At 42.5% G+C, this 243,793-nt stretch overlaps 4 protein-coding genes and 4 long non-coding RNA genes across 16 annotated transcripts; 3 read left to right on the forward strand and 5 right to left on the reverse strand.

Annotated features, from left to right (window-relative positions):
- Window positions 1-9,904: 9,904 nt before the first annotated feature.
- LOC121068963 lies at window positions 9,905-28,956 on the reverse strand. The gene is made up of 3 exons (XR_005819168.1): window positions 27,631-28,956; window positions 24,862-25,111; window positions 9,905-10,341 (listed from the first exon to the last, which is right to left on the reverse strand). It is a non-coding gene; the product is annotated as an uncharacterized LOC121068963 (long non-coding RNA).
- A 115-nt stretch (window positions 28,957-29,071) lies between these two features.
- Window positions 29,072-93,656, reverse strand: LOC121068964. Its single transcript, XR_005819169.1, has 8 exons — window positions 93,524-93,656; window positions 91,285-92,040; window positions 54,773-56,276; window positions 51,381-51,492; window positions 39,675-39,823; window positions 36,993-37,084; window positions 36,097-36,267; window positions 29,072-29,989 (listed from the first exon to the last, which is right to left on the reverse strand). It is a non-coding gene; the product is annotated as an uncharacterized LOC121068964 (long non-coding RNA).
- On the forward strand, window positions 38,067-58,826 carry LOC121068966. Its single transcript, XR_005819171.1, has 3 exons — window positions 38,067-38,158; window positions 53,552-54,288; window positions 58,645-58,826. It is a non-coding gene; the product is annotated as an uncharacterized LOC121068966 (long non-coding RNA).
- A 139-nt stretch (window positions 93,657-93,795) lies between the features above and the next one.
- Window positions 93,796-97,610, forward strand: SFRP2 (secreted frizzled related protein 2). Its single transcript, XM_040554528.1, is given in 4 exon segments — window positions 93,796-94,199; window positions 94,202-94,435; window positions 95,024-95,104; window positions 96,543-97,610. Coding segments are annotated over 4 exon segments (876 nt in total). The 5' UTR covers window positions 93,796-93,943; the 3' UTR covers window positions 96,848-97,610.
- A 35,569-nt stretch (window positions 97,611-133,179) lies between these two features.
- TLR2 (toll like receptor 2) lies at window positions 133,180-141,159 on the reverse strand. Its single transcript, XM_040554540.1, is given in 5 exon segments — window positions 133,180-133,906; window positions 133,908-134,006; window positions 134,008-135,915; window positions 140,665-140,847; window positions 140,958-141,159. Coding segments are annotated over 4 exon segments (2,367 nt in total). The 5' UTR covers window positions 140,671-140,847; window positions 140,958-141,159; the 3' UTR covers window positions 133,180-133,552.
- A 1,149-nt stretch (window positions 141,160-142,308) lies between these two features.
- Window positions 142,309-149,768, reverse strand: LOC121068968 (toll-like receptor 2 type-1). Of its 5 annotated transcripts, XM_040554536.1 has the most exons (5): window positions 149,448-149,768; window positions 149,092-149,362; window positions 146,924-147,054; window positions 145,984-146,053; window positions 142,309-145,053 (listed from the first exon to the last, which is right to left on the reverse strand). In XM_040554536.1, the coding sequence occupies exon 5, from the start codon at window positions 145,047-145,049 to the stop codon at window positions 142,668-142,670; it is 2,382 nt and encodes a 793-aa protein (XP_040410470.1). In that variant the 5' UTR covers window positions 145,050-145,053; window positions 145,984-146,053; window positions 146,924-147,054; window positions 149,092-149,362; window positions 149,448-149,768; the 3' UTR covers window positions 142,309-142,667. The 5 variants fall into 5 exon arrangements, with proteins under 5 accessions (XP_040410470.1, XP_040410469.1, XP_040410472.1 ...); XM_040554535.1 differs by lacking the exons at window positions 146,924-147,054; window positions 149,448-149,768 and having other exon boundaries at window positions 149,092-149,226; XM_040554538.1 differs by lacking the exons at window positions 146,924-147,054; window positions 149,092-149,362; window positions 149,448-149,768 and adding an exon at window positions 146,276-146,888.
- On the forward strand, window positions 149,207-156,707 carry LOC121068970. Its single transcript, XR_005819172.1, has 4 exons — window positions 149,207-149,347; window positions 149,442-149,635; window positions 153,303-153,462; window positions 154,080-156,707. It is a non-coding gene; the product is annotated as an uncharacterized LOC121068970 (long non-coding RNA).
- Window positions 156,708-163,109: 6,402 nt separating this feature from the next.
- Window positions 163,110-242,367, reverse strand: TMEM131L (transmembrane 131 like). 5 transcript variants are annotated; one of them, XM_040554529.1, is made up of 35 exons: window positions 242,163-242,367; window positions 241,871-241,941; window positions 234,891-234,934; window positions 208,884-208,955; window positions 207,816-207,939; window positions 206,647-206,763; window positions 204,287-204,397; window positions 198,441-198,518; window positions 196,421-196,574; window positions 194,141-194,199; window positions 193,672-193,780; window positions 192,606-192,711; window positions 191,828-191,981; window positions 191,004-191,174; window positions 190,650-190,719; window positions 188,752-188,869; window positions 187,868-188,009; window positions 186,770-186,879; window positions 184,951-185,023; window positions 182,792-182,934; window positions 181,998-182,140; window positions 181,482-181,668; window positions 180,277-180,462; window positions 178,576-178,725; window positions 177,373-177,989; window positions 175,354-175,508; window positions 173,938-174,062; window positions 172,181-172,338; window positions 171,228-171,413; window positions 170,044-170,122; window positions 168,894-168,979; window positions 167,459-167,579; window positions 165,992-166,080; window positions 165,010-165,152; window positions 163,110-163,522 (listed from the first exon to the last, which is right to left on the reverse strand). In XM_040554529.1, exons 1-35 carry the CDS (start codon window positions 242,284-242,286, stop codon window positions 163,244-163,246), a joined length of 4,854 nt encoding a protein of 1,617 aa, XP_040410463.1. In that variant the 5' UTR covers window positions 242,287-242,367; the 3' UTR covers window positions 163,110-163,243. The 5 variants fall into 5 exon arrangements, with proteins under 5 accessions (XP_040410463.1, XP_040410467.1, XP_040410464.1 ...); XM_040554533.1 differs by having other exon boundaries at window positions 168,894-168,976; window positions 187,868-188,006; window positions 242,163-242,325; XM_040554530.1 differs by having other exon boundaries at window positions 187,868-188,006; window positions 242,163-242,325.
- Between the last annotated feature and the right edge of the window lie 1,426 nt (window positions 242,368-243,793).

A 243,793-nucleotide genomic window follows, 5' to 3' on the forward strand; every position in this document is an offset into this window, starting at 1 on the left:
CCAAGGAAAACACCCATAATTAAATTAAGGCACTTTTTGTTTTTATATCAGTACAATTTATAATGATACCAGTTTGACAGTTTCTAGGCACGGATATAAGCTTCATATTTTTCCTGGATGTAGGACATTGTTTTCTCAGCCAAAAAACCATGCTAGGGAGACACTTGGGCACTGAGCAATGCTCCAGGCCATCTTCCTTGGTAATAAGAAGGGGTGGTATCTGCTCTTAAATTGTATTTCGATCTAATTAAATTCAGCAAGAGTGCCTTCTTTAACCAAAGCCAGTCACATGAAAGAATTTGGACCAGGGAACGCTGATATCTGATACAAAAGTTCACACCAGCTGTAACGCCTTTCCAAGACGATAAAATATCCAACCAAGCCATAAGCTGGACCACTATATTTTGACAGTGTATTTCCTGCACTTGGAGCCTCTGGGTGTAGCAGGGGACATTTTCAGAGCCAGTTCTCACTGGGTGTAGGCAGCATTAGGAGTGTGGATACATGCTGATGTGATATGACACAAAAGTTGATAGCAAGATGTGTCTCTGTTGGCACCTGCACATGACCATGACATTACTGTGGGGCAGAACTTGCTGGCAAGGCTCCCCTCGCCTCCTACCTCAATACCATACAGGGCTGTTTCATTCCAACACTTCTCCCAGTAATGCTGAGTGTCGTCTTGTTCTGTCCCTGTGTGAAGCTTGTGGGAGGAAATATAAGAAAGTTTTTTTCTGACAGATGCAGAGATGAAATGTGCTCCTCTATGGCATTGTTGGTTTTTTTTTTTTCTTGGAGAAGAAGTGGAAATGAAAAACAAAAATCAAGCAATAGTGGGAGCAGTTGTGACTCGCAGAAAACGCTGTCAGCAAGGAGCCTGGCAACAACGGAGCGAGGGGCTATGACATGGGATTTCAAGGAGATCCGCATCTGCCTTTGGTTTTAGAAGTGTTGTAGAGCCTCAGCAAAAGACTTAAGTTTTTGAAAGCTCAGTTATGATATGCTGATTTAAAACTACTAACCCATTGTACTCATTCTCCCCTACTCCCCGAGAAATTTCTCCATCAGTATGACCACAGGTACCATGGGTCAAGCTGACATGGGGTGGGTGCCTCCAAGGCTGCCCCTCTCGGGGAGAAGGGGGCCTTCCTCCTAGGTGTATGGGCAGGGAGATGACCCTTTCTCAGAAATGAGAAACATCCTTTTTGCTGAAAGACAGACATGTGGGTGTCACCCAGTGCCTGCTGCTGCTGCTGCAGCGCTGAGCCTGAGCCCGGGCTGGCAGCAGGAATGGCCCTGAATGAAGGCAGAGTTATTGCTGATGTCATTCATAAATTAGCATCTTTGATGTTTAACAAAACTGGACATGCTGTAAATGAAATTAATATGTGTTCAACATGTCATAAAATGCAATCATTGTCAATTAAGGATTATAGCAATAATCCCCAGGGGGGATGCAGAACAAATGGGATTTGTCTTCAATTTTTAATTCAGGGGCAGATTGCCATGCCCTTGTTCACAGTGAAACAGTGACTAACGTTACAAAAATAATGCGCTCTCATAGCACAAAGGCTCTTTGGAGTGGAGGCCTCACAATCAACCTGGCTGTGACATTTACCAAAAACAGTGTTTTTTTTCATGTACTTCTTGAAATATTGGCAACAAGGAAAATGCTCTTGATTTCTGTTCTTACAGAGAACAAGCTGACCCAGTCTTGGTTTGTGCTGGTCAGGCTTGATGTTATTGGCTGCAGTGGGAGTGTGCCTCTGCCAGGTGTCCCGTCTATATGACCTTAAGAAAAGAAAGGGTGTCAAGGCTTATTTTGAGACAACCAGCCTTCTCATAAAGTAAAACTGGATGATCCCAATAATTGTATTTTGTTTAGTTTACAGCCTCCTACGCTTGCCTGTTAGAGCACACTGTGATATCCTTTTGCTGTGGGAGTACATTGCACAAAATCTAATTGTTTCTGTCGAGCTGAAAAACTAATAAAAATAACTCAGGTAAAGGTCTTATGTGCAGTGTTTTAATAATCTTATGACCTGATCTGCGCATATTGCTGTTACAATTGTAGGCACTAGACAGCTAAGGTCAGGCTGAAAAAACTAAGGGCTAGAGATGGAAGGGAGCACTGTCACAGTATTCTTCTTATATTACTTTATTTTTCATTGACACACTGAAGGTCACTGAGTTACCTTAGAAAACAAACAAACAAACAACAACTCCTAAAAGCAAAGTCCTAATGATCTCAGATGTAGTACATACTGAGCAGAAAGCAGAGCATTTGACTTTCCTCTTTCTGTCTCTTGTGCTTTACATGTAGGCACATAGGGTAGGCCTTTGGCTTGAAATTATTTTCTCCTCCCTATACATTGTCTTTAGTGCCTATGTTAATCCAGGGTTAACACAGAGCTACAATCCTGAGTGGGTTGGAACCCATTGCATTAAGACCCATATCTGAGAGCCTTATAAAAATGTTATATTGCATGTAACCTACTATATAGATCCTAAAAGACTCCCATTTACAGAACTTGAAATTAATTAAAAGGTCAATACACCCTTATTCATATTGTTAGTTGATAAAAATGAGATGTGTGAGGCCCATTCCGAGTCTGTTTTGTTGTTGCTTTTTTCTGTTTTTGTTTTTTAAATTTTTGTTTTGCTTTGCTTTTATTCTGTTTACTAGGGTCATGATGAAATGCATAACTCACCACATCCTTCAAATCATCATCAAGGTATTCTTTGGTCCTCTCTAATCAGGATCAAATTTTTAATGAGGAATTTGTACCTATCTGAAGATAAACCCCTTAGCTCTGCATATAATCTTTCTCTGTTTCCAAAGAAATGAACATATAATTCATTTTTTCTGCTTCTTGCAGATAATTTGATACATGGTATTTTAGAACATTTCTTTTGTATTTACATTTTGGCACAAGTACATCATATTGTTACATGGTTCACAGTCTTTCTATTGTCATTGCCAACTTCTTTTGGGGAAAATGAAAGAAAAGCTGAGACAAGATATATCAAGCCACAGTCATTTGGCTGCCTAATATTTGCTCCTTTCTTATTGGTTTCCAGTTCTCAGTCTTTTCATTTAGTGCTTCTAAATACACCATTCTTCTTTCTTGTTTGCTAAATAATTTTACAAAAAGAACTTTCTGAGGACATGCATCACACTCCTCTTCAGGTCACACAAGTTAAAATACTCTAAAGAGTCTCTTCAAGCTATGGTTGACAAATGTTTGGTAGATTTCCTTTTTATACTAGATTTGATAATATATTTTTTTATTTTTAACGTATTATAAAAAGAAAAATGAGGTGACTTTCACTGGGATTTCTTAGAAACAACAATAAAAACAGAGTGCTCATAGTGTAACCAGTTTGGGATTCTAGACCTTCAAGTGTTGAAGTCTGCTGCCTCTAGAGAGACTCACAAGAAATGAATGCAGTTGCTATTGTGTATCTATTCCCTCCAAGTGGTCTTACCTATAATTAAAAGGCTGCGCATACTTACATAAAAACAGTCAGATTTGAGGGGGAAAAAATGTTTATTTACCCACATGCACTACCCACAGTCTTGCAACAGCCTTTCTGCTCTCAGGGCTTTCACATGTCCAGAAAAGTCTTCACTGAACTGCTTGTGCCAACCTGACTTATTTCACAAGCATCAGCCAGAAAAATAATAGTCATTCAAAAACCCTAAAGAGACTCTCTGCTGTGGCTTGGCTTTTGTACGTAGTTTCTCAGTAACTTCCAGCACAGCATAGCTCGTTTCCTAAGGATCAGTGCATTTCTCCCTGTTCTCCCTGTATTGAACTGTCAAAGCCCATTCAAACTTAGTCTGAAAAATTAAAGGTATGAGGCCTGGAACTTCAGGGAAATATAGAAAAAGTCCTGCAGTGAGAGGTGGGATAGAGGGGAAAAGTGGAAGAAGGGGCAGGGAGGGGTTTTCTGATCGCATCCTACCTCCAAACCAGTGATGCTTCCCTTAAAAAATGGCAAAAAACATTAACTCAGATGTCTCTCTGTGTTATGAAGCCTTTCTGCCTCTGATCTCTGTAGGCTTACAAAAGGTCCAGACCTAGGGAGTAATTCTGGGGCAGGAAACCATAGGGGAAACAATAGACCTTTGCCATCCGTCATGTGTGATCAGGGATCTGCTGCTTTGGCCCCTACTGATCAGGCACGAGCTGGCTGCAGGCCTTAAACATATAAGACTAAACTGGACACAAGTCTGAAGATTTTATGTGGGCAAAGCTCCCTTTTGAATCTAGCTGTCTGTGTAGTCTAGTTAAATAGTCCCCTCAGGACCTCATTAGGCATTATTATCTTTTTTCAGTTATTCCAATATTATCTTTTTTTCAGTTATCCTCCCCTGGAGACTAGATGATAATGTTGTTTAGTTCATATAAATTCATTAAAAAAAAAAACAACCTTTTTTTATTATTTTGCTTTTTGTTGTTGCTGCTGTTTTTATTTCACTATATCCCTTTATTTAACAACAGGTTTGGTTCTACCCAGGCTTAATTAAGGTCTTTTTTTTATATTTATCTCATACTATTGGCCCCTCATGATTTCATCTGCTCTCTTAACATTTATTTCTCCTACATGATCATTGGCCTAAGAACCTCCCTTCATTTTGTCAGTAAATAAATAAATAAACCACATTTTTGATTGTAAAGAGGATTCTGTGATGAATGAATAGGGAAAACAAGAGACCGAATCTTAAGCATCAAGACACTTAAGAGGAAACCCTGCCCTACAGTTGTTAATGTTATTGTTGTTTCCTATTGCGGTAGAAAATGACAAAAAATTAGGTGTCAAAATATGGATGCTGCTGTTGCAGATGCTCTGGACACTGGTAGAATAGGATGTTCTGTTGATCTCACATCTCAGAGAAATATCTCTTCACTGCCTGACGAGAACTCTGAGCGCTGCCCCTGGTGACAGATGATGTGATTCCCACCTCCATAGTGAATCCCTGGGGATTTTAAGCTCTCTGATATTACACTATATATCACCAAAACCCTTTGCATGGGTCCAGTTCCGTCCACAGTCAGAAGAGCACTTCAGCACAAGCTTGATGCAAAGCATGTACTTGAGACCACTAAAGTTAATGATGCTTAGACAGATTTCAAAGTTAACTTTATGTTAAGGGTTTTTCTGCAGTTTCCAAGGGTTTGCCTGGAAGAAACTCCTTAAAGGTAGCTGGATTGAACCATGTAGTGTTTTCACTGTACCAAATTTGTTTGTCTTGAAAACATGCATGGGGAAGCATAAACCTCTATACTAAATACTGCTAGAAGAATGATTTATACACAGTATTAAAAAAATATTGTTACAATAGTCTGGATTAGTACAAGCTCTTTAGGGAGACAGCATGCTTTCCTTGGGTGCCTGGCATACTATGGATGCCAGAGTTAACAAAGTTATTAATAATAATAATAGGATATTTTTACTGACAGAGTTCATGCCAGTTCTTCCTATCACCCACATGTCAGACATAAATATAAACCTGATCAAAGTAACTCTTTGTGAGTTAGCAAATTTTTAAAGATGAGACTAGCTCTATTTCATTCTTTTTCCAGCCCTTACCCTGTCTCCTTTCAGTCTGAACCCTGTTTTTTTCAGACCCCTCTTCTTTGCAGAAGAGCTGTCTGCCTGAGACAAATCAGCCGGCCTAAGTACAAGAGCATCAGCAACTCTATTTCACTATAGGAATAATGTAAAACAAACCCATGTGTCAACACAGCCCAAGCTGTTGACAATTAATAGCTCTATAGCTCGCATCTGACATTTTTTCGCAGAGTACATCTTAGACCTTAATTTGTCGTAGCCAGGAATGTCTTGGTTCATGTTAACTGCCTGATGTAGTCTTTTCCCATTAATAAAATAGTAGTAAAAGATTGGTGGTGCACCCAGTCTTGTAAGTGTGTGATTCTGACAGCAAGGCTTGAGGTATCGCAGCTGGTACGGCCTGATGCTGGAAATGCAGCGTTATGAGGTCTGGGGCAGTACACCAAGAAACACGACATGACAGCAAGCTGGCTTGCTGTGAGATGTGAACAACTCCCTTCCCAGCTTTTTGGTCTTATGCTGCAAACTGGTACCGGCATGAGTACTGCCTGCCCTAGTCTAGCTCTTGGGAAATGCCCTTGTGGTGGGTGGTGAGGACACCTAGAGTGTATTCTTGGCTTGCTGCCCTGCTGTGCCACCCCAGGCAAGCTGTGCCACTGCCTCACACCGCTAATAAAAGGGTGAGAACAAGAGCTGAGGTACTGCAAGGCAAGGATAAATCCAGAGTTTTTTTTTTTTTTTTTTTAATAAATAAATAAATAAATACATAAAACATCCCACCATTCCCGCAGCCCCAGCTGGGCTCTTTGTTCACTTTCTGATTTTAGCACATCCAAAGCACATTGCATGTTTTCAAGCTACTTTTTTCCACAGTCACAAGGGCTCGAAACTTGCTCTAAAAAAATAAATAAATATGAAAGCTAGGATTCCAGCCTAATCAAAGCACTCTGGAGGCTGAGACAATAAAAATAACAAGGAAAGTTATGAGAGCTGCTAATGCAGCCAACGTCACAGTTGTGCCCCCACCACCTCCAGCTGCCTGAAGAGACAAGCGCTGAGTTTGTCAGGCCCTAAGCTTTCTTGAGAGCCCAGAAACACTCACGTGTTTTGAGGAAAACAGGATTATTTTGACATGGGCTGCCAGAAACTAAAAGGTTTATACACGCAAGAAACACTGACTCCTCTATTTACAATAAACGGTCCCAGTGTTTCCCGGCCCAGCTCCTAAGGGCTGTCCAGGGCAAAGGCACAAAGACGTTTTTTGGAAGACTTCATGTTCTTCGTCTGCCTTCAGGCAACTGTCCTATATTTTCTTGATAGGTCCCTCACAGCTGAAGCAAATGTCCTTGGCCAGAAGTCAGGCATCCTGTAGTACCTCGGGGACCCACCGCTGAAGGTGTAGGCCCATCCATGCCTTCCCCTTCATAGCTCCACCTGCAGCTCCCAGCCCATTGCTTTTCTTCTCAAAATGGCCTGCCTGTGCTCACGGCCAAGCCCTCTCCTGGGGGACACTGTCCCTTCTGCTCATCAGGGCAGCAGGAAGACAGGTGGTCAGAAGATGAGGAGTGTGATGAAATGGACTCACACACACAAGTTCGTAGCTGGGGGTGCAAGGTTGGGACCCTTCCACGTGACTGGGCCCTGTTTCACTAGACTCACTCAAACATACAGAGAAACAGCTGCAGAAATCACTATGAAAAATCTGTACTCATCTTTCAGTACACAACTTTCAACAGTTTGGGCCTGGGAGAGCAAAAGGTGAGGAAAGAAAGGAAAGAGAGGTTGCAGGAGAGTGACGCCTATTTGCACACAGCAGGCTCTGCGCAGCCAGGGTGCAAGCTGTGAGCAATGGGCAGGGTTCCCCCACAAGCAGACTCAGCCCATCACACTTCAGAATCTGCACTGGCTTTGAAAGCCATTTTACAAATAAATATATTAGCATGTGGAAAGTTGTCCTTGATAGAGTGCGTAAAGGGTTTTGGCACAGAAAACGTGTGTGACAAAGTGCATTCCAAACCAAAACCCTGAATTAAGTATTTAAGAACATCTTCCAACAGGGAAAAGGGGTGATGAAAAAAAGAAAGGAAGAAAGAAAGAAAGAAAGAAAGAAAGAAAAAGAACCGAAGCAGCTGGCAAAAGCACAGATGAATCATGAAACTCTAGGTGGAGCTGCCAAAGTTTCAAAAACACTCTTAGGTACAATTTACTAAACCAACCAAGAGGTGCTCGTAAATTACGGATGTACACAGATGTTGGTGGACTCCAGAATTAACTCTAAGCCTATTAAAACTTTAAACACTCTATGTGCTTGACTGTCAACAAAGGTTTTAAGTAGTGTGTTGCAGTTTGCAGATCACCAGGGATTCAGACTTTCCCAACTGAACACCATTAGGCTGAGGACTCAAGGGCTGCAGCCCACTGTGCTTTAACAGGATGCAAACCTCAACAGGATGGAATGTACCTACAAATCAATCACATAATGGGAAGGTCCAGAGAACGGCCGGATCCATGACATTTCACAGATTTAAGATGGAGAACCCTCTACGAACAGTTAACATGGCATCTGCTGTGTTCTCCAGTGCATCAAGAGGTACTTCACTATGGTGCAGACAGAGGACAACCCCCCTCTCCTGCTTTGTGCATGCAAAAGGATTCATCTTGTAGGACAAAAAATTTAGCCTCCCTGATACTGTGCTGAGAGACCCAATCTTGTGCTCAAGCTGCTTCTGCTCTCATGAAATCCCGGTTTCACCTGAGGTATCTCCCTTTAGGGAGGGTTTCTGAGGAGGATGAAATTATTAGAGGACTAACTTATGAAACAGAAGATTTTTGTAACGTAAAAGTCATGCTTAGAGCATCAAAAAATGGACTGTCATCTATTCTACTAAACAAATTTCTAGCCTTAAAATTAGGGACCATCTCAGGAGACGTACAACAGGCCAGATCTGCAGTTTTTAGTAGGCACAAGGAGAAAGACTGACTGCTGATTTACATCAGTTGAGCCACTGGCCTCCAGATACAGGAGGGTCTACTGAGGCTTACTCTGTCCCCAGGACAAAAAGAGGAAAATAAATGCAGAGGCAGCATACCCTCTATAAAGAAGTCCACCCATGCTCTTGGGAAAGGGTGAAGCAGAAATCCTCCTCCCTTGCCGATCTTGGTTTTCAAGCTCTTTTTTTACCATCTGAACTTATTAAAACCTTTTATACACTTATAAATTCTTCTGTGGTACATACTATTTTTAAGGCCAAAATAATAAAAGAAGGAGAGTGTTTCTGCCCAGAGATCCTTAAATATTGAATGCAAATTTCCTGATAAAATCCCGAAGAATCACAACATAGTCTAGTGTACTATAAATTATACTAAATCAAATAAATCAGACTATATTGTCCCTAGCGGCTCCTACACAGTCTTTAAATATATTACCCACTCCTCATCAGTCCATTCCACTCAATAACCAGCTCTGTCTTCAGTCCCCAGGCCCGCTTTAATTTGAACAATATATTAGCCTTCGCAGCATAAAGGAGAAAGAAACCTCAGGAAGAAGGTAGGCCAGCTTACAAATGAATCTCCTGTGGCAGCTTACTCAGACGTGGAGGATGGATGATTATCCCGAGCAGTCTGTGTCCCAAACACAGCCAGGGCAATAAATCCTTCCCCGGACGGCGCGCTGGGACCCGGAGCGGTCCCCACCTCCGCCTCCCCCGCTTCTCGGCCCCTCAGCAGCACAAAGGGCTGCAGTGTCTCCTGCTCTGCTCCACGGGCATATTTCATTGCGGCCCTGGGAAGAGCGTAGCCAGAAGCAACTGAGCGGCCTCCAGGGAGAGGCTCTGGGCGGGTGGGCTCTGGTGCCGGGTGGACATGGTCCTTCCCACATGGGGAGAGCCAGAGCCTGTACTCAACAACCCCAAACCATGGGGAAGAAGGACCTGAGCATCACCTCTCCTATGTCATCCCCTGACTGCATTGGTAGGCTGGAAGAGGGGAACATGCAGCAGCCGGGCAAAAACCTGCTCCTCCCCAAGGTGTTTTACAGCTGGGGAGACCAAATACCCCATGCCCCTTCCTGGCGTACAGCTAGCTTATGGCATGTCTGAGATGTGGGGTCACACGCTGAGGGCTTGTGGTGCTGAGCCAAGGCTTCGCTCGGCCATCCCTGGAGGAAAGAGCAAACGGCGCTGCCTCTAGCATTGTAAAACATCTGGTAGGGCTATCAGGAGGGAGACTGCTGAGGATACGGTTTAACAGAGCTGCTGGGATTTTTTTTTTATTGCATTTATTTTCACGAATCATAATAAGAAAAAAAAAGTTGGAGGTGGCTCAATTGAGTTAATGCTTTCGGAATTTTATTAATCAACGTCTCAGCATTCATAAAAAAATGACACCTTTTAAAACCAGTGGAGAGGAACATTTCCAAATACTTCCAATCAAAAGAAATAATTTTCAAACTCACATTACATGTATTTTTAAACCAACCCCTCAGGGATAGGGGTGTGAACTCTGAATTATCCCAATTAACTTTAGAGCCAGAGATCAAGGCCAAAAGATGCAAAGTCAGCTCTAAGCTTTCTGAGCAGATTGCTGAGGGTGCTCCAGTGCCAGGAAGGCAGCAGCCGTGCACAGATGAGCTTTCTTCATGCCCTGTGTCCGGGTTTGTCCTCAAGCAGCAGAGCTTCGGTTCAATACCACAGAGTGCTGGGCATGGCGAAGAACGAAATGGTGCTGCCTGTGACAGCCCCGTCCTGACAAAATAAGATCTGCCTGGTGAGAGAAAATGGAAACCGAATTATGTTAACGTCCATAAAAAGACGTTTACTGACCAAGCAAATGCATTCCTTTTGTCTGGGCACACAGTTAGTATTCACTAAAGGGCAGACAGTTCAGCGCTGAATTAAAACCCTGTATTTCATGCCCAGGGCAGGGGTGAGCATCAATATTTTCACTGTGAGTCTGTGAGTAAGTGAGGGGGCAGCTCATTAAATGTGCAAGCACCCTACAATACCCAATGGGTCCTGTCCTCTCTACTTCTAAGTGCCTGATAATACACCATGTCCTGTTATTTACCTTGGAAATGGAAAAGCCAGTAGAAAAATCTAAATTTGGAGCAGCAAAACTGAAGCAGGGCCATGAAGCAGATTTTTCCAGGGCATACACATAGCCGGTGGGACATTCTTTGGGGGGTAGAGGGAGGAAGCAGTATTTAGCTTTTCTACTTGTATTAAAAAAGCTGTTTCTGCAAAATAGAAGTTGCTTCCCCCCCTCCCTTTGTCCTAAGTTTAACTTCTACTTTTTTTTTTTTTTCTTTCAGTCTCTCTCTGTCTTTCCCAGCTGACTGCTTTGCTTTCCCCTTGGAGGTTCAGCATTCTCCTCATCCCTTGCTCCTGCACCCTTCCTCCTCCTGCAATATCTGCTCAGCCTCGTTTCGCCAGCCAAGGCCTCTCTGCCTCTCCTGCTGCCTGGGGGAGCAGGGCAGACAAATAAGATGGTAACAGCAAAATGGATGTGAAGGAAAAGGCTTAGTGGACTGTCCGTAAGACCTAAGAGTCATGTCATGCAGCTGAAGCATGGAGGCAAAAGAGCAGCTCTAATCTGTTGTGTCAGAGGAGAGCATGGGTCTGATCAGATCATGATGAAAGACCAGCACTATTTTGGTGGCCAAGATATAGTAATTCTCATGGGAACGTGACCTTTCCAAAGCAGCAAGATAGGATGCAGAGCCGTGTCTTGCAGCAGCACTCAGCAAGGTTATGCCTCCTGGGGTGCAGCAGAAGAGCTGGCTCAGCATGGCTGCACTCTGCTGATCCACTTCCAGCAGGTCCCACAGAAACCAGATGGCCGTTCAGTGCACTGACCCGTTTCGCCTTGTGAACCCAGACGGTGAAAGAGAGGAGCTGACAGAAGGGAGTGGCTGTCATCAGCCCCACGAGATACAGGAGCTTTTTTCTGACTCTGAATGAAAGAAAAGCATTTAGAAACTAGGAAGGCTCTTCATTCAAACAGATACCATTGAGCACTACTTATGCCACAAAGGTTTATTTAGCTAGAAGACAGTGAGGGTCCACTAACAAACTAACAAACACAGAATTTGATTTGAACTAACAAACACAGAATTTGATTGTTTTCAAGGGTACTAAGTTAAACTCAGAATAATGCCCTAAGAATGCTAATTGTTGTGCTGTTCACAAAAGTCCATTGTGAGCAGAAATGTTCATGTAAGCAAATGCCACTGTGTAATATTTGAGCTTCAGTGTCACAAAAAAAAGGCCAGTCCAAGAGCCACTTAGCTATCTAGAGCAAAAGGCAAGGTTTTACCACAAGCCTCCATTCTTCAAAACAAGCTTTACTGCAACAAGCAAGACCTGGTGGGGCACTGTCTGCAACAGCAGCCAAGTAGCCCATGATCCCTGAAGGGCCAGATTTCTGCCAACCCCATTGAGCCAGTTCTTAATCCACTTCACAAAGGGAACTTCCAGTTGGAGTGAGTGGGAACCTACTCGCATTGCAGATGGTGCTGTTCAAGTATCTGGGAATAAGGAATTCCATAATTCAAAAAGTTGTTGGACCTTAACCAAATCCCATTGACTCATCTCCCAAATTATTCAGCAGACTGCAATATTTACAGTACATTGTTTTAAGAAAATTATGCAAACTATATGTCTTTGTCAGATAAATTATTCACAGTGAGTAATATGACCCTGCCGTTGTTCATAAATATAGCTCCTGACCCAGTTATTTCTCCTGTTGTCTAACTACTGCTTCGGTTAGCTCAGGCTTTTGAGAAGCTCTAAACTTCAGCAAAGATAACACAGCCATTTCAGTCCACTTAGCTCTGCAGTTCCGCAGCTCCTTTACCAGTGAGTCTCAGAGTGCTTTATAACGAGGATTAGGACTGATATCTTCATTTTACAGGTGAGGCAGCAGAGGCACGGCAAAAGGGGACCTCCTATCCAGAGACAAACAGTGGCCAGTGACAGAGGCAGGAGCACAATTCTGGTCAAAAGTGTTTGGTCCTGTACTGAAATCCGTAGTTTTATTTGAGATGTGGATTTGTCTGTCCCTCTCTTTCCCTTCTAGATACAGCCAATTTAGCAGCACAGAGCCCCAGCGTCCTCTCTCAAAGTCAGTCTTGCCTCTCTGTCCATTTTCCGGTATTTGTCTCACCTCTCCAGGTTCCCAGGTCCCTGTCTTCCTCACATTGGTGAACATCTCTGATCAACTGCTGAACACTGAGAGGCTGAGGCTTGCCTATTTCAGGGCCTAGCTACCAGAAGAGCCACCAAGCAGCATGGCAGACCAAGGTCTCCTCTCGCCTCTTTTCTCTAATGCCCACTGGAGCCACAAGATCAGTGCCACAGCAAGAACAGCATGGGATGAGATGCCGACACGTGGTTGAGAGAAGCTTGTGAGTGCAGCCTTCATCATCTCTGCTTTGTGCCTGTTACATGAGTGAATAACCAGAGAGGTGCCACTGCAGCATTTAATAATCCAGAAGTGCTCATTCCCTAGCTGGCTAAAAAAAAAAAAGGTAAGTGTGGGAAGCTAACAGCTATGACTGCCATTTAGCCAAAAACTTAGTCAGGACTACTTCTCAATGGTATCAACAGTGGCTGAGTGATAGCAGGACCTTTTTATGACAGCACTAAACATTTGCTCCACTGCAGAGTTAGCCCAAGAACAGATGCAGAAACTAACTCATTTTTTCAACCCCAGATTCAACCCCAAGGCCAGCCTCACAGGCAGGCACCCAGGGCACTCGCGGGAGATGAACAGAGCACTCAAGCATCAGCACGTGTCAGGGCAACCTGTCCCACTGAAACCCTGAAGCTAGCTCTGCCCCTTTGGCAAATGCCCCTTACATTTTCAGGGGGCTGAGCTGCTGCTGAGCTGTGGGGTTGGGACTGGAGTCCTGGAGAAGGATGCCTGGGGATCCCAGCAGATACCAGGACTGAAGCTGATGATGTTCTGGCCACCCAGAAATCCCCAGACCCCATCTGAAGAGGTTCAGCTCAGAGGGTTTCTCAGAGCCTGAATCCAGGAGAAACTGCATATGCAGATACCCCTGCTGTGGCATTTAACAGAAACCGAGCAGACAGCTGGCATTTGGAAAAAGCAGCCACATCCATCACAAGCTCGCCTTGGACTGTTCAAGGACTAGACGAGTGCTAGAAAGAGTAATACTAACATTACGAGGAAAACCACAGGAAACAGGGTGTTAATGGCTAAAACGCAGGTCTTACCAAATGAAGGAAGGAGAAGCAAGGAAACGGAGAGAAAGATGAAGAAACTGTGAGTGCATAGGCTTTGCAGAAGGGAAAAATAAAAATTAAAAAGAAAAGAACAAAAAAACAGTGAAACCTTAAATAGCCTCATTTACGTACATTATTGAAAGAACGTAATATGGGAAAGCGGAATTTTCCCCTCTGAGGGGAGAAGCCTCTGGAGAGGTGGTGGATGCCAAATTCTTTCCTGTGCTTGATACAAGGCTTTGGCGGGCACTACTGCACAAATGGAGCACACATCTGCGCTCATTTGACAAAGGAGAAGACACCTCTTACTTGTGGGGATTGGAATTCTGATGGCATTGATGATTTGAATCAATGCATTACATTTTTGATGGTGTAACTGAAGTGTTGATCAGAAGGAAAATAGTATGGCTGTGCAGAAGACTGAAAAACAAACAAACAAACAACAACGACAACAAAAAACAGTGTTGGCCTAAAGCTGAACAAATAAAAATACACATTCTGTATAATAGAAATAACATGACTAGGATTAAAATGAACACAGCGAAATGAGTAGAGAGATACCAAGACTAAGCCTAACATCACCCTGGTTACTCCAGCACAGATGGGTATGAAAGGACAAATATCCCTCAAAATGTAGAACAGGGAAAGTACACTCGTGCTTAATCCATCTACTAGACTTGAAAGTGTGTCTGTGCAGATAAGACCATAAGGCGCTGGTCTCACTAAGGGGTCTGAGGTAGTTAATCAAAGGATTGGAGAAGTTCAGCCCAGAGGTACCAAGACAGTGAGTAAAAAACTGAGAAGCCCTTGGACTTTTTCTTGATGGTGAGGTCATCCCAAGAGCACTAGTTTATGTCTCACAGATGCTAACAAAAGTGTGTCGCAATAGTGAATGAGGTTTTTGCCTATGGTATTTGAGTGTCAAAGGTTTCATGTCTTCACCTACTGGTGGCTCGTCATGGCTGGAAAGGACATTTTGCCACCTACTGCCTCTGCTAAAAGAGCTTGACAAACTTGCCCTGGGAACAGGTGACCTTTTTTATTCTTAAGAGAGAGCCTTAGCAGGGGACAGCACCACTAAACAAGGGACTCATCTGAGCTCTAGGTGCACCAAGTGTGGCACACTTAATGTAAGAGCACAGGTGATCTGGAGTTTTAAACACGTTGCAGTGAAGCCCCGGACACACAGCTGCAGGCCCCTTTTACACCAACGCAATGGGCAGTGAGTGATACTGTCAACACAATAAAGCACCTATTGAAAAAAGGAGGCAGAGGGATAATCAGATCTGCATTTAGTACTTCTACGTTACAGAATACCAAGAGGGGCATATGGGTTGTCAGCTGCAGACATCTTATTGAAAAGAAATGAGAAACTGAGAATGCCTCTGCAATTAGAAAGTGATCACAGAAGCATCAGGGACTTGCTGGTGCATGAAGAAATATTTAGGGAGAAGCCAAGTATAAAACACAGTGGGGCATCCTGAGAGCTGCTCCCATGTCCTGGAAGTAATGCTGTGTGTCCCTGTCCATGCAGGAAAACAGAGGTGGGTCAGCAGGCGTGTGAAACAATCGTTCTGTCTGGACATGAATATAGAAGAACCAGCATCTCATCCAAGCCCCAGGCACAAGGGAAGATGAGGAGTGTGACCACAGTATTTCTGACCAGCAAGGACATCCACAGCAGCCTGAATCAGAGCTCCCCACAACACAAACCAGCCAGAAATGAGTGTTTTTTCTACTGCCCAGTGCCATGGGGCTGCTCGCTGAAGACAGGAGAAGCCATCTAAGGACATGGCACCACAGAAGTAAATTGGATGATTGTGGTTACTTCAATTAACAAGCAATTTATAAGCATTTCGTATCCTTTCTAATCTCAGTGCTAACCTCAATGTCATTACTATAATGAAGCTTAGCTGGGAAAGGACAAGGTAGGGAACTGTTCTTATACAAGTCTCTGGCATGACCTAGTTGGACTGACTACTGCTTGACACAATAGCAGGCATTTAAAAGCCAGGCATTGAAAGAAATCAGCCTCTCCCAAACTTCATGGCCTCACAGGCTTTCTGACCAGCACAGGAATGCCAACTGAATTATAGGAAACCTTGCTTGCTGCCAAGTCAGGACTTGTACTTCTGGGGTTCACTTGCTTCTCATCATCCTCCCAAAGGTGGAAAGCAGCAATACATTCAAAAGAGAGACGTCCTTTGAGAATAGATGATGCCCAGAGAGAGCACAGACATTTCCTCATGCAGATATCCCACCAAATATGCAGATCTCTAAACAATAAAGGACCTGTAGCTCCAGATCTGGCCTATCTGGCCTGACCTAATTGAAGGAAGAGTCCAGCTTCTTTATGGGAGTCAGTCCATGGAAACCTTTTTTTTGTTACTTGCTGCTACAAAAACAAAAACAAAAACAAAACAAAAAAAAAACCTCCTACTAACTTAGCTTTTGTTTGACAGGACAGTTGATGTAAAGGTTTCTACCACTGAAGGATGTCTCTGAATTTCCAGTTTCCTACAGACATTTGCTACATCAAAAAGCATCATCAAAAAGCAGTGCTGTGCTGAGACAGGGGTCGTGTGCTCCCATCTGTGTGCACAGTGAGGGGCACAGATGTTAGCCCTTCCCTTTCCCTTCCTCCCCATCTCCCTTCTTCTCCAGTCAGACCCCTCTAGACAAAGCCAGAAGATAATCTGGAGAAAGAAAGATGCATTTTTCCCCCTTTGTTTGGATATAATAGCACATTTCTCTTTTACCCGTTGAAATACAGATCTGTACCACAGAGTCCGTGGAGACTCAGAACCAGAAAATACCACCCTGGGATGAGGGCTGATGGTTTGCGACTTGCGTGTGCCCATCTCTGCTGGGCTCCAGTCTCCACTGACGCTCCATGTGCGGGCAGAGGCAGCCAGGCTGCTCTCCAGAAGTGGACAGCAGCTTCATTTCTGCCAGAGATGCCATTAAAAACAATGTTAAAGACAACTTTCTGGTAGCTAGTTTGTGTGTGTATAAAAAGTATAATAAAGCAAATAAAACTCTTGGTGTCCAGAACAAAGTTACTGGATCTCAGACTTGCTGGCATTTGCTTTTGGACTGAAGAGGGAAATATCTGTGTAAAGTTTCCATTGATCTATAAAGCAGAAACATCTGCTGGAAGTGCTGTCACAGGCCATCTCTGACTGCAGTCAGCAGGAGGCAAGCCTGTGGTTAATAAGCTTTCTCTCTCCCTTCCACAGTAGATGTCATTGCAATGAGTACGAAGCACAATAAGAAAGTTTACAGGATATGGGCTAACTCAGCCAGAAAATACAAAACACAAACATGGAAAAAAAGCATCATTGAGAAAACTGTCAACAGCTTTCAGATTAGTGATGTGCTCCTGCCAAAGCAACAACAGAACCACTGGACCAGCTACCCCAAACCAGCCCTGGGACTTGTCTCCATCAGAAATGCCATAAGGACCTTTTTAAAGGTTTCTTCTCTGATCCTACATAAAAGCGCTTGCAAGGTGGGATTTAATTGGTAAAAGGCTGTCCAGAGCTCTCTGCCAGTTTTTTTGTTTTGTTTTGTTTTTTTGAGGGTTTATTTCAATTTACAGTGCAGTTTATGCCACATACCCACACTGAGATTATTACTTTCCTCAGTGATGCTAATTGGTACTCACTTCTCACTCAGCAACCAGCTTCCCACTGGTACCGGACAAGTGGAAGCTCCACAGGACAGAGGTGAGCCTGGGATCTGCTGCCGGCAGTGATATTGAAGAAGTCAGGCAAAGTTTGGGTTCCCTTGGGTAAAGCTTCTCTCCCTCCAGCTGGCACATCCTCCTGCCCACCGAGGCAAGGCAGGGTGCTTGGCGCAGAGAGGAGGGCTCGTTTTGGAGCAGGACCCCAAGGTAAGCACCGCAGCAAGATCCCCCCATGGTGCTGCTGGTCATTGCAGCTGTCCTCAGGGCTGCAGGGACCTCCTGAGGCTCTGCCCCCTCCGGCACCCTGATGCTTCTGGTTCATGCCAGCATCTGAGTGAACGTCCAGCACATGCTGCCCATACAGACATGGCCAGCGCTTTTCTGAGGCTTAGCATCTTTTCCCTCCTCCTGGGGAACTGAAACTTAGCTGGTACAGAGAGCAGTGCATTTAATAGCAGGAACAACAAGATTCTTCTTATTATACTGTACTGGTTATAGCATGTCACTCTGTCATCACCCTATCACCGCTCTGCTGCGCACTCCACTTATTCTGACTTTAATGGTGTTATACTTACCAAGGTTATAATTACACATTATAGTGTGGCTTTCCTACGCTTAAAAAGGACTAAACGTACAATTACACAGCTCATAAATACAAGGACATCATACTACTACATAAGTGCACATGCCCACATAAAACCTTTAATTTAGGTCGCAAATAGATTATAGAGATTTTACAAGCATTTCGTTTTGAATGTGGTAATTGTTAGCACCACCTCTTGGTGAAAACCTCAAACTGCACGGGACCGACACCGGCACTGCTCCTCTCTAGGGGTGAGGACTAGACGATGCTTCCTGCAAAGCCAGGCACTAACTGGAAAACCGTAATGAGAAAAAAGGATTTACTGGTTATTCTCTTATTGTTCCAATACCTCCAGATAAATATCTGAACCTACCTGTACCTCTTTAAAATGTTTTAGGATTTAGAAACATTTATTAACCCGTACATCAGAGACATAATCAAGTGAAAAAGCATGCGTGCCAGAATCAGTGACCCCTCAAAACTTTAATATTAGTGCTAAAGAGAAAAACAGATGGCAAATACAAATGCCTAGACAACTATCAATACTAAGATTAACCGTCACTGTGACCAAATGTGATCTGAGAGCCTTCCTTTAAAAGCACCCCTCATTTGAATCATAAATATCAATCAGAGGGGATCAGAGAGCAAACTAATCCCATCTCCTATCCCCAGAGGGTTTCTGAGAGCAACACACTGCATTTTGGTGATGTGAAAATTCACTACACAGCTAGGCTCTACCAAGAGGGTCTACCACATATTTAAAGACTTTTAACACTCAGTAGTTCAGTAAAGATAAAAGCATATTCCATGGTGTCCAATGGTCTTTTTTTTTTAGCCAGTCCCTTGTCTCAGAGGCACTCAGAGCCCCACGTCCTGAAGGAGAGAGCACCAAGGGATTTCCAGCGAAGGGAAGCCCTTTGCATGTGCCATTTCCGTGAAAAGAATCAGTGCAGGTAGAGATACCTGGGCAATATCCTCAAATGACAACCCAAGTCACCCTCTGGCTATGCGTCTAACAGCCATGTATTTTATAGGATTTGGACAGTTAAATTTAATTGTGTATCAAGTAACTGCATGTTGTCTAAGCATTGAGCTCTGTGTTCACATGCACAGATTCAGCTGATAGCATAATAAGAGTGACATGACTTACATTCACAGGAAACACAGAAGGAGAGAAAGGGAGAGAAAGAAAGAATGAGAGAGGGAGGGAAAGGGAAAGGGAAAGGGAAAGGGAAGGGAAAGGGAAAGGGAAAGGGAAAGGGAAAGGGAAAGGGAAAGGGAAAGGGAAAGGATACTTTATTCCTTTCCATTCATTTCATTTGCAATTTTAATTGTGCAGAGCAGGCAAATAGTTACAAATGAATGACTGATGTTTTTGGAAAGGTATAAAACATGAAAAGTATGCACTTCCTTTAAATCAGCTTTTATATTAAATTACTTACAGCACACTGCTTTCAGAGTAGCTTATTGTGGTGTACAGAGCCCCGTGATCTACTGAGAGGCATGAGTTTCGGGAATGGAAAGAGGTCACTAAAACCTTTTTCTTGTTTCTTTTTCTCACATTTAAGTAACGAAGGAAGGAGGAGAAGGAAAAGATCTCAGTGCTTGTTAGCTAAGATTTCCTAGTTTTCCTTTGTTTCCTATGTGCATCTCTTGGAATGAAATTCCTTTATCTCTTGTGCTTACATTTTCTACTTGCCTACAGTAGCATCTTAGTTTGCAGGCTCACACAGGCAGAATTAACAATAATATACTTGTATATACTGGCCCATGTAATTTGTAATCATGGATATGGGTAGCAACATAGATGTGCATAAATAGGTTCAAGTCTTACTTTCCTTACTCATTGACATGTCCAGCTGAAAGTGCTTAACAGAGTATATGAAGTGTGCAGGATGTAAATCTGTGACTTGGAGATTTAAGAAAATTTCAGTTCCAAGGGTCAAATGAATTTGTCACATCTTTTGTATAACAGCAGCAGTTTAAGTTAACATTTTCAAGAATGATTTTCAATTCTATATGTCTGTAAATGAGAGTGAGGCCTGATGTTTTTAAAGGAGTGTGATGATTTCTTAAAACCAAACCCCTTGCTCTGGGCAAGCAGTATCAACTCTCACTTTTGAAAAACGCCACATTTTGGCTATGAAAGCTCTTGGCTTTTGGCTGTCCTATTGGCTGTGAAGTTTCAGCCAAAAGCGTGCACACTGACAATTTGCTCACCTTCCTGTGCAGGGTAAATTTCCCAGTCATGGCCCTTCTCTGGTTGTGGTTGTTTAAATGTTCTCGCCTGCTCAGCTGGGACAAAGAATGAAGAGCCTGTGCATGCACAGAGTCACCTGGCTACAGAGGTTGCTCTACACCCTCCTCAAAAAGATTGCAGATGAGTTGATGGAGCAGGAATACAGGAGGGAAAGGGAGGAATTTTAGAGTAATTCTTTGCAACATGAATTAATTCTTTACCAGGGAAAATGATGAGAAAATGTACACATATTACACATATTTGAGGACCTTGTGCCCTGGTCAGCTACCATCTGACAGAGCTGAAAATACACAATCAACATCACACCTACTGTGTCCCTCTGTCAGTCTGAAAGGCCCCTGAGCCTCCATTTTCTGCTATGGTGGGACAGACTTCTACGAGAAGAAGGACATCCTAGGGGGATACAGGCGAGCTTCGGTCAACAGAGACCTTGAGACCAGCACCGGTGATGTCTGCTACAGCGGGAGTGAAGGGAAGTAGATTAGGCAGTAAAAGCTGATTAATGTCCTCTCAGACTTTTAGAGATTGGAATAGGACAATAAATATGTAGAAAGCAGTCTTCAGTGTCTGAAGGCAATGGAGAAACAAGAAGAAAGTCCCTGAGGGGAAGCACAGTGATAGCATTTAGAAATGAGACATGGGAAAGAACTGGTTAAAATCAAATAATGAGGGACTGGGTCACTTGAACTCATGGGTGAACATAAGTGCCAGTAAGAGCTGTAGTAATCTGCAATGTTACAGGACATTCAGAGCACTGTGTTTCTTTCCAGGGGCTCAAAAACTAACTGTTCAATAAGACACAGCAATGGCATTTCTGTATCAGCCAAAAGAAAACAATACAAAAGCGCTGGAGGAAACAGGACCATTAAGCTCACCTCCCAAAGACACAATGTAACGCAGTTACTGACAGTGCCTAGAGAGTCACAACAAGTTCAGTTCAGCACTTCCTAGGCAAAGAGCAGGAGCAGACAGTCCCAGGCTGTCAGTGTTACAGAAGAAATAGCCAAACCGCTGAACGGTGTTTACCAGTAGTTATAAGGCCTTAGTGAAAACAGACGAGTCAGCATATATTTTGACCTAAATCAACTAAACAAAGTGCTTGAGAGAAGCACCATCCTATCCACAGTGGACGACATCTTTCCAAGATGAATGCCCGAGTTTTTTCCCCTTTTAGATGCCGCAAATGGTTTTTGGCATATTCTTCTACACCCAGATGGCGCCAAGTTAACTACTTTTATTATGCCTTTTGGATGGTGATCTTTCCGCAGACTTCCTTTTGGCATCACTACTGCACCCAATATATTCCAAAGGAAATGACAAGGCTACTGCAGCACCTGGAAAGGGATAGTTGCTTGTATAGACAAAGTCCTGGGATATTTCCATTAAGAAGAGAAGCATGATAAAAGCCTGTCTAGATTTCGAGAGACACTTGGTATTCAGGTCTAAAATGCAATAAACATGAGGCTACATCAAAAGGAGTTGAACTATTGAGACAGCATGCATAAAAAAACTAAGCATAAGGACAGAGTGAGAAAAGGTAAATTGGCATAAGAAAGTAATAAATTAATGCAAACTCCTGAATCTATGTCAAAGTGAAATCAATGCTGGGTTATGGATGGCAATAATATACCCTTGGAATGAACTCCTGGAAAATGAAAGTACCTGATATTTGAACATAATACAAGAATATGTTTTCAACAGAAAGGAAGCCCTACCTGAAGCACACCCATGCTCCCTTTCCGTAACCACTCATAGCCACATGTATAACTGTGCTGAAGATTACTGAATTATTGCAACCAGGTCAGACTGGTGGGACTGCTACATACTGCTCCCGGACATTTGCTGATGATATAAATCACTCTCTGCAGACTGAGGAGTGTCTCATTGTAAAAGAAGCATGTAAAAAATGTATAAAAATGCTCTTCCAGAGAGCCATTTAAACTTTTGACTGACCACAAACCGCTTGTACCCCTGACAAATAGGAAAGACTTGGATCATGTGCCAGTGACTTGTCAAGTACTACTTAGGGTTTAATAAGCTACAGTTCACAGACATAGCACTGCATTGTGACTGGCACAGCCCTGGTAGTTGGTGGTACCCTGTCCAGATACCTTGTGAAAGTGATAGATGTATGAATATTGCAAATGGTTGGGGAAATTAAAGCTTTATGAGAAAGGTCTGCAAGCCTTAAAACCAATGTCTGATTCATAATTATAACACATCTGACTGGCTATTACCAAAAATGTTGAGCTGCGATATTTGAGTGTGGGAAGAGTGACTGGCTTAAATACATTAGAAACATACCCAATAATAACTGGACTCTTATTCCAAAGAGAAGCAGCGTTTCGGAGTGCAATGGGGCCAATGTTATCCCAGCAAAAATATCCCTATGGTATTTCATTAGGGAGAATTACAAATAAGCCAATATATCCCTTTAGTGGCTTGCTACTCGTAGAAGACATTCTGCTTATTCTAGCTATGCCTATATGTAGCTGCCTGTAAAATACAAGAGCTACCACAATTTCCTGCTAATGGCTGATAAATGTATCCCCCCTCTAAGTTCAGCACACCACGTCCTCACAAGTGACTTCCTGACCCAGTTTCTTGACCAAAGATACTCTGCTGTGTTATGACAATAGTATTGGAGTGTGCCGTGAGACAACACAATTACTTCCCATTTATTCAGAATTCTCTTGATTGGGGTATTATCCTTAACACAATGACTTCTAAACTGGAACACCCTCACTCAAATGTTTTAAGGCTTAAGCTTTCCAGAATTGCATTGTACATCTTTATCTGACATATTCTCTCCCCCTTCCCTCTCCTGGAATTCTTGCTTTCAGCAACCACATCCCTGTTTTTTTTATTCCTGGAAAAAATTCTCCTTTCTCATGGTGTCTTGCTCGATCATTAATGTCGACATGCCAAAAGCTTCCCACCGAGATCTTGTTGGCTTTTTTGGCATCCCACTTCTCCACATCTGGTATTTTATATAGCTATCCATAATTTTATAATTCTTGTGCCAGTAGCTTGTCCTCTTCATATGCAGACCATATCTCTCACAGCTTTTTCCCCAAATCTGTGTCTTCTCTGCTCCATTAGCTCCTCTAGCCCCAAACAACCAAGCTGTCTAAAAGCTCTATGCTTTTCAGAAAACATAAATCATCATCAAGTCCCAAAATATCTGACAACCTTTTACATAACAAAATTCATGACCAGAAGTAATGCACTCACAACCTGTGATTGAAGGCCAATGAAAATGACACAAGAAACTTTATTTTGCCCCATGCCATTGCCACTTGACTAGCATCCAGAAACTTGCTAATGACTGATGCCCTCAGAAATAGGAATTGATGCAGTTTGTCAACAAATTACTGGGATTACTTGGTATTTAAGATAAAGTGAGTTTATATCTGTAGACCTTAAAGAGATAGTGTACGCTGTTCCCTTTTGAATGGGCGGGAGAGGGAGGGCACAACACAAAAAACAAAAAAACAAACAAACAAAAAAAAAAAAAAAAAAAAAAAAAAAAACAATCACTACATCTCAGATTCTGACCATCCTTATACCACATCACAAAAGCTCTCCTTGAAAGGCTGATGAAAACTACAAGACAGATAAGAGTGATTCTAGTACAAAGGAGCATGATCAAGGGACCAGAACACTCTTTTACCATATTCACCAATAATATAATAATATGAAATATCTTAATTACAGGAAGGAATTTGGATATGATCATACCCATCTGCACTTACTTGAAAAAAGATAAAAAATATCTTTATTGGATACTTACCAATCACACCCATTCTGCTAAAGTTTTGCTCATAAAAGGTCTCATTTCATTTGTGTCTTTTATCCCTGATTATTTTTTGATCCTGTAATTTCTCTTCAGCCTGCTAAAGCTAGGTTGATCCAAAATGCCAGTAGCAACTACTCAAAACTAGTAAACTAGTATTACTTCTACTCTTACCCTACCCACTCTATAATGGTTGTTATATATGATCTCCACTGTCTTACACTTCATAGTTCTTCCTACTTGAAGAATTTATCCACAGGCCTACAACCATCAGAGTAACAGGACTACAATTTGTCTTATGTTACAGTGAAAGTGATTTTTTCCTATTGCCAATGTTTAAGCAAAATCAGGTAAATTTTCTGACCAAATGTCATAGTAAAAACAAACCAATAAACAAACAAACAAACAAATCAAACCAAGCGGCTAATTACAATTGAATTATCATTGGGAAAACAACAACAGCAAACAAACAAAAAACCACCAACACAATCAGAAAGAAAAAAATCATCACATTTTTGAAAAATGAGCAGAAAGACTGCTCCCAGCTTTTCCAGGAATTGCTCAACATGACAGCATGCCAAGCTCTAGAAAGTAAAAGTCTGTCTCCAGGCACGTGTACAGCTACCTGCATTTTAAAATGCCTGAAGAGTGAAGTGTCCAACTTACACCTGGGCTTTGCTGGAAATCAGGAAATAGGTCTTGTCTTACCTGTGTCTTGAAAGAAGGAAGGCTAAGGATTCTTCTCATGGGTGTAGCTGAGCACCAGAAGAGGTCATCCAGAGAGGCTACGGAATCCCCTTACTTGGAGATGCTCAAAGCTGGACGAAACAAGGCCTTGGGCAACCTCCATCTCATTTTGAAGTCAGCTTGGCTTTCAGCCTGGGTTTGGACCAGATGACATCCAGACATCCTTTCCAATCTTTTTTTTTTTTTCTTCTATAATTTAATAATTTAATCACTAAATAAAAGAATAAACATTCCACAAATGAAAGGGTTCTGACATCCTTTTTCTGTGATAAACAGCACCTCTGTTTTCACCACATTGAAATAATGACATAACATCTATTGATCAACTCTCTTTTGCTTACAGAACATGATTTCTACTTTTGCAAAAATGCTGTTCCTATCATTTTATCATCCGTGTGCTATTTGGACAGGTTTTATCACTGGGATTCTGATAAATGCTTGTTTCACCAGAACTTCAAATTAAATCTTACAATAAGTTGTAAGGCTACACCTACCCCTACATCCACCTGGGTACTGCTTCCCTATTGCACAGGTAGAGAAAGAGGCATAAAGGAAGCCTGCAGAAAGGTCAGCAGCTGAACCTTTCCTCCTGAATCTTAGTCTGTTGCTGTAAACACAAATCCACCCTTTGGTTATTGTATATACTCTACGGGCAACATCTTTCAGTATGTTAGGGCTTCCTCTTGTAGATATAACGGCTGATATAAATTATTCAATGACAAAGACATATTTTCATCCAAACTGCTCCATATTCACGGTGTAATTCATATTTTTTGCAGCATGTTTTTGAAATGCTTACAACTGTAGGCATTTACTCTGGTTGTTGCTTTATAAAGACTTCCTCCATGAAGGAGAAATATCTCCTTCATTACAAGCCTCTGGAAGAGCCAATATCTCCAAAATTTCCTGCCTGTTAGTGAGAAGGATGACACTGAAAACATAGACAGCATCAGACATATGTTCACGCCAGAGCCAAAGGACCCACTGTGCAACTGCTCTGATTCTGGATGCTCAGCACTGGCACATCCCCAGGGCAGAGCTGAACTGCTGTGCCAAGCATCTCACGCCTTTCCTGCCTCTCCCTGCTTGGTTTCTGGCTCCCACGGGATGCATCTGGCACCACACAGACCCTGGTGACCTCTACTTACCTGCAGAATTTAAGGTCTTTCTGGTTTTTGTGGCTGTCATTATTTTTGTTCGTGTCTTGCAGCTATTGCAAATAGCCTGAGTGCTGCCTTTGCCAGCTGTTGTGCAAGCTATATGTTCTGAAACGTCATCCATTTCAAACAGAGGATACTCTGAAGACACAGATGTTGAGCAAGTACCTAACTGCTTAGTTTTCTACTAGCCTACTGAGTTTTTTTGCTAAACTGCCCAAATCAGAACAACAAATTGCTGGCCAGACCTTGCTCACTTTCTTCACTGGTCCCTGTTCATCAGCCAGAGGCTGTCCAACTCCAGTCAGGACAGGACGAAAGAAACCATCCTCTCTTCAAGCCATATTACCCCACAAAGGCATGGACATGCCTCACACCTCTGAGCGTGTCATACCACTGACTGTTGGTATACTCATCCAGGCAAAAACCCAGTCCTTAAATGCCAGTGCTCAAAACCAGTAATACCTTTGCAGCAGTGGAAGCTGAGTTTCCAAATGCTTGCAAGGCAAAGAGGAGCAGCCTACATCCTGACTGACTGTTGTGCTCAAAAAATCTGTCTTGCATGTGTGAGCAGCTGGGACATGGCATGGTCTGCCTCCGGGGACATCCTCTCTTTGCATTGTTTTCCCTTTTTAAGAGTACAAGTGTTGGGAAGCTGCCTACAACTGTCGCTCAGTGAGATGAAATATAGTGTTATTAATGAAAGAAAAAAGTGACTTGCACAATAGAGAGACTCAGCTAGCCTTCTGGAAAAGGAAGAGCAAAGAAGCATTTCTCCACACATCTCGGAGACATTCTGGGGTGAATATTTAGCTCATATAGCTGTATGGAGCTTGGCAACATGTGCCTAATTTACAGTGGGACAGGCAGAAGGGCCAGCGAGAAGGGATGCTGACAGCCTAGGAATGGAGTAGCAATGTGGTATTTTAACAAAGATGAAAAGTGTCGCTATACATCTGTAGATGTAGACTTTGTTAATGCCATTGCATTTCTCAGGCCACATAGCTGAACCATCAGTGGGTTTGGCCTTGTCACCTTGGTATAAGCAAAGTCTGATGAAAAGTGAGTAATTTTTAAAAGAAAGCATTTCTGTGGCTTTGATTCTCTGTTTTGTGGTCATTGCCTTGGAAGGAACGTTAGTAATTTTGGGCTTTTGCACTTGCATTGAAAAAAAAAAAAAATGAAAGGGGAAAAAAAGTGTGGGAGATACAGAAGGTTTTAGCAATGTCTATGTGAGAGGTGGGGACCCACAGCCAGAGGCTCATCAAGAGGGGCAGGCAGTTTTCCTCCCATGGAAACCTGGGTTCCAGGCAGGAGCCCTTGGGGTGTAGGTCTAGGCTGCAAGCAGCACAGTCTCCAAAACCAAAGACAACATGACCAGCAGCACTTTGGGTGCTGTTTGCATAGCTCTGACCTTAGGGTTTGGCTTCCCTCTGTAATGCCTGTGAGGAGCCAGGTGCCCAAGCATGAGCATCCCAGGAACCAGCAGAAGGGGCAGGAGACAGCAGAAATCAACCAGCTGCACGCTTAAGGTCCAGCAAACATCTATTCTCTAATGAAAGAAAGCACCTACCTCCACCTGGGATCTGTGTCCATTCATTCCCCTCTTGAAGCCAGTCCATACACCAATCTCATTCAAACCATTTTTTTCCAGAAGAGTTTACCCCTGAGTGGGCTCCTCATTCCTCAGCCGAAATGGAAACATCCCTGTGGATCCCTGCAGATGCATCTGCCCAGCGGTTAAGGGCTGTGCAGCTCCTTCTTTGCTCCCAGAAATTCACCTTTGAACTTGCTGAAGTCTGTCAAATCTAAGGCATTTCAAGAGCCCTAGCATCTTGGACCCTACGAGCTGTGGAGAGGTTTCCAAAAATATTTTGATTTGCTGGAAATTTTCCAACCAGCTCTAATTGGCAGATGCACAGCTGTGAGTCCAGAAGGTGATAGAAAAATTAGTATAGTCTTGCTTGGTTTGTAATTGCAGCTGAGTTTTTTATCTGTCCTAAAAATTCTTGAACAATAAAAAGTTGCCTCTAATCCCTCTCCCCCAAAGGCAGCACAAGCTTTGCAGCTGACTAAGAGTGGGATCTGTAACATGTATTATGCCATTTGCCACATTCCAGAAATAATTTTCCTATAGCCTTGAAGCAGAATGAGTGCAGTGCACATAAACACACAGAAAGCTCTTCAGGGCTTGATCTTTAAAGTTTTACCTCACTGTTCTTCCTGCAAAATTGGTACCTCTGGCACTGGTGCTCCTGCAACAGATTTGAAAACAACTCATATTTAACTTTGTAACTGCTCTAAGTCATTGTTTTGATTCCTGTGTGAGCTTTGGCTGGCTGATCCCTTGGTTTTAAAAAGTCTGCTCAGTTGTATTTTTCTGACAGGTTTGAGGCTTACAACAGAATTGTTTTAAAAGGCATGGTGGCTTCATGGTACTTGGCATTGCCTCACGATAATACAACATCTTTCCACAAGGAGATCAAGAACAGCAGCTTCTGTCCTATGTACTGCTTACGTCCTGAGCATGGTGGCTCTGCTGAGAGAGGTGCCTGAAATACCTAGGGAAGTATAATCTTCTGAAGCAAAGACCACACTCACACATTGCTTTGTTGAAACTGTTGGTGTCGTTGAAGGCTTCTTTTCTGGACCACGGCTTCCACCACGGCTGCCCATGATGAATCCCGTAGGCAAAGCAAGCACTGTGCTGCAGGGAGGAGCATCAGTGGCCCTGTGTCCAGAGCCAGGGAAAGGGCAACTCCAGGCTGAAGACCTCAGTCCAAGAGCTAGGTTTCACAATACTCTAAGAGCGATGTCTCCATCTGCAGTGCTGGTTGTTTACTTGTTCCATCTGGAGGGCTGGGGGTGCTTTCCCCAGGAAGTAGCTTCATTAAGAGCAGCACTATGAGGGAACATAGCTGCCACAAATCATTCACAATTATTTACAGTTTTTCCTTCATCCTTAAGGAAGAAGGAGACCGAGAAAATCAGTGGAAAGGTCCGAATAGCTGCCTTTCAGTTGCTTTTCCCAGCTTTCATCTCTGCCTCTGCAACTGCCTCCTGCTTGCTGCCTCGCAGATACTTTGATAGCAAGCCACAGAAACCACAGCAGCAAGTACTTCACAGGTCCTGGGGAAACTCTCCAGGGGGAGGGTAAGAAATAGGTACGAAATTGTTACTCATTTTGCTCTCTGTGTTTATTTATTTTGGACCCATTGGGCTAGACCGCAACTAAAACTTTATGAACCTAATAAAATTCCCAACATTCTCAGACATGGGTCGTGATGTTTATATATTAGGCAGAATACAAAGGTGTATTTATGAGGAGACTGGAAGTACTTAAGGATGCTTGAGCTCAGGCAAGGCATAAAGCACACATTAGAAATGTTTTCAAAACTTAGTGCAGGTACAACCAAGCTAATAGGCATGCTTCCCACCTAGGAGCATGAAGATAAACGGCACGACACATCAAAACCAGAAACACTGTGCACCGCATCACAGAGCTATGCCTCCCCCTCACAGGTGGTGGTGAACAAGGCAATCTAATTATTTTCCAATAGATGTTATTGACTTATTTATTTGTCTAGTCCCGCTAGGGCTAAAACACAAGATACCTCGTTTGGATGTTGGTGGTAGTTACAGACACTAATAAATAGAGGAAGGGTACAATAGTAAACATCTCTTTTCCCTTCTGTCCTCATAAAAAATACTACATTCCCTAATTCCATAAGATATACTGTCTGACTGAGGTCAGGGGATAATGGGTCTTGGTGACAGATTAGGCTTTCCATTTTTATAAATATGAAAACGTTAGAGGGAATATACGCTGGGGTTTATTTTTGCCAGGAGCAAATAAACAGTTCTGTCAATACACAGATAATCTGCTTCCCAGCTTCCCCCTTTCTTCTCTTGTCTTTGGCCATCTCCACCCCCTAAAAAAAAAGGGAAAAAGAAAGAAAGAAAGAAAAAGAAAGGTTGTGTGTTCATTCTCCTCCTGTCACGCATGATTTTTTTACTGATTTCAGCATTAACTTTTCTGGATACTTCCTGTCACTGGAAGACCTCTCCCTCCCCACAAGAACAGCATACGTTTTCAATTTAGATTATGTTCCCAGCAGATGTTGCAGGACGTGAAGGCCTTGCTTTCTCTTTCATTAAAAAGGCACGTGTAATGCATTTTATTGTCTTGGATGGAAAAAAAGGCGTGTATCGCAATCTTCAGAAATTGGTTGATGTGATTTCATAATCTTTATCTTAGCAGAACAATAAAAGGTGAACAGAAAAGAATCAAAATCAACGTCTGTGTTGAATGCATATGTATTCTGATGAGTAGATGTAAGCATCCATCCAAGGGGTACTATGGCAGGAAAGGTTTAATGTCTTGGAGAGAACTCTTCAACTGTAATGCACAATCACCCTAAGAAAATTCCCATTATTTTCATAATATTTTGCATAACAATTCAGAGCACACGTGGGTGCATTTGATTCTCCACAAGGAGCTCCAGGATATCTTGTATGCGTACAGCTTTATCTGAAGTAAGACCTGCTAACACAAATCCCCTCCATTCTCAAGACACACCAACGATATCCCACATGGACCCCGAGATCTGTGTTGGAGCATGACATATAAATGCGCTGCTGGGGGAGTACTGTGCACATGGTGCTTGCTGCTGCCCAGTGGCCACATAACCCGTGTCCTCCTGGCATCAGAAGGACCTTCTCTGAAGGGCAACCAAGAAGTCAGGGCTTTGAACTTCCCTATGAAAGAGGGTACAGACCAATCAAGCCCCTACTTTCTTAATACCCACCCGTGAGCAAAGCTTGACACGAAAAGAATTAGGTAGATTACATGAAAAACAAACAAAAAGCCACAGAAATCCCATCAGAAAATGAATATAACAGAAAACAGCATGCTACAGTCTCAAAAAGTGCCATTTAAAAATCTTTAAACTTATTTACACTGGGAAATTGCTCTTGGTAGTCCAGAGGATGCTCACAGTGCCTCAAAAGCATCTGTTATTGCCTGATCTCGCAAATACCTACTGCTAGGGATGTCTATGTGCGTGTGTGTGTACTTTGCATACACTCATATTTACTTATTCCATCCTTTGTGTCGAAACTAGGAACAAAATGAGGTTATACCCTGCGGCAAAACATACACAAACATAATGTGGAATCACCAGAGCTGCCAAAAAAGCCCCGCTGTGGAGAGAAGATCAAGTCTAACAAAACGGACAGCAAACCACAAGTTTCATACAGAAAGCTTGTTTCCAACGCAGTTAGATTTTATCATTCTTGTTTCTTCCTGTATTATGGAAGCAATTGTTTTTTACCAAAGCGTAGGTATGTCAGAGCCAGAAGCAATGGTCCATCTAAACCTACATTTGCGACTGCAAGTCATACAGACAATTTGATATCTCAGCATCTATTTCCGACCACATAAATCCAGCCAGTGGCTCTCTTTCGTGTTTCCTCGTTTTCCATAAATTTGTCTATCTTCCCTTGAGATGATATGCGTTGCTTTTTGCTGCTCACTTTGGCAAATAATTACATAACTTAAAAATCCTTTGTGAAATAGAAATTCAGCTTGAATTACAGCTCAGGTTGGTCATCACCACCTCTGTCTCACTGCATGGTGTGTTGGGTTTCCTGACTGCACACGCTAACTTTCATCTCTGTAACCACTGCAGGTTGTTTCTTAACAGCACCATGCACAGTGCTGCTGGAGATGAGAGCACACTGCCTCTGAATCCTCCCTGCTGCTGAAACCCTGAATCTAGGCAAGCTGTCAAGGTGGCACACCCTACCAAGGGCTTTCACCTGGGCATGAACGTCTGAGACCCAGTTCCTTCCTTTGGCTGGTGTTACCCAGGACCAGCAGCAGTGCTCAGCAGCCTCCTGATCACACCTGAAGCCCCCAGGATTGCTCCCCCGTGGTTTGCCTTCCTATACATTGATTTTTTTCTCCAACCTGGGAACTTTCTAGGCAAGGGAAACCCCTCAGGAGACACGCTGAGCCCATCCTGACCCGCTCCTCCCCATGCAGCCACAGGGACAAAGGAGATGACAAATCCAAGGGATTGACACTGTCCTTAAGGGATGGGACAGTTGGGTTTCGCCCATGCTCATGGCATTGCTGGACCAAGAGGGCAAAACCAACCTGGGTGCAGCAGAAGCAGCTATACACAGAGGGGCAGCCACAGGGAGGCAAAAGGTTACACTGAGGATACGGCAGCTCCTCACGGGCAGGACATCTGAACAGAGCATATAAACACTCCACGCTTCCCAACATGGCTTTAAATTAACATAAACCCTTCTGTAACACCGCCAGGGAATGACTGACTGAGAAGTTTATAGGCCAGGGTGTCCAAGAACTCACTCTCTATTGCCCTGTGAACATTTATTAAAAAATATAAAAATGAAATGGAAATGTCCATATTAGGAAGATTTGATGCCCTTGGTGGACGCATATCTTTTATTTTCAGGAAAAAATTGCTTTCCTTCCAAGAAGTCTGATGGACTCAGAGATCAGGACTTGCTAAAATCACCCGTAATGCTATTCTACAGGGCTGCTTTTGTTTGCTGTTAAGTGATATTCTGTAGTTCCTCCACTAACTCGGGAGGCTGAGTTTGACTGGCCTGGGTTAAGCCAAAAAGCCATAAATAGAAATAGAAAACCACAAAATATTGTAACAGATATTCAAAATCATAAATCTGTAATCAGCAAAGCAGAGAACCTCTGTTAACATCTTCTTCACGTAAAATAACTATTTGTTGAGGCATGCAAATAAAAAGACTTAATGAGACTGATTTTAAAAGTAGCTTTTGCAAGCCCAAGAGTTTTGGATTACTTGTTTAAGTATCCAGATTGCTGAAAGCTGGGCTGCTGTCAAGAATCCCATAACCTTTTGACATTTCTGTGCCGTGCATTTACATCCCTATGAGCTGCATGGGTCCTGCCTGAGAAGAAGCAGCCTTTCGAGGCTCTAGTCATGCATTTTCCATGAGCCGTCCCCTGGACAAAAAGCAGCACTAAACCCAGAAGCAGCCACCATGTGTGGAGCCCCACCAGGCTACTGCCAAGCTCGTGGGGACACCCCATGCACGAGATGGGTGGTGCACACCCAAAAAGCACCATGCATCAGGGTGTCCTCACACAGGGAGAGGGCTGTGGGGAGGAAAGGTGTGGGGACTCAACGTGATGCCCATGGAGATTTGGAAAGTTAGTCCAGCACTTCCCTCAGTCTTTGCAACCAGTTGGGGAAGTTGACTCAGTCTCTCTAGGAAACAGCAAAATGCCTGAAAGGGTGGCTGGGATTCACTTCAGCCATGGATTTTTACCTTGGCTTTACACTGCGCTTGCAACTGGATCGATGAAATAAATTGGCCATAATGATGTCAAAATCTCTGTATACTCTTCTCTGACAAATTCAATTGCTCAGTAAAAATGGATTACAGGAGAAAAGCTTTATCATGTGCATTGCCTTGTATGAAAAAAAAAAAAAAAAAAAGAAAAAAAAGTCTCATTTTAGATCGTTTCTTAATATTGCCCACAAAGTTTTACCACATTGATTTTTTTATTATTATTATCATTACTTTCATTTCTAAGCTGCTGCTTCTTCCAGATACTCTTAGGCACACTCTGTGCTCGTCCTAGGGTACAAGACTTTGCCTTTCTCCTGATCTTTTAGGAAGAGCTGTGCACCTTGGTGGGACTAACAACAAACGTATCGAAACTGTGAATAACCCATAGACCAACCTCTTCCCACAAGTGCATGACCACGTAAGCTGGTAAACTCAGAAACATGTGCATGGCTCTCAAAGGATATATATATCTTTCTGTGTGATGTATACTTGACAAACACCCAGCATGTCTGAAAAAAATTGACTTTCTAGATGCCTCCTTACAAACCTAAAAGCTTACCTCTTGACCCCAGTTTTTAAGCTTGATGCAGAGCAAACATTTACCCTGAGAGTAACATAGCCACCAGCACCAGCACAATCTTGGCAGAAAAGTTCTTGTTGATACTTATATCACCATAAAATCCACTCACGCTGAGTGAATTAATTACTTACTAAGCTGATAGTTTTGAAGACAAAGCAAGATAAAAACAATAAAAAAGCCAAACAAATAAAAATCCAAATACAATCACAACGTCTGCTGAAATGTTACAATAAGAATGGAATAATGTTTGCAGTGTTGAACCTTGGCTTTTGGATGAGTTTGTTGCTATCAGATTTCAAAACACATTGGCACCTTCAGACTCATACAGGTTTCCTGCAGTGCTTTTCAAAACGCCTAACAGCCAGTCCCAATAGGCCAGAGCCTCAGAGCAACTCTGCAAACTATTTAGCACCTGAATCCCATTTATTTCCACATAAATGTCTCAGTTCCTCAATCATAATTTGGAAAACTGTACCTCTCTGCCTCCCAGGAATTGTTCAACAGAGTTTTTAAATAAGACTTCTGAAGTCTTTTAGATATGATGGCAAGGGGAGAGCACAGAGATATCCTGGACAGAACAAAGTGAAATGAGGAATTAAGTGACAGAGATCGCCAGTTACAAGATGAGCTTTGCTTTGGCTCCTGGAGATAGATAGATAGCCAGCCAGATAGATAAAATGTAAAAACACTATTAAAAGCCCCAAATTACAATCCATAGTCTGTAAAACTCAGCTAACAGTGTGCATACTGAACCAGACTCAAAGTTATTCTTAATTCATGATGCTGAAATTTTCCTTAGTGCCATTTATGGCATTATCAAATTATTTCCATCGTACACTGGAACAGATAAATAGCAAAACTCAGCAATCCATACCAGAAGTTATATATATGGAAATACTGTCTAATTTTTGGAGAAAACACTTTGTACCAGCTCACTGGTTCAAGACAAATGGCCCCATAAACCTCTCAGCGATGTATAAAAGCTAAGGTTGTATTTGAAGGATTCCAGGGAGCACATTTCACACACATGACCGAGTGCTGCAGCAGATGAGCAGAGGCCATTCACCGCAAGGTTATGGGACATGAGCTGAATGCCCCATCTCCTGTGCACAACATAGGGTGAGACTGAAGTGAAGAGCAACGGCAAGTGACTCCATCGGTATTTCCTCACCTACAAGGACCCAGGGGTGATGCTGAAACCATAGCTCAGAGAATCTGCACACTCCAAGCACGCTGAGCAGAAGAGCCCAAATTTATATACCTAATGGTGTATAGCTATTTATATGCCTCCCTTCTCCATTATTAACCTATGCACTGTGAACATCAGGCTTGACATGACATATACTCACATACTGGCATGTCACAAGGGAAGCCTGTTTGCTTCAGTCGATGTATCCACAACTATTTACTCATATCTTAAGAGACAGACAAGATACACAATGCTGAACGATTATCAATCTTTTCCAGCTTCACAACATTTTGGACCTATCTGTAAACAACCTATCATCCCCAGTGCTTCGATTCATAAGAGCGTAGCAGAAGGCACAGTATAAATAAATATGGCTACCATATGGTACTTCACTTTTGCCCTTGCAACTCAGGCACAATAAGCACTCTGTCCTCTGTCTGCTTTGGAAAGCCCTTGATTATTTAACAATATCTGGAATGCATTGCTTTTACACATCAAAATTAATCTCACGCTGTGAGGCATCACTCTAAATTGGAAAAAAAAAAAAAAAAAAGCACATATATATGTGAGAGGGAGGGAGAAAGGGATGGAGGGAGAACTTTGCACATGTCAACACATTATTGCAAACAGGGCCACAAGACATATACTGCAGTGTGGGGCTGGGAAGTGTGGACCTGAGGTTTTTGCTAATATTTCACTTGTATAAGAGATTCTTCTGTTTTAATGGAGAGAAAAGTACATAGCTGGAGCTAGCAACTTGTTTACTCATCAGTTCAGAAATTTCCTAGTGTTGCTATAGATCGGCTACTGCTAGGAAGCAGTAAGGATGCTACTGTTTCCTTTGTTAAATAAATATAAAGCCAGAATGTGCACCTGTCCAGCCGGTGCCTCTGCCCCAGGCCCACCTTGTGCTGGCCCAGCAATGCCCGCAGTGGTCCCTGGGCCCAGAGCCGTGTCCCTGCCATGCTGCTGGTGCTGCTGGGCTGGGGAGGAAGGAGGAGGCAGCCGCTGGTCTGACGGCAAAAGGACACAGCTGGAGATGGGGATCCAGCACAGAGTATTTCTGGACAAGTAGCCTGCGGGAAGAAGGTGGCATCACAGATGTCTCTCTTTGGAAAATGCCGCTCAGGTTTCCCCAGGCACATTGCTGGGAAAGTCAAATTAAAAATTATCCATGCTATTTAAACTTAGCCCTTGCAGGTAAATCTTTCAGAGAGGGATGGTCCTGAATGCCATTACTGCACAGCACATTTTTCTCTGACTCAACGAGCAGAGTGGCTGGCACTACTTAATGAGCAGCGACAGCACAGTGTCCTGATCTCCTCTGTCGGCAGCACCGCTGGGCTCCAGCCCCTGCTGGAGACACGCGAGGAGACACGAGCAGAGGTCTGTGCAGGTGACAGCCCCCACACTCATTAGCTCTTGGCCCTCCAACTCCTGATCTGCAAGCGATGTGAGCTGTCACCCTCCCGGGCACAAGCTCTCAGGGACAGGGACAGGCTGATTGACAGTCATTTCCCCAGGCATCTGCAGGCAACAGATAAATGCTGAACTCAGAAATCTCACTGTTTGGCAGATCCTCAGGGCAGTCATGGGTTTTTCCTCCTAGTCCTGACTCGACCCACTGATCTTCAGCTCATTTTCATCCCCCTCTGCCTCTTCTATCTCCTTGGCCATGCCCCTCATGCCATCCTTCAGATGGGGCCTGGTTCCCAACCCAGCCTGAGCTGGACATCCAACCCACCCTCCACTCTTCTCCCTCTCCCTCTCGGTTTCCCTCCCCATGTGCTCCTGTTCTCACCTGCCTCTGATTCACCTCCTTGCACAAGTTTCCAGCTCCCACCTAGGCTGGTGGTACTTAGCTCTCCGTCTGTGTGTGGCCGTGGCTGAATACTTCTTGCAGAATGGAGAAGAAACATTAGGAGATGTATTTCTATCAAAGAGATGAGTATAAGAGATATACAGAAACTACGTTTTTCTGTTGCTTTGGTGGCTGTAGGATATACATTCCACGTTTTACCCTTCCAGATATATATTTTTCTCATCTGGGAGGCACTGTCTCATGAAAAAAAGGCATATAACCCAATAGAAATTGAGTGTGGGATCTCAAGGACGCACTGGAAGACTTTGTGAGTTCAGAGTCATGAAAGCCATAAATGCTAATACAAGTGGTCCACCAGCACATATTCAAAGTAGAAACAAAAAAGGATTTCCCCACTGTGGCTCATGACTCATTACCTAGCTGTAGCCATGGTAGGCAGAAGAGCATTCTTGCAAGGCTCTATAAGCCCCCTGGGACTGCGGCAACACAGGGGAGTGAAACTGCTTCAGAACAAAACATATTTTAGGAATTAAATAACTTCGGCCCTTGTCCACAGTATAAACATTCTCCTTTTTTTTCTTTTCCTAATGGTAAGGGTAAAAATGCCAGTAAAATGTAGAAGTCTCTCCAGAGGGTCTACTTTCATGTTGCAAGAAGGCTCACACAGTGCAAAGAGGATGGCTGGAGAGCAGAGAGGCCATTACCAGGGATAAGATAGATCATGCTGGATAGACTGTGCCCAGAGAAGTGGCATGGAAGGACCAGAAGAGAGAGAGAAAGTGATGAATGAAAGGGAAGGATGAAAATAACATTGGACTGGTCACATTTTTGAGGGAATGATCATTTTAACCACAGACTGTCAAATAACTGACTAAGCTAGAAACACTTTGACGAACACCCCAAATACAATACATTCCTGAGTGTTACCTTTGACTTCAGGCCTCTAAAATCTGGCGTTTTAAGAACAAATGGCAAGTATGATAACACATATAGCTAGATTTCCATCACCCCCCTTAATTGTTGTTGGCCTTTGAAACTCTAATAACAATTACTGAGTGTCTTCTGGACATCTGAGCTGCTAAGTCTCACTTTACTCCGCACCTATAAGCTACATTCTGGGTAAAGTCTCACTGTCTTCTGGGTTGGTGAGTGCCACCTTTCCTATTAATGTCTCCTATAGACTCCACTTTTTCTCCAGCCATTAATAACAGTGATTGTAAGAACAAAGAACTGGCTTGAATGTCATTCAGAGAGGCTCTCAGCCATGGGAGTTTTCCCCCAGCTCCATTTCAGGCAGCATCAGTGAGGGGTTAAGTATCTCATAGAGAAAGGACCACTATGTAGCAGGAGTGACTATTTTTGGATGAAATTGCCAGGATTCCCTAATCTAAAGAGGGTACAACCATTCTTTGTCTTTTTTTTTTTTTTAAAACCTTGAATTTTCTGCATTGCCTGTTTGTTCGCTCTCTGGACACTGCCAGATATACATTTTTAAGCCCTCTTGGCTTTGAGACATCTTCTTTTCTGCCTTAATCAGTAGATACTTTGCTGGATATAATTATGACCGGAAACCCTTATGTGCATGTTAACATAGTTTGAAAATCAACTGAATATCTAGAGTTTGGGAGTTTTGGTTATAACTTACTATCCTCTCAGTGATTAACAGGCTATTCCACATTTGCCCACAATTCCACTAATCTTCTTGTAAATGCCCCTCCACATCCCCAGATTGTTTTGTCTTGCTTAGCTTTAACTCATCATGGCTTTTAACTCTCATTTTTTCCTGCTAGCAGTAACTTAGAGAATGTTCTTGTGTAGCTGCCACCTCTGTTTTCCATTTCCAGAACAGTTCATTTGTTAACCTCAGATTTTTTGAGCAGTCCCTTGTGAAGCCACATTGGCTTTTTTCATGTTCTTTGCATATTTTTTTTTCTCAGAGGAATTTTAATCTGTTGCACCCTAAATTCTCATTTCTTATTAGAATTCTCCAGCTTGTTTTCACACCCTTGGATTTGAGGTACTTCTTCTCATTGTATCCAGCCCACTAAGACCCTGATTTAGCTAAGCAGTTAAGGATGTGCTTAATTTAAAGAATGTGTATAATCCTATCCCTGTTCAACAGAACACATATATCAACTGCTACTCCAATGGGACAAAGGCACATGCTGAAATTTACTGTAAATTTGTAAAAATGTCTATTCCTGAAATCTAATCCTCCAGTCCTACTGCAGCACCTTCTGGCTCCTAAACAGTTTTTCTCAATTAAACAAAAGATGATTTTGTAATACTCAGTTGCTTTTATCCTTTCATTTTCATGGTACTTGTTACCTTCTGACCTTTAAGATCACTGAGTTTTTTACATCCCCTAGAGAGAAGTAACCGCATGTTTTACCATATTGGCATAACAGGCTATCATGCTCTTGTGAAGCAAGAGACTCTTTATACACAGTAAGCAAAATAAAGCTGACTTTCTAGACCTCCAATTTCTGACTGATAGGATTTGCATTTGTGAAGGATCAACTGTGAAGGCTCAAACTTACATGGTTGTAAGGCTTTGTATGGGTGCAGAAAATGCCCAGAGACAATATGCTCCCAGACCAGGCTTTACCTTGTTTCCATAGTTAGGTGACTTTTTACTCTCTTGTAGAAAGTGACACCTACCATGCACATAGAAACATGTTTCCATGAGATGAAGGAGCAGAGAGAGACCGCACATGCCCCAGAGTGGTTGATCATCATTTCCATGCTCTCAGTCACTGCTCCCTGCAGTAATTTGTCCCCTCCTCATTGCAAGAATCAAATGAACTATCCTGAATGAAAGAAGTTGTGATTCAGTACCATAATACTGTCCTGGTGACTTTTTGTTTTCAACCCAAGCTTCAAAAACAGTCATATTTGTTCTAGTAGCCAAATGCAAATTGAAAAGAAATGGAAAAGAAGTGACAAGCAAATCTTTTCAGGATTGAGCTTTGCCTTATTAATTAAAGCTGATAAAGTAAGGATAACACTTAAGAATTTTGCACCTTGAGGCAATCAAGGAAGTCTGAGTCCTCACAGTCAATCAGACGCAGTACTTACAGCTTCATTCACTGTCTCCTAAGAAATATGTCACTTTGCTTCTTGGCTCCACTGTTGACTCAGAGAGGAATATGATTTCCAGGCGAAAAGCAGAACAGAACACAGACCTATTTGATTCCTGGCTTGGTATCTTGTTTTTGGCTTAAACAAAGCTTTGGTTTAAATTACTATTATTATTTTTTTGATGTTGTTGGATTTTGGAGGGAGGGGGTATGTAGTTTTGCCTCATTTTTCAGTATTATCTGTTAAAAGTATTGTGCAGCTTGATGCTATCACCCACACCCCAACAGTACTTTAGCACTTTATCACTTACTCCCTTTCAACCAGGAGAGGAATTTTTCTTGGTGTTAATAGAAGTGCAGTAAAGCGCTGCACAGGACCCCTCTGAGAGGGGAAGTACAGAGGGGTTAGTCTAAATTAGAGTTTGGGTGTTTTTTTAAACAAAAATAAAATATTTTATTAACATAGGAAATGATTCAGAAGAATTTGCAGTCTACAAAGCAGGGTAATGTCCTTCAGATGGTACAATTACCCAGACAACTGGAAAAACTTGCAATTGCACAAATAAGGCATAGCACTGAAAAGCTGATAACAATGTAGGAAGTTACAGATAGGTATTGCTCATCTAGGCAAGGGTGAGCGTATTGCATGCAATCAGCAGCCAAACTTGGATAACATGATATGTAACATATTAAATAAAGATGTTTAACGTTTCTTCATAATAAAGTAGAGAAGTCATAAATCACAAAGTACTGAATCCTTTGGGTACCACAATTCTACAAGTTTGAAGACAAAGAAGATATCAAGTTTCATTCTCGTCCTCATTATAATCTCTGTGTAGTAACCCTGAGGTCAGGGAGAGAGGTGAGAGTCTAAGGAGGTAAGCCTTCAATGGGGAAGGAGTGATTTTGTTTTAGACTGCCATGATTTCTTAAAAGAAGATTCTGCTGCCTGAGTAATTTGGAGCCTTTTGCCTCAGAGATCTGAAATAACAGTGAAATTGGTAATACATTAAGTAATTCAGGGATTATTTTGTAACTGAGACTGCCCTTTAAATTTATCCACTTTCCCTGTAAAATGTTCCCTTCCAAGAACTAATTACTGAGTCATTCCATTCCTGTGTCATGTAAGTACTGTTTCTTTCCATTTCCAGGGTTTTTTGTGTCTGCATGAACCATTCCTGTTTCTCCACACTAGCACACTTTGGCTACTCACAGAAAGGTAGATGGGACTATTCAAACTGACTGGCCATCTTGCGTCAGAGGGGAATTAGCAAACCCTGATAACTGCCTATTTGCTATCATTCACCTAATCATTTCCAAGTACTTTTGAGCCACGAAAGCTTTAAAATGTCTCACGTCGTTGGTATTTTTAACCTTCAGTAAGAGATGCAGGAACAGCTTAGCCACCGTGCTGTAGGTCATACAGGCAGCAACAGAGAGGGGCCCCAAAGAAGCTGATAAGGCTGCAGCGTTCCAGCCACTAGACAACACCACCTCCTTCTGGAAAGAAAAGTCAGCAACATGGTTTTCCAATGCAGGGAAGAAAATAAAATAAAATCACTGCAACTCCTTGAAAACAGTTGCAACACAGCCTTCTTCCCTGAGACCGGGGAAATAAAAAGTGAATTGGGAAATTCACCTTATGAGTCACATGCTATGTATTTCTACATTAAAATGAAAACAATGAGGTGTTTAGAACTTGTTCTAGAAGATAGAAGGACACATGAAGGATGTGCCCAGGGGCTCAGCTGGCCCGAAGAGCCTGTGTTTGAAGCAAGATCACCGCGACTACGGAGAAATTGGGTAGGCACGTGAACAAGCTTTTGCTGGTTGATCAAGATTGGGTCTGCTTTCTGGTTAGGTTTCACAACCCATGAGGCTGTCTCTGGTACCCAGCCTAGCCAGCGCAGGGAGAGCTGTACTGAAGGGTATGCGCGAGCACCTCATCCATCTGGTCTAGTGCCATAGTGAGGGATTTCCGAGAACACAACCTGGAGGCTGCTTTTGAAGTTTCAGACCTATGGGGAGACCAAGTGAGCAGATTGTGTCCAGAACCCAGGATGTATGGAGCTGAGATCATTACAGTGTCATTCCTACCGCGGCGAGCACTGAAAGGAGTCCAGACCGTTATTGCATAAGAGTCAAGCGTTTTCCTGGCAGTGACAGCGAAGAATATGAAAATGTTGAAACTGAATTTATTCTCAGTTTCAACATCATCTCTCAGAAAGAGTCAACCAGCAATGGAATTTCACGGGGGAAAAGCTCCTATAAAACTAATAGCTTTTCACTCTCTCGCTGTCAGCAGATGATTAATTCCTGGTGCTGGAGGTGCATCTGAGTGACTTAGAAGAGCTCTGGAAGTCATGAGGAAGCAAGAGAGGTTTCGACAAAGGCTTAATCATTCTATTCTCAGGACTTGTTCCATCCAAATCTCCACTGAGTAGAAGCCAGCAAGAATTTTTCCTTAATAAAGGCAAAGGAAAACGTCAAGATAATCTTCGTTTGCATCTTGGGATCTCACATGAACAAGAAACTAAAGCAAGACAGATTAAAAATGATTATTTTTTTTTTCAAAGTCAGATGCCTGATGTTAAGCACCTAAATATGTTTTTTGAAGCTTGTGTGTATACTCCTGGTGCCAGAACAAACTGGCTGCTTGGGGCCTCTGAAACGTATGCCACATAGACTGACACATTAATTTAGAGTCATGAATTTAATTAGAGTGACCCAAGTTAAAAAACTTTCACTAAACTATTCACCAGTGATTACAGGGGAAGAAAAAGAAAGGAAGAAAGGAAGGAAGGAAGGAAGGAAGGAAGGAAGGAAGGAAGGAAGGAAGGAAGGAAGGAAGGAAGGAAGGAAGGAAAGAGAAAGAAAGCAAGAAAGCAAGAAAGCAAGCAAGAAAGAAAGAAAGAAAGAAAGAAAGAAAGAAGAGTCCTATTTCTTCAATCTCCCTGTTCCTATGTTCTGAACAAAACAACACCCAAACACAAACCCTCACTCTGAAGCCCCAGCAAACAGTGGCACTTCTGAAAACGCATTCCCAGCCCCTTTCGCTAACTTGTGATAGTCACTGCAAAGTAGCTCTCAATATTTGTGATACTCCTGTATCAAAAATAGTGCAGAATAATGGAGAAAGAAGCAGATATAAAGATATTTCCCAAGCAACCATTTATATCGAGTACCTTCTAAAAGCCCTCTGCGCTAGAGCTGAGAACACAGAGCTGAAAACATACCATACTTTATCACTCTCTTCAGAATTTAAAAAGTATTAAGAATACAATATAGATCCAGCATGTATGGACATAGATTAGAATATTGTAAATTTTTATTCTATTTACATATTTTATCATTTTTTAAACTGCCCTCCAAACATCTGGAAATTTTCTTTAAAAAAAAACAACACAGTCTTTTTAGCAAGCGGTAGAAGAGCCAAAGCTTTCTTTCCAATCAAAACATTCTCAAATACTGATTCCATTTTTTCCAAAATTTCATTAATATTTTTGAAAAATCCTCATGATCTTTCTTTCTTTCTTTTTTTTCCCCAAATAGAAAAGTTTGGTTTAAACAACACTGCCATTACAGACAGAGAAAGTCCTGCTCCTGAGGGAGATGTTCAACAGTCCTCATACACATTAACCATTTTCTTTCTTCATTGTCCTTCATTCAGTCCATATGCTTGACTTCTGCAGTGGAAAAAGCAGGTGTCCCTCAGAACAAATTGCCTGAAGCACCTCTGGAGTAGCTCTATCTGACATATGATCTATACATGGAACCTGGTTGACATGCTATGGAAACAATAGCTTGTGATCACCTAATTAAAGACTGTATAATCATGCAAGCAACCTTCACTAAGCGCTGGAGGTTATACTAGGATGACTTATCAAAACCATTTGTCTTACCGAGCTTACTTCCTTCACCTTGACCTTTTTGTTGCTATATTTGGTCCCATTTCTGCTGTTCCACCTAGAAGGTCTTCCTATTTTCCCCAGGAATATATTTCAGTCCTTCCCTCTGCAGACAATGCCTCCCAACTCATTTGATCAGCTCATGCTTTTAGCATGCTGTGACTTCTGATGACAAAGTTATCAATGGGACAGCTACACAGGAACGCTTTCCAGATGGCACAGAAGGAATGCCACAGCTTTCTTCCTCCAGCTCAGCCCTTGCCCTTTCTGGAGGCAGACCTGTTGCTTCTTCTTTAACCTGTTCCTTACCACTTGACAGTTTGTGTAGAAGTACCCATCTCCCTCAGATTATTTCAGTCTCCCACACAGCTCAGTGCTACTGAAACCCTGCTAGATTAAATCTCTATATTTTACTTCCTCTGAAAATGAATCGTCTTGTCAAAGAAGTATCAGTTAACTTCGGAAAATTCATCTTTGATAAACTCTTTTTTTTGTGTGTGTATGTGTGTGTGTGTGTTGTGGGTTTTTTTTAAGTCAATTTTCTACTTGCCTTTCCATCTCTGTTCTCTCTCTGTTTTTTTTTCAAATCCTTGCATACTACGGAGGTCACACTAATAAACTGCCCAGATGATTTTTTCCTTACTTCAGTAGAGTGTGTTACAGGCATTATCCCCCAGTCATAAATTGCTACCTTTGAATTAATTGAATATTGAAAATCCTTTCTACCAGACCTGCAATTTCCTGTGACAGATCTCAGACTGTTATGACATGGACATTAGCCAGCTGCTCTTCCACCACAAACATGCTCATTTGTACTTCTATAGCTGCTCCTGTCTACGTTATAACATATAGCCTCATCATAAAATGAAAGTAAAGTATTCTTTAGTTTGAGGTCATACTCAGACTACATTGATCCTCATTCCTTTAACTGAGGGAAGAGGGGATTTCTTTTGCCCCAGCTTCTAAACAGACTCAAGAAATATACTCATTTTGGAAATGATCTTGACAAATGGTTGTGCACGTCTTCTAAGGGTTCACATTGGCCACTGATGGCAATGACCACACCTTACATTGTGTTATGTGGCAGGAAGGCCCTACACACAAATGCTCCAATCTGAAGCTTTTTTTCCCCCCAGAATTGCCCTAGAATAATAATCTAAAAATAACATTTGGTCCAACAGAGAAATTAAAACATTGGTTTCAGCTATCAATGTATTTGACATTTTGAGCATTTATGTCAATAAAGACTGACCAGAAACCATTTCAATGACTATCTACCTAACCTGCTGTAGCATCCCCAGAAGAGCTCCATCTGAGTAGAATAGCCTGGCTTGCTGACATGCCTGGGACCGAACCTGGTGTTTCTGCAGAGCACTTCATCCCCTTCCAGCTCGCCTGAAGCAAACTCAGACAGCACTGTGCAAGTGGTATAGCCCAAACCCACCCATCACCTAGCAGACAGGAAAAGCGCACACAGCAAATATAGGAAAAGTAGAGACAATTTAATGATTATTTTATGTTTCTCATGGGAAGAGCCATAGACAGCTATTCATTAAATCCCCAAAACTGTCTTCCAAATTTTTCTGTTTGAATATGTAAGGAAGATCCTCCCTTCTCTGTCTCAATCTCCTTCCATCTTCACCATGCCAAAACCCCAGATCAAGCTGCATTTAAGCAATATACAAGGAGTAATTTCAATCCACTTAGTATGTGTAACCAAATAGCTCACTACTCAGTATATTCCAAAGTTTGGGAATGCTTGTGAAGCTGCCACATAGCTTTCAGTGCAATGCAGAGCTCTGAACTGCCAAACTGGAGGTTTTTGCCATTAAATTGAGGTCCAGTGTGTCACAGAGTACACATTGTTTTGCCTAATTAGAACCTGGAAACAATTTCTTTTATTTTTTATTTATTATTTTTATTTTTTGTAGAACTGGTGAGTAACCACCAAGAGACCAGATTCACTTCTCCACATTAGTACTGAAAGAGATTTTGACAGTGGGTTTGGCCCTCTAAGAACCATCTGCCCTATGATACCATCTCCGCTCCTAATTTCCATATATTAAATTTAATTTTAAAACAGCTGAAATGCAGGATGCTTTTTTCCTCACATCACCCCTCTGAGGAAACCATTGCTTTTAGCTTCCATAAGGATTTTATGAAAGACTGAGAGAGCAAGACGTCCCCATGACAACCTCTGTAACACTGGTCAAAATGGCATATTTTTAGCCAGTGCCCAGCACATTTTACGTTTAAACTAAACACTATGTCTGTGAGCCATACACCCATGACAGATGCTTAATTTGGCAGCAACATGACAGTGTTCCCAGGTGCTACACGCTACAGCAGAGCTGGCAGCAGGCTTTTGTGTCAGGACCTTCTTGGCACAATCACCTCCAAGCGTTCCATCCCTCTAATGATTTTGATTGCCTCTCTCTGCATCTTTTCTAACTTCATGATGTACTTTTGACGAGCTACACAGCCTACTTGAGATGCAGCGTCAAGTGGTAATTTGGTCAGAGGGAAAAAGGGATCTGACTTAACAGATTTGTGGAGTAAAGTAGTTGTAAATAAGCATATGCAAATGTGAATGCACTAATAGATTTGTCAGAGCTTACTTCTCTCCTGTTGTTGCAAACCTTGCAACAGAGCATGTTTTTTTGGATTGGTAAGGTATACCTTCTGGTCATGAGCTGTACAATCCTAATGACCAAACAAACCAAACTGGGTCAGTTTAATCGCTTGAGCTCTCCTCGGACAGGCTTCCTGATTACAAACAATAAGTAGGGCAGCACCTCTTCACTAGGAAAAAGACAGAGGAGTCATAAACGAGCATACAGAAGCCATGGGCTAAACCGTCTTATTAAAATGTGTTAAGCCTGGCTAACATACGTTATCAAGCAGAGCCATCCCCCACTGGCCTCAGACATCCTGGAAAAGGGATGCCCAGTGGGCTTCTCCTCCCAAGGTGCTCCCCACCTCCCCTCACCAACACACCTCTGAGGGTGCAGGCAGGGCTGCCGTACAGGCAGAGGGACAGACCCAGATGGCAGTCGGACACATCAACCCTGTGGTGAGGCAACCTAACTACAACTGCCACCAGGCAACAACAGGAGAATACCCTAAACAAAACCTTTTTTTTTTTTTTTTTTTTCCTTCTGGCATGGCAGTCCATATTTTGTGAAATACTGGTAAATTGCAGGGCAAGCAGACAGCTTTTTTTTGGTCAAAAACACAGTATTTTTTCAAAAAGCAGGTTTTAGTGAAGAACATTTGACCAGACCTTCTTCCAATTTCCTGCTCAGAAAAGCCTGTCTCTCTCTCGTTGCCCCTGGACTCACATATGCCAGAGACTTGTGACTTGGAGCCACCTCTCACACTGCTTTCTAGCTTTGGTCTTGTCAGCAGAGAGGAACAGAGATATGCAAAGAGAGAGAGTAGACAGAAAATAGAACCCTTTAAAAAGAAAAAAGAAATAATGAATACGCACAGGCAACTTAGAAATGGATTACTACAAAATGATACTGACAGATGTCCTCAGAAATAGCCCATGGTGGGGAACTGGCTAGTCATACAGAGCTGGCTCTCCTTAGTCCCAACTATTGAGCTGTTTTGAAGCTAAAATTGCATGAAATATTTTCCTAACTTTACTTTTCCATGTATATAATAACTATCCACACCACAAGTGTGTTTCACAATTGCAAAATGGGAAGAGGAGATATGCACAAGACACTCTGTATTAAAATGTGATTCATGCTATGAAAAACAAATGAGAGCCCTGGATCTGACCTAGTTGTGAAGTAATTTCAAGTGATAATAAGACACCAATGATGAATTTGTTAAATCTGGAGTACATGTGGAACTCATCTGAAGCCTAGAGCCCCAAAATAAATACACTAATTTCAAAAGTGATGCAATGTGACATTTGGCCCATAAGCAACTTGCAGAGGACAGTCTAGCCTGCAACTATATTTTTTGTAGACATAAGTTTGGGAAATTTTTAATGCATATTAATATTTCTTGTTTACATATTTGTTCAGTGAGACAGCGTTCTCTTCCCCAGTTTAGAGACAGCAGAAGTCACACTGCTGGGTATAGTACAGTGTCTACCCGCTCTAGATGTTACACACAAACAGTGTATGAGTCTTTTAGCTCAGAAGAAAGACAAAGACAAAAGTCTGGCTTTATGCACATGATAATTATTATGAATCAATCTAGCATTTCTAATATTTAATATCATGTTCAAAAAACGGCTCGGTCCAATCTGTACTATAATTGAGTTGTCAATATGTCCATAACAGGCCTAAAGCAGTTAATCATCTGAAATCTTTTCCAGCACTGCATTTCTATGATTTCATCCCAGCAAGTATGTGCTGCCTTGTTCTGAATCAAGCTCCAATGTGCCCAGCATGTCCTTCATAGATTCTGTCTAATCTCTTCTTGAAAGACCTCAGTGACAGCAATTCGGCTACTTCCCAACAAAGCCTGTTCCAAAATATAAGCCTTCTGGATATGTCTACACAGTATCTCTGTTTTCCATCTACTACATATTTTGTATTTATAGTTCTTTGTAGTTCTTTGCAATATTCATTACTTGTTTTTATGGACATGATTTTGCAATAATTTAGCCCATTCTCGTACACTGAGTTCTGCCTATTCACTGGGTAAGGAACTTAGGGCTCTAAGATGGACTTCTTTATTCTGTTCCCAGAGCTAGGAGCATACAAGTCAGGAGCAGAGATGCTGCACTTTGAAGGACTCTGGTGGACCTGGACATACGTGCTTCTGGTCAATGAGGCTCATCTATATATAAAACTTATTTCAGAAGAAGGTAGAGCTTGAACCAAAATTATTCTCTGATAACTCTTTGGCTAGGCAAACCTTTGGTGGCTAAAATAGAATATCAATTTGCATCAGTTTTCAGAGCAGGAAATCTAGATGCGTCCTCCTCCTCATCAACAATATAATTTACTGTCAGTCTGCTTGCTGCCAGTTTTGTTTCTAAAAGGTTTTAGCTTTACGTAACTCAAGAACATTTGTCAACTTTTAACAGAAACTTTGTTCTCATTGTACAGCCAGCAGCTGAAATATATGAATATTGCCATGTAATATAGATGATGTCTAAAGTCAAATCATTTTCTATTCCGTAGTTTTTGCTTTGTCTCCACAGCATCACTTCTTTTCTTTCCCATAGCCTAATACTAAAGTGCAAAGTAAGAGTTAAGATGTCCTTTTATGCCAAACACTGATAATTTGTCAGTAAAGGAGGAGGAATACAGATTTACTAAGGAGGCAGATGACAGACTCTAAAGTAGTCTGACAATAAAAGAAGAAGATTCTAAATTTTCAAGGACTTTTTGGAAAGTTATTTTAGATGGCCCAATGCAAAGAGAAATCAGGAAGCAGGAGGCATATGTTACATTGCAGCCATTCACAGCACAAGGCAACACAACAGCCTAAGGGCAATGAGAAAATTTTTATACTGCTGAAGTGGTTCACAAGTCCTCCAGTAAAATATTCCATGTCAGGACAACAGCCTGACTTGTTGGCCTCTGCTGATTCATACTCTTTCAAGTTAATACTGAAGACAAAACAACTGAAAACAAAGTTTTGACGTGTACTTAGTTGTAAACCCATGACTGTCTGGCCAAAACCCCATGCAACTCTTACTAAAAAAAAAAGAATTTGTTACCATTACTCCCTTGCATTTACCTTTCTCTCTGAAAATAATACGTTACTGCTGAGACTTAAATTCCAGATAAGCTTCTGGAAGGGTTTTCAGGCTAAATTCACTTTTTTTAATATTCAAATGCATGCTATGTAATGAACATGGGACATAACCGAAAACTCTCAGAAAAAAATAAAATCAATTTAATCTTAATTAACTAACTTATAGCAATCATTTTCTTATGAGCACTTTTAGGAAATGAAAACCTGTCTGAAAGAAATGTTTCCATTGATTTCATAAATCAGGAGACACATTAACTTTAACATCATCTCTGAAGACTTGCCATGCCTGTAATCAGCCATGTTAGTAAAAAAAAAAAAAAAAAAAAAAAAAAAAATCCCTACCCACAGATACTTGATAAGCACAGCTATTATAAATATGTGGTTCCACATTTACAAAGAATATCACACAAGACAATCAAGCATTGTGTTGCTCCGTCACCCCCTGAAAATCTCTCTGTTCTGGAAACATTAATATTTCCTTCCTGTAAAGAATGGCTCAAAACAAATTATAATTCCAGTCCATATACTGATGAAGTTTCAGAACAAACAGATTTAGCACTGAAAGGGCTGAGGAAAGGCAAACAGTATGTTTCACCCTCATCTATATTGAGTCTCTTCTATTGTAACTTAGTATTGTAAAAAAAATTAAAAATTTAAAAATCTGATGCACAAATTACATTTCCACCCATACAAAGACCACTTTACTTTGCCAGAAGAATACAGAGAAGACCAGGTAAATGAAAAGCAGCCCAGCATTTATATATGAAGTCTAACTATCTCCTTTCTTCTTGTCAATAACATGAAGCTTCTGAATAATACCTGAAGACACATTTTTTATAACACAAAGCCCACATGTATGCCTGTCTCTACATAGTTGTTTGCATTTCTATTATTATGACATATACCGGGGTAGGAGTCAACGTCCCACATGCAAACATCAACTTCACATCCTCAGTTACAGCGATGTGTGTTAAAAAACTGGCCTAGGCTCAGTATTACCCCTGCATCTCCACAATCACTACATCAGAACTGCAAGCCTGGTCTCAAGGTGACCACTCTAAACCACTTCACTGCATAACATCCTCACAGCTACCAACATACATTTACCAAAGACCCCACCGAGAGGGTGCAAAAAGGCTCACATTAGTTTAAATTTCATAGGCATTTTCTGCAAGATCTGCAGACTCCTCATGAAGTCCAGAAAGCATAGAGTGCCCTGAAGCAGGACAACTACCTAGCAACGTGCACTACCCTCCCAATGGAATGGGATTATCCCCTCCGGACACAACCTCTCATAGGAGGCCCACTGGAGCAGGATTCGAGCTGCCCTGTCAACGTTGGGGCTCCTTACGGTGCTGCCTTCTGCCTCACAGGCACAGCCACCACGAGGTGGACAGACTTTGCACGTGTCTAATAAGTCAACATTATGATGGGAAAAGTTCACCCAATGCCAAGAGCTCCAGCAAAACCGTATAACACTTCATTTGTGTGCTAAAAGCTCAATAGGGATTTAAATGAATTAGATCCTTGTGCACAAGAGAAAGTTAACTCTTGCTGAGGAAATATTTTTTATCAGTAGGGCAGAATTAGAGAGGATATATTTCTTGGGATGCAGTTTCATCTGAATGAAAATTAAATGACTGACATACCCTGTCTCCGTAAGTTTCTTTTTCATAATTTATTTCTTCTCTTTTGTTTTATGAGCACGCAGTGCCGCCAGGGTCTTCTTTTTCTTCTGGGTAGCAAAACCAAAGATAAATTCTAAAAACCGAAGAAATAAATAATATTTCAGAACACTCAAATTCAAGGCTCTCTCTCTGGTTTCACTTGAAAAAACAAACAAACAAACAAATAATAAATAAATAATAATAATAATAAACTTGTTACGAAGTACAGTAGAAGTTTGCCAAGTCTCTTTAATGACCCAGAAACTGATTATGATGTACTGAATTTTGCAAGTTAGTAAATCTGCCCACATACACGACCACAAAACAAAGCGTTAGGACTGTTAACGACAGGATTTTTGTTCAAAATTACTTAGATCCAATGGCAGAGTGATTCCTAGGGAAATTTTTTGGTGGCTAACTGGATGACACCAACAGCATATAAATAAATTATTTGTAGACACCACCAGATGTTTCTTCAGTGGAAGATTTCTGCCAGACATGCTGCAGAGGACTCCACTGTCACCCCTGGCTCTCAGAAAACCATGGTGAGACCAGAGGGCTGCCATCTCCTCTTACCTCATCAGTACTCATCTCCTCTGTACTCGTCAGTATAATTGTGTATGAAAATAATTGTCCTTTTATGCTCACTTATGGAGCAGAGCAGGACAAAGTCAGGAAAGTTGCTCTCAGACATATCATCCTTGTTTTTCACTAGCACGAGGCATAAGCAGGACCTGACCCAAAGTCATCCCAAGCCAACTGATATCCATCCACTCAGTTCCCCGGGCTTTTGCGTGGGACTAAACACAGAGTAGCATAAAACACAGCACCATTATTTTTCACACACCAGTACACTGACAAGAGGTCACAACTGTTTTAAAGACACTCTTGCTGTGCCTACCAAAACCAAGGGGTCTTAACCATAAGATATGACTGAATTTGGAGGGAAACAGGTTGGAAAACGAAAATATATTTGCTATTGAAAATCCGTCTTTGCTAACCAAGTTTTTCTTGCTTTCTTATTTAAGTGCTTTGTGTTTCCATTGTCAGGAAGCACCAGACCTTGGGAACGGACATGTCCTTGGGTAGACTCATGATTTGTGATGTTATTTCTGCAGCCTCTGCGGGTCTTCTTGACAAATTTCTGTCTGAATTGTATTCCTTTCTGAAAGAAATATGCTTGTAAGTCAGTCAGGGTTTACAAATATCTCACCAAGTCAAGTGAAGTCCAAGTGGGTGAAAGGCAGTTTTATTTTCCTGCTATGAATTTTTCAATCACACCTATTTTTACGTTAGCAGGGAAAACTGCCGTGATTTAATAACTACAAGCCATTTAACAAACATGAACTCAAACAAGTACTTGTAAAGAATAAAAACAAATGCTTCACTCCAAAAGGTATGTTTTCCTTTCAAACATGTCTTCCGTTAGAATAGAAGAATAAATTTAACTGATTTTTACATGATTTTTTTTTTTTTTGACAAAAAGTTATTCCCTCCCCCCGTCCCAGATGGCTAGATGTTGACTCAGTGCAAGGAACTTGGGAGGTTATACAAACAAGAACCTAGTTTGACAATCCATTATAACTTGGCTAATACCCCTCTGTTGCCAATAACCAAGTCTCTGCTAACACTTTCATTCCTTTCTTTCTTATTTTTGCTGAGTACATTGCGCTCCGGTCAGCTGAATCACCAGAACCTCTTTTCTTTTCTTTCAACAGGGTCCTTTCTTTTAAAGCCTCTTATGGGAAAAATACTTATTTCTCAAATGCAGCACTTGAAGGGGTTTGCTTCTTGCAGGTGAATTTGCAGAAATGCTGATTTTAACAGCAGTGGCAGGCATGGTTTTCCCTCTGCTCCCCCACTTCCAAATGGCAGCGCCATGCAGGGAACCTGTGCCCAACTGTGGCACCCAGCTCCACAGGTCTGCCCCCCAGCACTGCTTGATCAAAAATCCCAAACTGCAAGCTGATCTTAACAGAGATGCCAAAGTCCTGAGTCTGCCTCATACATAGTGCCTCAGTCCTAGCGGAAAACCTCCAAACAAAACAATCCTGCTAATTCAGACTTCCTTATAGGCTTCTTTATGGAGACCTGAAATACAACTTTTAAAGGGGCATTGTTTATTTTAAATTATTATTATTTTTGGTTTGCAGGGCGGGGGGCACAGCATCAGCCTGCTGGCTCAGCTTCTCCAGAACCTGAATCCAGGTTCTCCCGGGGGAAGCCTTGGAATCCCATCCAGACACGTGGCAGCACAGCAAAACAACAGTCCAGGCATTGATTCACAAGCTGCGTGGTCTCGTATGGAGAACACACAGTCCCACACTGGCACCTGCCTGTCAGTCTAGGTGGCTCTGGAGAGGCTTTGGCACGGCTGCCCCACGCAAAGGACAAGTTCCCAGGGTCTGCCACCCCAGGAGCCGCGTCTGCAAAGGAACCCGCCAGGGCACTCCAGCCCAGCGAAATCCAGCTTTGTGGTCTGGAAACCTCCAGAACAGGCTCTCGAAACATATGGTGTTATTTTCACGGCACTTGACATTCTTCTAGGATAGTTCAAATGGTACATTCATGTTCCCAAAATTATGTCACTGCTTTCTGCATTTAATGGCTATAGTTAATCATCGCTCACAGCTCTCCCCTGTTCCTCTTTCCCTGCGAGAGCACCACGAGACGCCTCCAGCTGTGCATACTTCACCCAGAGCTGCCTTGCATGCTTTCTTTGCTCCCACTCTCGTGTCGTCCCACAGGGCTTGGGACTCATGAAAAAACATGCAGTGGGGGGGGGCACGCAAGCCCTGCTCCTGCCAGGCAATGCATTTCCCCATGCTGATCTCCAAAGCATGTCGGAGCCGTGCATCTATCAGCATGCCTCGCCTCATGCTGGGCTAAGGTAAGTAAAGCTTGGCAGGTTTGCATTTCCCTGCAGAGCATTGCTACTGCAGGCGGGAGTCCCTCCCAAGCTGATGAATGATGACTTCTCCCGGTTGGGGTCTCTTTGATGGAGCAGAGCAGGACTGAATAAATAAACTCGCCTCTGTGGGAATCAAAACGCTTCTGAAGATTTTGTAAGCTGAAGTTGAATACAGGAGCAAGGGTAACATTTTGAAGAGATCCTAGATGTCCAGGGGAGAAGCTTTATTTATCAGAGAAGTGGCTTAGGAGCTCTGAAGCTTATTCCTACCAAAGCCCTCAGATATAGGGTCTTAAATCGCTTAAACCCCTACAGTCCATGTGGCAGGAGGGGCAACTCCCAGACACACCGGTGGTGCTGGGGACCACACTCCATGGGGCTGTCAGCCGTACAGGATGTGCTCCTAACTGCATGGGCAGAGCAAGTGCAACTCCTGCTGCAAAATAACCCAAAAAGGACCTACCTTGTGAGGCACCTCTGGCACTGTGGAGAAGGAGAGTGGTCCAGCTTTGGACAGTGGAAGCATCCTAAAGGGTGAAGAAAGCAGTGGTGGAGCCAAGCGGTCAGGGAGCCAGGAGACGTGGAGGGAGCCAGTGGAGAGAGCAGCATCCAATTCAGCAAATCCCTTAAGCATGTGTTTAAGTGCTTTGCTAAATCAGGACCGCAGGGCGTCCATACAGATGGCCCTGGCAGATCTCGGGCTATCTGCTAGCACCCCATGAGGTGAAGAGGGGCAGCTCAGTGCCCTACAGCAACGGGTGGCGGCAGGTGAAGACAGCGTGGGGACACGGGCAGAGCCTGCAGCCTGCTGTAGCAGAGATAGTCTGCATCCAGAGGGCTGGTCCTCAGAGCAGTTCACTTCTGTGGACAGTCACATTGAGTTATTACCATGCAGTATCTTTTCCCTTTTGCCATGTATTTTTTTTGTGTGGGTTGTTTTTTTTTTTTCCTTCCACCCCCAAGGTTGTTTATTTCAAATTTCCCATCTCCACTCTCGATGGTGGAAAAGCTGTAGCCTACATGTGTTGTGCAGATCCCTGCCCCCCCCCCCCCCCCCCCCCCAAGGGTTTCAACAACAATCGGTTGTTTTCTGTACAGCAAGAGGGATTACAGCCCTGTGGTATCTTTCCGCATTCTTTGAAATCTTCCCCTCTCTCAGGGAAGAATCTGTTTCTGATGTTAATGTGGTGCTACGTGTTTGTAAAGCATTCTGGTCCTGCCTGCTGTCACCACAACAAGATGATAAATTAAGAGTTTAATTTCAGTTTAATTTGCACATGCAGATTAACAAAGGCGGAGGACAGGGCAGGGAAGGACAAAAGCAACGCTAATATCTCTGCCTCACTCACTTCACTCATGTGTGTCTCTGGGGGCTGTAATTGCTTTGTCCTAGTGTTGATACACAAAAAGCAAGAAAATTGAAGATTTAATAGAGTCAGTATTATTTTGACCCAGATATTATTGAAGGAGAGAGTTTAGGAAAGACTTCTTGGCAGCAGAGCTAATGCAAATCCTTCCCATTGGCTTTAAGTTTCTCCCCTTCACTCTCAGTGCTGCAGAAAGCACCATGTGCTGCCTTTCTAAGGTATGCCCTTAAACCTCATTGATGAAGGGTGGTGGATAAACAGCTACCCCAGCGCTGAGTGGATGGGAACACAGACGTCAGCAGGCCCTCACAATGTGGGCACGAGCCCTCCCAACAAGCTCTGAAGGAGACAACCCCGCTGCTGCTGGAAGCACACTGGTCCCCTGCCCCACAGCCCTTGGGGAGCTGGGAGGACACTACTTCCAGCCATGGTCCCATTCACGGTTTCCACGTGGAGAGCTGGCCTCATGGATCTTCTCAGGCATAACCTTTGTGGAGACACAGGTGGAGGAGAGCCAGGCTGAGGCCTTGTGGTGACTCCTTTTGAAGGCAGCTCCGTGTGTCCACTTGCCCCACAGAGGAGACCCCAGTCCCAGGTCTGCTGCAGAGAGGAACAAAAGGGTGTGAGGAGGAGGAGGAAGGGCTCCGACAGCAGAAGGTGCTAGGCAGCCCATAAGACCTTAGGAGACAGGGTTGCCCGAGCCCTCCTCCATGTTTCATCCCCAGAGCGGTGGCTTTGGCTCTTCCCCTTTCCCACCAGCCAAGGCAGTAGGGACGCTCCTCAGCTTGGGGTGGAAGCAAAGCACAGCAGTCAGGTGCTGAGCTGCTGTGTAGGCCCCACACCACACCTCTTAGAAGGAAGAGATATAGTCAGAAAATGTTATAAAGAAAATGACCAGAATGCAGACCCCTCGGATCTTGGCACGACAGCTTAAATGGACAGAAGTGTTAAAAATGGAGGAGCCACGTCTTGGCTGCAATGTATAAAAACTGTGCTAGGCATCAGGAACTTTTCAAAGAGTGCTAATTTATAGATGCTTTTCTAAGGAGGACAAGTGAGTATATTACTTTTCTTTTAAAGTGCAGCTGCAACAGCAAACCACACGCACGCTGTAGGTTTTATAACCTTGCTAATTTTCCATAAGTCTTGGGAGCTATTGGTGGTAACTATAAAGTTATTTTGTTTCAATCTAAGAAGAAAAAGAAAATTAAAAACAAAAGGATTTGTTTTCAGAGTACAACTAATGGTTGTACTGATCGTATCGACTGATTGTACTGGTTGTATCGACTGATCTCCACAGAACAGCCAGCAATAGCAGGGAGAATATTGTATATAATTTACTCAGCATTCAACTCAATGAATTGGATTTTTAATCTTATTCCCATCCATATCAATGGGAAAACTGGACACAAAGTGTGCAGGGACAAATGACAACCTAAGGAAATGCCAGATGAATCAGTAACCATTTTGGCTGCATGCAGAAAATCTGTAGCCATCAGAAGAGAGATCCCGGGAGTATTGCACTGGATGAGGTACTCGCATGGAGAGGAATCAACTCCCAGCTCTGTTACACATTTCCTTGCATTGATACTCCCACTTGTAAAACAGGCAGCTACAATATAAGTTCAGTGAGGTGTGCAGGAAACTCAGATACTGCGGTAAGGAGGAGCACGTAGATACCTAGACTGAAATCCTCATCTTCTGTTCCCATCACCACCTAAAGCACCTACCAGCCATTTTATTTTATGCCAGCTCTCAAGGTTTGTAATGATGCTTCTGTCCCATAGGAGAGGAAAACCAAGTCTGGCATGGCATCATGCCAAAATTGCTCAGCATCAGGGTACAGTGTAGAAGACTTAAGTCCATCTTCTGATTTTACCAGCAATAGAGGAAGCTTTTGATTTGAGTCAAGAAGAGTAGAGCTCTGACTGCAAGTTTGCCTAACTACCTGTGGAAAAGGGGTAGGAGCAGCTTTCTCTGCAACTAAAACATTTGCAGGGGGCATAAAATGAAAATCTACTCAAGTTCTAACCACAGTCCACATTTTTTAACAAAATATTTTAGCCATACCTTAAAATGAGACAAGAGGAGAAGTCTGCACAGAAAGGTTTATATTTAACAGACTGAAAACGGAACTGAAGATTTTCTCTCTTCCACTTCTCTGCAATTTTGTTTTTGCTCGATGGTTTCAGAAAAAAAAAAAAAAATCACTGTCAAACCCCTATGGAGGTCCAAAATGCTGCTCATGTTCCAAAATCACCGGGAGAGCTCACATAATAAAATATTTGTTGGAAAGGCACCAGGGCATATTAAGTATAGAGAGGCAGCCTTAACTCTCACTTTCCATACTTTCATGTGCCTGAGTCAGAACCTTAATGTTATTTGAACTGTATCCATACTGTGGATTTAACGTAAAGCATTTCTTCACCTATCCAACACCTTTTTTTTTTTTTTTAGTCCCACGTGTTATTATCTCATTAGTTGAGTTATTTTAGCTTCACTTAGCATGCAGGTGATATTGCCAATTTGCTACCTAGTCATAAAACTATGTATCCTTTTATTGTCATTGGAGTTTTAAAAAATATGTGCTAATACTACCATCCCAAGATATATTTTACTAGCTGAAGAGTACATAATTAAGCATTTCATTACCATAATAAAAATGAAATTGTATGAAGAGAAAATTGTAGATTTTTGTATGCTATTCTCATTTTGTGCAATATTATTCTAATTTTCATTTGCTTCTGATTCTATATATAACCTGATTAGCAAACATCACATGAGAGACTTAAAACTAAATGGTCTGGAAACGGGAAAAGGAGTTAAGTAAGTTCATAATGGCACCCAGAGATCTGCCAAAACAGTTTTTAAACTGTTCCCGACCAAGGTATAAAAATCTGTGGCTAGCTATATTCATCAGCACAAAGGCAGTGATATCATCAGCTTGTTAATATATCTTCCTTTTTAGGGCCACCAGCGGTCAAGAAGAAGATTCAGCGTGTTGGTTTTGTTCCATAAATACTTATTAACAGAAGCACCCAGCAGAATGAGGGAAGAACATTAATATCCAGGAACAAGTCCATGTTGCAATGAAACAGCAGCAACAGAAACAAAGGCTATACACTGTTTTGTCCTTAAACCAAGCAATCACCCTCTGGCTCACAGAGAAAACACAACCCATGAAATGAGAGTCCTGGTAAAGCTCTTGAGAACCTTCTGCTTTCTGCCCTGTCTTAAAAGACACCAGAATTTCCATCTTTATACATTTCCCTTACTTCTTGTTTAGGGAATACTTTGTGTAAGTATTCCTTGTAAAATGTGTTGATCCTGAGATATTTCAAATAAATATGCTGGTTTTATTACATGTTAAGATTTGTTAAATTATTATTATTGCTCAGAGCCCAAGAGTTTAGGAGCCCAAGAGTTTCAGGTGAGTTTAGCATGAAAGCTTAGCATACACAAAAAGAAAGTCAGAAACATGCATGATAAAAGTTGAGAATGCTGACTGGAAGCTATATGGTCATTCACTGAATTCACAGAAAACCAATAATCTTGTTAAATTTTACAAATGAAAACTCAGTATTCTTGAGCTAGTCAGTGCGGCTCATGATTCATGTTGGCTAATTCCTCTTTCATATCTAACATGGAAAGCTTTCTGAACTTTTTTATATTCCCTCCGTCTGAAAGAGAGTGCTGCTGTAGCACACATGAAATAGGTTTCCTAGTCTACAGCATTCACTTTATATTCAAAAAAATACTAGTTGATAAAAGAGGACAACATAACATCAGGTGAGATGACAAGTAATGAATCAGCTATATTACTTCACAGAGAAGACTTTCTGTGTGCACATTGCTGAATTTTCAATCACAGTTAATTTACTTAATAGGACTGGAGAAATAATACGCAAAAACACATTAGCTCCTTTGACTCTGTATGAGATATACAGACAAAAGACTCTTTGCACCAGCCCCATGAAAAGAGACAGTGAGACTGAGCCATGGTGACTGAATTCAGCAAAGATCCGAGTAAAATTAAGAAGAAAATATCTTGCAGTGTTGGAGTGTAACGGGGGAGGGGGCTTCAAAATAATTCAAAAAGATAGGCCACATATTACTGGTCTTAAAAAATGTGAGTCCGGTCTGCCAACTCAGCTCTGCTGAACAGTAACTGATAAAATAGGGTCTTCAAGTGAGCAGCAACTAACTTCTGGAGCTTACTACTGCTCTAACGCACCTTTCTGTGTGCGTACCATGCACTGGAGTTCGTCTCAGGGAAGCTGCCCACAGCTGTACACAGCACCCCTATTTCCAAACAAAGAAACAAAACGGACATTTATAGGGCTTTTCTTCTCCTTCAACCAGAGACACATACCTCACAACTAGCACCCCTATGGCTCACAGGAAAACAGTCACAACTAACTTAATTCTGCTCCCAAACAAGTGCTGTTGCACCACTGCCATCATCTCCAGCTCCAGCAGGTCCATTGCCAAAACCAGACAAAGATCCTGACCCTCACATACCACCTAGGCACAATTTTGTGAAACTGCACATACCAAAATTTAAGAACGATTGTGCAGAAAGCCATGCCGCATCTTTTCTGTGAAGGAGTCACTGGCATGTGAATACATAGTAGTACCACTGTGGCATGTACACAAAAATCTATGCACGCCTCCTGTACATGTAAATGAAAACAGTACAGATCCTCGTTGTGAGTCCAGTCCTGCTCCCTTTTATGTATATCATCTTCACCCATGCAGAGAAAGTTCAGCAATTATCCCTGAGTGAGCAAAACCATAAGGTTCATATGCATTCCTTAAACCCAATGAGAAACAGTGCTCTGTGCAGTGGTTACCGCACAAGGACTCAGCTGACTCAAAATCTGTATTTGACTTTCCTGCTGATAGATCGTGTGATCTTGAGTACCCAATTTCTCTGCAGGTTCTGAAAATGGAGGGTATAGGTGCCAACTATACACTGAGATGCATAGGAGCTGAGCATTACAGCTGTTTGTGTGCAGAATACAAACCTTAAACACTGATTTCCATGGCTGTAACCACACTTCCCTGCGAGTGCTGACTTTCATTAGCACAGCATGGAATTACAGTCAGTGTCTGGGTGTGAAAGTCCCATAAGAACCATACATTTCGGTAACTTATAGGCCATGCCAAAAGAGAAGAATTTGTTGGAAGAAGAAGAAGAATCTCTTATAAATGATAATTCTTCATTTCTTCTTACTACAACTAATATCCAGCATCACTTGCCAGTCATTTCAGAGCACCACATTTCTCAAAATGAAGTTACATCATAAAAGTCTGGTGAGGTGCAGCTCATTAGTGCAAGGTATCCTATATTGTCTGACAGAGAACTAGCTATTAGACCTTGCAACATGCTTTGATTATTTATTTAACTTGACATTAAAGTATTTAATGAATAAGCAAAAACTAAGATGTTGCATAGTATCGTAGCATCAGCTGTCACGTAAATTAGGATTGCTCCGCTCCACAAACACTGCAATCCAGAGCTGAATGTTTCCTCAAGACTAGGTCAGCTGAAGAAATACCTCCTTTAGGAAGAAAGACAGTGGATAATGCTCTCTTTCATCTGCTTCTGCAATTCCAGTCACCTTCTAGCTTACATGGCATGAGAAAGTGCTTTTGAGAAAGCCTGCTGCAATATAAGAAATGAACACTGGGAGTCTTGGAATTGCTTAAAAGTGAAATAAAAATGTAGCTATCAAATTCCTCAAAGCCACAGGCTTCAGCTTAGAGCTGTTTGAAAGCCCACTAAAATTAATATGAATTTACTGATTTGCTTTAAGAGCTGCCTTTGATAGCCATTGTATGTGTAATATGAGCATAACAACATTTTGGATTCAGTGGGGTATACCCCATTTCTCTCACCAGTTCCAGGAGAGCACCAGGGATACTGCGTGATGAATGCACTTCACTTAGCTGCAATTCTATTGTCTCTCCATTTCTGCAGTGGATTGTGCAGCAAAAGCTGGTTTCCATGATGAGGAGAACAATTCAAAATGAGTAGAGAATAAGAGCGAAACAACTGTTACTAAATTCAATGTATATTTATAAGGCTATTGTTTCTATCTAGTCCCTTGAATATTCTGGCTCAGCAGACACCCCTAACATGTCATCAGTCTGACTTTTCAGCAGTCCAAACAGAGGACATCACCATTGATGTAATTGGGTAATGTCACATATTTGTTCTAGGGCAGGGTGCTCTATAGATTTATGATACGACTGTATATTCTACTGGTTTATTACCAAAAAAGACATTAATCACCATGACAGATATGAAGCAGTACTATTCACACCCTCTGAACGGAGACATCAAGTAGACCCATAGCTAATTAGGATGATGACAGCCAGGAATTACGTTTAAAAGCCTCTGTTTATTCCCCACTTCTTAAAACTATTCCTCTGTTCCATCTTTTTCCTTCTTCACAAATCTGGTAGTAAAACATTAGGCATCCCCTTGTGTGACTCTGCTAAACAGTTCCTTGTTAGCAGACGCCTAATAACGATGATAAACGACGGACAAGAAAGCAGGCACGAAGCTATTAGGACCTGGCTGTGCACCCTCTGCATACACACAGCATTCATCTAGCACTAGCTTGCTTTCCTAAACCAGGAAAACAAAATGATGCAGAGCAGAAAATGGAAATCATTCATGATGTAATAGTGACCTGTGCGATGCCTTGGAAGTGCTTAAACAGACGTTAACATTTTCTTTACAAAAACAAAAAAAAACCACCAACAACACAACTTTGTGCTATCCTGACGTATGAATGTCTGCCTTTTCAGAAGACACTAAAACTCTGTATTACTTCACACACCACACGGGCCTTAATGCCTGTCTGAGAAGACGCATCGATATTGTCCTGCACACAGCGATGCAGCCAGCAGGTTCTGGGGAGGATGGGGCTGAACAGTATGAAACTTTTTTTTTTTAAGTTCTGTTTTTTAAACTTCTAAAAACAGGCTAAACTACCGGTGAATTCTTGCTTGTGTAGAAGGAAAATTTTAAAAATGGAAAAGACAAAATAACCCAACCTGCTTCCACAGTGATTTGTCATGGGAACTTAGCATAATCTTGTGTAAGAAACTTGACTAGGAGTGTATAAAGTTACTTTGGATGATTGATATTTGGCTTGCTGAAAGAAGTATGAAGATGACAAGGAACTTGTCACATCCATACCTAAATGCTGGAGACACTGAAACCAAGTTACACCGGAGAGTGCACTGGAGCTGTGAATGCTGAAGAAGAGCAGAAATGGGCAGAGTTGCCCTCAAACTTGTGATATCAAGAGGTAATCGGCAAATCCAGAGACATAGTTGAAGTGGACTTCTTTCCACGGATAGCCCTTTTCCTGCCTCATTGGCCAGATTAATGAGCTGATAGGTAGTGATGATAAATTTCTTTAAAAGGCTTTATTGGGAAAAAATGGAATGTTAACTTCTTTCCTGTTTTCTGAAGTCTGAGGTTTGTGTGTTCAAGAAGTCCTGCTTTGAAATAATCTTTTATCTGAAGTGGCTGTGGATTTTTTTTTTAGACAAAACATTTTGATAACATGCTTTGAATATGTTTCAATAATCATTTCAGAACAAACTATCACTGACATTTTCAGGAGTTTAAGTGTTGGAGAAGCCCAGCTTTTCCACAAGTATTTTTTTTGTTTTGGAAGAAGCCCGTTCTGGAACGAAAACATTTTTCTTACAAAGTTTTAAGACAGTCATCTTATAATTCTGGGGGTTCATTCTTATTTGAGATGTTGATTCTTTAGTGTAAGAAAGATGTACTGAAACAGAAGAGCTATCTAATAATAATAATAAGGAGCGTTAGAGGCAATTTGCAGCAGTGATTTTCCTACCAAGAGCCCTTGGTTAAAAGTTCAAAGGAAGAAGTCAGAGCAGAAAAGTCCCCTCTTCAGTCTTTTTGACCAAAGACCATACCTGTATAGAAATTGATGGCTTGTTAATATGCACACTGTATCTTAGAACAAGCATTTTTTTCTCCTATCTCCTCATGTTGAAATTAGCCTTTTTGATCTGCCTACATTTTGCACCTTTGTTTTGCTTTCTTTCAGTGGCTGGGTAAAAAACAGTTACAACACAGCTGCATCTATTGTTTCCTTTAACCTCCATGTTATTTTTACATGTTAATATTGAATTAACTTCAGGCTGACAAGAAGACATAACAGAAGAAAAAGAATTTTTCTGCCTAAAGTTAACTTAATATACAATTACAACAATATAATGAGAAAGAAACGATGCTTTACAATGAAAACATTCAAATAGTTAAAATAACAACACACACATTTCTGCATGAAGAAACTAAAACCCTTCACAGGTAATCTTGGACCTAGCCCATGAGTACAGAGCAGATAAGAGAGAATATCCACTGCCAGGACATTAACAGCAAGGGAAGTTCAGTTTTAAAAGAGCCACAAAAAGAAAAACATGAATAGCTCTTAATGCTTCTCATAGCAATGAAACAGCCACTTAAATGGAAAATGGAAATTTAAAAAACAAATGAAGTGTAACTTCGATTAAGGATCTGTTTTTCAAAGGCATTCATCCACATTACACGACTGGTAGTCTTCAGTCCCTGTAGTGCAACATGTTCATAGTCAAGCTCGGATTTTAGGGAGTACATAATGTTTTGATTGGAAACTGGATGTAAGGAGATTCCTTCAAACAATAACCAAAATGAAGACATTGACATGAGGAATTCAGCTGTGGTTTCCCATGCAGCTGAGGCTGTCTAGAAGCTCACTGACCACAGCAGGGCTGCTGCTCTCCTCCTCCCAATTTCTCTGCGGCTACCCCAGCCCCAGCCTTGCCCCGCTGATCCTTCCCTCCACCACCATCACTCACTAGAAGGCAGAAACCAGTGCAAGATATCTGCTTTGGGGTTGCTTTTATCTTTTACCTATACTTAGCCATTTTGGTGAGTGGCAGAGAGTACCAGGGGCAGCACCAGGTGCAAGTGGCTTAAAGAAGGTGGCATAAAGAAGGTGGGACAGAGATGGTCCCACTGACTACAATGACTACTTGAATAGTCCCATATTGAAAGGGAGGAACACATTCATCTTTGCCTATCTTTGTTCTACGTTTGTAGGTGCACGTCTATGTACATAACTCTTTCTGGCAGCCAGCCATCTCTTTTGTGGTACATTGTATGCCTTGGTTAGGGAGAAATAAGGCTTACGCCACATTTGTTATAAGAAAAAGTATCACTTAATAACTACTGAGAGTCCCAACAAGCCTCTTATCTTCCACTTGCCCGCAACATCACTTTACTAGAAGAGCCGTTTGGCTCACTCTCCACTGGCCTGTATGGCCAGGTAAGGCCAACAAGAAACAGCAGGAGTTTGGCAGCTTTAATTCAGGTCACAGCAACCCAGCCAAAACCAGAGCCCATCCTTCACTTCACGGAGAATTTCAAGCTATGCAAGGTTAATTACGGACAGCAGAAAGGTGAGAATGAACAGCAGTGGCACCCGTCAAGCTGCAAGCTGTGCTAGATTTATAAACAGGTTCTGTATTCAATTAATGCTCTTGCCTTTGGCGCGCAGAACAAGTTTGCTCAAGAGCAGAAAATACTGCCTAATACAAAGCTGCACACTGCAGTGCTTTATTCATTTTTCTCACATGGAACTGAGGGCCTAATTAGTTACATTAGTGCAGAACTAATAGCACATTTGTTATAATGGCTGTTTCTTTCCTAAATGTTTTATGTAAAGCTCACAAGTTTGATATTACTGTATGCTAAAAAAAAAAAAAAAAAAAAAAAAAAAAAGCAAGAATACTCTTTTCCTCTTCTCTGCTCTTGATAAAACTTGGTCTGTTTAGGTTAATTTTTCTGCCTAGATGATAAGCTGGAAAGATTTTCTCTCAGAATAAAAGATACCAGACATACTTATTATTCTATTTGTGAAGGTGGTCAGGAACAAATCCGTTCTAATCACTGATGTTGTAACATTAGAGTAGCAGTGATTGTACTTCAGTTAGAGATCCCATAGTTATTTGTAAAACAGGGAACATTAAACGAGATAAAAATGTACCCATTGGTTTGAAGAAATTCATATGTCTAGAGGGAGAAACCCCAGACAATAACACTAAGATGGTGATGTATGTTAATTGTATGAGTAATTACATAGTATAGACCCCAATGTTCCAGGTCCACTCTTCCATATTTTTCTTGGTGTGGTATTTATTCCACTGAGACTGTAACTAAATATATCTATATCTAAATATATACATATACATATATATATATATGTCATATATATATATAGTATATATATAGTCACCTCCGCCCCTGCTTGCTCTTTCAAATTGTGATATATGAATATTTCCTGCTGATAGGAAAATGCCCATCTGTGGTGGACCTTTCACTGCAGCCCTCAAAACTCCCTGCAGTCACAGAGAGCAGAGATACAATAACCCATACATAGCACATGCCTAGCCCAAAGCTTCCACACAGTCACAGTTACTAATCACAGCCATTGATGCTAACAACAAATTTGTCCAAAGACTTCCAGTAATATGCTGGCATTGTTACAGCAAGCAGGTCATGCAACACTTGACAAATATTAATGCAGATTTCACCAGCCTCTCTTTACATAGGGTTATGAAAACCCAGCAGGGATGAAATGCTTCATGTATAGAGAGAGCTCTTCTAAGCCAAGAAGAGAGTCTACACGCTAGATTTGATTGCTCAACATCCCAAGCCCTTCTTTCAAATCACATTGCTTATGTTATCTGAGTGCACCTGGGGTGCAGAAATTCTCCCCACTCTGTGCCCTGGCATCCCTTTCCCCTGTGGTCAGAGAGTTGGGCTCCAATGCAAACAGGAACATCGTTATCCCTCCTGAGAGCACCATGCTCCTGGGAAGATGTGACATGGGAGGCATGCCTAAAACCTGCTGGACTCAGTGCCACAGGGAAAAGTGACTTACCTGGGCATCACAGGGACATGGCACCAAGAGCTGCCCAGAGGTGCAGAAACCTGAGCAGATCAACAGCACTGAGCAGCCGTCTCCAGTCCCCTGGAATTTGGACGTGGAGTACTGGCATTGGGTTCTGGGCCTTTAAAATTAATAATTTGGAAAACAAATATACAAATAGGGTTTTTTGTTGTTTTCTTGTTTGTTTTTGATTTTTTTTTTTTAATCAAGATACAAATTTTCCTTAGAACAGTTGCTTTGTTCTTTTATTATCTGTACATGAACTATTCAGGGCATTTGTTTAGGAACTGTAAAAATCTGTTTTCTATAAGCAGCTTGGCATTCTCTCTTTATTAGCTACAACAGTCATAGAGAAAACATTGTGCTATCAAAAAGAATCATTATTACTTCAACTTTATCACACCGGGTGATTACAACTGAGATAATTAGAAGCTAATTTGAGAGGAACCAAAGAGAAAGTGGAAGTGGAGCTAGAAGTTCATCAGAGTGTGTCTGTATTTAAATCATCCCTGGCTTTCTTGCTTACTGTCGAACAGCCCTTTAGAAAAGTTTGCTCCCGATCTTTACTAAAGAGCAAAAATGGGACACTGCACGCTTAGACATGAAACCACCAGCAAGAACCTCATGGGGAATGGGCAATGGGGGACCTTTTTTCAGCCCGATTTTGCATTAAGGACTGTTTGGAGACATATTTTTTTCCAGCATGACCTTCTCAGAAAATCCTCCTTGTGGGTTGGTGGTGGTTTTTTTTTTCTTTTTTTCCAGAATACCATATAACAGCTCAGCGTGTGAAATAAGCTATTACCAATAAAAGCATTTTTATGGCAGGATAAGGGAAATTTATGCTAGGGCTTTTGCTTGTTTGGCAATGTGGCTGAGAGAAGAACTACAATGGAAAAAACACATTTGCTACACCTGACAAGTATGTGAGGCAGCTCTTGGCTCCTGTCCGCTTCCTCTGATAGCATGTCAGAGGGTTTGGGTCTGTAGGAGCATGGGTGCCCTGTTCAGTGTGGCTGATCTGATCCCTTCCTTTTTGCCTGTCATCTCCCAGAGTCTGCCACCAGCGTAGCATTTTAATCAGACATCTTGGGTCTTCCCCCAAACACTGACCAAAACCCTTTGAAAGACAGGATGTCTTTGCTTCCACGCCAAGGAGACCTCAGCAGTTTTGCCTGGTGCACTTCCACAAGGCAGAAACCAGAGACCCTTCCCTTCCAGCCCCAGGAAGCCCACATCTCCAAACGAAAGCCCTCCTGTGCATGCCTGCTGTCTGCAGGCATTGCTGGATTTCACCAACTGCTCGACATGCATAAAGACAAAAGGAGCGAGGGCACGACCAGACACACAAGTGCTAGACACTTGGCAACTGCCCCATCTCTGTTTTCTTGCTTCCTGTTTAATAGGTCCTTCAGGGAAGTTTATTGCTGATCTATGCTAGAAAATTACTCATATAATTGAAACGTCAGTGTAATGTTGTTTGCCCAATATAACATTTTCTTCGGGAATTTCTGGATGCAATTATCCCTTGTGACTAATAAAAACAATGGCTTAATTGCAAATATATGGTTAGAAATGTCATTTTATGTGTAAATATAAAATACTTGTTGTCTCAGCCTTTCAGATCAAATGGACTGTCCTTCCTGTGAGCAGCCACAGGAATTCAAGGCACAAAAACATGGCAGCAATGACCCTGTCTCTTATTTTTTTTGATAAACAGTAAGCCTCCTCCATCGCCTGTCCCTTGGCTGGTTGCACCCCCTTTGCAGCCCTCTCCATCAGCTCCTTCTGGGCATCCAGACCTCAAGGCATCTTTAATCCACTGGCAACATAAGCACGGCACCAGCACAGAGGAGAGGGGTCCGACCACACCTCTGCCCTGCCTCAGTGACCATCTTTCATCTCCCCTCCACACAACGAGGAGGAGGGCCACAGCATGGCCACAGGAGCTGCTCAGCATCTGTCCCCCAGTGATGGACAACAACACCTCACAGAAAAAACACCATGTAAATTCTTGGTCAGGCCATTTTCAGTTTGTAAATTTGGGGATGAAATCAGTTTGATTTTATGTTTTCATGTATACATCCTCCAAATTCTACCTACATAGGGATGTAAAGACAAGAAGGAATCAGAGAGAAAATATTCGCTTTTGAATCCCTATAAAATCCCCATTTTCTCCTTTTTAAATAATTGTATTTTGTTAAAAAGAAGAAAACTGTTTTGCAGTCCCATTTTCTGAGAAATAAGAGCTACTGGCAAAACATGACTGAGGCTTAATAACATTCAAACTTGATACAATCCGAACAACTTCACTAGTAACCAACCATAAGGCATTAATAATTTCTTTTCAAAATAATTTTAAAAAACTAGCACTCAGACAATACCAGGAAGTGACCTAAAAATGGAAAGGTTGGGTACTCAGCCTTTAGCACTAAACATGATGGTCCTTAGCTCATAAAGTGAACAAATCATGTCCTTCTGTCCCAGACAACAAGAAAGAGGATTCAATATGAATAACATAACACTGTGCGCATGCATTGAAATGAATTCCCACATTATGTCATCAATAGGCTTATTTTTTATTATTAAAGAGTCGGAATATAATCCACTAATAGTAAAGATAGGGAAAAAGAAAAAAAAAAAGCCAGACCTCGAACTAAAATAAGTGTTTTAAGCTCCCTCCAGTCTGTGAGATCACTGGAGCCTACTCCTAAAGTGCAAAGATGTTCTCTCCTTATAACAAGCCAAGACACCACTGGACTACACTGGAATCAGAAAAAAAACTTGGATCCCAGTTCTTGTGCCCACACTTCCAAACGATTCCTCTCCTTACAATAGTGGAAAGCTGTCTCCTAGCTCTGGAGACCACAAAGCCAGAGGAAGCCCAGATTCACCCTGAAACTCTGCAGCTGATGCTTTTCCTTTAATTTATCATGCAGTGAATTCTCTTTGGGTTTTGAATGATTTACTACAAATACAGATTAACTGTACTGAAGCTGAAATCAACGTATTACCATGTATTGAAACAATTTTGGCTTTTCCCTAGTCTTCAGACAACATCACTGCAAGCATTGGCACCAGCCTCAGCATCAGCAGAATGCACATTTCGATATGTATCCTAAATTAAATATGTATGAGAGCCTGAGAACCACAATGACAATTACTGCACCTTGGAACGAGGCTTGGAATATTTCGTCTGGCAGAGTTCAAAAGACTTTTCAGCTGGGAGCAGCTGCAGCTCGGTTAGCACAAGAATGGATTGATTGCAATTCATAACTTGGAATATGGATTAATGCAATATTCATGGAAAGCTGCGTGTGCAGAGCTCCATATGCCCAGTGCAGATCTGAAAGCGCTTTGCTTCAGGAAAGAATCATGTCACCAGAAAGCATTTGCCCTCACTGCTTCCAAGTTAGGAAGGAAGTTATTTTCCTTGCTTAGATGGTACACAGGTTGTGGAGTCTCAGACTCCTTTCAACCCCTACACCAAAAGAAGGCTGGAACAGCCCTGGTGGTCCCTGAAGCAGGGTCTGTTGTTCGGCTGCCTCCTTATTTACACCCTGCAAATGACAGACTGCAAAATGCATTGGCTCTATCCTTAATGTCCTCACAGAACCTCTGAGGGTGCAGTCAGGATCAGATCTGGTGTCCGTATAGACAACAACGAGGACCCATGCACAGCCAACAGGGACTGTCAGTAGTAAAAAGGCCACCACACATCCAGCACACCCAACAGCATTATATAGTACTAACACTCAGGTGACTGAACATGCCATCGAGCACACTCAGGCAGCCTCAGGCAGAGGAGATGAATGTGAAGAGAGCAGGCAGACTGCAGGGCTCACAGTTTTCTATCAAAGGCTGAACAGACCATTGCAGCCTCCGCTACGCAGTATGCCAGGGAGAGGCCAGCCAAATTCACACACTTAGTTATTTGGCACCCATTTTCTTGGTGCTCTGATGCTATGGAAGATCTTAAAGTCAAGACTGAACAGTGTATTTGGCAAATCTCACCTGGGGAGGCAAAACATGGAAGACAAAAAGATCTGATGCCAAACCACTCTCCTCATTGGGTTCACATACATTCTTCACATGGCTTTGTTTCAAAGCACATCAGGAAAATATTAAAAACCAGGATTTATCCTAAATCACTGAATGGCTGAGGTGGGAAGGGACCTCTGGAGGCCATCTGGTCCAACCCCCTACTGGACCACCCAGAGCAGGGTGCCCAGGACCATGTCCAGGCGGCTTTTGGAGATCTCCAAGGAGTAGACCCCACAGCCTCTCTGGGCAGTCTGTGCCAGTGCTCCGTCATGCTCAGAGTAAAAATGAACCGATGAAAACAGCCTGGCTCCAACTTCTTTGCACCTTCCCTTCAGGTATTTGTATGCATTGATGAGATTCTCCCCTGAGCCTTCTCTTCTCCCAGCTCTCTCAGCCTCTCCTTACAGAAGAAATGCTCCAGTCCCTCCCTCATCTTTGTTTCCACCTTCGCTGGACTCCTTCCAGTAGCTCCATGCCTCTCTTGTGCTGGGAATCCCAGAACTGGACCCAGCACTCCAGCTGTGACCTCACCAGTGCTGAGTAGAAGGGAAGGATCACCTCCCTCGACCTGCTGGCAGCACTCCTCCTGATGCAGCCCAGAACACTCTTGGCCTTCTTTCCTGCAAGGGCACACTCACGGCATTTGTTCAACGTGGTGTCCACCAGGACCCCAGGTCCTTTTCCGGCAAGCTGCTTTCCAGCTAGTTGGCCCCCAGCCTGTACTATTGCATGGGGTTGTACCTCCCCAAGTGCAGCACTTTGCACTTCTTGCTGAACTTCATGAGGTTCCTGGATAAAAGACGCTTGCTGCACAAAGATGCTGCTGTCGGAATGAGTAACACTCATTTGCCCTGCAAATTTGGATCGTTGTGGTGGGTTTTATGCACAGAAATCATTCTCCTTCCAATGATCTGAAATGCTACAGCTGCTCTAATACATGAGACATAAATTTAAGGTTTAAAATAAATAATATGCTCCCAAAGAAGAATATGCTTCTGCAGGATGAACTTGCAAAAAAGTGAGTGCAATTACCTGAGTTTGAAATGAGCCAGGATACTGGAGTATGTCATAGGTTACCGTCACCCAGGGGAAATCACAATTAATTGTAGCAATTAGAAATGCCTCTGGGAGATAAGCTTCAAGCAGTCAACACCACCTCCCACTGCTCATCAGGGGCAAGCTGGTCTGCAGCACCTACAGCTCAACCAGTACCTGAGTGTGCCCAAACTGGGAATCCCAGCCCCTCTAAGAGACATTGGCCCAAGAAGACCTGAGCGAAGTAGCACAGCGAGAGGAGAAAAGAGTTAATTACAGCAGCAGGGAGACACCTAATGCACTTCCCAGACACATATTCGTGGGAAGACAGTTAAGCAAACCACAGCCTATTTGAAAACATGCCCGTAGTTCCCATAGTTTCCTTTCTGTCAAGAGGGTTGTGTTCAGCACACTTTCAAAGCCTGATTACAGGCATTATACCACCCAACTTGCAATCCCTTTTAATGACTTGACTTCCATTAACAATATTGTGGCTGTTATCTTTTCCCTGGGTAGGTTTTACAGGGTGCTTGGTGCACCTTTGCATCTTTCTCTGGTGTCATTTAATCTCTTCTTCCTTTTCTGTTATTTCTGTATTTTCTGATGAAGAGCTAACATACTGGTAGCACCCACTTGGTTCAGATAGGACTGTAATATCACATCCAAATTTCCAATAAAACCATAGCATAGCTCAGAGAAACAGAAGTGTGCTTAAAGCAGCTCGTGCAATTTGCTAGAAATCACCCCAGCTATCACACAGAGGAAGTTATAATTATTGCACGCTGTTATCTGACTTTTGAGAATTTGGAGGAGCGCTGCTAGAAGTGGAACAAAATCAGTGAAAGATCCCCTGCCAATTTCAGAGAGTCACCAGTGTTTGGGGTTGATGTTCCCTTTAAGTTATTTTCCAGAGAGTAAAAGTGGTTTGGGGGGAAAATAAATCTCAAATTCTAGGACTCCTCCTGCTTCTCCTCAGTGTTGAAGTGCTGTGCATTTGCAGCCTTCTTGGAATAGCAAAGCTTCAGCCAATTTTCATGTGGTGCTCCTGAAATCACACTTCGTGATATATGTTCTGCAACATCCCAGGCTGGTAGAGGTTGCGATGACTTGCTAGATCACTTTATTTTGCCCGCTACAACGACTAAATATTTTCCTCGCATCACGTTCTTTAAGGCATACTGAAATGATCTGGGATCTGGCAGACCTGATTTGAGGGGACAAAATGATCAGACCTGATGCTACACTGCATTCTGGTTTGTTCACCTTCTCATTCTTCACATGATATTGTTTCAAGGCTTTTTAAAAAAAAAAAAAATAGGGTCTCTCGTAGATCCATGGATAAAGAAGTGTTGTCTTGTCTTCTCAGGACTATTCTACAACTACAAGCACCATCTCATGTGGGAATGTTTCACCAATAAATAATCAAGCTTTCTAGAAGGAGGTCAAAGCCACCCTCCACAAAATGGAGGAATATTTAGCAGCAGTGGAAAAAACACTAGAGGCTACCAGGACATAAGGAGTGAGAACATCTGATCCCCATCTGCAACCACAGAGAGGGGAAAATCTGCATTTTCCTTAAGTACCTAAGCCCCTATTTGTCTATTACAAAGGAGGATGAAGAGCCTGTCTCTGTGGTACCAACACCCAACTCAGAAAGCAAAAGGTCACCAAAAAGCACCCTCACACGAGGCAAAGACCGACACAGCCTGAAGTGCTCTCTCGCTCTCTCTACCACCCAGAAATTCAGCCAAATGAAAAGCAAAGCCTTCCCTCCAGGAAAACCAAACAAAAGCCATGTGTCTTGAACCCTCATTGTGTCCAGACAGGCACAGGGAGTTTGCCAGAGCAAACAAGCTCCAGAGTCAAAGGATTTCCGCTGAGAGCACTCTGCAACTGGTCCTCCGAGGCCTGGCCCCGCGCTTCCCAGCCAGTTCCCACTGCCGAAGCTGCGGCAAGGAGGCCTCCCATTGCAATGACACATTTGACAGCTTTGCCAAGAGCACTTGGTGAGGTGCCAAAGAAAGAATCACTGCACTTTCCTGAAAGCAGCAAACACGCCGGGGAGGAATACTCGAAATGCTCCTTCTAGTAAACCTGGATGGCAAAGCACCCCTACAGGAAAATACCTAGGGTGACTCCCAAGGGAGAACGGGGAACTGGCTCTTCCTGGCTTCTCCCACTCCAGAGCTTGCCCACCCATTCTCAGTAATGTTTAAGGCATCTGCCTTGAAGAACAGCCATCTCTCTTTGTGCTCAGGCCCACTTTGAAGACGTTTTCACACTCTAAATTTAAAGCTAATTAATGCCCTGTGTTTGCCTTGCCTCAATTAGCAGCACTTCAGAGCCCCATTGCTCAGCACAGGGCTTTCACCAGGTCTCCTCATTACCCAAGGTAAAGCCCCAGTCCTGGCCCCAGGTGCTCCCACAGCGAGGAGAGCCACAGCCACCAGACTCTTGCAGCCCACGAGGAAAATCACCACGAGAAAGCTGGAGCTTTACAACTTACAGCCACTGGAGCACTTCTCATGGCCTGTAATGAAGGATGCCCTCCAGAGGCAGGATTTTAAGGGAGTTATGGAGCAAAGCAGGACAAACAGCCATACATATACGTGCGGGTGTGTGGAATGAGTGTGTGAAAAGTGTGCTTAGTAAGGCCTCCGCTATAGCTATCTGAGGCATCGCTCTACTTCTTAACTTGTATCTTGCGGGAAGGTTTTAATAGCATGACATAATCTAAGACATGTATTGACTCCATTTTTAAGACAGTTGACTTCTGTCTGGTTTACACAACACCCTCTGATTTTACACAAAGCATAATGGAAGGCTCTTCTTCCATCGCTTTTATGTGCCATATCCTTTCTTTCTGTTTCTTCTTTAAAACACATTGTTTTCTTTATTTAATGCAGGATTGTGCATCCAGAGCCTTGCAGATGGAATGCATAATTGAACATTATATTCCACTCTTGAGAGACACAACATAAAATTAATATTTGAACCATATTCTTGCTGATCCAGGGGAAGGGAGCAAAATAAAACAAAGAAAAATATTCTAAAGCAATTTGTGGCCTATCTACAGAATACTTTCCAGATATTAGCATAGTAAGAGAAAGACTTAATGTTAATAAAGAGGTTTTTAATTCACAAGCGGTGTTATACTGTGCTGGATTCCTTTGGGTAATTTTGCAGATAAGGAGTCGGCATGAACGGCGCTTGGGGGTGATGAAGAGAAAAGAGAGAGTGAGAAAAGGCCAGGTTTCAAGCAATTCTTCTTATCCCTATCCATCCCTCCCACCCTACCTCTCCCCAGAAACCTGGGCAGTGGGGAAATGTGAGCAAGAGACTGCTGGAGCTCAAACCACATAGCAGATGAGACCATAGCGGGGTCAGAGTTTCACAGCATGGAGGTCCTGGCTCTGTGAAAGGCATTTGAAATGCTTAGGACAAAAGATTATGAGTTACATTTGATGCAGTACTACTCTAAAGCCAAACAGAGGAGAGATAGGGGGGAAAAATGTATGAACTATAGTCAAGAGAGAATGAAGGTCAGGGGAAACAGAAAGGGGATGGCCATTACTAATCAGCTACTTCAGTCATTACCATAGGCATGAAACTAAGATACGAATTTGGAGTGAAAAGTGCTTCATATGGGGCTGCTTTGCCCTGGGACATTGGTGTGAACAAAGACATGTCAAGTCATTAAACTTTGAGCTGATGCCAGATAGTCTCAGATTGCAGAGTTTCTATTTGTGTCCAAAGCTGTTTCTAGAAGTAGAAATAATGAATTTGAACTTTATTATAGGAGCGCCGATGCTTGATCTTGATACCTACTGGCATCCAAAAACATCTGAGTTCTGTATAAGTATGTTTTGTGCATTGTTAGGGCTCTATTTTTCGTTTTCCCCAGACATTAAAGTTTTTCCTTGGTCAGAATGTTAGGTTCTGGTATTCATGGCTGCAGAAACACACCTCTAAAAGCATACAGTAGGCAAATGGCATTGGTCTGCTATTGTAAACATACAGCTTAAAATGGGGCAAAAATTTGCCCCCCCCCCCCCCCCCCTTTTTTTTTAACTGGGCTGACATCTCTGCACTCTGCACTTATCCGTTAATGGATAAGGAACAAAGAGAAGATGCATTATTTTATCATCAGAAATAGCTAAGGCACACAACCACAACCAGCAATTCTCAGAGTAATTAATACTAGGAAAGGTTTAAGGCAACAGGTACAACTACACCACCACCACCACATCTGCACTTCATATGTTTATTAGTCACCACTTGACATTAAAAGGTCTCATAATTGGCAAGGGTTCATTCCCTCTGATCTCATGACGTTTATAATCGGGAGGGCCACAGACACAACACGACCGATGTCTGCATCTCCCACACTCGCTTCTGCCTTGCAGAAGGCACGCACCGCGGTGCATAGAGCAGGCGTCCAAAAACGAAGACGGAGCCCCCGTCCCATCACGTCCAGGCACAGCAGGAGAGGAGGGCACGCAGGTGCCCCAGCGATTTGGCACGTGGACTTGCAGCCCACGGGCAGGGCTGGCCACACGCAGAGCCGCGGCGGGGACGGTGCAGTTGGTCACCGCCACCCCGCAGGGTGCCTCGCTCGCCCTGGCTGCCGCTGCCCCGGGAGGAAGCACCCTCTGTTGCGATGCCAGGGAAGTTCTGGCAAAGAACATTTCCAGAGAGCTGCACATTTGAGGAGGCACTTAAAAAGCCCAGACCTCTTTGTTTAAACTCCAATTGAAGACAGACCCATAAGCTCTGTATATTATTTATTAGTTATTGTCTCATTTAATCCCCTTTGGAAAGGCAACAATAGAGGTTTTAGTTATAGTTCTCTCTTTTTTTTTTCTTTTTTTTTTTTCCAAGCTAGTGATGTTATTCCTTCACTCAGAAACACAAAGCAGAGTGTACCGTACATTTAGCTACTACCACAGGCGGGTTACGCTGACCTACCGCATCTGTACCTTTCCTGACTCACAAGTGGTCACCATTAACCAGAGCATCACTTGAGAACTGAGTGCTTTGCCCAAATATCTGAGCTCAATATCTGGATCCTTGCCCTCAAGCAGAAGTGATATGATCTCCCACGAAGAGCCTGAGCCAAGCCAACTTGATATTCTCACCTCATGGCCAGCCTATGGGTGAGAACCAGGAGAAGAAAGGAGCACTTCTCAAAGGAAAGCTAAAACTCATTGCCAACCTAAGCATGGTCCAGTCATGCTCTCACTGAGGAGCACCAAAACTGCCACTGATGTCAGAGATATGCCTGGTTTACCAATGACAGACAGGAGGACACCTCCGATTTTCACTATCATACTTTAAAAAGCAAGATCAAAATGAAACAACAACAACAACAAATGCCACTACTCTCTCATGCTAGATGAAAGCCTATTAAACAAGCAGGAAAATCAGCAGACTTCCACTGTCCCTTCCGCACACTGGAGCAAACTGTCAGACACACGGGCTAGTTTACCCACATCTGCTGACATTTTTGTTTAGAAGAGACATTTGTTTTGAGGGCAGAGGTGAGTAAAAGTCAGACTGCACCCTGAAATCCGATTTTACTCCTTTAATGGTGGGCTTGGGCATCTGGAGTGTGTATGCGCAACAGCCAGCCTTCAGTTCAGCTTGTAAAATCTTTTTGTGGGGGGTAGAGATTTTCCCAGTATTTTTCATGTTAGAATAAATTAACTTAAGTGTGCATGGAAGGTAGGAATACATATGACTGAAATGAAAAGTCAGGCTAAAAATAGCACTAAACCAATTGCGTTGTTCATAGTGAGGGAAAGGAAACCTGGGGGGAAAAAAAGAAATATATTTAACAGCTGTCTCAACATAATGTCAGATTTATTCAAGATTTCTAAAATGGTCTTTGACAAGCCTTGACTCATTGTGTAGAGCTGGAAAGGGTATTGAGGGTGGACTATTTCTTGTGATTTATAAGAGACCACTGTGACTAGTTTGAAAAACCTGCATACAAGTGCAGTAAATTAAAACAGAAGCCTACATAAGACGTGTACCTTACAGACAAAAGGCTTAAAGCATTCTTCAGTCTGAATCACTAGCGTGTGGTTTGCAAAGGGAAATCAGTTTCAACAATTTCTGCTAGCTGAATATGTTTTCTCCGATATTTAGAACCAGTTTCCTCCATTAGCACATTCTGGAAATTATAATCTAAAATCACGCAGCTGTACCAGGCTTTCAAAGGCACTGCACTTGGACTCCATATCAGAAACTGCAGAAGTTTTCAGTGGCTCATTAACACCGGATCACGTAGTTTCATTTACTGAAAAGCTCAAATGGCACATACAGCAGCCTCTACATGAGCACAACTTAAAAAGTACTAAAGCTTGCGTGTACAGAGGAGTGGAAAATGAAACCATGTGCATTTGATCAAAGATGGACGTGTTGGCCTTCCCCTTAGCTCCTAGAGATAATTGCACAAATTTTCATATAAAATTCGAACATTACCTAATCCATCAACAGAACCTTGTACAGACTGTACCATAAAGAAAACACTCCAGACATCTCTTCACTGGAAGCAATCGGAAAGCAAAAACCCCGCAGCTAGAGGTGCTCTGCATAAGAAGTGTATTAGTTTCACAGATCGAAGAGAAGTCAGATTGTGATCTTCTTTAAAACCCTGTTTTTCCCTCTCCCTCCAGGCAGATACTTGCTCACATTCCCCTGCAGAGTCCAAGAAATTACTGCGGGGAGGTTCTCACTGGCTCCCACAGCCCTCTCCCAGCCCTGCGAGTAAATCAATACAGGCAGCCCCTTTGACTGCTACCGCAGGTCTTCAGAGGTACGTGATCCTCACCAAGCAGCTTTGGAAAGCCATAATATGCAGCTTCAGAGGCTCTAGAATGGGTTTGGATGGCCAGTATGGCTGGACAAGCAGAAGGGCCACTTCTCCTGGGAAGCAGAAGACAGAACTGATGGAGATGACAGACAGCCCTGTCCTGAAATCCTTAGGAATGAGTCGTCATCTAGGGTATGCCAGAACTAGCTAAGGTGCGGTAGGTGCTTTACTTCCCATTGCATTTTCACACATCAACTTACCTATCAGCTGATTATTTGTGTAACACTCACTTCAAACCACATATTGGAATTCTGGACCCAACAATCTACCATGACAGATACTGCCTTGACTACATAGAGGACCTGCAGCCTCTCTGTCACCATGCAAATTTTGGGACAGTAGACAAGCAGACCTCCCATAAACTTCTACACATAGTGTTAACACCTTTTTTCAGTGATGGGGCTTTATTAGCTGGTGTTTGCAGAGGAATGACCAGGAACAGACTAGCTGATAGTCTTAATGAAGGCCTGAGATCACAGCAGACTGGCAGCTCTTCTCTATGTAACACTGTAGTTAATACATTTTGCATAATACAGTCAGGAAGGTGTAGGTGATGACAAAGGACTGGCTCTTCATCATCTCCTTTTACACAGAGTATAACCAAAACACCACATTTTGGCCACTATCTCCGTGATGTGGCTATTACACTAGGAATTAAGTATTTTCTTGAGTGCACCTGCTCCAATTTGCCTCACACAACTACAGCCAACAAGATTTCTGTATTAAACCTTGGGCATAAAGGTTCCTGCTCAGTATTAAGTATCTATGGCTCCTCCTTTATTCCACAGCAACTATCCAAGATAGCATTGCCAAGTTGACTGTCTATAGCAACTTCCCCCTTCCTTCTGTGTCAGCTAAAATAAAGGAGCCTGATTTTGAATTCACAGACATTCCCATATAAACCTAGCTTCCAGTCAGTGCAGAAGACTTGCTGTAAGATATTATAATCAGATGCAAATATCTTTTATCTGCCGGACATCCTACAGGCTGCTCTGAAATGATGGGCCAGTTATCACAGCACTGTGCTCTTCCTGGGCTGAACGAGAATGGTTAAGATGAGATCTCATCAATCACTCCAACTCGTATTGCTCATGCAGGGAGAATTATTATGGAGAAACCCAGGCTTACAGTAACTGAACAGATAGGTTCCAAAAATATGGGATGTTCTTGCAATGGAAACACTAATGAATTACAGGAGAACACATGCCACTTAATTAACCTCCTGATTTTCTTTGAATCATTGCAAGGACAAACACACAAGTCTTAAAATAAAAATTAAAAAAGGAAAAAAGGGAAAAAATGTAAACAGTAACACAGCTCTGTTCTCTATATTTCACGCAAGCTGTAGAGCTTCCTTCTATACCAGCACACCTTCCTGCCTCACCATGCAATTCCAGGGCCCAGGATTGCTGCAGGAGACAGAGGGTGCTTGGTAGGAAAGTTGGTTACACCGCTTACAGGCAGATGTCTCTGCACTTTTGCACAAATACATATTTCCCCCCCTAAATAAAAGAGAAACTATTGCAGAGATGCACTGTGATAAAGATAAGCGTTCTTCTTCTCTGGCTGAGTAAAATGGGAAGAAAACAACTTCTGCATTCAACCTGTCCTGTGTGTGTGCATGCACACGATCAGAACATGTATATGCACACACAGAGCACACACATACACTGATACGTTCATACACAGGGGAACAGTTAAACATAGGAATTATTGCAAGTATATCCATGCACATGCACACAGACAAAAGCTTGGCTTTCCAGTAAAGCTTGAGCAATTCAGTGTAATAAAAAAGGGCTCCTCGCAGCAAAGCGCTTAACCAATGGCAGACTGTGTCCAAAGGGTGCCATTACCCCAGGGAGCCGGGGGATTTGGCTGGAGCATGCAGTATGAACAAATGGCCTGAAGATTTGTTAGGGGAAGGACTGGATTCAGCACAGTCAGGGGGCTTCATCTCCTCTGAAACCCTATATATTTCATCCCCAGAGTAGACGAAACTGCAGTGTTTTTCCATACTTTAAAAGTTATTTTTTTATATATTTTTTTTTATTATTTTTTTGAGAGGAATCCAATTTCTGAAAACATTTGTGTCCTCCCAGTATTTTGAGAGTCAAATTCTCCTCTTAGGCCCACTGGAGAAGAAGAAAGGAAAAAAAAAATAAAAGAAAAAAGAAAAAATACCTAACACGTTTCATTTGAATTTATTTTCATTACTAATTCTGTTCTTGTACTGGCAATGGAAAATTGAAAAACCTAATCAGACACCACTTGCTATTCTAGATGCCCACTAGGGATAAATGATGGCTCTGACATTGGCTACCTTCTGGAAATCATCTTTTCACTTTCCCCTAGAACCCATAATTTGAAGTATTTGCAACTCCTCTTGTCTTGAAGCAAATATAATATTTACAGCATGTTTTCTATTCTGGGAGCTCAGAATTCCTCCTTGACTCCAGCTCATACATCACTTCTGTGTCGAACTCTGACCTCATCTCTATTTGCATTCCCTACTCTGATGGAGCAGCTATTTCTGATTACAGACTGGCAAAATAAATCATAGAAAATTGGAATTTCAAGGAAAAAGAACATTTCATGTTTCGTCATGTTGTTGTTATGAGACAGGCAGGCTTTTTTGTGTTTGATTGTTTTATTTTTACCAGGGGATGCTCAGTGCTATGCTTTATGTGCTCTCAGAATACAAGTCTGTGTACTCATGGTGCTCCAAAACCTCAAAAACCACAGTCAATTATAATGCTCAAGAATGGTGACTCTAGATTTCTGAGAACCAGTTTCTCCTAAGGTACTGCTGGCTGGAACTGCCCCGTGCAGCCATCCTCCCTGTGGCCTTAAAAACGCACAGAATCACAGAACGGCTGAGGTGGGGAGGGAGGGACCCCTGGTCCAACCCCCCGACCAAGTGGGACCACCTAGAGCCAGTTGCCCAGGGCCACGTCCAGACAGCTTCTGAACTGAGCATTTGCTTGATATCCCGCTCAACAGGATGAACCATTCTTGAGCTTAGAGAAGGCGATCCTTGGAAAAATTACCAGCTCTCCTGGACCCCTCTTCTCTCTAGGACTGTCTCCCACGGGGTTCTTCCAAGTAAGGCCCTGAACAGGCCAAAGTCTTCTTTCCTGAAGCCCAGGATTGTGTTCTTGCTATTTGCTTTGTTACCTCCTCAGGATTCTGAACTCCTCCACCTCTGGGTCACCGCAGCCAAAGCTGCCCCTGACCTTCACACCCTTAAACAGTTCTTCTTGTTTGTAAACATGAGGCCCAGCAGAGCATCTCCTCTCACTAACTCCTTCATCAGGTTTTATATTATCATCAAAAACAAAAACAAAACTAGAAGCAGGGCACAAACAATGCAGGAGGCCTTGTCAACCATCCAGCAGACATCAGGGTGGCTGAAGTCTCCCACAGGAACCAGGGCTTGTGCATGTGAGGCTCCTTCCAGCCATCTGAGAGCCTCAGCTACTTCTTGTTGATCAGAGGGTCATAGTTAAAAATATTATTTACTTCACACTAGCTTATAGCCTGTAACATTTCCATAAGTGTTTTTATGTGATTTTTTTTTTTTTTTTTACCACAATACAAGAGAAATAGAACATAATGGAGAATACTTTATCTGTGCATAGTCAAGCCCATTTTCTTTCTTTCAGGTAACTCCATCTGTGGGACTAGCAACTTGTAAAGGACACCCAACAATTAAGAATATACTGTACTGAAATCAGTATAAGAGTATTGACTTATACCTTCAAAAGCAGTGCTTGATTTATGGATGCCTGGTTTGAAGGTATTTTGAGCTTAAGCTTCCAGCCACCACATGAGGACCACAGTGTGTAAAGTCCCCTCCGTAAAAGGAATTCATTTGTAAGTACAAAATGGCATCACCCACAATGAACTGCCAACCTATGGAAGAGAATAAGTTTTGAAAAGTCAGTCCTGATCTGGTGCCCATGGATGGGAAAAAGCTGTTTCTTGTTAATGCCCCAGCCATTCTATCACAAGAAGTCAGTCTCTTTTTTGATTTATGTAAATCTAAACCAAAAAGTAACATACAGCTACATGTTTATATCACCTCCAAGTCAAGTCTGAACAAAAGGGTAATGAAACTGATGAATATCAAAGAAATAACTGATGCGCTGCCTCTTCTCACCATCTGCGATACCAACAGCATGATATTGCAGCAAGTGACCCAGAATCGAACATATGTTATGGTGTTAATGCTCCTAAAGTAGTTCCTAAAAACAGACCTGTGTAGAGAGATGCATCCACTCCTTCCTTATGAAATATGTACTCCATACACAAAAGCTAAAGTATGATTAAAAATTGTGATTTGTAAGCAGCAGGGTGATAACTTCCCTCATAGGCAGAATATACAGTGTACTAAAATAGCACAGCTAAGGGTTTTTGTTTTACCTGTGAACATTTGTCCAGCCAAAACAGAGCTTTGCCTAGACTGATAACAGTGCTGAATGTGCCCCCATGCTGGGCTAAATAATAAGGTAAGTTCCAGAGCTCAGTACTGCAGGAGACTCAAAGGGCCTTGAGGATGGGTATTAGTGAATTGACTCTAACAATGCCCCTCTGGGGCAAGCAGATTTTCATAAGCCCCTTTAATAGAAAACAAAACAGAGAGATGCAATGATTTCTTCAAAATCACACTGAATTAAACAAAGTTGAAGACAGAATCCAGATTTTTTCCAGCCATGTGTCTCCCACAGAGCCACCCTTCAACTTTCCCAGAACAAAGCAAGTTAAAGAGGGAGCATACGCATACCCTGCTATAAAGCAGAGAAAAGTAGCTGGGATTTGCCACCATTAAATCAGTGAGATCTCATCTGCTTAATATATGAGGCAACATAAGAAGAGAAACCTCAATTAACTGTTCAATAGTCATTCTCCACAATCACATTGTCAAAGGAAAATCTTCTGATTGATCACAATATAAGTATTCATGGGCATACTGCAGATACAGTTAATAATATTAATAAGTCTTCTATAACTATAAATAGGTCAGAGATGCCAGATGCTTTTCTCCCTTCTTCACAAACTCGAAAGGTCTAGCAAAAATCTGAATTCAGAGACACATCCCAAAAATAACAGCAGGCGTTTCAAATATGTGGATAACTCCTATGGCTATAGGCACAGCTGCGTGTTGCACAGCATTACAGAATTAAAGCTGTTACCTGCACACATTTAAGTGCATGGCCATTAATGACACAGGCCATCTAGGAAGGATTAAGGATTAGTTATCATTTCAACCCAATGAAAGAAGATCTATATTTCTCTTTTAGACACGTAATTCACAGGAGAATCGTGCTTGCCAACACTCTGAAAAAATAATCTCAGAATTCTTGCAAACCCACTGTGTTATGATTTCATCTCATGAAATACAACACCTTTACATTAAACCTCATAAAACTAAATCCTGCTGGATCTCTTCCAGGCCCAGAGAATAAACAGCTATATCAGTGATGCCTAGAACAGTAAAATCTGGCCCACTGTCATATGGCATGTTCCCATTTACAGAGGGGAGCAGGTCTGCAAACAGCTAATTCACTTTGCTATTACAAAATCCTCACATATAATGAATTTCTCACATAATTGGTCTAAGGAATACTTCAAGGGAAAAAAAGAATGCTTTGAACACCAAAATGCATATTTATTTCTCCTAGTTGTTTTTTTTACCTAGTCCCTGCCTTCCCCCTAATGAAATACGTAGTGCAGCCCCGCTCTGGTTTCAGGCGAGCCGAAGTGAGTTCAGTTGTGGCTGGAACCCTGGGAGATAGCAAAGGGTGGAAATCTGTTGTCAAAACAGTTCAAGAGCACAGATGAGTACGTCCGATGAGATTATTTTTTAAAGCCCAATTATTTTGGCTTCGCAGTCTGAAGAGCTAAATGGATTCCTTTCGGTCTTGCCCGTCCCACCCAGAGCATGAGTAAGGATATTAAAATAACCAGCACAAGTGCACTGGGTGTCACGGCTCCAGTGCAAAAGCCATTCTGGGGAACACACAACCAAATACCAGTCAAATGTTCTCCATACATAGCATGTGGCCAAAGAACAAAAGCAATTTTCTGATTGAATTAGGCTCTTCCCCACTCTCCACATAGAAGTGCGTTTCAATCCCCAAACCTGGGCAGCCCAGACATGGGAACTGCAGCTCCAGATGCAGATACGCACATCTCACACATTCCTGGAGTCTCCCAGATCACTTAGTGGGCTAATTACACCTCAGGCGAACCGCAACGAGATAATCTTTGGGGCCGAAGCACACGCTGCGCAGCGGCCGAGCCAAGGCTAACATTACCCGATACCACGCCTCATCCTAAGATTCCCTTCCTCACTTTTTCCATGTGGGTCGGAGCACGCCAGTTTTTAGTAGCCAAGGCTGGAAAGCAATATTTCTATAGTAAAAGGAGGAGGAAGGGGGGAGAGAAAAAAAAATAATGCAAAAAGCAAAGCAAACTGCCTTGAACCTTCCTGCCTGTGCTCGGGGGCCGGGGGAGGTTAATGGCGCTGTAAAGCACCCGTGGCCTGGCCGGTGACACAAAGCAGAGGGAGGAATCGCTGAGCTGAGGCCCCCGGCGGGCAAGAGCTGCCGAGGAGGGGACAAAGGTTTCCTGGGAACTGTCAGTGAGTCCTTTCTGACGGAGGCAGAAGAGAAATGTCCCTATTAAGCCGGGCGGTGGGATGATGTAACAGCAGGGCAAGGCCGCTGACCCTGCCGCCGGGAATGATTAGGACAGGATGTGGGCCTGGAGCGTGGCTAACAGGGCCTGCATCCCCTGTGTGTGACATCTCCACCACCCGGGGGGAGGCTCGGGGGGCATTGCTGGCCCTTCCCTGCAGTGGGGAAGGCTGATGCCCCAAGGACAGCTCTCCTTGGGTCTGGGGGCATCCCAGACCTGGGGGCATTTGCTCCCCACCAGCAAAGGGACTTCTGTCAGAAAACGCTCTGGGGGTGCTGGGCAGGGAGGGTCTCGGTGTGCACTGGTGCTCTGGGCTAGGAGGAAGGATCAGCAGCTGTCTGCACCACAGAGGATGCCCTAACTCAGACTGGCTGGTGACCCAACCCCAGAATCAGCTGCTTTTATTAACCAGACACCCTGAATAGCCATGCAGTACAGTGCCAGCTGAAACATGACCACAGAGGCATATTGCCCTTAGAGAAAGAAAGGAAAAAAAGAACAAAGCACAGATGGCAGAAATCCAATTTAAAGAGGAACTCCGACCTGACCTAGTATTACCATTCTTATGGTTTTATTCCGATATTTGAAGCATCGTTTTAAATACAACTTGTGCCAAACCAAATTAATACAGATTTGTTTCAGCTTTGTTCACCTTTTTCCAGCGTGGACATTTTCAAGCTCGAAAATGTAACTATAAAGTAGCTAAGAATACATGTGTGTAAACCAAGGTACCTGTATTTTCAGTGTTTATAGCATTGCTCTAAACAAGGTAATTTCAGCATTTGCTCACAGATGTAAACATTAATTCTAACCTGCCCCTAATATACTCTCTGCTGCAACTCCACTTACAGGGAATATACAAACCACGTTTGCCCTGAAACCTTACGGGCAAAAAAATATTAAACAAGTAAACCAGAGAATTACATTCTCACTTTTTTCCCCAGACATGAATCTTAACTCTCCCTAGGGGCATTCAATCAAACCAGCTACACACTGTTTGGGAACATGGGCTGCAAGTTACAGCTTCCCTCAAAACTAGCACGGTTTCAACCAGACCGGAAAACCAAGCATCGACTTGGATCCCAAGGTCAGATCCTCTGGCTAGCTTTAATTCACTGTCAAATTTCAGCCTGCAGCACTTTTATATCACACAAAAACATGAATTTATGAATAAAGGTTTAGAAGAAAAAAAAAAAAAACTGGCAAATAAGATTTCTGTCTAGTAAAGCTGCTGCTCTAGCATATTGCAATTCCTCAAGAAGGAAATTAAGATAATGAGGTAGGAGAAAAGCACAACACTTGTATCATGTTTGTTTACGAGAGGCACTTGGGAAACACACAGGTCATCAAAGGAAGCTTATACTGAGCAGCCCAGCACTTCCAAATGAGTAAGCAACCCTCATCCCCAGAAAGAGGAGATGAAGCAAGCTCAGCTGGCTGGCCACATCAGAAGGCACATGGGTAAAGCACAGCAAGAAAAGTGTAGTCATGCCATGCCAGTCAAGTCCAGAGCTTTGTCTGCCTCAGCTCATGAAAAAAAAAAAATTTAATTGTGAGGAATCCAGCTCCAGCCATTCTTGTCCCATCTCTAAAAGCTGATCCCAGGCAGCATAAGCATTTGGGAACAGTTTGCAGAATAGCAAAGGGTGGGCACACAGCCTCCCCCATATCTCCCTGATGGAGGCACAACACTCTCCTGGGGCATCCTCTCATTAGTTTTAGTGATATGAAGCACAGTGCTTGGAAGGTTTTCCTTTTTCCCCAATATCTACTTCATGCCTCCCTTGCTGCACATTTGCTGCACATGAACAGCTCCGCTCACTCGTGCAGATGTGCCCCTTTGGCCAGGAGCAGGATTTCTACCTCTGCAAGACCAGGAAAAGCTTTGGGGTGGGACAGCGGTCCCTTCTGCAGGCAGAAAAGCCGAGCCATGGTCCCAGGTACTGTGGTTTGTGTTTTAGCTTATGAACTATTTGGGCAGTCATCAGGGCTCAGCACTCTACTGGCTGCATTTGGGCAGAGGAAAGATGAGATATAGATTAGTCACATGGACAACTTAGAGCTAAGAATATTGAAAATAAACCCAACAGAAACAAAATAATAGGTAAAATACATTAAAAATAATAATAATAAATGAATGTACCAGGTGGTTCTAAAACTTAATTCTACCTAAGTTACCTGTATGCCTCTGCATGTACTGAGAAAGAAACGATACACGTGGGGAAGAAGAGTGTGTTTAAAATGCATTTCAGATGGCTTTTTCTACAAGCTTCTTCAAGTTTACGTTTCTTTATTAAGTTCAGAAAGATTTGTCCTCTGCAAGGAGAAGAGCAGAGGAAAGAAGAAATAGGAGATGATGACCAGAAGTCTGAATGTATTCCTTGCTGGTGACTACCTGCTAAGTGACTGTTGTTGATTTTTCAACAACTTCTGAACTTTCTGAAAACTACTGATATCTTAAGCCATTTCACCCAAACAGCTCCTGTGTCAGCTTCTTCAGAACTGGCCTTGAACACTTGGATTTATTTTTTTTTTAAATATATGGAAACACCAACTTTATAGTCTGCAAATATACTTTAATTACCCATGTATGCGCCTACTGGACTGATGATTTAAATCACTTTGTAATTTAACTACAATTCAACACAGACTAATTTGTTGTTTTCATCATGGTGTCCAACTGATCTAATTGCTTCATTGCTTTATTTTAAATTGGGTTTAATAATATTTTTAATTAGCATAGCTTTGGGCAACAGCCCTTCTTGATTTTACTCATTTAAGAATGTTTTATTACAAGTTATTATTTAAAAATTATTTCTCTGGACAACTAATACGTGCCCAAACCTTGAGGCCATTAAACTAACTGCAAACCTGACTGTTTCCCTAAATGGAACTGGTTCTGAAAATGAGTTTCTATGCCTGCCTCACTCCCACACTGATTTGTAGTTGCTTTCTCTGGCAGAGAGATGTCTTTCTCCTCCATGCACCTGCAGCACTACGAGAGCCCCCAGCACACGGACCAACGCCAGAGCTCAATATGTGTCCACGGGGCAGGCAGAGATCAGCAAAAAGTCAACCCACACCTGGCACACACCACTGAGTTTGAAGGTTGGTCTGGTGCTAAAATGCCCGCACACCAGCACCCACGGGTGCTCTCCGAGCAGGGGATGGAGACAAGCACCTGCCTAGCATGGAGCTGCTCAACCTAGGATGCAGATGACTGAAGGCTGCCTAAGTCCTGATTTGGGAAGTGCAGTTTGGAGCTAGACCCCTCGTGACTGGCAACAGCAGCAAAACTCTGCTGGGGACAATAAGGGCAGTATTCCTGCCCCGTGCCACCCTTCCCATGGGGAATTGATGATTTTCCCTTCTTCCCTCCTGCAGCACCCATCCCCTACCTGGAGCCCAAGCCCTTTGGCACACGCTCTCTCTCTCTCTCTGTACGGCTCACGCAGTGGGGCCCCGCTCTCTGCCAAAGGTGCTAGCTACTGCCAGGCTGCAGGAGGACGGGGGCGGAAAAACAACGGGAGGATGAAAGGAAAGGTATATTACATTATAGCTTTTTAAATATAATACACTAGGAACACCAGGTACCACGCAATTGTTGTCCTCTAGGGTATGGTCTCTGCTATCTTTAATTGTCATCCAGCACTTAGATTATATAGATAATAAAGGGAACGGTAACCACAAACAGACCTTCTGCATGAGTAAAAATGCTCACCATGACAAAAACTGTAGCCAGATATAGATGTACGTCAGATAAATCTGAACGATCATAACTTGCTAAAGCACTAGCATACAAATAAACCCAGATTTATATATGTGTGTGTGTGTAGTACAGCACCCAAGTATCTTTATTTACCATTTAATATAAGATGAGGAAAGTAGCATGCAACATTATCAAATATTATTCCAATCCTCTGTTTTTTTAATGTTCCTGTGGAAAACATTCCAAATTGGAAAAACTTGCCCGAAGATTTTAAGATAAACGTGAGGAAACTATTGAGGGAATGACCACTAAAATAAAGATAGAAACGCTAGGAAACTTGCCGTGACTTGGTTTTGTTTCCATTTGAAAGCAATCAGCCTCAGCCTGATCCTTACCCTTCGTGACATCAAACCCTGATTAAACGCGGTCTAGAGTTTCAGTCCCCGAGCGTGGCGGTGCTGGAGAGGAGTGGCAGGCAGAAACACGGCGTGCTGAAGATCGATGCCTGGTGTCACCGGGCAAAGAAAAAACTACGTGGTGTGCACAAGCGCCACCACGAGGTTCTTCTTTCATATTCTAAAATATTATTTCCCCCTACAACCCCCTGCACAGCAACCTGTGCCCCTCGGGCACACACCCAGCACCCTGCGGGCGAGCTGCTCACTTACACCAAGCATTGCCTGCTGCCCCTTCAGGGAGCATTGCACATGGGAAGCAAAACAGGCTAGATTATTATTTTATTTTTTTTTGTTTAGGGTTCCTCTCAGAAGAGGGTGTGAGGGGGGAAGATGTATCTACGGCACAAGCATGTTTTGACAATGGAGCTTTGAAATGCTGCAGTAACAGAAAACAAGGCTACTGCCCAGTCCCGGATCTGGAAAATGTTAAATTCCACCTTATCAACCACCTAAACAGGCAGCAGGGATCTGCTGCCGACCTGCCTCCCATCAGAACCTGTGCAACCCTATTTCCCTGCCCCCCCAAAACAATCGTGAGATTCAAGTAATAATAATAATCTGATAGTGGGACGCTAGAGACCCCTTTTAAAGGTAAGCAGACATTTTCATCAGATTTTTTCTCATCATGGGGAGAAAGCCAGTTTTGTCCTCACCACTGCCCTTTCATGGGTTGATGAAAATGAGCTAAAAAGCCACAGTTTTTCCACTCCTCTACAACACTACTAACCAAAGGGTAATTGCTCAAGCCCCAAGTTTGTGCTTACAGAGCCACTGAGGTCAGGGTCTCACCAAGCTGCTTGGCTGGACTACCCCAGCAGCAAGCTGCAGTGGCTCGTGGTGGCTCTGGACACCCCTTGGAGGGGAAAGCAGCACCCAGGTGCTTGGCAAACATGGGTGCTTCTTGCTAGCTAGGGCTTGGCTGCCCTCCGTGGGTGCACATCCACCCTGCTCACCCATCTTGGTGGGAAGCCAAACTATAGGGAGCCCAGAGACACAAGGACCACACATACCGTATGCAGCCAGGTAAGGCAACAGATTCGGAAAAACATGCAAAGGACAGACTAACAAAATGATAGCATTTACTGCTGCCTGCGTTGAATCAGGTCCTTCTTGACCATTCCTTGCCACACAGGCAAGCACCAATGCATCTCCCCCTGCCCACTGCTCAGCTTCCAGGACAGGCCAGAAGAGGTGTAGCGGATCTGAGCTCGCACCAAGGCTTCAGACAGAAAGAAAGTAGCACCATGGCTTCAGTGTAGATAGCACAGACCATGCACCCTCCTTAGACAGCAGATACACCGCATGAGCACTAAAGACCCAATTCATTTTTGCCATCACCCACCAGAAAATTTTTACTGATTTTTTTGGGGGGGCTGGGGGAAGCCTTGTGCTGGCCCCAGGTTATCCAGTCATTACACGAAGCCTCCACCAGTCCCATCCTCCTTCCACAGGGACCAGGAAAGCAGGAAAACAGCTGGGGTCCCGTCCTGCCCTGTGGGATCTCAGGAGACAGCAGCAAGCTCACTGGGGCTCACTTCAGCATCCCTACCTAGTTTCAGGGGCCCCTGATCGTGGTCTCCTTTTTCTGGGCAGCTTGTTCTCTCAGCTCACTCCCAAGATTTAAGATGATTTAAACACTTCAGGATTAAAGGCTTACATTCCTTTAAGCAGCTAAGGTGGCTTAAACACTTACACCACTTTCAGGGTTTAACACAGCTTAACCACCTATGCCACCTGATGAACTTGCAGGAGCTTAAAAGCTTACACTTAAAACAATAAAAATGCAACTTTACCATACCGCTGTGCTTCAGGAGCGATGCCTCTTTTGCTGGCCCCTGTTCCCTCCTCCCTCCCAGTTCAGGCCAGGGGGCTGCAGGGCTTCACCCAGGAGGATGCTGGGGCTGCACCCTGCCCTTACCTGCTGCTGCCAGCAGGACCAGGGCAGAACCGGGCTCGGCAGGCACCGGGCGGGGGTCCCAGGGGAACCTCGTCCCACCCTGGGGTGCGGCACCTGGGGTGGAGCAGCTGCTTGGGTTCCTTCCCAATTAAGCATCAAGCTGCGGTTGTTCCTCAGGCAGGGAGAGCCCAGCCTCCTGCTCCCGTGCTTTCCCCTGCAAGGGAGCAGAGCGAGGGCAATAATGATGGCTTGGGTCTGCAGGCTTGGGCTGGTGGTGTTTACGCGATCTCAGGTCGTTTCAGATTTACAACCAATGAGTTCGCCAAGGGTGATTAAAAATGGAAATAGCAAGATCTCGTAAAGCCTTATCTCAAATCAAAGCTTAATCCAGGAAAAGCAACGTGGTTTTTTTCTCTTTATTTCCTGTGGATGGGAAACAAACAAGCAAGCAAACATTTCTGGTGAAAATAAAATGAGCGGATTTCTGTGAGAAATGTCTCATCCTCCACCATAGAAAACAGATATTATTATTGTAGTCTAAACAGTCTCTTCAGATCTTGGGTCCTCGCTTGCACACTGCACAGCCAGTTGGGTCTGTGCAAAGCAGTGTGCAGAGCTGAAACCGTCTTCTGATCATGCTGAGCTCCAGTTGATGAGCTGTCAATGATGCCAGAAAATGACAGAAGCAGTGAAAAAAGGTGAGAGGGTGAGAGAGAGAGGGGAAAAAAAAAGCCCATTTACAGAGACCCGACTCAGGGTAAAAGCAAATGTACTGGTAGGTCTCCTTTCACTGAAGAAGAGTTTGGGGACCAAGGCTAGGAGCTGGAGGTGACATCTCCTGCAAATGGCAACAGATACAAGCTCTGGCAGCACTCAGGACTTGGCAAAATGGGCTTAAATTGGGCACCGTAAGTCATCTGTAGGGCTCAGTGCCATGGAAGCCAACTGAGGCCGAGAGCTACAGGTATGTTGTTTAAAGGAACGAACTGAATGCAGACAATAAATGGCAAAAGTATGTGGAGCTGTAGGAAACGGACTACTTTTAAGCACTTCCACAAGGGATGTTAGATATTCAGGGTATTTATTTTCCACGTTTGGAACAACTTCAAGTAACAGAGAGGCTGGCCTGCAGGGAGATCACACCCGTAAGCACGCCCTGCAGGAAAGCATGCTGAAGTCCTCCCTGAAACAGTGTGCACTGGCTTTGGTGTGTGCCAACAGCCAGCCTGGGGCAACGCTGTGGCCACTCAGCACAGCTGCCCCTTGCCTTCCCTGGGGACACCACGGGTCCCATCCCTTTCCTGTGCTGCAAGCAGTGACAAAGGAGGCCGGACACTGGATGTACAGGGATTGTGCAATTTACAGAAGTCACAGCAGGAAGGCTGGCTTCCCATAAAACATCTCTATAAGAAGATCTATTCAGTAGCTGATTAATGAATGTGGCTTACCACAAAATGATACTACACAGGCCTACTCTCTTCAATAATAATCCCATAAATAATTTTACTAAAAATCCCAGAAATACCCAAACTGCGCTGGAGCTGTGTTGTGATCCCAGCTCCTAGTCTGTTGTTTCTCCCTTTTAGGCAAATCAACACCAACATAACTCTTGGAGGGAGTTTCTAGGTGAAGACAGGAGTGAAGGGGCAGGGACATGCCTGCGGGCGCGGGGCCAGTCCCACGCTGGGCCACGCTTGGCCCCAGAAGAACGTACCAGGTGGTGGGATGTCAAAAACCCTTGGACACTCACACCCAGGGGAAACCTCCTTTTGTGGTGGAGGCCACCCAGGGGCTGTAGCTCCAGGGATCGCCCGGCTCTGCCAGCAGCAGCCCTCTGCTCCTCGCAGCGGGGAGCCGGGGATCGGTGCAGCTTTGGGAGAGGGGCGCTGCGGCGGCGGGGGGTTGCCGAGGGAGCCGGCATCCCGCAGCCGCTGCCTGCCCTGCGAACACCCCCTGGGGGCCCGGGGAGCTGCTGGCTCGGCCCCAGGTTTGGGGAAGCGGCCCCTGGTATGGGGAAGCGGCGGCGGCGGTATCACCACGGCTCCGCCGGAGGAGAAGGGACCAAGCGTGGGCACGGCGGGCCGGGGGGCAGAGGAGGGTCCGGCGGCTGCAGGGCAGGCTGGTTAACTGCAAAGCTCACCTCGAAGCACCCGGCACCCGAAAGCAGCCCTCCTGCCCGGCCGAGGGGCTCCGAGGGCTTTGGTGGCTCTTTGTTCGCGGGGATCTCTCCCCCCTTTCCCCGTGCGCGCCCGGCACCGTTTCTCGCAAGGATTTCCTGCCAAAAGACAATCCCCCTGAGCAAAAGCAGAGCAAGAAAGTAGTGACCAATCCTTTCTGGATGGCTGTCACCAGGCTCCTCCCAGCCCCCGCTCCCCCTGCCATTTGCATACAAAAAATCCAGCAAACTCCCGTTTGCCCCCGCATCTCGCTCAGAGCCTCCGTCCCCGTCTGCCAGGCAGCAGCCCCGGCTGGGGCCCGCTCGGCACCCCGACACCCGGGCACCCCGACACCCCAGCACCCCGGTACCCAGCACCCCGAGCAGCCCCGGCAGCGCCCCGCGATGCAGCGCCGCCTCTGCGCCCTGCTCCTGCTGGCCTCCCACTGCCTGGGCTCGGCCGCCGGGCTCTTCCCCTTCGGGGAGCCCGACTTTTCCTACAAGCGCTCCAACTGCAAGCCCATCCCCGCCCCGATGCTGCTGTGCCGGGGCATCGAGTACCAGAGCATGCGGCTGCCCAACCTGCTGGGGCACGAGACGGTGCAGGAGGTGCTGGAGCAGGCCTCCACCTGGATCCCGCTGGTGCAGAAGCAGTGCCACCCGACACCAGGAAGTTCCTCTGCTCCCTCTTCGCCCCCGTCTGCATCGACGACCTGGACGAGATCATCCAGCCGTGCCACTCGCTCTGCGAGGAGGTGAAGGAGAGCTGCGCCCCGGTGATGTCCGCCTTCGGCTTCCCCTGGCCCGACATGCTGGACTGCAGCCGCTTCCCCAAGGACAACGACCTCTGCATCCCGCTGGCCAGCAGCGACCACATCCTGCCGGTCACCAGGGAAGGTAAGAGCCCCCTGCAGGGGCGGCCCCCTGCCCTCACAGCCCGGAATCACGCTCGGGGGCCCGGGGGAGCCCCCCCAGATGCCCCACAATCAACGCGCTCGGCTCCGCGGCGGTGCCCGAGCCCCCAGCCCCCGAGCTGGGGGTGTGGGGCTGAGGCTGGCACCGCTCCGCAGTCCCCAGCCAGTCCCCAAATCAGGGAGCAGCTCTGCCGCCCCGCACTCGAGCTCCCCAAGCCGGTAACGGGGGTGGGGGGGGGAGTCCTCTACCCGCAAAGATCGGCGCTCAAGCGCCCGGCTGGGGTGTTTCCCCCCACCACACACCCCCTTTTGGTTTTTCCACGTTTAAACAAAAGTTTGGGTTTAGGTGTGACCCTAAAAGCAGCCCGTGCGCCCCCCTCCAGCGGCTTGCCGCCGACGTGAGGGGCGGCCAAGTGGAAAGGCAGCGCAGGGTGGGAGAGGCGCGCAGTCTGTCCGTCTGTCCGTCCATCGAGGGATGGAAAAACCGCCAAGGTTTCCCCCAAGGGTTCCCAACGCCACCTGCTGTTCCTTTCTCCCCGAGCCTGACGAGCACTGTCCCTTGCATTTCCAGCACCCAAGGTCTGCGACGCCTGCAAGAACAAAAACGAGGACGATAACGACATCGTGGAAAACCTCTGCAAAAATGACTTTGGTAAGTGGAAGCAGAGCCCCTTGGTTAAAAGTTGAGGGATTAGCAGCAGGTAAAACTCCCAGCGGAGTCAGAGAGAAGTGCCTGACTAAAGGCAGGGCTTTGTCTCGTCTGCAGATGGACCCGTCCGTCCCGTTGCGTCCGACCGTTCCGGTCAGGAAACGCAAAATTGCATCTCCGAATAGAAAGTGGCCCCGTTAGAGTCCTTTTCTGTGCGCTGTTTCGAAGTAGTGCTCTTTTATGTGGATGTTGCAGGCAAGCCGAATAGAAAGTGAAATGAAAAAAAAGAAATCCTTCATCTAGACCATTGCCTGGGGAGAGGTACAGCAAAGCTTCCCTTAGACACATGAGAAAGAGCCGCATGACCAATCTCACCGTGTAGCAAGAAAGAAAGTTTCTCCACAGATTAAGAATGAAGCTCTATATATCATTTGACAGAGAAGGTAACACACAGACAATTGGGGATATAAACTTAATGTGAAGATCTGGGGTTAGAAGAGGACAAGAAAGCCCCTTCAACGCAGACAACTGAACAGCACATTATCCACACATTAGCATTTCAAGAGAAAAGGGGAATAGGGAGGGGAATCCTTTTATAAGAGGTCAGTGTTTATACCTGGAGACAGATTTGTACTATAAATATCTGTAATAACTCAAAAGCTTTTCTTAAATACCAAACCAAAAAAAAAAAAAAAAAAAACTGGAACCCTGCTTGTGGGACATAATTGCTAAAACAACCAATAGCTTTGACCTGGCAAATTGCACTCAGATAAATCCTCCTAAAGCTAAACATGCCCCACAGATTCTTAAAGAACCTTGTATCCCCCTCTTAGTTATTTCACCAAATCGAATGCAGCTGTTGGACCAATTTGCCCTCCACTGGATCTATTCTTTCAAAAAAACAATGCATGTGAAATATCATTTCCTTGCAGGTTTGCCTAAAATCCTCTCCAACCTAATAAATTAAGTTTAGAAGTTTTCAGCCACAGCAGGGATCAGGTTTCAGATTAGGTTTAGGTACTCGCCTCCCCACCTCCCCTTCATATTCTAGGGTTTCAGGAAGACGGTCCTGTCCCAGAAAAAAAAAAAAAAAAAAGCGCTGCTTAACGTAACAAAGCTGCCCTCTCTCTGTTTGCAAACATGAGAAAAGCTGGAGAAAATATTAATTTAGAAAGGAAGGAAAAAGAGGGGGGAGGGGGAAGAGGAGAAAAGAACCCAAAAACCCTCAGTCCTAAGGTTGATTCAAACTGAAATGACTTGCATGCCCTTTGTGGCTTTAGAAATGGAGCCACCTGCTGCCTCTTCTGTCAGCCCTGACAGTTTAATTAGCAATAGAGCACCTCCCTCCCCAGGTCCTCTTTATGTGCACTAATGGGAAAAAAACTCTCAATCTCTCTCCCTCTCTCCCTCATCCCACTCCCCCCTCCCCTCACTCCATTAGCCTTGAAGATAAAAGTGAAGGAGATTGCCTACATCAATGGGGATACCAAGATCACCCCCGAAACAAAGAGCAAGACCATCTACAAGCTGAATGGGCTGACGGAAAGGGATCTGAGGAAGATCGTGCTCTGGCTCAAAGGTGGCCTCCAGTGTACCTGCGACGAGATGAACGACATCAACGTCCCCTACTTGGTGATGGGGCAAAAGCAAGCTGGGGAACTGGTGATCACCTCACTGAAGCGGTGGCAGAAAGGGCAGCGGGCTTTTAAGCGGTTCTCCCGCAGCATCCGCAAACTGCAGTGTTAGTGGCTTCGGCTCTGGCCGCCTCCAGCAGCCTCCTCTGTCCCGAGCTCTCCGGGCCTCCCGCACCTTCTTGCTTCGGCTCCTCTGAGCCTCGAGATGCCCTGGGCAGGAGATGCAGCGACCGTTCTCCGAGAGGGGAGGGAGCCCTCTGTTTCTGTACATAGGTTAAAGTGTAATAAAAAAAAAAATATCATGACTATTTTTGGGAAGTATTAAAGTATCTCACTTAAAGCTTTTTTTTTTTTTTATGGTTGCAAATGTGACTTTGGTCTGAGGTTTTCCCTCTTCATTTTGGTAATGCTGGTTCATTTATATTGCTGCTTCTCTGTATACATGCATGTCTGTTGTGCAGAAGTAGGAGACGCAGAGAAGACAGCCATGTGTGCAACTGGCCTGTCACAGGGGGTACGACTCTTTCACTGAGGTGAAATGGCTTGCCATCTATATTAACACTATAAAGGTCATGTTACGACTCTTGCATGTGATACATAGGCATCAATAAGAGTATATTAACCATTCTCATGTTTTATTTTCCACAAGTCTGAGCCCTTCTCTCAGAGAAAAAAAAAAAATGAACAGGTTCTGGAGCTGGTTCATCTGAATGCAACTTTTTTTCTTATTATTTTGCAAATTAAACCATCTGTAGCTTAACTGTAATATACCTAGTGGTTAACCTGAAAGAGTTGTAAAATATTGCTTTAATTAACCTTGTAAATATTCCAGATAAATGTTATATTCTTGTATATAAACTTTACATCATAGTTTACCCCTTGTCTTGGTCTGTTTTGGAATGAGTTCACTTTAATATGTTTTGGGAGAAAGCTGACCAACTGGGCTTTGTCATGGCAAAGCACAATTTGCCCTTCCACCCCAAATCACCAACAGAGAAGCACAGTGAAACATCTAGTGCTGCAATCAAAAAAAAAAAAAAACATATTGGACCTCATTTCCCTGAAGACCAACCCATGAGACATGGGACTTGAGGTTCAGTTACCTCATCTTAATATATTTCCGTTGAGCTCTTCAACACGAGGAGTTTTCTGTGGTTCCTTTGTTTGACTGCCTGCAATTTCATCCCATCTTCTCAGAAGACCCTGATCTTTGCTGAAGAGGAATGACAATGAGACCATTTGCTTACAAATCAAATCCATTTATCTGTTCCTTACACTTGAAATAGTCATATCGAGGAGCTCAAGAGTAGACTGAAAAATCTCATTTGCTACTAACAATTCACAATAATTTAAATGGTAGGAACAAGGCATGTTTTGTATGTATGTACACTCACTATTCTTAGAAAATAAAACATCATTTGCACTACCTAATAGTGTAACCAGAGCAATGTCTTTCAGCATGTTGTCCATGGAAGAGCATTACCTGCTAGAACTTTATTTTATTACCCTGAAAAAGTCTTGCTTCCCAGTGCTGTCACACATGTAAAATTCCTTTTACCCTCGCTGAGAGAATGAGAAGCTCGGTATTTCCAAGAACAATGTTTTATGCTAACTAAAGACTGAATGCAAATCCAACCCTAGATTTTTTAAAAGTAAAATGTCATACTAATTTCATACATTTGGTGTGATTTTTTTTCACCATTAGAATAAGAAGATAAAATCTAAAGATATACCATGTTAAATTTGTTTTAGAAAAAAAGTCTCATTTGCCCTCTTACAATGTCTTCATACAGTCACTACACCCAACACAAACAATGGTAGGACTCTGAACAAGCAAGACAAGATCAGCCCTCACAAATGTCCTCAGAAATAAAGTAACAACAATAATAAAAAGCCCCATTCCAAAGTGGTTCTTCATTCTTCTATGAAACACTATCTCTATTTAAAGGCCAGTGCATTGCTGTAACGTCTTTACAACTTTTCTTCTGAATGGACCTGGCTTCTTGGGAAACATATTTGAATCTTTTCACATTAGGGAGTAACAATTTTAATATCTGTACTGTGTTCATCGTCATCCAGATGTCACATAGCTCTACGTATCACACTCAGCACATAATATCTGTCACTGAATGGGTCTTGTGTATTTTAGAGGGAACAAGCTCACAGAGAAAGAGGAGCTGTCTGAAGATGAGCCTGCAGAAAATAAGATTGTGCTGCCTCGTAGAGGAAAGCACTTTGAAGAGGCAGCAGTTGCAATGCACACTTTGCGGACCGAAAATGAACAACCAGGACTGCTCCACTCAGCCTGCCTTACTGCCTTACACTAAGTCCTCCTACAGCAACCATAAAATTATCTTAATTGGGCTGTCCTAGAAGGCAGCAGTACTGATGCTGATGAGGACAGACAGGTCACAAGTTACTCACTCTGGGGTCATACTGAGGCCAAGACTACATAACAGAATTTTGCCAAATAGCTTGGATGTATGAAAAGACATTATCTATGACCGACATCGCTCCATCTTAGAAAAACATTCCCTTTCCCACACCACAAAATAAACACCGCTACACCAGCAAAATCCTGTTCCTGTCAGGACAAATTCAGGAGAACAAGAATACACTAGACCAGCAAACGTTCAATTTCACGAGTATAATCAGTGTCCAGGATTAGGAGCATTCTGCCATGCAGCATACCCCAACTGATAAAGCCTTCCACGGGAAGCCCTGGACTGACTCACTGGGACTATCCACCCCCAGGGTGAACTGGCAGTGGTGGGATTACCTTTCAGATAAGCAGGATTTAGGCAAATGTCAGGAGTAATGGAGTAGCGTTTCCCAGTTAAGTTGCATCACGTTGTTCTAACAGCATCGTGGTAAAAGACGGGTAACACTCCCCCTGCCAAGGAGAGGGAGTATCAGGGGTGGTGTTATACAATCCATTTCCAAAGTTGTATAAACCAGACACTGCAAACTATTCAACCGAAAATCAGAATTTCAAAGTCACAGCCTGAGGAAGCTTCATCTCACATATACTGGTAAAGAAACAAACACAGACATTTTTCATATTTTTACCCTTACTCGTATTCACACAACAATAACTGAAAATCTTTGTGTCAGGCAAAGAGTGAACAAAACACAAAACAAAAATTATCTGGACCTGTTACTTCTGATCAGTGTTTGGCACTTATTTTGGAGTTGCTTCATTACCTGGTATGGTATGGTTCAGTTCTAGCAGAAATTTGTTTGCAATTGATGAAAACAGGCAACACACTGTTGCAATTTTCAGACACTTTTTGTCTTCCTCTAATTAAAAAAACATTGTTAGGCAGCCAATTATGTAGCGCCATTGTATTTGCTTTCATAAAAACTATAAAAGCAGTTGACTACAATGAATTAGTTTAAGAACAACAATAATGATACTTGACATTTATACAGAAGTTTCCATTTAATTTTCTCAGACTGCCTTCACAAAAATAGGCATTAATATCCCAATTTTGCAGATCAGGAAAATGAGGCACACTGAGGTGAAGTAACTCACTCTAAACCACCCAGCAAGTCCTTTGCAGTCATGAAAAGAAGTGTATTTTTTGATTCCAAGTTTTATGCTCTAATCACTAGACCACAGCAATCAGAATGGCATATAATCAAGGCTGCACTAAGATCATAATTTGAAGTCATAATAGTATTCAAGGCTCCCTCCAACTTCTTCTTTCCCCCCAAGTGTATAAAAAAATGACTGCCTAAATCCGAATTTAAAACCCATGAGCAATGTTGCTTGCAGTCTTTCCCTTTCTTCCTTATTTATCATCCTCTCTATCCTTTAATTACTTCTTAATCCTTTCCTTTCTCCCCCACTTCTCGTTCACTTCAGATACCCACAGAGAAGCCACTCAGCCTCTCTCTCACCCCCTCTCATGCAGACACTTTCTCCCTCAGTATGTTTTATTAAAGGACTCATGCGGCATAAGTACGCACAAGCCACAAAAATCCTAATGACCAGCTTAAGACATGAGAAGACCCACGTGGGAAATCCAGCAAGAGACATTTAAATTTAATTAATGATTCCCTGTGAGGACAGGAGGGCGGTTAGATGCCACAAGGACTGCCACAGACACATACCAGTCACCGCAGGCACAGCCACTAGCCTTATTCTGCAACAGGCTTTTAAAGAGTATAGACTGCATAAAGGACATAGAGATAAAAGTACACCTTCCCTTGCACAGCCAGGTCTCCCACACCTCAGCCCTGCTGTTATAACACTTGTTGCCCCACCGGGACCATGGTACACCTATCTCAACCCTCTTCCTGATGTCTCACTACCTCTCTGCAGTCATACAAGGCACCAGCCAAGAGCAGAGCCACCATGACCCCACCTCATCGTCCCCCAGTGTCTGCTGGAGCACGAACCACCCCCTTGAAGGTGGCAGGACAGCTGCTTGGTTGCTCCTTCTGCTGCCACCCTCCCCACCCTACCAGCCCTGTGAACCCCTGTGACACCTCTGCTGTTGGCAACACCAGAGGAAGAGTGATGGATTGATTGCTACCAGAGCAGTAGGCGGCCTCCTTCAGGATAGCCATCCCAAGCTTTTGGTTTTGGAGCCAGAAGCTCTCATTTCTAGGCTTCAGAGATATGCCTCTATGATTTATCTACGAGTTGCCTTCTTATCAGCAAATGTAGATTCAGTACTGCCTGACTGTCTGATGAAACAACCACAGGAATGGATCTTGTTTGCCTCCGGATGAAGAGAAGAGTGCAAGACATTCACATCACAGGAATCCAAGACCTCAAGCTGCCTCACAACCATAAATTAGACCACGCTATATCCCTTCGGGGTAAGTTTAATAGGGTAACATTTTCCAAATGCATCAACCCCCTTCAGGGTGAGCTGTGGGCTCCTAAATCACCTAGATGCCTCGGAAAATATTAGCGTTTCTCCCCCCCCCCCCCGAGTTAGAGGTGGTTGGTGGAGGTCAGCCAGCAAGGCTGTCACCCAGCCAGGAGGAACACCTCAGCAATCAGCCAGCCAGCCCATCGTTCTCACGGCCGATCAAAATAACCAACCTACACAGAAAGCTGCACAGCAACACAGCTGATGGAGCAAACTTCAATTACCGTGCGCACAGAAAAGCTGTCCTGTAAGAAAGACCAGCACAGGTTAGGAGGCATGCTCCGTGTCTTACAGACCAGACTCAAGGAAGAGCGCATATGCTTATTAAAAACCATGATAGGACAATGATATTAATGCAGCTCTTTCAAAACCTAAATGATTCAGATCATCATTTTGGAATAATTTTCAATCCACAAAGGTGATGCTAAAATCATGGAGTATTTTCTGTTCAGACACATTTTTTAGGGTTCCATTAGAGTCACAACCAAAACTTGCAACAACTCTTGAGAAAGATCTGAAAAGGTAGCAGAAATGCTCATTTAAGCACAAACGCTTTCAACTTTCCAGGTCTTTGTTTCCAGAGGTTAACCCCTGGCAGTCTTCATTAGACATTAAACTTTCCATATGGAGCCACTATGGAAGGACAATTTAGAGTTTTCCATTGATACCTGCTTTTATCAGGCAAGAGATAACTAATCCGTCCCTGACAGTTTCCCTGCATTGTTAGCTTGCTTCAAATCCCTAGCACTGTCTAATTGCCTTTTTTTGTTATGTGAATCTCCAGCCATGCACAATAGTGAACCCTGGCTGGTTACACACTGAGACAGGTGCTTTAGTGGCTGTAGAGCTCACATCATTAGGCACACACTGAGCTATTAATCATTTCAGTTTACTCTGAGGCATAAACCTGAATTAAGTTAGGTCACTTTACTAAGCAAAACAATAGCTTAATTGTAATAGGTAAAGCAGAAGAGTTTTGAGAGGCAGAGTTTCAGGAACTAGAACAACAAAAAAAAATCTGCAAGAAAAGAAAACATACTGTAATTTAAGAAGGGGGTGGTGGTGGTATTAATTTGCTTTGAACAAGAGAAGCAAATGATTTTGAAGAGAATCTTATAGCCTCACACAGCCTCTTTGTTTCCTTCAGGTGCTGGACTCTTCAATATAGAAAGATTTTCAATACATTCTGTGATCTGTAACACTGCAATTATCACAGTGATATTCAAGGTGCTTTTTTGCACAATGGGGATTTTTGAAATAGAGCGTGGGTTTTGAAAAGAGTCTACATAACTGAAGCATAAGCTCCATTTCCAAAGTATTCTTAGATTTTGATTTTAAATTAAGTTAGACAATGAAAGGACCAAAAATCAATTTTGTTGGAAGCAGTATAAGAAGAGTTACATGAAACGCTATTAGATGCTTACAGATGTTTATCCATTGCTTGACATATCCACATATATTTAAAAACTTGGCTGCATCACATATGTCCTCAAAGAGTTTAGTGTAGTTGGCACCCAGTGATTTTGGAAACAGGATGTGGACTGCTGAAGATGTGAGCAAATAGAAGTATCATAATCTGATCCACAAGTGCGAAAAGTTAAAATTATCTTAATCCTTTTGTTCCATCATTTCACTAGAATATATGACATACTGGGAGAGCTGAAATAGGATGTCCTGGCTCCTCCACAGAAGCAGGCTTCAGATGTTCATAAGATCAGAATTCCAAAACTAGCCCATGAGAAAATGCTGCACTGAAGTCATTCCCTTGATCCAGAACTGAGCTTTAGAAGTCTTTCTGGAAGGTTAATACCCTTCTCAACTGTGTACTGTGCCCTCATCATCAAGGAGAGGAGCAAGAAAAGATTTGTTTGAAAAGCTGCTTCCTACAGCACCACACAGCAGGAAATTACATTCATTGATAGGATTTGTTTGGTAACAGCTGCAATTAACTAGCATACAGCAAGAAGAAGGAATATAAAAGTCAGAAATGCTACTATATTTAATAAAAGGTCTGTTATTTAGTGAGATTTCTCAAAATGGAAGATGGAACAGACACTGCATTTTCTCTCATATGAAACTCCAAAGGATCAGGGGAGACATCAAGAATATGGATTGTAATGCAGCACATCTCCTATGCTGGTACAACCTAGCTTAGGGTGAAGTTCACCTAACAATAACTACACTTAATGTGCACATATTGTACCTAGTTGTGAGCTGCTCCATACAGGCTCCATTTTGCTGCCCTTCTCTCCAGCTGTGTGTTCCAACTACCTTCCTCAGGGCAGATGCAGCAATCACACAATGCAGATTGTGTGTCAGCTCAGCTCTTTTATCCAACCCCAAGTCAGCCCTGAATACATGCAACTAAATACGGTTCATGGCCAGTTCAGCAGCTGAAACCACGCAGTCCCATGGTTGCACCATCACATGCAGGTAGGTCACACAAAGAGTATCCTAACAGTTGAACTCAACAGAAGGCTCAGACTCAATTTGTTGCTATGACTTGCCTAGCACCAAAAGATGTCAGTAGGCTGGTGAAGGCTGTTGAAGAGCTTGCAGTATCAAGTTTCCATAGCCTGTCCCTGCAGCACAGGAAGGGGACCTTCCCCCAGGGATCTGTCCCGCAAAGGGGGCATGGAGCAAGGGCTGGGGTGCTGCTCCATCTCTGTGAGCTCCCAAAGGGCAGGAGAGCAGCAGCTTGGACCCCTTCAGATGCCAGTCTACTGATTATCTGTGGGCAGGGCTCAGCATGCTTGTATCTTGGACATGAAGAATACACCTTTTTGGCTTTATGGTAATCTTGATAAGGCTGAGCGCTGAGGCCCAGGCCTGCTGCATTTGCAAACTGGGCTCCTCCTGCTTGCCTGTCTCCCACACTCATTCTATCTTTGATCCTCTCAAGGAGAAAAAGGATCTAGGAGAGCTTGTGGAAAACTTTACATACAGCAGCACTCGAAAAAGTGATAAGAAGAAGGTGTTGGTGAATACCATAATGGCATAATCTACTTCAATGGGAGATTCTCAGCTGGCTGATGTATTCCATTTCTGACACACTACTGAAAGGACAGTGCAGAAACAAAGTTTTAAAAATAAATGAATAAATAAATAAAATATATAAAAAAGAGGACAAGATTTGCCAAGGAATTTGGTACCAACACACTTTTCTAGGTAGACTTTATGAAGTGTGAAATGATGGCCTAGAGCTGGAAATCAGCGGTAAAATCCTACATACATTAACAGAAGTAGAGTAAGTCCAGTATTGACTATTGAAGAGTTTGACTCTTCAACAGTAACAGAGTTTAATTTCCAAATGTCATGTTATATACAAATTTAGAACATTAACAAATTAGAACAGGCACTCCTGCTCAAAATCCAATGAGAAGAGAAACATTTTGAATAGATCTCTACTGAAGACACTGTTCTAAAATAGTGTTAATGCCATAGCTGACTAAGTCTGAATAAAACATGTACCTGCACATAAATAAAACAACAGAAGCTATGAGGAAGAAAAAAGAGCAATCCTGACTGTCACTGCCTCAGCACACAGAGGTGGACAACAGACTGTGGTCAGGATGCAGTCACTGTCACCATATAGCATCAGGCAAGTGTCTGAGAGCAGCGCTGCCTGAGGTTCAGCAAAGTCAGCCTGGTGACATGTGGAGCAGATGCTGAAAGTCTGACAGCTGGAAATGTTGGAAGCGCTTGTCATCAGGAGGTGGCAGGAAGCTTATGTCAGCTGGAAAAGAGCCTGGATGCTTGTTGCTAGGGCAGCGGAGAGGGTTTTGACAGATAAAAGTGTTGGTGAGCAACGACTAGAGATAAGAGTGCAGATCTCTGGGAAGGCAGAGGAGGGCTGGTTCTTCAAGTTTATCTTTAGAGATAGGGATACAACAGGTCACGCTGAACCCCCAGTTTGGGATAGGGGCTTGCACAGTCCTTAAGTCATCCACTGCCACCTTAACCCCAGAATGGAATCGTTAGTTTGATGTTTCGTGTTCATTCTCTGTGTTATGGTATAAATACTACAGCTAACAGGGAGGTTGCAGATGGGGGAGAAGAAAATACCTTTGGGAAGAGTCAGATTTGCTGGACTTGACCTTGAGAACCTGTTTGACCAAAAAGTTTGCATATGCTTAGGACTGCACCTGACAAAGTGTCCTCTTGTTGTATTCTACTTGCCTCTCAAAGCATTCCAACAACAAAGACAGCAGATATGTCTTTACATCAATCCTATCTGGTCCTGAAAAAAATAGAGGGGGAAAAAATAGAAGTTATTAACTGAGATTTCTAAAATGCAGGAGGGAAACCTGAGGGCTATAAAAATGCATAGTCTTCAGGAAAAAAGTTAAAAATGAGACCTTGTTGGCAGCTGCTTTTACTCCAGAGCCAGTAAAAATTCTAGAAAACAAAAAATAACTTGTAAAAGACTACTTTCTATTTCTGAACAAGTTTCCCCAAATATACAATATTGCTCAGAGATTTTCCAGAGCAAAAGTCTCTTGAAAAAATGTTATAGAAGTTATAGCATTGATCGGGGTTTCAGGTAAATTGAAAACCCAAGGTCTGTCTTTGTCAATCTTTGCACTATGAAAAGTTCCTTTAACCAAGCACAGCTTGCTGAACTTCTTTTCATTAGATCATTTATTGGTTTGGATGACACAAATAAATTCGAGAAATTCATGTCATGAATTTCTTTTCCACTTCCAAGGCTGTGGGTTGACATTTCTGAAATGAAAATTCCGGGTTTGGTAGCAGATTTGCACAATAATCATTGGCATTATCTATACTCATGCACACTCAAATAGATATGTGGGACAAGATGGCAGACAATTGTCCAGGCTTTGGGAGGACTGGGTTTAGACCTGTCCTCCTCCTCCCTTTTGTGCTCTGCGTCCTAGTTTAAATCAAGAGCTCAACCAATAACCAGAGGAATTGCCAGCTACACACTTTAATGGAGAGTATGTTGGGTGTTTCATTCTTGACCTTTGCTACTGAAGCTTTTCCAAATTGTATGAAATTATAGAAGAAATCAGATAGAGAAAGAATAAGCCTATGGCCTAATGACTAGGTTACTCAACTCGCACAGCAGTGAGAGAGCGTGAAGTAGGGGGGTTAGAGACCACCTCTGATCCTCAGCCTCTCTCTTGACCCTGTAGACGTGTGCCACGGCCCCATGTCAGACTCATAATCAGAGGAAATTCAGCATAAGAAACTTGATCCATGTGTTCTGATTTTGCTTGGTTGATCTGTTGGGGATATTTTTTAACCTAGGCATCCTAGGAAAGAAACAGAGCTCCGTTCCAGCATACTTCCTTTCCAGTGGTAAGACTTTCATTTGAGTGTTACGTGAAATTAACTAAAATCTTGAAGTGCTTCAGAGTCTTAAATTTAAGTTATTAACATCCCAGGTAAATTGCCTTAGTCACTCAACTAGTGGGTAAAACAGGAGAGCTGGGACTACTTCCCTCTCATGTTTATGATCTAATCCTTTGCTTTTATTAAACGTACCTGAAAACCAAATGAAACAGTTTGCCAGGTGTTAAAAAATGTTTCTATAACCCCAAACCAATCCGTGGTGATGTGCTGACAATTCTAAAGAAATGAAGTTTCCATTCAGTCCATAACAATTTTTTTTCAGTTCAGCTGCCAAAATACTATAAACCCCGCAACTATTTGCACAGCCCTATAAATTAGGTTTACTAAAGGAAACAATTAGCAAGCCCGTAGCCTACAGGAATTTCAATTGGTGCTGCTACAGTGCATTGTTTAAGTAATTAGAAAATGATTCCAACTATTGTAAGTGTTTGCAAAACAAATGCAGAGCACATAGATGCTGTCCTATTAATACTGGGAGCTATAAAAAGATTGAAAAGCTAGTCTGCAGAGGAGGTCACATGCTTATTAATCTAGCTGATATATCCTTTTCATTGTCACTGAACAACAAGATGAAAATAAAATACGAGTGAACAGGAAAATGTGTGCTTCCACTGCTAAATTTGTGAGAAATCAAAATGTACAGATGTGTCACTCCATTTGAGCTTAAACAGGTGAGCATCTGAATAAAGACATGAATATAATAATTAGTGAAGTTAAGGAATCACTGAACTAGAATTCTCTATGAAATACTGAACAGATCTATCAGATCAGCAGCAAGATGTTGTGAAACCAAAATGAGTTTCCAAATGAGTGTCTGTTTCCAATGTCAGTCATAAATGTTGATCTTAGGAAAACTAATTTAACAGGAAAAGTCAGCAGAGGTGCTCAAACCACAATTTAATATACTCTATAACGCTGAAATGCAATTAATCTGCTTAAGACTGTAATACTTCCAAGTAATAATTTAAATAGCAGCCTTAAAAAAAAAAAATCTGCACCTCAGATTTAGCTATTAAGCTTTAGAGATGGGCCAGCAGCCAGATGTTTATAAACTCTTTTCAGGTTACAATTAGTTACGGTTACAGGGTTAGACAATGTACCTCTCATTTAGTCCTTCAACTGACTAGCTTAACCATTATTTGTCACTACACTAGGCATATGCACCCTGCTGGCTGCTACTGTCCAATGCCAAGTCATCTATTTCCCCGCTACTGCTTGGCTGAGGCTGCCCCATTCATCCCCTAGACAGCCTCCTTTCAGGGGAGCATTACAGGCTCAACAGACCTCTTTGTTGGAGTTCTATTTACACCACCATTTTTTGTTACTCGGATTGTGAAAGGAAAACAACAGGAGATGGAGAGGAGACGGACCGCTAACACAGTAGACCAGAAGTCATCGCCCTCAGTTCTTTGAAGTGATACGCACAGTAAACATGGAAACTACACCGATACTGAAATAACCTGGTGGTCTAAGTTCGGTTCCCAAGAGACACGTGTATCTATATCCACAAAAAGCCAGCACCATAATCAGCAATAACCGGCAACCTTCCCTGTTACTTACAAAGAACCGCAGTGTAATTATTCAGCCGGCTCCCATTGATTATAATGGGATTTGGCTGGATAAATCCCCATGTAACTCTTTGAAAATTTGGGAGCTTTGGGGCAGTCTGCTCAGAGGTGCAGAACCAAGCAAGCACTAAGTTGGAATATGCTCTCTTTTGAATATAGCTAAAATGCAACAGCAAGTGTTGTGAGCATTTGACTCAATTGCTGCTGTCTCAAAGATGTTGTTTGGGGCAGAAATTCACCTCCCTGCAGCTGGACAGCACAAAGACCGTGTGCCTCCCAGACACAGGCACCAGCCCAGTGGCTCAATCATGCCCAGTAAAACACCGGAGCACAAGAAGAACTCTGAAGACTCGTTTAATTCCTTTTGACTAGCAAGGCTCAAGCACACGCGCAACTGCTCTGGGGTACGGATGTCAGCGTGTGATCCAGGACGTAAAATGTATGGCAGCAGTCTGTAGGCCCTGCAGTGAATTCAGTTGTCAGGTTTTAGCTCCAGAAGCTGCTTTGCATACGCACCATGCTGCTCAGCAGCTGCCTCTCCATACGCCATGGGCCCGCCTGTTCCCTGCCGGTGCAGCAAGGGCTTTTGCAGTCTCACCACTTTGCTCTGGTCCATCCCACTGACTTCAGTGGAAGCAGCACTCTGCATTTCAGAGAGTTTTAGCAAGACCAAGGCTTTAGATGCCAAAGTGAAAGGCACAATACGTAGAACTGCAAGCTGAGCAGGCATAAAGGGCTTGGCTTCAGTGAACTCTGCTCCATTCAGACAGACTTCCTACTCCTACAGGAACTCCACTAAGGATATATGAACATCACTCATTTCTTGCTGCACTCTTACTGGAATACAGCAGTTATCCCCCTGCCATATTATCATCTTTTCACCCTGTCTTCCAGCTTCAGATTCATCTCCAGCCCTCAGCTACTCTACCTCTTTCTGAGCTTCCCTGAAAGGCAGCTCCAAGCTACTTAGGTTGCCAGATTTTAAGTTTGCAAGTATATGGCACTCTGCTCCCACTGGCCATGGTGCCCATCAGCCTTCCTAGAGCCTTCCCACTCTATTCTAGCCTCTGAAGCAGCGATGCCGTAGACAAGATAAACACCACCAGAAGAAAAAGTAATGCTGTTTTCTCTGTAATAATTATTTCCCACTTCTACAGTAGGACCAATGCTAGATACCACTGCCGTGTATCACTGCTGTGACAGTTCCACATGTTGCCTTTGCCACAATTGCACTGCAAGTCTTTCAAAACTTTTTATTGGTCCCCAAATTCTGGAGTCCTGGGATTACAAAGGTCTCACTGCTTTCATTTTGTGAAATGCACATTTTTAGACTTACTTTTTTTAGAGAAAAAAATGAAAGAGAAACCTAATTGCTAAAAAATTAAAAGAAACTAAGAAAAATTTTAATGTTATTGTTGAAATTTCCTTTTCATAAATGAGTCACGTCATTTGAGAGAAGTAGGGGATCAGCTCTTGAATTTTCATTATTTGAAGTAAAGATGTTTACTGCACTAACTTTTGCAGATATGAGGAGAAACACATTTTCATGTCTTGCTTTACAGCAGATTAACTTACTATTTCTCCCGTCTGCTGTGCTTTGCTGATTTTTAAGAGCAACTCCTTCACAAAATAAAAATTTTCCTCTTTTATATGACGGTATCCAGAGGCTGGACATAAAATAGACAATCAACAGAGCACAGCATGTGCATGCATATTTCAGTGCATAGAAATTTGCACTTCTAATTTTAATCAGTGCAAATGACAATTAAAAGCAATAGCCTTTCAACTTCTGCAAGATCACTTTGTTGCATTTTACAGGGTATTTAGAAATACAAAATTTTACTGCCTGTATAGGGGAACAATTTTCAGTGATTCAAGCTTCTAGTGAAACCAGCTGATGTCCATCTTGCTTTATTCTTTGATCATAAATGTTTCCAATATTTTTATGTTATTTTACTTTCTTGGTAAATTGCGTGCATCATCAGATATAAAAAGTATGCTAGTTACTATTATTTTCCTAATGGGTTTTCCTTTCCAGTACGGCATTGTATTGTAGTTATCACATTGAGAATTTGCCAAAGTTATCTGACAGACCTGCTCTGGAGCTTCAGCAGTTCTGACATTCCCACAAAAGTTAAAAGAAGAAAAAAAAAATCCATTATTTTTGGTTCCCAGGAGTCCCAGAATCCAGCCTAGTCAGCCAGAAAGAGTTGTTTCCTTCTAAGGCCAAAGCAAGTCTTTTAAGCATATCAAGTTTATGAAAACACAGCCGAATCCAGTAAAGCAGTCTTTAGGGGGGAACTCAAAGAATAAAATTTAAAGAGTTCGTTGTGTTCTGTTGAATGGTATGATAAAACTAACAACCAACAGTGCTGTCCGGTCATCAGGAGACTGAGATTGAAAGGCAGGGCCCCAAATGTTAATTGTACATGTCACGTAAATTGCTATGATTCAGTTTACGTTATCTTACACAGCTGCTTGGCTTTGATTAGATTTCTGTCAAGCACTCTGAGCCTCTTTGCTGATAAATGCTATAAAGGAATAGTATGTGAATATTGAACATGGGCACTATTAGTTCCTGCAGAAACATTCTTCTATTACCTACTCTTATTTCTGGCTGCTTAGCCCCACTTGTTAAAACAAAGAAGAAAAAAGGGGAAAAAGTAGGATGAAAATATATACACATTTTCCTTTGAATATTTCTGCTTTGTCAGAGATAAATGCTTTTTAGACTTCCAACTTTTGCAAAAAGAGATGCCGCTGTTGCATTTTAAAGAGCACTTAGAAAAGCAAAGCTACTACCTTTATAATGGAACAATTTTTAGTGACTTAGGTTGACTGTGAAGGTTTCAATGCATATTCTGGGTTAAATGGCCAGTATGGAAACTATACAAGGAAATTACATACTATTACGATATGTAACTCACTGTATTTACATATATAAAGTTTATATATATATATATGCATGTATGCATGTATGTATGTATGTCCTTATAGGGAAATCAGATACCACCACCTTTTCCAGATAAGGATTTTCCCTCTCACCAGTAGCTGGTACTACTTTTATTATTGTAGCACTTAGTCACTTACTAGGGGGTGCACAGCTCTGCAACGTACTGAGAAGTTTGTGGCAAATATTGCACAGGTCTCACTGGCAGGATTCAGTTTGGGTATCAATCAGCACTTGCCCCTGGGGTCAAAATCCTAAAGAAGGAATGAAGTGAAAACAATGAGGGCAGACTTAGAGACATGAGTTTTAAACAGAGTAAAGTGACGACACAAGGTCAGAGTCACCAGTATATTGACACTTATCCCATCCAATATGGCAACACAAGGAGACAAACGCACAATTTTTTGGTTATACTTTATCCTCCAGCAGGGGTGGCAGCCAGCTGTCAGGGACCAATATGTTAAGCTGCCACACCTGCAAGCTCAAACCCAATCTGCTTTGTACAGGTATAGAGCTGGGCCATTGTTGGGTGTCTTCAGGGGATGTCCCATGACCAGACTCAGCCTGCTGCTTCCCTTCACATCAGGGCTGATGTCAGCTGCATGTACCACGTATAGACTAGCTACTCATATTTCTCTCCCCATACAACATAGCCATCCTAAAAAACTTCCTGCCACATCACACAAAAAGTGAAGAACCATGTGCAAGCCCCCTGAAACTTTGCATCTTAGAGGAGAAACAACACTTCACAGCCATTTTGGCACTTGCGCGGATCCATCTCTGTAGGATCCTTGATACCAGACTCAGGAAGGGCCAGGAGACCACAGAAGACCTCCATTTTGGAGTCTCTTGTCTCAGAAAATAATCTAGTACCACCAACAGCTATACAGTTACTCACATCAACAGCTCAAAGATTTTATTATAAACTTTAAAAAACTGTATTTTAAAAATACACCTGGCACAACAAGGTCTGGATGAGAGAGAGGTCTTTTTCAGTCCTCACTGCCAAACACACACCAGCCATGGCTGTGACCACAACCAAAGATTGGTAGCTGCCACTGAGGAGGTACCAACCTAGGTACTATTAAAAAACCTTGTCAAAACCCTGGTGCTTGGAGTTTTGATGGGGCAAGTGTAGGGGAGAAAAATATGCCTACACATATTTTGTTGCATCTATGCCTCTCCCACTGCATTTTTCCTCCCATTCCCTGCTCAGTCTGCCACGACAGCTTTGGAAGGCTTCATGCAGCCAGCCACTTGGGGAGGTCTGATAGGAAGGACAATAAAAGACACGTTCTCCTATTTAAAGGTCATCTCATTGGAGATGACCCACAGCAGTGGTCTAGACTGCACAAACACAGCCGAGGGTGAGCATGGACGAGCAGGGTGTCCCCTTGTCTCCAGGGCCATCAACTCCCTGGGTGAGAGGGCAGGAAGGAGGCAAATCCTTGTCCTGTCCAGACCTTGGCCAGGGAAGCAGCCCCTTCTGACCAGCAGCTTTGCCCAGCCATCTAAGACCACCCCCCAGCACCTCCATCTTGGGGCTCTGCACAACCCTGCTGTGCCACCACAAAATGGCTGCTCACCAGCATGGCTGCTGAGGGGCCACAGCAACCCTCCAAGCCATGGCTGAGGGCATGGCCGCTGCCATGGCTGTGGCATGAGTGCTGGAGGCTCAGCAGCAGCAGGGCCAGGGGGAAGGAGGAAGAGGAGGAGGGAAGAGGTGGCTGGAGAGGGGCTAGTGCTGGTGTGAGGGTGTGTGAGGGGCTGTGGTGAGGAGTGGCTGACTGCAGCCATGTGTGTACATACACAGACTATATAGATACAGGTGTGTAAGAGGTGCTGTTGGTGTGGGCTGTGTGACAAGTAGCTGCCTCTTCAGCCCTGTCACCTTGCTGGCTGTGAGGGCACGCAGGCGTTGGGGGACACCCAGGCACTCACTGCATCTCCACAGGAAGGGAGAAGGACAAACCCAAGTCTCCACACACTGCTGCTGCTTGCCTCCTGGCCCAAGGCACTTCACACCACCAAACTGAAAAGGAGGTGGCCATCAGAGGGGACCTATGTGCTGCTGAGCCAAGCAAGGGGGACTGCTCCGAAGGCACAGATCTTGTAATGGAGGAGGTTGGGAAAAGCAACATATAAAGGCATGATCCTCTGCACTTCCAGTAACTTGGAAAAAAAGAGGGGAGGAAAAAAAAAAAAATTAAAAGTCCATCTGTCTATTCTTTATATGTTTTGTGTGTTTGTGTTATCACAGCGTGTCCCAAGACCTTGAAGCTGTTTGCAAGCGCTAAGTTCAGAAAACATTACAACAAACATCATAGAGCCAGATGTGAGGCATTAAAAATGTTGTAATAATTTCCTCTACAATAAGGAACTGGATTCTCTGTCCTCCCTGTCCTTTTAGTTGCTATCTGGGCCACAAACTTTTAGTTGTCCGTTTCCTGGGGTCCAAATAAAACTTTCAGCTGTCTGCACACCAAAACAGGGCTTCATTGACCTTTCTCAGCTGCCATCACCCACCATAAGCTCCCTTGCCATGCAGCCACCCCCATGGCACATGCCCAACTTTCACAGACAGGATAACTGCACACTCAGCATTGTTCTGTGTTCAGTGCTCCATGATGCTGTGTAGCATTTGCCCGTACCCGTATTTCTCCATGGCCACCATCAAAATATTACACTGTGCTTCCTCACATACATTGTTTTGTTCTTTGTTCTCCCAACACCTGTGCCACAAACCACAGAACCCAGCATCTCAGGGCACTTTCCTTACTCCCTCCTGTCCAGTCCTTCACCCTATGGACCTTTCTAGCCACTCTGCTGTGACAAGTCTTCACGTGTTGCTCTGGTGTTTCCCTCACTGCACATCCTCACTCATAATACAGACAGCCCTCAACACCAAGCCATTAACACCTGCATAAGGTAGGATGAGAGTGATCAGAGGTTAAAAAGGGAAGTCTGGAATGCAAGTATTTGTTTGGCAGTGCATTATCCAAAATGAAATTAAAACTTTTTGTACTCTGTAATTTTGTTTTCCACGTTTTAGCTGCTACCATATACAGATTCTAACACAGATAAGCTGATACTTGAAGTGCCATTATCAGCGTGTTTTGGAAAAATATACCAGTATTTTGTGGATGTTCTTCCACTTTAAGAAGTTGGAAAGAAGTGTGCTAATACAGTATGATGAAATACTGACAAATGGTCTGCTATCTTTGAAATAAATAAATAAAACTAATTTTAAGTCCCAGTATCCTTCCTCTTAAGTGCACCACAGCTCACTACCAAGTTAAGTGTTACTGTGAGCAATGTTGGGAAACGTGAGATATGAAACATCCTAAGTTTATCTCCAGTTTTATTACAGAGTGACAGCAGAAATCAGATTTGATTAGCAAGATATGAATACTTTTTCAGGGTCTCAGCTACTTGTTAACTGGTAAACAAATAAATAATGCAGTGTAAATTGCAATTCATTTCTAGTCTGAGCTATGTAATGTAATCGTTGCAGTTTAATTCACCTATAATGAGATTAGAGGTTGCAGATACATGGTCCAGTACGCTTATAAGGTGCATTAGCATACATATGAACTCTAACAACAAGTCTCAGTTTCACAGTAACTGCTGACTAAGACAAGAATGTCAGAGCCTTTACTTGACTCTACAAAAGTATAATGAAGACTTCTTTTGCTCTCCGCCCCCCCCCTCCCCCCCCCGTTTGCTTTATTCCCTCAATTTGATCCTCATGCCCTTCAAAGATAAGAGATCAGGAGTCATTCACCTCATAGGTTCTCTTACAGAAAGAGCAGAAGGAGATGAGGAAGCAGAGTCGTAGCTAGGCAACTAGATATGCTTGAAGTTTCTACTAGGTTCAGCTACATCCTTTGGTGCTTAAGTAGTTCTAAAAATTTACATTTCTCTTCTCCATGTGAATGGTGAGTTGGATTCTCAGTTTCTCCTTCTGACTAGTAGAAAGTGCCACACACTTACATGAGGCAGATTGCAAAAATGTAACATATCCCACAGTACTCAGAGCACCATGCAAATACACATTCCCTATAGTGCTAAGATGTATATGGCAAAAAAAAAAAAAAAAAAAACAGCATAGAGTGGCATCTCGATACTTCAAGTTATATTACCAACAGACATTTCAGCCATAAAAAAAAAGCAAACATTTTTGTAAATGGAAAAAATATATATCCCTTGCTAATTCTGTTGCAGTGATTTTGTCCATGTGTATTGGTTAAGAATGAGAATTCACAGCCACAGTAGGCCTGGAGGGGGCGGTGAAGTCTCCATCCATGGAGATACTCCTAACTGAACCATATTTGGCCCTGAGCAACCTGGTGTCACTCACTCCATTTGGCACTGGAGGTCAGACCAGGTAACTGTCCAGGTCCCTTTTGACTGAAGTTATGGAATAAATGTAGGTCCACATAGCATGTCCTCATCCCCGTTGGTCTGTCACCCTGAAGAGATTAAGTAGCAGCACCCATTTTACATTGCAGCAACTGAAATGGCGTAACCATCATCCTCAGCACAGCAGCAGGTTTCAGAGCAGCTTCAGGGAGAGGGATAGGGGAACTTGAAGACCCCTGGCCTGTGCATCCAAGTGCAGCAGCTGCCAGGACGGAAGGGGTGGTGAGGGTTAAAATGAAGAAACCCATCTGGGTGTTGTTCACCATGAAGTTATAATATTTGTTTTGAATGTCTTTCAGGAAAATGATTTATTATCAACGGAAGAACAATGAAAATAAGTTGATTTACTTACCACTTGCAAACGCTCTATTAGATGAATTGCACATTTATAGCAACACCAGAAGCCTTCGCGTTCACAGAATTATAGTTAATAAGAATTTTCTTTTGGAAAAGAATTTACGGGAACTATTCATTCTGTCATTTTAATCAGTTCCTCAACAAAATAATACAGAACAGCTTTATAGCTGTCGCAGCACAACGTTTCCCTTTAGGTACAATAAACATACTGCTTCATCTCTTTGCAGGTCCCGTATCAAGAAACGCTCCCTTAACCACCGTCTTAATGCCTGCTCAGGGGGGTGAAAGAGCAGGGGGAGCACGTTATATCCCCGTCCCCCGATTCCCTCCCCTTAGGACACACGTCCCTCCGGCTCGGGAGCGGTGCTGAGCTCGCAGGGCTGTGCCCGGCGCCGTGCCCGTCAGGGGGCACCCCAAGAGCGGCCGAGGGAGGGAGGCAGGGAAGGAGGGAAGAAGAAAGGGAGGACCGGGTGCAGGGCACGGACGAGCTGCTTCGGGATGCTTAACGTGAGCAGCCCGTCGGCAAAGATGTGGTGCTTCTGTTTTGTGAGTTACAGAGACGTGCTGTGCGCGTATGGCTAAAAAAAAATAAATACATAAATGAAAGCCACTACACACAAGCACTGTGTACGCATAGATCTAGTAGCCAGGAGGTGCTGTTGAGTCCTGGAAAGTAGGCCTAGAAAGCCCCAGGTCAGAGGAAAACTAACATCCAGGTGAATTTGAGTCAAACCCAGATGAAGATCAATATCCTCGCTACAGGGACACAAGGCTCAGGGATGCAGCCTCACTCAGCTTTAGTTATGTCAGATGTTGATTTGTAGCTCTAAGGCAATCCCCTCCTTCTTTATGGCTTCAGGGAAACTCTCGTTAACCCTAGAAGGAAGATAAATACCAGTTACGATTCTCACTTTATGGGGAAGAAAGTTGAAACGGGGGTTTAAGCCCTCTTCTGAGTTTGCATTTAGCTTGGGCTGGAAGATTTCAAATCTGAGATTATAAAATGTCAGCTTAAAATTCATAGGAGCTATGATATTTTTTTTCTGGCTATATTCATATTCTGAGTTAACAGAAAAAAATAAAGACAAGAGACAGCTCTTGCCCATTGATTTTATGTCTGCCCATTAATTTAATCTACATTTCCTTTTCAGGATAACAGCTCCAGTTATAGAGACCAACTGTTCTCATCTAGTTTGTTACCTTACCTCTTCATGCATAAGAACACTAGCATTTCCCTCACTAAGTATCTCTCATACAAAGCCTTACAAAACAAATTTAAACTTTTTAAAATTATGACTATTTTTTAAATAATAGCATGCATATTTTCTTTTCCGTTTGCAACATCAGAAAATGCATGCAAAATACCATGGCCACAAATCAGTGCACAGGGAGATAGTTCTTGTTCTCGTTGCAACCTTGGTTGTGGCCCAGATTTACTTGTTCCGTGGAAGCAAAGACACTGTCAATCATACAATGCAATTAGCTTGTCAGAAAGACAGCTGTTTTGCAGCTGCATTGCTTTATGGCATCAATTTTTTCTCAGTTTGGAGGCATGACTTACTCTTAAGGGTCTGCATCTAGCAAAACAACTGAGCCTCTGTGGGAAGCAGTAAGCCATGATTCCCGCTCAGGTGGAGAATAGCTTCTATACAGTTGTACAAAACAACTTGTATTTTACTGTCTGTATGTGCATACTGATGCTATGGTCAGTCTTTAGGAGGTTAAAGCTTTTAAAAAAAAAAACCTTTCAATTTTCAAACAGCAGTCTAATAATGGACCAGGTAGAAAAACAAAGTCACTACCCTTATCTAGCTGATAGTAATGCCACATAAGTTTTACCGTGAGAATCCGAGGCCCCTATTCACCAAGTTATTCATACACATAACATAAATTAGAAAGTTAGTCTCGTGGCTGAGGTGCTAAAACTGGGGCTTATGGTGCTTCAGCTCACTTCCTTTCCCTGCCACAATTTCTCTGCAAACCTGAGAAAGCTAGAGTGACATGATTTCCACCCCTGACCTCCCTACTCAATAGCTGAAACAAGTTAGGCACCTCAGAAAGGGCCAGTCCTTGGAAAGCAATGTGGGTTTTAAGCAAGCATTAAAAGAATAAAACAACTGCATAAATGGGGAGTGCACAGATATTTGAGACAGGCAGAATTTTAAGCACGCAAGCAGTTTCTCAGCATTTCCCCCTTCATAAACTGATGAGCACCCTAAGCCATCTGTAGGCTGATACTTCTTTTTTCCTGTTAAGAACTTCAGTTGCAGTGACATCGATAACTGTCTTGATCAGTTCTTGATGCCCTGGCAATTGCTCCTCAGATGCTGCAGGATTTTTAAGATTAGTAGGTTCAAACCCACATACTTCTGACAGGTTTGTTAAACACAGAAGAATGAAGCCTTGGTACAATTTACAGAAACAGCTTTAGGAAGGGATATAAAAACAGCCTAGTATATGACAGTTTTACTGGTAGTGGAGTTTCACAGTGGCATAAAACTCTAGCAGAGAGGTTGTGAAACAGATTCTTCAGCTGCACTTTACAAAGTTATGTACAGGGGTGAAATGTTAATCATTTTAGGTTCATATCACTAACTCTGCCTTTACAGGGGCACACACACTCCTAACTCTGAGCACATACAGTACAAGCATGTGCAATATGACTTCACTTGATGTTCTCTTTAATTTCTCTTCTAGACCAGCTTTGCTGTATCATTCAACCATTTTATGTTCATGTTAGCATCTCAGACAAATGAGCTTAGAGCTTCTCATGTGTTTCTTTCCTTACAGTTTTGCCTTATTGATTTTAGCAGGCATTTAGAATAAGGAGCAGAATACTGAAGTGACTGCAGTCACGCAGACAGTCCGTGTCATGGTCTTCCATGAGACTGGCACCATGTCAGTGCCACAACACGCCTGCAGTCTAAATGTGCATGCAACGATGAGCAGCCAGGAAGGTCCCCGTCTGCCCGTGGGAGTCTAAGCAGGATGCACTCTGCGTTACTTTTCCATTACCTTCCACAGCAGTACTTTCAAGTTAGTTAGTATGCACTGTGTCCACTTAGCTGTGACAAAAACACCAGTAGCCTGTGCTTGCCTGTCCTATTACTTATCTAACTTACTGTTCAGCAACTGAAGCTTCATTCCCAACCACTAGCTCACGGGAGCAGTCAGAACTAAAAAGTGACATAACACAGGTGAAAATAAATAAATAAACTTTTAAGTGCAGTTTGTCTAATTTAGGAATGCTCCAGTACAACCACAAGTGTTGCAACGCTTCAGTAAGACTTGTGATGGTTTTTGTGTTTTTGCAGTGTGTTTTAGAATAAACAAAGCTGAACATCTGCAACAGAAACACATTGGGACTTGAGCTTTAAGTGTAGAGCTGTGTGACAGCAGTGAGGCCTCCTTCGGTAAAAGAGGAAGTGAAGCGGAGCCTCTTACAGTAAAAAATAGTGGCATCAGAAGTTGAAGTTAATTTTGGACTGAATTTTGGCAGTTCTGCTTCACGCTCTGTTGTGAGACTAATATATTCTCACGTCTACTACCTTACCCATCTATCTATGAATTTATTTTGTAAGAGAATGCTACTGATAGTGCGTCTCTGCCAGTAGACAGTTCATTGAATTTACACAACTTAAGTTACCCAAAGGGTGTTTTCACCTAAGCAACCTGCAGGCTTCTGTATTCAGTTATAGCTGCCCTCATGTTTCATATCTGGATACTCTCTGTCATTTTGAACACACCATCGATCTCATTGCATTAGTTTGCTTTCTCTAAAAGCATGTCAGTCAGCAGTGTTAAAATTATGGATTTTTACCAGTGCCGTAACTGCCTAAAATCTTATCTACTGTATTTTGAAGAGTAACCAAATAGAACAAACATTAAGATACAAAGCTGAATGGTTAGCGAGATTCTTGCACAAGGTAGGTGCGAAAATAAATAGTATACACTGCTACATGAAAATATAATTACTGATAATGAAGCCTTTTGACTTAGGAGGGGAAGCTGTAAAGGTGGTCACATTTAGTATTTAAACAGCTTGGTTAATGCAGACAGGAAATTGTCCATTTGACATTAAAATAAACAACAATAACAAAAATCTACTGCCTCACTAAGTACAGGCAAGTCTAGATTTCTGCAGCACAGCTCTTCCAGGTGGCAGTTGTTATGCTTACGTTCACGTGCATATCATTTTTGTTTGATTTGGTGGGAAACACTTAAATAAGTCAAATTTGAAAAACAACCACATGCTTGCTAAAGAGATAACAGCCCTCAACATTTGCTTGCTTATGCGCTTCTCTTACTTGCCATCCAGCTTTTGGCCACTCAGTTTATGCTTGTATAGTTCACACACAGGTTACGCACAGCATAACCAAACATTTTCCTGTGTTTGTAACAACATGCTTGCATATTTAGGAGCAAAAAAGAAGGGAAATCAGACAAAGACATAGAACATGTTATTTTTGATTGGGGGTGTTATTGGTGGTAAAATAAGACTCCTTTTCTCTGAGCAAAAAAGTGCTTTCATTTTGATTTGCTGTCCAAGGACATCAACAAAATGAGTAGCCAGCCTTCCATTCCACATCAAGTCTTGAAAGGCAACAACAACTAGCAAACCTTTCTGACAAATTCTTTGAGTTAAGGATGGGTGCTTGGTCCCTGCTCCAGATACCCATGCTGTTCACAGACATAGAGCTCGGAGAGAATTGCACAGTTTTGGTAGTAGAAATAAAGCAAAGGATTGCAGTGATTGCCTCCCTCCCTCCCGTTCAAAGTGCTTTGAAAACATGAAAAAAAAGAAAAGTTTGGTTTCTTTTTAAAGGAAAAAGGAAATGAAGGCCAAGGGGAGCATAAAAACAGCCCTAAAAGGAAAGGGCATTCATTAGCTTGCTCAAAAAGAACAAAAAAAATAAAAAGCAGCAACTACTTACTAGATGCAAGAGAAACAGCAACAGCCTGTAGCTTCCAAAAGAGCCTTATCCAGGCTTATCGAGAATGTAAAACGTCTCCTGATGAAAAAAGGCATGCTGGGGAAGGCTCCTATTTCAAAGAGGCAAAAGCAAAAAGTTGCAGCAAAGCAACCAAGGCTCAGCTGTGGATAATTTTGGCAAGAGGGAAGAGATTGCCCCTCACCAGATGGCTAGGTATAAAGTAACATGGGTGTAATCCTAGCAGAAAGTAGGGGGAGGGAAGTAAGCAAGAGGTTTTGCTAGTAAGACTTGGCCTGGACTAAAATGTTTGTGGACCAGTCTGACAACTGTGCCTTTTTTTTTTTCTTCTAAAGGATAGCTGACATTTTGGGGTTAACTTCCATAAGATGGGGAAGCAAGTTAGAGAAAAATCATCATTTCTCCATTATTTTTCAGAATTTCATCATTGTTGTTTGAGATTGTTGAAAATAACTATGGAGCCTGTGGTCTACTAATTCACATTGTAAAAACACGATTTTCAATAATTTGCATCTGTGCTCAGATAACGCTCCCATTTCCCTATTTCACTCACAAATTTTGCGTTCCTATAATACACTGAGGTGGAGGCAATTATGTGCTTGCAGCTGTATTATGTGCTCTGGGACATGGGGTGGCAACCACAAATACTACTCAGAGAATTATGATCCTTGGAAAACCATTCCTACCCTATCCTAGCCTCTCCTATCCATTTTGCTCAGCATAAGGGCAGGAGTCTAACATATCAAATGGGTAAGGAAGGAAAAGGCTTATTAGTGTTCTGACTTCATCTTTTCCCAAAGGAAAATTCTGACTATCAGGTACTCAGCTGATTCTTATAATGCAATTTGCATGCTGTTGGAAGCTGTCCATTGATTAAAATTAAATAAATGTGATATATGCGAACAAAATTGTTCTCCCCTGGCATAACAGAAATCTTAAAATATCTGAGGTAGAAAGGCAGATTTGTCATGGTCTCAGAACGGTTTCAAACAACAATGAAAAAAGACATACTTCTGGTCCTGTAGGTGATTGCCCATTTTACTGATTATATATCTTCTATCGTGTGGCGATCATGTCGTGAGAACTTACTTGGAACGCAGTTCCAAAAAGAAGCAGCATACTTCTGACAGCATTGATTTCTATGTCCCAACAATGAGGCTAAACTTGAAAATAAGGTTGTGCGATTTGCTTGATATGGAAGTCTCTGCCAATTTCGAGTGTGCTATCAAGTATAAGCATATTAATTTAAACCTAAGGAAAACCCAAGCATCTGATTTATTACTGCTCTCATGCATATGTTTTTGAGTATTTGAATATGTCTACATCAAAAGAAACTAGATTTTTAGAAAGCCAGTTAGCTTGTGTTGCCAAGTTAACGAGTTCTGGTGAGGTCAGTCTGTCACAATAAATCTAATTATTACACAGTTATTTTCTTTATGCATGCAGTTTTCCCCATATGCTATAAGATGGGAAGGACAGTGGGATAGTGCTCTTCTGCTGAGTTTGCTTGTGATACACATTCTTCCTTGCTCAGAGTGGGGGTATGTTGCGAGGGAGGCAGAGTACAGATGGACATTTTGCAGTCAGTGCTTGTGTGACCTGTTTAATCTGCATAATTAGAAAATGGGAAAGTTGTCTATGACGCTGATGCTGACTTCACTTCTAGGTCTTTTTGAGCTCATTTAAAGTACGGTAATGAGAAAAACATTTTACCTTTGGGCAGCAATCTGATTTGTCAGGAAATTCCTCTTGCTATGATGGGTGGATGAGGAAAATTTGGAATAATATGATCCAGATGTTAAAGCTTCCATTTAGCAGCAATGCATATGTATTATTTTATGGAATTGTCCAGATGGTGACCTTCAAGTATTAACAATAAATCAATACTGGGGTTTTCATCTCTAGGACTAGATCCACATCTTTGTCCACATCTACATGACAAAATATTCCTGCATTTCAAGTAAAGGATTGTTGTATTAAAAATAACAACATGACAAAGATAAAATTCAATAAGAATTTTTGAAACAATTATGAATTGCAAATAATATGTACCAATTGATCGGCTTTTAGCATCACCTGAGGTTGTGACACCACCTTTACATTAACGAGGGCTCCATTTTGGAGCTAACACTGCAACAAGGATCTGTTATAGATTTATATTAGAAAGTAGCTAATTTACAGAAGATATATGTCCATACTGTTTTGGGTCTGCCACTGAAATTCTGAGTCCACTGCCAGCCTGCAGGGAAAATAACCCACACCACAGTATGAAAGCCCCCTGGAGAGGGATTGTGCTGGACAGTGGCAAGGCAGGTGGGCAACAGGGAGCCTTTGGTGGCTTTGGTGAAGGCCAGGAGAGCTCAGCTCAGCAGTAGGGACTGCTGGCCTGTGGCGTGCCAGGAGGGTTGTGTGACACAGAAGGAGCTCTGACATTTTTCTGGACACGAGCAGCAGAATATGGTTCTGTACCGCCAGTGCTGCAGGGTCAAGAACTGTGTGCCTGTGATCAAGGACTGTGTGCCTGTGATGGGGGCCAGTGATGCTATGCAGTCATCTTCTGCGGGTGTTTCTGTTCATTTATTTAAATTCACAGTGTGAAATACCAGTCTGCTCAATAGTTGCATGTTTTATGGGTTGGGGGAGGATTTTGGGGGGGGGGGGGGGGGAGGGGGGTTAGTCATTTTTCATAGAAGAAGGAAAAAGAAAAAAAAGAATCCAGCCCTGCTTCAACTGAAATCTGACAAAATTCTCTTTGGTTTCACAAGGAGAAACACACGTTCCTTCAGCATGCTATTTTTTGGGTTAAGAAATGAGATTTGTCTTCCATAGAAGTAACATTTTTGTTTGCAAAAAAAATCCCACTGCCCCACACCAAATGACATTTAAAACTATAACCCCTCAGATATTTTATTTTTATTTAAAATGCAGGAGCTAATGCTACAAACACATTCTTGTTTTATCTTTGGCATCATCAGGCTTGGGGAAAAGTCATGGGGAAAACTGATATAACAGGGCTTTTAACTATTTAGTGGGTTTCAAATGCCTGTGTATTGGAAAATAACTAAATATTTCCTCATGGCAGGCAATTTGAGCAAATGTAATTCATTAAGTTTGATATCACCTAGTTAAAAAAAAAAAAAAATCAGTAGTGTGGTCATGTAGCTGAGCTGCATCCCAAATTAATGCAGCTGAGTGTGCCTCTCTGACAGTGCATAAGAACATCTCCCAGACTCAGAGGCCAAACTGTCTGCACTGATTTTAGAAGTTGCTCCCGAAGCTTTAGCCCTGCAGTCATCACCATATGTAACTTGAGTTAGAAAATAAACTTTAATGGTTGTTTCAGTAGCATTGGTTGTGTCCAAAAGACACTTTAGCTTTTGAGGATAGAATGTGTGGGTCTGGCAAGTTGTATCTCAGTGTTATAATCGTTTGCTAGACTGGGATTACTAATTATTTATGGGGTGCAAGACAGACTAACGTTGTTATTCTAGGGCCAAATGCCCTATTGTGTCAGATGCTGTACAAATCACATTTTTGTGTAAATTTTGCCATTTGGCAATCTTTTAGTCAAACCTAATCATGCAAAACGGAGCTGTAGGATGTCATTACTTTGAAATGACTGTCTCAGTTTTGCCCGCAGCTAGTCACACCGCTGCAGATGTGGGTTGTTCCTCTGCATTTCACCATCAGGCTTTGCTGGTGGAGATTTCTACCCACGTGGGGAGTTCTCACTTCTTACCAGTTACATCATTTTCAGAGCAACCCACAGGCCTCTGTCAGGAAAAACTCCACGGCCTGTTCTTTTTTGGTGGTTTGTCTTTGTGTAGGTTTTTGTGTTATGGTTTTGTTTGTTTGTTTGTTTGTTTGTTTTTGGGGGGGTATTTGTATTTATTTATTTATATAATTTTCTCTCAGTTTTGTTAGTTGAAGAAAACCTGTAGACGGAGAAGATCAGATTAGAATTCCCCTGCACCAAGTCTTCACAGATTACAAATAGGGCCATTAGCAGTTGAATTTGAATGCTTCTTACAACTGGAGTATGAATAAATTCTCCTAACTCAGTGTTTATCAAACAGGCCATGCAAATGATATTAATCAAGAGTTCAAATTAAATCCATCCCATCATGTTTTTTTCCTTCTGCAATCTTTTACCAACAGCAGTCATTTCGGGACTTATGGAGCCTGGAGAGGAACGCATATCAAATAATCTGAATTTATTTCTTAAAGTCTCATCTGACTCTCTAAACAGAGGTCTGTATCCTTCCTTCTCCAGTCTTCTGGAGTTATCTCTAACTTAACTCCACTATTTTTCACCTGTTCTGGGTTATGTCTCCCTCCTTCACATTATGTTAGCAATCTGTTGACCGTTACCATTTCTTGTGAAAATAGAAGCAAAACAAATAGTTCCTGTTTTTATGTTTGTTTGCTTGTTTGTTTTTTCCCCGGACTTTTCCCTGTATTAAACATTTTTATTCAGATTTCATTAAGGGAGAAATATAGAAGTTTAAAACTTCAATGGATTTACACAAACACTTCAGTACGAGTCACATATTCAATACAACACTTGGCATTTTGTGCCACTCTGCTAAACACACAAGGTCTTAAAGTGTCTTTCCTTTCTCTTATCCATAGGTTGGTCTACACATGGTTCATCCTGATTTATAAACTGAGTTATGCAATTGGAATTGTGGGTTATTTAGCCATAATGTTTACCATGTTTGGATTTAATTTATTCTCTGGGTAAGCATCTTCAGGTAAAATTGGGATTGGCATCTGTTCTGAATTCCTCTTGGATATATATATATATTTATTATTATTATTATTTTTGAGTGAAATGGCTCCAGGCTGGTCTTCTCACCACCTACCTCAATATATGAAATCCTTTTTTATGTTGTACGGCAGCAGGTTCTCTTACTCCTTAATTTTTATTGCCACTTAATTGGTCTGAGATTTGGTATTTGGTCAGTTTACAATTTGTGTCTGTGATGTGAGGAGAAGGGGGGAAAAACCTGAAACTTCATAGAGCCACTGTGTTCACTGACTGAATACCTTAATTTAACTGCTGAGTAAATCCTCAGTCCTTCATTTACGTACCTGAAAAAGATGAGACATAAAAAGAAAATATACAGGATAAAAATAGTTCAGCACACTCATATCAAAAACACATTATAGTTCTTTCTGATAATTGTGCTTTCCCATTCTACCAGGCAATAATGTTGCTAGGGGGGTCTCCTCTTTTTATTTTGACTATTTCCCAAGACAAGACTATATGTGCAGATGGTTCTAGACCCAACCTCTTGATCCAGCAAAAATTTTTGTCTGGGTAGAATGTGATTTTATTTTGTGTGTGTGTTTGTCAAGGCTTTCTGCCTGCCTTGCAGCAGCCCAGTCAGAGCTACTGTGCGGGGCTCTGTTTGAGGTGCCGCCTGACCAGAAATTCCAGGCATTCCTCAAGAGCACGTAGAGGGACTACATAATGCATCTGCTCGAAGTCCCACACTGCTTGGAAGTATTGGAGATACTTTCTGCACATACATAAATCAGCTGTTCTTTTAAGTGTCAGATTTATTGCCCATACATTGTACAGTTGATTCACCCAAAAGCACATAGCTCTGTTGGAACATTTTCCCGGCAGAGATGTAACAGCCTTGTGTTACCAATACTGCAAGCTTTATTCCACTGAGGTAATTTGTTTAACCACCTAGCTTCCCCCACCAGTACATTTTAAAAATGCAACCGCAACATTTGCCAGGTCTGTTTTAAAGGTTCTTACCTTGTGCCCTGATGCAGCAGAAATAACAAGCCTTTTTAAACGTTCATTGATAAGGTCCGTTTTTATGAGTAGCCCTGTTTCAGACTCCCAGGACACACAAAATCTCAGATAAACGAGACTAGATGTCAGCATTTTTGCCAACTGTGACTATTATTTGAGGGGAGTGGGGTGGGTGGGGAGGATGGTTGTTAAATACACCTTGCTGCAATTTAGCAAAGATTTTATTCAGGAGGTCATTGTTGTTTTCAGCTGAAGAAACTTAATATATGTTTTAATGGCATCCTACACTATATTGAGATTTGGCTGGTCTTGTTGCTTCTGCAAAACAATGAAATATACTTAATTGTTGTGTATGATAAGACTCTCAGCAAACTTGCTTTCTAAGAAAACTTTTTGGCTTGACCTTCTTGTAGCAACATCTCATATTTGTGGCTTCAAAAGCAGTTCTTCACCTACTTTCAGCATTGTTTGCTATCAAGCATTCAAGCATACTGATGCTTCAAGTATGAGGGTGTTTGTTGCTGAAAAATAAATAAATAAATAAATAAAGTAAACCTGCAGTTTGAGGAAAGCAGGAGGAATCTCTTGTGCCCTTGGGCTCATGAGAAAAAGGTCTACCAAATACTCTTGCAGTAAACTAACCTCACTTTCCCTTAAGGGGAGCAGTTTTTCTGCCACAGACAAACCACTGAACTCCTTTGTTGATCTCATCATTAGAAGATTAGACTTCATGAAGTAGTAGCCAGTGAAATATGCCAGTATCTGATCTGGGATTTCAAACAGGCCGGTCCCTATGTACAAGAGACTACAAAATTTCCTTAATTGCCATGGGAAGACAAGCTTCTTCCCCAAAGTCTATGAAAAACACGTTCTTTCCTTTTTATAGTTTCTTCTTGCATAGTTTTTCTCATATAGTTCTGATAGTCTATTTTCCCTTTCTAAATAAGGTGACTATCTTAACACAGTTCTCTTATGCTGTTATGTCTCAATTTCTTGAAATCAAGCAGATTTTGTTGTTGTTTAGCGCTTTTTTTTTCTCTGTAAACCTGATCTTGGCATTTTTCCAACATCAGTGGCATACCAACCAGAAATGTGTCCAACAACATCTGTGTGGTCTGCAGGCAGAAAATATTTGTGGTTATAAATGAAGAAAGAATCATTGAAAATACCTACTATATCCTTTCCGTGTAATTATGGAACTCTTGTTTTCTCCTCTTTTGTGCTACATTAAAATTAACAATAACAGCAATAAAAAACAAGGGAAAGAAAAATAAAAAGGAAAAAGCACATGCAGAAACAGCACAGCACAGAAGTAAAAATAGGTCTATGAAATATATTTTGGTTCTGTGACACAAATTGAGTCCATGCAGCTTTTTGATAGACAAACCCATGCAAGAATTGCCATAACCCTACAGTTTTATGCCAAAATCTGCCTTCCAGGTACTTTGTGCACAGCCTATTTGGTTGTACCTGGCAGTACATTTGACCACCCCAGACGTGCTGGCCCATCGGCCAGGTCTGCTAACTCAGGATCCTGTATACTGCAGCCGATTTCCTCTGGCTGTGCCTGGGCTGTCTGAAGAGTTCCTATAAAGCAGCTGTGGAGCCCTTCTCAAAAGATGGCACATCCATAGGCTGCAGCCTGGCTGAAGAGCCCGTGTCTGATACTCAGGGGTACTAAACAGCTCAGCAATTCGTATTCCAGAAACTAAAAAGGAAGGTACCGCATACGTGCTGGAACACTGTTACTAATCACCCCCTTCTGCAGTTCATAAGCATCTTGGCTTCTTCTGTGCTGGAAAATATGAATACTGGTCTGGATGTTCAGGCCATTGGCTTCAACTTTAAAATATTTCTAAGTATTCTAAATATTTTAAGTTATTTGAAACTGCTGGGTTATAAAACCAGGCAGTATCCATAATCAGTCATTAAAATTATCTGTGGATGGTTTGACTAGGTTTGCAGATGAATATACTGAGTCTTGTTTACATCTGAAAGATTTGTTAACAATACACCTGATACCAGGTTTCATGAATCCTGCATCCGTGGTTGGTGTGCTGCTGGCAAGACAGAGACTTCCCCATACCGCAGTGAGAAAGTTGATTTGAAGAGGATGTTAAGTAACCCATATCCTTTCCCTCACAAGTGTGCTTTTGATTTGGATTTTCTAAACTGTACACTGATTACTTGCTAATTCTTGTTTTGATCTGCAGTAGAGGGATGAGATGCCCACATTAAATAAATGGAAAAACAATTATTATTAAGGAGCAATTATATTTAGGGAAGATGATAGTTCTGTTTGGCTTTATCTTATCTAAGACTCCAAGCAAGTTAAAAAAAGAAAAATGCATATATATTTTCCTCCTTGGTTTTAAGACATTCGGAAATCATTTATATAATGAGAGGAACATTTTAAAGAATGTAAATCATAGTTTTAGAAAGACCATGCAGTGGTATTTGCTCTTTAAAGTAGTAACAAGATTGATATAATCCACTTTCAGAACAAGTGATCTTTTTATTTTGCCTCCTCTTAGTAGTTAGTAAACTTCCTTTTTTCTCTAGCAAATGAAATAACAGTTGGAGATCTGCTGTTGCATCAGTAGAAACCTGCTTGAGTTGAAGCAAAGTTTGGCTTACTTCTTTGAAGCCTATTTTAAATACATGTGAGGAGGAAATTCAAATTTAGCCTTACCCCTAAAATATATATAAATAAAATAAAATAAAAATAAAAAATAAAAAAGAAGTAAACTAGAAGAGTCAATGTAAACTCGAACAGATAATACTTTTGCTTTAATTCTGGCCTAGAAAAGCACCAAGATTTATCTATTGATAAATTTAATCTCCAGTTTTCTTAAAAACAAGTTAGGTGGGAATGCACACCTGTATTGCATGGGCAACTTTTGGACTGGCTCTGCTACCTGATGACTTGGTAACCAGTAGTTGTAGGTAAAATCAAGACATTAATTACTCCCTGGGTCTATAACAGGACTAAGATTATTAGTGAGAATGCACAGAATTGAATATTTACCTGTGTACAGTAATATGCATAGTATGTTCTTAGTTTTAAAAGACTAGAGAAAGTAGTTGGTTGAACTCTGATGTGCTATGCACACTTTTAGAAGATAGTGCATCTTTTTACACTGCAGCAAGACGGTATAGCATTTTTTTTATTTCCTCATAGAATTAAAAGTGAGAAGATTATGCTAGGGAAAAATCAAACAAACAAAAAACTCACTTATTTTCTTACCATGTATATCCCTTAAAAAAAAAAAAAAAAGGAAACAGTGCCAATATTTAAAGTTTGTTTCATTATCAAATATATTGGTAGTGGCTTCTAGTTGAAATTCTGACTACAGAAAGTAGTGTAGCAGACAAGGAGAATTTTAGGTCTGATAATGGTTTGTATACAGCAGATTCTGAAACATGGCACCCAAACAGTTTCATCATTCAGTTAATGTAAGGTAATATAAGATTACCATTAGCTTTTTTCATATTTTTTCCCCCACCTCTTTCAAGAACTGCTGTATCGTAACTCCTATGTCTTCCAGTGGCCATTTATAGAAAGCTCTAATAGCAGCAATGTTTATGGAGCACACGGTGGCCAGATAGACCTCCCTGGCATCTGAGATTTTGGCAAATATTTTGTGCTGCAGAGTTAGCTGGGGATACATATCTGGTGGCAGAGGATATGCTCCAATTGCTCGTGCTGTGAAGGCAACAGAGGATGCAGATGATTTTTCTCTTTTGCTTTTTTATGCCCACAATTGTTCAAGTTGTCAGTTACAAACTGGCTTAACTTCTAAAAATTGAGCCGCCCCACACACACCTTTTTAAATTAATGTGTGTTCAGAAACAGAACAGGTGCCATTTAGTGACCTTACTGACAAAGTGTTTTCCCTGCTTGATTTCTGAACTGCTGCAGAAAATACATCACAAGTAACTTCCTCCTACTTACTATCCAACAGAGAGGAGCTGTTTTATTTGGAGGGGATTAAGTCCTGTTTGACTTACTGTCATGATGCTCAAAAGGCCCAACTTCCAATAACCAGTTTCTCAAACACAGGAGGAGGGAGTTAGGATCTCTAATCGCCAATTACTTATGTTGCTATTGCTTTTTTTTTTTTTTTTTTTAAATAAACAGATCAAAGTGGATGCATAACTCTTCCTGCTTAGCAGCTGAATGTTTGGCTTCTAAAATACCCTGGCCACACCACAAGGAATTGAAACACAGTTTGTTTATGCAACAATAGCCAGTTCTGCTTAGGAGTCCGAGAAGGTAGTCTTAGAAGCTAATTTCCCCAGCCTTGCTAAAGTAGCTTTTGAACTCAGATTAAATATAGTCAGTATTTTAAGAATCTTCACAGTGTTATTAGAAGTGACAAATACAGGTTAGCTTTACTTACATCTTGATATATATATGAGAATATATGCAGAGATACATGAGAGAATATATGAGAGAATATATGAGAATAAAGCAGAGATTGTATGAAGCCATCTAAGTGAAGGTAAGGTTTAGATACTAAAAATAGGAAATGATACAACTGAAAAAAAAACACCAACACCTTAGGTAAATGAAAGTGAGAGCAAATATTAAGTATATAGAAGGCAGGTGGCTTTTTGCTTAGATGAACTAGCAAGGTTAGTAATTTTTGTAATGCTTTAAGCCTGTGTTCACGTATGCAAAAATGGATGGAAATAAATTTTTCTTTTTGTGTTACACTGATAGAGTTGCTTAATTGTGGGTGATAGGGACGAATGTTTGTCCTCAGTCTTCTATCTGGCTAGATAAGGACAAGAGGACTTCTGCTCTCACTGAAATACCGTCTGCACAGAGAACCTCCTATAAGTAACACAAAAGGTAACTAGATGAGAGTTTTGGGGTTTAAAGTCAGATGCAAATACTCAGGTGGCTGAACAGAGATTTTGTACACTTAGGATGCCAGAGACTAAAACACAACAATAAAAACATAACATGGACATGATCTATAAGGTCCTCCGATGCTTAAAGGGGGCCTAAAAGAAAGATGGAAGAGACTCTTTACCAGGGTTTATAGTGATGGGACAAGGGGTAATGGCTTTAAACTTAAAAAGGGTAGATTTAGATTAGACGTTAGGAATAAATTCTTTACTATGAGGCTAGTGAGGCACTGGCACAGGCTGCTCAGAGAAGCTATGGATGCCCCATCCCTGGAGGTGTTCAAGGCCAGGCTGGATGGGGTTTTGGGCAGCCTGGTCTGGTGGGAGGTGTCCCTGCCCATGGCAGGGGGGTTGGAATTAGATGGTCTTTAAGGTCCCATCCAACCCAAACGATTTTATGATCTAATCCCAGATACAGCAAAAAGCTCTGTATACATTTACATGGGAAGGCTTTTAAGGTCTGCTTCTGTACATACCTGGAAACGTCTGTTGCAAGTGCACTGTACCTAAACCCTGACCTGATCAAGTAGACAGTTCTCCCTCTCATCTGTCAGACAAGCTGTTAGGGTTCATCTGAAACTTCCTGTGTCTGCAGGACAGGTGTCTCCTGAGATACCCTTTTCTTCTTCAGTCACAACTGAAGGAAGAGGCTGGTGCCTGTGTCTCCATTTATTCCACTTCTTCAGCAGTTAGAGTCCTTGTCCAGTCATCTTCTTGAAAGAACATGGGCCCTACTGGCAGCAAACAAAACGTTTGAGGTAGGACACTACCCAGCCATTCTGGTTTTGTGGACTACATTTACAGAGAGGACAGAAATGTGGGAAATGCCCTCTTCATGCTGATGCCAAGGCTGTTGATTAGAGAGAAGAGTATGGTCTTGAATTCAAAGACTACATATATATTAGTAGCCCACACTCGAAGTGAGCACTCACAGAGCTACATATAAGCAAGTCAGAAGGGTGTTTGGACCCTACTCTAATGCACCTGTTCCCATGCATGGTACAAAGAAACTATACTGAAAACATCCACAAGTGCCTTTCACCAAGAAAATTGTCTGCCATAGAACATGTACATTACAGCAGCCAGCACTGCAGTGTGAAGGTGCATTTTTAGATTAAAGTTTACAGCCATGATTCTCAGAAGATTTGGACATTTAACTTACAGTGATTGTGAAATACTGTTGAGAATATGTCCTCTTAACTAGGGGAGCTAGGATGAAAACTGCATGTGATAAATGCAGTAATAAACTGCTGCATAAACTAACCTTTATTGCACTTGATTAGAAGTAGTTTATACAAAAAATACAGAAACACCCTTGGCTAAGCAGGCTCTTTCATACAGCTATTGCAAAGACTAAAGTATATAAACTACATAGCCATGTGTCTAAATAACTTTTCATCATTAATTATTTAAATGAAACTGCTTTTGTTAATAACGCTGGTTAAAACGCGTAGAAAATTCATGACTACAGTAACAAAAATAAAACAATTTCACAGCAAGTAACAGAAATCTCAGTAGCTCAAACCTTTGTTATAAAGATATGGGTAGATGATGGACAAAGAGGCAAGGGAAATGAATCCAGCAAATATTTTCTACATAGTCTTAAATGTCTCTGTCTAGGATTTTAGAGCTACTTTCAAATTAAACCAAAACATCTCCTGCTGCTCTTCTTCATGAGGCCACTCTAGGTAGGTCTTTGTGTTCATTATCTTCCGCAGTTTGCAGAACCTCTTGGGAATAGCTTGGCTCTGGATGGGCTCCAGGAGGATGAGAATCGCCGCATCGTTGTTCTCGTCAAAGAGGCGGAAGTGCGAGAAGTCCAGCTCGTACTTGCACCACTCGCTCTGCACAAAGTGCTCCGACAGCACAAAGAGCGTTTTGTGGCTCTTCTCGATGGAGTCGATGATGTTATCCACAATCCACTTCCCGGGCACAAAGTCCCGCTTATGGAGGCACAGCCTAAAGGGGGGGACACGCCTGCTCCAGCTCCTGCACCATGACGTTTTCCACCCAGTTGGAGTCGTTCTCGCTGTAGGAGACAAAAGCATCGTAGCAGATGTCCTTTGGGGGGGGCTCGCTTGGGCTTCCGCTTAGCTTGGAGCCACGCCCACGTCATTCTCATGTACCAGACTGCATGGTACTTGTACCCAATGGCCACCAGGATGAGGATGACCAGGAAAACCACAGCGCAGATCAAGGACACCACCAGGGACCGGTGACACTCCATCAGTGAGAGCTGCACGGCTCCAACCTGCACCCCCCTCACCGCCAGGGGAGAGTCGCAGATGTAGCTTTCTGGCCACCCCACGAGCACCTGGCCTATCCCTGCCTGGTGCTGAATGAAGGAGAGGAATTCACAGGAGCAGATAAAGTTATTGGCGCTGGCATCCAGCAACTCCATTTTCCTGAAGGACTCCAACTCTGCCTTGGAGAAGCTGTTGAGCTTGTTTCTTCTGATTGACATGGCCACCAAGTTAGGAATGCTTGCCGCATCAGGCAAGGCCTTCAGCTGGTTTTTTGCAAGGTACAGCTCTTTGAGAAATGGCAGATGCAGACTAAACTCCTTCAGGTTATTTGCACTGATGTCCAACACTTCGAGAGTTGAGGGAATGCAAGCCGTTAATTTGGGAATTTGAGTACTGGAGAGATTCAAATATTTCAAATTTGCTGGCCACTCACACACATCTGGAATCTCACCAAAATTGTTTTGGCTAATGTCTAAAAGAATTAAGTTTCTTAGATGAGACAAGCTTTTAGCTGTCATTTTTAAGTCACTCAGTGAATTCTGACTTAAATTTAAAGTTCGTAGTAAAGGCCAACCACCTGGACAGGCTGAGTGCTCCAAACTCTGATCTCCAAGCAAATTTGCACTAAGGTCAAGATACTCTAATGACAGAAGTTGTTTTGAAAGCCTGCATGGTACCAAAAAGACCTTGGTATTTTCAACTGTGATTTTGGTAAAGAGAGATAGTAGATCTAGTACAGCCTGAAGATCTGTAAACAAATAAAATTCCTCTATAGATAATTTCTCTATTGTCAGAACTGTCAGAGACTGTGATTGGTTTGCTTGAAATTTTAAATCCCATTTTCCAGTGCCCAAGAGTCTACAGTCTTTCATCTCCACCTCAACTAATTTTGGCACATTTTCTAAAATACTGACAATCCCAGGCACAGTAGCATCTGTGAGTAAGACCTGTTTAAAAGAAATTTTCTTTGCAAAAGACAAAGATATAACTCTCAAAAGTTGTATTTCTTCAGGTATATTGAATGCTATTTCTCTAATTTCTAACCAAATGGCAGAGTGCAGAAGGTCCCGAACAATTGCTGAGAACAGATCTACCCTTCTTATGCTTATGATCATGTGACTTATCTTCTTAATTGACTTCAGACTTCCAGGCTCATACAGACTGAGATTGCTGCCCTCGATCCACAGCTGGTTGAGAAGCGTAATGCCCTCAAAGTTTCCTTGCCTTATTGTGGAGAACCGCGGGTTGCCCAGGTGGAGAGAGCTCAAGTTTCTCAGGCTAGAAAAGGGAGAACTTTCCCCCAGGTCGCTATAGCAATTGCCGTGAATGTGGAGGTGCTGGAGTGAAAACAGGGGCTCAAACCACCCTGGGGACAAGTGAGCCAGGCTGTTATTTGACAAGTCCAAGAGCTCCAGTTTCCCCAGGGAGACAAACGAGTCCTCGTCTATGGAGCTGATTTTGTTGGACTGCAGCAGCAGGGTTCTCAGGTTCACAGCCTGCTGCAGATCGTGCGCTCGGATGTGCTTTATCCTGTTGCGGGCCAAGTCTAACACCGTGATTTTGTCCGTGAGCCCCGAGGGAATGAAGTCCAAGCCCATGGAAGAGCAGTTGCAAGACTGTGTGGCATCGCATGAAGGACAGGCCTGCTTCAGGGCTTGTTCCTCAGAGAGACTGACAGCCAAGACCATGTACATGGCCCACACTTGCCAGGTATGTGTAGACATTTTTTTTGCCTAAAATATGAAATAGAGAAAATACAAGATGATTACTTAGTTCTGAAGTAGCTACATTTTGGATAATAGCTATAACATAACCCTTACTGTTCCCTTTAAAGACACTGTGACTATATCAGTTTTTAATGCATTTCAGAGATTACATAGATTAGTCAAATAAGGGACACTCTACATACATATTCCACAATCACTTGATAAATGCTAAGTATATTGCATTCATTTTTTTCTTTTCTCCTAAGGGTACCAGTTTTGGAATTAAGACTATCAAATTGATTATTAGTTGTACACATTTTTGACAGATTTAGCTAAACATCTGAATAATTACAACATTCTTGCTAATATGATCCTTTGCCTGTTTAGAAAATAGTCCCCATATATCCCATCCCACCCCCAATCCTGTCTTAAGTAGTTTTCCTCTGGATCTGTGAATATTACTTTGTATATTCATTTTTTTACTATGAAGAGTCTTGCATATGTGATTCAAATCCTGGTCACATTAAGAAGAGCCTGTGTCTTGTGGGAAACAGAATTACAGAGTATCCTGAGTTGGAAGGGACCCACAAGGATCACCAAGTCCAGCTCCTGGCTCCACACAGGACCAAAAATCAGACCTTCTGTCTGAGAGTGTTGTCCAAATGCTTCTTGAACTCTGTCAGGCTTGGTGCTGTGACCACTGCCCTGGGGAGCCTGTCCCAGTGCCCGACCACCCTCTGGGTGCAGAACCTTTCCCTAGCACCCAGCCTGACCCTCCCCTGTCCCAGCTCCATGCCTTCCCTCGGGTCCTGTCACTGTCCCCAGAGAGCAGAGCTCAGCGCCTGCCCCTCCGCTCCCCTTGTGAGGGAGCTGCAGGCCACCATGAGGCCTCCCCTCAGCCTGCTCTGCTCTGGGCTGAACAAACCAAGGGACCTCAGCCACTCCTCATACATCTTCCCCTCTAGTTCCTTTGCCATCTTTGTAGCCCTCCTTTGGACGCTCTTTGATAGTTTTATGTCCTTCTTATATTGTGGCACCCAAAACTGCACACAGTGCTCAAGGTAAGGCCACACCAGTGCAGAGCAGAGCGAGACAATCACTTCCCTTGACCAGCTAGCCATATGGTGCCTGATGCACCCCAGGGTATGGTGGTCAGCCTTTTTGGCTGCCAGGGCACACTGTTGACTCATATTCAACTTGACATCAACCAGAACTCCCAGATCCCTTTCCACAGGGCTGCTCTCCAGCCTCTCATCCCTCAGTCTGTACATATAGCCAGGGTTGGTTGCCCTGTCCCAAGTGCAGAATCCAGCACTTGCTCTTGTTACACTTCATGTGGTTTGTGATTGCCCAGCCCTCTAGTATGTCAAGATCTCTCTGCAAGGCCTCTCTACCCTTGAGGGAGTCAATGGCTCCTATGAATTTACTATCATCTGCAAACTTTGGTGTTCATTCAAGTCCTGCTTTCAGTATGTGGATTCAAATCCTGGTCACATCAATAAGAGTCAGCATCTTGTCGAAAATAGTAACTTTCACATTTAATATTCATACCAGCATATGTCTAATCTCACTTCTGGCAATAAGGAGAAGCTGGTTGAATATGTTTCTGTCCCTTTCTTCTGCCTTAGGCTATTCTGGGTATGCGTGTGCTAGGAGCTGGGAGCTACGTATTTGTCTTCATGTCTTTGTAGGCCATCATTACCATGCTATGATCAGTCTGACACTTGATACTGAAACTTAAGCTGGGAAAACTGACCACTGTAAACAACTGACTTAGCTCTGCCTTTTTACTGCTACATCTTCCTCCTCTGCTAGGGGCTTTTTCTGCTTTAGGTCTGTGTGGCAGATCTGGTTGGTCAGGCCTAGATGTAAGGAAGATCCAGGGGCTCTTGGAGCTTCCTGCAGCCAGACCACTTGGCTGGACTAGATCAACTTTTTCTCCATCCTCATAGCCTGTTCCTCATCTTCTAGACCAAAATGATTCAAGAACATCCACACAGTTGTAAATTCTGTCTCACTTCTCTTTCCCCTCACATTCATGCCTTTTATAATACTGATTTGAAATGGCTTTTTGTGTTACAGAGCTTGCCATAAAATCCAGCCTGGCCCCCCTTCCAACAGAGACATTAGATCTTCTCTCCCTTTGAGGAGTTGGAAAAACGATTCTTAAAGCCTGGGAGGGCTGTTTTCCTTTCAAAACACTTATTACATATTGAGTTATAAATCTTTTTTGTTTATGCTTTCTTGGCAAGGATCAAAGAGCACTTTTAAAGCATGAGACAACATTCCTCAGTGTGTTACAAAACCCCTGGGATGTAGGTATTTTACCAAGGGTGAAAAGAATGAACCAATTCCAAAAAAGACCAGAGAACAGGTTCCCAAAGGTCATCATGGGATGTACATTAGGTTAACTGGGTTAGATGTACTCACTGAGGAGAATTTTCTCCTTCGGTCATCCCACTGAGACTCTGTGCAGAAGATCTACTGCGGTTTGAATTCATACCCCAGTTTGTTTTACAGTAGCTGACCTACAACAGGAAAATTTAGGCAGACAAGTCCTACCATTTCTAGTTGCGTTATTTTTAGCCAGAGTTGCTTAAAATCTTTCAAAAGGGGCAGAATTTGAGCATATGGGGAGAGGAGGAAAGGATCTGGATAATTTTTTCAGTCCTTCCATCTTTTCCCACCTAAAAGACTACAAGCATTTTGACCTCTTCTGCTATTTTCCTTTAATCTCTCTTTTTCTCTGATATGGAGTTTTGCGTCCTGAAGGACACATTCATCTCCCCAGACTTCAGATGCCCACAGCTGAGGTGGTCATTCACTCTGTCCTCCAAAGTCAATCAAAATAAATAACAACTTTCAGGGGCAATTCACTTCATGTCTCTTAGACACCCACATTAAGATGGGATGCCTCCAAGAGAAATTACACCACCAGCTTAAAATGGTTTAGGTATCTAGATATTTAAGCAGGTGAATCCCACCCAAAGAGTTACAATATGTAGTCACAGTCACCTGCTATCCAGCTGAGGCTCTTTTACAGGGCTTCTTTGGTCACATGAGGCTGCCTGGATAACACAGTGCTGTAAGCCATAGGAGAAAAGCTGTGGTTAAGATTGGTTTCACAAGCAACACACTGAAGTGGGATTTCTAAAATGAATAGCAAGCCCAAGTTGCTGTCAAACCGCCCACTGTTAGAAAAACAAGCAAACAAACAGAAACAACCAGGCAACACAGTCCACAGAAATCTATCTATAGGTAAGTTATTTACAGATGGAAAATTGGCAGAACAGAAGGTAACTGGGCAGGTACTAACTACATTGGAAACACCAGCTGAGCCCAACAACTCTCCTCCTTACCAGCAGGAACTGAAGGAATGAACCCAGTTTGGTGGTACAGGAAGAGATTTTTTTCTTTATTGTCACTTCTTATTGTCACTTCCCTGAACACCTGTTTAAGGTTGTTTTGCTTGTCTGTCACATGGGGCAGATACCTGGGGAAATTCCATTCCTACTCTCATTCATTTTCAGACATTCTTCTCCCCTTCCCATTCCTGTCTAATAATGCAGTTTCCTGACTTCCAGGGTCCTTTCAGGCCTCTCCACATCTGCTCAGAAATACAGCCCCACTCCCTATCATCAACCTATCAAAGAATCACTTGTTCCCCATTGCACTGGACAGAAAAAAATTGCCACATAGAAACTGAAACACAGCTAATATGCGGAAACTTGCACAGATCTGGTTGTACTGTAAGACACAGTGATGAACTAAATTTTCAAAGTGTTTCTAGTTTATGGACAAAGGATCCAAGCCATCAGACACGCTCAGGGTTATCTTTCCTGGTCCAGACCAGTAGAAGTATATGCACATATTCTTAAAGAAAACAAGTGTCAACAGAACAAGGTTCTATAAACGCTGATAAAGGTGAATTTAACTGCGTGCCAATAGCATGCAAATTGTTTCCGGTTTGGGAAAGAGTACCAAGCTAAAAGAGAGCTACTAACTTCTAGCAGAGCTGCAGTCTGAGGGGTCACTGGTTGGTGAAAGGATCAAGCCACAAGTAGATTGGGAAAGTCGTTACTTCCCACTTGGTTGTGTGTGGATTACATACATCCTGGGTATTGCTCACCAGCATTTCCTTAAAAGTATATATGCGTATATACATACATACTCACACATGGCTGTGCAACGGGGTGGCATGACATAAGTAGCTAGCTGATCACACAGCCCCAAGACCTTTGCTTACTTAGCTCTTTCCTGGTTGTATTCCTAAAACAAAAGCAGCTCATATTCACACCTAGCCTTCCCTGGGCAGGTGGTAGTGATGTACAAATGGCACAAAACAATGAATGGGACAAAACACACACAGGGCACCCTCCCAAGAGGAAACTGAGATGAAATGACACAGCCTGACCCAGCTTGTCTTTTTTTCATGTGCTGCTTTCCTCTGTCGCCCTTTCCTGAAGGACGTTGCTCCCATCAGCATGTCCCGGCTCTCCCAGGGAGCCTTCCCTCTCGCTGCCTGCCTGCCATGCAGTCCCGCCAGCTGCCTGTGATTGCTCCTGCCAGGAGTCAGAAATCCTCCCCACTGTCCTGCTCTCCCACAGGAGCCAGACCATGCCCAGCAGCCCCAAGCATCCCGAATCTCCCATGCAGAGGAGGACAACATGGTGGCAGAGATTAGATAGCCCAAGTGCTCCATCCCCACTTCTCACTACAGCATTGCAGCCTCATTCTCTCCCTGCGTCTCCAGCCTCCACCCGCCTGCAGACTTACCTCCATGTAGAAGACATTCCCTGGTGCTCCAGCTCTGGTGTCTGCGTGCCAGTTAACTTATTTCATGTTTCATCTCTCTCTTGGTGATCACTCTTCACTCAGCTATCTCTCGTGCCGCTGTCGCCTTCCCACTTCACTTCTCAACTTGGGCTATGCAAGCAGGGGAATTCCCACCTAGAGGATCTGATTGGCATAAGATCAGTAACGCTGTTGGTCTTCTTTAAATGTGTGAGCCCATAAAATTCTGTGTCTATGGTGAGAACATACCACATAAAAGTCAAGGTTTTCCTTACCTCTGCCAGACCTTCTCTGAAACGTTTCCCTCCTTACCTCTAGGCATGCAGCCTCCTAATCAATCTTATCTGTGCTCAGTGTTTGCTATCAGATGATTCACTCATCACTTGCCTGGAACTCAGATTTGATTAGCCCTTGAGCTATTCTGATCCAAGAGGGTGAACAGAGAAGTTCCGTTGTAGACTTTGGACTAACCCTAGAGATGTCATTGTAACAGGAAAGTAGAACCGAAAGTGGAGTTTGCATGCTAACCCCAGAAGCTGCAATCTTGTGTATCTATGCAGACACATGCACACAGAAGTGTTAATATGTACATATACATAGGCACATACACAGATATATATATGTACACATATGCCTGAAGAGACACACACGTATAAGCAAATTTCCTCATTTTTCAACCACTTACTTGGACTCTCAGTCCATACATCAAGACTTGCATTTCACCATAAAATAATTGCATGTATAAAGTTTAATCAAGATTCATCTATACTCTTCTGTGCTTACGCTCCAGCAACACAAGAAAAGTGGAGCATGGAAGTGCCGAGTTATACAAACTCACATATAAATTTATCCCTCCAGAGACAATTCAGCTTTCCACAAGCAGCTCTAAACACAAGAAACCCGCAATAAATCCAACTGCAGGTACTCAGGGTGAGACCAGCTATCATAACATAAACATCTATATCTACCTGCTTGTCACAATTCCCTTTCCAACTGGTGAAGAGCAATGCAGTATATCCAGGACGTATCTCACACTGAAGTAGAAAAGATGAATTCCCTCTTACCAGTGTAGACTTTCTGCACTGGTTACAGAGGCAAGTGTGTAGGGGTGCATGACCCAATGATTAATTAAATGTGCTGTGCAAAATAGAAGAGCAGAAACCAGTCTACAGTACCATCTACCCCACTCATTAGAAGCACATGCTTGCACACCACAAAAAGGAAGCAACTATTTCTATTTGTAGGTAAGGACACGTGGTAACCACAAAGGGGGAAACAAGAATCCCCAGGGAGAAAGAAGACTAAGAAAATTAAAAAACAATTGATTTAATGCCTCCGAATTTCAAGTTATTGTACAAGGTGCCACCATACGTCCTTGACCATTATTGAGCAAAACCCAACCTGTGCATGGTGGTATGGACTCCAGCATGAGTAGCCAGAAAAACAGTCTTATGAACAGAGACGTACATATTCAGTACTGTTTGTTTCATGTTCCATGGCAATGGTAGGGCTTCAGAAAGCATATTTTGATGTAAATTCTCCGTTTTTTTCTCAGAATGTAATTTTATTAGCATTCTATGCATGATGGTGCTGAAAAAAAAAATGAAAGAACAACTGACACGGGAGTATTGAACCACTTGGATTTATTTTCAATTGTAAACTACAAAGGGATTGTCAAGAGCTAATCAGTGATATGATGACAGGAGGAAAGAGTACAGAAAAACACTAAATTCAGCTAAATGTATTTAGAAAAGTATCGAAAATCACACATGGCTTCCAAATATCACCGTTACTAGCAGGGAAGATCACAATATCAAATCACTGGAAAGCCTTAAGTGGCTCTTTTTCATTTATTAACATGACTATCCACAGGAAAGCTAGTTTTTGTTAGGCAGAAAAATAAGAAAGATAAATTTCTTAGCAGGAAGAAACACTGACCTATATCCTTTGTGTAAATACACTGAAACAGGAACTACTAAATTGTCCTATGATTTCAAAGCTGCTTTCAAGTTTTCCCAAAATATCTCCTGCTGCTCTTCTTCATGAGGCCACTCCAGGTAGGTCTTTGTGTTCATTATCTTCCGCAGTTTGCAGAACCTCTTGGGAATAGCTTGGCTCTGGATGGGCTCCAGGAGGATGAGAATCGCCGCATCGTTGTTCTCGTCAAAGAGGCGGAAGTGCGAGAAGTCCAGCTCGTACTTGCACCACTCGCTCTGCACAAAGTGCTCCGACAGCACAAAGAGCGTTTTGTGGCTCTTCTCGATGGAGTCGATGATGTTATCCACAATCCACTTCCCGGGCACAAAGTCCCGCTTATGGAGGCACAGCCTAAAGGGGGGACACGCCTGCTCCAGCTCCTGCACCATGACGTTTTCCACCCAGTTGGAGTCGTTCTCGCTGTAGGAGACAAAAGCATCGTAGCAGATGTCCTTTGGGGGGGCTCGCTTGGGCTTCCGCTTAGCTTGGAGCCACGCCCACGTCATTCTCATGTACCAGACTGCATGGTACTTGTACCCAATGGCCACCAGGATGAGGATGACCAGGAAAACCACAGCGCAGATCAAGGACACCACCAGGGACCGGTGACACTCCATCAGTGAGAGCTGCACGGCTCCAACCTGCACCCCCCTCACCGCCAGGGGAGAGTCGCAGATGTAGCTTTCTGGCCACCCCACGAGCACCTGGCCTATCCCTGCCTGGTGCTGAATGAAGGAGAGGAATTCACAGGAGCAGATAAAGTTATTGGCGCTGGCATCCAGCAGCTCCATTTTCCTGAAGGACTCCAACTCTGCCTTGGAGAAGCTGTTGAGCTTGTTTCTTCTGATTGACATGGCCACCAAGTTAGGAATGCTTGCCGCATCAGGCAAGGCCTTCAGCTGGTTTTTTGCAAGGTACAGCTCTTTGAGAAATGGCAGATGCAGACTAAACTCCTTCAGGTTATTTGCACTGATGTCCAACACTTCGAGAGTTGAGGGAATGCAAGCCGTTAATTTGGGAATTTGAGTACTGGAGAGATTCAAATATTTCAAATTTGCTGGCCACTCACACACATCTGGAATCTCACCAAAATTGTTTTGGCTAATGTCAAGATTATTCAGTTTGGGTAGATTAGTTACATATTTTGCAGTCTGGTTTAGGGATTTTAAAGAATTTTTACTTAGATTTAAAGTTTGCAATGAAGGCCAAGCACCTTTACAGATTGTCTCACTTAAGCGATTATTTACAAGCAAATTATCATGAAAGTCAAGATACAAAAGTGATAAAAAATTTCTTGCAAGTCTGCATGGTACCATGAAAACTTTAGAGCTTGCAATGCTGAGTCTTTTCAGTTTACTTATTTGTGACTCCAAACCTTTGAGGTTAAAAAACAGATAAAAATGCAGAATAGTCATATTTGTTACTGATACTGTTTCAAGAGAACCTCGTCCACTTCTTTCAATTGCTGTAGTATTCCATTTTCCTTTCCCCTCAAGCACACAATCTATTGCCTCTACCTCTCGCAAAGATGTGATTTCTTTCAATAACACCATTATTTGGCTGGCATATTTATCTGAGAATGAAGCTCTGGTAAAAGTCATTTTTTGTATCATTAAAGGAAGTGTAGAATTCTGCACCAGTTTTTCATTTTCTATGTCCAATGTAATTTCTCTAATTTCTAACCAAATGGCAGAGTGCAGAAGGTCCCGAACAATTGCTGAGAACAGATCTACCCTTCTTATGCTTATGATCATGTGACTTATCTTCTTAATTGATTTCAGACTTCCAGGCTCATACAGACTGAGATTGCTGCCCTCAATCCACAGCTGGTTGGGAAGCGTAATGCCCTCAAAGTTTCCTTGCCTTATTGTGGAGAACCGCGGGTTGCCCAGGTGGAGAGAGCTCAAGTTTCTCAGGCTAGAAAAGGGAGAACTTTCCCCCAGGTCGCTATAGCAATTGCCGTGAATGTGGAGGTGCTGGAGTGAAAACAGGGGCTCAAACCACCCTGGGGACAAGTGAGCCAGGCTGTTATTTGACAAGTCCAAGAGCTCCAGTTTCCCCAGGGAGACAAACGAGTCCTCGTCTATGGAGCTGATTTTGTTGGACTGCAGCAGCAGGGTTCTCAGGTTCACAGCCTGCTGCAGATCGTGCGCTCGGATGTGCTTTATCCTGTTGCGGGCCAAGTCTAACACCGTGATTTTGTCCGTGAGCCCCGAGGGAATGAAGTCCAAGCCCATGGAAGAGCAGTTGCAAGACTGTGTGGCATCGCATGAAGGACAGGCCTGCTTCAGGGCTTGTTCCTCAGAGAGACTGACAGCCAAGACCATGTACATGGCCCACACTTGCCAGGTATGTGTAGCTGTTGTTTTTTGTTTTGGTTGGTTGAACATTTTGCTGTAGGAAACAGAAAGGAGAGAAGACAGTATCAATTTTGGGTTTGGACAGCAACTGGCAACAATTGGAATCCTGTGCAGTTTTATTAGCAAGTCCATATTCAAATTTTATCTTGTATGAGATATCATGCAACATCTGTCCTATTTGAGCTGCTGAAGCCTGGAAACACAGCATACTTATCTCTGAGGTACAGCCATATAGTGTCCCAACAGCCATAAAGGATGACTCTTAAAGTCCTGCCTTCTCATACACCCATCTGCTACAGCTCCTGTCTCCTAAGCCTTCAGCATTATGCCTCCTCTTTGGAATGAAGTTACGACTGGATGTTTCAACCTAAGAAGGGGAAGACTGTTAGATACACTCACACCCTTCGCAGCATTAAACGGTCCGTCGAGTACAGCTACCAGGAAGTCAGAAACCAAAAAATTAGAACAGGCTTATGACCACCTGAGTGGTACACACTGGCCCTTTCGGCCCTAAGAACAGGCTGCGGCTTCCTACGCTGCAAACCTCTGCGGAAGAGACCCTGGGGTCTCCCACAGCGGAGCCTCAGGGCTTCTAAAAAGCAAAGCCGAGTACACTTCTGGCACGCCCTTTTAAACACTCTGCAAGCAATTTACATTCTTTATCAGAAAGGCTGAACAAGCTGATATCCAACCCAACAAAACTATCACCCTTTTCTGTAAATCAGTGCTGGGAGTAGACGAGAATTAGACATTACCGTCACCCTATAAACTGAACGTAATTAGAACAATACTGATTTTAATTTACAGAAGGGCTGTGTTTCCTGCCATCAGTGCCAAAGAACATTTCACCGTTGGCTACACCAGCAAATAAGTCACTTATTAAAGCTCACAAGCTGCTCTAAATGGTTTCAGTACTGACAAACAGCATCACCCAATGCTGAATACACAAAGAGTAAATACTTACCTTGTGTACTGCACATTGCATTTCTCTCTTCGTGTACCGATCTTGTACAGACCAAGTAGTCACCTCATACCTGTAATTGCAGCAAGAGCTGGAAACCCTTCGGCAGGTCTGGAGCTAGAAAATATTTCAGCCTGTGCTCCTCAGACAAAACCTTATTGACAGCTTCCCAATCTCCACTAACTACTCAGGCAATGAAGCATATTGCTGTGCATGGCTATTCTTTAGTGGCTGCTCTCCTAAGGAAATCACGGCTTCTGAAGAGTCAAGATTGTCCACCATGCGTGACACTGACCTTCAGGCTCACAGTCTTGCAGTGTAGTACATTTTTGTACCCTCTGCTCTGCAAGCTGAAATTCAGCAGCAGATCTCTCTCCTTCCGACAGTCAGCTCCCATTGCTCAGAAGGTGATGCAACCATTTAGCGCAAGTCATTCTTTCCCAATCTCTTCCTGAGGCATTAAGTGCAGAAATAGTTTCAAGGCAGAATGACATTCTGCTCCCTACCTCTCTACTTTTGGTATTTATTGCTTGGTATGTGTTGGGGGCTGTTAACTGGACTGAACAATGGAAGATCTCAGCACAGCCAAGATGTTTTGTTGTGTGGGTTCTAGAAATTGTTTAAATATATATATATTTAATTATAAATAATTTGGAGTCAAGCTGTTTAGTCAAAAAGAATAATGGAGAAACACACAGCATCACCTCCTTTCCTAGGATGCTGTGGTCATAAGTTATCAACAACTACAAAACGCATAACATTGGAACAATACTTGGTCTCAGAAAGAAGACAGCTTGAAAGAAAGTATCCCACTGTAAACATCCAAGACAATTTTGAAAGCGAAGGCTTGACGATATTTATTTTCGCCTGACTGAATGGAAACTCACATCTGGTCAAATGGCCAAGCAGGCTGCAAGTATGAAGGGACAGGAAGACTTCTTACCAGCACTGAGAGGGAGATCCATTAAATTCAAGCTCCAAACCTTCTGACAGCAGTTTCTATCTTTTTATATTTTTTTTCTGAGCACAGAAATTGTCACAGTCTGCTGCGCACTTGCTCCAAGAGGTACCTGCCTGAAAGCAGACAGACACACTGACTGCGGCCACCTGCACAGCCACACGTCAGGGGCCCAGCAGCATCTGACTGCTCAAGGTTGACAAAGCCCAGGCAGAAGCTCAAGCGCATCTGAGAGCATGCTTCAGTCCCGCTACCTTAAACTTAGCATTGCACATAAGGTTAAAAAGTTGCCAAAAGTTCCCTAAAGCTGTCTCTTCCCTCTTGCACCTCTCAGCTGGAATAGCTCTTGTTTTTAAACGGGAAACTTTTGGTTTTCAAAACTTTTCAAAATGTTAATTCTGAGTTTGGCACGACTCATTCCTGGGTTTTCATCATCAAAATTGCAACTCCTCAAGAAAGTTAAAGCAGTTACAATTGTGAAGAGCTTTCAAGATACATGTGAGGCTACGTACTTCATTTAGTGCATAACAAGCACGCTTTCTTGTGTCTTACGGAGTCACTATCATGCATTCATGGAGACTTTAGGTAGGTGTCAGCTTTTTTTTTCAGAAACACCAACTGCCTCCCAACATTCAGGCTCAGCCTACTCTCATCACGCTTCTAAACTGGAACTTGGGGAGTGATTTGCTTGTTCAGAAAGCATAGGATGATAATACAGACCAAGAGGTTGCATGCAACAGTATAAAATGAGGCATAGGGATGTGGTTTCTGGTTTCTTCCAGAAAGAGAAGACTGGAGAGACTCTGCCCCTCTTCCCTGGGGACCTTTCCCAAAACAGCTTGGTTCAGCAAGCTGCTTAAAAAGCTGAGAAGTCAGGATGGGTGTTCTGCTTGTTTCCATCTGTAGGGGAAAAAAAATAATCTACACAACTTCTCTCTCTCTCTCTTATTCCAGGTCAATTTGTGGGGATTTCTCAGGTTACCTGGAGTCAGGAAGGTCTGACAATTCACAGTGTGGCCAGAAACACTGGAGACTGGGCTCAGAATAACTTCTTTCAAAGTCAAAGTAGGAAAAAAAATCCCACTTTTTAAGGCAAGAATAAAATTCATCTCATCTGCTTTTTCTCCAGAGCAATCACATGTTCTGCATTGAACAAAGTTGCATCTGGTGAGTGCTTTCTCTCCTCCTCCACGTCTGACTTGAAGCTGTGATTATCCTTCCTCTTTTGCAGTGCTTCACAAGGGTGCGTGCCTCCACCGACCAGCACACTACGTTTTCCCAGCAGAATGGCACAGAGCGGCAACAAGCCTGTACTCTTGTAACTGCAGCTGTTCCAAGCAGAGACCCCACACTGGCCCTTGTCAGAAGATATGTAGGGGTGAGGGAGAGCTGTGCAGGCCATTTTTGAAGCTTTAAATGTCACTGTGTATCTGACGGCAGCAGATGCAGCACCCATTTCCCTCAGATGGCTATGCCCTGACACCCAGCTCCAGCCCCGGGCTCTGCATCACTGCTCCTGCCGGAGGGACAGGCTCCTACCTTGTCCCACCTCCAGTATTAAATCGCTGCTGCTGGGCAGGGCAGCCACAAATGGAGGGAAGGATGTATTAGATGGGTGTGGACCTAAACAGACATAAAAAAAAATGTTTATGCTTTTGTGTGGGACAGAACCCTACGGAAATAGGTGTGCTGGTCAAACACCATGAACCAAGCAACGCTAGTCCGTGGGGGAGCTTGGCCTCGGGACCAGGCTCCAGCTGCCAGAGCCCTGCAGCCCTCTCCTCCTGCCAGCCCTGGTGCCACCCCCCATGGGCATGTCTCTCTCTTTAAGTCATTTCCTCTTCACAGTCCCACGCGAGAGAATCCTGCAGCTGGTCCCCTCCCTTCCTCTCCTTCCTCCTGCATGGCAGCATCCACGCTCCAAACTGCTCTCATTTTGCTCTTCCGCTTGGGAGATTGAGAAATGATGAGCAAGCAGCACGGGGCGGGGCTCACCAAGGGCAGGCGACTCCCTCCTTCTGCCCCTGCCTCGAAGAAAATGCAGAAATAGCAGGGCAGGGAGGGAGTTCATGAATCCACTGGCCAGCAGCAATTTTAGCAGAAATGCCTTGCGAATTTTTACAAGCGGTGCAGAGCTCCTTCCTGATACTCACCCCGGTGACTAGGACGCGCCAGCTTGTCTGCAGCAGCGCAAGCTGGGCTGAACCCGCAGCGATCTTCTCCTGACCTCCCCTCGGAAATGGCTGGTGAGGAAAGGTGGTCAAATCTGTGCTTGCAGTCTCTGGAGCAGGAGGTATGAGGCTTGTGTAATTGGAAGCAGAAGGCTTGGCATTGCTTCACGGTTCTGCAAGCAGAGCCTTGGCATGCACTGCTGGTGCCTATGCTTTAATCTGACTTGCAGCACTTCAGGTATTCATCTTCAAACTAAAAGAAAAAAAAAAAAAGAGCATTATAATGAAAAATTATGAAAAAGCAATTTTAACTCCATCATGTTCCCTATCAGGCTTACATTGACAGCAGCCGAATCCCCTGGTTAGACCTGCAGATGCAGCTTAAATGTAGAAGAACAGATTCCCCTTACTTTTCTTCTGCAACATCCTCATTCATCTTTTCGTTGGGCAGAGTGTGAGACAGTGTTGTGTAACTGACTGCACATTCAACAGCCAGCCTTTTGGACTGTCTTTGCCAAGGAAGCAGGTTTGTGATGTTGTTTTGTTTTGTTTTTTCTCCTCCTCTTGCTCATATCCTTTCTGAAAGCTCTCAGTCAGAAATGAAGCTGATTTGCTGCCTTAGCAGAGGAGCAGCTACCAGGGAGGGTTGCAGGCTGTGACACTCATAACACAGAAAGTTCTGTCTTTATGGAATAGCTGCAACAGCGTGACTCAACAGCAGAAACATCTGAATTTCTCCCAAAATAGTCCTGTTGATTTTTTGACTCCCAAGGAACTGCATCAACACAAAGAAACCAACTAAACAACTCAGCACCTTTCTTACTCTGCATTTTAATAAGTGAGATGAAAACAATTTTTTTTTTTCTGACAGGAATGTTAGGATTTGCAGTTGATACACAGCTGTAAAGCAGTAAATACTACAGCAAGTTTTGACACCCTTCCCTTGCAGAACATCACGACAAATGCATAACAAACCCTGTTATCAGTGTCACACAAATTTGTTACTCCAAAATGAGACAGCTCACCTGGCATGCTGCAGGGAGCAAGGCAAGGTATAAAGCAGATGCCACCAGCCAGGAGACTCCCTCGGTGTGCGTGCAAGTTCATCAGGTTACGTACGACTGCCTCTGAGCACTGCCTGGGACATCCTGCACCCCTCAGAAAGGGGCCTGGTGCCCAGGGAAGATGCAGGGATGGGGACCGCGCTTGCAGGTAAGCGTCCAAGAGCCAAGACATCAGCTTTTCCTACAGGCTAGCTTGGCTGCATCGACCCTTACTTGTATTTCCCATACCCATAACCCAAGATCCCCACACGTGCTCCACAGGGAGCCTAAACAGCCTGCGGAATGTAGGAGCCCAAAACACAGCCTGAGGGCTGGGCTCCCCCTTAGGTACCCTGCAAGCAACAAGCTGCAACATGGGGGGCAGGAAGGAGAGAGGAATCACATCTCTTAAGCTTGCTGTTGGACAGATTCTGCTTCATTTCCGCTCACCAGGAGGGAAAATACGCTGTCACAGTCTGCCGGGTGCGAGCCATCACCAGCAGGCTGTCGTTAGGAAGCGAGGGTTTAACATCCCAGCGTTGGAATTTCCCGTGAAGGGGAAAAAAGGCTTCCCTCCACTCCGAGGAAAAGCTTTTTCAAACATGCTGGGCAAAGGGACACGCATGCCGGGAAATGTCACTTTGGGAAATGTCCAACAAACTGTGACCTTGCCTAGTGGAGATGGGTGTGTGGACACGTGTTTTGTGCCTGGCTCTGCCTTGATACACCAAAAAAAGTGCCCTTTCTCCCTGCCTCCCCCCCCCTTTTTTTTTTTTTTTTACGTGGAAGAGAAACATACGTGGGAATGGGACCAAGTCGCCGCAGAAACAGCCAGAGTTTGTTTCCTGCATGGAGATGGAAAACGCTGTGCTGGGATGCAGAGATACATTTTTAACTGCTTGTTACACAAAAATAAAATAAAATAAAATTCTATTTAACAGTCGGGCAACAACCTGAGCAGGAAATGAATCAGGTCATTATCATATACTATAAAAATATCGAGATGTTTGTATTTTTTCCAAAAGAGACAATGCCAGGATATATTTTGCACAGGTAGCTCAGGCTTTGCGTCCAATTACTGCCTCCCTCTGTCTCCGATGCTATGAAGTATTTCAGATGTGACAGTGCATCTCAGGAAGAGAAAACCAGACCATCCCAAATCCTTGTTTTCAGCTTTTAAAACCTCAGAAGCTCTTTCTTTGGTGCAGACACTTTTCTTGCTTTATCTGCTGTCAAAGCACCATATTTTTAAAAAATTAGGCAAAATCTAAGCAGCTCTTCCCAAGTTCGTGTGTACCAGAAAAAATGATATCTTTCACGAGTTTCTTGCAAGGATTAATTCTATTGTGTTCTTTTGCATTTCTATTTTTTTTTAACCAACTTTTTTAGGAGCTTGAATAGAGCAAAGTTTTAATCAGCCATGAAAAATAACGTTACTTAAAATGAAAAGCTTGATCGTAAGATGGTGTTAATAATTACTTGAAAAGTGTGTGCCGAATCTGATAGAGCCAGCAAAACATCTTCAAATAATTAGATATTTCCACTATCTGACCATTCCCTGACTTTCCAGACTCGAATATGATTGAAAACAGACATCCTGAGCTGATTTTCAAGTACGCACTCAGCTATTTTAATCATTCCTCCTAAATTATCCTCAGATTGCATTTCTTGCTCTTCCCTAAGTGTGAGCGTAGCACTACCAGCCTAGTAATACTGCAGTCAGAACTCGCCCTGTAGCTGTGGTTCCTCTTCTGCATTGCGCCTTTTTGCCTTTATCACAGTTTTCACAAAGCAAAAAATAACCTGTGCTAGGAGATCAACCACCAAAACAAAGTGCTGTCCAATACTGTGAAGTACCCACCTGTAAAACTTTGTCGAATTCAGCTCTAATAGCCAGTTACCTGGACTACTTCCACAGGCTGGGCAGCGGTGGCATGGGCTTGTGAAGGATTGGTCCTACCTCAGCGATGTCCCATTACCCCAGGAGCGATGGTCCAGAAGCACTGCTGACCCTTCAGGCCTTTTAGCAGGACATCAGACCTCTGGCAGAGACTAAAGCCCTGGTGCGACAGGTGATTACAAGCACAGAGTAGAAGAAAACAAAACAACCCCCCCTGCTCTTAACCTGAAATCAAGTAGGCAGCCTGTACAGGTTGCAACAGGGGCCATAGTGATGCTGAAGACTTTTGCAGGTCTTTAAGAAGCGTAGGACACATGGTAACACATTCTTTTGGGCAATCTGATCCCTAATTTGCATCTTTTGGGTGGAAGAGATATCAAAGGAAGAGGAATCACAGGAACTATAGGCAAAAACGTGGTTAAAACAACCAACCTTCATGACAACAGCTAGAATTATAAAGCAAGGCTAAATTTGTTCAGCAGTAACCATAGGATAACAAAATCTTAAATCCTCTCTACTGTGGGAAAGAGCATCTCTCTCACCTTGTCTCAATGCAGGGGATATTCCTCCAACCCTGAACCCGTGATGAGGTTTGCACCTGCAGGCACAAGAAGAGCTTTGTTTCTTTGGGTCCCAACCTCCAGCACTTAACAACTCTCACCCAGCAGGCTGGCCACCTGGTTGGCTTTCAGCTTAGCACTTACCCAAGTGTCAGCATACAGATTCTTTTTCTATTTATAGAGGTTATGCTACGTTTGTGTTTCTTTCATGTGCTATTATTATGACATCATTTTAAATTAATTTCCTGTCTGTTCCATGATTAATAGTCTCAGCAAATTTCCTCTGGAATCAGTCCTTCAGAGCACCTTATTTCTCTGGGGTTGGTTCCTTGAACTCTTTGTTCCCACCTCACTTCTAGGATCAAAAGGCCAAGCAAAGTGTATTGAGGTGCAGGATCCACTGCTGAGAGGATTCCCTCTCGGCCCTCTCTCTCGTGTCTCCACATCTCCATCTGTGATAGTGCCTTTGCTGTTTGCACTGCCCTCCAGCTGAATGCTATCTTCTAACAGTCACTAACAAAAAAAAAAAACAAAAAACAACTAAGTGGAAGATGGGATGGATAGGGCAAAGGCTGGCTGGCCTCTTCACCCATACTGTTCATAGTTCCAAACTTCGCTGTAAAATCAGTTTTCCTTACACTTACCAGCACAAAGCACAGCCTTTGAATGACTTTTGTTCACTTTCTGCAGGCTGAGGCTTTGGAAATCCTGTCCCCGGGCCAGGCGGCCCCTTCTCGTTCATGGGGAACACTGCAAGGAGCTGGAGAGCTGGCTGGCTAGGCAAAAAGCTGTGAGCTCGTAATGTCTCAACAAGTAACAGGACAACTTTGATACCACTGACTCACTGTGGGTAGGTCAGGTCTGCAACTGCTGCAAGGATTAAGGGAGGAGGGAGCGCTTTCACCCGTCCTGGCTCTGTGCAGCTCCTCCTGCAGAAAAAGCCTCCCGGTGGCGAAGAAAACGCTTTGCGCCCTGCTCTGCCTTCTCTTCCCCATAGGAAGTCCCCAGAAAACCCCCCCCCATCCCCCAGAAAGGCAACTGATCATAAAATAATCCCTCTCTGTTTGCTTTCCGTGACGCTGCTGGCACAAGAATGAATACGAGCGCTGCCAAAATTAACAAGCAGGCATGGCAATCCCTCCTCTTGCTAGAGAGCCTTTCCAGACCTGCCTGAGCTTTCTTCTGGTGGCTGCACACAGAGGCAGGCTTGAGTCAGAGCCTATCTGCAGGAAAGAGGCAAGCGAGCATCTAATCTGACGTGACTAAAGCGCCCGAGGGCAAGGTGCCAGCTTTGCTGGGCGGCTGACCTCTTTGCTCACAATTTTTCATTCGGGTGGTTTGCTTTGGCTAAGCATCTTCGGTAAACATCGCGAAACACCGAAACCAGGAAATAATAATTCTTTTTTTAAAGAAAAAAAAAAAAAAAAGGAATCAAAATTACTAATAGATCTTTCTTTGTCCTTCCAGGAACCAGCCTTACCCAGGCCAGCACACACCATCTGGAGTGGAGCAGGGCCTCCTCGGAGACCTGCAGCATTGCTGGGGTACCCAGACACCCCACGCCTGGGGATTTCCTGCTCCTCCAATCCTTGCTTTTCCCTGCAACTCTTGGCATGAAAGAGAGCAACTTCAGAGCACCAAAGCTGTGCCTATCACCCTCTGACAGTGCCTTCGCTCTCTGATTAGATGGTCCCCTTGTGCGTTTTGAAGGGGAAGGCAGGTAGTCAAGCTGCTTCTTTCTCCCTCCTTTTGGGGCATGAAGCAAGAAGAAGGGATGAACTGGAGACAAGGAGGTCCCCCAGCTCTCTGTCCCTGCTGGTGGAGACCTGGTGCAGAGCTGGGTCCCCACTGACACGCGCATTTAGTCTGGCCTGAGCTTGTCAGACAGTGGGACGAGGCTGCTCCATCACGCAGAGGGGCTGGCTCTGGAAAGCCACAGTCTTCTGTTTGAGGGGAAGTCACAGATCTGCGGGAGAGAAAAGCCAGCACAAATGCTCCTTTTCCTACAATGAGCGGAAAAAAGAAATGTGGGGCAGATCACCAATGCCTGCTACTGCCTGCTCCCCTCCTGTGGAAGAGGGAAGTTTTTGGAGCCGGAAGGTTCCCCACACCTCTCTTAAGTGCTGCAGCTGAGATACTGAAGAAAAGGTGCTGCTTTCTCCTCTTGTGGCTGTTTTCTGACGGGCAAAAAAGCATGATGTGGGAACTGGAGTTAAGCCTTGCAGAAAAGATGGGTAGAGGAGATGGATACAAGGGAGAGCTTAACCACAGGACACAGGCAGGGGTGGCTGACACCAGCAGCACTGAGGCATCCTGAGCATCCTCAGAGTGGGGAACGCAGAGGAAGGGTACCACCAGCACCAGGTCCAGGGGGTTCATAAGCATGCTCTGGATATGTAACTACTGCCAAAGGTGTGTGTTTCAGTCAAGCCAACTACAAGGTTAGACTCCTTGCAAACAAACAAACACGCACACAATGTACAAACCAGGCAAACAGAAGCCATGTCCTGAAAGGCCGTATTTCAGTGAGATGGATGGAGTTAAGAGTCATCGTGCACGTAGTGGCATTCCCCTGTGATATTGTGGGCTTTGGCCTCGAGAGCAGAGCAACGAGGCTCCGTCTGCAGAAAGAGACAGACTTGAAACTAACGTTACATGTTTGTGGAAAACAGAAGCAGCTGTTTTGCAGACAAACTAATAAAAGTCGGCATCTCTCGTAAGAACAAGATTTAGCTCAACTATAACTCTAAAGTATCTGCATTCCAAAATGCTTTGGAAAAAACAGCCTCTTCTGCCTTCACAGAATAAGTTGAACAATCAAAAAAAAGAGTTTTCAAAATAAGTTGTGCAACTGGAAAGCCGCTTTCTGAGTTTACTGAAGCTGGTACACAGCATTTCTACCTGCTGCTGGGCAGCTGGGGGTTTGATTGCTTTAGACATGATAAATACAACCTGTCCAAGAGACCACACTGAGCTCTGAGCCAACTTGTACCAAACTAAGCCAGGCGTCCTGCGGTCTTACTTCTCCCCATCACCTTCTGGAAGTTAAAACAGATATCTGTGATTAAGTGGGTTGCCCTAAACAGACAGGGATGGTGATATAATTAAGATATCTAGGATATCTACAGACAGATATCTGTAGATCTATACACAGATCTACAGGCTCTCTCTCTTCCTACCATGAAATACATCCTTATTAGGCTCTCTCAGACCTCCAACTTTCAGATTTTTCCTCTCTTCTCCTCATATCTTCAGCATGTTTTGAGGCAACACTGAGTCCACAGTAGTAGTAATTAAACAAAAAACAAACAAACAACAAGAAAACAAACAAAAAACAGAGCACACATTAGGCTTTATTCACTGCAGGAATAGATGGGGGAATTTGAAATCACCAAGTCAGTCCCATTACTGTACGGATACATTTGGTCTGTCATCTATTAAAATGCATGACTGTATGTGCCTGGCAAGTGCTTCAAAGTTGTTCTTTTGATCTTTACAAAGATAAAACTGTAATATTTTTGTAGGTATATAAGAACATTAGTTACTGGACTAGTTAAAAACCACTTAACTTTTGAAACTGATGCCATCTGTTTCCTATTTTTATTTATAGAACAATATACTCAGCCTCTGAAGACTTCTCTAACAAGCCCTCTCTTACAAAATATCAGTGATGTTTTGGCCAAGACAGCTGAGCTCCTGCTCGACAGGTTTGTGGATGGGGCTGGCCATCCAAACAAAGGACTGCGAAAATGAGAAAACAAGGAGAAAAGTCAGACAGCAAGCCACCTAAGAGCCTTTCACTCATCCCTCAAGTCAGCTCTTCAGTAAGAACACTACCTTGGTTAGGCTTCAGGCTTCTCTATTATAGCAAACGGCGTATGAGATTCTCGCAACCCAACCCAAACCTGCACCTTACTGAGCTTCATGCAAGTCCCTCTCGGGGATGCACACAGGTTTATATTCCACTGAGAAAACCAGTAAGTAGGAATTAAAAGATTTGTTACATTGGCACCTCTCCCTTAAGGATTTGGAAATGTTTTCATAAACAATTATTTGCAACAAGTTTTAGTCATTAAACCGACAAATTATCAAAAATGTTTCAAGTGGAAATAAAGCTTCATTTCTCAGGGATAAAAAAAATAATACCCTTAAACCAACAACCTACCAACCAATGAACGTTCAGGGCATCTCTCAAGGGCATGCGGACACCTTTCCTTAGTGACATTGTGAGCTGAGGGCTTGGCACACCCCTACTAATTGCAACAGCACAGCAACTGCTGCAAGTCGCATGTTGCTGTAGGGTATCGACCTACATCACGAAAGTTCAGCTATTACAAAGGAAACCCAGGACCTCACCCACGAATACCTCTCAGAAGGCAGAAATCCCTCAGGCTGGGGCAGACAGGAAAGGCTCGTGCCCCCACTAGCTCAGGCTGCCCACCACCATGTCCTTCATTTATGTCCCAGCTTGCTGTTGCCATCAGGAGCCCAGAAGCCCCAGCCCAAAAGTTGTGGGCATTTCAGGCCACGCAGACACACGATGTTCAGGGTCGCAGCTGCAAGCAAGCTCTGCAAGCTTACAAAGAGGAAGACAACTACGAGGTAGTGGTGGTGGAAGCAATAGCAACATACTGGGAGAAGGTGACTGAACAATATTTGTGCTCACCAGAGCGACGGTGTGGCAGGGTGCTGGGGAAGTGCCCGAGCTGGGCAACTGGGCCTTGGTTAAACAGAAGATGCCTACGGTCTGGTTTCTTTCAGCCCTGGAAAGAGCATTCATTGCGTGATGAGGATGTACAGACCAGAAAACACTGAAACTCAGCATTCAGAGTCATTTGGAGAGTGCCTGACCTCAACACAGTACTAGCAGTGGGAGCCCAAAGGCAGGTGTAGGCGTGATGTCCTTAGCTGACGAGAAGGGGTGACAGGTACAGCACACCATGGGTCACAGCCCTGAGGAGAGCAGAGAGGAGACAAGGGCTTCCACGCTGCAGGATACACAGGGCAGCAATGAGATCATTTTCCATTAGCTCACAAGCGCTGCCATCACCCTGCTTCGCCCCTGCAAGCACGGCCAAGAAGTGAGCAATATGCTCCCACGGCCACATTGTCATCTGAGGAGTGTGATGGAAAGGTTACCGTGTTTTTTGTTGCTTCTGCGGGGTTCCCTTATCAGTTTTGACATCTGGCTTGCATGCTCTGGTGTTTCACGCATGGCACTGCAAAACACCTTGACTTTAACAAGGCTGTGCCGAATGAATGAAGCGAAACCCGCCTCTCACTAAATCAGAACCAGAAACCCCAGCAGGCCTCGTGGGGTGTCGATGGCCTCACTACAACACCTAACCCGCTGTCCTGCGCGAGAAGAAAGTTATGTTTCTAGTTTCGAGACAGCCCCGACCCAGCACATCCTGCTTCCCCCGGATGCCGCGGAGGCAACCGCCTCCCTTCCACGTAGCTGCTTCTGGAAGCCGTGGCAAGTCCAGCGCACAGGCTTCCCACACATCTGTGCTACGGAGGACGTGTGAAAGTGCTGACTTCCCTCCACAAACCGTACATTCAGTCAAAATTAAAAACAAACAACCAGCTCCCAACAAACCAAGTGTTTCGCCAGCGCAGTTTGAGAAGCGAGGTCTGGCCGAGCCCGTCACACCACAGGCTGGGTCCGGTGGACGGAGCAGCACTGTCCCGAAACCACCGCACGGGCACTGGGTTTGCTGAGGAGCAGCTCTGTGGTCGCTCCCCAAGACAAGGCACACCTCAGGAGGTGCACACACACATGTACCATGCTCGGCTATGAGCCAGGCCTGCCTCCTGGTAGAGTGGCTGAAGACAATTAAACAACCAGCTCACGCTGGACGAGCAGCTCAATCACTGGCTCATCCAGCACCAGTTTGCGGGCCGGGGAGCCCCATGGCTGGGGTCGGCTCAGTCCCTGCTCGCCCAGGCCAGCACCAGCCTGCAAGCAGTGTTTGAGTGGTCCCAAACAAAAGCTGCAGAGGCACGTGGCCCAGCAGCACCAGCAAGGCTGCCGGCAGCCCGGGGCGCTGCCGCCCTCCACAGCCACCCCGAAATTCAAAAGCGTTTGAGGGGTTGGGCCGCTGCGGTTTAAGTGACCGGAAAGAAATGAAGCAAAGCAAAGGCCGGGGAAAAAGCGAGCCACATGGTGTACAAGGCACAGTGACAAGGGTGGCTTTTTTGTTGGGGAGGCATGGAGAGAGAGACTTCCGCAGGGAAAGCCACCCCAGGAATGAAGGGACAAGCATCAGCAGGGGAGCACCTGGGTCTGTGCCTCTAGTGATGACCACAGCAGTGGGTGCAAGCTCCCAGGACCTCAGTTGCAACACCTCTTTGTAGGGCTGGGACAATAAATCCTCCCCCGTGCTACTCCACATCCCCCAGCTCAAGGAGATGGGGAACAGTGCCAGGCCTCTCACCCACCGGAGCAGAAATGGGCAACTGCTGCCAGAAATGCTTGGGCTTGCTGGGACACCCACCTCTGCCAGGCCAGGCGAGCGAGCCTGTCCCCCTGCAGCCACGCCGAGTGGGCATAACTGCTGGGGACGCTCAGCCCACCAAAGGTGCTGTGAAGAGCACACAGTAAGCCCTGCCCCGAGCCCTGACAAACACAGCAAGGCCGACCCAACAATGGGATGGGGCAGAGGAAGCAAAGGTGCAACCAGAACGTGACCGTGGTGACGAGGACGTGCCACCCTGCACCTGTCCCACAAATAGCTTACAGCAAGGAAAATATGTGGAAAGGGCAAACAGGGTGACTCAGGGCCTAGCACAAGCAACGGGCGTTGCCTGAGACTGGAAGGGAAAAGAGCAAATGCTGGAAAGCAACGCCCCATCCGCCACTGCAAAGACCAGTCTGGCCACTCCAGGTCCCTCCCCGCAGGAGGTAAGCCCAGTGGGACCAGCCCCACTTACCGGCAGGGTCCTGGGGAGCACTGCCCGCTCCTCTTCCCTCAGCTCCAACACAACGCTGTGCAGGTCTCACTAATCCTGCAGGAGAAGCTAGGACAGCTGAACAGACACTCACTGTTCTCACAGTCCCTATAAACCCTCACGAAATGTGCCGAGAATATTCCCTGGATCCAGGATGGAAACTGGGGACACACCAGGCAGACTTGGCTAAGACGCCCGGCACAAATGAAGTACAGCAATAACTTCAACCTCCGTACCTCCAATTCCCAGTGCATGTCCATGAAGCCACAAGGCTGCCTGGAGAGGGAGCAGGTGTGGCTGGGGCTTCTCCAAGTCTCTTCTTGGGAAAATGCTGAACATCCCAAGTTTATGTAGCGTTCACACCAGGACAGAAATCCACACTGAAAGCTTGTAACTGCCCATGATTTCCCCCCTCCCTCCATAACCAAGCACACTAGTGAACTGTGCAAGATACTATTTTATACCACGATTCTTGTTTTTCCCTTTGCAAACTGAAGCATTTCTTCGATTTACTGAGAACTTTCACAGAAGAGTCTCAGAAAAATGGTAACAGTTTCACAGAGATCGGCAAAACTCAAGACCCTGCTTAAAAAGAATTCCTGGCACAAGGCAATAAACTAGAAATTATTTTGCTCAAGACAATTAGATGTCTTTATAGCTATCCATTCAAGCAGCCTTTTCAGTTTTACTCTAGTAGAATTACAGTAATTTTGGTACAAAGAAATTTGTAGTGGAATTAATTATTTCATCTTCTCCTTTACTGTAGGGGGAAGATGATTTTTAATTGAGCCCAAATCCACTTGTATGCCGTGGATTGCTCATTAAGCTATAGATGTCTCCTGATGGCAGCAATTATTCCTGGTAACCTTAATGAGCTTGTTACATTCCTTTGTTATTGTTATGAAAAGTTATATGAGATACTTTGCCTAATACTACCCAGCTCCTGGGGGAATTACTTCTTGATCTGTTCTGGTTTGATTAAAGAGAATGATTGTTTTCTTTCTCAGCAGTATTTCTCAAGTTGTTTGTGGCTCATTGCCCTTGTCTATTGCTGGCACTTTAACCACTCTAACAGAGTTTTTCACAGAGCTCTTTTCCAAACATTTCTAATTTTTGTTGTTCTCCCTGAACTCTCCAGTGTCTTTGCCGGGATTATTGTGTTTGTTCTCTCTCAGCAATTTATTCAGCCTGGAACACAACACATTGCTTAGAACAAGAACTCGGTGCTGATCAGAACTCTGTGGGGTTTTTTTTTGTTGGTGTTACAGTTTGTTGCAAATCTAAGAAAAGCATCTCCTTGTACTGGTGCTTGAGGGAAAAAGCTTCACTTCAGTGCAGGGAACATACAGATACCATTACAGCGATGGAGTTAACAGAACAAATTGGGTATGCTAACCAAGGGCAGCTTTGAGCATCCTCTGTTCTTTCCAGTGCCTCTGCACCTCCAAAATTCAATGGACACACAATAAAACGAACAATATTATCCAGGGAATAAAGAACTTCATTGCATTTCAAACCAAATGATCAATTGTTTTTTTTCCCCCGTGTTTATTGTGTACGCACTCCCAGTCTATTCCTCCTGAAGTCTCCTGCCATGGACAATAGGTGCACAGAAAGCATGTCAGTGGTTATGCCTACTTCTCATGGCTTTGCACTGGTTTCAGGATGATATGAACACGTAAACTTTCCTTCAGAATCACAAGCAATTACTATTAAATTCCACAGTCACAGAGTCCCATCCTGCAAGACACATCATGGAAAGCGGCCAAAGACTCTCGGCGCTATTTCCTGATAAAGCCATTAAAACACCACAGTTTTGAAAGCATTCAGAGACGATCTCATTTTTCTGACACTGAAACCAAGGAAAGGCTTAGAAGCACCCTCCACATGAGCAGCTAAAGCAGTAGCTTCCAAATACCCACCCAATCACCCTCTCTGAACTAATTCTAATACACTCTATTTGCTGTGCTTTAATGTATCTTTCAACAAAAGTTCTGCAGGAACTGTTGATTTATTGAAATGAACTTTTTATGGAAAGAGGATGTTTCTGAGGAGGTATTTCAAGACCTAGGATGGCATTTCTGACCAAAATCAGCATGTCAGAGGAGCTGGTCCGATAGCTCAGCAACACGATGCAACTGGCAGAGCCAGAATTGTGCGGGCTCTCAGGTTGCTGAGTAGCCTTGCATGCAGGTTTATCAGCTATTGCACAGTGCCTTTGCTGCTCTGCCTTCAAATAAAAACAAAGCTAAGCGCTTCAGCATTTTGTCGTCTAACAGTTCTCGTCAGGAAAAGTTCAAAGGGCGAGAGGAAAACAGGTGAAACAGCAAAGAGTAAGGAATTTGCTGAAGTTTGCAAACTCCTCAGAACAGTGACTGGACCTTGGTGGTCTCACCTCCCACACAGAGCAGGACTGTCACTGCCACTAGAGCAGGCAGCACTACAAACAGCCCCGAGCACGGAGATGCGCCCACCCCGTAGGACAACCCATCCTCATGCAGCACCCTTCCCAGGGAAGCCGCTCCTCCTCCTGCTCCACCTGAGCCTCCCAAGCTGCAATCAATCTGTGACTGCTGCTGCTTGCTGCCAAGCCTGCAGCCACCGCAGAGGTTCTGCTTCTGTCCTCTTCGTAACTCTCCTTCAAGCAGCAGGGAGAGGCTGCTGCTGGATGCCCCTTTGTTCTCTTTCTCCACTTAACAAGCCCTCTTGCAGAAGACATGCCACAATTCCCTTGCTGTCCCCTTTCTTTGACACCTGAAGAGTGAAGACACCCAGACATGGTCTGCAATACCAGAATAAAAAGCTCTATGGGAATGGGCAGCAGAGACAGCTAGCACGATGGAAAGATTCAGCCCTGAACAGGGTCGCAGCCCTTCCTTGGTTGCCTTTCCCACTCCAAAGATTTGGTCCCATAATATTAATTAACACAATGCTGTTCTGTTTTGGAGAGTGGTGTGAACTCGCTCTCAAAGCAACATTTGTTCCAATTCAAGAACTAGCATTTTAAACAAGGGCAATTAATTGCACTGAAAATGCTATTGCAACGTGAAGGCTAGAAATCCAAACACAAGATACCGGGAGTCACTGGCAAGAAAAGCTCCTGGAAGAAGTGCCCACTCACCCGCACTGCACAAGTGTAATATCATCCGACTGATAGTTTGCATTTTGAAGCCAGATAAGCAAGCCACAGTTCAGCCTTTTTTTTTAGCGCCAGAAATTTACACCCACAAAGAACTATGTCAGCAGTAAGAGTGGCACCACGTGGAAAATACCTGATCTGCATCAATAAGTAGGTTCCTAGCGTTAGTTTGGCACAGATGCAATTATTTACAGGTATAATTATGCACCTACAAATGCTAAAACACACCTAGTTTATACCACAAAATGCAAACTCCAGAAGAAACATGTGCAGTACGTGGTCATGGATACTTCTAAGAACCTAACACTTTTTTCTTGAAAAAATTTGGGTTTTAAATTTATAGCCTTCACCTGACAATAACAGTGTCCTGAATGTTTTGCTTCTCAAAATGCACTGAATGCTCAGACTTCAATAAAAAAAATTTATTTTCAATATAAAAGTGCCAAAATATCCACCAACATTGTAATCTATTCAACAACCAACTTACTCTAGTAATCAAAATTGCAAGCATCTTTATTCACATTTTCAAATCAAATTCCTTTCACACATTTCCACAGTAACCCGAGTCCCTTGAAAGTGGGAAATTTGCATTTCGGTTGGCTGCTGTAGTCCATATGTCCAAGTTCATGTAGGCACGGAACGGGTTAAACCTCGGATAGTATTCCTGCTTACACATAACTGCCTGGTTCTCAACATGGGTTGAGTGCTGGGTTGTGGCACTGACAGGACAGCAGCTTTCATAAACATCGCTCTGAGGTGCCCAGATGGAACCAAAAAGTCCAGACATTGGAGACAAGCTTCGGGTGCTCGAGAGGTAGGGCTGTAGAGCAAGATAAAATCATCATGGGAAACTGCAAAATGGTCTGTTTGCCAAAGAATGCATGGAAATGTACTAAATGGGAGGAATCAGCACTTAGGCAGAGAACTTGGGAAACACACAAGTAGAAAATTATGCAAGTTTGCAAAGCAATATGGTTGCCCAAAAGATTACAGCAGCATTAGTGTGCATATGGAAAGGCACTTCATGAAATGAATCCGCATGAGCTCCTCTCTACATGGCACCAATATCACTGTAACAGGAATACAATACTCAGTTCTGGCTGGGTTGTTAAGAAATTTAAGGAATAAATGGATGACACGTGAAGAGCACCATGCATGGTTTCGGGAGTTAAAATTAAAAGAGAAGGACAACTAAGGAAAGAAAACTAAACGGTTGAAGTATGTGTCAGTACTGAAAGATTATGCACACCAGAAGCAAAGAAGGATATTCAGCATGGAAAAGAGAATATAACTGGGAGCTGGGGAATTCAGTTAGAAAAATTTCGAAAGCTTATAAAGAACCTCCTGGAGAGCAAGATGTGTTAGCCTGTGAGGAAGTCTCTTGGAGAAGGTCATGGAAGTCTTGGGACTTTTAAAACTGAATGAAACACTGAAAAGTATTGTGGGGAAAAGCTCAACAGGGAAATGAACTGAATTGTCTAATGTATTTTCCAATCTCTACCTTCTGTAATTCCTGGCATTCTTGAATAAAAATATGGCATAAAGCTACATTTATTTCAGGAAACAGAATTCTACCAGTTTTGCCACTTTTTAAATACAGTTGAATTTTCGTTTTTGCAGTTAGAAATATTTCTTGCTTTATTTGGTTAGTTTTCTTCAAAACAAACATACTGTAAGTACAATTTTTTGTTCTAATATGTGAGATTTTTGAAATATGAACAGAAGAGAAGGTGGTTGCAATTAAAGACCACCTTGAACTGAAGTCAGCCATACATTGCACTATGGGATGACATAAGCATGGCTAGTCCAGAGCATAACAGGTCAAAGTCAGCATTCAGAAATCTGCACAAATCCAGCTTAAATCACTTGGATTTCCTAGCAAAAAAAAAGACTGTCAAAGTCACTGAGAGCAGCTGTCCATTCAGCCTCACCATTTTCAAATCTCTCTGGGTTTTGCTGTCAGCACTTTTTGTATTTTATCCTCATCTGGAAAGGTTGATTTTGATAGGGAAAAGTCTCAGTAGACTACATAAGTCCAAAATGTTTTTCCATATGTAAGATGATTTGCATCAATTTTCAGGCAAAAAAAATATCTATCTTGCCATTTAATAGACAAAGCCGAGTAACAACCCTGACCAACAACTGGGAAAAAGCCATGCTACCAACACCAGCACCAAACGCATACGTCAGGCTACTTAAAGGAATCACGAGGAACATGCAAGCGATAGGAAAGGGAAAGACGGGCATGGACTGGAAAGGTTTTTGAAGAGGTGCACACAAAGGCAGCCTGGCAGTGACAATACTCACTGTGGAGTTGACATAACTGGCGGGCTCCCAGGCAGGCGGCATGTTGGGAGGCGCATTCCAGGTGGAGGGGCAGCTCTGGTCAATGAAGGCTGTGTTCTGCACTGCGGCTGTACCCGGGAAGCCACTGGGGTAGTTCATATTTTCTACAGTTTATAAAACAAGGAAGACAAAATAAGGCTTTTGCAATGTAAACACTGCTAACATTTCTGTGGAGGAATGTTGAATCTTCTTGGAGCGAGACATGCTGGAACCAACCTAAGCTTTTGGTGACTTAAGGCAGCTTCCAGGCAATGCAGCAGCGAAGCGTAACAACTTCTGTTAACAAGGCTACCATTTTGTACCAGGCACCCACTAACAAATTGCTATCAGGAGGACGGGGTAAAGAGTAGGCAATCTCTTTAATGGAGAAAGGAGTCTTTATTAGCTGCAGAACGTGCATGGCAGAGCACTACCCTGGCTTCACTGCCAACATGCCTCAGCTCTAAGCACCCGAGGGAACACCGTGCTGCCTGTGATACTGTAGCTTGACTTTTAATTATTGCTTAGGTAATGCTAAAGAATTTTAGGTTCTTGCCAGTGTGCGTCCCAAGCCAAGAAACTCTAGCCTGGAAAGGTAATTGGTCACAAGAGGCCTTCTGTTTCACACACTGGAAGGCAGAAGCCTGCCAGAAGAGAAACAAAGAAAATTGTGCAAAAAAGAATTGTGTAATATTGTGGTCACAAGCATTTCTCTCTATTCTGTCTCAGAGTAAGTACTGTATGCTGGATTTTCAGGCTTAAGTCTAAACAAAGATCAGTGTTCTCATCTACCACACGCAGATTGTGATTTTTCTATAGAACACCCGGTCAGCTGTAAAGTGCAAAGTTTGGTCAAGCAATGAATATCCAGATGCTTATAGACAAACTCCGCTTTTTTGTTTTAAAGAATAAAGTGAGAGAGAAAAATACGCTCAGTGATAACTTGAGTTTTATATCATCTCACCTTCTGGGAAAGCACCGTATTCGTTCATCTCTAATGGACAATACATGTTGGAAAATTGGCTGTCACAAGTTGCGTTCCAGTCAATGAAGCTGTCCCAAGAAAAAGGAAAAATTTGCTGTTAGAAGCAGTTTGCAGAACTTCTGAAAATTATTTAGACATACTTATTTACTGTAAAGCTATTGGGTGTAAAATGCCTGGAACTCATGATTAGGCTTTTCACATTCCACTTGCCATACAAATCCTGCTAGTAACCACTCTCTGCCAGTACCTAATCAGAGCGATTATCTTGCTGATCTCTTTTTCCCCCGCGGGAGGATGAACAATTTGTAATGACAGCTACCAGAGTTCTGCAACACCTAGTGGGGCTCAACTTCTTCCTCCATAAAAAGAAAGTAATTCTATTTCTTTTCGACAGCCACATCAGTAGTAGATAGAAAGTGAAATGATTTGAAATAAGAGAAAATGTAATGCATTCTCTAGCATTTCTATGAATAGCACTCAATATGGGCATTTCTCCTGTCCCCACCACAAGCATGAGAGCCCTGTTCGGCAATGTTTCCTAAACTACACATGCTTAGTGAAGGGATTATACATATTTTCATTAAAATAATTCAAGTATTTCAAGAAGACTTTCAAGAGCAATTCTTAAAGATCTGACTTAGAGAGCCAGACAGACTGCTGGCCATTATTCCAAATCATCAGGACTGCAGTTTGTTGACACACCAGTTTACAGTTGAGGTTAGCAGCCTGGTTAGAAACACAAGATCGTCACTTGGGGATTTCTGCGTTACCACTCTGTCATTTCGGATGACAGGACATGACCTGAAGAACTGACTGCACTGCACTGCCAGGGTATTTCTTCTCCCTAGTTTGTCGTGAATTTTGCATTAGTAAAATTTACAGTGCAGTAAGTCTCAAGTACAAGAGCGACTCGAGTTCACTGCTGTTGGAAGATCAACTCAAATCTATACAGAGCCTGACCAAATAGCCCAACCAACTTTTTTTTTCATATACCATCTTCACACTGGGCTATTTTTTTTTTTTTTTTTAACAATGTCTGTTTATGCCATATAACATGAGTACATACTTCATAACACACCCTCTGATATACAGAAACCATATGTTTAGCAAGAGGAAAGCAAACCTAAAAGGCAGGCCCTCTGCCTGGTCATGCAAAAGAACTGGAAGAAATTATAAATTTTCCAGCAAGTATTTAATTAAATTTGAAAAGAAGTTCTGGAATATCTACACACGAATAGGAACACCAGTGAATTTGTCTGAGCAAAATTAATCATGATGTACTAATGGAAAAGTATAAAAAAACAGGAGATAGTTAAAATCAGATTTGTGCTGTTGCTTCTATCATCTGCCTTACAAATATTATAAAGTAGGCTTAAGTGCAGTGCTCTGTATCACAGAAACCTGAACAAAATGTTAGCCATACTGTTGACATGAGACATAACTTGCCTGTTGTGGACCGAGGGCGTTTCTTGGATCATGCATGGTATATTATTCTCAAGGTTGTAGTTTAGGCTGTTTGTCAGGCAGACTGGCTGGGCAGGCCACAAGTCTCCTGCTGGGTAAAGACCTAAACAGGGGAACGAGAATGAAATGGAAAACAGGAAGGAACCTTGCACAAGCTCTGAGAATCAAATGTCATTTGTGATATTCAGGTCCAGGCAAAAGAGAATCCAGAGATGCCAATGAACCTATTTATGTGAAAAAGGTCAATCTTTAAACAAATCTCAAAATTTCTATTTGTTAAAAAAAATAGAAGAAAGGACCTGAATCAAGAATTTGAAATTCCACAAAACAGGGCAAGAAACTCCTATGGAGAATTCTCAAGCCACTGATCATTGGTGGCAACACAGCGCCCTTCCTCATGGCAGGACAGGCTGGTGGACATGATCCCCACCAGCCCCTCCTTCGCCCCCACCCTTCATTCGGTAATCAGGTCTGAAGTCCAGCCACAGAAATGCAGCAGGAACAGTCACGTTTTTAATGCATGGGCAGTGCTGCCAGAGCTATCCATGAGCGAATACTAGGTGAACTTGCTATGGCTGCACTTAGCCTGTAGAGCAGATATTCACCATGGTACTGTCTACAGTCTGAACACCTAACTGCCCAAAGACATGTTGTTCCTATCAACTATGAAAACATAGCTGGATAAAGGAAAAAGTTCCAAATTAGCAGTCTTTATGAGACAATGGCTGCAAAGTTAACTCAATTTCATTATTTCACGATAGCAATTCATAATATCTACCACAGAAGCTTAAACAGCCTTTGTACCTTGCCAGACACGTTAGTCCTACAGCAAAAGGCACAGCTGCAGGCAGGCAGCTCTGCTGCTTAAAGAGCTGTGAGTTTTAAACAGTTTTCAAACTCCATCTCACCATATAAAGCCTTTTGCTGTTACGAACTCCAGTGAACAAGTCAGTACTGAATAAAAATAAAACAGAAACAATAAAAACTCAAAGAGTTTTAAAAGCCTGATCTAGTCTTCTTCATTATTCCTTTCAAAAAGGGCAAGTCCTTACTGTGGACATTTGGAGAGAAAAATGGTCAAATTTGCTTTGATGCTGAACTTCATTTTAATATAAGGATCAGTGTTATCTCCCAACCATGTTACTTTTAGACATAAACCTATGCAAAGCAAGAGAAGAAAAAACAAATACCTAAAACAAACTGAAAGCTAAATGCTGTCTTAACACAGAGAAGATTCAAAAGAACATCAAAGCTGTAAGACTGTTTGCTAACTTTGATCTTAACTTGCTTAGAAGTCATTCAAATTCTAACAACATCTCTGTGAATTTTGTGTTTACATGGGTTATTAGCAACATCATTGAAACTGCTTGACAAATAGTGTGCAAAGCCAGCTTAAGTTGTTAATTAAGTAACTGACCTTTATTCTTGTCAGGATCTGCAGCTATGTCAGTGAAATTGGCACATAAGGTTTCAGGATACTGGGGAATGCTGTTCATGTCTCTGCTAAATGAAAAGAAAATTTCATTTCTTAAATCAAGGCACTCATGTTTCATAATTCAAAGTATTTCACAGGAAAGATACAAAGATGTAAAAAATATTCTAGTGAATATCACAGTTGCTATTGCTTTCCCAGTTTCTTTCCTGATTTTCCTTAAATTACCACTGAGCAATTTTTCAAAATTAAAAGCCAACTACTAATTACAAATGCAAAACAAATACATCTTAATTATCCCACTTTTATTATTCAAGTATCAACCTATTGCAAATTAATTCAACACCTCTCCTCTTGAAATTGGAAACAAAGCTATATTCCATTAAGATGAGTACGATCTCACATGATGTTTCAATGCTCCCAACAACTTTCAGACAAGTATACTTTTATGTGCATGAAGACACAGACATATATGAAGACCAATTTCGTATTCATTGAATGCCAAAGAAACTGGTTAATATGAGTGGAAAGAGCATTTTTAAGAACCAGAACCCCAGAGGAAAAGGATTAAATTATTTCTGCTAGTGAAAATAGACAATCATGAATGAGAAGTGAAGTGAGGATTCATAGTAATAAAAACTGCAGATGCTATCTCTACAACAGCAAAGAAGTAGAAAGGAATGCGGGGTAGGGGGAAATCAATTTTCATGCTGTATATCCTAGAACATTAATTTCATTAAAAGAATAACATCAACTTGAAAGTCTCACTTCCACTTTTTTTTAAAACAATTATTACTTTAATAAAACTAAGTGCCAAAGGAACTGCAGTAAGTTGCTAAGATCTGGAATAAATTAGAGGGGAAAAATCACTTCCTTTTTTCCCCAATTTCATTTTACATTTGGAAGTATTTATCGTATTACCCCAGCACAATCCATTTTCTGTCACAAGTGTACAGATCTTCTCACATACTGAACATGATTCTTCTTTTTCAACTAGAAAGTCCAATTAGAGGATCACAAAATATCGTAAGACAACAGATAGGTATGATTTATCAATATGAGACAAGTTTTCAAGTTGGTGGAGTTTCTTTAATGTCTTACAGGTGTAGATTCAAATTTATTTATTTTTTTTTACCTGGTATTGCAGATGTTATGAGACAGATTTAAAGTGATAGGAGTTTCAGATGGAAAATCATTTTGTGAAATATTCTCTCCTAAAGAAAAGAATGACTGTGAAAAATCAAAGATCCTAAAAAAAAGAAGTATGCACAGAATATTCATTCGCACAGATGGACTCAATGGTTTTAACCAATTTTTCTTTCAGACTGCAGTATCACTAGCTGCAAAGTGTGCTATTTCCCCATGGTCTTAAATGTATTTTGTGGCTTATAAGTGATTACCAAACTTTATTTTAATGGAGAGATTCCTTGTTACTATCAAATTCATTTTGTATCTGAAATGACTTTTAAGAGGCAATACAATTTGAAAGTAAAGTCATGTGCCCACAAATCATTATCCATTACATCGCAGGTTCAGACCCATCAAATAGAAACTTCATAATGTCAAGTTTTGAAATTTTATACACATACAAATATACATATAAATGTATGCTCATTTTTAAGATTATTGAAAATAACTTCTTTCAGGTACTCAAAGCGATTTTTACTTGTGCCACTTCAGCACTTTAAATTTACTTCTATCACTACAGCAATCTGGCTAGTAATGGCAGTGACAGAATCTTGGGCGTTCAACTATGTAAATGGTATTCAGGCATTCAAAAAGATGCAGTGATGAACCACAGTTGCCACTTCTCACGCCCCTGAAGTGCCTTCACTTCTACCCTGACGTAGCTCAGGCCTCCTGGCTACTTCTACTTCAAATACGCCTATCCAATTCCAGCACCCTGAGATCCGTTCTTAACTGCTTTCACACATTTCTCATTTGTGAACTTTCTTAAATAGCTCCGACAAGAAGATTGTATTTTTATGAGATTAATGTGATGTAACAAAGTCAAAGACTTAAATTGCTTTGACTAGTGACTCTCAGTTCCATGGAAACTAATTGGGCAGCTCCTCAGCACAGAGGACACCTCCTCTGTATCGTTCTAACACTCTCTGTAGCCTGGACAGCTCGTCCTCATCTCCACAGAACTTGTGGTACTTCCCTCCCCCAATACCAAGTATCTGTCCTACTGTTTCTGAGAGGTACTTTCCCCTATAAAAGGCAAGTTACATACTCCATACCGTGGCAGCCCTTTCCATTCAGAAGGAAGACAAACTCTCCCCACTATTGTGCAGAGGTGATATTTGCAGAACTTACTGGATGGAAGAAAATGCCTGGCAGTAATCATGGGCTTTTTATCTCCGTCAGAACTGCTGGTACTGCTCCAGCTACCCCAGCTCCCACGACTGGCACGAACACTTCCTGATGAACTTCCACAATCTGAGCTTGAATCAGAACAGAACTTCTCCAAACACTTCTTTTTAGACCGTTGATAAAAGCTTTCTAAAGAAGTTTTGGAAAAAAAAGTCTTTCAGTTAAAGCGAAAAGTTACTTAGAAGTGAATTTACATTATTTTTCTAAATTTCCTGATAGCAGGACAGAAAACAGTATCTACTGACAGCCTCACCAAGATAAACACGCCAGGCCCTACAACACAAGGGGCTTATGACCTGAATGACATCCCCAGTACAACGAACACAAGTCAGGGCACAGCGCAGTTACAGGCAATAGTTATGAAATAGGAAGCAATACTGCTCATTGAAATACAAGGTTATTATTTTCAACAGGAAACATTCTGACTCTGGGAACATGCACACTAAAAGCAACGACAAAAGTTATAAGCAATGAATCTGTAAGTGATAGATTCTCCTTCCTTAGCATCTCATCAGGGAGACAATCTTACAGGCCTTACAATCTTACACCTCCTTCAGCCTGCTTACTCTAGAGGTGGCCTCAGCATTAAAGCTGCTTCAGTTAGTACCAGCAGAACCTGGACACGCAAGCCAACTGTCAGTCCTTCACCCAGGAACGATCTGTTATGCCTTCAGACTGACATCTGCTGATTTGTGCTGAGAACCACCCCATGAAGGAAGCACACGGAGAAACGAGCACGTATTATCATTGCCGACACTGGTCCGCCTGCCAGCCTTGCCATCTCGGAGTCAGGGTTTGAAGCCAAGAGGGGCAAAAAGGTCTTATGAAAGGAAAACAATCCTATTGCCACAAAAATCATCTTATATTTCTTCAGTTTGACAATTAAGATTGCATACCTGTTTCTCCCTGTATAGACAAGCTCCCAGATTTCTGGTCTGCTTTGCAATTTTCCCCATCACCCTGAGGACACCAGGCTCTTATTCCAATATTTGCTCTCAGATCCGGTCTTTCATATTCGCTGCACATATGCTTCAACTCACTCTGCTCAGGGACCCTAATACAACCACACCCAAAGAAACGCATTTGCACATCACATTTCAATCGCACTTTTTCAGGTATTAAACACTTTAACTCAAAACGCTACCAAGTCAGAATGCAGGGCAAGGAAAAGGCCGAGGAGTTTTATTCCCCACCTTTATAGAAACTTAAAAAAACATCTGTTAAGGGTTTCCCAAAATGCTATATCCCATCATACGGACTGCTACTTCTCAGCGGAAGGAGCAAGACTGTGTGTGTATGTTTAACTCCGTTCTCTAATGCACTTGCAGAAGGCATTCATACGTTACAGTAATAAACACAGTCTAGCACCGTATGGAGATCTAGGTTCACAGGAAAAATGTGCCCTACATCTATTTCATTGGCATAATTATAACCAGAATAATCTGGTTGTAAGATCTGAAGTAATCTCAAGGTTTTGCTAGTAAAATTGAAATATCTGGATCCAATCAGAATATTAAGGGAGAAGGAATAAAATCCAGCTGTCAAGTTTCTACAGGAAGGATACGGCTACATCTTAACTCAGAAAGGAGCAACTACTGAATCAGTTGAAGGAACAGACAAAATTTCAGTAATTCCATGTTTTATCCTTCCTACCTGCAAATGTCTGCATGCTGCAAAGAATTACACATAAGCAGACTTCCCGCAATGAATATTAATTGGGTTATAATGGGTTATAACAAGCTCTTCAGATTTTGCAATCTCCTTGTTAAGCCCACTGACCTCAACAGGACCACGCACAATAAAAATGAAGTCAGTGAAGGCTTTGTAGGACTGTGACCTTAATTCAAAGGACTGTGGGAGGAAGAGAGGGATTTTCTCCTAATAAGCTTTTCTGTTCTAGCACTAATTTACTATTTGTATTTTTAACAACACTCAAAATAGCTTAAAATTATAAAAATATGAAAAAACATTTAATATAGTAGTTTACAGTTGACTTCAGAAATGCATTTAAATGAACCTCAGGGAAAAAAAAAAAAAAAGCAACTTCCCAAGGCGATCTCGAAATACTTTTGAACTTAGTGCTGTTCTAACTTGTTAATGCTTATCTATGAAGCCCCAGTGATATTACACATCTGCTTCCCTGAGGTAGATAAATTTTAATCATTATGGCAAAAATGAAAGTAACTTTATCTCGTCTTCCTCTTTCAAAACTACCAGAAGACAATATTCCCTAAGTTAGTCAACACAGCAAATGATTCTCCTAACAGTGGAATAGTTTTAACAATTTTGTCTTCCTCTTTTCACTGAAAAGAAACACGACTGGATCTCACCCACACAACACAATAACGGAAAGGAAGTTAACCGTCCAAACCTCAGAGACAGCAAATTCCAGACCATAGCAGAGAGCAACCACTGCTACGCAGAATGGGGTGCGTCTATATACATACAGATTTACAAATGGATAAATATTTCTTTTGCTGGCGATATTTAGTAGTGCACATTCTTAACAATAAAGCCTCAAGCCAGGACTAGAGAGTGTTTATTTAACAAGATAAAACAATCTGCCTAATGTACTATGCAAAACTCAGCAAAAGCCTGCGGAAACATTACAGCAGCTCTGGATTTCTTCATGACTTGGTGAGGCAATACATACCTCGTAGATATATTAACATTCTTTTTCTTATTCTTTCTAGATGTTCTATTTCTATTCCAATTTATGTTTGATACATTTCCTTCCTTCTTCTCCTGAGGTTTCTTCTTCCTAAATGCATCTTCTTGCTGAAGGTTTAAAAAAGAAAAAAAGCTGAGAATACATGCTGAGGTAACTTCATTTTATACAGTAAAATGAACTCTATCAGATTTTCTTGCTAAATTTCACTGGACAAAACAACTCAACCCCAATTGTATAGTTACTATATGATTTACTGTCTCTCCACAGCACTTCCTCTTTCCAACACCATCCACTTGATCAGTCTTTCCAAGACTCTGTCCTTGAAGACACCAACAGATGATGAGAGAGAAATTTTTGAATTCCCAATGTTAGCATTTCACCCCTTACACCATCTAGCCCTGACTTCCAGGGAAAAAAAAAATACAGGGAGAAAAAGGAAGGCAGTCAATAAAATCCCCAATGTGCAAAAAACAAAAAACATCTGCCAAATTTATGATCAGTTTGTGTGCAAGTTCAGCAGCAATAAATCCTCCCTTTCCTCAGCAGCTGGGGGGGGGCATTCATTTGAATTACAACTGAGGAAATTATGGGGTAACTTAACCAACAAAGAACAGTGACTAAGAAATTCAGGAAACAAAAACTGAGCACCATCAGCCACACACAAAAAGGAGTCTGTAACAATTCCTAAAACAAGACTGTACCCCATCTTTTCTCATACATATTCCTCGAGCACTGTATGGAAATCATCACTATACTTTATTGTCATGCAACTCCTTTCCAGTAGACAGAACACACACAAACCAAATTCTTGGATTCTTCTTATTAATTCTTAATTACCAGATGAAATTCTTTAAGTGTTTTACACTGCCCATAACACATGCAATGCATTGTGTTTATCATGTGCTCCAAAATCAAGGATGCAGAACGATCCTTCTCAGCAGCTTCACAATCTGTTACGGGACTTCTGCCTGCTCTGTTCTTAAATGCAAATTTCTTACACAACGTCCTGTATTTGGAGATCAGGTCTGTGAACGAAGGGAAATACACCCATCTAGACCACTTCCTCTCTAGGACTTGCTCCCACATCATTACCATGGCTAACAACTGGCATTAGATTCCAGCTCTTCTGTGCCTACTCTGGTAAGGAAGAAAATGGCTGTGATCCAGCCAGTATCACAATATAAGGGCTATTTTAATTTTTACCCCAGCTCATCATTCTATACATCATTAGTATGCATGGGATGTGGGACAGCACAACTGCGTACTTCCTCATTCATCTGATTTACAGGGTTTTAGATGCGTGTCTCTGTGACTGTATGTAACAGTCCCCACATATACATGAGAATAAGTAACAAGGAGATTATTTTAAATTTAAAAAACAAAGATTGCAATACAAACCTCAGAAGACGTAATCTCCTCTTTTGCACAGCACAGAGTCTCTTCCTTAGGTCCCTTATTAATCTTTTTCTCGGTGGAAGGCTTTAGGTTGATCTGCTTTTTTAAGGTCTCACAGTTTTCTGTTTCATTCCTGAGAGGCACTTGCTGGTTATTCCCTACAATTAAAAAGTAACACAAGTTTGCTTGGGAAGTGAATGGGCTCCCAGTCATAACCACATTACTTTCAACCTTCACTTTGGCCTACCTCTTTAAAAAAAACATACAAACAAAAGCAGCAAACTAAAACACATGACTTGGGTTGTTTTCCAAAACACTAGGGGACTAACATCTAGGCTGATGATGCTGAAAATTTCAAAATCAATAGCTAACGCTGTGTAAGCATTCTGACAGCAGCTGGAAAAGTACCTCTGTATCAATTCATGCTCATGGGCACACTACTCTTACACACATAAATTACCCCATCCCTACTCATCTCATCCGAATTTGAGCTGCTCTGGTCCCAGCCACAGGCTTTGGAGGGTAGAACTGGAAGCCCGACAACTTTGGGCTTAAAAACAAACAGAAAAACCCTGCAAGTTTGTGGAGAAAACTTCTGAAAAAAGGGTAAAAAGTCATCCTTTCTTTAGGATGGGTGCAGCACTAGAAGTTTCTTTTCTTGAGGGGCTTATGAGGAAGTACTCTTGCGTAACGAAAGCAAAGAGATGAAGAAAAAATGAGGAGGCCATTCTCAACAGCTGGCTGAGCTGCCCAGCTGAGCCACAATCCTCTGCTGGGATCCTTTTTAGGCTTCATTTATCCTACCAAAGGAAACAATCAAAACCCCGACAGTGCAAAAATATAAATACAACTGCCAACAGACCCTTCAGCAGATTACCTTTAGTGCTTTACCACTGAATACAAAGTATCTGTCAGTACTCTTTAAATGATCTCTCGAGGTGGAATTTGTGCTAATGAAAACAATTCTAGTATCTCCTAACTGGTTTATGTATGAACATGGTATCTGCAGTCTGTACTCAAAGTTACCTTGCTATGTACATAAATACAGGTAAGATGTAATTACTGATTTTTTTTTCCATCTGATTTTTTAATTTAAAGCAAAGAAGGAATAATTTTTTGCAGTTTAGGAATGTATGAAGCATCTCAAAAAACTCTAAGGAAGAATAAAATTACCCTGTCTCCACTCCTGAGACAGCACACTGGTACCTGCCATATCTAACAGGCAAGGACACAAAGGGTAAGCAACCAGTGCAGGCCAACAGAGAGACACTACAGCAGGGCCCCAAATCCCTGTGTTACATACAGTTCATTCACTAAATAAACGGCCATAGACCAGAGACACCATAGCTTTAGCAAATGCCAGTCTTCAGCATATAACTACTTTGCTGAGCTCTTAAGTAAAACCAAAATTGCAGAAGAAACATATTCCTAACCTACTTTCCCTCCAAAGTACTCTTGAGATTTTCTTAAAATTTTTAGCTGTGAAGCTAAGAGGTAAGATTTCCCAGGCAGGTTAGTTCCACTATTTAAAAAAAAAAAAAGCAGTTCTCCAATTAATGACAGCATGATAATTGGCAGATTCCTGCAAAATACAAAAATATCAGAACACATTTGCTCTTTTAGGTGTTGTTATCATTGGAATTCTGAATACTTGGTATCAGTGGTGCCTGGTGATTCTAAAAATAAGGTGTCAGATTGTCAGTGGACCTGAATATTAACAAACTAGGATGCTTCTGTATACTTGAGAGGGGAAATTTGCATCTTTTAAGCAGATCTATGACAATGATTTTAACCATTAAAATACCACTGTACAGTCTTGAAATCTGTAAACCAAGGCCAACTTACGATTTATGAAACAACTTCTACAGCAAGCCATTTGCTTAGAAGAGATGAAGAGATATATCACAGTGATACAGAAGTAATATCACACCTTGTCTCACACAAAAGAAATTCCTGACCACAACGAAGTCAAGACGACTTCACTCAATTTCACCTGATAGAAATTAAAAATAAAAAAGATACCATTATTTTTCCTAGAAATTTCTTGCAGTTCTGGCTGTTGCAGAGGTGAACGTCTTGACAAGTGACTTTCAGGTAGCTTCTTAGACATCTTCACAGGACAGAACTCCTGTTCTTTGAGCTCAACTAGATTTTCTGAAGCTTTAAGGTTAGTTTCCTTAGGAAACATACATGTTTGAAGATCTTCCTTCAGATCACACTCTGAAGAAGTATTTTTAATGAGAACTGTATTTTTCAGTGCAGTTTCTTCTTTACCCAGAAAGTTTTCTGGAAGAGTTAAATTCTTGTTAACGTTTATGCCATTTGCATATTTTAGAGTTACCCAGTTCTCACTGACAACATCAGTGCAAATGTCCTCTTTTGGTGCTGAGATTTGGTTCTCTGCAATCTGATTTTGCTTCTCATCAGTAGCTGTAATGGCATTGCCAGCTGCTGTGTTTGGCTTTTGCTTACTGTAGTAAACTGAACATTTGTGTTTCTTCTGAGAGTGGCTGTAGGTCGCAGGACTTCTCTTGGCTGCATTTTGACTTCGGCTGGACGAAGTGCCTACAGACAGGAAGCCCTTCCCTTTGCCTTTATCTGATGAACTATAGGAATCCATAAATGTCTTACAGCTTCCTCTGGAAAAAAAAAAAGACAAACTGAGTTGCCTTTTTGTTTTTTAAACATCTATGAGGCTGTCATAAGTTGTTTTATGGGATGTTTTTGTAGTGAAATGAAGGGGGGCATATTCACAAGCTGAGATTTTGTTAGGTCTTCAATGTATCATACCAGCTAAGCACATTCTGATTTCAGTGGGAGTTGAGAAAGACTAAGTATGTGCTTAGACTTCAAATACGCTTACTTGCTTGAACAAATGCCTAACTGACCAACCAAGAGGTCAGGTTTGAGGGCCATTAACATCATTTGCTATTCTTAGCTTTCTAAGGCTGCTGCGTATGGTGTATCCATTAATTTTATCACACAACTTCTATCCTGTGTACTACTGACAATATACAAGATGAATAAACCCTTGAGTTCTTCCATTTCTCTTCTGAAGAGATAAATACATGCTGCAACACTGAAGCTCTCTGAAGGAGGTTGCTTTGAACAAGACCTCTTCTAAACAAGTCCACAGCAATGTCAAAGTACCAACAAACAGAAAGCACTGCTCCATATTAAACAGGTGAAAAAATGCAAATCAAAAGAAGAGGAAAGTGTTTTTACTTGTAGGAATCAGAGCTGATTACGTCAACAGAGTTGCTGTTCTGCTGTGATGAAGAACTAGGATTTGGCCTCTGTCTTGATTTCATGAACTCGGCTAGAATATATTGGGCTTGCTGGAAGGCTATCAGAATCACACCGAGCAGGGACAAACTGTCAAAGAAAAACAACAAACACTGGTGTCTACAATTTTCAGGAGTGTTCAATGGAAGTTACAAAGCTTGTAACAAGATGCATTTTTCAAATATTTTGTTAGTAATTTTAAGGAAAACAGCAGATAGGAAAACACAAAGTAAGTAACAGCTCTAATGGTCCCCCTCCCCCTTTTTATTAATCATCATAGCCCCTGCTAGTTGTAGTCTGGCAAAAAGTATCTCAGCCTTGAGCTTCTTAAAGAAGAATCTAAAAGAAAAAAAAATCCTAGAAAAGAAAACTAACACTTGGTTTAAAACTCAGAAGGAAATCTCACTCAACACAATGACAACATATCATAGCATGACACATCTACTGAGTACATGATAGTTATATCACTATTTTGTTATTTATTTACAATTGCCTCTTCTACTACTCAGAGAAAATGCTGACATAAAATGCCATCATTCTTCTGAGGTAAAACTGAAGCTGCAAAACGCCTTCTCTTTCTCTCTAGCACATTAATTACGCCAAACATAAATCAATCAGAATGAAAAGCTCTGTAATTCATCAAGTCACCTTCTCATATAGGATAAATTTTGTCAGCTGGAAAACAAAATGAAAAACTCCTGATTTTTCAAATCCCTGTAGTATCCTTCTGTTGCATCTAGAGCCATGTTACATGGTTACTCTTACTGTTCAATTGTGCTCTGTTTTCAGCGTCAAAACAACAATGCAAGCAGAACAAGTGTGCATCATGATCTCAATTATGCATGCACTGGCATGTATATGGATCACCATGACATTTGTGTTCACTCCTTGCTAGTTCTGATAGCGGGAATTCAGGGTTCAGTGCGTTGAAAACATCAGAAATCATTTGCCACAAACAGTATTCAACTCACACTCACAGTATGAAAGGTTAATAAGGAAGACAAAAAAAATATAATTAAGAGCAGAACCCTTAACTGTTGTACAAAAGGTACAGGCCTCCTAAAACAGTTTACCATGTACAAGCAATGAGTTAGCTAACTAAGACAACTTTTTCTGGGGTAGCATCTTTATCAGTGTTCCTAACAAGAGCCAACAAAAAGAGATATTTTTTTTTAATACATTAAAGAAGGAAGCAAAAGGAAAAGCAGGTCCTTACTCAGGTGTCTGAAATCTCATAAATGTTAATTTTCCAGAAATACTTTAAGATAAGACATCAGTCCACTCCATTCTACCGATGACATTCAGGGACTAACAGGTTCCACATGCATCTCTATGGGTGGGGAAGTAAATCTTCTAGCAAGAGGGGTAGCCACTGGCTCTTCCTGTGGGAATACCTAACCTGTCTTCTTTCCAAGCCTAAAATGGGAGTTTATCAGCAGGAGGAGCATGAAATGCTTGTCAATTCTACCACACGCTACTGGATCACACAAGCTCCTGCAGACAGCTGGCAGTACTCCCAAAAGACTTAGATGCAGTAGAGATTTAGGCCCTATCATCACATCTACCACAAGCCAGAAGTGCATGCTGCTCTCTCACCGGCGGGTCTCTTTCAACCTAGCCCAGAAGCTCTGAGCACATTACCTTACAAAGAGGACAGTGAGCCGCCAGAAAGACTCCTCCCAGCTGGGTCCTGGCACCACATCTGCACACAGCGGTAACAAATGGTGAGGAAGAGTCACATTGAGGGTGAAGTGGAACTCCAGATCCGCAGCAGTCACCAGGGTTAGCTCCCGGATTACCCACGAAGATGTAAAATCAGGAGTGAATCTGTCAGGAAAGTAGACAGAGCTGGTGTTATTTTTCCCATTCGCTAGGCTGAATTTCATTTTCTGAACTCATATTAATACAAAAAAAAAAAGCATACATGACCTTTGATTTAATAGTATGGAAAAAGACAATGAAATAAGTGATCACTGTCTGCTTAAGACTACGCAGGTGCATTAGCACCTGTTTAAGGGGTTAAGACTTTGAGGTCATCCTCAAGCAGTAAGATGTGTGTACACATACACAACACATTATCGTAACTCGTTTTCCTTATTTCAAAGAGGTGCAACAAGATCAACTTGTGTTAACTGAAAGATGCTTACAAAAAGCATAGTTTTCAAGTATAAAGCCAATATTACTTTGGAAAGGGTCAGATTCTAAGATAAGTCTAGAACGAGGCTAAAAAGACAGAGAAAGCAGAAGAAAACATCAGATTTGGCTCTTCCATTCATTTCCCTTGCCCATTCCGTTTTTCTGTTTGACTGCCACGTGTGCTGCTAGAAGGTGTGACTTGCCTTTCCAATCAGGAGAGGCGATACTCGTTGTGTTCATAATCACAGTTACTGTAATACAGTAATGTTAACTCTCCTTATGTCCAAATCATGGCTAACTCAACAGGATTTTTTTTTAAAAAATCTGTTTTAGACATGTGTAATGTTAGGTAAACATGACTAGATGGCAATCAGGCTACTTGGAACAAAGGAAAGCAAAACAAAGAATGAGAAAAGCCGGTGGCAGAACACTCCTTATTTATTGTGACTAGTCTTTTGCTTTCATTTATTCTTTCATAAGGCACAGATAAAAGCATGCATATTGCTTTTTAAAAATAATGGGCTATTATAAAGAAACGTTATTATACAATCGATTTATTAGTATTACCCTTACTGAAAAGCATATTGAAGCTTATTTTCAAAGCTCACCAAATTTTGTGTGCGTGTGTGTTACTGGAGTGTCTGTTACTGCAACTAATTATTTCAAATTTCCACTTAAGTTAACTTGTCATCAAATTTGTCAATGCTTACACAATGCTGATCTCCCGTGATGAGTTCTGAGCCAGGAAGAATTCCTGACAGTCTAACACTTCAAATCCATATCCTTGGCAACTGTAACCATTGATTTTCATTGATGAAATTGTTATAGGGAGAGGCCCAATATTCTCTACTTTGAAGTTCTTTGTGATGGACAAAATTTGCTTGCTGTCTTTCAGTTCTTAAAAGGAAAAAAAAAAGAACAATTATTTTAGTGCTTAAAAAGACTCTCGTGTTTAGAAAGAAATAGCTGCTTTTAATTTCAAATCAATTAAATATTCAGAAGTGACCAAAAATTTAATACAGACTATTTTGCAGCAGTGTATTTCCAGAATTTGTAACTATTATCAGCCAGTATTTTGAGACATCAGAACCTACACCTCTTACTACCAAGTTCTTTAGTTTCTTTACTTCAATATCCTGTTTACTTAACGTTATTGCACGATATCATTACCACTACGGAGTAATGCAGCCAGCTACAAAATCAGAGACCTGTTTCTTCTTACTCACGTCGTCTGCAGTCCATTAGTGTAGCTTCTGGCACCTTGAATCTAAGAGATCCTCCTGTACCTGGCAGTCTTCCCCCTACTTTAAGTAATTCTCTGGCTCCATAGCCTTCTACATTGACCACATCCAGAACAGTCAAGTTGTTTCTGTCACAAAATAAAAATTAAACCATCAGCCATTAAAACACAAATGAAGTTTGCAACATCGTGGCTTTACTATCTAGGTGCCAAACCAACACAACAGCGTGTCAGTAACAGAATCACTGGCCACATCTGGAAAGGCTTCCCCTAAATACAGGCAGGATCACCCAACAACCATTCACCACTGCATTTCACACAGTGAAAGAGCTAGTTTTGTTACCATTGCCACTGGATAATAGTGCTACCTGGTAAAAGTAGTTGTTCCTTCCACAAACTCTCTTCTCCAGAGATAATCAGTTATGAATTTGACTCACTGGATTCTTAAATCCTATCTCTATGAAGTTAAGTTTAAAATAGCAAAGCCACCCAGCAGGAAAAGGCTGTTGATCTGCTGACTGAAGAAGTGCCTTGGTCATACATACAGTATATATTCATATGCATTTTCTAACCCACTGATCCACGCCACAAGGAAAAAAAATCTGAAGTTCCAGATTTAATGACCTAGGTAGGCATAAAGTACAAATAACCTTCAAGCAACTTTTATTAAACCGGAGGTGTTCCGACTTGCAAATTTTGACTATTTGACTTTGCTCCAAGATTTGGCAAATTCATTTTCACATTTTGTTGGTTGCTTCTCACAACTGAAACCTGGCTTACCTGATTAAAATAAGTGAAGCTACTTTTTTGTAGTCAACTGGTGTAAAAATTACAGCAACTTTTCTGGTTTCCAGTGGTTGTAAATTTAACCGAAGCAGCTCAGAACTGCATTTCTTGTTGATAAGATCCTCTTGACGTGCATTCTGTTAAACAAAAACGCACTTATTTACTCACAGAAAATGTGTGTTTAAAGATCTTAATAAAAGAAAGCACTGCATCTTTTCTTAGCACCATATAAGATATTTTTGGCAAGGTGCAATAACTCCTAACTAACTTGTTACACTAAAGTCTTTCAATCTGACAACATAAAACATCAGATAAGGTTGTTTATTTGAGCAAGTGTTCATATTACTGCATGTATTATTATAAGGAATGTATTACTTCATTTTTTAAAACAGATTTTATTTGTTCAGATGGAAAAGAAATTACACTGTGTCCTTCATATTCAAGAAATGCTGAAACACTTCACAACACAACTAGAACTGACAGTACACTGATTGCACGGGGAAATGTGGCAACCATTATACCATCAGCGTAAGACTTGCAACTTGATTTAAGTGAGAAAGGGACTGTTGGCAAATATGTTGATCATTTTGAGTCACTGGAAACAAGCCAAATTGAACTCCCTACCATATTAACTGAAGACCACCACTACCAGAAGCTGTGAGAGTCTGGAAATTATGTAAAATATATATACACTTCTTAAAAATTTCAATACTGCTGTTTATATTTCCCCCCCATTAACATAAAAAAAAAGACAAAGAGAAAGAAAACAATCCTAAAAGTTTCTCTAGCAGAACTGGGGGGTCTCCTCTTAGAAAATCATGATTGGACACCCATAGCAGTCAAAACAACCAGAAACATCACAAAGTGGGCTCTTTCTTGGTTGTTTTTAAGTTCACAGCTGTTGTCCTAGTGTTTTTTCTGATCTTTTCTAGTCCAAAATGTTTTTATTCTTAGTCTATTTTATGAAAAAAAGAACATACAAAAAAGTTTCAGAACCTTTCCTCAACAGTTAACATTCATTAAAAGCAAAACACGTATGGATTTGCAAACTTCACTGGGTCACTCTCTACAAAGATGCACATGCACAAATGTGAGACTAACTACTCACTACACATGTATATAAAGTGACTAGAAAAATGACATTCAAAAACGTAAATATTAACAACTAGCAATTTGGCCAACAACAAGCCAAGGTCGGTCTCATATACAGATATACTGAATGCCTACGTAACCATAGATGTTCCCATAGCTCTTCAAGTCTCTACATGAAATACAGGCAATACACACACCAGTGTAAAGACCCACCACTATTTTACAACAACTCTTCACTATTGACAAAAAACAAAGGTCAGCTTTGGTAAGTTTAGCAAATATATTCTTTTGTTTTTATAAAGTACCAATCTTTCAACAGGATCTTAAAAAGTGTTTGTAGAAACATGTACATAGCATTAAGGATGAAGCTGCAGCCTGTACAAATAGCAAAGAAAATGTCAATTCCAGGCTTTCATGCAAACTAGAAATGTAAGAATGAACTCTGCTGGTACCCTGGACAGTACTCTGATTGTCAGACTGTGCCAACATCCCTGGTAGCACATCTTCTCTCTATTATCCACAATAGAACATCTGAGAGTATAATCACAGCTCAGCACTGGCATATGGCACAATTAAGTGTCATCACATTCATATTAAAAATGAGGTAATGGAAACCACAGACAGCTGTGACATTCCAACCTGAACCTGGGAGTTGCAGTGAAACTGAGGTGAAGTGCAGAAATCCATCTTTCTCCTTCTTTGAACTATTGGCCAACATTTCCTTCTACTGAAAATATTATCTGTTAACTTCTAAGGTCACCAACAAAAGCCTTACACCTCGTGGTCAACATAGGGCTAAACCGAAGTCCCAAAATAGAAAACAAACTGTAGCCTTTTCGACACGCACACAGGCATGCACACACACTCTACAGTTGTTTTCAATTTAGAAAACAACAAACTCTGGAAAGAAATTAACTGCAAAAATACAAGCTTGACAGAAAATCAAGAAAACAGTTACACTGTTTTCAATAGTACTTAGTAAAAACTCAGATGTAATGTAGCTAAAGAAGAATTTTTCTAGTGTGTCAGATTGCTTCCTCTATCAAAGTTAAACATCTTACCCTGTGAGAACATTCATCCATGAGCCTGAACTCAGTGGTGGTGAAATTAATAGCTTGGACATTTACGCCAAACCTAAATAAACCAAAACAAAAAAAATAAGCATTGCAAACCTAGTCTGTCAGAACTATACTGACTTATTTTTACATAGTGGCATTTATTATCATAGAATCATAGAATATCCCGGGTTGGAAGGGACCCACAAGGATCATCGAGTCCAACTCCCGGCACCACACAGGTCAACCCAAAAATTCAGACCATGCGACTAAGAATATTTTCACAATTGCACTTTGGCAGATGTGAAATACTGGGGAAATGCATATCTGCATTTTAACAAAATACACTACAAATCAGTTTTATGTGGATTCCATGCGTTTGGAAAACAGAAAAATGCCTAGGCATTTCAGATCTCTCAGTATACAGTATTGCAAAAGATAACAATCAAGAAATATTTCTAAGTTGTATATAAAGAGAGATGTCCCACAGCTTCTTCTGAAACATAGCTGTTGAGAAACAATCATTATCAAGTCTCAATAATTTACTCACATGTCCCTCTTTCTGCTCACAATTTGTTTGGGACAAATTCACATTTTCCTCCACATACTTTGCGGATCAAAATCCCTTAGAGAAACTGATTATCTATCTGAAAGCAAATTTTAAACCTATGATACTTAAGGCATTAAGAATGGACAGAAGAAAACCAATATGTAAAATTTAGGTCATAGAGGATTAGTGGACCTCCACCCACTGAATTAGAAATTCACTTGTCACAATTTTTTACAACATTATCTTGAAAAAAAAAAACAGTTAGTGAACATGACTGCTGGTAAACCTAGATGATCTGCAGAAACAGAAGTGTGCAAATAAGGAGAAAATGTAATTTCAAACCACTAGAAAGAGTCTACATAGAAATGATATTTTGCATGCAAACACATGTAGTTACTAATGTGCCTGTCTCTATATATACACATATACACACACGCGTCAAGAAATAATGTTAAGGAAGCAGCTATACAGGGACTGGTACCCCAAATAAGCAAGGTACACTTAAGCACGTGAGCAGTCCCACAGACTCCAAGCAAGCCAATAATTACTACCAACTGCACATGTATTGCAGTTTTTCAAAGTTAAGCATGACAGACAGGGCTTATTTTGGTGAACTCCATGTCCCTTTATAATCTCCATCTAACTCTATCTAGATTTCTCATTAGATCTTCTCATTTGTAACACAGAAAGTTCAAAACGACGTTTAAATATTTGTTTAGCTGCCCCTAAATGTTTATGGTGGTGTTCCTGGCTCTAGACCTGCTGAATTTTTCTTCCCAGCTCCTATTTCCTCTTCTTAGAGACAGGGTTTTTACCTAAGAAAAAGCTAAGAAAAAAAAAAAAAAAAACTTGTTCTTAAATTAGGTTCAGTTACCTTCCTCCTGACAGACCGCAGCCTACAGACTGGGTATTTCCCAACCTGCTTTGCTGGGAGCAGCACATCCCCACTTGTGTGAGTTGCCCCCCACAACTGCATAGCCTGCACAAGATTGCAGTAGGCCTCAGATCTTAAAAGATGACAGTTTGTGGCTGGCATACATAAACTTGCTGAAAATATGTTCAGATTGTTTTTTATCATAGATCAGGTGCATTACACAGTCAGGTGCCACACAGAGAGCTGCTCTGAACATGACGATCTTCCAAAACAGAGCAGAACGTTGCCCCCACTTAAGTTACGCTTTGAGAAATTAAAACAAACAATAAGCAGCAATCATAAGGCATAGCAAACAACTTTTTAAAGGGAAAACAATATTCTGAGACAGTTATACTAATTACCATTTGCTGAGCAGACTCACTGAAGCTTGGGGATCAGGGTAGTAAGAGAGTGGCACAAGCTGCAATGCAACTGGAAAGGATGACGGGTTTCTTAGTACAAAATACTTCACCTAAATAGTTCGGAGGGGAAAAGAAAAGTTAAACTACATACTTGATAATAAGTCAGCATTGGTAATACGAACTGCATTTTCAAGGAAATGCAGCCCGGCTTCATCAGTCTTAATTCAATATAATCACGTGCATACAAAACTGCATGGAACAGCAGGACGTCATCACAATGCCATCATTTGCAAAAACAGCTAAGAGTGTATGAAGAGTGATTTTGCATGTGCAAAAGTATAGACCTCTCCCCCCTCAAAACAACCCTTTCATTTGTATTTTGATTTGCACAGACAAACGAAGCTCTTCCTCAAAAGAAGGTCAGTTAGTAGTAAGGCGTCACCCTTTCATACGGAAGTTTGAGTCCAAGTAGGTTACATACATTACTATAATGACAATCAAATGGCATAAATGGAATATCAAGGTAATTCACAACATGCGCATATGAGAAGCATCTCTGTATGACTGGTCTGGCACAGACTAGGTTAGTACCAACCAAAATCTGACAAATGAAGTAACTGTCAGCATGGTTGCAAGACACATTGCACCGCTGATCCCTCAGTTTTCTATCTTCAACATTTCATATGCTTCTGTTATGTAAGGCCGTGGCAGAAGGAAGGCTATCCTGTATGCAGAATTCATCATTAATGACAGCACATTCTATCCCAAGTCCCTTGTTCAATTATTTTACCACAAGCATGTAACTTAGACCACAATGTGAGGAAAGTTTTAATAACCATGAATAGTTGTTAGTTAATACCTACACTGCTTTACTCCTCTCCTTGTACTAAAAATACTACAATTTGAAGCTAGAGAATTTATCAAAGAGCCAAAGGAATAAAACAAATTTGGTGTCTTGTATTAGACTTGTATGAAGGTTTCAAAATACCAACCTAGAAGCAGTATGAAAACATCACCAAATATTAACTGCAGACTCTGTTCTTTAAAGAAGCTAAACATTTTATCAACTCAGAAGAAGTGTAAGAAAACCATCTTTACCATACTACTTTTAACTGCTGTGGCACTGAAGTTGAGTGTAAGGCCAGGCTCCGCAGTTAACCGTGGCAAGAAAAAGGCGAGGGACTCCTCTTCAGGCTTCTTCTGGTGAATAAAGCGAGCTGATCCTAAAATACTTCTCCTGCTTTATTGGCAAAAAACACAAAGATTTTTCTCTTTTTCTTTTCTTTTTTTTTTTTTTTTTTTAAATCAAAGAACAAAAGATGACGATTTGCCAGGACCTATTAATTACAGCAACTAATCCTTCCTTGAAAACGTTCTTCACAACACAAAACCCACAAACATGTAATCTAGTCATAGAGAGTAATTCAATCTCCCACTTTTCCACCTGCACCACAGTGACTAGTTTTTGCAGCCCTACTTCTCTACTCTGGAAACTGGGTGATATCACTGATGCACTGTCTTTACAATTGCTCGGGCACAGTGACTGCTTCCCTCCCCGCTTCCCCAGTACATAGCATCCATTAGGTCAGGGACTAAAAACCTCGAAAGCTATTTAGAGCTTCTGATCCTAAAAAGACTGCTATGGGACCTGTTGAAAAAGGATTTGTGCAGCTCCATAACTGATCTGTTAAAATGCTTTGACTGCTTTCAAACTGGGTAGCTGTGGTGGGGACTCAGTCAAAACATTATTTACATTCTAAAATTCAGGCATCTGAAATGTTTACTTATCGCTGGCAGTGCCTTGAAATTGAAGTTAGAAGTGTTTGGGATGCTCTGAAATTCCAGATGCTTCAAGATAACTAACTTACATGCAGCAAGGTCAAAAATGTTTGTTCTAATTAAGAATATTTCAGAATAAAAATATTCCCCCTTACAACATTGTACTGGCTTGAATTAAGAACCTCAACAGATTCTGTACAGACCTGCAGGCTTCCCCACGTCTTATTTTTTGCCATCTTTCATAAAGTTCACTTGCAAGCTCAGAATCCACATCCCAGGCAGAACGGTCCAGAGAGAGACTCTTCTGCCAAAGCAGATTTACTAAAACGATAACAGATTTTTCATATTTTAAAGAGGCAACATTTGCTCCTTCCATCAATCTACTTCTTAATGTGAGCGATCAGTATCTGCAAAGGGTCTCAACACAAAAAGAAGTAAGGCAAACTAATTTTTTCCTTCTAAGCAAGCATGTGTGAAGGTACACATACTAAGCAAATCAGATCGGAGCAATAAGACATACATCCTCAAAACTGCAGTAATTCTACGTGCAAACAGCAATATGGGAATTGCATAGATTTCACATGCTCTGGTAAGCCCTTTTTACTGTTGCTGTTTCTCAAGGATGCTATTGAGAAATCATTAAATTATCAATAGTCTTTACACAGAACTTCCCACTGGTATCAATGAAGTATCAAGATCTCTTCTCTGTACAGCAGTACAAAATTGTAATATTATAGCACAGCAGGCAGCAAAACAAATCTCCATTTTGCAGAAACGGTGTTTCCATTTCACCTTCTCTTTTCCAGGTCCTGACTATTTTCTCAAATTCTACATAAGCTAAATTTCCAGGCTTTACATCAGTCCAAAGATTAAAATCTTTTTTAGAAAGTTAGACTCATGCTGCTTCAAACAGTTTCACACAGCAGAATGAAGTTAAATAAGCAAATTTCTTTTTAAAGAAAACAAAGCCATTTTCAAGCTTATTTTGAAAATACAAAATGCAATTTATTGTGTTATCCTTAGAGTTTAAAGTAATCAATTGAGACTAATGACGACTTGAACAATCCAGCTACAGGTTGTTCAGGCCAGTATTTTCGGACTTTTCTATTTAAGAAGGACTAGTATCCTAAATTATGAAGTAGAATATCTACATATAAAGATCTGATTATGTTACTATATTATTATGTATATTATTAGAATGGAAAGTAAGCAAGCAGTAAGCATTTACTTATATCAGCAATACTCTTTTATAAGGTTTTAAAATATCTCTTGCTTTTAAGATATTTACCTAAATGTGCCTATGTATTAATAATGCTTCAAGCCCTGTGTTTCCGTGTCACCTCAAATCTCCTTTTTATCTTTGACTGACTACTACTGCCTTCTTCGTATCTTCATACAGAAACATACTTTAAGAAAGCATCATCTTGAAAACGCATTCAGGAGAACACAAATATTTAAAGCCTATGGTACCCAGCTGTCTAATGAAATTCACTCTTCAGCAGAGATTTTTTATTTTTGTTATTATTTAAAAAACACTATTCTGAATAAGCCTTCATCAAATTATACATTCTTCAGGCAGTATTGCGTACATATAGTATCTAACATTGTGTTTTTGTAAATGCTAGCTAGGTACTTAAAACAGCTCCTAGCATTATAGAATCTAGACAAATCCCTCAGTTCCAGGAAGAATGACACCACTTTGTTTTACATGGCACAGCTTTCATTGCTGTTTTATAAGCCTGATAAATTGTCTTTTGCAGAAATCTATGAAATTATTGCTGTGAGAAACAGATAGAGAGAACAAGTTCAAATAAACTCTGGCTAAAGGTCTGACATCAGTCAACATGTTTTTGTCCAAAACTATGTTACAAGACAGAACAACAGTTTAGCAAGTGATACTGAATTAGAGGTCTGAAATACTGCACATTATACTCAGTACGAAGCCATTTATATCAGTAATGGTCTGAGAAAAGCACGTGTTTTTAAAAGACAAAATTAAATAATTGTATTAACAATCTCAATATTCTCATTACAAGTCCCGTTACATAGATTTCTCTATAATACTGTCATTAGATGCCTAAAAAAGCCAAGACAAGCCTACCTGAATCAGATTTTCCCAAGTAGCACTGAATATCACAATGGGCAATAGCTTCAAAATGAAGATCTCCTTGCTGGAAAAACAAAAAAACCAACCATTTTCCATGTGACAAAACAACAGGAAAAATTCCAGTTTTTCAGTGCATAATTTGGACAAGTCAAGGAAGAGAACTACGGTTGCCTAGAGATCCATAATTCCATCACTGTTTAACTCTGAGTGCTTAACTTTTCAAGTTAAAGAATGGTCTGGTATTGAGCATTTTTCAGGACTAAGGGACAAATTTCTGACCAAAAAAGGAAGCTGCTGCAGTTTGGTCTGCAGTGCATAATAATCATTCAGTGCAACTTAATACAATACCTTGGACACAGTTGAATATATCTGCAGAGGTATTTCAAACATCACTCCCACATTGGTGGCCAAACAAATACTAGAAAGTACATTTGTTACAGTGTCTTTCATACTGAGTTTCAAAGAAAATACATTCCAGCAGCCTGGAGGTAGAGTCAAAGGTTCAGCAAAGTTCAGAATCTAGAAAGAATCAAATGACACCTGAATTAAATCTGGAACGGCATTTTTAGCGCAAGCTGTACCTTGAAGAGTATAAACCTTCCGTTTCTTTGTGGTTTTGCTGTTATTACACACATGTATGTGCCCGTAACTGATCCACAGTACGCACATATAAATCTCCTATCTAAATATATGAATGGCCAACTAGATGCTTACATCATGTGCTTATTCATAAAACTGAATTGCCTGGTTTGAATCAAGCCAGTGTACAAGTAAATTATTGGCTTCGTATTCCAAACTTCAAAGCTCATCTATGTACTGAAGACTTCCATTATAGCCTATGAAGAAACACTCAATCCTATAGAGCACAAACAACACACACAACAGTTCTGAGAACTGAGCAATAGTCTATAATTTGATGCATCTGTAGCTGCAACTGAAATGAGAAAAACAGTTGCTAATGAAATAATATAAAAACAAGCCGGACGGTAAATAAAGCCTACAGAGAGCCCAAGCTTTTCAGTGCCTAAGTTACAGGTGCACAGCTACCTTTATTTTTAACTGATTTCAATCAGCACTGAGAACAAAGTCCATGAAAGAATCTATTTTTATGTCAGCAGAGCAAATCCCTAAATCAAGGACAAGACACTGTATGAAGCTGAAATAAAACTTACTTTTAAAATGTTATTTGTTTCTCTAGCTATGTAGACTTCGTTCAGTTCAATGCTGAAGTCAAAGTTGTTTGTAAACCATATGGACCAAAATCCTGAAGTATTATGGTGTGGTTCTATATGAAACATTGCTGCAGAAGGATTGACATCAAAATACCTGTAAGTAAAAACAGAATAAAAATAAATACAACTGTAATTGCCTTTGAGCATGCACGAGCAGTCCACAGATAACTGTAGTGTTCTAGTACAATGAGTCTCCTAAGGTTTTAAGGAGAAAGTAAATTAATTTCCTTTAAAATACTTACATATAATACCAGAGTAAAACTTGACAAGAACAATGTAGAAGAGGTAGGCAGGTAATCATTCCACCCTCCTGCTATGTCACAGTACACTGCTTACTGCTTTGTGATAAGGTAGGTTGGATGAAATTGGCAAAAGAAAACTGAAGAAATGTTTATGATTTTTCTACCACTACCCTGCTTCTGCATTGGAGGAGCAAGGATGGTGGAAATTTTATCACATCCTCCAAGCAACGCTTATATGATGTAAACTGTGTACGTTTTTTACTGACTCCTGGAAGTCTTACTGTATAAAATACAGCATTATTACTTGAAATGTCAAGGGTCTGTTTTGGCAAATGACACAAGAACAGGAAGAAGCCTCTTCACTGTCCTTAGAATTGCTCCATGACAAAGCAAGCTAACTTTGTTTCTTTGAGTAGGTTGCAATATTCTTACAGTATCATTGAATGTTAACTAACAAAAATCCACCATTAACATACCCTTCCAGCACAGGACAAGACAGACAGGCTTTTAGTGTTGTAGTGCCTTCCAATAGGTTATTCTTCTTGTCATCAGAGTAAGGACTTTCACTGTCACAGGATGCAGCTGGATAAGAACAGACATACAGAAGAATACATCATCAGCCGGAAGAACAAAAGCAATGATTTCCATGTGAGGATTCCAAAGAACGTTACCAAGGGGAACATTCGCTGTTCCACTTCTCACACAGGTGAACGAAGAAAGCATCTATTGCTAGTGTCTTAATTTTCAGAGGTTTGAAACCTTGATTTAAGGAGAATTTATGAATGCTAAACATTTTAATAATACACACCACACACAACAAGGCTGCTGAGAGCAACCTGACCAATTTTAACCACATGTCATCAACATGGCATTCTTATTTAACAGAACATGCTGCCTCCTTTCAATAAAAGGAAGCATTCTGAAAAGAAAAAAAACACCACTTAACATAGTTCCTTTCTTTCTCCTTACTTGCCTTTTTGAGGAAAAACAAGTGCCCATGTCATTATGAAAGCAGCCTAGTTCAGAAACATTTAAGTCTACGCACTGCAGTCTAGTGGACAGAACAGGAAACAAACTGGAGTCAGCAATGCCTAAATTTCAATCTTTGCTCTTCCACAAACATGCCTGGTCTTGGGCAAGCCTCTTCAATGATCTTGCCAAAAAATGTCATAGAAAATGACCACCCAAGCACAATAGCCTTTTAGAAAATATATTGGAAACAGAAAAATAACCACAAATTATAAAAGGATGTTGAAAAAGCATATTCAATAATTATGCTTATTTTAAAATCAGCTAACAATTTCAGTATATGTTTTCTTCTTTTTTGTAAAATATATAGCTTAGAGCCTTAGATCAGCGTAAAAAGAAGCATATATACACAAAAATGATGGAAGTAATTAACAGAAAGAATTCATCCTCCTCTTCAAAAAATTCCTAAGTTTTTTTTTCCTGAGATTTTTCAAGACCTGCCTGCTGAAAAAAGCTACCATTGTATAGATGATTAGACAGGGTTTGGTTATATTAAGTACATGCATGCTGTACCTTTACAAGAAATAGAAGCAACTTTTGTAAAGTTAGTAGATGATGAAGATAGCAGTACTGGCTCAAATTCCACAGGTGATCTGCCATTTTGAGACAACTGTCGTATTTCCTGCATGAAGACAAGATAAGATGATCCTTGTAGCACTACCATCACTATTATTGTAGCTCTCATATTAGCGTATCTTCTTGTCAAATTTGCAAGCCAATATCTGCAATTTTCTCACAACTTCTAAATAAGCCCATGTTTTATTCAAAGATAGCAACTCCTACGTCTTAAAAAAAATCCATTGCTGGAAGTACAACTCTAAAAGATATATTAAGATGTCTGGGTACAATGTAGAAATACAGACGTGTAACATTTGCCACCAGCAAAATCCCATCTGCAATTACAGAGTAAGCCAGTGGGTTAATTAATTCCCTAATCAAATTCAACAGCCTAAAATACGGCTTCCTGTAAGCCTATACTTACCTGTATATGCACATGGCTGTTCCCAGAATGCAAGATGTACATATCTACCGTGGAATCACCTGTTCAAAAGAATGAACATCAAGGTAAGCTCACCAAGGACTGAAGCACCCTTGCTGAGCCAGACACTCATATTAGAAGCAATCATAATTTAAATAGCTTTCTGCGCAACAGCTGCCCTCGTAAAAATGAGGAGATATGCACATCTGAGGCCGGAAAACCTCTGAGACCACTTCATAAAGGAGCAGAAATGCACTTAAGCTTTTTGGCCTTAAGTACGAAGACAAGCATCAACAAGGTACCTTCCTTCATTATCTCCTAAATCCAGGATGGAACAACTCCTCTTTCCTACAGGCAGGGAGACAAGAGGCTCAGCTGAAGGAAAGATGGGTGGCTGATGTTGCTATGAATTTTTAAGGGGCCAAAGCATCAATAGCACGCGATAGTCCAGTTAAACACAAAAAAACACTAACAAAAAAACACAGCCTGTGTAAGCACACAGCTATAGAAGAGCCTGGGTCACCTGCTCTGAACCACAGGCATTCTCAGGAGACAGCGCAAAGCTAGATTTGGTGCCTCACACCTTTGGGGCTTAATCACCAGGTATTGTAGTAATTTTCTAAGCTTAGCAACAAGAAATGGATATAAGCCAGCTTTCACCTGTAGGTAAGGTGTTTTTGATTACCACCCTTTGTCCCTGCTGAAGCTACACTCCTAGTCATTGGACGCTACAAAGATCTGGAGGACCAAAAGAAGAGCCACAGGACAGACCAGACACGGCTATTACACCAGGGTGGTCATAACACTTCAGTGAAGGAAGGAGACCTGAGTTCTTGCCCTTGCTTGTACCTGAAGTAAGTAAGTAGAGGCTAACAGTGCATCATTCTCCCAGTTTACCAGGTAGAATTTCTGTGAATGAGTGTGCTTCACTCAGCTGCCTGAGAGCAAGCCTACAGATGCCACCTTCCCAAAGAGGGTTCAAGATGTTGATGGAGATGCTCCATATTCCCACAGCTGTGAGATTTAAAGCGCACACTCATCTACTACCTTTCCAGCTGACAAGTTCCCCTGTGCAGACCCTGCCTACTTGCTTGTCCCACTCTAACGCGTGTTGAGCAAAGAGACTAAAACAGCATCGCATTCCATTTTGTTACACCTTCCCCTCAAGACCGTGTCTCTCGTTTAATTACACAAATGGAAGGCAAGCAAGCAAACACTGCTGTTTTGATATGGTACAGAACTGGTACTGATGGAGCAAGATGTGGAACTTCCCACTGACAACAAGTCCAAAGGGATAATATGATCAACCTCTAATCCAATGAGCATTCATAACCGCATTACATTTAGTAGAGAACAGCCTTAAAAACATACCTCCAGCACTTTACCCATCAAAAGTGTCAACAGCAAACACCCTTGAAATGACAGATGTGAACAATTCTCTGCCAGCACCAGAATAAATGTACATTCACAATTCAACATCATCCCATGGGCAGGGAAAGTAGGTTTACAGTGGGTATTTCAGTTTCAGTTGTGTAAATATCACATCACAGGACAGGCGCGGGGGAACAGCACATAGTGTTTTGTGACCAGACCTTTACCTGAACTTCTCAGAAGAAAAGACGATCACGCACTTTTGATTAGCATTAAAAATTACTATTTTAATCCTGACTCTTAGGAAGTCCTTCCTTCTTCAAAAAGTAGAACTGGCAGAAATGCCTAAAAAACCTAACCAAACAGACCGCAAAGCTCTATAAATAATTTAAAACCCCTTGGATTTTTAAGATTTGTTCACCCAATAAACGTAGCATAAAGAAACTGTAAGGAGTTGATTGTTTTGCCTGTGGCATTTTAGCTTAGAAGAACAAATGATGCACACATCTGTATTACCTCATTACCCCACTTTCCACAATATCCACTATTCCAAGTACTGTACAAACCATTCTGCCTTCACAGTCTTATTATGACTAATTTAATGGCTGGGAAACTAGGCACAGAGTTGTAGAAATCAAAGGACTACGATATCTTTTCATACCATTTAAGCAGATATGTTAGCACAGGGAAAATAGCAATGAAGCAGACTTAGCAATTGTTACGTTTATAAAGAGGACTGCACTTAGAACAGCTCTGCCCTAAGCAATTGGCTGACAAGCTGTATTTAACTGTTTTTCCTTATTTGCAAAAACTTTAGAGTGTCGCTGAAATTGATTCAATTTAGCACATCAAATTATAATGTATGTATAATACCAACTTCTATTACAATTAACAATGATATTTAGGACTTACCTGAGGTCTTCGTTTTTTCCATTGCTACATACACTACAAAAAGATTCTCCAGTAAGTATTGTCTGTGCTCCACAAAATCTTGTTGGGCATTTTCCATTCTTACCGTTAAGCTCATTTCTAGCAGCATTGGGTCATCGGACATAAAACAGCAACTCTGGAGCGAGACAAGGGGATACAGTGTGTGTGTGGTGGGGGAGGAAATGGAAAAAAATAATTACAGTAAGGTATCTTGAGAAGTTAATCAAAGGCATTATCTAACAGACAAGGTCTTCAGCACGCAAGTGCTGATAAACAGGAGTAATTAGGACCTCTGCTAAAATTCTCAGCAAAAACCAAAGACAGTGCAGATACAGACAGCACAGCAAAAACAAAGACGAAAAACAACTAAAAAGGACACTGAACCTTGAAAGAATGCAAATTTATAAACTGTCTTAGTCAGTCTCACCTCAGGGACTGCAAAACAGTTTCCTTTGTTAAATCCTCTGCCTTCAATAAAATGTGCCATAAACAGACTGATGCATGTGTCTTAATGGTAGGAAGACAGTTCATGTTCACTGGTCTGTTTATAGTTAATTTTTCCAAATCCTGTGTTTTTTGTCTCCATTTCTCACTGAAGTAATTTTAAAAAAACAAACATACATGTACAATTCTTAATAGAAAACACTGTCGTCTGGCTAGAATACTTCAGATAAATACAAATAGGATCTTATTTTCTTTCTAAGTAGTGGCTGCTGTTAAGACAGCTGAGTCTTAGCAACTACAAAGACACAGACACCATTTGGCAAAAAATTAAATGCAACAAGCAAAACAAAACTAGACAATCAACAATGAGTAACAAATTTGACCTGCATCACACGATGAAGGTCACTGAACTCAGACTTTGCTGCTTTACCACAAGGACTACTTTGGAGGTAGAAGACTTCCACACCTGACACAAGAAGTGCTCTAGCGAAGGGGCAGCAAACACCTTCAGTTAACCTGAAGTGCCACAATGAGGTGTAAGGGGAAGGGAAGTGTTTGTGGATGTCGGTTCCCTCCCACCGCATCAAAGAAACCCTCAGTGCTTGCAATAGCCACCAGAAGCACAGAGGATGCTGCTGTAGAGACTCAAGCAGAGGGGTGATGTGCCTTTGGGAAGCTTGTATCGGAGAGTGGGCAGCTATACTACATGTGATCTTAAACTTCCAGGTGCATCTCAAGCCTAGCCTTGTTTACCATGCAATGCAAGAGTCAAACATGGAAATAAAACAGTACAGGATCACTATGATCTGGAACGTACAGAAAAATAGCTATGGAATTTTGACCTAGTCATACTTGATGAAAGAAAGGTGCTGCAGACCACAGCTCTAACCTATAGATCTGATCCAACAAAATACCTGATCAAGTGCCAGCATCACTGTGAACCATTACTTATTTACTATGTAAACTCTTTTGAAGACAAAGGGGAAGATGATATTCTGCTGGCACTGCCCAGGATGAGGAAATCTAGTGCCTTAAGTGCTTGCTCAGCACTTTGGAGGGGGCTTTTCTGCAAAAGGATTCGCCCCTCCTCAGCTCTGCTGAACATCAAAGCCTCTTGGAAACACAACTGAGGCAGTACGGACTTAAGACTCTCATTTCATTGTTCTTTTGCCAGTATGAACCAAAAATTTGTGAAAACGTTTCTGGAGAAAGAAAATTCCAAGAATCTAAACTAATACTAATATATTGTTCTAATACTTTATTTAAATAATATAACATGCATTACAATGTATAGCTGGTTAGGAATTTTGTAGGAAGGGAAGGGCGTTTTCTTTTACCATATCACCTTCTCCTAATGGTAATAGTGTGGTGTGTGTAACATTTCATTTATACCATAAGGTACGGTTTTATAGAATCATAGTTAAAAATCACAACTCTTTTTTAAACTGAGACATCTGAAACTGCATGGTTGCTAAAGCCTGTAAAACTCTGGAAAGTGTCCCTCTAAACATGAACTGTAAGACAACTTAAGTAGGCATCACATGATAATAAAACATACCTTAATTTGCTGATATGCATCATTAGGTAAACTGCATTCAAGGTGAACACGTAAGAGACTGGCATTCATAGTTTCTGCCTGTAAGAAAGAAAAGTGAAGAAAATGTCAAGCAGATTGCTTCAAAAGATGTTATCATAAAAATCTGATTCACACACCACAGTTTATAAAGATAATAAGACTGTCTCCACACATGCATGACACAGCAATGTAAGAAAAATGTAAAACAAATAGAATGTATTCTGTACAGTAGGTCAGCAAACTCCAGTTCTCAAGAAATGAACTCCATTATTACCTACTTATCAAACTATTATTATACACGATTACTAAATATTTATACAGCAGCAACACAAGAAATCCTTATAAACTTTCATAAGACAATAAACTGTACCCAACACAGCCTTTTTGTTTAATACAAAAGCTTCTTTTCTTATTTTCTGTATATTTTCTCTGTCAGTTGTATACTGAAATACAGTTGCTAAGCCAAGAATGTAATGCCTCTTGGATATGGTCTATACGTAGGTTTCATGCCAAAACGGACAAACAGAAAATGCTTGCTTCACCTTTTTATTGATTGGAAAGGGAAAAGCGGTGATTGTGCCAGCTTGTAAAGCACTCATAAATCTAATGGGGCAACAGCACCAACAAAGCCAAGCATAGTTCACGAAAGCTATTTGGGAATCTGAACTGCCAACTTCACTGCACATACTGCTTAACCAGTATATGTTAATTCTAGATAATAATTATGAGAGTTCTGTCACTCTACTTGTAACTTAATTACAGCAAAATTACCTGAAGACTTTGAGACTGATGTGGAACCCCGCTCAGTTTGTCTTTTGATACCCAACTAAATCTGAATGAGGTGTCTGCAGGTTCAAGTTCCTGAAGGTGTCAATGCAACTTCTTTTAAAGAATGTAAATAATTTGATGCTGAGAGGCAGAACTGAATAAAAGGTTTTAAAGTATCCAACAGCCTACTTCATATCTCCATGGGACAGACAGAAGGGAGCAGGGTGCATCTGAACAGAGAGTTTTATCATATTTCATTTATATGATGGGGTATGGTTTTAGAAAAGCACAGCCCAAAGGAAGTCACTGCAAAATCTGCAGTCTTAGTTCAAGTGGATTTCATACCGAAATGACTTAGGCTTCACACAAGGGGGCGATCCAACCTCTGCAAAGGTTATTAGCAGCACCAAAACACAGGCACATGCCTCCAGCACAGCTCGCTGGAGGTGTACAAACCCCAACCAGCTCTTTTCTTCCTGCAAACTTTGTTGTCCTCATCAATTTTGAGAGCGGTAAAAACCATTTGGCTCCAAAACATGCACCACTTACCAACGTCTCACAGCCACAATTGCTAATAGAGTTTTAACAAGGCAGTCAGAGAGGAACAGCAACTTTTGCTATTGCTTTTTTGATCAAATAAACCTCGTTACTTAAAATTCCCTTCTCAGTGGTTTTAGAAAAACCACTGTAATTTCCATGGCGATAAACAATGAGGTGTTAACACTTACTCAATGCCATGGCAGACCCCTACCCCCATAAAAATTCAGTTAAATCATGTTTTTCCAAAGTTTTATTTGAACTTCTCTTCTTGGCCTGTAATAGGCCTACACAACTATCTGCTATTACGTTAAAGACTGAAGCTGCTAATATAATGCACAGTGGGAAAAACATTATTGGGGTGTATTCAGTGTTGACCTGTTCTCTATTGCAATTCTTTATTTCTCTTTGTAAAGGTTATCTTCAGAAAAGGAAAAGGGTTTTCATTTATCTAAACCAGACAACAGACGCACAACTATTGTGCCTACTGTCTCAAAACACTGGTAGCACGACTGCATTAACCATAAAGACAAATAAAGAATCTGGGAAGAAGATGTCAAGCTGAGTTTCCCAGACAACAAGCCCATGACCACATTCGCTCTTCCACGGGTGGAAGCATTTCATTTACACTGCGAGCAACACTGCATAGGAATCAGCAGAGTGATGAATTTTACAGTGCATGTTCACACCAGAGGCAAATTCAAAAGGAGAGGCAAATTACAATGGGAAAAGTTAGAAAAAGCGGTGCATAACAAACACAACCACTGCCGCCCCTTCAGTCACCAGAAAGTTAGATGGTGGCTCTGTTTTGTATTAGATATGCATACATACCTACTTGCACATGCACACAGCACCCACAAACCCTGCAGGAACTGTATCGACAACTCTGATGGAAGCCACTCAGATGAAATTCTGGCCAATTTTGTTACGTTTTTCAATTAAAAACCAGAGAGGGACAGATGCCTCTTTAGAAAACTAAATAAATTCAACCATCTGATGTGCCAGGAGTGCCATTCTGCTAGAGAAGGTCTAGGATTCTTGTTGGGGGACAGAACAGTTGGCAATTACTCAGGAAATAATTCACCCATCACAAGAGACAGTGCATCAACAGGCCTGCTGGCACAGGCCACCTCAACAACCACCACACAACTGCAGAACTGAGGCCACTTTTAGGGGAAGGATTCCTCATTCTGCCCCAGATACCCTGTCAGTCAGACACGGCTCTACACAAGATCTTCAGAGATATTCCTGCGTTAATATCAGGACTTGTAGAGTTCAAACCACTTCCTGGAGTCTGACCGTATTATAATTTGAAATGAACAAACACAGAACAAGCTTCCCCTTCTTTCTGAACATTGATACATTAGTTTCTTTCCAGGACAGTCCCAGGTCCTGAAGAGCCATTCCTCTGTTATAAGTGAAGAACTGTTAATAAGCTGTTCTTGTAACAATGATTCAGCAGAGTTTCATCAGTTTTCTGCAGGCAGTTATCAGGATGGCACACCAAGAAAACTCTACTATCCTACCACAGTCCCTCTCCACACCCTAACAACACACTGCATAAATTTGCTTCTGTCATCTTCTGTTCACCTGCACAAAACATAACTTAAGGAGTCTTGGGAAGCCAGGAAAGCGATGCCTGTGTCTCCTGTGATAAGACATCCCTCCCTGCAGCTCTCTCCTCCACTGACATTTCCAACCTGTTTGTACAGCATTCTGAACACAACAAGGCACTGATGTAGCTGCCTGCTAAGTGCCATGCAAATATTAAACAATGCCCCACAACAGGCAACTGGAGCAGAGGCTGTATCCAGAAGCTGGATAAACAAAGATGACCTACATGTGCTCCGCCATCTGCCATGGCTTAGTGGTAACTAGTTGCTGCTGAACGGCCATGTGGACACATTATGAATTCCGTGTTGGATACAGCTCCCTTCCTCCCAGCTCCTGAGCCAGAAATACCAGGATCCAGGACCATAGCCAGAGCATGCTGATTATGAACCCTCCACAAGCCGAAACTTTGAAAAAACCAGCAGAAAGAAGGTGAAATGCAACAGCAGAAACAGCAACTTTGTCTTTCATCCTCATTAATCACAAGAGCTTCTAGTTAAAAATACCGGGGAATGACAGAAAAGCCTGGGTACCTTCACTGACTTAAGAACAATTAAAACCCACAAACTCGGCGCAGCATGGAAGCTCGTTTTCCCCCAAAAGAGGGGAAACTTAATCCATATCCCTATGCACAATTCTGACCATTCATCTTCAAAAGAAGTTGTTACTAACTGGAAAAGCTGCAGAAAGGCATTGTCAGCTTGGTTAAGAAATGGCCAACCCATCACAGGAAAGGATACTAAAGAGCTTGGATTGCTCAGCTTGGCAAAAAGAAAGCTGAAAGATGCGATGCCACCTACAAATCATTCTGGGCTTAAGCATCAGAAGCATGAGGTGTTTCCTAAACTGAGTGTGCATCATAACAAACAAATGAAACTGGCAACACAGAAATATTCAGACTGGAAGTCGGATGTAGGTTTTGACTGCAGAGGAGTAAGAACAGGTGTTTGAGTAACGATGACAATACATCCAGCAGTCGTGGGAAGCCTTTTTACTCATCACCACTGGATTACATGAAGATGTTACCTTTCCAGCCTTGACAATGATGGATGATGCCACTTTCAGTATTAGCAAGCAGCTTAAACACAACCATCTTTAAAAGAAGAGCTAGTAGATGGGGGGAAAAAGACAAGCCGTGGAGCCCTCACTGACCTTTCTCACAGGTTTCCAAGCAGTATCAGTAGACTTTAGAGGCAAGGATATCTTTAGCATATCCAAGTGAGGCTTATGCTACCCTGAACTTACACTAGTATTTTACTTCAGTTAAAAACAAACTTCAGAAGTAAGTAAATGAGTGATTAGGTAGGTATGGGTGGTTTGTTTTGAATGTTTTTTTCACTAAAAAACTCCATTGTTTAGTATTTATGTGTCCTTATGTTTGCATGTGTGTAGTCACTCAAACGTCATAGACCTCTTCCTCACATAGCTTCTAAGCCTATAATATAAACTGGAGAAGAAGGAATCATACCAACTTTTTTGGGAACCAGATCAGACCATTAGTGGGGTAAACTGAAAGAGACACTGCTGGAGCAGACAGCTATCTTTAAAGCAGTGAGAAGGGATCCAAACTTGAACCACAAGCTCCACTTCAGTCCTTAGATCTCACCTACCGCCTTCAACAGCTGAGGAGACTGTACCATTGCTGCAGCGCTTGTGTCCAGATTGATAACATACAGTGAACTGAAGAATAATTCCCCAGTTGTAGCCAGGCATAGAAAAATTACACCCAGAGCTAGCAGAACTGAGTCAACACCCTCTCGCATCTCGTGTACTGAGACAAGAAGGGTGCCAGGTGGTACCATCCTCCACTGCCAAACCACCTCAAGCTCGTACTCTAGAGAAATAAAGCAGAGGAAAATGTTCCTCACCATATAGTAATGAAGACGGCAAACACTCCCCACAACTTGTCTAACTCAGACATTCAGATAGAACTGAATGAACAGCAGAGTCTACTTTCAAACCTCACGTGGTACCTGACGACAATCCATCAAGCCAGTTGAGAAGATGCAGAGCAACATGTCATGAATAGCATCTTCCCTCCCTCCACCACAAATTACTAAACCTAAAGATTTTTGGTTCCTTCACAATTGTAGGCCTACACACACCCACAAGCGTACATACTTGTATGTATACAGGAAAGACTGTTACTGGGGAAAAGAAGGAAAGACAATGAAATTGTGAGATATCTTTGGGGAGAGGTAAGACTGATCTAACATACAGAGAGCAGACTTAAAAATGAGATCTAAGGTGAGAATTTCTCTCAGATAGAACAATCACAAGGCAGCATCGTGAAGGCAATCAGTGCAGGTTATATTTAGATACAAGATTAAATTCTGTTATGTGCTATAGTATTCTAAAATACGTTTAACAAAACTAAAAACATGTATTATACAAAAGTTCTTATCCATTAAAAATATGAAGGAAATCCGAAAGATCGATTTTTCAGTTATTCACTTGAGCAGTACTACACAGCTCAAGTATGTATCACAGCTCTGAACTGGCATAGGGAACAGGTCTGAAATAAAATGGGGGGAAAAAACAAACCAAAAAAACACACAGCCCCTCTAAAGCCACTACCCCCCCAACCCTATAAGTGGATTTATTTATTTTCAAGACATATCAATTCTCCACTCCGGTTCAGAGCAAGGGCACACAGATGGCACAACTGAGAGGACAGCACAGAAGCAACACTCAAGAACAAGTGGAAGTAGCTTTACGGCCAAAGGCTTTTGTCTGAATAGAGCCAGAACATCAGCTCATCACAATACCCTTGTATCTTGTAACCCCTCCCCCACACTCACTGGTACTTGGATTTTCTGTTAACATTACTTGTATCCCAACAACCTGAGGACAAAAATCTTTTATGTCTAAGTAGATCAGTGTTTCACTACTGTTTGAAATGTATACTGTACCAGTGTTTGCGATGCCTGGATGTTTTGAATATGTGGAAGCAGTAAATAGGCATTTGCTAGCTGCATTCTAGGTTCTTCTGGAGTAGACGTCAGAGTTCCCACTCCAAAAACCTTTAGTTAAAAAAAATAAAGTTATTGTATCAATATACAGTATTTCACTTATCAGAGTGATATAGAAAATTATTTTACTAATAAGAATCCCAAGGAACAGACTGGTTTTAAAAATTACATTCTTTTAAAGATAATATATATATTAAAACAAGTTCCACTGAGCAAAGTAAATATACACACAAGTGGCACATTAGCATCTTCACTCATTCACTATTACAAAACAAAAATGCTTATCAGCAGAGTATCAGGTTCTCTCATAAAAAAGCATTTAAACTCTTACTGTTCTTCAGGCAATTACAATACAAGTATCTGGATATACAAAATATTTGCAAACTGGCAATAATCCATATTTTAACCATGATAGCTAAGCTAGTTATCAGACTTTTTTTAATGCAAGTAAACAGGAGGCATTATCTTTCAAATTGTCTTCATAAATGATGGAATAAAGCAGAACTGTTTTTCAAAAACTACATGCAATACTTACACATACCATGTAGTCTTTGTTGTCAACAGACTACTCAGTAAAACAGGAGGCTAATAACCACATACACAGTTTTACGGTCACCATTTGACTGTGCGGTAATCTCTGGAAAACTATGTTTCTAGCCTGAAGGCATACTGAAATCAATGGCTTTGACTTCAAAATTAAGTAAAATATTTTTTGATCGTTTTGGTTTTTAAAGCCTGCAATTTTCAGAGCACTCAAGATTTGCAAGTTTTGTTTTTTTTTTTTTTAACGCATTTATATTCCACTCTGCCAAGCGAGATTAGTTTAAAGACAATGAGATGCAAGATAACCTCTGATGATTTTATTCTTTCCTCTCAAGAAAAACCCACTGGGGTTTTTCACTTACTTGTATGAAAATAAATCTTTAAAACAGAACAAAAAACATGTTTAAAATTAATAGAATAACAGCGTTCACTGCAGACCCTCAGGCATTGGATAGAAAATATCCAATCAAAGGGAATATGGGGAATTTTTATTTATTTTTTAAATGGAGACATTTACAAAGTACATTTTACTGTAACTGTGGTACTCCTCCATTTGGGAGGATCTTCCATACGTACTTCTCGCATAAACACATTAGAAACAAACATATTTCAAGGCTTTTGAGCTCTCTAGAGCACTGTAGCTGTGCATCAGTCACTACAGTTATGCCCAATTTTGAAGCTCTTAAACCTAATGAAGGCTGAAATCATGGACAGTCACTTCCTCTGTTACAGATGCCTGGTGAAACTGTCAGTAAATAACAGTATGCTACCGATTTTAGGAGCAGTCCAACAGAAGACAAACCGATTTTCTGGTGACACTGACAACTGCCTCCCTGCAACTTGTTCACAAAAGGCCCTGGTTGAGCTGACTGGGTAACAAAAAACAAGGGGTCAGGAGTGAATGCAAAGAGGGGATAGATGCAAAAAAGAAAAGGTCAAACACTCTATAATGCCGCGTTCCCCTATCTTTGATGAAAAGTTCCCACAAAATTTGGCATTACCCCTAGTATGTGCTAGACAATGGCAATATTTGTATTCCAAAACGTGTATTTCAATGAAGTTATCTATGCTTCATTTCAAGGAGGTCTGTCTTCCAGCACAGCATCAAAGTATGAGAATAAAGGAGCAGGATGTTTGATTAAAGCTGACATTGTTTTTAAGTCACTAAATTCAGGTTTAGATTTTTCTTCTACAACTTAGTAAAAGTGAAGAACTTGAAACGTGTAACATCCCTTATAAAAATCAAATAACTTAAGACTCGCTTGAATTCTCTAGATAATCAGACAACAGATGGCTTCAACGCAAAGCCTGTAACTTCCACTTTGGTGTTATAAGGACCTAAAGCTCTCACGTGTGCTACATCCCCAATGTATTTAAATAAAATGCTGCAGTGTAGTTGATGACCACCCCAAATATTTCCTACATATATTTTTCATAACAAACAAATTCCAGCACAGCGCATTCTAGACAATAATATTATATGGAGCCAACCAGTATTGACAGGACCATGATCTGCTATGTAGAAACACACACTTTTTTTAACTACCACAAGTAGTCCCACTAACAGTAGCTATTTTAACAGTATATGAGTATGAGGGATCATGAGATCAACAACATCTGGTAATAGGGATGAACTGTAAAATGTTACTCCACTTGACTTGTTATCAGGAATTCAACGAACATTAAGTTCGAAATACATGAATAGCACTTCTTAAAAACACAAATCCAAAACTCAAACCAAAAATAAGCAAAGTTACCTGATATGAAAGTACTCCATGAGATGAGGTATTTATAAATAACGAGCTTTCAATATTGCCTTCTTCTGTTGGCAGAAAAAGCACTCTGAATGAAATTTTTCCCATTGCTGGAATCACCTACAGAGACCACAAAGAAGCTTGCTTGCTCGGTGCAGTTAATCACAACACCCACCATTCACCCACAGACATTTCCATGTGTACTTCTGTATCCACAGATCCCAGTAGCAGAAACTCAGCCCTACAAAATTTCACCTGTCCGTAACTCCCTCTCATCTCTTGCAATGCAGAAGAACTGAGAGCACTCAGCAACTTGCTGTATTATGGCTGGAATTTCTCAGCTAGCTCAGGCCTCGATGTTCTTTTTTGCACAAGAAGTTCATCGTGCAGCACTAACAGCCTCCGCATCCTTTAAAACTCTTCCCCGCACATAGATACCACAAAGCAAGTCAATCACCTCTGTGACACATAGCTAAATGAGTCAAAGCCAAACCTGGGCAAAACAATTCTAACCAAATAGGCCTGTCTAACCCAGAGAGCAATAAGGTTTGTTTGCACAGTAATATCCATTCAGGCATGGTGGGGAGAAAAAAAAACACCAGAAAAAAGCATAATAAAATGCTTTGCACATCAGCAGAGGGTAAAATCTGGGCTTCATCAAACTCAGATCCCAGTGACTCATTCTTAACATGTGTTATATTGTTATACATCATAAAAAAAATCTGAGTTAAAATAATGGTCTTAGATCCTATGGCAATTATGCTCTAAATTGCAATACAAAAATGCATAAAACATTTCACTATTTTTTTGGGGGTTGAATATGCAAGACCATTGAAAAGACTGAAAATTCAAGGCTGTAAACACCCACACGCCTGTGGATGACTGCACAAAGCTGCATATAACAGAATGAGATCTAAACAGCCAATTTAACACTGAAAAATTCTTTTCTTTCTGAGTTACTGTAAAACACATTTCCTACTGTAGGTTTTGGATGTCTTCTCCATTACCAATCTAAGTAAAAACGAGCAAAAAGTGCTAGCAAAAACAGAAAGAAGTTGGAGGTCCTAAGGAAAAGCACGAAGAGAAAACACAATGAAAACTTTAGGCCAAAGGAAGCATGAAGGCTTGGCACTTGGCCATTACATAGTTTCCAAAAGTACATCAACACTCACCCGGCTATGAACAGGAGACACATGAAACTGTCTAGTAGCTGTAAACACTGAATTCACCACAACTTCTCTATCTCTACTAGGGTTGTAGGCATGCAGCATTTTAGCTCTGGGTAACCCCAGTAATCTAAAGCGGGGAAAAAAAGAGAAAGAAATTATTCACTTTATAAGAATAGGCAATGTACAAAAAGCATCCAAACAAATCACACCAGAACATGTCAATATGAAACAGTTTCCCAGATACGATTATTCTTTGGAAACATACCAAACAAATTTTGCCCTTTAACATATAAATAAATAACACTGCAATGCAAGAGGTGCACCTAGCCAAAGCTCACTTGGGTCACTCGTAGTTCGTTTTCTTTTTAAATGCAACCCTTACTAGGCACAAAGCTTTCAAGAAAGTTCAAATAACCGAAGTCTTGTTTTGTTTTGTCAGCTAAAACAATGATCTCTTAAGGCTTAAGTTAAGTTGAGTTAGCTAATACATCTTAAAAACAGCAGCTTACATATACATCTTCTGAAACATTCCTTTAACTCACAAGGGTACAGTGTTTCTGTTCTGGTTATTGACGGAAGACAGATCATGATTTTAAAATGTTGGGTTTTTTGTTTTGTTTTTTTTTTTCTTAGAAGAAAACTAAAAATCTCAAGTAATCTACCAGTATGTTTTGCCTTGGGTTTTCTGGATTTTACTTTTGAAAGCTAAAGGAAGCAACAAGCTCTTCCCCCTCTTGAAAGGGGACTTTTCAAGAAATGAACAACCAGCATGAGGAACTGATTTGACACACATGCAGAATCACCTGAGAAGGCCCTTCTGTTCAGTGTCTACCCAGAATGCATTACAGTTCCCTGTTCCTTTTTCCTCCTTTCTAAAACTACATTGATTTTCATTTACCAAGTGCCTCAAGGTACAAAACGATTCCAACTCCGTGGCAGTTACTTACTATTTCTCTTTTTTTCAAAGGATAGAACGATCTCAGCTAATGATCTTCACCCAAACGTAGCCCAGCAGAGCTGTTCCTCCCCACTTAATTATTAATTGAGGTAACAATAATGCAAGACACTTACTGCATTCCAAAATGCAGGACTGAAGGGTGAAAATGTAAGGCCTTCCCATTTGGAGGCATCTTTGCTGAGAAGCTGAAAAAAGAAGAAAAGACAACAATTAATATTTAGTGCATGTGATACTATACATAGCAGGGAAAGAAGACATTACAGGCTGTAGTTCCTTGTATTCCTAAACATGCTATTTCCAAACCTTTTCATACATTCCTCTCTCTGCCTTGAGAATAACCTTTTAAGAATGTTTCTGTACAATACCACGCGTTGGAAAGCTCATGCTAATAAAAGCACAGGTTGATAAGCATTTCACTCTAGATGCAATGCTGCCTTGAACAACCTCCCTTCCTTGAACATATCCCCTCAGTCATACTGATACACCTGTTTACAAGGGTGCGTAGGGAGCCATAGAGAAGTCATTTAAGAGAGTCCTGAGGAATGAAAATTGTCAGCACAGAGCAGATCCCCAGTCTATCTACCTGGCATTCAGACAAGCACTTGTACTAGCAGAGCTGAGAGATGCACAGGTAGAAAAGCAAATAGCAGCTTGTGAAAAACTGACATCAAAGGAAGTGCTTGCCTAGCTGGCTTTAATACAAAAGCCAACTCATTCCTTATAAGAGAATAAGAAAGAGCGTGGAAACATACACGTCATCATCTTTCCTTTGCCCTAGGAACATTTACAATGAAGTTCCCATCGGTTCTAGCACATTTTTAGCTTATTTCAACATGAGCCGAGATGCCCTTAACATAGACAGAAATCCCAGGGCATCTTCACCACTTTCTCAATTACAACGTGTTCTCCACAAGCCTAAACAGCTGTAGTGGTGAAAAACAAGCCCAGCACTTGATCATTACAGCTACATACCCAGCGCACCATGCTGTTAAAAACCTCCTCAGAAGCAGTCTGCAGGTTCCATAGCCTGAACCAGGCTCGTCACTGCTGGGTGATGCTAATAGGCATCCTAGCAAGGGCAAGTCTGAGACGGGAGGGAAGGATTGTGGTCTCATTTGTTATCCAGCTGCTTTGCATAACATGCGGTAGTGCAGTTAATTGGTTCCCAATTTAAAAATGCAGTCCTGTAACATTACACCTATTATATATTAAAGCACCTACATAATTCTGTTTTTATAGCCCAAACCAATACAGCCATCATAATTTATTACCAATCAGGGAAAGTTAGGTTTATTACTATGAAACCCACAACTTTTATGAAAACATTTCGTAGAGGAGGGAGTCAACTCCCTTGCCGTTGTAGCAGGAGAAATGTGATACATCCAGGTAGTGCTTCTGGGAAGTTGCTGGAAAATAATGTAAGAGCAAATGATGCAGAACTATGAAGTCCAAGTGAATGACTGAGTCTCCTTCCAACCACCCCCAGCCAGCTCCTGTCCCGCTCCCACAGCATCTAGCATCTTCCAGGCCTCCAAAAGTCATCCTCAGGGACATACCCAGAAGGAAAGTCTGAGCATTGTCGTAAACATAAATAAATCAAAATTGCCACTAAAATAAAAGCCCCAGACATTTGAGGGAAGGCACGTTTCTTAAGGGTACTTACATATATATTTATATGCATATACGTATCAAAATAAAAGTCAAGCCATACAGCGTATGTATATAGTATCACCTTGAACCCCCTCATCACTTTTCTTAGGTTTTTAGCACCCTGCAGGTACTGCTGAAATATCTTTTCCCACCTGAAAAACCTCTGCTAAGAAGGACAAAAAGCTGAGTACTCCCCTGTGCCAATTTGTGTAATCAGCAGCAGCTCTCTAAGACTTACTAATCTGTCTTCTGGGGAATTCAGGCAGCAACAGCTTTTCTCCTCTTGACCCCAACTCTGCAACAGGCACCCAGTGCTTTGGGGATGCAGTAGACTGCATTTCACTGACTTAGGGAGAACAAGGACGTGACATAGCAGTGGTTCTTCAAAATGCACTAGGTTGCTGTTCAGCCAACCACCACAGCCAACCCTCTAGCCACAAAACAGGAAAAGCCCCGTGAGAGCAGCAGCAGGGATCCCAGCGCTGGCACCCCATTCATTCTGGAGAAGGCAGCCTGGACCTGGGAGGTCCAGCTAACAAACTCTGCAGGCTCTGAACTGGCTTCTGCACATCACCATGGAGGTGATCTCTTTCACAAAAGCTGGGAGCAGTACTGGACCCAGCCTCACTCCTAACACACAGTGGCCCTGCAGGGAACAGCTCAGCTCCAAGCAGACGAGCACTCTTCTCGCAGAAGAGAGCTATCCCTACACGGAGCTACCAAGCATCTCCACACACTGCTCCCCAGCAGCTCCGGGGATGGGATCCTGGCTGCAAGACACCCAGCTTCTGCTCTGCACCCCATAAGAGCTGCTGAAGTGCTCCAAGCCCCAGCCTGGCCCCAAAAGCAGAACAGCCACATTCCTGCGGCGCTGTGCTCATAACCCTGCCCAGTGGCCAGCTCCAGGGCGTCTGCAGCACTTATCAGCAGCTGGGAGCAGTCCCAAAACGTAACTCGAGAGCCGAGTTTATTCGACAGCAGGACTCAGAGAAAGAGAAACCTACCGTTTTCCAGTTCTGATTTTTTTTTTTTTTTTAATTTTCCTCCCCAAGGGAGAAAACAACAAGCTGGAATAGGAGGAATGGGCAGGGGGCCACTCTACCCTCCACACTCAAGGCACCAGTATGCATTTTGAAGCCCACCGCTGTGAAGAGAAAGGGACAGGTCGATCAACATCAGAAGTGTGGTTCTCCAACGTGTTAGTGGTCTCTCAAAGCCAGCTGGAGGCTGGCACAACACCCTTCTGCATCCCTGCCTTTCCAACGCAACGCAGCGCATCCAGACCTCTGCAGGGAACTCACACAGAAGTTAAGTTTCAAAGACAATTTATTAAGATGCTTAGAAGTTGAAGTCACTTTTAAAATAGAACATTTAAAGAACCTCATCTCACAAATGGATTCACCTCAAGTTATGCCAAAAAAGCTCTCTTTTGGCTGCAGACTACATGCCCAAAAAAGTACACGGGACATTTCACGAGAATGTTACAGCCCCGGGAAAGACCCACAAATATCAGCCTAAGAATGGAAGTCTTGAAACAACAAACGTGGAGAAAGAGTCCTTTTTGCAGAGGAGAAAGCCTGGTTTCTATCCCCTCCATTGCCATCTCCAAGCAGCCGGCATCACACTGAGCAGTCTGTCTAGCAAAGCTCAGCTCCACGCTCCACTTCGGGGCATCTCTCAGTTTTTTTCAGGCTCACCACCTGAACACCAACTTCCAGGTGATACATTTTGACAGAACGGGCCAATTCTAAGATTTCAAGGGACGTTTCTAAGTACAAGTGAACAGAACTAGAGAGAAACAGGAGGAAAATGAAGGAGAGGAAGGGAATTTCTGGCAACTGCCTTGGCACCTGAGCAGTTTCAGCTAGGTTTGTACTCATCTTTGTATCAAAGTAGTTTAGTTTCCTCCATCACCACTAACAATTCAATACCCTTCCTCCTTCTCTGGCTAGCCAAACCTCACCACACATATTGAAAATGTCGACACGCTGAAGCATTGATCTCCAAAGGAAAGAAGAGGAAGAGCTGAAGGGATGGGGAGGTGGGCAAGGGACCAGCACGGTCACCCAGAGCACCCAAGGCAAACGGAAAGAGGCAGGCACTCTCCTCGGCGGAAGGAGAGGGTGGGCCCGAGAGGTGCACCTCTTTCTTTATAGCAGTATTACTCACACTTCACAGGCCAAAAACAGAAGAAAAGCGTTTACCCCCTAAAAATGCAAACAAAAGCCCAAACCTACTCTGAACAAGTTGTTCCTTTTTAGAAAACTTAAGAAACGGAGTCAATCTTTCTGACTATATGTATATATATATATATATATATATATATATAAAAATAACAACCCAGCAATCAGCAGAATAAACAGCGGCTAAGCAGAAGTGCAGAGAATTATACCCCAATGTCTCATTTTCTTCCATCAGCTCCTCCAAACCTTCCTTGTACCCTTATTTCTTTGATTACTTCAGATTACCTTAGGATCCATATTATCTGGTGATTCATATAGCAACATCTGTAGATGGAATAATCGTAACCATTACTTGGTGAACTTTCCCCATCCTTCCCTTTTGTGCCCTTTGTTGACAGCATATGGAGAAAAAACAAAGGAGGGAAGGCACTTTGTTGTTGTTTTTTTTTCCTTTGTGGTTTTCGTGGGAGCAACAGGCAAAGAACGACTGGATTTTTAACATGCAAGAGGTTCTTTTAAGTGACTCTGCTTAGGTAGAATTATGCTGTTTTTTATTGATAAAAATAAAATCCCACTTTTTATGTTTGGCATTTTGGCACTTTGTATGTTCAATGTATGAATACTAATGAACCCACAGAATGAGGCTTTGAGATACAAAAGCATATACATACTGTATAGGAAGGCACAATTTTTATATGTAAACTGAAAAAGAAATTAAATTCAAAAATCTCATTCACTGACTGATTTTAGATCCATTCCTCCAGACTACACATGACAAACAGAAAAACTAAGAGGAGATTGACACATACTGAAACAACCGAACCCAAACACTTTCAATAGTGCTGACTACAGCTGATGCAAAGAGATCGTGTTGACAAATGAATAAAATTGTTAAGGGAGAATTAACACAGATACAGAAACAGATCCCAGCAGCAGCTGAACCAAAGTCTTCTGCAGACTGGATGCAAAGCTTTTGTTTGTCAGGTCACCTAGCCCCTCTTTTCTCTTTTACATTAACGATCAAGACAACTCTGAAGAAAAAAAACACCAGCAACTGGAACATTTCTAACTATGGGTGGTTTTTTTTGTTTTGTTTTGTTTTTTTTGCAACCACCAAACTTAACATCTATCCTAATGGCAGAAAGAACCACCAGAAAACCCATCTGCCCTGGTACAACCCTACCAGGCTCACAGGCAAGGTCCTCTGCAGGCTGCGGCACCTGGAGCAGCGCTGCTCCTGCCTGGCTCCCCACGTCCTCACCACCATGTGGGACCTCCAGCGCTCTTCTCAGCACCCAGAAAATCACGGTGTGTTTTTTTTTTGTTTTTTTTTCTTGTTTTTTTTTTTAAGAAAAAAATGCCTAGCAGGTGAAAGAACAAACATGGGTTTTAAGCACTGAGAACCTAGAAGGCGAAATAGCCTCCGCTATTCTTAGTGCTGCATTGTTTAGGGAAGAGGGGGAGGACTGACTCACTGCTTCTGAATGCTTGGGGACAGGCAATTTGTCGTCAGGATTCATTTATATATACTTTACAAGAGCGCTGTGCTGTCTCTGGAAGAAGAGTGGTGGTCTTGTTGTTCTCTGAGCTACCCCACGTACGTCAGGAACCGGCCCCCAGAGCGCGGAAGGCAGGAAGGGACAAAATGGCATCACCCATCAAAAAACACTGCGTGCAGGCCTGCTATTTTGCCTATCTTGGCTAAAAATAGGAAAGGGGAGCTAAACCAAAATAAATCAGTGGGATGGACAAGACAACTTCTCTCCAAAAACAAATACCATGATTTACAGCCACGAGTCATGACTTCAGGGGGCAGACAGGTCAAACAACCTTTTTTTCTTTGTTTTTTTGTAAAGTTGGCAAAACAGCACAGAGCCAAAAGTTGCAATCTGGTTTATTTTAAAAGGTACTGAGGTAAAAGAGGTAGGTAAGCCTAGTGAAACGTGTAAGACACCAGCTGTTCCTTGCTACTTCCAAGCGGCACCTGTGTGCAGCCTCCTCGGCCTCCTCTCCTCCAGCCTCCGGTTCCCGCTACCATTCGTGGTCCTTCTGGGTAACCTTCGCTCACCTCGCCACTCGGTGTCCCCTTCCTGTGAAATTCTGCAATAATGTTTATATAAGCTCTTAGCAGAACAGTTAGCTAAGCCAGCACTGCTTTATTTTCACTTATTACAAAACCACAACTGCATCAAATTCATAAAGATCAAGTTCATAGGATTTGATGGTAAAGCGCTTACGAAGTCTCATTTCTCAACAGAATACGAATATAAAGACACAGATAAATCTGTTTTTTCTCCCTGTCCTCACACCCAAACAGACTCCTTGAAAAACGTCCAAAAAAGTTAAATGCAGACCATGATAAAAATCAGAATAAGACCCGTGAAGAATTTTAACAGAGAAGATGAGCAGTTAGACATGAAATCTTATAATGAATATCTTGGTGAAAAGAAAAGGCTTTCTTCTCCAGATGTCTGTGCGGTTTATATTTTAGCAGCAGCAGCACAATAAAGCGTGTTTAACAACAGAATGGAATTATTCTCTCCCATAAATCAATCCTCAACTTAAGAAATAAATGAAATCTGTACTAAATTAAGAAATGAGTTTACAATGACTTCAGTTCATTTGAAATTGTTTTCTGAAACCTCTTCTTTCAAAATCCTTCAGCCACCCAGATTTCAAGCAACAACCAAAGCTCTCTAGAGATGGTCCAGAGGGAGCTTGTATCTTTTAGGCATCTTGGACAGTTGCTTCAACAACTAAATAAGAGCAGAGATTCTGGAAAAGGCACAGTGGTGCTGCCGAGAGCATTAGCAACGCTTCAGAGCTGCCTCATTAAGCCTGGCTTCCCAGTTGCTTTTAAAAACAAAGGGCACAAAATCCTAAAAGCCCCAAGCTCAGCTCACTGAGACCACCACATAGGTTCCTGCACAACGTGGGTCACTCTGGCATGTAGTCAGCAAATCAAGCATGAAAACCAGGTATTCAGGCACCTGTGGGGCCTAAACTGAACCTGAGACTACTTGTGGACACACACAAAAAAAAAGATGTCTTGCTTCAGCCAGGCCAAAAACTATCTGAAGTTATTTGCTTTGGATGAGCAGACTGGGCCCACTCGTTCAAAACGCACATCAAACACTTTCCTCTGAAGCATCTCCATCACTGCCAGCAAAGCCCGAGTATCCCGGCAGGCAGAAGACCTACCTTCATGCTCCTTTTTTCTTCTTACAGTGAAATAATTGCTTGTTCATTTTGCAATACTTCAGAAAGCGATCTCTAAGTACCTGAGAGGATGGTAACTGCTCTGAAATAAAGCCTTTAATTTACCTTTTTTCCACATTTTCTTAAGTTCTTAACAAAACAACGGAAAAAAAAAAAGAGTCACTTGCCTAATGAAACAAAAACTTAAGCTCCCTTAGAAGCCCGGGCATTCTTGACGTTTTATCCTGAATTACCAGGTCCTGGAATTCAGGGGTTATGAGAAAATGCTATATTTCAGTTCCGTTTAAAGAATGCTCCTAGCCCATGAGTATGTGAAATAAAAACACAATTCCCAAAGGCACAAAGCAGTTCATATGTGTTCTTTTTTTTAAAAAAAAAAAAAAAAACTCAGCTTTTCATCCAAATTCACTCTCCCTCTCCCCCCGAGTAATTTGCTTACCCTGCAGTTGCCATATCCTCCAAAAACTTAAAACTGCCTGCACAACCCTGGTTTGTTCTTCAGAACCTGACACTAAGATCACAAATCATTTCTAAGACGCTAACTTGTGTCCATCTGACTTAATGAAGAAATATTAAGGAAGACAAACCTGAACGCCCTGGTCTACACTTTAGAGGTGTAACTAAACGTCTTTTTGAAGAGCGCTGACCACTCGCAACCCAAATCTGTTTCAACAGGAGCTACAAGACTCCGTGCCTCTGAAAAATCACGGATTATCCAAGCTCCTACCTAGAGCCTCTAAACTGAAAAAGAAACATTTTAAAGCCAAGATGTGTTGCTCACAGTCTTTTTCAGACATCTGAAAACACAACTCAAGAGAGAAAAAGTACACAGAAGTACCTAGCAAAAAGAGAAGGCTTGTACAATGCCAGCACAGCACCTTCTCAGGCTAAAAGCCGAGCCACTCTAGCTGCAAGTCTTGCACTGGAAATACCGTGAAATTTAAATGGCTGCTCCCTACCCAGTTTTCAAAGCATTTCACTGGAAGCAAACAAACTTCACAGCACACCCCTGTGAAGGAGGGAGAACAAAAAATTCTCAAAAAAGGCAAAAGGTCGACCACATACTCACCTACCTTGTACCTAAGGGCAGCATATTTCTTCCCGCACACTTCTGCGCACTAGGTAGGCTAAATATCAAATTCTGCCCTTGCAACACTGAAACCATGGCAGATTTCAGTGGCAAGTACTGCTTCTAAGCATCATCCTGTATGAATGTAATTAGGAATCTAACAAAGACAGAGAATCAAGAGAAAGCAGGTACTGATTCTATCACACCTGCCTTAATTAAATTAATTCCCTTTAAAATAACAATGGACTCATTTTCTCTTCCTGCAGAGAGTGTCTACGAGGGGAGAAAAGATGCTGAAATTCAAAAATGAAAATTAAGGAGGGACCATGAACAGTACAGAAGGACGAGATCCCTGTCCAGCCTTTGAATGCATCAACTGCAATTCCAATTTTACTGAATAAAATAAAAATTCTTTTTATCAAGCACATAATCTCACTCATAAATCTCCCTAGGTGCAACAGCAAAGGGCCAATTTCTGTCAATTCAGCAGCAACACCACTTAAAGCGTTTCACTTTCATGTGTAAGGTCGCTGCAGTATTTATCTCATGTAGCAGCACATCTCTCTCTGGTCTTGAGAGAATGGGGGAGGTTATTGACAGGAAACACAATGGGGCTGCAAAGCTCAGAGTAATAGGAAGTTACATTCTTGTTAAATATCATTGCACTCAACCATTTCCTTTTTCTATTTACAGCTGCAGCCAAAAATTTCCATCTTGACAGAAACCATTTCAAGTTAGAATAGTTCAGCAAAATGCATGAAAGAGCTCTGTGGTATCTGATAAGCTTGACCTGCTTAATATTAAAGAGTGATAATCTTCCTACAGTAGCCGTCTCTTGCTGTTTCTTCATTAATTTGAGCTTTTAGTTTCTTCTTATAATGAATGAGCACAAGCCTTTAAGACAGCTAAGATTTGCACGGTAGATCTTAAGGCCCATAAGAAATTTTTACACTGCATCTGGTAAGCACTAAAAATCCCCTCCCCTTTTTTCTCTCCATGAAGCAGAAAAAGAACATTAGCTAAAAAGGGAAACTAAGCAAACACAAGCATGCTCAGACCTAAGATTTAAGAAACAAACATAATTTTTAAAAAATCTGGGTTTGATTTATTGCCTTTAGTCTGGACAATGCAACTGATACCACCTGCCCCTGAAAAGAAGCCATGGAAAAGTCAGCAAGCTCAGATGCCATATAAAGCTGCAAAATCCAGCTTTGACACCGAAGTGGAAAACATCAGCCTGGACTGCATGTCTCCTATCGTTTGTGAATTACAGCCCAAATCTTTAAACAAAAGCATAAACTTTAAGCATAGTATCTTCCCTCTGATATCCAATGCTATTCCTTGTTTAAACCAGCACATGAAGATGCACGATCATGGGCTCAGTATGGAAAACTGTGCAAGGTATCTACAAAGAATTTTACCAGATAGCTTCAAATGCTATTACTGTGGAAAAAACAAACACTACACCATTTAGATGGATTAGGCAGCAAATGTTTACAAACTCCTAGGACACTGGACAGTCCTTGCAGAACACAAATACAGGCACCTCTTTCAAAACCCTTTCACCAAGCTTTTGCGAGAGTAACACACCAAGCCCAGCTCTCTCTGCACTATGCTAATTTCAGTTTCATAAGGGAAAAGTTATAGCTGCTACTGATTGCCTGGCTTATTAAAATCTTAATTTTTTCTTCCAACAGAGGAAACTTCATGCAAGACTTCCTCAGGCATGTGCAAGCTATCCAGAATTTAAACAACATACACTACTTCTCTAGGAACATCTAATTTTTTGTTTCACCGAATAGCATTTTCACAAGTTGTATTATATGATTGTGGAAATACAATTTAAAAGAGAAAGAAATTAAAAGAACAAGGCTACACTATCCTTAAAGGTACTTTAAGCACAGTGCCGCAGAATGAAATTGCGATTACACAATCCTCCTCCACTCACAGCCAGCTCCAGCAGCAGCTGAAAATGCCGCTCCCCCACCCCAGGGGCCACTACAAAACCTCACTGGGGAGAAAAGTAAAAGATAAGCATGAGACAGTAACCAGACCGCAACATGGAAAAAGTAGTTTCATCCCAAAATCACCACCTCTCCATCTCCCAGAGAATCATTCTGTTCTTCTTCACTCCTCCCAGCTGGGATGCGTTATATCCTCTTTGCTTCCCTCTCCTTCTTCTGATGTCACTTGACAAAGCTTTTTGTTCTGGTGCAGCAACCTACTGGATTCTACGCCATCTGACTGAAGCACTGCATGATATTATTTATCATGCTTGATATGTATTTTCTCCAGCAACACTGATTTTCTTCTCATGAAGTACCTTTTAAAATTTCAATAGTGAAAAAAAAATTGCAGACTACTTTTAATGTTCATTCATATTTTATTAACTGACTGCACTATGCAATTTCATCTTCATCCGTATGCTTCAACGCTCCAGTCATCTATACCTACCATCAAATTAATAGCTTCTGCTTTCCAGCTCCCCATATAAGACTCCGGTTACACTTCCAAGTGCATACACCCCCTTCTGCGGACAGAAAAAGGGGGAATCCTCCGCAGCGTCAGATCATTTCCACATTTTGACCTAAAGCAAACAAACCACTGCAGCAGCAGGGCACCGTGCAGACAGCCTGCAGAATTTCCCTAGATGCAACCTTTTGAAATACCCAGCTTGCTGGTCTGTCTTATGTCACTCAGCACTCGCGGTCACGGCATATAAAATGGAAAGACAGTTGCGTGATTTAGTGCTATTAATAAAAGGAAGCACTCTCAACAGTGTATTTGTGAGCTACTCCTAAGTACTAATAAATATTTATACTTCATTACATTATGTTGTTAAAAAACTTAAAAACACACAATATGAAAATATATACAACAGAAAATCCAAATTAGCCCAAAAAAGGTCATTACTAGGATCAGTAATTACAATGCTTATTGCAGAAATTATCAGGTCCTTACAAAACATCTGGGATGCATTGAAGTCAATGCACAGCACATACTCTGAGCCAGCTTCTTCTGATGTATAAAATGCTGCAACACTCTACTAAGAAGGAAAGCAGAACTATACGAAATACACCCTGTTTCACAGGTTTATTAATGAAACGTCTACCACCAAAAATCTCAGCTATGTTACAGCTGGCACATCAACCTCTGGAGCTCTGATGTCCAGCAATGGGCACCTTGAGCCTTTAAGCTAACATTTGCTTCCTTCAGTACGATAGCTGGTAGGGGAGGGAAGAGAAGAAAAGGGAGCTGGGAAAAAAAAAACAGCAGGAAGTCAGCTTTTGGTATTTTGTATCAGTTCAAAAAATATATATTGCAATCAAGTACTATATTAAGACCTCACCCCCCAGATTCTAGTATTTCCTCCTTTATTTCAACGCCAAGAAGCTAATCAGAGTTCACAGAGTTCAAATGTCAACCCATTGCTTTTAACTCCTTATGGTCAGCAAAAAGAAAGGGAAAAGGAGCAAGCCTCATAAAGCACAGCATTTTTTTTTTTTTTGTCTCTAAGGACAAAGAATCAGTAAAGCTATTCTTAGCGTCTCAACGATCCTCAAAAAACAGAAATTTGCTTCAACTGAAAGAAAGGATGTGCTTCACTGCTGCGTGCTCCACAAATTAATCTATTTAATATGGAGCTTCTCAAGCTTCCTACATCAGGAAAAGCTGCTACTGACAAGACCATGGATTTCCCCGCGGCCTGAAGATGTATTTAACATGCTTGGCTGTGCTCTTCTCACTGCTCCTTTCTCTGCAAGGTAACAGGGATGTGAACAGCCCAGTCCCAGCTGGGAACCCGCACCTGAGCAAATGCCCGCTGCAGGCAGCAGGACTCGATGCAGACAGGAGGGACAGCAGCAGCGGGCCGAGAAGTCCAAGGAACCCATAGCATTTGACCCGTTATTATGACCACATTGAGAAGAGAACGAAAGCAAATGCATTCAACCTTTAACAGGCTTCTTCCTGTCACTCAGCAGTGATACTTTACGCTAAAAAAAGTTCAGTTTTGTTCATAACTCGTCCACCAAAACGCAGCCCGCCACCTCAATGACCAGAAAGCACTCACGATTTACAAAAAGGGGGAGGAAAAAAAAATCTGTGCAAGACTGAAAGCGTGGGGATGGTGGTGGGGGGTGGTGGTGTTTGTTTTAAAGTGGCTACAAGCATCTGCAGTATCAGGCACGTTATCCCAGCAACACTGGGACCACTCACAAAGGGCAGAAATGCCTCCTTTTCAAAAGAAGAGTTTAAATGCTCCAGAAAGTAGGTCACCAATAGGCCAAAGAAATACCTAAGCAGGCAGCAGGCACCTCATGGGTTGCAGGCAGCAGGCTTGCAGCAAAGGACTTGAATAAAAGAGAGCACACCAAGACAGAAATGGGACAATAGCTATTGAAGAAAGGCAGTTAATAGCAACAAAGCACGTAAAGCACGGGTCAAGGAGTCGGTCAAGTACAGGCCCTTCAGCTCCCCACCCTCCTCCAGTTGCCAGGAATCAAGATTTAGACACAAAGCAGCGATGCACATGGCACACAGCACTAGCAGGCAAGCAGACACAAAACCAGAAAGGGCTCATTAAAGCCACAAAATGAAAAGGAGCTGCAAAACATGGTCTACAGTATTACATGACTACTCATTTCCTAAGGGCAGCGCAATGCTTTTCAATGTTCCAATCCCATAAAAAAAAAAAAAAACAGGAATTACGTATTTATGCTTATAGGGTTAACACATTCATTATCTCTGTGTTTAGGTCTTTACCTTGGTGGTATGTTTATTGCAGAGACCTTAATTGTAAAATGCCACGCCACAACTTCAGTCAGTGAGACAATGCAATTCAACATAAAATACATCTGTAGACACAACCTAAGAGGTGACCTATGATGTCGCTGGTGAGGTCCAACTTGCCCACTGCCTCGTACCTCGTGTAGTAACCCACGTGGAGGGTGCACACAGCAGGGAAGTTGCACGCTTTTGACCGCCAGAGAGGGGAGACTCGATTCAGTTTTTTATGGACTCGGTCTCATCGTATGTGAACAGCGGTGGTTACACAAGGTACAAACAGTTATGAATCAGTCACTCCGTCTTTTTTTTTCATTTCACTTCCCCTTTGCTGTTGTCTACCTTTCCTTTAATCGTTAGATTGCTATCTGCTGTTGTCGTGCCTTATCAGTTTTGTCTATCACTTTAGATAAGCTAACTTTCATCTTTCCCCTTCCTACCAGTATTCTCATTCACTAGACATTTTTTCAATAAGTTTCTTTTTTCTTTTCTTGGTGTTTTTGTTATTTTTGTTGTTCTGTTCTGTTTTTGCAGGGTCTTTTTCCCCTCCACAACCTTCACCATCGTTTCTTCTGTCACAATGCTCTTCACTCCTGCCTTTCTGACAATCACACCCCAAAATTCTTCCCCCGCTGCCGAACTCCAGCCCAGGCAGGCTCACCATCACATCTGAGCAGCTTCCAGAGGTGCACTAAGCAGGACATCTCACCAGCACCACGTGCGATCTGCTCGTGGCCCAGCCCTTCCTGGGCTGTGCAGCCGTGCATGGACGGCAGCCTCCTGTTTCCGTACGGTTCTGCCTGAGCGAGCGTGCTGCTCCGAGCCTCAGCTGGAGGATGCAGATCGAGGAGCTTCTGCAGAAAGAAGGAGCCAAGTGTGCAGGACAGGCTCGCTGGGCCAGTCAGAAATGCTGAGGGTTTGGAAAAATTGCTGTAACCTCACCTGGCTTCTTGTCTTGTCCTGCAATGGGAAACCACCACACAGGACAGCGACAGGCAGGAAAGCTCCACCAGGATGGGAACGCTCCCTCACCTCGGGCTCCGAAATTGGGAAACCTGTCCCTCCCACCTCCCGCAGGCATGGGATAAACAGGCATCTCCACATGCACCTCAAAGAAGCTGAATTAAACCCTTCCCCCCCAACACACAACAGAAGGAGCCAGAGACCAGCCTTCCAACACCTCAAGCTCTGTCCCAAAATGACTCTCCATCAGTCACCCCGGTCGGTGCCCAAGGCGGGCATTTCGCCACCAGTGAGATCACGTACCTGTGGTGCGGACGGGTCCTGCCTCTTCCTCGGTGTCAGCTCCAGGTCATGTGGGGGGTGAACCTTGCCTGGCTCTTGCATTGTTTTGAAATGTATATGTTTTTTTTTTTTTTTTATCCTGACTGGTGCAACCGGGTCGCCGTAATGCCCTCTACACTGACCTGCTCTCAAACAGCAGATGGGCAACGCCACAACAGCACTGTAAGCGTATGGGACACCACACTATAATCAGTGGCAGCAATACCATGGTGTCTTAGGGCCTCTGTACACAGCAGATTTCCCCATCAGCCACTACTTTGCTGTCACCTCCTTGCAGCCCCACAGGCTCTGGCACCAGCTCCCCTCCCACCAAAACCCTGGAGAGGGACAGGGCTGCTGCACCCCTGGGTTTGCACCTCCTGGGGCATTCACGATGCTGAGCAGTACTTACTAACACCGGTAGCAACGCTACTCCAAATCACTGGGGATTTGTGGCAGTGCAGGAGGCGAGCTGCTAAGGCCCTGCTCCAGGCCGAGGGGCTGGGGCCGATGCCCAGCTGCACCAACGCTGTCCCAGCCCAGCTCCCACGGGAGCCAGCAGTCACTGGCCCATAGCTTCAGCTGGGCCCTGATTTCACACTGAGTAAAAACACAAACTTTTTACATTTCAGACGTTTGTAATACATAGTCTTTGTTGGTCTGCTCTACTTTTCAAGCAGAGAGCAAACGGCTTCACACGGCAATTTCTGCATTAGCCCCAGAAAAGACAAGCCAGCCCTTCAGAACAACATCTGATGTCCGCAACTCCAAAGTTTCACCAAAGCACATCTTCACAGTCTAAGCGCTGCCTCAGCAGCAACACTCAGGCAAGTATAATTACTTTAAACTTTAGAAGTAGTGCTTTTATCTTCTACCAAACATAATCATTTTTTAATGAATTAAAGCAATTTATCCTTGAATAAAACTGTTGTATCAAGTCAAATAATTGCCTGACAAAACCCGACCAGTTTTGCCTTTTATCCTGCAGCTCTCTCAGGCTTCAGCCCCACCGTGCAACAACAGCTGATAACACCACAGCGTATGCGAGGATGGCTTCCAAACCAAGCGAGACGTGCATGTAGGCCCCACCTGTCTGTGGGACGCCCTGTCTGAAACAGATGAGGGATTAACAGCTTCTGCAAGGAAGTCGTCGAGGACGTGGTGCACTTCGTTGCTCTGAGTATAGCGAGCTGGACACAGAACAGACAGAAGGTCCGAGCCTTAAAAAGCGTGCGCAAGCACACTGTCAGTTGGTTGGGGAAACTGCACCTTTTATCCAAGAGCACCACGGCTATGGAGTTAAAACAGTGTAATACGTAGGAACCTCAAGACCTTGGACATCACACAGAGGATCCTCCTCACAAATAACACAAAAAACAAGAGCACATCTGTTTTTTCTCTCTCTCCAGTGCTAAACACATCGCACTGAGACCACTGGCTCGGAGTCAAGGAAGTCTCCACAGCTGCTCTTTATTCCAGGGGTATTCCCGACGGCAAAGCAACACGCTGCTCAGGCAAACGTGGACCCACGTCCCAAATGCCTAGGGACGGCATTCAAGCCCATACACATGCATGCATACAGCCTGAATTTTGCTTTCATACGTGACTGCCAAACCTGTTTTCATTCTCACTAGTACGAGGCAAACACCTACAGCTCTAAGACTGCAAGGAGTTGCCCGATCCCACCAAACCCTTGTACTGCCTGTGGAGGAACTCTTCAGAAGTGCTCACCGGGGCAGGAGGCACCAGCAGAAGGAATATGCCGGGCAGCAAATTTATGGCTTAATTTTGAGAACCCGAAGTTGCAGAAACAATTGAAGCAGCTTCACAAGGAAGGTTGAGACCTCAACGCACCAACAAACTTTAAAGACATCAGGCACTAACATTTGGATCCGCTGCTTGCCAAACACTGTCAGCTCTGAAAGAATCCTGCAAGAGTTGACAGCAGATGTTCCAAGTGGCTCAAAACTGGTCCCTAAAGCTACTGCAAGTCTAAGGCTCTTTATTAAAAAGAACTCCACTTCAAACCCTCTTGCAAGGGGGAGAAGACCCCCAGTAAATCAGGGGGGGTAACTGCAGTGTAAAAACATGACAGCATTCAGAGCACATAGAGAGGAATAAAGAGCAGTAAAATAAGACTTAACTTTCCACTAGATTACATATCAGCATTCACGCATGACTTAAAAAAAGCTGGGAAAGTCCCACTCAGAAGATAAATATACATGTGCTACCAACAAGGCAGATAGTAGCAGAGACTCAGATAAGCAGAATATGAACTGCTCACTTATTACTTCATTTTACCCACTTCGTAAAGCTGAGACTGCCTATCCATTTTAATTCAAAGACTTCAAATTAACTTATTTTCATCATTGATGAGATATGTGACAAAGGGATTAACCTTCAGTCTCTCAAAGGAAATAAACAGATGCCAGAGAGAAATATTAAAACAATGGACAGCAATATATATATATATATAAATAATATATATATATATATAATATAATAATATAATATAATATAATAATATAAATAATATATATATATAAATATATATATATATATATATATATATATATATATATAAAATAAATAAATAAAGCTTTACATATACAGAAGAAATACTAAGAATGTATGTCAGATCAATATTAACTTAAGGTCACTTTTTCTTCTTTACATATACCATTTGGGTTTCTGAAAGTCTTCCCAAGTAGAGCGAAGTTAGAGTGAAGTTGGTGAAATTATCATTCCATCGACATACAAGCCTGTCCAAAGTCCAGATCAGCTTCAAATTTTAGGAATGCAAATGAACTGAGGTCATGCATAAAGAAGGCTCAGCTACATGACTATAAGTGTCATCATCTGCCACCATCCCATCATCTGAAAGAACAGTTTCTAAACAAGCTAGGCTTACAAAGTAGGGCTGTTTTCTGCATTTCTCATGTTTCCTGAAGCAGCAATGCTGTTGTGAACAAGTATTTAACATAACTTTTTCTTTCTCACAAAGTTCAACCTCTAACCAAAACACAAGAAAATCATGAACCAGGGGAAAGACACCCTGAGCTTTCAACGGCACTGAATGTTTTGCATTATTTTCACTTTCTCCTTTCTACGTCCAAGCCCTTACAGCTTCTTCATGTGTCTTCACAAAGTTTTACAGTAAAAGTCAGCTTTTATCAGGCAGTAACAAAACCCATTATTTTGCACTTCTAATTTCTTAATTTTGATGTCTGTGGATTTCAGGTATATGGGTGGGTTAGATAGGAAACGGCTAACTACTGGTTCACTGGGTACTGCAGCAGATATCTTGTACTAGACAGGGAGTTATCAGAAGCCAAGAGGTTCACAAAAAAAAAGAAGAGGGCTGTCTCACCATCCTCTTGGAGAGCACTGCTCTATTTTGAATTCTCAGTACAAGACTTCAAGGCGATAGGTTCTGATTGAGAAATTATTGTGTTTAAAGCTTAGATAAAGCCCATTTGTTCTACAGAAAACAAGGTCTGTAAAGTATACAAAAAAAATGATTTGGCCTTGTCTAATTGCATTTCCATTGCACCTTCCTAAACTTACCAGGACTAAAGAAATGCAGCGTTATTTATACATCGCTTTGGGGACAGGAGGAGAGAGAGAGAAGAGGTGACCATTGACACAGCCTGGTTTTGCTCTCCAGCTTCCGTATCTCAGGCAGCAGGCTGGACATACCCAAACAGCAAGCCCCTCAGAGGACAAGACAGGCACCTAAACTAATCACGCTGCCCCACACGCTTCTCCTTGGCTTACCTGATGAAAGCACGCTCTTGTACATATGTAAAGCAAGTATTTGCAGTGAGTACTCAGAGTTCTGCAAAAGCACCAACACATATCACCACCACATGCAAATACCATATCTGATAGACTTGTCCTGCCCCTGACACGGACAGTACTGCTTTGTCCCATCAGGAAGGGGGGAGCTGGCCGTTCCTCAACAACCACCACAACAAAAGAAGTCTCTACCCTAAGCAGCTGCCAAAGAAAGTGGATCAAAACTCATGTTAAGACAATACAACTGAAACAGTTCAGAACTCCAGCCTGAATTTATAACCAAGACTGAACTGAAAGCGGTAGTGATGAGGTATCTGTTTCCATTTCCTGTCCATGTTTTTACCTACATTAGTGTGGCAGACACCAAAATGACCGAAAAGGCTCCTTCATCCGATTGCTTCCAAGTCACCACCTGGACCCACAGCCAGGGTGGGAACTCTGCTTTCTCAGGGCACATTTCCTATTCAAATTGAAATACGTCAATGTTACAAGCAGGGCTGTATCAACCTCTGATTCTCTAGGAAGATGGGAGGAAGATAACAGCACTGCCCGTTAACACTTTACCGCACTGCTTCGGAGACATTTCAGGTAACCCCATATTCAACTTACTGAAATCAAGCCAACGTGCTGGTGCTGATGATTCACGAGTAGATTGTTTGTAAATTCCCAAAAGCCAACAAGCTGCTTCATTTTTTCTACTCTGTAATGATTTGCCAAATCTCTAACAGCAGGAAAACTAAGACTCCAAATGCTTATAGGGTGTCAATTTTCAGATTGCTGACAATGGTCTATTATTCCAGATGTCCATCTTTTAACTGCATAATTGTAAGATTAAAATTACTGAGAATTAAGCCCTCTTAAGGAGAACTAAACAGCAGCTCTTAGGGAAGCAAAACTTATTTAGTAATAATAAATTTATAGATATAAAGCTAAATCTTTTGCGGCCCACTGCCCACAAATCAGAAGGATTATCTTGAGATTAACACTCATGTGAAGTTCATTATTAGTGTATTAAAATGTAAAAGCAGAAGGATAAGAAGAGAGTTCCTACTCTGAACTACGTGTATTACAGAAGTAGCATGCACGGGTGAAGGTGACACCGAGATTATGATTGAGACAATGACAAACGTGCCACAGCAGCTGTTTGCTTTCGCTATTTTTTTCCCTCTCTCTAAACACACGGTGCCCTTACGTCCCCTTCTCCAAAAGCAGGCAGGTTAAGCTGGACAAGAAGGACGTCTGGGTACCAGGCTGACTCGCGGAGCGCTCGTAAAGACAGTGCATTTGGGGCGCACTCTTGTCCCAGTGCACAGGCTACGCGTAGTTTAGCAAAAGCCTTAAAAAGATTAAAACCACCCGTCCAGGCAGCAGGAAGAAAGAGGAAGACAGGACAGAGGAGACTGCAGAAGGAAGCTACAAGGTCAGGTCCAGAGCCTGGACGAGGAACTTGCTTGCCAAAAAACCTGCTCTCCTTGGGAGGAGTGCGGTGGTGATGCTATCCCCCGGGGGAGCACAGCCTCCACACGCAGCTCTGGTTCAAAGGTCCAGCACAGCCAGAGGAAGAGCCCAAGGAAGGAGCGTTGTGCACATTTGCAGCTGACACTACTGCAGAAAGAACAGCCCCCAGCAGCCCCCGCACCACACGCGCCCTTCTGCCATGGCTGCAAAGGAAAGCGGAGAACGATCCCAGGCTGATGTTAACCTTGCAAAAACTAAGACAAAGAAGCGCTCTGAATCCAGCGTCGTCTTGTGATCCGACGTGTAGAGCTGCACAAGGTAGGGGACAGTACAGGGACAACAGAGAGGGCAAGACAGCTTCTTTCTCTTGCTGTGCAGGCTTGAAAATACAACCATTTCAGGCATGGCCTGGACAGGAACTAAGAGAGGAAAGAAATGCTGTCATAGTAAGATATGCAAAAGATCTGTGGAAGAGACAGAAAGCCAGAAAGTGGGAAGAGAAAATGAGGAAGAAATTAAGAGAACAAGAGAAAGAAAGAAAGAGATGGGTCACCACAATGTGAAACCCAGTTCATTTCTGTTTCAAATGGGTCATTACAGGCAAGAAAGTTTCCTCCAGCAGCACAAATACAGCTTCTTCAGAAATACCGATCTCTGTGCAAACAATAACCTCACAGCCCCAACTGGGAGGAGACCATCACTGCCAGAGCAGAAATGGGGGTAGGGACAGCCTGCATGGCTTTTCAAAGCAGCACAAACCATAAAGTGTTACGCAAGTGTTAATCCTCAATTGCTAGACCAAGACTGCCTTCATTTCTCAAAGTCAAATTGCCACCCGTAGATGCGGAAGTCCCCTCTAGGTCAGCATACAACCTAATGTATAGATCAAGCTGTCTCTGTCCTGATGATGGGCATCTTTCAGGCCAGGACGACTCACAACAGCGGGCTCAAATTCATACCCCACCAGTTGTTTTTGTTTTAAATTCAAACAGACAGTGTATGCTTGAGATGTATGGCAGTGTATTGTGGCAGTGTATCAAAGACAAATTGAACCTGGTGATGCATCACCTTTAAAATACTCCAGTGAGGGTCAAATAGGACCCGTGCCACAGACAGGAATTTGACAGATCTTTGCACGATGCAGCAGGAGCACCTCATCTGCCACTAGCTCCAGCTCCGAAGCAGCCGTAGCATCAGCTCCTCAGCCTGGTCTGAAACAGTGCAGCTGGCCCGGCTGCTGTTCTCATTTCAGAAATGGTTGAAAGCGACTCTGAAGTAAATAAATAAACGGGTAGCTGACTCATTTGCTAGCACACAGCACTGGCATGCAATGAAGTGGGGGGAAAAAAAACAGGTCTTTTACTCCCTGTGTCAGCAGACAAGCAACACAATTGCAAAAGGACCCGTATTTTGGAAGAAGCAATGCACATAAGGAGCACAGCTGTCCCTAACAGCACGTAATGCAAAGTTCATCAAGGCAAAGTTCATCAGTGAATGAATTACAACACATAAATCAGAGATAAAAAGATTAAAGAAACAAGAGTTCAGTATGCCACCCTGGCCATGCCTGGCAGAAGTCTAACAGAGTAATAATAATGCTAACAGCTCCTTCCAAAACAATTTGTTTCTTCGTCTACAAGAGATCCCTTAACTTTGTCAACCTTCCAACAATTTTCTCTAGTAAGCCTTTCTTATTCTAGCTTCAAGTGATCCTCTTAGTCCCTACAGGGAACCCAGACATTAGAGGTAGGTGCATACATCTCATTCCTACTCCCTGACTTCTATGCTCATTTCTTTATGCATCCAATAAAACTTAAAAAAATGACAGTCCCTTGGTGATTTGGTGAAGTTGTAAGATACAATCTCTATGATGGATCAATTAAACATACAAGTTAGCCAATATCAAAGTATTTTTGGTGCAATTCAGTGAGAACACTGCATATTGTACAAGCGTGTTATTTTATGCCATAGCAACTAAAAAGTCTTTTCCCAAGAAGAAATGTAGCTTTATACATGTAAATATATACAGACATGTATATGAATAGACACACACAAATGTATGTATATACACATGCACAGATGTCTGATTCTTTCTAAAAAGTTCAAACTAATTTAAAACTTAATAAAAGCAATTCTCAGTATTACGAGTTAGGACCAAGCATATATGCTAGGAAAAGTCTTCAACTAATTTTTCAAATACTTTGGGTGGGGGAAGGGGTAAATTCAATGGCAATTACACGATTAGTGGTACTCAGTACAAGCTTAGGTTGAAAACACTGCTTTAGGATGGTTCCTTTTGAACGGTTTCGCATCATACACTGACATTCCCAAATGACTTTTCAGCTTTTCCTTTCGAAACAATTTCTCAATGGATATTCATTTTAATAAAAAAGTTTAAAAAGCAAATGCCACACAAAACAATGTTTTGTTTACACTTGGACATTTGAATCAAATCTTTTTTTTTCCCATTTTCAGTAAGAAAAAGTAGAAGAGAAGAAAACAGGTTGATCCTAAAGATCCTAAACTATTTTTCAATCTTTCTTTTACTGAGTTAGCCACCACCAAAGCTAATTATCTGGCTCGCAAGCTTAATACCAGCTCCATGCCATTACTTTCCAAGAACTGGACTGTCATATTATGGCACTAAGATCACAGGCTTTTTTGAAGGATGAGTCACTCACATAAGTTTTTGGCTTTCCAAAGTGACTTAACAGACAGCCCTTAGTGCCAGACTCATCTGTACCTCTTGACTGCAGAAGGGATGAAGTTGTGGCCAGTGAGAAATTGCCACATATAAACTTGTAGAGTGAAGCTAGGCTAATTCCTGCAGAAAAAATTATCACTACATCTCTTAAGTATCTGCAGGAGTGTTGACCACCTGAGTAATTTTGCAGTTTGTGCACCACGTCTGCATTGCTGTTTCACAGTAAACCCTGCACTTCCCAAATGTTAGTTCAAACCTTTCCAGATCACCAACTTTATTCCTCCTCAGTGATGTTAAACATTTCGCTGATCAACACCAGGAAAAGGCAGCGTGTCCTACCTTTACCTTCCAATTTTTCCTCCATGTCTGAGGCACTGTTCCACAGACAGCAAAAAATGTGGGATGAGGAACAATCCCACTGTGCAATCAAGAGAGGTGAAAGAGTCAGGCACCAGCTGTGACTCCAGTGGCTGGAGCATCCCAGCAGCAGGAACCCACCTGAGACCAGTACCACCAGTGAGCAGCTGCAGTCCACTGGTCAAATTCTTGGAGATCAAAGTCAAGCAGCAATGTACGACTTAACTCACTGGATCACACTTGTAATTCTCCTATTAGTTGATACCTATCTACTGAAAGCAAAACATGCTTCAGGTAAAGGTTGCAGGATGTCCTCTCACTGATTATATACCATACTCTTACTGTCTCTCTCTCCTTTCTCACAGACTATTAATACATGCCACATTCAGAGTACACAACAGTATTTGCTCAATGTGTTTTACTGAGTGCAACCTGGTACAACTGTTATTTAACACATCAGCTTGGAATCTGGTTTCTCAAAGCCCCCCCCTTGAAGTCCTCAAAACCACAGATTAACAACGTCATACGTACCAAAACTCCTTTTTGCTTTTGATAGTCCAATGTAGTTCTTTAAAGCAGAAAGCTAAACAATTCAAAAACATTGTATACATCACTGAACGGTACTATACCTTCAACTGTGCCTTTTGACTTATTCTGCTGCTTTAGCAAAAGCACAGTAAAGTAATAAGCTTAAATCTTGAAAATTTAACTTCCAGCTGTGGTAAGTGAATATTCACCAGCATGAAGGAAAAAAGAGACTTTTCAGTCAACACCTGTCATTGACTTTCTTCTAACACCCTGAACCAAGTTATTCTTCTGGAGAGCATCTTTTCACTGACCACATGCAAATGCAAGAAACAATTTTTAAGGAAACGTGAAGCTTTTTTAACAGGCTAGTCCAAATAAGCATGACTAAACACGTTAAAGACTGTGGCCTGAAGCAGTACATCCAGCAAGTATCTACAATCCATCATTTCTTATTTTAGAGGCTGATCCAGAGAGACAGAAAGCAGAGGAAAGCAACCTGTGGTAGCAGACAAGCAATCAGAAAGGCAAGAATTGCAGACTGGAAATTAAGGAGTTGCAAATTACCCTTTTTTCACTCAAGGCAACAGGAAACCTATGGATCTCCATATCAACCACTTCCCATTCACCTCTGAACCAGCTCTTTACAAAAAAATGGTATTTTGGCAATGCCTTGTCACTTTCACGCAAACTTCTCTATTTAATCAAGTTCACCCTAGGACAGAAATGATGAGACAACATCCATCCCTCCAGAGCACTCAGCCAAAAACAAGAGCAAAAGACCACCACCCCACATGGAAGATCCTGTGATGCACATGCAATACACAGGAAGCCAGTTAACAGACTGTTAATGCTTTAGTATTTTTTAAAGTGGGTTAACAAGCTCCCAAGAGAGTCCATTAACTTAGAATTAAAATTGAATAAAACAATGTTTTGGGAAGAGACTTTCTCCTTTATGCCCCAAGACACTGAACTCTCTCTGCTTTCTTTGGCTCTGGGGAAATTTTTGATTTCTCTGTCTCCATTAACTTTTGTTCACACCACTGCTCTAAGGTGCTTTGCTTCTGGTGCTCGAGGGGCTCCACATCAAGCCTCAGTATCTTCAGCTGATTTCCCTAGGGCATGCTGGCAGACGAGATGGAGATAATGCAACCTCTCAGGTTCTGCTGCTATAGGAAAAGAAAATCCCCATCATTTCAGCGCACAGTAACATAAAACAAGGGAATGAAAGCTCATCTGGAAAGAAGCTCTTACCCTTCTAACAGATCTTTGCTACATACAGCCTACACTCTAACATTCCTTCGATACACACAGATCAGTGTTTACGTACTACAGCAAACTACAACAGCTTAAAAGATGCACAGAAATCAGCGTGTGTTTAGGCTAGCTTCCTGAAGCATCTGAGTGTATGACAATAGAAGGATGTTTCCATCCGTGTAACAGTGAGCCTTGGAAGCTTTACTTTCAGAAAACAAGTTCACTAATGAAAATGAGTAATTACTAGAAAATCTTTAAGCACCTGAAGGACAAAACCAAACCACTTTTTCCTATCTGAGGATCAAGAACTATTTATCTCTCAACTGTATTTTTATTATTGCCATATTAGCCAATCACTCCATCCACCTCCTGAGAGAGAGAGGCAGGTGAAGGGGTTATTTTCCCTAAAACACATCTCTTGCTACTAACAAAAGCCTCAGTAACCACCTTAAGCACAGCATTTGAGACTGTTGTCTTCTAACTATGTCTCAAGAAAGAGAACATGCTTCGGCACGCAGTGAAAATTTTGCACCAAAACCATAGTAATCCCCAGCTGAAAGACAGAAGGTTCTGTATTTGTGCAGAGAAAATGCCAGCTTTCAACAGTTTACCCCCTCGCAATCCTCTTCTCAAAGAGGAGAGAAAAGAGATTTTTGTTCTCCGCGCAGATATGAATCAGAGGATGTAGGTAAGCACAAACTGCCAGTGACACCTGTTAGAGGCAGCAATAACACTGCCATCCTGTTTCTACGCCACCTTTGTCACTTCCATGTAGATGAGGCACAAGAGCCCTAAGCTGATGCTGGGTCCAGAAGAGAGGGTTCCTGATGGGGCAGTGAAAGGGAGAAAAAAAGCTCTGAAGAAGTATTGCAGCGCAGGACCAGCAGATCAAAACCATCCCCTTTCTACTCCCATGCTTACCCCTGCTGCCAACTCCCAGCAATGCTTGCGTTTTTAAACAGATCTACTCACTCTCAAACCCTAGCTAAGGGCAAAGACAGGAGATAAATGAGAAAAGCATTTCAGGCGAACTACAGCCGTCAGAACATGGTGGTGTTACACGTGTTTATTTTAAGTCTTGTGATCTTTGTGACTGGCATGGCATGGAAAGCTGTACCCACATTAACACATACCAAAGGAAGGAAGTGTTTCACTGGGAGATGTCCAAGCATTTTAATCTAGACACTTAGAGGAAACAAAATGTGTGTTCAAAATATAAAATCTGCAGCGCTATTTACCCAGCCCTCCAAAACAGAGGAGGCCTAGCGTTAAAGGAAAGAGCAGAGTTGAAGGCTACGTTTAACAGCTTTATTACTTATCTGATTTTAAAAAAATAAAAAATAAAGCAGGCTATTTATTGTTCCACAGCAACACATTAATAAGTCTTTGGCTTTAAATCTTCCTTATCCCCACAGTACACATTAACACTCCAAGACTACTTACGTTTGCAAGTTTTGGAACTGAAAATCGTCCTCTTGTTTAAAGAAACAACTTACAAAATATAAAGCAGAACTGATGAACACAGTATTTTTTCTGTGTAAAAGCGATGAAAAGTAAACGCAGCTTAGAGATGGAATAAAGAGAAACAGATGCAAGAGGGCATTTAGGTCTTGCATATGCTGTACACTGTTTTTTGGCTCTGCTAACAAATTAATATTAACATCAGTTGAGAAACTAGTAAGTCACACGTATTGAAAATGTATTTAATACGCAGCAGAAAAACATCATTTTTAGTAATCTGCCCAATTACACTTCAGTATTTCCTAAAGTAAAAAAAAAAAAAAAGAAGAAAAAAAGCTTCAATACTCATTTTCATTTAAGTTTTGCTTACCTCTGCTCTTGTGGATGTTCCTCCACATCCTCCTCAGAATCAGCCTAACAAAGAAAGAAAATACTGCGTAAGGATCTCAGAATTGCAACAGCATGCACTGGACATATGCACCATTTCTAACCCCTCTGAAGTTCGACTCTATTCTAACTTGTCTGGAAAAAAAATTAAAAATCTAAAATTCCTCCAGCGATTCCTTTGTGGTCCAAGTAAGGTGGATGTTGGCCATCCCATTTGCGGTTACAGCTCATTTTGCCAAATAAATGGTGTCTTATCATGGCTATTCCATTATTTTTTCAAATGTTGATTTAACAGACTTATTTTCCATTTATACAAATGCATCTAAGATTCTGTTCATACATACAATTTCAATCTGAAAACATCAATTGCCCTCAAGCTACGGGAAGGCTGATTATTTCCACCTTCAAATTACGTGCCCTGTGTAAGTAAATGTCATTCACCAGTATCTGAGCAAGCATGATGTGTAAAACCTTGAAATTCAGGTCACACGGTAACGCCAAAAGCAAAGGCAAGGCAGCAAGTTCTAACTAAGGCAGCAAGATCCCAACCCCAGATCTTACCAACAATCAGCAAAACGTACAAAAATCGTGCAGAGCTTAAGCTTACAGCACAGCAGCTCAGCTCAATTATTGGACAAAGGTAATTTTCAAGACGCGCAGGAAACAAACCATGGCAGCTTGCAGCTGACCACTAAACACTTTGAAGTGTCTACAGAAATGAACTCAAGCGTTGGTTCAAGGAGCTCCATGCAGGAAATCCATTTAAAACAAGCAGGTAGCTGTGTTCTGGACCAGCTGAAATTTCCAGGAGAGCTGTAGGTGTAATTCAAAGCGGAACATGTTACAACAGCCCAATCTGCTCTGATGCAATGAGGCACAACTTCGGGGAGATTAACATTTTCGAGACGAGGTCACGGTTCTCCTGCCAAGCACAGCTGGTAAGCTTTCCCAGCCACTGCAGAAGCAGGTGATGGTTCCACAAGACACCAGATAAAGACGGCAGCAATGAAAAGGTAGGAAAAATATAAAAAAACAACTTTAAAATTAAGAGAGAGCACCTTCCACCACTCCTCCCACACATTTTCCATTTAACTGCATCACTCACAGGCCACAAGACACTAGCTTTCACCAGCTTTTGTTTTCTCTACACAATGGGGAGGAAAAAAAAAAATCACTTCGTTGTCCAGGTCATTCTGCAGCATGGACCCACCTGGAGGTCCTGTGGCCAGCGTTCACAGAGGCCTGGCAACCTCCTCCAATGACCAAGCAGGCAAAGGTTTGCTAGACCCTACCTGAAAGGCACAACACAAAAGCACCACCCGTTTTCCAGTTTCTCCAAGCTCGTGCCACATTTCCAGGTCCTTGGTACCATAACACACAAAATCAGAGGACTCCTCATCCACCTCTCCCAGGAACAGCTTTTCTGCCACACAGACTGGCAATCTATCCTCATTTTAAATGGCTTAACTCTTCCTTTAAATGGTTTAACATCTGCCAGGCATTAGAAACCTGGGACTGTCACCACAGTGTTCACTCTTAACACTCATTATCTTTGCATTGACTACTTCTCTTCTTCACATTTTGTTAAGCAATGACGAAGAAAAACGTTCCCAATCTACGGTGCAGCCACAGCATGAAAATTCAACTGTGCAAGAAAAAGAAATATATATATAAATACCATGCTTGACTTGGGAGCACGCATGCAGAGCTCCATTTCCAGCATTCTCCAACCTTCTCCCCTCCTCTGTATATGTCACGCATACGTCATGCTACACACAGACTGAGGATTTAAAAAAGAAAAAGAAGGCAAAGCCAGCAACCTTTATCCAGCTACAATTTTGCCATACAAGTACTACAAGGGGCTAGAAGGAAACAGCTCCTGATGCCAAAATGCAGGCCACAGCAGCCTATCCATGACAGGAAAGAAAAAAAAAGATCCCCTTCTCCAAACCTCATCCTGAATACAGGCAGGCACTTATCTTGTGCCCTGAAAGAGCCTCCCTCATGTCACACAAGGCATGAGAGCCTGGTCTGACAGTTTCTGCATAATCTGCATGGCCAGCCAGTCTCAAGTCATATCAGCACCATCCAGAAGCTCAACTGGGAGGCTGGAAGAGCCTTTTAACAGCCCAAAGAGGAACATAATCCCACCCTAAGTCTGTCTCTGGCTTTCACACAACTTGTGTGCCTTCAGACAAGCCCTGCTTTGAAGTAGGTGACTCTGTATATTCAATTTGTGCATGGCTGATAGGATATGCCTCTCTTAATGACATACCGCAGTGCCACATATCTCAGATACATATGCAAGATCAAGGTCTTCATCAGCTTTCGCAACTGGCAGACTAATTAACCTTATTAGCCCCTGAGCAGCACTGAAGAACAGGAACTGAAGACAAGTCTCTACTACATGGGCCAAAAGGAAAAGAAAAATACGTATCTTTCAGAGCTAGGCAGAATCTTTACGGTGAAAGCCCACACAGCTCTGTATTTGCCCCTTGCCTGTAACTGACTATAATACAGCAAATATTGTGGCATCTTCCTTTTTCTCCAAAATTCAATACCTGAAACATTATCACAATAATCTGAAATAAGCAGTCACTGTAACTTCCTACATGCCTGCAAAGAAATTCAAATGTACTCAAGGCGTTCCTCTAATGAAACATCTTGCTCATGTCCTACACACAACATGCATAGACAGAAGAAAACCCATTACATCAGATAGACACAAACAGACACCAGGAAAAAAAAAAAAGGTTGGTATATACTACCTTTGATGCCTTGCTGTCATTTTCAATTGTAAGACCTCAAATTTAGCCTTCATTATTTCACTTTAAAATTAAATTGAAGGGGCTAAAAGGAAAGCATTGAATGTCCTCCTCCATATATACCTAATTGGCTCGGCCCTGCCTTTAGATTCTCAGAGTAATTACCACAGCAGTCTCCGATGGAGATAATCACACTACATCAGTTCCCCAGTACCTCTTTTAAGTGGTGTCCATCATAAATAGCAGATGGCATTTGTGTCTCTCCTTTCATTTTTTTGTGGCTGTGGATACAGAAGGCCAGATCCCCTTACCATGCTTCTCCTTGAGTTCTTTTCTCTCCTCTTTAGAGGAAAAAAAAAACAACAAAAGACACACGTAACTAACTACACTGAAGTTTTGCACTGTCTGTTTATATTTGGAGCTTTTTCAGCCTTTCATGGTGAAGGGCTTGACTGTTAAGTCCTACCCAAAGAGCTCTTCTCCTGAGCATTTCAGTTAAATAACTATTAACAGGTTACATACAACCAAACCCACAAAATAATAAAGTTTGAATAAAAAACACAACTGCTTTAATCAAGGCTCTCCCAATTGGTACCTTCTTCCACGTCAAAATCCTACTGGCTTTCCATTCATCTCCCAACCGTCAAGGCTGGCAAGACTTCATATTCTTCAGCATCAGTGACAAGTACCAGGAAACAAAACAAAAATCCAGCCACCCTGGAGATGTTTCGTGTCATGATGCTATAAAAAGAAGGTTGAGGAAAAGGAGGAAGAGGAGGAGAACACAGGAGCTCTGCGGCCACACTACCTTTACAAAGAAAGGGGAACTCGGCCCTAAGGGAATACTGACACCACCTCGGGCTGGAAAACTGAGCCCATTTCAAAGCAAAAAGGAAGAAATACTAACGTTGGAGGAAGATGGATGGAAGGACGCTATCCTCCCCGAGTTCAGGGGCCCACGCACCCCCTCACAGCCCGCGACGCCCGGCCACCCTTCAGGCCTGGCCATGGGCCAGCAGCCGCAGGTGAGCCACCACCCCCTGCAGTCAGGGCGTTTTCAGAGGGAGCCAAAAGCAAGAGAAACGCTCCCAAGGAGAGGGGAAGAAAAAAAAGGCGTGAAGCTACACACAGGAGGGAAGTTGGGAGGGCGCCTGCAAACAATGAGAGGGAAGCAAGAGGAAACAGAAGGTAGAGTGACGAGGGTGGAGGCGTGTAGGCCGCCGGCGGCTCTGCTCCAGCGGGCGCATTCGCAGAGCGCACGCAGACACAGTGATGCTACCAGAGGCCTGTGGAACGACTACAAAGATTAAAACACCTCCCCCTTCCTTGTAACACGATTTCTTTATTCCGCTTGTGATCTTGAAAACAAAAGCAGGCATAGGCAACTTGGCAGCTGACTGGGCGACTGGCCGATCTAATTCCCATTCTCAAATGCTGCATGCAGCAAGAAATGCTCAAAATTGCTATGTCACAGACAGTTGATGATGCATGGAAAATAACATAATAGTGCAAAGCCACTACAGAAAGGCAAAAGCATCATTCAGACAGTGCTGGTAGCCTGCCAAAGCCAGGCAAAAGGACTGGACAGACGGGACAAGCTCATCTCTACCCCGTTCAGAGCTCGCAACGTGCGGGCAGGGTAGAGGTACATTGGAAGAGTGGCACGCATGGCTCCTTCCTGGGATTCTTCCTTTCTGCATGGCAAGTCCTTGCTGTTGTGCTGCACTCCTTCCTGTCTGTCTGTCCTTCCTTTCCTCTCTCCTCAACAGAAGAGGAAGAAGCCGATCAAGAAACCAGGATGCTTCCCATGCCCAACGCCTTCCCTTGGACCCATCTTTAAACACATGGATGAATCTACTCATGAGTATTCCCTATCAAACAACATTTCTTACCCACTCAAGAGGCAGGAAGTTATTCATCCTACTAGATCCTTACCACCACATCACCACTGTTCTGGTCCAGCGACACTGGCAATAACCGCCTGGGTGTCTACCTGGGAAAGCCTGCTCTCGCAAGGAAGAGAATATGGACAACCTCCTTACAGCAGCAATTCAGATCCTTTTCTTTTTGTGGAGTGTGGCCACCAACAAGCAGTAAATCTCTTGTGAGTTTAACCATCCCTCCAACACAGGAAGGGAAGTCAAACGTTAACAGGTGAAGAGGTTTTCTGAATGTCAAGAGCTAATGCTAACACCCCTGCCAAGCTCTTCACCAACCCATAAGGCAGCAGTGCGACAGCGCTGAATTGTTTTCACTAGCTCAGACATAGCCAAATAGGTACATACCAAAGGTGATCGAAACAGGGCAATGCTTGGTCCCTCAGGAGCTCAGAGAAAAGCTACAAATAGCAATAGCAGGCCAGTGGCATTGCTCCTCATTAGAGGAAGAGTCAGTCCATAACTAAGGAGATGGCCCATCAACACATCCACAGGCACACAGAGAGGTCGCCTTTCCTCTTCCTGCTAACTGGAAAGGCAGCTTCAAAAGGGTCATCCAGCCACAAGCCTGAAAAGAGCTAAGTAAAGCCAAAGCCCACAAGGGAATAGAAATTTGAGTACCAGGGCTGGGCCTGGAACCACGCTTTGGTTTTAAAACCTGACTGCAGAACCTCCTGTTTCTGCTTGAGCAGTGTCCTACTACACAGATGCTGCTTGCACCTCCAAGCTCCAAAGAGAAAGCTATGTAAAGCAGTCTTTGCACCACCAGTGCTCACAGACACTGGTTCATCTGTCTCTTAAAGTCAATGTTTTACTTCAGCGAGCCTATCGTGATTTCTTCTCACCCTGTTGCAACTGAAATTAGGTCTGTTTTCTTCCCTGCATACCCAATGCTGCATCTACAGAAACGAAAGAACAGGCTCATCCTTTTTGCTGCTGCAAGGGTTCAGGTTCAGCAGGACCATGCACTAAAGGACAACAAGTTCCAGGGCCATTCACAACTGGTTTTGCTGCAGCCACGCCAGAGCTCGTTTTTTGAGGATGCTCAAGAACAAAGTGTTTTCCAAGAGGACCTAATCTTCTCAGGAAGTAAACATTATGTAATCACCTCTCTGCTATGAAAAGCAACTATAAACAACTGCATTATGTGGTCCTACATCTAATGCATCTTAACGTCTTCAAGGTAAAGGCTAACAAGGAAGAAGCAGACTTCTCTGAGCACCTCTGGCCACGGAGACTCTGCACCTTCCCCCAGCTGTTACCGTATCTACACTTCTGAATAGCACCAGGCAAATTCAGAACAGCATAACAGATAAAAAAAAAAAGGGGGGGGGGGGAGGGGGAAGGAGAATATGAAATGTACAACAGAAAATGCTTCCATAATACCAGAACAGAGAAAGCTGGGCCCCAGGAAGCAGCGTCAATCGGCAACTAGCTGCGGTGAGAAATAACACTTGTGCTGTTTTTCCCCCACGTCAGTGGATATCGGTGGTCGAGCACTGAAGGCAGAAGGGCATAATGGCTCGGGAGAAAGGAATTGCTCTGCTTTCCCTCTCGCACAAGACGGCGTCCCTAAGGACTGATTCTCCCCAGTTATAAGCCTGGTGCCTTGAAGTCTAGGAAGGCACAGCTCGACATATGGCAGAGTCCGTCACCGCGAGTTAAATGACTGCCTCAAATGCCATAAACTCCAGGCCACCGCTGCCAGCACTCCTCCTCCTGCACAGGCTCCGCCGCGTATTTTTACCGTTCCAGCTCCTCTCCCCATGCAGATTTCTGCAGTTTTCGCCACCGCTCGACAAAAGGAGCTAAACAAAACCAAAATGCACCACGACGGGGGGAGTGACATCATAAATGATGTGTCATTTGAGGGGGGAAAAAAAAACAAAAATGGCTTCACCTGAGCGGTGCTGCGAAATATAAATATATGCATATTTACTGCATGCGCATTTGGCGTTTGCCACGCAAAGGCGCAGGCAGGCAGGCAGGCACGCTCGGCCTTTAAAAAATAAAGGGGAAAAGAAATAAAAATAAAAAAAAAGGGAAAGCGGAGAAAATAAAGCTAATAAAGCTGACCCCCTCCCCCCGGGTGCAGGGGCAGAAGGCGTGCAGGGGAAGCAACCCCCGGGAACATGGACGCCGCCTGACAGCACGGCCCCGGCCGGCTCCCCACCTCCGGCCCCACACCCTGACCCCATAAGCCCCCCCCCGGCCCTATAAGCGCCCTCCCGCCCCAATAAGCGCCCCCCGGCCCCCCTCACCTGCGCGGGCAGCAGGAGCTCGCCCTCCTCGGCCTGCCACAGCTCCACCACGCCGGGGATGGGCTCGATGGCTGCGGGCAGAGAGAGAAACCGCACATGTACCCACCGCCGGGGGCCACGGGAGCAGCGGGGGGGGGCGCGGGGCCAGCCGCGGCCGCCCGCCTTTGTGTCCCCGGGCTGCCACCGCGGCAGCGCCCTGGGGACGGGGGCGGCGGCCCCGCTCTCCCCCCCCGCAGCAGCAGCAGCAGCAACAACAGCGGCGGCGCCCCCCCGGGCCGTCCCCGTCGCTCACCTTGCCCCTGCGCCTCCCCGGGTCGGAAGCAGGGCAGCAGGACGTGGAAGACGCCCAGCAGGAGGTTCATGGCCGCGGCCGCGCGGCAGTGCCCGCCGTGCTGCGGGTAGCGCAGCCCCGCCATGCCGAGCCGCGCCGCGCCGTGCTGCGGCTGGGCGGGGGCGGGGGGCGGCGCCGCGCCGGGCAGGGCTCGCCCATCGCCGCAGAGGCCGCGCCCCCTTCCCCGGCCGTGTGTCGGGCTGGCGTGAGGCGACGCCGCCATCTTGGACCCCCGCGTTTTGGGGGAACCGGCAGCTTCCATCCCGGCGCCAGGGGCACCGGCAGCCTCCATCCCGGCCCCAAGGGCACCAGCAGCCTCTGTCCCAGCCTCCCGGTCAACGACCGGCAGCCACTGCCGGGGCTTGTTGATGAGGCACTGCTCACGTCCCCTGGGCGCTGGCTGGGCTGGCAGCCCGTCCATCGTCAGCTTGCGGCTCCTGGCAGCCCGTTTGGTGCCACAATTGACCAAAACCGCGCTCCTGTTTCTGAACAGAGTTGCTGCCGGCTCCCCCTGCCTCCCCAGCCTCATTAAATACGGCCAGGGGACCTGCACACTCACCTGCCCTAGTCTTGCAATTTCCCCCCCTTGTACATTTTTCATAGGAGGCTGCCCAGCAAAACACATCTGTACAATCACACAGAGGACTCAAATCAATACAGGACAACACTGAGTTATTAGTAGAGCCCATCAATGATTGAGACCAAAAAAAAAAAAAAAAAAAGCTTTACTTTTTATGACTAGGCAAACTATTCAAAAAGAGGCTCTTCCTCCGACATCTCAGATAAGCAAATCCCAAACTTCCCTGAGTATCCAAAAAAAAAAAAAAAAAAAAAGCAGCAAGGATACCTAACTTTCTTTTTATTTATTTTAAAAAGCAGTGTTACTGTTGTAGTATCCACCACATGCTAGGTAATTCAAAAAATATGCTGACATGCTCTGTCCTCTCCTTGCCCTGCTCTGCCTACATTTTTTAGCACATACAGTGCATCCACTTGAAAGCGTGGTGGATCCTTGCACACAGCAGGATTTGCAGTCTCCTGCGGGACCCGCCGCGTTACAATAGCGTTCAAAGCTTTATAAGCTTCATTTAGTTTCAGAAAGCCTGTCGGAGCATTGTCTGTGCTTAAAGAGGCATTTAAAACTAAAGCGAAGCTTTGAAAGCTTCAGAGACAATGACGCTGGGCTGCCAAAGCCCACGAGCTCACGACACGTTTTGAAGAGATGGCATCATGTAGCAAGCATTGCACGCCGGGCTCTGAGCCCTGCAGTACCGAGGCAGGAGAGAGCAGTGAACAGAAAATGTGGACTGCATGCTGAGTTTATGCAGCTACGGGTCTGTGCAAAGTGTCCTTAATTCTGAACTGTTCCTGCTCTTGAGACCAGCACACATACATATTTATTCTCTGGGTCTGTAATGATTTCCAAGCCATTGCTACGTACATTTCTATGCTGTAAAGGGTAACAGACGACAACCCCCGGAGCGTGCATGATAGAAACTGCCCGCGGTGCAGCAGCTGTGCCAGGGGAGCTGCTGAAACCTGAGGATTTGTCCGGCTTTGAATCCTCCTCAGCCCTGTGATGCTGGGTTTGT

Source organism: Cygnus olor, chromosome 4, assembly GCF_009769625.2.
Source record: "Cygnus olor isolate bCygOlo1 chromosome 4, bCygOlo1.pri.v2, whole genome shotgun sequence".
Classification (NCBI taxonomy): Eukaryota; Metazoa; Chordata; class Aves; order Anseriformes; family Anatidae; genus Cygnus; species Cygnus olor.

Bases quoted from the DNA above. Each gene is read 5' to 3' on its own strand.
- LOC121068968 (XM_040554536.1), bottom strand. From the start codon at position 145,049: ATGTTCAACCAACCAAAACAAAAAACAACAGCTACACATACCTGGCAA.
- TMEM131L (XM_040554529.1), bottom strand. From the start codon at position 242,286: ATGGCGGGGCTGCGCTACCCGCAGCACGGCGGGCACTGCCGCGCGGCC. The intron at 206,764-207,815 runs GTGAGTGTTGAT...TGGTCTCTGTAG, and splicing joins TGTCTCCTGTTCATAGCCGG to GTGATTCCAGCAATGGGAAA. The intron at 170,123-171,227 runs GTAAGTTCTGCA...TCTTTTCTTTAG, and splicing joins CAGGCATTTTCTTCCATCCA to GAGAGAATATTTCACAAAAT.